General features: G+C 45.1%; 12 protein-coding genes and 1 long non-coding RNA gene across 32 annotated transcripts; 7 read left to right on the top strand and 6 right to left on the bottom strand.

Annotated features, from left to right (window-relative positions):
* The first annotated feature begins 2432 nt into the window (after positions 1 to 2432).
* On the top strand, positions 2433 to 45736 carry SOS1 (SOS Ras/Rac guanine nucleotide exchange factor 1). Its single transcript, XM_071423719.1, has 22 exons — positions 2433 to 2782; positions 11010 to 11135; positions 13308 to 13439; positions 14018 to 14182; positions 15594 to 15803; positions 16248 to 16391; positions 18116 to 18226; positions 18336 to 18434; positions 29153 to 29280; positions 30055 to 30710; positions 35053 to 35134; positions 35361 to 35483; positions 35640 to 35743; positions 36922 to 37144; positions 37803 to 37922; positions 38237 to 38399; positions 38736 to 38853; positions 40105 to 40277; positions 41200 to 41316; positions 41476 to 41740; positions 42799 to 42917; positions 44150 to 45736. Exons 1-22 carry the CDS (start codon positions 2696 to 2698, stop codon positions 44651 to 44653), a joined length of 3969 nt encoding a protein of 1322 aa, XP_071279820.1. The 5' UTR covers positions 2433 to 2695; the 3' UTR covers positions 44654 to 45736.
* A 5671-nt stretch (positions 45737 to 51407) lies between these two features.
* On the bottom strand, positions 51408 to 78246 carry ARHGEF33 (Rho guanine nucleotide exchange factor 33). 2 transcript variants are annotated; one of them, XM_071423806.1, is made up of 16 exons: positions 78128 to 78246; positions 74249 to 74403; positions 70920 to 70969; positions 65420 to 65584; positions 63739 to 63860; positions 62777 to 62919; positions 61707 to 61766; positions 60877 to 61092; positions 60130 to 60259; positions 59270 to 59402; positions 58462 to 58545; positions 57623 to 57706; positions 56739 to 56887; positions 55695 to 55853; positions 53274 to 54027; positions 51408 to 51711 (listed from the first exon to the last, which is right to left on the bottom strand). In XM_071423806.1, exons 2-16 carry the CDS (start codon positions 74268 to 74270, stop codon positions 51574 to 51576), a joined length of 2409 nt encoding a protein of 802 aa, XP_071279907.1. In that variant the 5' UTR covers positions 74271 to 74403; positions 78128 to 78246; the 3' UTR covers positions 51408 to 51573. The 2 variants fall into 2 exon arrangements, with proteins under 2 accessions (XP_071279907.1, XP_071279916.1); XM_071423815.1 differs by lacking the exon at positions 70920 to 70969.
* Positions 78247 to 80722: 2476 nt separating this feature from the next.
* Positions 80723 to 98301, top strand: DHX57 (DExH-box helicase 57). 4 transcript variants are annotated; one of them, XM_071423766.1, is made up of 24 exons: positions 80723 to 80806; positions 82041 to 82239; positions 82960 to 83112; positions 83392 to 83556; positions 83904 to 84706; positions 86021 to 86232; positions 86363 to 86484; positions 86745 to 86940; positions 87672 to 87796; positions 88880 to 89013; positions 89807 to 89861; positions 90156 to 90352; positions 90796 to 90912; positions 91227 to 91323; positions 91766 to 91939; positions 92469 to 92669; positions 93120 to 93396; positions 93953 to 94048; positions 94148 to 94231; positions 94350 to 94487; positions 94904 to 94978; positions 95391 to 95525; positions 95869 to 96069; positions 96163 to 98301. In XM_071423766.1, exons 2-24 carry the CDS (start codon positions 82046 to 82048, stop codon positions 96304 to 96306), a joined length of 4095 nt encoding a protein of 1364 aa, XP_071279867.1. In that variant the 5' UTR covers positions 80723 to 80806; positions 82041 to 82045; the 3' UTR covers positions 96307 to 98301. The 4 variants fall into 4 exon arrangements, with proteins under 4 accessions (XP_071279867.1, XP_071279883.1, XP_071279873.1 ...); XM_071423782.1 differs by having other exon boundaries at positions 86042 to 86232; XM_071423772.1 differs by lacking the exon at positions 80723 to 80806 and adding an exon at positions 80957 to 81712.
* LOC139588464 (serine/arginine-rich splicing factor 7-like) lies at positions 97600 to 103883 on the bottom strand. Of its 3 annotated transcripts, XM_071423880.1 has the most exons (9): positions 103780 to 103883; positions 103250 to 103430; positions 102933 to 103109; positions 101901 to 101975; positions 101677 to 101778; positions 101101 to 101154; positions 99797 to 99841; positions 99135 to 99170; positions 97600 to 98484 (listed from the first exon to the last, which is right to left on the bottom strand). In XM_071423880.1, exons 1-9 carry the CDS (start codon positions 103799 to 103801, stop codon positions 98460 to 98462), a joined length of 717 nt encoding a protein of 238 aa, XP_071279981.1. In that variant the 5' UTR covers positions 103802 to 103883; the 3' UTR covers positions 97600 to 98459. The 3 variants fall into 3 exon arrangements, with proteins under 3 accessions (XP_071279981.1, XP_071279990.1, XP_071279996.1); XM_071423889.1 differs by lacking the exon at positions 99797 to 99841; XM_071423895.1 differs by lacking the exons at positions 99135 to 99170; positions 99797 to 99841.
* Positions 103884 to 104368: 485 nt separating this feature from the next.
* GEMIN6 (gem nuclear organelle associated protein 6) lies at positions 104369 to 110581 on the bottom strand. 4 transcript variants are annotated; one of them, XM_071423909.1, is made up of 3 exons: positions 110325 to 110581; positions 107627 to 107772; positions 104369 to 105781 (listed from the first exon to the last, which is right to left on the bottom strand). In XM_071423909.1, the coding sequence occupies exons 1-3, from the start codon at positions 110406 to 110408 to the stop codon at positions 105406 to 105408; spliced, it is 606 nt and encodes a 201-aa protein (XP_071280010.1). In that variant the 5' UTR covers positions 110409 to 110581; the 3' UTR covers positions 104369 to 105405. The 4 variants fall into 4 exon arrangements, with proteins under 4 accessions (XP_071280010.1, XP_071280019.1, XP_071280028.1 ...); XM_071423918.1 differs by lacking the exon at positions 110325 to 110581 and adding an exon at positions 109893 to 110028; XM_071423927.1 differs by lacking the exon at positions 110325 to 110581 and adding an exon at positions 109023 to 109847.
* Positions 110131 to 116124, top strand: SRSF7 (serine and arginine rich splicing factor 7). Its single transcript, XM_071423867.1, has 9 exons — positions 110131 to 110244; positions 110581 to 110761; positions 110894 to 111070; positions 111959 to 112033; positions 112124 to 112225; positions 112588 to 112641; positions 114238 to 114282; positions 114855 to 114890; positions 115810 to 116124. Exons 1-9 carry the CDS (start codon positions 110217 to 110219, stop codon positions 115862 to 115864), a joined length of 753 nt encoding a protein of 250 aa, XP_071279968.1. The 5' UTR covers positions 110131 to 110216; the 3' UTR covers positions 115865 to 116124.
* Positions 112071 to 127419, bottom strand: GALM (galactose mutarotase). Of its 3 annotated transcripts, none has more exons than XM_071423840.1 (8): positions 125825 to 126020; positions 125181 to 125335; positions 122223 to 122429; positions 120781 to 120862; positions 119939 to 120080; positions 119671 to 119845; positions 119075 to 119186; positions 112071 to 112210 (listed from the first exon to the last, which is right to left on the bottom strand). In XM_071423840.1, exons 1-7 carry the CDS (start codon positions 126018 to 126020, stop codon positions 119109 to 119111), a joined length of 1035 nt encoding a protein of 344 aa, XP_071279941.1. In that variant the 3' UTR covers positions 112071 to 112210; positions 119075 to 119108. The 3 variants fall into 3 exon arrangements, with proteins under 3 accessions (XP_071279941.1, XP_071279954.1, XP_071279947.1); XM_071423853.1 differs by lacking the exons at positions 112071 to 112210; positions 125825 to 126020 and adding exons at positions 115667 to 115847; positions 127280 to 127419; XM_071423846.1 differs by lacking the exon at positions 112071 to 112210 and adding an exon at positions 115667 to 115847.
* Positions 125595 to 129020, top strand: LOC139588496 (uncharacterized). Of its 3 annotated transcripts, none has more exons than XR_011678698.1 (4): positions 125595 to 125728; positions 125889 to 126212; positions 126872 to 127958; positions 128141 to 129020. It is a non-coding gene; the product is annotated as an uncharacterized lncRNA (long non-coding RNA). The 3 variants fall into 3 exon arrangements; XR_011678696.1 differs by having other exon boundaries at positions 125607 to 125752; positions 125889 to 126228; XR_011678695.1 differs by having other exon boundaries at positions 125607 to 125752.
* A 10260-nt stretch (positions 129021 to 139280) lies between these two features.
* On the top strand, positions 139281 to 166594 carry HNRNPLL (heterogeneous nuclear ribonucleoprotein L like). Its single transcript, XM_071423825.1, has 13 exons — positions 139281 to 139490; positions 148354 to 148472; positions 148586 to 148823; positions 152013 to 152098; positions 153937 to 154033; positions 154124 to 154196; positions 158117 to 158188; positions 159705 to 159922; positions 160087 to 160208; positions 160846 to 161047; positions 161928 to 161985; positions 162099 to 162197; positions 163353 to 166594. The coding sequence occupies exons 1-13, from the start codon at positions 139281 to 139283 to the stop codon at positions 163406 to 163408; spliced, it is 1650 nt and encodes a 549-aa protein (XP_071279926.1). The 3' UTR covers positions 163409 to 166594.
* Positions 166595 to 183952: 17358 nt separating this feature from the next.
* ATL2 (atlastin GTPase 2) lies at positions 183953 to 221826 on the top strand. Of its 6 annotated transcripts, none has more exons than XR_011678700.1 (15): positions 183953 to 184092; positions 200739 to 201016; positions 205914 to 206048; positions 207673 to 207777; positions 208500 to 208550; positions 210740 to 210796; positions 211378 to 211470; positions 211731 to 211869; positions 212703 to 212830; positions 215034 to 215090; positions 215845 to 215916; positions 217595 to 218026; positions 219262 to 219276; positions 219383 to 219616; positions 219903 to 221826. XR_011678700.1 is itself a non-coding variant. In XM_071423974.1 (15 exons), the coding sequence occupies exons 1-14, from the start codon at positions 184032 to 184034 to the stop codon at positions 219488 to 219490; spliced, it is 1731 nt and encodes a 576-aa protein (XP_071280075.1). In that variant the 5' UTR covers positions 183953 to 184031; the 3' UTR covers positions 219491 to 219493; positions 219903 to 221826. The 6 variants fall into 6 exon arrangements, 5 of the variants coding, with proteins under 5 accessions (XP_071280075.1, XP_071280062.1, XP_071280103.1 ...); XM_071423974.1 differs by having other exon boundaries at positions 219383 to 219493; XM_071423961.1 differs by having other exon boundaries at positions 219383 to 221826.
* Positions 221827 to 223794: 1968 nt separating this feature from the next.
* On the bottom strand, positions 223795 to 230459 carry EIF4A3 (eukaryotic translation initiation factor 4A3). Its single transcript, XM_071424015.1, has 12 exons — positions 230208 to 230459; positions 229961 to 230033; positions 229118 to 229184; positions 228199 to 228261; positions 227627 to 227759; positions 226859 to 226939; positions 226411 to 226552; positions 225495 to 225633; positions 224921 to 225036; positions 224322 to 224429; positions 224108 to 224235; positions 223795 to 223993 (listed from the first exon to the last, which is right to left on the bottom strand). The coding sequence occupies exons 1-12, from the start codon at positions 230371 to 230373 to the stop codon at positions 223977 to 223979; spliced, it is 1233 nt and encodes a 410-aa protein (XP_071280116.1). The 5' UTR covers positions 230374 to 230459; the 3' UTR covers positions 223795 to 223976.
* Positions 230460 to 231088: 629 nt separating this feature from the next.
* LOC139588529 (ninein-like protein) lies at positions 231089 to 246345 on the top strand. Of its 2 annotated transcripts, XM_071424029.1 has the most exons (14): positions 231089 to 231212; positions 231988 to 232156; positions 232586 to 232769; positions 233000 to 233136; positions 233216 to 233353; positions 233573 to 233711; positions 234766 to 234876; positions 235411 to 235500; positions 237455 to 237551; positions 238100 to 238167; positions 243390 to 243641; positions 244671 to 244883; positions 245514 to 245630; positions 245722 to 246345. In XM_071424029.1, exons 4-14 carry the CDS (start codon positions 233069 to 233071, stop codon positions 245908 to 245910), a joined length of 1482 nt encoding a protein of 493 aa, XP_071280130.1. In that variant the 5' UTR covers positions 231089 to 231212; positions 231988 to 232156; positions 232586 to 232769; positions 233000 to 233068; the 3' UTR covers positions 245911 to 246345. The 2 variants fall into 2 exon arrangements, with proteins under 2 accessions (XP_071280130.1, XP_071280134.1); XM_071424033.1 differs by lacking the exons at positions 233000 to 233136; positions 233216 to 233353.
* A 740-nt stretch (positions 246346 to 247085) lies between these two features.
* Positions 247086 to 249421, bottom strand: GINS1 (GINS complex subunit 1). The gene is made up of 7 exons (XM_071424043.1): positions 249270 to 249421; positions 249073 to 249137; positions 248874 to 248969; positions 248514 to 248604; positions 248225 to 248341; positions 247780 to 247854; positions 247086 to 247529 (listed from the first exon to the last, which is right to left on the bottom strand). The coding sequence occupies exons 1-7, from the start codon at positions 249342 to 249344 to the stop codon at positions 247461 to 247463; spliced, it is 588 nt and encodes a 195-aa protein (XP_071280144.1). The 5' UTR covers positions 249345 to 249421; the 3' UTR covers positions 247086 to 247460.
* Positions 249422 to 253117: the final 3696 nt, after the last annotated feature.

Consider the following 253117-nt stretch of genomic DNA (forward strand, 5'->3'; position numbering starts at 1 on the left):
TCGTGGCTGTTCCTTGTCCTGAGTGTCACCTCACCCTGTGGGGGAAGAGGTGGTGGCATGAGCTTCACTGCTGAGCAGCTGAGTTCTCAGAAAAGCTGAGAAGTTGTGTGTGTTTCACAGCACTCTTGTGAAGTTCCCAAGGGCAATTTCCATCCTGCCTCCTGTGGACTGTTCCTCACTTGGACGTGCAGAAAGTCACTCAGATGTAGCAGAGTGCACTACAGCTGAGGTGCTGTGAATGTGCTTCCTCCTGGGGGGGTCCTGCAGCAGCTGGGGCCAGGTTCCCCAGGCCATTGCTGAATTATAGGCACCAGAGGCTGAGGGCTATTGGTTTTTACTCTGCTTGGGCATTTTTGGTACGAGCATGCGTGCAGGGATGCAGCTGGAAAGGCTGAGGATAGAGGACAGAGCAGCAGCATGTAGGAAGAAGGGAGCATTTTGCTAGGGCAGGTATGTTTCCAGTCTATTGGTATAATCAGAACAGCTTTGCTTTTTCCATGCTGCTCTCCAGCCTTAAAGATAAGAAGTGAACAGTTTCTGCTTTTTTGAGGAATTGTCCTGTTGCAGGATTGTGGGTTTGGGGTTTGTGCCACAAAACTGCCTTTCCTACATCTCAGGCTGCTTCCCTACTCTGCTGACAGCTGAGCCTGGATGTCTGGTAATTAAAAGGTCTCCTTTGCTAGACCTGCAGCTGCCTTGAACTAAAGTTCTCCTGAGCCATGCTTGGTAGGAGCTTATGACTGGAATCCTGATGTAGGATTGGGATCAGTGTGTGGCTGACTGCTGGGAGCCCAGTCAGAGCCAGAAAACCCAATCACAGGCACCATGAGGTTACAGCAAGGCCTCTGCCATGGATGATGGACACAGCTCCTCCGACCACCTCTGTGCTTCCCTTTTCCCCCTTCTGGTCCCTTCCATGCGGGTTCCTAGCAATTGGAAGGAGCTGCTGGCAGGCAGGAGGGTTGATGTGACCACAGGATCAGGCACTCACCAGCCTGGCAGCCAAATCTGATCAGTGCAGGGGCTGAGTTTGGGCCTTGGCCCAAACTGAGCCTCCTTACAGGGAACAAAGGAAGCAATGGCACTGTGTGTATTACACAAGTGCTCCTGGAAGCTGGGATCACAGGGCAATGAACACTGCTTTTATCTTTTATCTGCCCATCTCTCCAAGAAGTGCTGCCTGCCTGTGTCAGAAACTGGATCTGGTGGCATAAAAAAGAGGGGTTTCAGATTCAAATTCTGCATCCCACAGCCCTTAACTGAAAGCAAGGGCTGTGTAAGGTGAAACACAGTGCTGGCTGCCTGCAGCTTTGCCACGGGGAGTTTGCAGTGGGTCTGGGGGAGCCCAGCAATGCTGAGCACTGGTGGGGGTGGATGTGTCCCCAAGGCAGGGGACATTTCTTACACCCCACAGGGCTCAACTTTTGCAATAGCCCTGCTGGGTGTTGAAGGATTGCATGGGAAAACAGCTGGTAAAAATAGGGAGTGTGCCCAAACTTCTTGCTTCCCTCCAAGGAAACACACCTAAAATACAGGAATGCCTGTGTCATCTATGAGTAGTGTAGAAGAAGCTGTAGAAATTTGTCTGAGGAGGGAGACACCAGTTCTTTAGGACGTGTGGATACATCTCATCAGGTCCCATGGGCTTGTGCACCTTCAGGTGCTTTAGATAGTCTTGAATCCGATCTTCTCCAGCAGGTGACTCTTCAGTGCCCCAGTCCCTACCTTTCCCTTCTGCAGCTCGGGCAGTGTGGCTGGAGCACATCCTGGTGGAGGCAATGGCAGTAAAGTCACTGAGCACCTCAGCCTTTGCCACGTCTCGAGTAATCACGTCATCCCTTTTCTTCCAGAGAGGGTCCTCATTTTTCCTAGTGTTCCTTTTATCACCCACACAGCTGCAGAAGCTTTTCTTCTTGTCCTTGATGTCCCTGGCCATGTTTAATTCTCTCAGAGCTTTATCTCCTCTAACCCGATGCCTGGCTGCTCGGACAACCTCTCTGTATTCCTGCCAGGCTTCAGCTCCTGCTTCCACCCTCCATAGGCCTCCTTTTAGTGTTAGAGTTTGTCCAAGAGCTCGTCTATCCACACAAGGCCTCCTGGAATATTTGTCCAATTTCTTGTCTCAGCCGAATCCATCCCCGCGTGTCTCCGCCCGATCCATCCCCGCGTGTCCCACCCGATCCATCCCCGCGTGTCCCAGCCCGATCCATCCCCGTGTATCCGACACCGATCCATCCCCACCCGTCCCGGCCCCGGGGCCACCGGCCGTTCCAGGGATCGGCTATTCGCCCTCCGGCCGGCAGGGGACGCGCGCGGCCGCCCCGGCCCCGGCGTCACTTCCGCCAGGAAGGCCGCGGCCGCGCGTGGCGGGGCGCAGGCGCGGGGCGCCGCCGCTCCGCGCATGCGCCGCGGCCGCCGACGGAGCGGGCGAGGACGGGACCGGGGAGGCGGCGGCGCTCGCGCTCCGACCCCGCCCCTCGCGGCCCGCGCGCGACCCCCGTCCCGCCGCGCGCCCCCCCCGCCGCCCCCGCGGCCTCCCCCGCGAGCCGGGGCGGGGAATGCGGCAGCCGCCGCCCCCCCCCGCCGCTGCGGGCCTGCCGCCCCCGCCGGCGGCGGGGGAGCGCCGGGGCTCCCGCTGAGCGCCGCCGGCCCTCCCGCGCGGCTCCCGGCCCGTCCGGCCCTCCCCGGCGGCACCATGCAGGCGCAGGCGCTGCTCTACGAGTTCTTCAGCGAGGAGAACGCGCCCAAGTGGCGGGGGCTGCTGGTGCCCGCCCTCAAGAAGGTGAGGGGCGGCCGGGTGCCCCCGCCCCGGGGGCCCGGCCGCGGGATCGGGCTGGGCGCCGGGCGGGCCGCGGGGCTCCCCGCGCTCCGGAAGCGGCTCCGGGGCTGCCGGGGGTCGGTCGGCGCCGTCCCGCAGCGCAGGCGGCTGCCTCGGTGGGTGCCCCGGCGCGGAGGGGCCCGGCAGCCGCCCCGGGGCGATGCTCTGACAGACGGAGCCGTGTAGATAAGAACCGTGTGATGGACGCGCCAGTCCTGTCCCCCCTCGGCCCGGAGGGACGCAAGTGGTGCTGCTGCGGGTTGCTGCTGGTCTCCCTTGGTGATACGACTGGGAATAGGGGGGGCATTGTTATGAGCAGCTCCTGAGAGAATTTTTGTTAATTAGTGTTCGTGTCTAATGGCTTTTAGTTAACCTTCTCGTAGTTTAAATACCTTTTTGCTGAGAAGGCTTAATCAGGACAAACTAGCAAGTCTTGCTCCCTCAGGACGGTGAGGCTTGTGCCTGTGGCATGGAAAGAATTTATTCGGAAGAGAGGAAAAAATTGTGAGGGCTCCTCTTCCATCCTGAACCCAGAAAGTAGAAGGCTTAAGAAAAAGGTTTTCTGACACTGTTACCTGAGCTGGCTTCAGATTGCAGAACTTCACATGGTTTAGTCCTGCACAGCAGCACTTTCTGAGTTACTGTCTAGTTACAGCGATTAACTGCAACTTTTGCCTGAAAGGCTCCTTCCATGGGCTGGTTGAGAGGTCTCAGGCGCTGCAGTTGTACCCATGCAGTATTTCTTCCTAATTTCCCCTTGCAGTGTATTGCCTCTCTTCTCTGGGCATGCTCTTTGAGGTCTCCAGCATTGTGTGGCTTTGTCCAGTTCTTGGAAGTCTTTTTGCTTGTCTCATCCGTAGCACGTGCTGTTAATTTCTTATCCCTGGATAGTTGCTTCCTTGAAACTTCAGCACTAACCACACTTGCGGTGCTTGTGAGCACTTGGACACCCATCCAACTGAAGCCTGCTTGGAAGGTGGAGCTACCCAAGGTCCCAGCCACAGAGAGCTAGTTCCTTTGGAGGATGGTTTACTCCATGGTGCAGCAAATGTTTGTCAGATTTGGAAGGAGTCTCAGTGCTGACAACTGGAATACACAGAGTGAGGATTCAAAGCAAGCAAGCATTAAAACTTTGGGATAACCTGTGACATCTGAAGTGCCAGATTTCTTCCTAGTGGACAAGCCATTTGTGAAGTCACCCTGCTTTAAAGATGCTTCCTGAAGGAGCTGGATGAATTCTGCAGTGGGAAAAGGAATTCTGCAATCTGAGGAGAAGGCCAATGAGGACAAGCTACAAAGGATGATGAGCTGGCCCTGCAAGGTACTGTTATCTTGATTTTGTCTGTTCTGTTTCTCTTTGTGGGTAGAGGGGTGACAGGAGGCAGGTGGAGTTAATTCTGAAGGCTTCACACTGAAACTTGTGACTGTCTGGCAGGTGTTGGCTCTTTTGACCTCAGCTTTTCATGAGATCACCACCTGTTTCTTACCTTCTCTCAGGCTGTTGCTACTTACTACTGCTGTTTTTGTAAAGATAGAAATAAAGGATCTGTCCAGATTGTCACTAGCTTTACTGAGGAGCCAAATACTTGAGTTACAGCAAAACTAAATGACAGACGAAAATTTTAAATTATTATCTTACTGTCTTTTTCATTAATGGACAAACCACATTGTGTATTTTCCTAATGTGACAGAGGTACAGATAGTTTTGAGTAGGGTGTTTTGCCCTGATAAAGGCCCCTAAAGTAGTGAACCTGTCACCCCTTGCCTTGAGGTGTTCAGTCCTCTGTCGTGGCTCACAAGGCAGGTGCAGCACTGCAGCATTGCAGTCAGTGACCCCTTGGGTAGCTCACCAAAGACCTGAGCTGCACCTACAGGCCAGCACGTGGGACTGGTAAAGTGGAGAGGGTGGCAGCAATTCCCGGTGGGGTCAAAGGGTAGGACTGTCCTGGAGGGCAGCTGGTGCCTTGTGACTTTGCTGAATTGCCAGAGCATTGCTGTCTCAGGAGAGTCAGATTTTTGGAAGCTCACGTATGTCCCTTTGTTGCTAGAGGAGAGCCTTTCCTTCACTTCTCCCTTAGCTCACCAGATGCTGACACTCATTCTCAGGTAGTGACAGCAGCTGAACTCCACCTGAAACCAGGTGCTTCTAGAGGCAGAACTGTGATGATTTCACAGCTGGAAATTAAACTTAACAGTTTGTGGAGACCTGTGTTGAATTAATAGGTCCATTGAGGAGAGTGGCATTTAAGTTAACGTTGTAAGAGCACATATACCAGGATGGAGTGTTTGCAGCTCTCAGGGAAAGCTGCCACACGTGGACTGAATCATTAAAATGCCATTGCCCTTTTGTAACTGTGAGCTGGCTTCTAATGCAGTGCTCAAACTACAGCCTCGGGATTGCTTTCTTAAAAAATGGGTGTTGTTGAATAATTGCAAATAGCTTTCTTTTCCCCAATGGATTATTTTGATTCTATTTTTTATCAAGCAGCAAGCCCAAGAATATAGAGTAAGAATAAATTTCTTCCTACATCAGGCAGTTCTTAGAGGAGACCATGCCTTGTGTTTCATTAGACATGAACCTTAGCAGTAGAGCTGCATTTGCTTTGAACAGCTGCATTTGCAAAGAGCAGCTCTTGTACCACTGAGATCTTAATGTAATCCCTTTTCTTCTGATTCTTCTTCAGATGCTGTCAAGATAGACTCCAGTGCACTCAATTAGGAAGAAAATGATGTCAACTGAGATTCTTCTCTGCCTGGTCACACTTATTTGAAGCTGCAAAAGAGGAGTGTTGCAGGGATCTTTGTTTGCTGGTGAAAGGCAATAATCGTGGTGATGAGGTACAAGAAAAGGAGGGAAGAAAGAAACAACAGATGTCTGAAATTGTAATTGCAAGGATGGACAGAAGGTGGGATGCTGGGAGATGCTGAAGATGAAGAATTCAAGACATTTGAAACACCAGAGGTCTTGGGTACCTGGAGACAGAGACACACAGCTTTTATTGCACCTTGGAAAACAGACTCAGGAATGACACCTGCCATGTGATGCCTCTTCCAGCACTGGTGTTCCTCTGCTGGTGAATTTGCACACTTTATTCTGGTCATAACCTTTTGGATAGTTTTTCTTGCACATCATTCTTTATGACTTTATCTCAAGGGTATAAGTTGTTCACGGAGCCGGAATTTCTCTGCACATGTATGATGCCCTTGTTCCTGATCCATTGGTTCAGTAGGAAGCATGTCATGCTTACTGATGGATACCTTAAGCCATTTGATCATGGAGAAAAACTAAAGAATGTTCTGCTCTTTGCATACCTCAAGTTGTTTTGAATCAGTTGAGTAATTAACCAGGGGTTCTGCTGGAATTTGTTGTGGTCAGAACAATTGGACTGGTGTGGCTTGGCAGCTGAAGGGATTTGCTTCCTCAGTTAAGGTTCCTGACAGCGTGCTTCCAGGGACTCCATGTGTTGTCTGGACCTCTCGTGGAGCAAGAGGCATGGGAAAAGCTGCTTCAGTCACTAGAGAGTTCTGTTAACAAAGATATTTCTACCTGATTTTTAATTACCTGGCTCTTTAAATTGGTGACGAACCAGTTGCCACTTGCTACTCAGAATGGGACTTCTTACTCTTAGCATTGCTTCAGAAAAGATGTTGAGCTTTCCTAATTTCTGGTCACTCTGGGTCATCTGTTCTTCTAATGGCTGTGGAGGATAAAACTAAGAACCTCCTACAGCTGAAGTCTTCACTGCATGACTTTTTTCACCTGCTTAGTGGAGCAGTGTAATACTGCTGCCCTTTTGAGACATCAGCAGAAATGTTAGCAAAAATCCGAGTCCTGCATCCTTGGTGAATTGTTGCTGAAGAGTGTCCAAGACATTTGTATTTGATTTAATTTCCTGTATTTTTAATTGATCAAGGTAACAAAACGTGGTCAGGGTTACCAAATATCAGCAGAGATGTACAAGAATAGAAGAAAAAGCTTTTTAAGGAGTGCTGACTCTATAAGAACACTCATCAATGCAAGGTATACATAAAGTACTTTGTCCTGGAGTGTTTAGTGGTAAGCTTGTCAGTGGTTTTTTTAGTCATTGAGGGAAAATAAAGAAAGAATGTGTTGAGTGAAAATGAGAGTTACAGCATTAGTGAAGACTTTCAAAGATGCTGAATTGAAGGAAATTCTTGCCAGAATGATCTCCTCTGTTGCCAAATTTGTTTCTATGATGGATTATGTCTACTAAAAATCCATTTCCAAAGGTTTAGAAAATTTTCAGTTTAGAAAACTACGTACAGTCAGTAAAGTGCCATCTTCTCTGATAATGCTTTGGAGGGTGGTTTGGCATTACAGAACTCCTTCCATGATCAGTATGATGTGGTAAATATGATGTTTTTTTCCCTTTAGACCCTTTTTTACAAGCCCTTCAGCTGCCACCAGGGCAGACTGGCAGCACAGCCCATGCTCAGCAGTGAAGTACAATTGTTCTTTAGCAGGAATTGTTTTTTGGTTATAATGTCACTTCTTGCAGTACAGGGGTAGTCTTGCCCAGTTATGAAAAAATTATCTGTAATCTGCAGTTGATGCTTCATTTTATTTCATTTTGTTACATAGCTTTAGAATTACTTCCTTTAGAATTCCTTTAGAATTGTTTACTTTTGTTATGCTGTTTTCTGAAGCTGCTGGAGCTTCTGCTGCTCCTGATGGACTCAGGTCTGATACTGTTTTTGGAAGCTGCAGGATTTGCCTGGTGTGTTCTATATTTAAAAGAGCACCTGTGAACCTGATTGTGTTGATTGTTAATGATGATTTGGGAGCATAAAGCTGGTGTTTATGTAGTGTGAAGCTGCTTTAAGAAGTTTCTGGAGCTAGGATTTTTCATCCTGAACTGAAATTTTTCAGCGAGCAACCTGTTATGCTTTTTCTCATGGCCACTGAGGAAGAAGTAACTGAAAACTGTTCCTGAGGATGTATCACTCAGATTGTTAAATTCACTGTGTCTTCCTTCCTTGTCTATTATCAAACAGCTCTTTCTGGTGCAGAACAAGCTGTTGAGTGTCACTCTGTGCTGGGGTTTGGGTCATCTTGTGACCAGCCTAGGAGTTGTTGTGCTGGACCTGTTGGGAGACCAAGCCTCTGTCTGACCCAAAGCTGTTAGATCTGCAGTCTTTGAAATGAAACGTTTCTCAGGGTTTAGTTTAAAGTTCCTACTGCTCCCCATGAGGCTTGTGGGAATGTTTATATTCTAATTTATTATGGAGAGTTTGAAAAAAAAATGGTTTGAGAAGACTTTATGTAGAATAAGCTGCTATGGGTTATTAAGTAAAGATCAGCTATATTTGTACTATACATTAATCACTTCCTTCTTTGTTGTTGATTTTGTTGGCTTTTTCTGCCAGTTTAGATTTATGGCTGCCTAATTTTTAAGGTCTTGCTGTTCCTAGTAGAAATCCTTTGCTTTTGTGGATTTTAAGGGAAGAGGACAAAAAAGGCAGGGGGGAAAAAAGCCGTGTTCATATTGTAGCATTTTCTTTAAGTGATATAATTATATTTTTTTTAAGCAGGCACTGTTTGTCTCTGCTGATGTTCTTAAGCAGATCCTGAAAAGCTTCTTCAAGAAATGCTGGCTCTGCTTATCTTTAAATAACGAAAACTCTGGCCATTTCTCTTTGGAGAATTAGGAAAGATTGAGAAGATTAGATATTCAAAAAGTGAATACATGAGTTGAGTGAAAACACCCATGGTGGCAGGGATTTGTAGCTGATGTAGGTTGTATTTGCCCTTTGGAATTTATGGGGTATTTTGAAGATTTGAAGCTTGTTTTAAAAGTTTTTAAACTGCTTTTTTAGTAATTTCCTTATCATAAGTATGTAGGAGGAAAGGGAACGGTTCTGTCATTATTTAAGGGAGAGGTTAAATGTTTAGATAAGAATCTGATCTAAACATCACAACACTTCAGAAGTTGTTAGTCTGTTTTTATCATGTGTTTTCCTAAGTGGGATTGAAGGATCTGGTGGGATTCTAGCCATACTCCCCCTTTTCAAGGGTGATAAGGCAGGGTGGCCCAGGTTTTTTAATTTAAAATCTGAGATGACTTTATGAGAAAGATGGAAAGCCCCTGGTAATTCGATCTTCTCTTTTTTTTGAAACTAATCATGTGATGGTTTATGCTAACAGATGTTCCCATTTCTTGTCTTCTTTTACTAAATCTTGCATCTTACCCAGTCTTGCATCATGTCTTAGATAATGGACTTGGGACTTGCACTGAGTACCCTCAAATAACACTCTGTCATTCTCAGTCTGAGCCTTTGGGTACTACAGTAGTGCAGATACTGAAATTACACATTTCTGTGATAACTGTGCACCAAACCATGCTGTACTTTTCCTTGTTAGTCTGGTTGTTTTCTTTTGTTCACTTGCATGACTTTGAACCCTAACTGGTACTGTCACGTAGCAATGAAGGTTATTTACCATCTACTTAATATAGATAAGCTGTGTTGGCAAGCCACTGGCAACTCATGATGTTTTCTTCTGCCAAGGTGGATGTTCTGTTAAAGTGGAGCTGGGCAGTGGCCTTTGGGAAGGATGTTGTCACTGTCCCCAGACAGAAATGCTTAGGGAAAATGAAACTTTTATCTCCTGAACTCGGAGTAGGTTATCATTGTTGACTCTGTTTTGGCTGACTGTGGATAGTGTTTCAGGTTATGGCCTGATGTGGTATTTTTGTTTGTTTGTTCTTATTCTTGTAGGCTGTGTGTTACAGACCAAAGGAGTTGTAATGAGGTGATTAAAGTCTGGTCTGTTTTCTAAGTAAAGGAGAAAATCTCTTCATCACTCCAGTTCATCATGCTCTGTATTTTTAGAGTGTTTTTGTTGCATTGACTTGGTAATTTAACACTTCTTGAAATACAAAGTGCTGGAGTATAATACAGGGACACTGTAACACAAATCTGTTCACTTCTGCTTTTAAAAAAGCACACATTAAAGGCAGCATCTTCCAGACAGCTCAGATCAGCTCTGCTCTTTAAGAGAACACTTTGGCAAGTCTGTAATTTCTGGTGTTAAGGTGTTCCAAGCTGGTACAGTATTTCAGATGTCAGTGTTTGAATTGTAAATAATGTTTGGGACTGCCTGGCATGCTGTTATTCATGTAGCTCCACAAACACACTCTAGCTGTGCATAGTGAAGTTCTTAGGAAAAGTGAAACTGTTGGCATAATCAAAATAGTTGTGTTAGCTAGTCAAATGGAGAGAAGTTCTTCTGTTCTATTTTTGCCAGACTGCTTTTAAGTTTAAAAAGCAGTGACTTCTGGAGGTGATTTTTAAGACCTGCTGAATAAGGGTGTGCAGTCTGCAAGAAGCCAAACGCGTGATCCAGCGCATTTGAATCCCAGCAGCAGTTAAGTGAGCACCAGGACTATGCCCAGACATGAAGCTTTCAGACTAATGAGTGCCTTAGCAGGCAGGTGGATTTCTGTTTGAGGCTGTTGTGTGTTTGAACTTCATAACATTTAGTTCTTGCTATAACTGCAAACAGGAATTAAGACTCAGGTGTGAAATTAAATAATTATGGCAGCATTATTTGAATATAGACATGGGTTTAACATTTGGATGAGGCAGATTGTTGGGTTTTGCTTCAGAGTTGTTAGGCTCTCATGTTAGTGATTGAGAGAACTGAAGGTATTTTGAGTTGTGTGCAGGGGAACAGTAAAATGATGAAATTGGGGCTTGACAGATGCATTGCGAAAGTCATCTGTCAGCTTGCTCTGGCATAATATTTGCCATCGGTGTGGAACTGAGATTAAACTGTCTGTTTAAGCTCTGAAGCACTGAGCTTTGTGTACCTGAAATTTGTGTACCTGGGTGGTTAAATCTGTGCTAATTTGTGAACTACAGAAGTGCAAAGGAAAATTATACCTCAAGTTTCAGAAGTTACATGACTGTCTGGAAAAAAAATGGAATGAGTATTTTCTTGACATTAAATACAATTTATAGTGATTTGAGTACATAAAGCATTTGAGATTTTTATTTCTGTCAGGTGCGAGGGTTTCACTTGGGTTTGTCTGATGGACCTTAACAGAGCTACATTATTGTATTTTTCTGGGCTGTTTGGCTTGGATTTTGTCATATTTTTTTTTCTGCAAGTAAAGCATGTGGTTTGGGGAAGAACAAAACTCAAATCTTGAATTCTTCTTTCCTTTAGGTTCAGGTGCAAGTCCATCCTAAGCTTTCCTCTACTGAAGATGCATTGCAGTATGTGGAGGAGTTAATTCTTCAGTTGTTAAATATGTTGTGTCAAGCTCAGCCAAGAAGTTTTCTGGATGTAGAGGTATAGAGAACACTTATTACAAATGTTATTGCAAATAATTTGAACTATTACATGAAAGCTGCTATATTAACCATTTCACAATGCAAAAAGGAAACCAGTAATTATGTATCTTTATGTAGCACAGCCTTCTGCATAAAGCCTACTGAGTTCCCTAATAGCTCATTTTCATATCAATTTAATTTTTTGTTAAATGCACAGCAAAACTGTCTGTGTGCTGTATTATTTTCAGTAGATGGTGAGTGTAAGTTTTGTGCAAAAAGCTGACTGGTTCCTTTCTAAAAACCTTTTTGTTTTCCCACTGATATTGTATGCAAACTACAGCTGCTTAGTCTGAGGCTCTGTGCTGCTTTTTCAGCATGGTAATTTAGGCTGATATATCCCCTGCTGTCCCAGAAATTAAAACAAAAACAGTTCAGTCACTTTTTCAGAAAGAGTTTAGGAACACTTCTTTCCTCTGTACAAAGACCTCATCTCTTACCATTGCCTCTTCAAAGATCTACAACCTCTGCTGCTCTGCAGAGCAGCTTGATGTTTAAGAAGAGAGGTTGAGCTGAAGAGTTTTTCCATCTGAGGAACAAATTAGTGAAGCTGTATCACTTAAATTTGTAGGACCATGAATACCTTGGTAGCACTTGGTGCTTAACTATGATTTAAAGATTTTGGTGCCAGGCTACAGAGTCTGTGTGCCTGTTGGTTTCCAGTGCTTGACACCAGGGCCCGTGCCAAGTGACTTCCTCACGTTCTGAAGAAAGTGGACTAATGGCAAATAAAACCTCACTCACAAAAAAACCTTAAAAATGTGGCTGTCTTAGAGCTCAAGATTGATGAATTTCATTCTTCCTCTTCCGTTTTGAGCACTGACACCTCCAGTGGTGTTCCAGTGTCCCCTTTAATGGCTGACTTGTTTTGCAACATCATTCTGGTCTGGCAGCTCAAGAGACGAGACCTTTGGGGAAGGTTGTTTAATGCTGTTTTAAACAACAATGACAAAAACCTTGACACAAAGTGTTGTATTATGAGTCTTATGGCTGTGAAGGCAGGAGAAATAAAAAGTAGAGAGACAATCAAGCAACCATCATTGCTGTTCGTGCACAGTGATGCTGTTTTTAATTATATGGTCAAACACATTCCTTTTTCCCCTGGGACACCTTCCTTGTTCAGTCAACACACTAGGAGTGTGAATTGGTATTAGATAGTGAGTCAGACTTTTTTTTGGTAGGACCTCGCTTTCCTTTTGCCAAAGTGTTGTGAAGGAATAAAAAAGCCTGCACGTTGGAAAGTTGGGTATTACCTTTAGAGAATAGTACTCTGTCACTTTTTTTTTGTTCGAAAAGTTTTGTTTGTGTACTTTTTCCTGTGCCAGCTCTCTGTAAGTGGTCATTAACTTCGTCTTCCTCATTTCATGGTTACTCAAACAGGAGCCATATTTACGTAAGTGAGCACTCACAACTGAAACAGTCAGTGGGAACTGTGGTCTGAAAAAACAAAATGTAAAATTATGTGAGAAAGTAAATTTCTGGCATCTGTGGATACTAGGGCTACCAAAAAGAATGGTGATGCTTTCAAACCTCCAGAGACCTGTGTGTGAGTTCCAGCAGGAGAGTTGTTCAGTGCATGGGAGTGTGCAGGTGTCCTGAGGCACTGCTGGAAGGAGTAAATAAACTGGGCCGTGTCTGGCCCACCTGTAGCCTGAAACTGGTTTAGAATATGTGGGTGCTGTTAGACATTTTCTTCTGCTCTTTTGTTCATTGTCATCATCAGGGCAGTTTGCATGTGTTCAGTCTGGACCATGTGCTGATCAGTAAAGGCAAAACAAAAAGCCTGTTATCATTTCATTCAGTGACCATCCTGTGCAGGGAATAAAGTGTCAGATATGTAGTCATGTGTTCAAAGATGAGGCATGGGCACAAGGAGAGCAAACTGTGCCTTCAGTTGCAGCTTAGTTCTTAAATTTTGAGCAGTAGATAATACTCTGAAACAGCCTTATGCACATGGTAAGCAGCATGTACCAAAATGATAACATTTACACATCTTGTATAAGTTTTTATAGTTGAAATACAAATATTAGCAACCATTTCTTTAAGTAATAGAAAGGAGTTTGATAACACAGTTACATTGCTGAGATTATTCAGATGGTGCATTTACTCCTTGGTCATGTTTTCTTGTCTTAAGGATCGTGTCCAAAAAAGTTTCCCCCATCCTATTGATAAGTGGGCAATAGCTGATGCCCAGTCTGCTATTGAGAAGAGGAAACGAAGGAATCCGTTGTCTCTTCCGGTAGAGAAAATCCATCCCTTATTAAAGGTAAGCAGTGATGGAGTCTTTGAATTCAGAATGCAGTTAGAGGTCAACCTCTTGGTTTCATGTCATGGCTGTGTGCTGCCTGAACTGTGAACTAAAAGAATTTAGAATATCTGTGTTTGTTGTGTAGTTCTAAGTGCTCCAGTTAATGGAATATATTTATTTCTGAGTTAAAAATCACTCAATTCTCTCTTGGACAAACAAGGCCAAGAACGCATTGCATAAGTTTGATTTTTTTGTGTTTCCTTTTCCATGACTAAGAAAACACTCAAGAAACTCGTGGAAATAGCCCTAAATGTTTAAATTAGGTTTTTGGGACAGTTAGTTGGCTCTTGGCACTTCCACATTTAATAGAACAGCATCTCCAATATGACTGTTTCTTCTCGAGGCCTAAACACTCCTGTAGGCACACACAGCCTCTTTCTATTCCTAAAATAGGCTGTGGGTATGTGGTGAAGCTTTACTGAGCAGGGTTTTAAGCTTACTGACTGGTTTGAGTTGTAATCTACAATGTCTGTTTCATCAATGGAGTAACAGTGGAATGCTTTTTTGTTTTCTTTTTTTCTTTTTTTCCTTTTCAGGAAGTTCTAGGCTACAAAATTGACCACCAAGTGTCTGTTTACATAGTAGCAGTATTAGAATACATTTCTGCAGACATCTTAAAACTGGTTGGGAATTATGTGCGGAATATAAGACATTATGAGATTACAAAACAAGATATTAAAGTAGCAATGTGTGCTGATAAGGTAAGCACAACTCTGGTTTGTCAAGTTAACAAACAACTAAATCTATAGGTAATTTTGAGTGGACAATGTCTTTTTCTTAGTGAGTACATGGAATATTATATCTTCTAAGAAGAAATTAGTGTCATAAAATATGGTTCCAGTAATGGAACAAAACTACCAGAAAGCTAATTGAGCTTATGAAGCTCTTGCTTGTGCTTGTTAAATCTCTCTTTCTCTTGATTGTACCTGCCCAATGTCAGCAGCATGTGAATACTTTAAAAATTACTGTAAAGCAGCACTAACTTTAGACTGTACTTCACATAAAAAGTAGTGTTTCAGTGGGTAAAACAAAACCCCCATCTCATTAGCATCTCAGCTCAATTTTCCTTGTAGTGAGACATGGGCCTGGTGAATACAGCCTAGAATCTCCTAGCAATGTGCTAGAACTCTGTCTGTGAAGGAAAGTTAGAAATGGTGGGGTCTCCTTGAATACTTGGATTATTCCATGTGATTTCCTACAGCAGTGATGCTGTAATGTCCCCTTCCCCAGAATTAGTTAGGATTCTCATTTTAACCCAAGTTCTGTGTACAGTCGCTGACTCTGAAACGTGAATCACCTTCTGTTCTTAGAGCTTCAGAAGTTGGGCTTCATGCAAAATGTCCTGCATTTTTCTGCTTGTAGAGAGTCATTGTAATGAGTCCTGGCTCACACCCCACATTTGGAGGAAGTGTTCAGTGATCCACTTTTCTTGAGAAGTTTACATTACTGATTGCTTGGTAAATCTTGCTTGGGTATGAATTGGCACCTCTGGTAGTCAGTCTTTAGAGTTCCTGTTGTGTGTGTATTCTGCAACAGGACTGGTTTCTGAAGCTGCTGCCCTTCCTCAAGGGTTCATTTTAACAAGAGAGCTCAGCAGTTAAGGACAGAAACTGGGCCATGTGCAGCCTGTGGACAGGCCAGTGTTCACTGCAGATAGGTCACAGGGTTCTGAGCATGATCATGTGTGAGTTCCTGGTGAAGCTAAAGCTGAAAAGCCAAAATACACACAACTTTTAACTTCAGAGAATATCTTCAGAAACTTAGGTTGCGTACTGCTGATTCAGAGCAATAGAACACAGCTAAATGCTAATTGGTTTTGTGTACTTCACCTTTTAAAATTGTAATTGATTTTAGGACCATGTTCTTGGAGAGATGCCTGGATTGGTCTGAGTGACTGGGAGTCTTCAGAAATTGCCACTGCAAATAATGACTTGCAAATTCATAGCAATGGATGTTGGTTTTGTAATGCTCACCTGATTGCAGTGATAATACATCAATCTTATTCCTCATCAGTCTGATTTCATGTGAATAATAGGCTGTATTTATTGGTAACTCAGTAGTCAATCTCGAGAAGGTTCTCATTTTGCAGATTTCCCTCTCTTTGCTGCCTAGGTATTAATGGATATGTTCCATCAAGATGTAGAAGATTTAAGTGCACTAACTTTATCTGATGAAGAACCCTCCACCTCAGGGGAGCAAACCTATTATGACCTAGTGAAGTCATTTATGGCAGAAGTTCGACAGTATATAAGGGAACTGAATCTCATTATCAGAGTTTTTAGAGAGCCATATGCCTCCAACTCCAAACTGTTTTCATCTCATGTAAGTATTGTCCAAACCACAAACACAAAAGGCACCTCCTATCATATCTATAAATACAGGTGGATACTTCCCAAACTTAACTTGTTGAGTCTAATGTATCAGTAGTAGAAAAAGCACTTTTCTTGAGTTCTGATATGGAAATAGTAAAAGAGCACTTGCAGGTTTTGTAGGACTGTGGAAGAAACCTTCCCATTTACTTATGTTCACTTACAGGCCTGTAATTTTGATATCTGTCACTGCTCTTTGTCATGTTTCAATAATGTACATTTGATATATTTTTATATATTCATTATTTTTCAAATACATTTTATGATTTTACATAAATCACAGAAAAAATGTATTATAAAATTACTGTAAAATCTTGTTCTATTTAAGGAAGTTCTTGACTTTCACATCAGAACAGAGTAGCTTTGCATGTTTGACTTTTGTCTTGTTTTGTTGCAGGATGTGGAAAATATATTTAGTCGTATATCAGACATCCATGAACTTAGTGTGAAGTTACTGGGTCATATAGAGGACACTGTTGAAATGACAGATGAAGGTAGTCCTCACCCACTAGTAGGCAGCTGTTTTGAAGATATGGCAGAGGTAAGAGAATGGTGGTGTGGGTTTTGGTGGGTTTTATTGCTATTCATATTTTATTACTTGCAATTAGATCTCTGTTCCAGCTGTCTTTCTTCAGTTTCAGATCTCTTCTTCCAACCCCACTGTGATGAAGGGACTGTCCATTTTTTAAAGTGCTCTTATCTTTTTTAGTCTCTAAATCTCAGTTTGTAGAGTGGCTGTTTAAAGTTCAGAGAGTGGAGGTGAAAAAAACTCAACACTGATGAGGAGGTTTCTGTAAAACTAGAAGCTGGTCAGCCTCTTCTTAGTGCCTGAGAAGATCAGCACATCTTCCTGGACTTCACATCCAGCCATGTGAAGGACTAGAAGGTGGTTGGCAGAAGCCAGCACAGATTTCCAAAGGACAAACTGTAGCTCTCCAGCTGACTGTTTTCAGTGATGGCTGTGTCCATGGACAAAGGGAAGAGCAGTTATTATCTCTTATCTGAACTAAACAGGGCCTTCAGCACAGTCTGTCATAGCATGGGGGAGATGCAGCCTAGCTGGTTGGATTGTAGAACGTGGGCAGTTGGCTGAGCTGTCAGGTTTTTAAAGGATTGTTATCAGCAGCACAAAGGTCACCAGCATTCCTCAGGGTTTGATACTGTTTAATGTCTGTATTGGTGTTGTGGGAGGAGGTCTGCCTCATCTAGTTGGTAGGTGCTGGCAAATTGTGAGGAGACACACAGAAGGACAGAGCTGCTGCTTGTGGGACCTGACAGGCTGGAGAAATGGACCTATGGGAGCCTCCTAGGGCTGAGTAAAGGCAAACATGAAATTCTGCATCTGGGAACAAATAACCCCATGCAATGTCTCAGCTGAGGAGCAGCACTGCTTGCCAGGGCTGGGAGATCCTTGGAGATGGTTGTGAAGGCTAACTAGCTCCTGGGTTGTATTAGGGAATGTGTCACTGGCAGTTCTGTGTAGAACTTGAGACCAAATCTGGTGTACTGTGTCTGGTTCTGGGCTTTCAGGATAGGCAAGATAGACTTGTAGTGAAGGTTGCCATGATGATTAAGGAGTTGAGGCCCAGGATGCAGAAAGAGGGTTGAGACTGCTGGGTTTGTTGATTCTTGAGAAGGCTGAAGCAGGAGATCTTATTGCTGTCTTTAGTTCCCTGAAGGGAAGGTGTGAGGATGGCCAAGGCAGATTCTTCTCAGTTGTGAACTGAGAGATGAGTGAGAGAACATGAAAATGGCAAAAAGTTTAATCCTGATTAGATACTGGGGGGAGAGGGGGACATTTGCAATGAGAACAATTGAACATTGGGATAGGCTGCCCAGAGAGGTTTTGGTGCCTCTGTTCTTAGAATTAGAACTCAACAGGATGAGAGACCCTGAGCATTCTCAAGCCAGCTTGAATGATGGATCTGTCTTTGGCCCTGAGGTGGGCACTGCTTTGAGCAAAGAACTGGACCAGTTGACTTGCAGAAATCTCTTTTAGGCTGAATTAATCCATGAGTCTGTGCACGTAAAAGTATGGATTCTTCTCTATAGGTGTTTTGGGAAAAGTGTGCAGAAAAGTCTCTCATATGTAGTATATGTATTTTCTATAAGAAATATGAAGTTTAGCTGTTAAATCAGTTTTGTAAACTGATGGCATGCCCACCCATGGCAGAGGGGTTGGAACTAGGAGATCTTTAAGGTCCCTTCCAACCCAAGCCATTCTGGGATTCTGTGATTGTAAAGTTATTCTGTGTCTCTTTTTAGGAACTAGCATTTGATCCATATGAATCATATGCACAAGATATTTTACGACCCGGGTTTCATGATCATTTTCTAAGTCAATTATCAAAGCCAGGAGCAGCATTTTATTTACAGGTAACTTGCCTTTAAATAAAGCATGTTGTTGATATTACTGTGTTAATTACATTGTCTTATTGCTTCAGTACATGTATTGTTTTAAGACTGAAACTTATTTTGTTTCTAGTCAATAGGTGAAGGCTTTAAAGAAGCTGTTCAGTATGTTCTACCCCGGCTCCTCCTCGCCCCTGTTTACCACTGTCTTCATTATTTTGAACTGCTAAAAGTAAGAATATTGTGTAAATCTGATGTGTTTGGGGATTTTGGGGTTTTTTTCATGGTTCTCAGTGTTAGGTGAGAGCTTTGGATGCTCAGTTAATTGTAAAATATTTTACTAGAATGTGAATAATAAAAGTGCTGTGTTGAGAGAAAAGCAGGCTGTGTGCTCTGCAGGTGGATGCTAGAATTAACTGAATATCAGCTGATAATTATTTCTGTTAAATTATCTATCAGTCTAGAAAGCAGTAGAGATCTACACACTCATATTCTTGGAATGACTTTCAACAGTGCTAGGAGGTGATGGCACATGGCTGTATTACAGAAAATGTCAAGCTGTTACTTTGTAAATTTGAAATCACAGCAAGATTCCCCTTCAGACTTCATTTTATTTTAATAAAAGCTTCAGTGTTCTTGCAGTGCACTTCCCACAGGATTGTAAAGGTGATATCTTTCCTTCAAAGGGAAGGCTTGGTTAATATTTATACTTGGGCTATTTGTAATTAGACCTTGCATTGATAGGGTAGCAATAACATACACATATAATAGCTGCAGAATGTTACTCTGGGTCACTTAACAGTATTGCATAATGATCCTTAAGGACTGTAAAGCATTTTGAGGAAAATATTCCCATAGGAGCTTCTTTTGGGCTTAATGGAAATTCATAAGCTATACAGTGTTCCAAAGAAGTATTTATGAAAATTTGGATCAGAAGTAAACAAAAAAACTAGCAAACAAAAAACCAAAACAATTTTAAGAAATGTGTTGTGTTTCCTTGAATGTTTGGTTGGTTGTCTTTGGATAAGCCAGTAGTTCATCTTTGAGCATAAGTGTCTACAGTTGTAACTTCATTTTTAGTGATTTAGATCTACATGTACACCTTTGGCACGTAGTATGTCTTGTATAACATGCTTTTTGAAAAACTTTGGGATGTGTGCCTGATCTGTTTGTCTCATTCATGGGTTTGGTCTGACTTCAGACATCTTTAAAATACGAAGCATTTCCTTTCATGGCAGTCCATTGGAAGTGAGGTTTGACACAGCTTGTTTGCATTTTGTACAGTAAAGACCTGCACAGACATAAGGTGTCTCTGCTCACACTGTTACCTCACAGTCTCAAAATGCAGTACTGAGGGCTTTGCATACTTCATGTGAACATGGCACTGTATTACCTAATGGACAAAGCATTAGGGCTGTCTGACACCCAGCCATCCTGCTTTGCTTCTTGCCACTGGCAATTTTAGGGTGGAAAGGAGAGCATGTGTGCCTATGGAGCAGGGAGCAGCCTGTGTTTGCCTTTTCTAGGGCAGGCTGGAGTCTAAGCTGACCCCTCTCCTCCAAAGTTTATCAATCTTTTTGCAACTCATGACCTCTGCTTCGGGAAAAATTCTTCTTTTCATACCCGTGCTCTACACACGAACACACAGTGCTCCTCTAGCCTGTGTCAGTCTGATATTGTTGTGCTGGATTTTATTCTGTATCTGATAATAAGCTCCCAGGTTTTCTTCCCACGGTGTTGCACATGTCACGTTTTAGTTGGACACCTGTCACTGTGGTCTGTCAGCACACACATGTCATGTACACAGAATAGGCAGTGAGGGATAATAGGAGCACATGAAGAGAGAGGTGTCATCTCTGGTGGCAGCATCTTCAGCTGTCAATGAGTACATCAATGTGCAATTCAGTATGAATCCCTGCCTCAAATAATCTATGCTAGCAGTTGCATTTTCTTCCTTATATCTGGAATCTTTGAACAGAATCCAGCTTGATTTTTATCTGCCACAGAAGGATATTTGTGCAATTATATCATCCTGACAGTTCCACTGATACAAGGTATTGAATTCTCTTGTGTGGTGAGAGGCCTGAGTTAGTGATTGCAAGCATGTCTATGAATAATCAAGTTTAAAATGCTATGAAAATGGACCTCTGGTTATGAAGAGACAAAATGTTGGCAAAGTAGCAGGTGGGAAAAAAATTTGATTTCTCTTGAATATAGATATACGTAAGGATAGAGAGGTTAGCATTTATCTTTGAGCTGTGTTGTATAATGTTGCATATTTTGAAGTAATCTATTTTAAATGCATTTCAGTTACCTTCTAACTATCCACACTACAAAAAAAAAGTAAATTTCTGTTCACTAAAGGTTATCCTATTTAGAAACTAAAGCCTTCCTGAAGTTGGACAGGGTACCAGGAATGCACAAATGCATGTTCTATTTTTAGCTGAATCTTCTTGCTGTTACATTGTTGGGTAATTACCATTGGACTAAGGGCTGTGTTTTCCTTCAACCAACCTGAAAGTCCTCAAACTTTATATAGGAACTATGTAAAATAGCAGCTTTGTGTGAAACTGCACTTTTTTGCAGGTGTTCAGCTAATAAATGAGCTTTCCTAAATCATAGAATCATTATTATGATATTTAGTAATTGAAGAATGGGTTTTTCAAGACCTTTGAATTGAATTGGGCACTGTTTCAAATGCTACACATTTGTATGCATGTATGATACTCTTTCATTGGGTGAACAGATTATTTTAAAGTTCTTTCTTTTCCAGGTAGAAATGCTGCAAAGCATATATAAACTTTGTTTATATAAAACAATATATTTTGGGCAACAAGAGAACTTGGTAGGGATTTTGTGTGGTTGGGATTTTTTTAAGCCAAGTGCAGACTTGAGTCCCATGACTTAGGAATGGTAACTATCATCTCTTTGCTAATATATTTTAATATTTTAAATTAATGCTAATATTTTAAAATATTTATATTTTAATTGGAATTCTATCTATAGTATACTAAAAATCTAAAAGATTTTTTATACTAAAAGAAAGGATACTTTCATTTCACAGCAGCATCTATTATGGTTGTTTTTTTTTTTTCAAACTTTGTTCTTAGATGATGAGTAACTTTTCAAGTTTTACTGACTGGCAATTCAGCTCAAGTAAAATACTCCTCAGTTGAACCTTTTTGTCTTCCTCTTCCACCATGCTAATGGTAAAAATAATTTTGGTTTGGCAAGGTCTTTCAAGATGATAACCTCTCCCTTTCCCAACCTGTTGGTATTAAATTTGTTACATGTTGCTGAAGAAGGCACAGGGTAGTACAGTGTTAGTTTAGGACTAGGGGATTTCGAGTTTGATCCTCTGAGTTTCTTGCTGTGTGTTTTATTGGGCAGCACATCCGAAAGTGTTTTGAGCTTTGACTTCACTTTGATTCTCAGCCTTGTTTCACCAGTGTCCTGTTCCAGAGTGTAACAAATCGAGTGAATTCGGTTTGGAGTGCCATCTGTAAGTGGTGTAACCCAGCCCAGGGTGGAGAATCAAAGTCTTAATTAGTTGAACTTTGTCAGTCTGCTAAGGTTTTACAATATCTGCAATTACAGATCATTGTCTCACAACACTGTCTGGACTGCTTGTCTTCAGTAAGAGCACTGTGGTTAGCAGGTTCTGTTGCTTTAGTCAATTTGCAAAGTATCCCTTAATTACTGTTAAAACCAGTAAATCATGGACTTGAAAGCTGTCAATTATTTCTAGAATGTATTCACTTAATATCAGCACAAGATTTTACTTCCTGAAATCACTTTTTCTTCAGTGCTTCTTTCCAAGGACAGCAACTTGTATGCACAGTACCATTTGAAATAAATAAAAAGCAGAAGTATTAAAGTTTTCCGTCTCTCTGTGTATATAGCTGCAGATGTGGATGACTTATTACATCCACTGGAGATAATGTGTAGTTCTGGGTCTCTGTGACAGATGGAGGTCTATGTGTTAAATAAAGAAAGTGTAGCTTGACGAAACTGTTGCTAATGTGTGATAAGGACTACCCAGTGTATTTGGGTGTTTTTTAGGAGAAAAAGCTGGGGTGATGTAAAATTTGGACTGAAGTCTAAGAAGAGGTTTCCTAGAATGTGACAGTAGGTAAAAAATTTAGGAAACTTCATATTGTTAAGCTAAGAAGACTTGTGTTACAACTGGAATGTTGTAAAGGTACAGGAGTTGTGTCATGTGGTAGAAGCCAGAGTTGATTACAGCCAGGTAAAATGAGGAAATGAGATTCTGTATTTACTTCTTGCTTGTGGGGTTTCATTGACAGTATTTCTATTTCTTTTCTCCTTTAAGTGGTAGTGAGTTTATGGCTTAAGTCAGTTATGGGTTCATCAGCCAAAAGGGAGAAGTTGAAAGGGGAAAAAAAAACTTTGTCACACATTTGTGGGTGTGTGTGCGCTTTTCCCAGAAATTTGGCTATTGTTAATTGAATTAATTGGTCCTTAATTTTCTTTCTAGCTGTGGCACTCATTGATGTGTTTCCTGTGTATGCATCAGATGAATCTATGCAAACTTCACACCCATGAAGTGACATGGGTGTCACTTCATTTGTCAGTGATTTATGTCATCTGTTGTGGAGGTGTAATGGGGCTGCATATTTTGCTTCGTAGGGTTTTTTCCTTACACACAGGATGTATCTGAGATTTTGAGAAGCAGATGTCTCTTTCCAAGAAATTTTCTAATAATTTCTAATACTCTTCTTTCCTTCCTAAATAGGTACCTCTGAGAATATTTTTTTCTATTATCCCTCTAAAATTGCTTTTCTGCAAAAACTGGATAAAATATAACAAAAGTGAGCATAAAATATTCCTTGTGACCCTTTGCCTTCCAGTCCCCAGTGGCACTTGAGCTGTGTCAGTCAATCCTGCTGGCCCTGTAACAGCAAAGGCTGTACTTTGATCCCTTGAGGCAGGAGTAGGATGTCACACTTCTTTGGGAAGTCAAATGAAGCACGTCCTGAACTCCAGACTTGCGACTTCACTTGCGTGTTTAACCGTAGGGTTCCAAAGTCCTGTTTTCTAATCAATTTTCCAGAGCCACCTGCATGGCAAATGCTCTGTAGTCCTGTGGGAGTTAGAAGAGCTCTGTTAACTGATTTGTTCCCACTTTTCAGGGGCTGCTGTTAGTGATGGTAGAGAGCACTTCAACTTCCATGGCAGCAGCCTGTGCTGAACACCCAAGGCCAAACTCCCATGAAAATGGATGGGTGTTACAGGAATTTGCACAAATTTTGATTCTTTTTTTCCCTGCTAAATAAAAATTTTGACAAAATCCATTGAGGACTGAATGTTAAGAAGCTTATTTTAGCTGGGATTTTCAACTCCTAGTTTTTGTGACTATGGCAGTCATGATACAGTCTCTGATACTGTTGCATAATCTTTTCAAAACTGTAGTGTATTTCCCTGTCCTCTTCTCCTGCACCTTGTGTACAAATGCAGATCCTTGGAAAGAGGTAGTGCAGTGGTTGACACTTTCATATGCTTGCATCACTTCACTGGAAATACTTCTGGATATGGAGCTATGGATTTAGTCCCACTGTCAGCTTTCTTTGTTTCTCTTATAACAGTGGAGGTTTATGTTTTCTGTCAATACTTTGAGATATTCAATGGAAACTGATGGAAATACAAAGGAAATAACACACACAAGTGGAACAACAAACACCATTTGTGGTTTGTTCTTGTCACTGCTGGTTGTTCATTTCACCTGCTGGTTTTATTACTTAACACCAGGGTTCCTCTTAAAATCAACAGGGTTCTACCCTTGCTTCTCAGAATGATCTCTGAAATTGTGCATTCATCTTACATAGCATCGAAATACTCATACATTTCTGTTCAAAAATACATACATTTCTGTCCAAACAGAGAGGTGTCATCCAGTTTTGCTTACAGCCTTGCAAAATTTTCTGGCAAAGATCGGACTTGAATTGTTTTGAAGCAGAAAAAGTGGATTTTAATCCACTTTGGAATTACAAAAAAGAAAGGGAAGATGTTTTCAAATTGCATTGTCTTTACTTTGATGGAAAATTTGGGGGAAGAAGATGGAAGACCTCAATTACAAGTGTGGTAGCACGTAGGTAAATATTCTGTGATATTTCAAATACTGATCTAACTAAATGTTATGAACTAAATTATGAGTTTTAAATTTCTAATGTATTCTGCAGGTCTGCTAATAGTGATGAGACAAACCAAAGTGACAGTAAGAGAGAAGAGAGTTTCAGAGCATGAAGGCTCTGGAAGGATCTGTGTGAACTTGTACATTTGTTGCAGAAAGGTAATGATGCTGCTGTGGAGGAGACATCAGCACATGCAAAAAAAAAAAAACAAACCCCATATTTCTGAAAAATGCAGAGCAAATGGGTTTTCTGTACTTTGAGAAGTCAAGGCCTCCTATAGGCAAAGTAGCCATTCCCAGTAATGGAATGTAAAATGCATAAATGGCTGCTAGTAGCCCACAAAAAGTCTGAATGTTTAGGAAATAGTTTCATGAAAACCTCAGAGAAGACATTTGAAAAAAAGCTTTGCTTTTCTATTCCTTCCTTGGTGAAGGAGATGCTGAGTGTGTAACCTAACATTGATTGCATACTTGAATCCCTTCCCAGCTGCAGAAACTGAGAGCAAACTTGCACCTCTTCCTGCTGAGGAGACACCAGGTAAAACACTTTAGCAGGTTCTGTAGCCCTGGAGGAAATGTGGAATATGGTCTTCTGACAGGCTGTACCCCTTTATGGGAATGCTAATGGCAAATTGGCCACATAAGAAACCTTTTGATCTGTTGAATTGGTGAAACATCAGCTGACAGACTTGTGTAGTATGCTGTTCTCAATGGGTCTTCCTGACTTCTCCTCAGTGTCCATCCTAATTTTCAAAATTGCACTTCAGAGTAATGTAATTCAATTCTGAAACATAATTATTTTAATTTCACACATACACACACACCCCTTCCGAAATAAGAACGTTCACATTGGGTAATCAAAGTAACAATTCCTTAAATTCACATGTTTCTTTAGCCCAAATGTTTTGACGTTTTTTGGGCTCGGATGACTTTTGATGTACTTGAATTTTCAACATATATTTAGGACCTATTTTAAGTCACATAGTAAAGAGGTGAAGGAACAAGGAATCTTGTACTACAAGTTTAAATGCTTTTTGTTTTCCTCTGTTTTGATGCTTTACTTGTCCAGTATGCTTCCCAATGGGTTGATCATATTTTATATTGTGAGTTAAACATAACATGAAATAAAAGACGAGGGCCTTTTAGCATCTGTGTCTTCTAAAATGTACTTCCAAGAGAATTCTGAAGGCTTTTTGTAACTAATTATCTGATATCTGGGGTTTGATATTTGTCATGTGCTATTTTATGTAGCTTTTAAAAATTAAACTGAGAAGACATAATTAAACTTTGAGTGGAGAAAAGGTTTTTATCATTGCTTCAGTAAGATACTAAGTTCTGTTCCACTGTCAATGCAACTGACACTCCTGCTCTAATGTAGATCTAAATAAACAGATAACTGTATGACTATTTTTACTGCTCTGTGCTCGAGATTGTCTGAGGTTATATGAGAACAAAATGACTTTTCAAATTTCAGTGTATTGAAGCTATGTATGTATGTTCAGGAATATGGCATGTGGAGTTTCCTTCAAGGTTCAAGTGTGAGTTGCTTTTTAGTCTGCTAGCATTTTCCAGAAGTGCATGGTATTCCCTGCAGTTCTCCCCATTTACTGTCCCATATGATTTCCTGATGCTTTCTAAAAATGTAAAGCTTCTAGATATGAGAACACTTTCTTTTGCCCCCAGTACACTGCTGCTTTGGACTGAGTTTTTTGGTTTTTTTAGGAATTACAAAAAGTCAGAGAGTTGAGCCACCTTCCAGGATTGGTTTGTGGCTAAGTGCCAGCAGACCTGCCTGCCTTGCTCAGAGAAGAAACCCTGTTGGTTTTTATTGTTGATTACAAAATAGCTCTGTCTTCTGTGTATTGAAGCTGTGGTCTTGATTCCCAGAGGAGTTGGGGAACTTGCAGTTCACAAATTTCAGTGGTTAATCTTCTGGGAAGAAGACAGAAGTCTAGGTTGTGATGCAAACCCTAAAGTTCAAGAAGACTTCCTGTCTGCCATGACACCTGCTGCTATGGTTCTCCTCTGTATTTTCTATCACTGTATTTCCAGAGAGATACTTCTCTAACAGTGTAAGAGGTTAACTGCCACAGTCTAATTGTGCACTGCATGAGAAGGATTTATTTTCTATCTCTTTGGAATTTATAAATATGTAATCCCCGTGGTATGCAACAGGTAGAACAAAATACCTTGTCTTTCACTTCTTGGTGTCTCTTCAGAAATTGTGGTCTGGAATGTAGACTACTTTCTTTTTGTTAAAGACTTCCTTAGCATCTATTTTCCAAGTTTTCTTCCTTGAATGAACAGTGTCTTGTGCCTGGAGTATTGTGAATCACATGAATGATAAGCCAGTATTTTCTCATAAGATTGTTAAAACCCACAATCTCTATAATACTACTGATAATCAGAAGTCTGCACTTCCTTCACATAATATTATACTATTTTTTGTAGTGTATAGTGCACTTTCTGTAAAAAACCAAACAAAAGCAAACAACCTCCAAACAAACAAAAACCCCCTCACCACTTACTTAGCATCTCCCTGGTTTCTTCATTAGGGGGCACTGCGCAGCTATAGAAGAATGAGTGGGATTTGCAGAGAAACTTTCTGGATGCTTTCCAGTTATGCCATTTCACTTTCCACCTTTTCTAAACTGTCCAGGGGCAGTGTAAGATGAAATCATTGCTGTAATTTACACTGAGTTCTGGTTAAGTCTGGTTTTGGTAACTGTACAGTACCATGCTGGAATATAAACTTCCAAATTCCTGTGTCCAGATAAGTGTCTCCATAGTGATTCAGAGTATTGCTTGACTTGCCATTTGTGTTGGTGTTACACAGAAGACAACACACATTTCTGCACAGCACTTTCTAAATGTTAAACTTGGAGCATAATTACACTCACTGGATTTTGATTTAGTTTCTAAGTATTAACTGCTTTCTCTATATGTAAATATGTGTTTTGCTTTGGGACATGGATAAATACCAACATTTTTGCAACTGGAGAGAGGTTGCTGTAAAAAGCAACATAAGAGCAGAATGCTTTGCAGTAATGTATGTTAATTAATCTTTATTAGTTTGTTTCTCAAGAGAATGTACAGAATGTTGTAGGACCTAGTAAGGCTTATTTTCAAGGAGACCGGGCTTAAACAATCTCTTCCACTGCTGAAGGGTAGCAACCCAGAAATTGTAGGAAACTCAGCCAGACTGTTTTGATGGAAGCTTGTAAAAAGGCAGCACACAAGGCAAAGAGCCTTCTCTGAATCCTTGTGCAGGAAATATGCAAAGTCTTAGAGGTAGTTACAGCTTTTTCAAAGCTTTCTTTCAAGACTTCTGCCAGTGGTGGACTTGCCTCCTTGGTCTGAAATCCTCTCTGAACCCAGATCTGCAAAACTGAAGCAAAGGGGAGATGATACCTCCATTAAATCTGGAGAGTAGAGGAATATGAAAAGGGTGGTCTGTTCCTTCCTGGATGATGTAATCTCCCTAAGATCTTGTGGGGAGTAATGCCTGCTGTGGTGCATTCTCTGACCTATTTCAGTGGTTGCTACTCAAGTAGGCTCTCCCACCTAATGCTGCTTAGGTTGAGAGCACAGGAGATGACACTACATGAACCAAAGCTGCCTAGAAGAAACTTTGTGGTCATGCTTATGGCTGAAAACAAATAAAGTAGTCTTTGGCATTGACAGCTGTTGCATTGAATGATTAACTCTAGTTAGGGGGAAATTAGTGCTGTTCTCTGACCCATTAAAATATCAAACGTGACTGTTGTACTCTGTTGAATTTTGAAGGACAATACTTATATTTTACACTGGAATCAAACAGCGCAATTTTACTTTTTGCAAGGGCGTCTCATTCTGGTTCATACTGGCCTTTGTTTCACTTCTACCACCAAAACAAATTCTTCAATTGTGTGGAGCTAATTCTTGGTGTGTGATAGTCTAAAATGCTTGTCTATTAATAATTCTACAAATGTTATTTCAGTTTGACATCTAAGCCACAACTGTAGTCACCTATTTTTTCTCTCATGTGAAACATTTTAGTGCTTAAATGAAGATTTGAGATGCAAATCTTCAAGCAATCTTTAACATGGCAGATCTTGTTTTAAAAATTTACCTGTCATAACAATAGTTAGACACAAAATATTAAGTGTTCTTATCCTTCTTATCCAGTTTTAGTTTAGTTTTTAAATTCAAAACTAATTGTGGCTCTGGCCAACTTGATTTGTGTTGGCTCTGCAGTTGTGCTGGAGGTTGGCTTGAGATAATTTCCAAGGTCTGCTTCCACCTGATTTATTAATTAGGCTGTTATTCATGAGGTGAGAGTCCTTGTAATCTTCTATTTTTAAATATGATGAAGGAATTCTGCTTAGCTTTGGGTCCAGCTTGTCTGTTCCAGGATGTTTATGTGTTATGGACTCATTTGATCTTGTCCTGTAGTGTGGTGTGTATGGGGGTCTTCTTCATTTCTTGTTCTTCTTAAGATTTAACACCTGAAATGGGTTCCAATAAGGAGCTGTAAGGGAAATCAGACCAGTTTGAGATAAATACTGCACGTCTGAGTGTGTTTGTATCTGGGAGACCTTAGTGACTGTGCTGTATTTTAATGAGATTAAGCTCTTAGCAGAGAGTTGTCTCTCACCTGTGTCAGTAACACACCTGGTTATTACCATTAACTTCTATAACAAGCAGGAGCATGGAAAATCAGCAGAAGGTTAGATTTCTTCTTCCTGGGTCAAACTTCTCGATTTGCAAATACCAAAATGCTTGTAACACTTCCTGTCTTTGATTTTCAATGTTCACAGCAATTGGAAGAAAAAAGTGAGGATGAAGAGGATAAGGAGTGCTTGAAGCAAGCAATAACTGCCCTGCTAAATCTTCAAAGCAGTATGGAACGGATATGCTCCAAAAGCCTTGCAAAGCGAAGGCTTAGGTAAACGTTTCCGCTTTTTCGGCTCTCTGCTCTTAATGCTTTGCTATAAATCCAGGGCTCCCGGTTTCCTCTTTTAGTAAACAATGAACAAAATAGTTTGTGACAAGCCTGCTTTTTCAGAGGAAGTGACATCAAAGCCAAGATAATTTGTTATTGTTTTAAAACAGTTCTAATTTCTATGTGTCCTTGCAAACTGGTAGTTGAGACGTTCTGAGAATTCACTGGTAAGTAGAAAGTTGCGGCATTGCTGGGTTAATTGTGCTCAGATAATAAATATCCACCTAAAAATATTCTAAAAGTACCTTTCTGTGTGGTTAGAAGGTAATGTTCTTGAATTTGAAACTACTCTTAAAATTGTTTCAATATTTTTGTTGCCAGACAATTTTTGTGCTGTAACCTTTAGGTTTGAACATGAATACATTTAACAGCTTTTTTTTCTGAATATACTTGTTTCAAATTAATGCCATCTAGAATTGTTCTGCTGGTTATGGAAGTGAGTGGCTTGTTGGGCTAGGAAGCACTCACAGCTTGCCTGCCTCTGGTTGTTTGTGTTTAGGTAAAACATCTATTGCTGAAGATAAGTAGAAAATTTATCAGATGAGATGCTTTAGTCAAGACTTTGCAATGGTGCTGATATTGAATGATGAAATTGCATTCTCAGTGAAATCCTCACTTCTCAGAAGGACAATCTGGTGTTTTTGTGTTAGTGGTGGTTGTGTTTTTTTTAAAAACATGTGTACTAACAGGCTGCCTTTTTCCCATCCTCCACTGAAGTGAATCCGCATGCCGGTTCTATACTCAGCAGATGAAGGGGAAGCAGCTAGCAATTAAGAAAATGAATGAAATCCAGAAAAATATTGATGGTTGGGAGGGTAAAGACATTGGACAGTGCTGTAACGAGTTCATCATGGAAGGAACACTCACACGTGTAGGAGCAAAGCACGAGAGACACATATTCCTGTTTGATGGCTTGATGATTTGCTGTAAGTCAAATCATGGCCAGCCAAGACTTCCTGGTGCTAGCAATGCAGAATATCGACTCAAGGAGAAGTTCTTCATGCGAAAGGTACAAATCAATGATAAAGATGACACTAATGAGTATAGACATGCTTTTGAAATCATCTTAAAAGATGAGAACAGTGTTATTTTTGCTGCTAAATCAGCTGAAGAGAAAAACAACTGGATGGCAGCATTGATATCTTTGCAATATAGAAGCACGCTGGAAAGGATGTTGGATGTAACAATGTTACAGGAAGAAAAAGAGGAGCAGATGAGATTTCCAAATCCTGAGCTTTATAGATTTGCAGAACCCGACTCTGAAGAGAATATTGTGTTTGAAGAGAACATGCAGCCCAAATCTGGAATCCCCATCATCAAGGCAGGAACTGTTGTGAAGCTCATCGAGAGGCTGACATACCACATGTATGCAGGTGAGGCACTTGGTTTGTGCACCCAAAACTCAAGGTAATAACTAGTTCATGCTTCTCTCTCAGTGTTAAATACATGCAGCAAAATACATAAAATGAGTAAAAAGGGAGTATGTTTGGCAGTTCACATGAGATATTACATGTGTATGGGATTGTTCTCATGCAAGGGAGGGGGTGGGGGCCTGCAGCAATTGAGCTCTAGACAATACTTTTTCCTTTGTGCCCCAAGCTACAAGAACTGCCTTCCCTCCAGACTTTTAAAGCTGGGTGACACAGGAAGGGCCAGCATTGTGGGAGAGGATTATGGGCCCAGCGTTTTCAGTTCAGGGTTGTACTCCATCAGCTATGTCCATGCTGGTGTGCCATGGAAGGACCAATAGCAACTTGATAGATGCAGTCACTTGCTTACTTTGTCCTCAGAACTTTGCCTTGATCAGAACTTCAGTGAGGATTTGATTTAAGGACTTTTGACTTAGGGTTTCTGTTTGTGTTAAATGTCATGTTAAAGACATTTATGTGGTTATTCAGGCTGACCTCAGTGTGTGGGGTTCTTCTTGATAGTAGCCCAGGATTTTCATAAGCTGTGCTGCAAAGCATGGTCTAGTTTGGGGTTTGGATTTTTTTTTCTGATTCTGTCTGTATGTCAGTTATTCTGAAACTTCGTGCATCTTGGTATTAGTGCTTTTCATATTCAACAATTTTTTTTTCTTCCTTTTTACACTCTTAATTGTTGTAGAATGTTATTCTTCAGTTCAGTCCTAGATACCATGCATAGATCAGGAATATTTATTTGAAAGAAGTGAGCAGTAAGAAGAATATAATTTCTGTAGTTTAGTACTCTGTTTACTTTTTAAAATATTTATATTTAATCTCTTCATTACTATTCTTGCTCTTCTTTTGATTTTCCTAATGTTTACTAGAAAGCCAAATGGAATATTGTGCTGGCAGTTTTTACCTGGGCAGTTTTGTAGCTGTCTTCATTTTCTTGTACCTTTTTAAACTTCTAGCTCTTGGCTTTGTATTTTATAGGCATGATTATGACATAATTTATGTCATAAGTCTTGACAGTAAAATCAAACAACTCAGCTTTAGAGAAAGGAGGATACTTTTTATTAGTTTTTTTTTTTAATCTAGCATTGCCTTTGCAAAAGAATTAGCAAAAAATATTGTATGAGAAAACTGAGAATATAGGTTCTGAGAGGTGGCCTGAAAGACTTTGACCAAAAGGATAAAAATAGTTGTCTTATAATGTATGTAGCTTGTCTTTGTAGCCTTAATCATCTTAGTGGATGTGATGCTGCATTGCTACATTGTGCATAATTTCTCAACACTCTTATCTTCTATACCTTCTGTTTTATAATTGGTTATCTGTGAGGAAAAACATCATTGTTCTCCCCATTCTGTGCAGTCTTTTCCAGGGCAGCAAAGAAATAAAAGATAGAGTGACTCAACCAAAAATGCTCTGTTGTACAGGAAACATGATCCATTGGTGATGTAAATCATTGAGGGGTTTGTTGCATCTTGTGACATGCAGTGAGTAGGGCAGCAATTCTCCAGAGTACCAGGTTAGCTCTTTCACACATCAGCTGAGTTCAAGGCTTCTCCTCTGCTTGGAGACCTGGGAAGAGTGCCTTGGTGATATGTACCAAAACTGTTACAGTCTGTAGAAATGCTTTTCTTGCCCCACACAGGATTGTGTGTCTGTGATGATGATCTTTAAAGTCTTTATTGGCTTTATATTCATATGCCAGAACAGCAAGTGTGTACCTTTCTGAGGCAATTTTTTCTGAAATTCAGTGTGGCTGGTTATGGCAGCCCTTGATCTGCCAGTCTAAAGACAGTATTTACTATAGCTGTGGCTTTTCCCTAGGTTTTTATCTTTGTAGGTCAAGAGGTGTAAGAAATAATTACAGATACACTTTGCAAAGGTCATACAAATTTGTTGCAGTTTAGTTGTTGCTGTAGTCAAATCAGGTCTCAATTTTTTGTAATATATGAAGATCCACACAGTCCACCTCATTTGTAGATATGGGTGTTGGACTTTTTATTTGTCATCCCTCACCCCCTTGACAAATGAGAAACCATTTTATCAGCCAAAATTTCTTTACTGTGCAACAGGGAAAGCTCTAAGGAAACAATTCTGCCAGGGGTGGGAGGCATCCAGCTTCTACAAGATTTCAGACAGTGAGACAGCCCTGATGGCCACATAGTCACAAGGCATGGCAGACTGTCCAAACTATCCTGTGGTGGAGTAGCAAAACAGAGAGAAATCTCCTCCTCAAAAGCAGCTTTCCATGTATTTTCACATGAGAGAAATTGCCCTGCAATTAGAAGTTCAGGTTCTGACCCTATTTGCATATTCTGGTGGGTTTTCCTTGCTTTCATGTGTTTTTGCATTCATTATCTCCTCTTGCCCAATTCTTGTTTCAGAGCAGCTGGATTAGGTGGTACCAACATTTTAAAGTCATGGCATTTTTTTATCTATAGGGCAGCACTCTTCTATTTTTAAAGCTTAGATATGTTAAGAGTGTTTGTGCGTCATCATAGTGTCCGTTTCCTTTCTTAAGGAATTCAAGGGTGATTATTTATAAATCCTCGTAGAACAGTTATTGTTCTTTTTTAGCTTTCAAATTGGCTGCATTGAAGAGAGAATTATCACATGAGCAGACATCCTGGCTAACTGGTGTTGACTGTATTTTTTTAACACTTACTCATATATTGTACACTATTTTGAGTCACAGTCATTGCTAGTAAGATAATGAAGGTAGATTTGATTTTCTGATCTACTTGGTTTGAAATTCAATATGTATTGTGGATTTATATGCTGACCCTACCTGTAAACAGCAATAGCTACAACTCAGAGCTTGCAGTGATCTGAAAATCTTAATTGCTATGGAAGCTCTTTTTTCATGTCGACAAAAATCTCTTATTTTTGAGACAAAAAATCTCTACAACAGTAGATGCTGTGTACAGATTGCAAGCTGTGAAAGTATGAGTTACTGTGCTTCTTTAGCACAGCAGAATTTATGTATTTTCATCATGAAGATGATGTGAACAGGGATGACCTTCTTTGGGCAAAAAATATTGGAGTTCTGCCTTTGAAAATAATTTTGGACTGTACAGTTTCAAGGACTGGTGGGAGAGGGGTTATGGTTAGGAAAATGGGATAATGGAGGACATGTGAGAAGCAGAATAGCCAATTGTTTAAGGAATGAGAATTATCATGCAACAAAATTGCAAGGAAATGCTGTGTTACATGGCACAGTTACGGTGTGCAGCACATCACAGTAAACTGTTGCCCAAATGAACAACTCAGTGGGATCTAAGGAAGTTGGAATGTTCATTCAAATGGACAAGATGCTGGTAAAGAGTTAAGGATGATTTTAAAGCAGCTCTTAAAAATCCATATTTTAGGAAGCAAATCCAGTAGAACATTAGGTCAAATAATGCAGGCTTTTTATCCTACATGTTATAGCCTACAGGAATTCTTGCTTCAAGTCCTGTGAGCCCCTCTTCAGCCACTCTGTGTTAGGACAATTACCAGCTGGGGTTTGGTTTTCAAATCTGGATATGGATCTAATATGCAAAGCTGTTGCAATGTGCTCATTAATTCTGTTCAGTGATAACAGTGTTAGCCTTGTTTCTAGTCAGCTCTGTGCAGTGCCAGTGAGCTGTCAGTGCATTTCCTCATATTTGAAAACAAATGGGTTTGCTTTTGTAATTATGAGAGACACTTTAGTTTTCTGATTGTTTTGATTGTTTTTAAGACACATTTTCATATTTTAAATTAATTTCTGTGTAGTTAGTCAATTTAAATGAAATCAGTTGATTTTCTAGAAGTGAAATAAATATAACCTCTAACATAGCTGTCAGGTGAAAAAATATCTAGGCTGCCTTAACCATGAGTGGTTATCAGTTGTGCCAGTTTGGGGAAAATATTCTCCCCTGGAAGAGGCCATTTCTATCTAGTGCAAAGTGACTTGATGTGTTTTTTGAGTTCTCGTGTCCCAATCACTGTCAAAACCAAAGTTGTTTACTCATAAATAAAATCATCTCTTCATTAATTTCAAAGTCATTGGAAAAGAATCCTGTCTTTTAACAGCTGAAGGGGGGGACGGAAAGTCATTGTTGTGAACCTTCAAGAGAATGAACATTGGTTTTAAGTTCTGCTTTGTATTGCTATTTTAGGAGGTTTTGAACTGTTACCAAAGCCATTTTGGTTTACATCACCTTCTCTGTAAATTGACAGGGTGACATCCTTAATTTTAACGGATAATTGAAGTTATTGTAAAAGAAAAAAACCAGGTAATTGCTGACATAAGTGTAAAATTATTCTTTGTCTTAGATCCCAACTTTGTTCGGACTTTTCTCACAACATATAGATCCTTCTGTAGACCTCAAGAGTTGCTGAGTTTGCTAATAGAAAGGTATGCCACTGTTAAAAATACTGTTCTTATGAAGTGCATTTTTTTTTCTTTTTACTTGGAGTGTGTAAGATTCTGGCTTTCCAGTTGGTTTTGGTCGCTTCAGACACCTTTTAAAAAGTTGTCCAATTCAAGGATTGCCAGTAAAATGTACAAGTTTATATCCAGAAGCTTGTGCCCAAGACTGGTGTAACAGAGGGCTAGTGCTTACACCCATCTTCTGTGCTAGATTTGAAATTCCAGAGCCTGAGCCCACGGAGGCTGACCGTATTGCCATGGAGAACGGAGACCAACCCCTTAGTGCAGAGCTGAAAAGGTTTAGGAAAGAGTACATTCAACCTGTGCAGCTAAGGTGAGTGCTGCATCCCTGGGAGCCACCCTGAATTGCTTCTAAAGTGCCACCTTTTGGCTGCACTGGCTCCTGGTGCTGCCAGAGGCCTTTCTTGCAGCTGCTTTGAGGGAAGATAGACTGGGCTCTAGAGTGTTTCTTTATTCTTTGCTTTTGCAGAGTATTAAATGTGTGTCGACACTGGGTAGAGCACCATTTCTATGACTTTGAAAGAGATGCTGACCTTCTGAAACGTTTGGAGGAGTTCATTGGAACAGTAAGAGGTATTTACAGTTCCTTAAGTGCTGACATTTATCCTAAAGCATCCCGTTTCAGAGATACAGAGTGCGATCAATTTTGCTTTCAGGAAAAACAGGACATTATTAAATACTTATTAAATAATAAACACTATTATTATTAAATACTTCATAAAGAGCGTGAAATGGACTTTCATTATGCCCACACACACACTATTATTCAAAATCTGGCTCTTGTTCAGAATAATGATTGTTATTTACATAAATTGAGTTTTGTTGTAGAGGGACTGGAATTAAATTTACATAATGTTAAATATGTCAATTACATAAATGAGTTTTGCTGTAGAGGGACTGAAATAATGAAAAATAATAAGAACTGAGTCATGATGAGGACAGAATAATTGCTTTGATTGTCATTTTAAACTTTACACAGGGGTAATTTTTGTAAAGTTGGATGGTGGAAACCATTATTTCTTTGAAACAAGTGTTTCCAGCTACTTCACAGTGCATATTAGAACTGTAGGACACCTTGCTGTTGTGATTGTACAGACTTTTCCTGTTTCCTTTTAAATAAAGCCAAGACAGACACGGGAGCAATTTGTAGGAAAAGACTGTGTCAGAGAAGTACTTAGTGGTTATTTAGCCACTAAAAAGCAGGAGAATGAGGCAGCTAATTCAGTGGGTATTACTGGTAAATTTTCAATGGACTGGTGCATGAAATTCTTATGATGCAGAGCTAAGAAGGCTTTTAGCCTTTCAATTTTATTCTCAGCTTTGATGGCAAATTCAGTACAGGAAGAAGCTTCTCCCTGTTTGTTATTTTGACTTTCTAGGTTATCTGAGGTAATCACGTGCTCTTGCCCAAACTAGAAAGTTCACGGTGTTTGCAGAAGTGCATTTTGGGCAAAACAAGGTTTGTTCCCAAAAACTCACTGTAAACTCAGAAAAGAAAGAAAAGCACCTAAATCAGGGCAGGAGTCTAATTTGGATGTTCTGATTTGTGCTTGGGCAAAGTTGTGCTCAGCACTGGCTGTTGAGGAATTCTTTCTGTCTTTGAATACTTCTACATTTGTGTAGAGAATGCCAATCCTAAGGAATATATGATTGCTTTAATTTATTAGGTTTTGGGGTTACTGATTACTGAATTATGCTGATGTCTTAGTAAAAACAGTATTAACTAAATAGTAATTTTCTCTGTGTGCCAGGCAAAGCCATGAAGAAGTGGGTTGAATCCATCACAAAGATAATCAACAGGAAAAAGCAGGCACAAGCCATTGGGCCAAGCCACAACATCACTTTTGAGAGCCCCCCTCCAGCAATTGAGTGGCACATCAGCAAACCAGGGCACACAGAGACTTTTGACTTGCTCACTCTGCATCCCATAGAAATCGCTCGGCAGCTCACTTTGCTGGAGTCAGATTTTTACAGGTAACTTTCCTCCACTGAGAAACACGTGGCACAAACCAAAATATTCTCCATGCCTGAAATTGTTTCTGTGGGCCTCTGATGTGAAGCCCCACAGAAATTAAGGGACTTCACCAGTGGTGTGTATTAGTTTCCATTTTTCAGTGGAAGCTCTCTTAAAGACAATATTTGTTTTATCCTCCCCAAGTTAATGTACAGTATGTGTGATTGTTGCATACTGTTAATTGTCTTGTGCTCCAGCCTTCTCTTGGTATTTTCTGAGTAGATCAAACTTTGAGAAGTATGAACAATTATTAAATCAGTTTTCTTCACATCCTGCTTTGTGTAGCAAATTAAGGAACATGTCAGATCTCATCAGCTAAGAAATTATTCAGGCATTGGAAGCTCACATTTTGTTAGAGTGAACGAGATGGAGATTTCATTCTTCATCTAGATGTACAGAGGTGCTTAAGAGTGACATACATTAAGAAATATCTACTGTCTAAAAAAGAACTGTAGAAATATCATTTAGTTATGAGGACAGCCTAATGTTGTAGAAGGGATACTTTAAGAATTTATTTCTAAATATGAATTCCAAATTCAGTGAAAATCAAGAGGGTTTGGAAAAATAATACCTTCCTGCTTTTAGTTACATTTTTTGGTAAAACATCTACTTTTCCAGAGCTGTGCAGCCATCAGAACTAGTTGGAAGTGTGTGGACAAAGGAAGATAAAGAAATTAATTCTCCCAACCTTCTCAAAATGATAAGGCATACAACTAATCTAACTCTGTGGTTTGAAAAGTAAGTGACTTTCCTGAATCTGCACCTGCTCCATATGGGGACATTTACAGACCATTCACAAGTATACTGTGAAAAATTCTGTTCTCGGAGAATTCCTGTTTTGGTGTTTAGATGCTAAAACTGGTCCCTGTGAGAAATTTAACATAGTGGTCTCAAGCTTTGTATTCTTAGAATATTTTCAAATCTCTAAGACATTTTCAGAACTACCTCAAGTAATTTGATAAAATCCTATTTGTTTGTGTTACAAGTTAATATTTGACTTTGGAAACCTCATCAGTGCTTTAATACAAACCCCAATGTTCTTGTGTATTTAGATGCATTGTAGAAACAGAAAACCTAGAGGAGAGAGTAATTGTAGTGAGCCGGATAATTGAGATCCTGCAAGTTTTTCAAGAGCTAAACAACTTTAATGGTGTCCTTGAGATTGTCAGTGCTATGAACTCCGCAGCAGTTTATAGGTTGGATCACACATTTGAGGTACAGTGAAATGTTTTCCACTTTTGCTATGGCAGTGTCATGCAGGGTACCTTGGCTGCACTGAAAGCCTGTCTTGTCAGTAAGCATTTGCTTCCAAGGAGCAAGGAAAGTAAATCCCCCAAGAAATGAATCAACCAGGGTGGAAGAGAGAGGGTTTTTCCTTGCTTTGAGAAGCAAGAAATCCATCCCCACTTAAGCAAGGCATCTCAGGATGGTGGGGCAGTGTCCTCATGGTCCCTGATTCAAGTGCCAGTGGGAGACCATACTCTCAGTACTGTTGCTGGGCCATGCCTTTATCTTCTCTTTCCAAACCACCTGTTTGATCTCTCTTTTAAGCAAATTCCAAGTCGCCAGAAGAAGATCTTAGAAGAAGCTTATGAGCTGAGTGAGGACCATTATAAGAAATACTTGGCAAAACTCAGGTCCATTAATCCTCCTTGTGTGCCTTTTTTTGGTGAGTACCTGTGGTTTGGATGAGCCATGTCCCACATTAACATTTGGAAAGTATTGAGCTAAGGGACTAAACAGAGTATGAACAATAGAAAGAAAAGTCAATTTTAACAGGACAGATGGGTTGGAATTTCAGGTGCCCAGACACGAATATGTGAAAAAATCCCTAAAGTGACTATTCAAGGAATATATCATTTGCAGTAAAAATAAGTATGTCTGCAATATCCTATTTTATGCAGTATCCATATTTGCTGATTTTTACTTTGTGTGGTTTTACAGTGTGGTTTGAACTGTTACATCCAGATATACTCTCAATAGAAGATGGTCACATTAGAAATATTATTGCCATTGGGAGAAAAAGAAAGATCCTCTTCCTCATCAAGGGTGCCAAGAAATACAGTTAGAGTTTCATTTCTATTAAAAAGTCTAATTTCTGTAGGAACAGAGTTTGGAAAGCAAGCATCCTCTTTATCATCAGATTTAACAGTTTTTCTTTGAAGTGGATTGCTGACATTAAGCAGATTGTGATGCTAAGCACATGTCACTCCTGTTCTTAAGCATCCACTTAAATGTTTGCTACAGATCAGTTCCAAGTCTGGACAGTGCACTTGTCCAACATAGGCTTCAAGCCAAAACTGAAAGAAAATAGTGGGTTTTGGCCTTTTACAGACTGGGGAAAGATATACTCCAGAGCTCTGCAAAGAAAAATAAGATCAACTAAGAAACCTTCTGTCCTGCTTCAGAGATGAGTAGAGGTTAGCAGGATCACATGTGAATAGCTTCAGTTATTTCTGTCAAGTACTAATGACAATTCCAGACACATGATCTGTGAAGTGGAGAGCAGTTTTTACTTCCTAATCTTCAAATTATTTGATGCAATTATGAAACCAAGATGAAACTTGAAAATAATTTTTGGAGTTTAGCTGCAATATCTAATGGAGGAGTTAAGAGAAAGCATTCCTGTTCAGTGTCCCCTTGTAGTGTTCAGTTGTATGAGCTTCCTAAACCATAGAAAGGTGCACAGACTTTGAGACTTTGATGCAAAAAAGGCATCTTTCTGGAAAAGGCATGTTAAAATATTTAAATTGTTGCCCTCGTTGGAAGGTGAGGTGCAATTCTCTTGTTGACCCTAACAAAGGGTTTTCTAAATAATTGCAGTGCACAAATTAATTTTTTTAAGAATTCCTTGCATTCCAGTCCTGACTTCCTCCTTGTTTTGTACTCTGTGTTGAAAACCTCTTCTGTTGCTGTTTAGGGATTTACTTAACCAACATTTTGAAAACAGAAGAAGGCAATCCTGAATTTCTCAAGCGCCATGGGAAAGACCTTATAAACTTCAGCAAGAGAAGGAAGGTAGCTGAGATAACAGGGGAAATCCAGCAGTACCAGAACCAGCCGTATTGTTTAAGAGTGGAATTTGACATCAGGGTAAGTGACACAATTTCCTTGTGTGGTGATTTTGTCAGCTGACAGACCATAAGGACAGACTGAATTCACATAGATTTGGTCTGACTGAATCAGAGATGAGCAGAGGACCTGTCATAAAACCTCTCTTGGGTCTCAGTGTAAGAAAGGGCAGAAAGCTCAATGCTTGCAGGTTCTTGGGTTTGTTTCATTTTTCTCATCTGTTGGGACATTGGTAGATCTTCTTATTGATCAGTGTTAGACAGGAACTGAAACTGGCAGATTCTCATTGTCCTTCACTCAATTGCAATTATTTGCCCAATTGTCTTTTCCTCCTCTGTTACACTGCCTTTATGTTCCATGTTTACCTGATAGCACTGTGTTTACATCATATGTTGATGGAGATGATACTCACATCTTTCTTTCCTTTTCATGGTACTTGTTTTCCTTGGTCTGAGGTGTTGTCTAAGCAGTGTCTTCTCTGGTTGCTTTCCTTTCTTCCTTTTTTCTTTTTTTCTTGACATTTTTTGAGATGTGTGCTTTCAGAGAGTCACATGACAGCTTATCTTAAGAGATTCTGCAAGGTTTTTTTTATTTGTTCTCCTCAGGCTTTGACAGAATGCATTATGGGAGCAGTCTTCCCTGCATCACTGTAAAGTTGGATTGTTTGCAGCTTTTTCTGGAAGTGTTTGGGCAAACCTGGTCTGACTTTGCACTGCAGAGAGCATTTAGGGTACTTGCACAGCTGGTTTTCAGGCCAAGCATAGCAGTAGCAATGTCCAGAAAAGGCCTAGTGACAAGCAGATTTAATAGCTTAAGTCTGTCATTATCTCTGACTCCAGCATTTCCTCTCTTTTCTTGAACAGCTGGGATCATTTGTGCTGTAGAAACAAGCAGTATTAAAAAGCATCTTAGCTGACAAGTTGTCTGCCTTCATGTATTGCAGAGATTTTTTGAAAACCTGAATCCAATGGGAAACAGCGTGGAGACAGAATTTACAGATTATCTCTTCAACAAGTCACTGGAGATAGAGCCACGAAATGTCAAGCCTCCTCCAAGATTTGTTAGTATTCAATTTTTGCATTTATTTTTCCAAAAGTGCTTACATTTGACTTTCATAGATGGCAGAAGTAATTTCAGATCTCTGACTTCATAACTACAAAGCTGCATTTAAGCGATCCCACAGCCTTTTGATTTTGGGTGATATTTTCTGTCATTTCAGCCCAAGAAGTACAGCTACCCTCTCAAGTCCCCAGGTGTTCGTCCCTCTAATCCAAGGCCAGGCACCATGAGGCATCCCACGCCCCTGCAGCAGGAGCCAAGGAAAATCAGCTACAGCCGCATCCCCGAGAGCGAGACGGAAGCGACGGCGTCGGCGCCCAACTCGCCGCGGACCCCGCTGACCCCACCCCCTGCCTCCGCCACGTCCAGCACCACCGACGCCTGCAGCGTCTTCGACTCGGACCCCTCCAGCCCTTTCCATACACGTAGGTGCTCACAGGCAGCACGTGCCACTCACATTTTGTGGTGTTAGGCAGGGGAAATCAGGTCTAGCCTTCTCAAGTGACTGTAAAAATCATTGCTTTTGTCTCCTTGCAGCATCAAAAACTTCCAATATTTCTTACTCACTTTTTCTTTAAAAGTTTTGATTGTAAAGGAGAAACTGAACAGAATTAGATGTGTTACATAGGGACTGATACAAGTCTTTGGAGGACCTTCAAAGCTGAAGGCAGAGGTAATCTCTAGGGCCCATATATGTCCCAAGCAAACTTGGGGGATTTGGTGCCATATGTATTTGTGTGAATGTATTTGGTGAGTATCTGATGGTAAACATTGAGAATAAAAAATGAATTGTTTGTAGGTGCCTTATTCTGCTGCCTGCAGTTCGGAACTGATTTCTGTGTACGTGGATGGTATTCCTGCAGAACTTAAAATCAGTATTTGCTTGCTTTAAATCCATCAGGATCTATCCACACCTCTTTTTCTTCTTGGATGTATTTTCCAACATCCAAGGAAGCTCATATTTTATGGTGTGTCCTCAGTATTTAATAATGGATGTAGGCTCCTTTCACATACAAGGGTTTTCAGAGGTTACTCCTGTGTTCAGCTGGTTGCCACAGGGAGGTGAAATTACTTCCTAAAGGCAGAAGTTCCTTAGCAGAGCTGTGCCATTGCTGAGTGTCCAAGCCAGGTCTTTGGAAAGCCTCTGGAGAAAGGATTTCTTTGTTGTTGGGTCCATTGACTGCAGGTTCAGGATATTATTTTAGTGATATTGTGATACAAGAACAAGTTTGTGGTGTGGTTTTGGTCTCAAGGATTACTTAAGAAAGTTCAGGAGCTGATGGCCACAGAGATCTTTGCATTCAGAAAAGCAGTTTCTCTGGCAGCTGCAAGTTAGAGGCTTGTTTTGTTGTCTTTATTTGCCACTTCCTTGATTCATGATGCTTTTTATGAGCAATTGCTTTATTATTTATGGCACCTCTATTGGCAGCAATATTGAGCCAAAAGTTCATAATTATCAACAGGGTTTTTTTATGTCCCTTAGGATCTGCTTCTGTGTCATCCATAAACTTTACCAAAACTTCAGATGATGCTCCTGTCCCTCCTCCTGTTCCTCCACGAAGAAGACCAGAATCTGCCCCAGCTGAATCCTCCCCATCAAAAGTAAGTAAGCAGAAAAAGGGTCATTTGTTTTTCTGGGAGAAGAAGGACAGGGTATGATAGAAAAGTAACTCTCAAAGATAGTACATTTATTTTTTTAAGAACTGTATGTGAAAGAGTAAGCAGCCATGTATTTCAGGCCTTCACAGCTCTACCTCACTGTCTTGATCTCAGACAAATGAAAATAGATGGGACCTAAATTTAGGGTTAGAAATGTCTCATCTACTGATGTGCTATGCTCGGGCCCTTGCATTGCCTGTGAGAACTTGGGGCTTCAGGCAGGTGTTTCCATCTGGGATTAATTATTCCAGACTATAGGTTTAGGAAATATGAATAAGAGTAAGAACTGATGAACAGTAATGATGGCAAGTGCTGTACACAACTCAGTCCTCTGGAAAGTTTCACCAGAATATTTGATCCTGATGCTGTGGTGCTCAAGTGCTTGCTTTACCCATCCTGTCTGCCTGCCTGCTTAAGGCATTCCTACATTTTCCTTTTGCATTTGTCTGGCAACTGGGATCTGATCCAGCCTTTGTTGCAGACACTGTCAAATTTCACCTGATTTCAGTGGAAGCTCATTTGTGACTTCAGATATGAAAATCCTACACAAAATTACTTCAGAGCAGATATGTCTTTGAAGAGAGCTTATAAGTGGCTCTTCAACAGTTATTTTCAGACTACATGCAACTGTTTTGCCAGTCAGCAGAACTTGACACATCACCAAAATGTATCTGAAATCCTACCAAAATATATTTCAAAACATTGTGTACGTGATACGGTGTTGGAGATCAGTTATCCTGTCAGTATGGTCTGCAACTTGGGAGCTGCTCACTTCCATAGTTCTGACTACTTAACTCCATCTTCTGAGCATAGCTTATTTTTTTCCCTGTTCAGCATCATCAGCCTCTCCCTTTTTCTAGTTTTCTTGAAGAAATTTCTGGCGTGTTAACCCATTCCAAGTGCTTTTTACTGGGGAAGTGTTGGAAGATATCCAAACCTCCCCAGCAAGCAGACCTGGAACTAGCATGGAAATTGTTCCTTTGACCATTCTTTGCCTTTCCCTTGTCCCTCTCTGTGCATCTTCATTCCTTCCATCCTTGGCTGTTCACTCGTGTGTTGCTGCAGCCCGGCTAAGAGCAATCTGCAGTGCAGGAGGGGGCTTCTGTTTGACAGCAGGGTCCTGTGCTTTGCTGCCACTCTGGAATTTTACTGACCGAAGTGTTTGTGTACCTCAGATCACTTCTGCACACCTGGACAACCCACCAGCAATCCCTCCTAGGCAGCCAACCTCTAAAGTGTATTCTCCAAGGTACTCGGTGCCTGATCGGACCTGCATCTCTGACTCCTGTGTTACCCCTGCCAACCCCCCCGAGTTACCGCCACGGGAACCTGTGCGAACTCCAGATGTTTTCTCTAGCTCACCACTACACCTCCAGCCTCCACCCCTGGGGAGAAAAAGCGAACTTGGTAACACCTTTTTCCCAAACAGCCCCTCTCCCTTCACGCCCCCTCCCCCCCAGACACCTTCTCCACATGTAGCACGGAGGCACCTGCCATCGCCGCCTTTGATACCGCAGGATGTGGACCTCCCTTCTGTTGCTGGACCACCCATTCCTCCACGACAAAGCACTTCTCAACATATCCCAAAGCTTCCTCCAAAAACTTACAAAAGGGAGCACACGCACCCATCGATGCATCGGGATGGGCCGCCCTTGCTGGAGAACGCCCCCTCCTCCTGAACTGTCCCTCGCGCTGGGAGTCGCATTTTCCTGGTGCTATGTCTGTTGCTGGCAATGGATGCACTGAACCTGGTGGTGTCAAGGAGTTGGGACGTGTATGCCAAACACTAAGAACTCTCCAATGCGTTGGAAATGTAGTGTACAGAAATGGAATTGCAAAAACAGACTTTCTAGTGGAAAACCCGGTTAACTTGCTATTCTTGTTTTAGTATGCAGGACTTTGTTCTAAAGTAATTGGACAGCTGATTGTACCAGAAAACAGTCTGGAGAGACTTCTTTGGCCAATGAGCAGAGACTGTGTTTGTGTAATGATCAATAATGCCCAGTACAGGAAGGAAAAACAGTCTTGTATCCATCAGTTCCATACAGTGGCACAGTTTTCGGAATGAAAACATTATGCACTTTTTTTAAATCTCAAACAGGGAACTTTATATCCTTCTTAATTTTCCTTTGCTTTACTTACTCCCTGCTTTAAAATACCTTCCTAAAATTATGAGAAGGACTGTGAGGAAGATCTGTGGTACCTAACCGAGCTAGAATTAAGGCAAAGCACTGTATTGCGGTCCTGTTTACAAGTTGTTACAATGAGTAGTAGGGGGTACCTAGGCTTCACCAAAGAGGTACTTTATTATTATTTTCTGAAATACTGTGGTGCCAGTTCAAAAATAAATTTTTGCCAGGAAGCATAATGTCTAATTATTGCTTTCTTTAGATAGAGCTGATGAAAGTCTTACATCATTAAGGTGACAGCGAATTTTTTTTTTAAGAGCAGCACTATCATCTGAAGCAAATATACTACATTTAGAAGACTGTTAATCTCTGCTAGGTTATGTCATGTTCTTTTTAAGGTTTACTGATAATCCATTTCATGGCTAGTAGCTATTCTTTTTCAGTCATGCCATGAAAACAGTCACTTGTCAACTTCCATAGCTATTGTCATGTTTTACTAACAATAGATTAATCAGCATACATAGGATTGCCTTGCAGTTGCATAAATCGTGTGTATATAGTGAATGTTGCATAAATATACTTGCAGATTGTTTTTAATTTAATTGAAATAAAGATAAAGATATGTTTGGCTGACATACGTTAAATTATTAATGGACAAATGTTCAACTTAGTTTTTCAGTTAAGCACTGAGGGGGATAAAAGCCCATCTTGTGGTACGTATTTTTCCTAGTTCAGTGTATGTATTTTAGTAATGAGAGACTAAAGAGGTGTTTCTGGCATGTTACAAATAATAATTCATTAATATTTTGAGAGGCTGGGTTACTCCCAAAGTGAATTATTATACCTTATGAGATGTTTCCCACGTCCTGTATGACATGTTAGAAAAAATCAAACTTCTATTAATCTTTACAGTGGCTTTTTCTTTCCAAAATACACATGACAAAACAGGTATGTTGTAACTATTCTGACATGGTTTATCCATAAACCTGCTTGCTGCTCTTCAACTCCAGACCAGACCGGGACAGTAATGGATGGCAGTTGTTGAAGAAAAGGAGCTCTGTAATGTCCTCTACAGTAGGTATGTGAAGCATAAAGTGTCTCATCTTCAGTTCATGTGGCTCATGGGGCAAGTAAAATTCCCTCACATATCCTCTTTGGAAGAAGAACACACCTCAGGATCTTGGAAAGCTGAGTCCCTTACAGATAGTGTCAGTTGAATGATGGCAGAAATCACCTTTTTTAATGCTTTCAGCAATGCCATTGATCAGGGCCCTTTGATCCTTTGGTGTGGTCATTACATTGGGAAAGCATTTCCTCAACAGAAATGGCAGTTTTCACCAAAGTCAGATCTTGAAATTGTCAGTTGTATTCCTTCTTAGATGTCTTTAACAATGTTGTTTTGAAACATTTTTTCTGGCAAAAGAAAAACAGAGTGAAAATCTCAAAACCTTGGCTTCAGAGGACAACGTTATATGGGAGCTATATAAAAACTGTCAAGCCACAGGAGGTGTAGTTTGAGGTATGGATTCTTGGGATAAAAACACTATGATGGCCATATTGTTGGCAGTGTTATCTAAATTATTAGCTCCTCAGTGAGTTACCAGGAAAACTCCATAAATTGAGACTTTCTGATCTGTATTTCTTCTTCAGCACATTTTTGTCTGTGCTGTTGTGCAGCCAAGGCAGAGCAGGCCACCCAGTGGTCAGGGTGCTCAGTCAGGAGGGACCTCATATGGCTCCCACTAATCAGCAGATTTCTTAAATGTCAGTAGGTTTCTGCTTTCCTTTGTGAAATGGAGAATGCTGTTCCCTGTTTGTGGTGGAGGATAAAAGTGCTTTCCTGGTGAGATACTCAGACAACAGGTGACAATGGGTGCCATGCAAGAACCTAAAGTAAACGTTCTTTGGAGCCCAGGGGTCAGTCACAGTGCACAAATCATGGTGTTGACCCAGCTGCAAACAGGAAGGACAGGGTCAGAATCAAACCTGTAGCATTTAGGAGTTGAATACAATTGCTAAGCCACTGGTTTGTGTCATGGCAGCTGTGTGTTAATAATTTCTGATCTGGAATGGCTTCTTACTTGGATCATGTTTGCATTAGTGACAATACTTTTCAGATAGAAAATTAAATAATTTTAATGATGCTCTCTGTCTCCTTGGTAAAATCACCCTGATTTGGTCTGGTGTGGCCTGGACAATGAAAGGGGCACGTGTGGAGGTCTGGAGAGTTGCTGTATTACTGTAGAGGGCTGATATATGGCTAAAAGTCATCCAAAACCACTGCAAGCTGTTTAGGCAGGGTTATGTAGCAGAAGTTCATAGGTTTATAAGAAAGCTGGGGACAGCCTTTTTTTGGCAGGGCCTCTTGCAATAGAACAGAGAATAATGGCTTTAAACTAAAGGAGGGTAGATTTAGACAAAGTATAAGGAAGAAGTTTTTTACAGTGGGTGTGGTGAACCACTGGAACAGGTAGCCCAGAGGTGGAAGATGCCCCATCCCTGGCAACATTCATTCAGGCTGGAAGAGCTCTCAGCAGCCAGCTCGAGGTGAAGATGTCCCTGCTCATTGCAGGGGGCTGGACTAGAAGGTCTTTAAAGGGTCTTATCCAACCCAGACTGTTCATGGTTCTGAGGTGATTTTGCAGGTGCTGAGCATTTCCCTGTGCCCAGCTGCTATGTGGGAAGTCACTGTTGTGCTGCCTGGTGACCCCATGGTGACACATTATTGTCATGGCATTCAGCAGCCTCTGCAGCAAACTTGTCTGCTCATGGAGAATGTTGTCCCCTTTCAGGGTTGATGCCATGGAAGCACTGAAGTGCTCCATCCTCAAGAAGCCATTTCCAGTGTAGGTAACCTGGTGCTCTAATATGCCTCTCTTAAGGGAGGGAGAGGTTTGTCTCAGTAAGAGCATGCTAATACACTGGATTTTACATCCTTCATGTTTCAGAGTGACATTGTGGGATTATTTAATCATTTTTCTTTTGTGTGTGTTTTAAATTAGATTTTCCCAGTGATATCACTGGAGGTACCACTGTTGAACATAGTAGATTATTGTGCTTCATTGAAAAGATTGTTGAATTGTCATTTCTAAATACAGTGCATAGGTGAAGGCCTTCTTCGGGAGACAAACCTGTGGCCTAATACAGGTGTAAAGACAAAATGCTCTTAACTTATTTTGTAAATCCCATTCCTTATTTTCCATTTTAAAAAACACAAACCACCCTTAAATGCATTTTTCTGCCCACTGAGAGCAAATTTACCTTTTTTGTTCAGTGGAAAATAGTGCATTATGAGGGAAATGAAGTAAAGAATAAGGTTTTTTTTTACTTTCTAGCCAGCAAGTGTGAAATCCTGTACTGGGTGGCTGAAAAGTTGAAAGGGAGAAATAAAATAAAAACCCTCTTGTCAGATGCATGACAATTTAGCTGCCAAATGTACAGAACATCTGTAATATTTTTAAAAAGAAGGTAACCAAAGGTAAGTGATAAAGGGCACATGTTATTGGAATTGCTTTGGACAAGTTTGTTGCATCTATTTCAGAGAAAGCCTTTTTTTGTTTTGAGTCTAGGATGGCTGACTTAAACAGGAGTGTAGCTATGAAAGGTGTGGTCTAGAAGAGTCTTTAAGGAGATGAAGATCTGTCACAGTGAGCTACACCAACAACAGGATCTTGACCAGAAGACTTGAGAGTGAATCAGCTGAGTTCTGAATAAGGGCCTTAGAACTTCGTGTAGGGAACAGTCTGCTTGCATGGCTGGACTTGTAGGGATAGAGGATTGTGTAAGTAATGCTGCCTCAGAGAGGGACCAGAGAAACACCTTAATGGATGCAACCTTCTGGCTGATTCAGGGCAGGAGGCAACAGCAGTATTTAAAGGCAACGTTTATTTGGCAAAGGAAGAAAAATAATCCAGAGCACACATGTACACTAAAGATGGATTTGAAATGGACCCTCTGACAGGTTGTGTGTGTGTGGTGCTGAGCATCATTCATTCATACTGTTTACATTTGCAGCAGGTACAAGGACATCTCAAGTGGTAAGTATAGGCCTGGAAGTAAGAACTCATAGAGAATCAAAAAGAAATAACCATCAGTTCTGACTGTGCTTTAAATCACTAAAATAGAAGCTGAAATCACATGCATTTTACAAGCAAGGAAGGATACTTTGGAAGGATTTCCTCACCCGGGAGATGTTAGCAGGTAGGGTTTTTTCCTTTGTCCTGTTTCTGTCCTGCCATTTTGCTTGGCAAATATGAAAAGCAGGTTTGTTTTGTGAGATTAAAGTGTCATTGCATACTTGAGACCACAAAAATCAGAGCCCTTAACAGCATCAGTGCATTACAATGGACACTTGTCCATAATGATACAGTTCTCATTCCATGGACAAACAAACAGTTCTGTCTGTGGCTGATTCCTGTGCAGAACAAACAGGCTTTGCTGATGCTTCAGTTATAAGTATCTGACTTTTCCTATATAATTTCTATCCTGGCCCTGCACAATCAGTCTAAAAGCTGCCAAGTCCTAGGAACTGTCTTTGTGATTCAATGGCTGGTCAGCATGAAGCAGTCCTGACTGGAAAGGGACATGGAATTTGTAATTTTATGAGGATGTGAGGGAAAGGGAAGGAGATGGAAGGGAATTTTTTTGCTATTAAAAGCCTTACATTAAAAAATCTTCCCAGAGTAGTTTCCAAAAGCTAGGGGAGGAAAGTATGGTACTTCTTTCCTTTTTGTAAGGAGGAGAAGTGAATATTTGTTTCATTAAAATCTATGGGAGAGGGACCAGCTAAAACATTTTCATCTTTGGGGTTTTGCTTGGTCACATTCTTGAAATGTTGGGAAAACCTTGATTGCAGTAAAGGATGGATTTTGTCTGTCTGGATAGCCCTTTTCACACACACCCCTCTGCCTCCAGCAGAAGAGGAAAAAGCAGGTGGTAGGTGCAGGTCAGTCAACGCTGGAGAGCTCTGGGCCCTGCATCTGCAGCAGGTATTGGCCACTGCATCCATGGACACCTGCTCTGGACTCCCTGTCCTGCTGCCACGGCCAGGAGAGCCATGCAGCATGGTGGGTGCTCTTCTCTTGGCCCCAAAACCAACCACCCTTGTGCTGATGCGGGGAGTCCCAAGCCCCCAGTCTCACAGGATTTCCCCCAAGGCATTGCTGTGGGCCCCATGGAGACAATTCACAACTTTTTAAGGTGAAGCTGTCCTTTGGACAGACCAGAGTCCCAGGTGTGTCAAAACAAGGTGATAAAACCAGAGTTCTCTTGAAACTGCCCTCAGAAGGTCCCAGCTTCCGGTGGCACCAGAGCTCACCAGGACTGCACTGGTCACCCACTGAGCCAGTGGTGCTCTCACTGCTGGTGTGTGACACGGGTATCACAGCAGAGCTTCTCTCAGTCCTCTGCAGAGATCAGGAACTGAGGGTTTGTCATGTCCAGGTGTGAGGAGGATGGCCTGTTTGTGGCCTCGTTGATCTGTCCTTGCACAAGAAGGAGGGCTATGGCTCTGAACATGGTGCACCACCAACTTTCCTGCCCTAGCGCCTCAATTTTTAGCTGGAAGAACCTTTCCAAAGCTGCACGTGATGTGGCTCGTGAGGGTGTCAGGGCAAAGAGTGAGCAGAGTGTATTCCAGGTGTGTTACAGACCAGGAGCCAGGACACTGTTTGGCACTAACAGTGTCTGCAGTGATCCACACTGGGGATAAGGTGGAGAAGAGTCTCATGTGGCAGGCCCTGGGCCCAACCTGCCTGGAGACACAGGCGATTCTGAGAGCAGAAGCAGTGATTCCTACAGCAGGACACAATTCAGGAAAACAGCATTCACATAAAAGGTGAAATAGGATTTTGGTGAGTGATGGAAGTCCAAAAGAAAGGATGTTGCTGATTAGGCAGTGCAATGATCAGGTGCTTCAGCTGATGCTTCTAAGACCTTCTCAAACCACCTGGGTACTGCGAGCTGGCCTCCTGGAATGCATCTTTGATGGTGATTTTCTTGGAAAGTAGAGGAAATAAGGGAATTTTAGACTTCTGGCCAGGATGCCAGGGCTGCAAAGGTAACCTTTATGTTGTGGTTGAGGCCAGAAAAGACCTGCCTTGAGTTTGGAAGAGCAAAGATGTATGGCAAATCAAGCAGTTTTGGGGGATGAGGGGGAGGAGAAGATATTAGGGTTCGGCCAAAGCTTTCCAAAACTGAGGGAAGTTCAGTCAGGTAGAGATGAAAGCTAGCAAGTTCCTGTGCTTATTGGACCTGCTGGTTGAGCTCCACTGCAACCCAAAGCCTGGCCCTGCCCTGTGCTAGAAAGAGCAGGATGCATTTGTAAGGCAGTTGTGAGAGTCTCCTCTCCCCCACCCTCCACCCTCTGTGTTAGCCAGGGGGATCCTGGGGCCTTGCTGTCTGTCTCCACCCTCGGGGACCTGGGGAAGCACTGCTGTGCTTTGGCTGTGGCCTGCCTCTCTTGGGGCTGCTTATTTCTTTTTGAAGAGCTTGCGGAAGGAGCTCCGGAACCCCCCCTTGGGCTCGTGCCGCGGGTTGTGGTCGCTGAAGGATGTTTGCTCATTGTCATCCTTCTGGCAGAACCTGGTGTTGTCTTCTGCATGGAGCTCCTAAAAGGGAAAAGACAATTTAACCAGCATTTGCAACCTCACATTCTTGTTCCCTTCTCTCTCTTTCTATTTCTCTGTCTGTGCTAGGAGGGACCTGGTGGGTGAGGAGGTGCTGACAAGGCTGGGAAGCAACACTGGTACCTCTGCAGAGAGCCTGTTCCTGGCTCTAGGGCTGAGGCAGTGACAGAGGAATAGAAGGATAAGCATTGTTAGAGGGAACTGGAGCCTTTCTTGCTAAGCTTTTTGTTTAGGAGAAGCTCATTAGCTCCTTTTGCCAGTGAGAAAGCAAGCCAGCTTGGGCAGTTGGAAGAACTTCCCACCTTCTCCTTTCTCCCTTAGACCAGGGAGGCATCAGGCTTTGGAGCAGTGATGAAATGTGAAAAACTCTATTACAGGCTCTGCTGCTGCATGGTTTTATATCTCTGGGGCAAAAGGACACACACCTTGTGGTAAATGTGCCACTAAAAGAGCTGTCCCTCCTTCGGGAGAGTGCCAAGCTCCTCTCAGCAAGACTGGACAAGACCCTTTTCTCCAATGCTGCCCACCACTGCCATGGTGATTTCCTTTGCACTGGGGGGAGAACATGTCCTGCAGTTCTGGACAAGCTCCACATCTGCACCCTGCTGTGGGCCATAGTTCTGTGCAGGTGAGTGCCAAAGAGCTCATTGTCCCCTTTCTCTGGAGTGCCTGTGTCCCCATGGCTATTCCCTCTGCCTCATCTCCCCTGTTCAACCTTCTACCACCTCCTTCACTCACTAGGCTTTCTTTTTCTTTTCTTTTGAAGTTTCCTTGCTGCCTTTTCAGTCAGGCTGTTGGAAGCTATCTCCCATCATCATCTGCAACTACAGCCTCATATCCAAGCACCTCAGAGCACCCTTGGCCTCTACTTCCGTGGCTGTGACAGCCCGAGGCTGTCTCTGAACAGTCACTGCAAGCTACAGAAACATTGCTCCTGCAGGACCTGGTGTCCCTGAAGGGTTACAGTGCTGCTTGCCATGCCCCATCTGAGGGACATAGTTGTGGGCTCTGACTGTTCTCACACAGAGTTTGGCATAGGTCTGTACAATCCAGGCAAAAAATACAGGTGAAACAAAACCTGTGGACCAGATCCCTGCTGGCGTAAATGGGCTGAGCTTGGCCAAGTCATGCTGGTTTACACTGGCATGACTTATCCAGCACTTACCCAGCACTCCTCACAGCAGATGGAAAGGCACCTGTTTAACTGGGTGCCAACCACAGCACTAATTTTGAACAGCTTTGTGTAAACTTTGTGACCTGCTCAGAACATTCACCTTGAGGGGGGGAATCTCAGTGACAGTGGAGACACACAAGAGGCTACCTTGTCTCAAAGGTGTTCTAGCTCAGCCAGCTGTGCACCTCAACCCGTGCTTGTCCCTGCGGAAGATGTGTGTGAAAACGAGCAGTTGAGGTCTTGGAATGTGTGGGCTTGAAAGCTGTTTTGGCATGTTCTACTCTAACTGTATCTCACATCTTTCTCCTGCTGCTGCTGCACCACCATGTGCCATTTTTTTTTTTTCCTCCTCCTATTTAAGCCTCCTTACTTCCAAAAAGCTCGGTTTTTCACCCGCTCCTCTCTGTGGGGGGAAGTAGCTCCTTTGGGAGCTTCGGGATGAGGCTGAGATCATGTGAGGCTGAACATTCCTGTCCTGCTTCTGCTGCAGACGGCTCCCACTGCTGCTCCGTGTGCTGTAGAGTCTGGTGCTCACGCCCTCCGCGCTGCGTGGCAGCTCCTTCAGGGACCTGCTCAGCTGCTTCCCTTTGCTGTGGAACATCTCACGCTTGTAGGTGCTGCTGCTCACGGGAGTGCAGCTCTTAGGCAGTGGCTGCAAGGCATGGTCTGTCCTCTCCGGTTCTGAGGTGAAGTTCACAGGCCTAAGGAAGCAAATATCCAAGCTGGACTCGGAAGAGGCCGGGGAGCAGTTCTCAAAGAGAGCAAGGTTTTGGAAGGTGTCATCTTCGTAAGGGCCTGGCATGGTGAAAACCTCCCCAGGGTAGTCAAACTCTTCGTAGCTTGGTGCAAAGTTCCTGGCATCCTGCAGCAGCTCCACGGAGGTTCTGATGGCTCTCTCGGTGTTCCCCACCGCGTCAGCCGGCGGCGCTTCGTACTCCATTTCAGGGATGGATTGCAAGGGGGCTGTCAAGGCCTTGAGTTCCTGCTCTGTCAGCTGAGAGGAGGCAAGGATGTTCTCTGGCCTCTCGTGTTTTCTGCTTTCCATCTCCCAGTCAGGGGGCTTTACAGCCTGGATGTTCTCCATCACTGTTGGCTGCGGTTTCTTCATCTGCGGCATCAAATGCCTTAGAAATAAAAAACAAAGCAAAACAAAAAAACAGACAGAAGTGGAATACTAAAGGATGACAGAGACAGCATGATAAATTCCCCCCACCCCTCCACTCCCCCAGCCCTCTTGTGTTGATTTTATGGCCAAAAGGTACTCTCCTGTCTTGGAGAACAGTAACAGGTGTTTCTTACAGAAATGGCCTGGCTGGTTAGGAGGAGTAAACTTGGAAAGACAGAACTGCTTATCCAGTAGCTTTGTCTGACTTTTGTATTTTACAGCATGAAATGAATAGAAACTGAGATGAGAAGCCAACTGCTCTATCTCTCTCCTGCTCATCTGCATTTTATATTCTAACTTTTCTTCTCTCTCTGTAATGTAGGAGCTGTGCCTCACTTTCCTGTGGTCTGGTTGTCTTTACCCCTTGGGTAAAGTGACTCTGTCCCCAAAATGTGTCAGGAGTACTTGGAGGGCTCCTACCCTCCATGTGTTCCAGCTGAGTCTTTAGCTCAGGATGAATTTGGGGGTGATGCCAGCTGAGGCTACCAAGGTGGAGGCCTGGAGAAATCTGTGTGTGAGAGGAGGGAGATTGGCTTGGGCAGTGTGGGGAGAAGGAGGCTAAGGACTGATCTATAACACAGCTAACAGAGGAGCTCTGGGAATGATGCAGCCAAACTCTTGTTAGTATCAAATGAGCAAAGAAAGCACAATAGCCACAAATTGCCAGCATAAGAATAAAGGTAAGTCTAGAGTGTTTCTCTGATCATCATCTCATTTGGCACCTGTCAGGCTGGAAATGGCCAAAGGGGAACCATATGAGGAGTGGCTGAGGACACTTGGTCTGTTCAGCCTGGAGGAGACTGAGGGGAGACCTCATTGCAGTTTGCAGCTTCCTCATGAGGGACAGCAGAGGGGCAGACATGGATCTCTTCTCTCTGGTGACCAGTGACAGGACCTGAGGGAATGGCTTAGAGTTGTGTCAGGGGAGGTTTAGGTTGGATATTAGGAAAAGTTTCTTCACCCAGGGGGTGGTTGGGCACTGAACAGGCTCCCCAGGGCAGTGGTCACAGCAACAGCCTGACAGAGTTCAAGAGGTGTTTGCACAAAGCTCTCAGGCACACTGTGTGACTCTTGAGGATGGTTCTGTGTAGGGCCATGAGTTGGACTCAATGATTCTTGTCCTTTACAACTAGAATATTTTGTGATTCTGTGAAGATTTCCAGGTGTTACCAGTAGCCCTGTCTGTCTTAGTCTTGTGTCTTTTTGAACCCATTTTGTACTTGTATCTTGTGATAGCGAATCACATCATTCCATTATGTGCTGTGTGGAAAAGTATTTTTTTTCCCTGCTCTGAGACCTTGGTCCTGTTTCCCAGCTCTTGTAATGTTAACAGTGAATAATGCAGAGTGTTATTATGCACACCACTGTCAGGCCTAAACCAATTCATGTCCTCCCTCATGTACTGCCTTAGCAGGCAGCCCTGGCTAGAGCTCTGAAACATCCCCTCCTTGTAAACCACACAGCAGGGGATAGCAGGATGGAGCCAGCCCTCCATCTCTCTTTCCATATACAGGGAGTGGTTTTGGAAATTACAGCCTGTAGCTGCCTGGTGTCACTGGCATGGGGTGGGTGAGGAGAGAATTTTCAGCCTACTTTGAAAGCTGCCCACAAGGACCACAGGCTTACGGGGTGGTTGTGCCAGAGGAAGGTGCTGCTGGGAATGACTGGATGGCCTCTTCAGTGTGGATCCCACTGTCCCGCATTGATGCTGCACTGGGTGTTGGAGAAACCTCCTGGCTTGTGCACTGGGAGGTGAGACCTTTGTACAGCTTCACCAGGGATGACCTGAGGGAGGAGAAATCCATCGTCGGGCTAAGAAATAAGGCAGGGAATGAGCACGAGCGTGTAGAATCACAGAAAACAGGACTGGGAGGGACCTTAATATTCCTGTTCCCAACCCAAGGAAGAGCCTGTTCCACCTATTCTGCTCCAGCCAGCAGGGCATCCTGCTTTCTGTGGTTTCTTAACACCTCTCCTGATTGCAGTCCCTCCCCAGCAATCTGCTCCAGCCCTTTACCACTCTCCATACTTGGAAGCTTCCCTTGAAATTGATCTTGTCCTACTCCTCAGATAAATCATCACAAAGAGCAAAGGCAACCAGATTCTGATTTTTACTAAAAGCCTTAATTTCAATGAACTGTTCTGAACTGCAACTTGAGAATCTACATTCAGGGTAATTTCTGTCATAGTTCAACTCAAACAGGTTATGGGAGGCTTTTGTTTCTCCTACTTCCTCCCCCAGAAAAATAAAATAACATCATTCTTTTGGAGTCTCAGTCCATAAGGGAAACAGTCCTCACCCTCAGCAGGGCCTGGAGCTGCCAGTGCTAAATCCCCATGTGTTTTCCCACTTGGGAGTGACTTTGCCACCAGCTTAAGGAATCAAATGATTCCATGAAACATGTGGCTGCTTAATTTAGAAGGATTTAGAAGTGATTTTTCTTTTGCTCTCAGAGTTAAGCAGAAGGGCCCACCCCAAATCTGACCTCAGTTTGGAGGGCAAATGCCAATAGTGGTTCTTCTCCAGCATTCAGATGCAAAGGGCTTTGTTTTATTTCAACAGAGCAATGTGCCTGTTGATCTTGCCTGGACCTAAACCCCCTGTTTGCCAGGCTTCCCCCACCCCTCCTTTCCCTGGTGACAGAGAGAATGAGCTGATGTTGTGCTTACTTCTTCAGCTTTTTCCTCTTCTGTATCAGCAGATCTTCATTGCACTGGAAGAGGAGGCTGTAGTGTGAGATGAAAACGCGGAGGCGCTGCACGCACACCAGCAGCAGGTAATAGTCAGGGTGCTCTTGCTCCGTGAACTTCAGGACATTCTGAGGCACAGAGGAGAGCAGGCTGTTTGGAGGCTGTCCTGACCCTTTCTGGGGAGAAGGCACTATTGGAACCATGGATTAGCGCTCTGGAGTGCTCATGGCAGTGCCCTGGGGAGCTTTGCTAGGCACCCTGAGTTTCTGAGGGATTTGGATGGGGACTGCCTCCCACTAGCCCAGTGCAAATGCAGAAGGAACCACTGTAAATGTAATCACAAGATGTGTGGGTGATGCAATGGTCGAGTTTAGCTTAGGGGGAATAAACCAGTGGTTTGATTTTCTAGGGCTTGCTTTCTGTATATTTGCCTTGTCTGAAATGTTCCAGTACAATTCAGATAAGCCTTCTGTGAACCAGAACTCCTTTTATCAGCCATCTCTCTGTAGGATAGGTTGTTGGGCCCTAGGAGCCCTCTCAGATGTGTCCCATCCCATCTCTGGCCTCCTGTTTTCCCAGAGCAGCAGACAGCAGAGCCTTTGGCTTCCCAGGGGACAAAAGCTGTTTCTGTCAGGCCAACTGGAGAAACTGGCAAGTATAAGTAAGCCTCATGTGAAAAAGATGAAACTTAACCTATTGTTAGCTGGCTTTCCCTTTAAAAGTTTTGTTGGTTTTTTTTTCTTCAAAGAACCCACTGGGTTTGTCAGGACCCTGTACCTGTACAGGCCCAAATACCAGCTCTGAGTTAAAAGTCATCTGATGTGATTAGAGTTCAAAGCACAGTTTCCATCCTGGGGCCCTACCTGTAGATGAATAAGGTATTCAGGGATTCGCTGGACTATATGAAAGAACAGAATGTAGAGATCAGACTTGATTTCTTCTTCTACCTGAAATAGAGAAAGTGACTTAAGAGTCTTTTCCACCCATAAAACACATCTCCTTCTCGATGGTTCTGTGGTTTAATGAGTAGTTGTGCTGTAAGGAGTTACAACAGTCACAGGGGCACACCAGGCATTTAGGTTGGGAATTATCTACTAGAGACACTCAGCCTAATAAAGTAGGGGGGCACGTTGAAAGTGCACTAGTTAAGTTTCAGTGAAATCCCAAGAAGACACTGTTGCTCAGAATGAAGTTCTTAGTTTAGGCTCAAATTAATTGAACAAAATGAGATTGACTTCTAAATTAAAATATATTGGAAGCAAGCAAATGGGGTTAGGTTACTGCACTTTAAACTACCTTTATATTTCAGTTTCTAAGTTTAAACCAAGAATCCAGACCCAAATAGATGAAGCTGAAAGTGAAGACTCTTTTCTCTATAAAGGACTCAATCCCTCTGTTTGGATGAGTGCTCCATTTTCCAGGAGACCGTTCCTGGAGAAGGTCTGGATAGCACCTGCATGGGCAAGCTTTTGGGAGGTTTAATCTGAGACATTGTTTCATGGCACAGCAGAAAAGCTGCTTTGATTTCAGACAGTGAGGAAGGTGTTAAAGCTGCCTTTTGTAAGTGCCAGTCAGCCACGGCAACCTCCAGGAAACAGGACAAGTGGATTGGCAGGAGAGTCCTATCATGGGCAGGCATAACAGGAGAGATCCAGGCTTGCATGTTGCCTTGCATGTGCTGGGAAGCAGGCAGGAAGTTTACCTCCTTCAGGATCACCACGTGGATCAGAGAGATGCATTCTGGCAGGTCCCTCAGGTAAGCAACGTAGTAGTCCAGAAAATTATTCTTACAAAAGAGAAGAACACACAAACTTAATTGAGATTTTTGGTCACAGAGCCAACCAAACTGTTAATTCCCCACCATCACTGCTGGAAGGTCACCAATGCAGAGCTGCTGTTTCATTCCTTCAGGGCTTGGAACTTGTCAGGAAAGTCTGTTTTACAAAATGTGTTCAGCTGTTGAGCACAGTGTATAAAGCTTTACTGCAGGTGCAGAGGGGTAGAGAGGCTCTTATCTAAGATTCTTAAAATTTATAAAGTATCAGATGAGTTTTTACACATCCCTGCTGCTCACCAGGGCAACAGAAGTGAATGCAAGAAATCATGTGGGCCTGTGCCTGCCCACCTGCTTGTCAGAACTCTGAGCAAGGTGTACTGGGGCGCAGGGGAGCATCAGAACCCCTCTTTTTTCACACCCTCACTGGAAATACAGCCATTCAAGCTGTCAAGGCTCACCTGTGGCTCCTGCAAGCAGGTCTGGGTCTCATGTAGTTTATGGAGCTGTGCTATGGGGCTGCTTGCCCACAGGTGCATCTGGCATGTGGGATCCCTGAACACCAGAGGGGCTGCCACGGCCCAGGACTGTGCTCCAAGGGGGTTTCTCAAAGGCCTTGCCCTTCAGACCACAGCTGCACAACACAGCCCCTCTGTTTAAGGTGTCTTGGTCCACCTGCACCTCAATAAAATGTAATGAAACATGACAGAAGATTCTGGAGAGGTCTTTAACATACCTCATCATTTGTCAGCTTCAGGAAGATGTCTCCTAGGATCCCTTGTCGTGGCCAGCTCAGGACTCTCTCCTGGAGAGCGTGCAGTAAATCCACGTGCTGCTGCACCAGGAACCGCAAAGAGTTGGGGAAAAAGCTGATGGGAGACCAAATCAGACTGGTTACACAGAGCAAAACCTCATCCCTAATAAGTGAAATCTGCTGAGGTGAGCGGGCATTCCTGAGTGCTCAGCACAGCCTTGCACGTATAATATTGACTGCACTATTATTGCTACAATAGCACAGGTGTTACTGACTCCTGTAGCTGGCGCCCTGGCCGCATTGAGGGATCCTGTTTTGGCTGCTGTGTACACACAAATACCCTCTCCAGCTGGCCATTAATAAAGGGTTTTGAAAGCTCCTTAGGCTTTCCTTGCAATGCATTGAGTAGCTGACCAGAATTAGCAGCACTAAAAAGCCCCAGGCAATGCTGCAGTGGCTGATGATGCAGGACCATGGCCCTGAGCCATCCCACTGAGAGCTTGGAGGAGAGCTCCACAGCTTTCTGTGTTGTCCCATTTGTCAGGCCCTTTCACAAGGCAACCCACTGATGCAGAGCTGGTCAAAATGTGCTACTGCTTTTCTGCCACTTCATGTTGATTTCACCCAGAATCAGAAAGATTGTGGACAAGATGCAAGAGACAGGTAGGAATGTCTTTAATGACTGCAAAAACCTCCCAGTGCCTCCAGTTTTCAACTAGAAATAAACTAAGTGTTCAAAGATTTCTGTGTGGATGTAAGAAAAGTTTATGAGGTGATAATGCAGAAGTAATATTGACTGAAGCAAACTCTCCAAAAGACAGAGAGCACATTACATCAAATACCTTCTCTCTTTGGTGCTTCTTTTCACATCTGGCCCTTGCAGTGTGGCCTTGATCTTCAGGATGAGGGAAAGGTTGATGACATACTTCCTTTCTGACTCCAGCAGCTCCAAGGCGATGTTCTGCCTTTTGGCTTCCAGAAGATAAGGGTTAAGTTTAAAAATAAGAAAATACTGACCTCAAGGACAGCTGCATGTTAGACTGGTGAGGGGATCATGAAAGGAGAAACTTGTTTAAAAATTATATCAATGCCTCATCTTTTTCTGTCTTCTTTACTGAAAATGTAAAACTTCACCCTGATGCTACAGCATGCCCCAGCCATGACCAGTGCCTCAGTTTGCTAAGAAAGCTCCAAAGCAGATGTATTTCCCCGTATGAATACAAAATTTTTCTAAGAATAACAAAACAAGCAATCAAAGGCAAAACAACTCATATTAGGGTTTCTCATCCTGAAGAAACCCTGCAGAATAAGCAGTTGTATTTTTCACCCACTTAAGCACCTACTCTGCTGCAATCCCATCAGTACTCTGAACCTGACAAGTCTTGGAAAGGAGAAGGGCTGTCCTGGGTACAGAGTGGTTCTGTCAGTCACACAGCCCTACAGATATTCCAGAGGTCTTGGAGTGTGAGGCCCTGAGAGATTACCCCCAGCAACAGAAACTGGCCTGTGTGTCTCCCTCCATGGATGCTGGTCACCAGCCAGCTCACACCAGCTTTGAGCCTCCCTAGCCAGAGTTTTCTACTCCTTACCAGCCAAAGAGGGTTCACATATTATGTTGTCTGCTGAGCTGTATCTGCTTTGGCCCATGTCTTTCCCTCTCTCTGGTTGCTCTTTGGAAATGTATTCATCTCCCCAGTCTTTGGTGTCCTTGGGCTGCTTCCATACTGTTGATGGCAGATGCATTTTCGACTGTCCCTCTGTTGCCAGGGAAGGCTTGAGGCTGTCTTCTGTCTCTATGGCTGCTCCTGCAATGACAGACAGCTCTATGGACTCTGACATCTCAGCATCTCTCGGACAGGTTATGCTGCAACAAGCAGCTAAGCTGTGTTCCCATCCACTTGAAGCACTGGAAGGTGAATTTGGAGCATTCTTTGTGCTTCACAAGGGCTGTAGCCTTGTAGAATTAATTAACAAAGGAAGTGCAGTTGGTAAGTTCTTCAGCAGAACAAGGTTTGCACTCTTCCAGCGTTTATTTTCAAGCCAAATAAGGTCCAAAATTAGACATATGTTAGAGAAGCAGACACATCTTCTCTTCCCAAGTGGGAAAAGTGGTGCTCTCACTATTCTTTGTCACATCAAGAAGCTTCAATTCTTCCTTTCTGCAAAAGCACATAGAATCTAAGAAAGCAACAGCAGAAATGCTTTCTCTGCCAAATCCTTCACAGTGACCACCAGAGACACTTCAGGGACACAGGTTTGCCCTCATATCTCAACTGCAAGTAGGAAAATGGAGGTACAGGGCAGAGTGGAAGACATCCCTGTGAAATGCCTTCCCTGAAAGCATTTCTTCAGGGCAGTAAAGCAAGCAATCTAATTGAATCATTGTCCTGCTGTCTTTTGATGCTTGATATTTTATTACCTGGGCCTGCTATGACTTTCACACCTCCTTCTCCCATGGGCATGATCCTGGTGTCAGACACTGTTGAAGAACAAAGGGAACTTTAGCAACAGAAGGCAACTGTAGAGCTTGCTTCTTCCTGCCAAGCCCTGTCAGTAGGGTAAAATCCTCCAGTCTTTCACAGTTTTGCTATGAAAACACCCCTGTTGGACTCTCCTGTAAGGAGGATCTTTTCTGCTGGGCTCTTGTCACAAGTCTGTGTTTCAGTAGCCCCTGCAGACAGATAATGTGGGGTCCCTGCTGTGCTCAGTGCTGTGTGACTGCAGAGGAATGTGAGCAGTCTTGGCTGCTCCTGGCATGTAGGTGCAGATTGGTAGACAGTACTCCACCAGAACAAAGAGGATGGAGACCTGACACAGAGACAGGGCTGATATTTTGAGTAGAAAGGAACTTACTGAAGAGGAATGAGACTGGAAAGAAAGGAGCAGTGGGAGAAGTGGGTGAGAAAGGTGGTTGTGCAGGAGGGGTGTGAGGGAGAGGGCTGACATGCCACCTCAGAGCATAGGGCAGAGAAGGGCCACAACTGTTAGGAGGTTCTGAGCAAAAGAGAGTAGAAAACAGCACATGGTTTTCATCTAATCTCTGCCTTTGTTGACATTTTAAATGAATATGTTTTTATTATCTTCCTATCTGAACAGCAAGAGAGTGACCCAGCTTAGACCTCCAGACTTAATTATTATATAATGAAAGGCTCTGGTCCATCTCCTTTTCTTTGATTCCAACTTCCAAGTGTTTGGCAGTTGACAGTGTTTTCTTCATCAAAGTGGGATCCTCCTTCCTGTGCCCTGCTCCCTCACACAGAAACAAAACCAGGATTTTTATCAAGAGCCCCCATTTGGTTCTGTATCAGTGCCACTGGCACTACAGGAATGAAGATCCAGCCTGTATCCCTCTCCTTGGAGGAGGCAAGAAATGGCTGTTGAGACAGTGTTTGCAAAGCAAATACTTCCTGAACCCAGGTTATCCCAGTGATCTTTTTCTGGGTTTTTTTTCTTGAGGAAGGCACTGCATTTGCCTACTCTGTTTCCTACCTTTTTCATAAGTCACGTTGTGTAAAAGACTTGTAAAATCTTCATTGATCAGCACAGGTTCTGGGAGGTTGATGGATCGAAACGGGCTGCCCTGGAGAGGTGTTGGCACTGTCTGTGACCCGTGGTCATCCTTCTGTGCTCTCCTGTACAAACACAAAGAATGAGGTGCTTGGAAAGTCTGAATGCTACAGGTAAAGCTCCTACACTACATTTGTGGCCTACACTGTCAGAAATAGGACAACTCTAGCAGAGACCAGGAAAGGAGCTGGCTTTGATGGAATTGGCAGTTCATGAACAATGTTCTGGAAATAACTTCCACTGGCTACAGGAGAAGGTTATTTCAGATCTATTATTTTGCAGAGCATATTTCATCTAATTAAATAGCTTAATTAGCTGAGGGGCTAGCCTAGATTTGCAAAGTGTTTGCATCAAGGCAGCTGTATAGACTCATGATCAAAACTCTCTTTTCAGAAGGGGGCTAATTAGGACCAAGCTGCTTCATCACAGCATCAGTGTGAGAACGTTCTCTGACTGCTCAGAGGTGAAAAGGCTGGTGACAGGAAAGCAGGGCAGGACTGCACCATCAGGAGCCCATGGAGTCCTGCAAGCTTAGAAGGGGAAATTGCAGTGCTGTTGTCTGAATGGTGGAGGCTTCTGTCTTTCAACAGCCCCAGCATGTCTTTAGTGGGTCTCAGTTCCACCAGGCCCTGGTTCTCCAAGGAGCTGCCGGGAGCTGTTTTGCTGTTGGAATCACAGTGAGGTGTTAGCATTTTTCTTTTGTCTTTGCTCTGTGAGGTGTATGTCTAGGAGTCTGGGGTGAACTGTAGCATTTCTGGTCATAAACAGGGTTGATACACACATCCAGCCAGGAAAAAAATTAAGAAATTATGCTATACAGAAAGGAACAAAATGGACACCACTGCTAATTAGCGTTTTCAGGACCCTGGAGTTTGGGTCCTTACTTAGCTTTCATTTTCCGTGATTCCCGCCGCTTCTCTTGCTGCAGCTGCTCAATTTTCTGTTGCATTTCCTCCTGCTTGGCACTGATTTCTTCAATCATTGACTTTGCATCGCTGAGCTCCTCCTGAGAAACAGGCAAAAGCACAGCATTCCCAGGGTGCCCATCAGCCCTACGTGGCACAGCTCTGAGTGCTGGCTGGTGTGCACAGAAGGGGCTGCAGGGTGCTCTGGGGAGTGGCTCTGTGATTAGACACTGTTCCTTTGCAAGTGTGGCGATCCTTAATTCTACAGGCCACTCACCCAAGCCAGTGTGGTGCCACATGATCAAGGCACTGGTGGGAGATGAGACTCATCCACCACCAGCTGAAAGCACTGGGAAGACTCCTGCCCTTAATGGCATTTGGAGGTGGGCCTTAGGGAGCACATTTCCCTCTGCAGTTTTCCAGCATGTGTATTCACACGTTGCACCTGCTTCAGATCCCAGTGTGAGCACTCACATGTATAAGCTTTTGCCTATCAGGCCATGGATCTGCCCTTTTAGCCTGGTTTTCTAAGGAAATGAGGCCCTCCATATCCTCCCTGTCCATCCTCCCTCAAGCAGTTTCAGCCAAGCCTTACTCAGATGTAGAGCTCTGATGCATGAAGTTCCTGCAGGTTCCATGAGCAGCAGGATTGAGGAAAAATACTCAAGAGTTTCATGTAAATCAAAGGACTTCCCCCAAGTAAGGAGGTGACTTCACTGGGATCTCAGTGTTTGAATAGCCAACATGGGCATAAGGCAGAGGGAGAGCAGCCTTTGCTCCTCCTGTTGCTTGCATAATTCTTTGTATCTGCATTTTAAATCCCCTTTTCCCCTATGACAATGTCCTGGGTAGCCCTGTGTCTGGTTGCTCTGAAACCTCTCCCATATGCCCTTGCCCTTTTTGTTGTCTTCCTTGCTCATCTGGCACTGAGGGCTCCTTTTGCCTGGTGCCATCTGTTTCCCTGTCACAGGGTTAGTAATGGGCCTTTTCAGTAAGCAGCCCTCTTTAGCTTCACAAGATTTTATTGACTCAGCAAACCCCCCTGGGGAAAATTTGCAATAAAAACTATAAAAGAGTTCCTCTGCCTGCCTCACCATCCAGTTTCTGCATGGAGACACTGGCTGGTCTAAAGTGTACATCAAGCCTTCTTGCTAGGCTGTGTCTCCAGCCCTTTGTCTTTATCCTCTTGGGCCAGATCAAACCAGGCTGTACTTCCTCCCAGCCATGTGGAAATGCGACTTCAAAAGGCTTTAGGGTTTTGTGTTAATTTGCTGCTCCCCAGTGGCTTTGGTTCCTGCAGGAAATGCAGGAGACCTGACCCAGGGAGAGGTGTGGGACAGTGGCCCAGCAGTAGCCTGTGAGCAGGCCATAAACCCATGGCATGTGCAGCCCAGAGCAAGGGCTGCTTTGTGCCCAGGTAAGTCTTAGCATTGCCTCATGGCTAGTCAAGAAGGCTAAATAGGCCAGAGTGTGGGATACTTGTGAGTTGGAGCAGTGAAGGGAGACCCAAAGCCAAAGGAAGTACCCCAGGTGTATCCAAAACAATTGCTCACTTATTTTCTTTGCAAACAGGGAGCACTGATGGAGGCAGGGGAATGCTTCCCTCTGCCAGCCAAGCTCACGTGGAATGCATGCAGTTCCCCACAGGTCACACTCCTACCTTGAACGTGTTGAGGGAATTCTTCATCTCAGCCACCTTCTCTTCCATGGCACAGCGGCAGCTCTTGACCTTCTCTTCCAGGGCATACTCTCCATGCTGGATGCGTGACAGCTCCTGCATTGCTTCTGTGAAACCCGCCTTCAGCTCAGAGGCCAATGCCTGCAACTACAGCAACCACAAACAGCTGGGTTCAGTCCCTCCTCCCAGGCTCAGGTGTTTGTGTCCCCGAGGGTCACAAAGGCTGGGTGTAACCCATCCTGTAAGGTGCTGTCCTCTTTCTCCTCCTCCTTTCATGGCTGGGAAACATGGGGAGAGGTTTGGCCCCTGCTGCAGCCTCGGTACAGAGTAGGAGGTGTTTGTCTTGGGCAATCAATGTGCCCTTTTTTCAGAACTTGTTTTAAAAACTTTTTTGAGTTTTTCCAGGCTCCCTGGCAGTTTGCAGCCTGTCAGCCTGTAGTAGGAGAGGACAGCCTGAAACATGCCAAGAAGGTTTGCAATAACAGCAGCCAGATTATTAATCTCCAAAGCAGCTGAGCAATCAAGAACGTGTCTGGTTTTGAGCAAGTCCTCCTCCCACATGTGCTCGTGGGGCTGGTACTCTCCCCACACAGGTCTAACCCCTCGCTCTCCAAGGGCTGTGGAGAAGCTCTGTCCTTTGCCACAGGCCCTTTCCATGGAAGGAGGCAGCTCTAACTTGTGCTGGGGGAGGAACAGGAGGTTTTCCCCTGGCATACAGTGACACTGTGCCCACTCTCTCTGTTTTCTGTCCCTAGAGGCCCTGGTGCTCACCACCTAAGCTGGAGGCAGCCAGTGATAGCTGGGTGAAGCAGGAGATGGACTGGGGCAAGCCAGGCTGGCAGAGCAAGCAGACAAGGCAGGTGTGGAGGTGGGCAGTGAGGGGGATCAGCAGCTGGCACAGAGCTAAGCAGGGAATTCCCTCCTGGGAGCAGCTCGGGCTGGTGAGCCTGACTCTGCCCCAGTGCTGTGAGCGAGGCTCGTGCTGCCTGCACAAAGCCCACAGCAAGGTCGCGGCCCAAGGCGCTTCGGCACAGAGGTTTTTACCTTTACAACAGAAATGCGGCCTAACATCTGGTTATAAACTGAGTCCAAAACGGGAGCACTGCTGGTAAGCGGAGAGCCACCCCGGGAACTCAGGCGCTTGAGTCCTGCAAATGGAGCAGAGATGGCTTCCGATACCTCGGGGCAATGGCACGCACCAGCCTCCTCTGGTCAAGGCTGGCAGTGTCTTTCCAGAGGATGTCTGCCTGCCATCCCCAGCACTCACCCCACAGCCCCCACTCTGAGCTGCCTGGACACACATTTCCAGAGTGCCTGGGTAGGAGGAGCAGGACTGACAGGAACCACAGGCACTGGGACAGTGCAGAGGGGAGCAGGAGGCTGAGGACATCTTCCTCCATCAGGATGAAGCCCTGAGTCCCCAAGCCAGCTGGAGTTCCAGACTCCTTGGATGAACACTTTCCCCCACCCCTCCTGGCCACAGTGTCACCCTGTGACCTGTGAATTTAGCCTGAAGGGTTAGAGGGGGTGCTTAGGGCAGACAATGACCACACTGCTTCTGATATCTCAGCCCAGATGGTCATGGCATCATCAGACATCCTAAAATATGTGCCTGGAGAAGGGGGAGGGAGGGTTATAAAGTACTGTGACTGTGCAAAATGTTAATATTCCCATCCTTGCTCGCAGGTGCTTGACAGACTTTCCCCCTGAGCTGACATGGCCAAGGCACAGTCTGTCTGCCAGCCTGCATCAGGGCTGGGCATCACACACTGCCCTCCAAGTGACAAGGGTTCATTTGCAAGATCTGTCCCTTCCAACTGGAATATCTATTCCATTCTAACCTATGCTATCCATTTTAGAGATCTGATTCAGGATGGAGATATCACAGCCCCAAGTCTTGCTAGCAGTGAAGCAGTCCTGGAGATAACATGGTCTGGGGAGAATAGCTGAGAATGAAATGGTTCTGCCCACAAGCCTGGTCATCTCCTTCTCAGATGCTTCCAGAAAGGGGGTAAACTACACAGATCCTTTGAAGGGTATAGGGATGGGAATTATTGCTGATCTTGAGGTTTCAGAGTAAGAAATGCTGCAAAGCATCAGCAAAAGTGGACCACTGCAGAAGGTTTGCTGTCCATGTGCACTGAAACACTCTATGAAAGCAGAGTTCAGCCAACATAAGGAAAGACTTGGATTAGAGCCTGGACGAAATATCCTCTGCATCTGAGAGCAGACAGTGACCTGTTATTTTGGTATTTGCTTTTGGCCAATCTCTGCTTTTGTGGTGACAGTGCTAGCTTAGTTTCTTTGTGTGTCCATCTCAGTGCTCCAGAGCCCAGCCTGAGTCTGCCCTGCCCCATATGTCCTTCCTCAGCCCCATGCAGCTTGCAGTGGCTGTTTCAGACACTGAAATGCATCCTTGTGTTCTGCTTGAGGGATGAATGCAGCCAGAAACACCAACCAGCCACAGAGCTTGTCTGATGGAACAAGAAGTGCTGAAACCCTGAGCAGGTCAGGGTTAGCATAGAGGGGAAATACATTCTTGTTGCATTGGATGCAGAGTTGATCCAAAATCAAGTGAAGTGGTACAGGAACAGCACATTATCTTTAAACTCTTGCCAAGCATGGTGTAGCTATGGATTTTAGTTTGAGCTCATTTCTAAAAGCAAGCTGTAGAAAACCATCCTTTAAATCCCATAAGCTGTTAAAACAGATGGAAGCCATTGAGGTATCAGGCCCTGCCCATGTCTTGGCCAAGTGACAGGGCTCTGTCTCCACAGGGATGGCCTATGCCTACAGGACCAGAGAGGTACTTCACAGGTTTGTGACCCTCTGGAAAGTCAAGCCAACTCTGTGTTTCTAAAGTTTCTAAGTGCAACACATACCAAAAAAGACAGATTGTGTAATACAGCAACAGTTAAACCGTAATGTGTTGCCCTGGCTCACTTATTCATGGAACTAAAGATGTAATTTAACATTTAAGTTGTGGAATTTAAGAAACAATAACTTAAATTGAACTAATGCCTAGAGGATAAATGAATCTGCACAGTCACAGGGAGTCCTTCAAACCTGTCCAACAACTGTTCAAAAAAAGCATTTAGGCATCTAAATAATTTAGTACCAGGTACAGATTTCAGCGCCCATCTGGCTTTGGACGGTGGCCCTCAAACCTGACAAAGCAGAGCAGTGAGGGATCCAGTGCCATGTGTCTGTAGGTATGTCTTTCTTGGGCCCCATGCCTCCTATTTCACCTGTTGCCCTGATGTTTTTCAGCTCTGTGTGGAAAAATCATGCTGTTCACAAAGGGTGCACAGGACTGATGCTGCTTCCTGGAGCCAAGGCAGCAAAACTGCAGAGTCTCCCCCCTCTCTCTTGGTGGGTGCCAGCAATTTGAGACATTAGTAAAAGATAACAACAGTCCTTGCAGCCTAAAGATTTGTTCAGGCTTTGAGGCAGCCCAGGGAGGATGGTTCTGCACAGCAGATGGGGATGGTTTATGGAAGGAAGGAGTGGGATGGAAAGAGGGCAGCAGAGCCTTGGTGAGCTGGGTCACTATCCTGGCTGCCACTGAAAGGATAAGAGGGAGCCCTGCCTTCTCTGAGTAGCTGTGTCCCCACAGGTTCCCCCAGCACTGGCCAGGCTGTCCAGGGCCCTGTCTCCACAGGGATGGCCATTTGCACCCGTGGCAGCTGCCTCAGTCCTACACTAGAACAGGACCTTCTGTCTGGGACCTTGAGCTGGAGCCTGTTAAAAGCAGTAGAAAACAGGCTCATGATAAAGAAATACTGCACAGAACAATTCTGCTGTTATAAATATATCCTTGAAAAGAGCAGAACATTCTCTGGCCCTGAAGGAGTACTGTCTGTGGTGCTTCCCCAGCTTATCTACTGTCCATCCCTGCACATCTTTTGGGGCTGCTCTGAAGAAGTAAATAGACACTGTGTCTCTCAAAGGAGGGCTGCCTGAGGACACTGCTTGAAACCAATCTGGCACAAAGTCCAGTGTTTGACACAAGCCCTGGATCTGATTTTTCTGAGTTGTATGATGCATGCTTTTACCAGGAAACAACTAATTTTTAGAACAGCTACTAACTCCTGTGCTTAAGGGCAGCACTCCTACAGCCAAGCATTAGGAAGGCTTGCAGTGCCTCACAGCAGGAAAGCAGCAGAGCTGCAGTCATTTACAGTGGTAAAGAAGCTGGTCCTAGGAGTATATCCAGCATATATATTCCTAGGCAAGGATGGTAGGCATACAGTCAGAGCAGCAGAGAAAGTACAGAAGAGAAGGATGACTTAAAGGGAGCTACAAGTACCCATCAGCCCTTGTTCCACATCTGTGCAGTCCCTTTTGGTAACTGCATCATCCACAGGGCCTTTGCTGAAGCAGAAGGGAGGAGCCAGCTGGTGACTGACATGTAAGGACTCATGAAGGTACCCATGTGTCAGCTGGAAAACAACATGTGTGCTTGGTGTTTCCAGCACACAGTCCATGTGCATGCTGGATGCACTGTGCTGGACCCCTGGAGCTGTCTGGATGGGAAAAGAGGATGAGATGACAGAAGTGCTGGGTAGCTCATGGAAAGCAGTGCCTTCTCCACTTGCCATGGTGCACTTGCAAGCAATTATGGACATAAGTGTTGCAATGGTGACAAGGGAGGTCTCAAATAGTCTGGATTTCCACTTCAGGGGTATGTTTCCTCTCTCAGATTACAGTTCCATATTGAACCAGACCAGGGATTAAAGTGCTTAAAACATTTCCTTCAGACTGGAAATGAGTAGGAAACATCACTGTGGAAAGGCTGAAACTGCATCTTACAGGATGGATATTCCTTGGGCTGTGGTCATAGACAATCTTACAGCATCTGTGGTGTCCAATAGCAGCAAAAGTGTTAGCCCAAAGACAAGGCAGAGTTCAGGAGGAACTGATCACCAGGGTTTCTAGCTGGGAGGCCAGACAAAGACATGCAGAAAGACTCAACACTCTGGCTGCTCTGGATTAACAGGCAAGAGCACTCCATGGTCTGAGGAGCTGGGAGGCTGCCAGGATAACCCAAAGCCCCACAGAAGGCTTGGGCCCCAGCTGCATAAGACACCCCTGCCCCATGTCAGTCAACAGATCGTTGCTCCTGGGACAGTTCATCAGGTTTGCTGAAAGCTCATCAAAGCTCAGTCATGAAATCTCCCCCAGCCCAGTGAATTGACATTCTCTAGTTGGTGCTAATGATGTCAGTTGCTTAATTAGCTGAGCTCACAAATCACCTGTCTAAATACAACTGGTTGTGAGCAGAGAAATTTTACTGAAAGGTTTTTTAAGATGAGGCCCAAGATGTATGATATTTATTCATGCAGTGTGCACATTTTGGTTGCCATGTTTCTTGTAAATGCCTACATTTTTCCTTCAACTTAATTTAGCTTTTAACTACTGTTTATATATTAGTAACTCTTTAAACTCTTGGAGTTATTTAGGGCATTTTGCTCATCTTTACCTGGGAAATCTGTGTTGCAGGGGTACTCACAGGCACACTTTCAGTCCCTCCTGTGGGAATAAAGAACTTCAGTCAATTAAAATGACTTATAATGGCTGCTATTAATAACTGGAACAGAGGGTTTGAAGTCCCTCTTGAGGAACAAATCAGTTTTAAAGGACTCAAGTCTCACTTTAGGAGGTCTGAACACCATATCGTTTGTAAAAGAAACTGCAATTATAAAATAGGAATGACTCACCTAAATTCAGATGTTAAATTCACCTTATTTGCTGTCCTTTGTCTGGCCAGAGTTGATCCATGCAAGGAAGTAAGAAAGCTTGTATGTGCAATTAGGACTAAATTGCTCCCTGTGAAGTGTAGTTCTGTGTACCAGCCTTAGGTAACACTTTTTTTTGTCCTAAAACATTACTGATCTGTTCTCTGCTGAAAGAGTCAATTTTGTCCTCTACTATATCTGTACATATTTCTATTACCTCCACAAAAGGCAAAATACCTTGTCTGTATATTTTAAGTTTTATGTTGTCAAAATACAATCCAAGCAGTAATGATGTCTTTTCTAACCTCCCAAAATTACACCTTTTCATTGGTTTTGTCATCCCTGGGGGTTTGTGGTATGGTGATCTCAGCTGATCTTAACATTGCAGCTTAACATTGCTGAAACAGACTTAGCTGATGGAGGAGATTATACCTATTTTGCAGAAGTGTTTGGGACACTGCAGAGACATTATCTCTAGGCATTAATCCTAGAATCATGGAATCATTTGAGTTGGAAGGGACCTTTTTAAGGCCATGTAGTCCAAATGTCTTGTGCAGAAACCTTCAGTTGTCCAACAGAAATCACCTCTGGCTGTGCTCCATTTGAGGCAATTGCAGTCCAATGGCCTTGGTGTTATTCCCTCCATCAGGCTCCCTGGCTGGATCTCACTCCCAGAAAACACCATGCTACTCTGTTCCTCGTTCCCCTTGGGAATGCCACTTCAGGAGATGGGTTTCCTCTTGCCTCCAAGGATTTGCCTCACTCATCTCTGCTGTTAAGTCACAGACACTACCAGTAACCCCATGCCCAACTCCAGGGGAAGCCAAGCTCCTTCTTTCCATGCTGGCTACAGGTGCTTGGGGCTTTTCCAACCTGGGCCTTTAAGACCAGGGAAATGCAGTCCTGCAGAGGCTGGAAAATCATGCAGGGAGGACTCTGCACAGTCAGCCAGTGGAAAGTTGAAGCCTGGAAGTCAGAGCTGTACAAGGCATAGCTCCATTCTGATTTTCTTTACCCCTGAGGGGGAATGTGGGTTACCAGCAAGGACACCTATGAAATGGCCCTGTTCTGGTCTCTAGGATTTGTCCTGATTCAGAGGAACTTCCCCCATTAATTGCAGAGCAAATTCCCCCATGAATTGCAGAAGGGAGAGGCAGAGAGGCTGTGTGCTCCTCTCTGCCCATGTGCCACTTCCTGCCTGTGCTAGTGGCTCTCTCAGCTGTGGGGTTGAGTAGCTGGGTCAGACACTGAGCCTCTGGGGAATATCCTCTCATGCTCCCTCCTAGGGAAAACAATAAGCAGCAGGCTGACTGGGAGAAGAGACTATGACTGCAAACTGCCAGCTGTTTGGGGTCAGAACTCATCAGCCAGCCTGCACCAAGTCCCACATTTCAATTTTTAAACTACAGGTTGTTTTCATCTTCAGCTTTGGCCTTTCTTGTTCTTTTTTTTTTTTTCCAGATTTTCTCTGCAACCACATGAATTAGGAAGTGATCTTTGGCCAGAAGTTTGTCCTGATGCCTGGAGCTGGGGCTGTGTGTACAGTGACTCTCCTGAATCATGGAAACTGAGGCCCATGCAAGGTCTGTTGGGCTCTTGCTGGGGGATAGTAAGGACTGACTCAAAGAGAGCAAGAGGACAAGTTTCTGAATTAATAGTACAACACAAGCCAGGTGCTGGGAGGACAAAGAGAAGGTGTTTTTACAACATGGGTGAGTGTATTGAGAGCTCTGTGAAGGACTGGAGGTGTCAGGTAGAAGCATAGCACAGCAAAGAAGAGCCTCCTCAAATTTTCTTTGGATGTCTTGCAATCTGATACATAACACAGAGGGCCTGAGCCATGTCCTGCAGAGATCTGTAGGGATCTTTCATGTGGATTTGATTGTGCATCAGTCTGTAATGTCCTTGGATTTACTAAAAGTGAGGAACTGCTCCTGAGTGAGACCAGAATTGGAGAGAGGATCACTGCTGCTGTGACTTTACTGCCTCCTTTGCCATGAGCACTCTCTGAATGTACCCAGTCAAAACCCAGATCATTTCTATAAAGTCACTGCAAAGAGCTGAAGCAGAGGAGGCTCCTCACAGTCTCACTGTGGGAAACAAGGGACTTTGTGCATCTCCCAGTTTCTGCAGTGAACATCTGCAGCCCATGAGGGCATAACAATTAATTGGAAAAAATCCCTGAGATAATTTCCTTTTCAGCCTGCTGTAGTGTAAAGGCCTAGGTACATAGACCTAATTTCATCAAATTAGAATAATCATAATAATAATAGAGAAATTAACTTTTCTGATAACTATGCCATGCATAGTGGCAGCACCAAGCACCTTTTAAGAGGGAAAGAGGTGGTCCAGTCTCTCTCCTGAGCTGACAGCTGTGGACACTCCTAGAGCTGCTCCCCCTGCTCACAGTTCCAAGAGTTCCTCACCATATGGACACAGTGCCTCTGAGGTGGCAAGGCAAAGCACAATGCAAGGGCTTTGGGGTGGAAAGCAAGTACCACATTCCTCTGAAAGAAATCAGTAACCACTAAAACCCTGGATTTGAGCTTTTCAGACTTTCTAGAATGCAGCCAACCTTAGCAAGGACTGATTGCATGCAAGCAATGTGGCCTGGATACATCTTGGTGCTTGCAAGATTGGGATTGGTGCAGATATCTGTGTTGTGGCACCGATAAGAACAAGAACCCCTCTCTACAAAGCACATGGGGGACAGAAGCAGATCCTCATCACAGCACCCTCATGTAAAACACAGATTTGGACAGCCAGAAGTCTCTCTACATCCTAAGGCAGAAATGGGGCACGAGGCAAGAAAAGGAATGACTTCCCACATTGGACATTACATATGCCACAGGAGTATTTCCAGAGAGTAGAGGGAGATGGTTCTAAAATAAATAAAAATGCCAACCCCCAGATATTTCTAAGAACTGAAAGTACTGAACATTTGCCCACAGCTGCCATGGTTGAGAGGTACTCTCAAGGCCTGGCTGGTGGCCAGCAGACAGCTCCTATGAGAGCATGTTTCTCTCTTGCTGCCTTTCATTCTAGCAAGAAGTGAAATAAGAGGATGCTTTACCTTCGTGTTTGTTTGTGTCCATGGCTGCTATGGGGTGTGCGTCCTCGCAGGGACTGCTGTCCTCACTCGGGAGGGCTCTGGCTGGTCACTGGGAACATCCCATGGCTTAGAGCTGCCCACATGTGAGCCCTGGGCTGGGTCAGCTCATCTGAACCCTGAGTGCAGAAAGATGCAGAAAGGGTTTATTGAGCAGAGCTGCTCAAAGTTCAGACAACAGAGAAAGGAGGAGGGATTTGAGAGAGAATGAAGCATCCTAAAGATCTGTTTGGCTTCACAGCGCCTCCACAGAGTGGATGCTGGTACAAACACTTCCCTCCTAGCCCAAAGCCATTTGTGCTTCCATGGAAAGGTGACTAAAAGGTTCTATGAAGTCCCACAGAGACTGTTTTCTCAGCAAGATACTTCCTGTATGAACACTGAATCAAAATATGCTCTAGTTTGAACAGCACATGAACACCTTGCACGGGTGTTCTGCATCCAAGGTCAGCTTTTTGCTAGGCAACCAGTCACCCAAAATCTGCTTGAGACCTGTGTTAGGGCCACAGAAGTACTGCCTTCAGAATGCTGCTGCACAGTTCTGCCAGCACTTTAGGAGCACTTGTCCTGCTGTACCTGCTCTCTCTGTCCACAGCCTCCCTGACTGGGAGGCACAGGAGTGCTGCAAGGCACCTCGATGTGCAGAGGTGTGGCCTCTGTGGGAACCAGGGACAACAGGGCTGTCCCAATGATGCTGTGCCCAAGCCAATCCCATGGTAAAAAAAAAATAAATTCTTTTTTGGTATTAGGTATTCCAGAGAATGACAAGACTGCGAGTTGTTTTTAATGTAGCTAAATCTCTCTAGAAGTTTTGAGGACAAGGTATTTAAGTGTGTGAGCAAAACAGACTTATAAATTCAACTTCACTAGCAAAGTTGTTAAAACTTTGCTCCCAATTTAAATTAGTCAGCACCACAGAAAATTCCTGAGACTGGGCTGTTGAACTAGGACCAGTGTGCTTAATAGAGAACTGTTAAGTTCTGTTAGATTAAAAATTCAGAAACTGTTAGTTTTAAAATTCAGAATTGCTTTTGCAATGCTGGGGGAAGAGGAACAAGTTGGAAAGACAAAACAGATATGTAAGAAACATGAACCTCTTCTGTTTTCGCTGAAAACAAATCAGCATTTTGCTGGAAATTAATTGATCTCGTTTTTGCATATTTTTGCCTATTCTATTAAGGACATGTTTAAGCACAGTCTGTGTCCTCTGCAGAGCTCAGGAGTGAGTCTTTGAAACTGGGACACCGGGGATGCCACCATCCCCTCCTGCTCCAGGCAAACCAGGAGTTTTGCTATCTGACTGCACTGCAAAGTAGGTTGACCTTGGTTAAGTGGGTCCAGAAAATCTTATCTATTTTACCAGAGTAACTGTGTGTCCTCTATCTGCAGCCTGCAATTTCCTGAGTTACCCCTTGGTTCTTTGTTATGTTAAATAATTGCATTAACATTGGCTACTTCCAGGATTTAGTTCCACTGCTGTACTTGGTGAATATGTAACATTGCCTCTCTCTCCCTGGTTCTACTGAATTGCTGAATATAAGAAGCAAAACTAACCAGTCCTTCCTCATCACTGGAACAGAACATGAGCCTTGCCCTGGTTTGCAGTGAAGGTTTGTCTTCTGTTCCCCCAGCTGTGGGTGGGGAAGCTGTTAAGATTGTCCTCACCAGGGACCAGGATTTCAGGGAGCCTGAGCTGGCTGAACAGTGTCTGGCTTGTGCCTAAAGGGTGCAAAAATGGGTTGGAGAATAAGATTGGTACTTAGCCCTAAGACCCTGGATGGGGGCTGCCTGGTCAAACCATGCCTGTGCTGGCAGTGGACAAGTGCTAAACTCACAACAGAATCAAGGTGAGCAGGAGCCCTTGTATGGCTCTAGTTCAGCTTCCTGCTCAAATCAAGAGTAATGTCAAACTTCCTCAGGACTCAGTCCAGCTCCAGTCTGAATAGTTCCCACACTGGAGTCCTCACAGCCTCTCTGGGCCCTCCAGTACCTTGAAGAAGAATATTTTTCCTTACATCCAGTCAGGGTTTCCCTTAGCTGCAGCTTGTACCCAGTGCCTTTCACTTCACCCAGTGCCTAACACTGCACCTCTGGGAAGATTCTGGACTCAATCTTTTCCAGCCCCCTTGAGGCAGTTAAAAGCTGGAGAGGATCCCCCCCTTCATGTTTTTGTCTCAGTCCTGAGCAAGTCCCTCCCTGTATATGATTCCCTGTGCACATCAGCAGCAAGTGCAAGCCCTCCATGAAGCTCCTTTCCTAAACCACTACCAGGCCTCCACCTGTGGCCAATCCAAGGTTTGTCTGACATGGCAGCCAGCACAGGGTAGTTCCCTCATCAGCAAGGAGATGTTACTGCTCCTCTGCAAGCTCCCCACTGGCCAGGCTCAGTACCCAGTCACAGGGAGCCATTCCCAGGTTGTCTTGGCCTCCCATTCAAGCCCAGGTCCCCTGCCTTAGGGACAAGAAATGGCAAAGACATGCTTGTTTCTTCAGAGCTGAGCACTAAAACTCATTTACACTCCTGCAGTTCTCATCTAGTCAGAATAATATCTCCAGAGCAAAGCCCAGAAATTAATTTGAAGGTGTTAAAGCCACCAGATCCCTCCATCATGGCAAAAAGATGTATTTTCCCCTTTTGTTTCTATCTCCCCTCCAGCAGCCAAATCTGCTGGAACCAAAGAACTTCTGCTGTTTGTGATTGCCATGCTGCTGGCCACTGGTGGCCAGCAAAGATCCCTGCCCTGGTGCCTTGCACGAGCAGCTGGCACTGCAGCCCCTCCTGCCCAGCACAGCAGCCAGCCTGTTAACAGAGCCTGGGCCAGCACCCACTTCCCATCAGATCCCTGAGGGAGACGGGATGGATGGATGGATGGCTGGATGGATGGATGGATGGATGGATGGATGGATGGATGGATGGATGGATGGATGGATGGATGAGGTCCCAGTGAGTTGTGCCCTTGAGGCAGCACAGGAGTGGGGTTCCTGCACAAGCCATGCACAGTGCAGAGAGGGGAGGCAGCTCCTGCAGCCTGAACTGCAACTGTGTGACCGTGCTCCCCCTCCCAGCGCTCCCCCCACATGGAATGGCACAGCTGGGGGAGAGAATCAGCTGTGCAGAGGATCACAGATCAAAAAGACTGAGGGATACACCAAGCTTCAGCATGCAAGCAGGCAGGGTTCAGTAAAGCATCCACAGCCTAGCTTGGAGCAGAATTGTTACTGTTCGTCTGGCTTCCTGCCTCATTCTGCTTCTGAAATCATGCCATGGGTAACAGTGCAGGAATCCATGTGCACTTTTGCTGCTTCAGTTATTAAGCATCCACAGTTTTCCTAAATAAATGCTTGGGATCTTCCTGGTGAGTGTCTCAGTGCTGCTGGCTGATCTTGCTGGCTGTTTTAAATATCCCACTTGGAGAACAACCCCCAGTCCTCTAAAGAGAACAAAAAATCAGTTATTTACTCTCATCACTCTTGCACTTTGTGTCCAACTAACTCTAATGCAGCTGTCATCCAAATAAGTCAATTCAGCATGACACTTCAATTTAGCTTGTAAATGGTGAGAGAAAAAAAAAAAAAAAAGCCTTTTTAACTATTTTAGAAACCTCACTATAAATGCAGCCTAACAAGATTGTCCAGCACACTAAGAAGCTAGATCTCCATTCAGAATCTTAGAAGAAATCAGCTAAAAATAACTGTGGACACTGAAGATGCAAAACACTTTAAAAAACCTTTTTTGTGCTGCACACACAATATAATTAGTTATGGCTCTAGCTTTATCCATAATATGAAAATGGCATCATTAACCCCACTCTTCATCCCAAGCCGAGTACATTTTAAACTTACCCCAGGCTAGTTGAAGATCCTTCAGCACTGCTGGTTGCTAGAGTTGGGAATTAGCACTGTGCAAGAAAGGAGAGAGAGAGAGAGGAGAGCAATGGTGGCTTGACGTTTCCCAGGATGGGACTGTCACATGCTAATCACTGATTTGAAATGCAAGCATAACAAAAACCTTCTAATTATATAATCTTCGGGTCACATCCTCATGTGCCCATGCAAAAACCAGGACTGTGCACTTGGAAGAAGGCGATGCAGAATTTCTGACTTTTTAATTAGCATAGCACAGGGCTGGGGAGGGAGGGAGGGCAAGGAGCCCTGGGAAGTGATGGCGGCGGGGCCATGTGGGGCCGTGCGCTGGCTGCTGTGGCCCTGCTGCTTTGCCAGGCCCAGAGGACCTTAAGGACCTCCTGTGGCATCCAAAAAAGACAGCCTCCAGTTGGGGACAGGGAAACGGGACCAGCTCCTCCCTGCCTGCTGACACCCTGGCTTTCCTAAGGGTGCCAGGGCCAAGAAGGCACAGGGGCCAAGGGCAAGGCTGCCAAAGTAGCCATGGCAGGAGAGCAGCAACACAAACCAGCACTTGAGTATTTTCTGTTTCTTGCTAGATGATGAAAAATTTTCTCTTGAGTAAAAATAAATAAGGGCTTGGAGGGTGGGGAGCAGCAGCCCTCCACACCTGCTCAATTTCTTCCCTAAGGGGAGGGCTCTTTGCCCCAAAGGGACCATGTGGAGAATGCAAGTAACCCAAGGGCAGGGCTGTCCGGCAGTGCTTGGGCCAGTCCACCGAGCTACTCTGAAGCATAAGAACAGGGAGACATAAAGGAGGAGGCACAGTAACAAAAGGCAGACTGATTTCTCCCTGAAAGACAAAGATCTGCTTCAAAGATACCCTCCAGGCAGAAAATGTGAAATGTGAAACTGCACAGCCTAAATCAGTATAATTGCTGTGCAGCTGAGATAAATGTGGAGCCCTAGCAAAGGAGCTGAAAGGACAGGCTCCTAAGTTAACAGAAGCTCTCTGGAAGATGCTGCTACCTATGAAGTCAAAGTCTAGGGACAGAGGACAGAGTAATTTTTTTTTGTGTGTGTGTGTGTGTGTGTGTGTGTTTATTTTGGTTTGGTTTTGTTGTTGTTGTTGCTTAGGTTTAGGGGTTTTTTGTTGTTGTTGTTGTTGTTGTTGTTGTTTTTTGGGGTTTTTTTTGAGCTGGCTATTTCAGAAGCAAAAAACAAGAAAATTGAACAAAATTGACTGTTCCCCTCAAGCACAAACTCAGATGTCCTTTTGCAGTCTGCCTCTAGAAAATGAGAACGGTGTATATATGTATGAGAATAGAAGTATTTTCAGTTCAAGACAAGAAGGCATCTGAGAGGCAAAACCCCATGAGATCATGCAATGCATTTCTTCAGCTGTAGAGAACCACTTCTCCCAGAACTGAGTCTCCATCCCTGTGGACAGGCTGTTCCCAGAGGTGGGTCCATGGAGTACATAAGCCCTGCTGGAGCAGGCACATTTGGGTGGCACGAAATGTGAGTCAGCAGCATTGCTATGAACCATTCTTCCCCTTGTGGGGGTGGTGGGGAAGGGGTGCTCTGCCTCTCTGGGGCAGAGCAGACCCAAATGGACCACCAGAGTGGTGGCTGTGGCTACCAACTGCAGAAGGACCCTGAGGAAACACCCTCATGGCAGGTGTTGTCTCTGGGTTGGGGGCTGTGGTGGTTCTTACACAGCCAAGCTAGTGTGTAATTTTTTTTTCTTTAAACTCCAACCCAATACAGGTTGCCTGGAGGTGTTGTGGAATCTCCATCCATAGAGTCAAGACCTGACAGGATGTGCTGCAGGGCAGCTGTCATGGGCGACCCTGTGTGTGCAGGGACCTGCAGCGAGGCCTTCCCCACCGCAGTGACACAGCTTTGGGGGCTCTTGTCACTTATGTCACCCTCACCCTGAAACTGGTATCACTTTCCTCCCTTTTAGTCCCACACTGGGTTTTGCAGTGGAGGTCGGAGAAGACCTCCACAATCACTGAGTACAGCCATTAACCCAACCCAGCCAGGCCCACCAACAACCCATGGCAGTCCCCAAGTGCCACATCCCAGGGTTAACACTTCCAAGGATGGTGCTTCCCTGGGCTGCCTACCCCAATGCCTGGCCACCCTTTCCCTGAATACATCTCCTAGTAGACGATCTAAACCTTCCCTGGCACAACTTGAGGCTGTTTCCTCTCCTCCTGTCACTTGTAACCCAGGGGAGGAGGCTGACCCCCACCTGGCTGCTCCTGTCGGGGAATTGCAGACAGTGATAAAGACCCCCCGAGCCTCCCTTTCTCCAGGCCGAGCCCCTCCCCAGCTCCCTCAGGAACCTGTGGCTTGGTGCAGCGAGCACCGACCAAGATTTCCAAGCATTGTTCTCGTCTTCACTCGGGAATACGAGAGCTACTTTAAAAACCAGCATGCCTGCTGAGAAACAAACAAACAGCCGGTGTCACTGTTCCAGCCCCACACACACAGATATTCAAACGCACGGCAGCCTAAAGCCACACGCAATTCCCAGCGCCGGGCGCTGTGCGCGGGGAGCGGGGCGGAGCGGCAGGAGCGGGGCGGGCCGGGGCGGGCGGAGGTGCCGTGGCCCGGAAGGGAAACGCCGCGGATCCGGATCGGGGAGTCCGGGAGGTACCGGGCAGAGAGGTGGGAACGCTGAGGAAAAGGAGTGGTGGAGCTGCGGGGCGTGTCACGATTCCGGGGAGAGCGGGGGTGGAGGGGAAGGGGCTGCGCGGGGGCTCGGCTGAGGGGAGGTGGGCAGGGGATGGGGTCCGGGGAGCGCGGGGCTGGGAGAGGATGGAGGTCCCCAGACAGCCGGGATGGGAAAGATGCCATGGGGAAGGGCGGGACGGGCCGGCGGAGCTGCTCCGTGCCCGGGCTCTGTGCTCTGAGCTGAGAGGGAGGAGACGGAACCGTGTGTGACAGAGGCCTCGGGACACCTGCCATGGTCTCCCTTCTCCTTCCCTCGGGGCACCTGCCATGGTCTCCCTTCTCCGTCCCTCGCTTCTGCCGAACTGCCCCGGGCGGGGTCAGCTTGGTTGTGAGCTCCTGGCCAGCCCCAGTGGACCTGGAGTGGGGAAAGCGGCCAGAAAAAAGGAAACTTGCTTCTTTCCCAAGCCCTCGTTTGAGCTGATACTTGTGCGCGGCCGCATCAGGTCTTGTCCTGGCTGTGGAGGTGCCAGTGCAAAGATCCAGGAATAAATTCCTGCCGGGCTGCCCACAGCTGCTCACCTGTCCCATTAGCAGGAGGTGCAGCTGGAGGATGTGTTAATGCTGGGCAGCGCTGATGGGCTGGGCTGTCAGCGCTGGAAAGACGCTGCCAAGAGAAGGGAGGAGGCCGCCTGTTTGCCAGGACAAGTCCATTCACTCCCCTGGCCAGGCTCAGCAGCATGGGCAGCTCCCTGCAGAAGGGAGCCCAGTGTGAGATAATGTGAAAAAAAAAAACATTGCATCTTGGGCTTTAGCTCCCCTTCCACCTTTTAGCCTCAGCCCTGCACACGCTGCTGAGTTAAAAAGTGACGGGACAAGGCTTCTGTGAAATTTCCCTTGAAGGTTTGTCCTGTGGGCTTCTGTGTCCAAGAGGGTTCCATCAGAGAGTGTAGGCTCATGCTTTTGACAGAGAATCTTGTTAAACTTGCAGCTTTTGGATGAGGAATATTACTTTTATTTTCTAAAGCCACAGAACTCACTAAACAATGTTCCAGAAGAATACTTTTTGCTCCATGTGCATACAGACACACCAACATGCAGACAATCAGCAGTGGTTTGAGAGGGTGCCTTGTCACATAGGAAAACAAATAATGTGTGCTCAGACATACACACGGTGATGGGCTTAATCACCTTCACAACTAAGGACTGTTTTTTCCTCTTCTTCTCCAAGGAAACATGAGTTGGTTAGCGAGGAAAAAAGGAAAGCCCAACAGAGGAGGAGGACGAGGCAAAGGAGGCGGTGGAAAACGAGGAGGCGGCAGTGGCCATTCAAACAAGCCTCAGCTCGGTGGAAGTAGGAAATGTTCAACCAAAATTTGGGACGATGGAGATGATTTTTGTCTCTTTGAGGAACCAAGGCTAGAATCCAGGTATTTCTGTTGGTTTGGAGGGGGTTGGCATAGAGGTGTTTGAGATACTCTGGACCATTTGAGATACTTTTTGTATGTTGACATCCATAGACATTTGGGGCTGGTTTTTGGATGTGTTTGAATACAGAGAAGAGCGAAAGAGTGATGAAAGTGTTTCAGTATGAAGCAGTTTTTACATGTCTGTTTTGATTAATGTTTTATGGATTTGATACCTAGCTAAGTGTTTTATTTTTTGAAGATTATAACCTCTGATTTTCTTCTTTGGTCATAAAGTAATTTCAGGACACTTGTGGTCAGAACACATTAATAAACACAGGATATTAATATTTGTGTATTACAAAACAGAAGCTGGGCCACGGAAAATCAGCAATTTAGAATTATTTTAGTATCCTGTGTGAGTTTTGACCCATCTAGCTTAGAAATATGTGGTTGTATTGTAGTCTAAGAACAGCTTTACCTAGCAAAGTGTTCATTAAATAATTTTGGATTCGACATAGGATACAATACATGTATGCACATGTGTATGCAGATAAAGACTCACAAATCATGGTCACATAAGAGTGACTCCAGCTGAATAATCCTTAGGTGACGGATTTATCTTATTTTGATTATTTTGATTTTCCTGTTTTGAATTACAAGTTTGGGCCCCAACATCCCAATTCAGTAAAGAACATTTGAGCCAGCAGATAACTCATGGTTGTGTCCTATTTTAATTTTCAGATCAAGTGCCCCTGCCAGAAGAGGAGGGCAAATGAAGCAGAGACCTGAAGCAAGAATGCCTCTGCAGACCATACACATGACATCAGAGAACCAGAGAAGAGTGAAAGAACTCCTTCAAGAGCTGCAAGGACAGGAGCTGGCACCTGAATCAGAGTTAGTTGAAATGGAGGCACTACTTCCATCTTCTCTACATGAGCGTGCTTTAGCAGGCATACTGTTAGAAATGGAAACAGTATTTTTCCCCTTAACTTTTGATTATATCTCAAATCCTATGGTTTTGACTCTGCTTTGTTCGTCTACAGTATTAACTCTGGGAAAGGCGTAGCCAAATCTACCATTTAAATGAAGGATTTAAAACTGCAGAGGCAGAGTTTTATGTCTACTCAACATTTTAATTTTGTTTCATTTTAACTTGATAACTCTTTTTATCAGTGTAGCTGGAGAAGATGATGATGAGCCTGATTACCTGGATGATGAACAGTGCTGGTCAACAGAACAGGAAGCTTCTGATGCAATGCCAAGGTTGTCTGCTGAGCCAGCTGAGCACAGAATTGTGGACAGTGAAGTGTCTTCATTTGCTGTGCACAAACTCTCCAGGTGATGCTTTACTGAATAATATGTATCATGAAGAGGTAGATCCCTGGTCTCAATACTCTGTAAGCCCTCCTTGTGTTCTTCATCCATTTTGCTCAGATGTTAATAGTTATTCAATACTTTTGCTTGTTTGGGAGCTTTTTATATGTGACAGCTTTTTCTGAAGGGTTCAGTTTCTGTAGTGGAGTGGGGAAGTCTAACCCTGAAACTATTAAGTGCTGCATTCTGAGGTGTGAGGCAGTGCCATGCATGCTCCCTTGCTGTGAGCCTGGTCAAGCAGGTCTGTGGTTATTTTGCTTCACACGAGCCTCTCACTCACTTGTTGCCCTGTTTTCTCTGTTTTGGTGCAGGTACGGTTTTGACTGCGAGCGCTGTAGGGCAGTGCTGAGATCCTGCAATGGTAATATTGGGGCCTCATTGGAGGATTTGCTATTGCAGTGCTTCTCTGAAAAGTATGGAGAGAAGATGCAGGTTTCTGCAGCAGCTGCTGAAGCCAGTCAAGAGGAATGTTTAGAGCAGAGACAAGAAGAAGCTTTTGCCCTCCGGTCAATTTATGGAGAAAAGTTTGTAGAAAGGATTAAAAATCGTGTTTGGACTTTCAGTTTGGAATTGGACTACCTAGCACACAGGTTCAGTAAATCTAAACAAAAAAGTACAAAGGACACAGCAAAACAGACTTCAAAGGAAATATGTAAATTTTACCTCCAAGGAGGCTGCAGGTTTGGTTCAAAATGCAGATTTAGGCATGAATTCCCCCCAAACCATCCATTAAACACATCCAAGAACTCTGTAGACGATGCTCATCTCAGAGACAGTGATGGTCCCATCTATGAACTTGAAGTGAGATTTCCTGATGAGAACAAGTATCCTCTTCAAGCACCTCTTGTGGCATTTTACTCCACTGACGAGAATCTGCCTCTTGCTTGTCGTCTGCACATTGCTGAATTCCTCTTTGGAAAGGCCTTGGCAGCTGCAGAGTCTCATGAGCCGGTGGTGTACACCTTGGTGACTTGTTTAGAAGATGAACACGAGATCAGTGAGCTCCTGAGCAATACTCATCACAAGTTCAGTGTTCCTCCTGTCTCCCTGCTGGCAGCACCTCCTGTAAAGCCACAGACAGAGAGTGCACCTGCTTCAAATCAACAGGCTGAAGGTACACCAAATCTCCTTTATGGTTTCTGGGCTAAGAACAGTCAGAAAGATTTAAAAGGAAAAAAGGGAGATAAGGCAGAGCCCCCAGTTCAGCCATCTGTTCCAAATCTATTTCTGGAGATTGAAGTCATGTGGTGAGCCAGATCCATGATCTGTCAGTGCCTCAGGAAGTTCCTTTTGTAATCAAGCTGCAGCAGAGAGGTTTTGTGCTGGCCAGAACTGAGTTCTGGGAGCAGGGTTTGCTTTGGCAGAGTGAGTGATGCCCATTGCCACACAATCCATGGAAAGCAGTGGGTGATGTGAGCTTGCCAGAATGGACCAGAGAAGTGTGCTTGGAAGGGAACAGGAAAGGTTGTTTGCAAGCTTTGCTGCATCTGCAACTCATCAATTCAGAAACCTCTTTTTTCAGATTACTTAAAATTACCAGCAGCTCCTCAAAATTAACTTACAAAGGTGGATTTAAGGCTGAGCAAATGTGGAAAGTGGTTATAGAATGTTGTTCAAGTATCATCCCGTTCTATTTATGCTGGTGCAGACAGGTTGTTTCAGGGGGAGAGTTGAGTCTGTGTCACTTGTGGGAGGGTGACTTTCCAGCTCTCAATTCCAAAACTACTTTTATCTAAGGCAAGCTTTTTTCAAGACAGTTTTCAAGTGCATAGAGTTCTAGAGCTCTTAAATAGTGACAAACTGTTTTTTCTGAAGTAAGACAAAGTATTCCATTTTTTGAACACCTCTGCAGCAAAACAGCTGTGTTCCAGAAACTGAGATTCCAAATGATTTTCATTAGTTATAAAATATTCCTTATGCTATAAAATACCTTTTTCTAAGTAAAAATAGCCTTAAAATTTTCAAGGGCTGGCTGACAGCCTGAGCAAATCCTGTTTCAGTTGATAGGCAGAGGTGCTGAAGTAGCTGGTCCAGTTTCAGCTTTGGTTTAAAAGTATTTGGCAGTGACTTAACACTTAATTAATTAAGACTACCCTAATTTATAAGCATTTTGTACTGCATAGGAGTGGTTGTGTATTGGAGAAGTGAGCTGAGGCACATGGAAAATGTGCAGGAAGGCAAACCACTTAACCATGTGTGGCCACCCAGACCCTGGTGCAGGGGTAGGGACAAGTGGGATGGGGCTGGAGAAGCTGTGGGTGATTTGGTGAGGTGAGGGGAGGTGTGCTGGTGGTGTTGAGCTAAATACATGTCAGAAACAGCCCTGCAGACCCTCAGGCCCAGTCTAACAAGGTCCTTTGTTGGAAATGCTGCTGGAACGTGTCTCTCTTTCCTTCATTGCCCGTTCCTTAGTAATAACAATATTTAGCTGTACACTCTCTGTCTCAAGCCTCAATAGTGTCAGAGCCTCAAGAAGAAGAGGTGGTGGCAGAAGAGGAGGAGGAAGAGCCTGAACAAGTTGTTGTGGAGAATGAGAGTTATGTGAACTTGAAGAAGAAGCTTTCCAAAAAGTATGATGTGCAGGCAAAGTCTCTGTATAACGAAAATGTTAAAATCTGCGCGCAGTTTCGGCAGAAAAAGGTACAATGTGCAGAACACAGTTTTGTTGCTTACTTTAGAGAAATAAAACATTACAGAGACAAGCTGTTGTTTCAGATGGTTCTATTCCATCCAGTGGTGTTCTTACTGCTGTGCTGTCTTTGTCCATCAGTCTTCCAGGCACTTTCAGTCCATGCTGTATGAAAGACAGAAGCTCCCTGCATGGCAAGAGAGAGAAAACATTCTGGGTTTGCTTGAGAGCCACCAAGTTCTTGTTGTGAGTGGCATGACAGGGTAAGAGTATGATTGCACATACAGACTTTATGTCTCAAATATACACAGAATAAGATGAAATACGGTCCATGTTCTGGAAAGGTTGGCGTGGTGGCTCATCTGTGACCAGTGTAACCAGTGACAGCAGTCCTAGGTGAACTTCATGTGAAGGATCACACTAATGAAACAAAGGAAATTTCCAGTGGAATGCAGTCAATTTATGTGGGTGGAAGGTGTTGCATTTGTGGGGTTTTTAATTAATTCCTGATTTTGTTGTGCAGATGTGGGAAAACCACTCAGATTCCTCAGTTTATCTTGGATGCTTCATTGCAAGGCTCTCCAAGCAGAGTTGCAAACATCATCTGCACTCAACCTCGCAGGATCTCTGCCATTTCTGTGGCTGAACGTGTAGCCAAGGAAAGAACAGAAAGGATTGGACTCACTGTTGGCTATCAGATCCGTCTGGAAAGTGTCAAGGTACATATGCTTTGCTTGCTGGTTTTCATTTACTCCTATTAAAATGTGTTTAGTGCTTCTCTAGTGTACAGAATCTCTGCCCTAAACCTGCCATGCAGTGACATAAGCAAGTTTGTATCATCTATATTTACAAAATACTGTGAAACATGTTCTGTATTTTATTTCATCTCAAGTTGCACAGTTCACTTTGCAGAATGAGAGGGCAGTGCTGTGTCTTGTGGGTTTGTTTTCTGTTGAGCAAGGTGAGAGGGTTTGAGAGTGTGAGTAATCCTGCTGTCCTTTGGAAGGCTGCTGGCTGCTTTTCTGCCTGTTGCCATTCCCATGTGTCTCCCAAGTGGAGACTGAGGGTGCAACTACAACCAGACAGAAACTGCTGTGTTGGAAGTGAAGTTTTGTCTGTGTTACAAGCTGATTGCTTTTTCCAAGATGTATGCTAAAAAAGAGACTCACCAAATCTTCCTAGGAAGAGAGATCTGAGTTGTTTATCGGAAAATTGTATCCACAGGAAAAGCAGTTCATATGTTTTGATAGGTAGCAATGCCCCTAGGTAAGAAGCAGGTGTTGTCAGTGTCAGTCAAGAAATAAAAATCCATCTCCAGCAGGGCTTGCTTGTTCCCTCTCAGTCAAACCTGGCACTGAGCTGAAACCAAATGCTTTACAGCAGCACATACTCTCTTTGCACTGTGTTAATTTGCCCAGAGTCAACTGAATGCTTTGTCTTACCCTTCAAGTCCTCAGCTACCAGGCTTTTGTACTGCACTACTGGTGTGCTGTTGAGAAGGCTGGAAGGAGATCTGACTTTGCAGGGAGTCACTCATGTTATTGTTGATGAAGTTCACGAAAGAACAGAAGAAAGGTAAATAATCTCTTACCCTGTAAGCAAAATGAAGAAACCTAGTTAAAGGTGGCTAAGGTGCAAGTAGCTGATCCTGTGGCAGTGGTATGGGATGGTGGAAGGAGTCTGGGTTTAGGTTCTTGTCTTTGAGCAGTAGGGAATTGTGCTGCAGCAGCTTGTGAGAAACCACATCTCTCAGAAATTGCTGTGCCTCCAAAGCGCCCTCACATTGCAGCAGTGTTGCAAAGAGGTTTTGGATAGGGCTGGAGGGTTAAGTAACTTTAACCAAAGCTGTTCCTTAGGGTTTTCTTGTTTCAACTTTTATCAAATACCGTAATTCTTCACATGCAGGCTTCAGCAGAGCAAGGGACAAATGCTCACATTTCCTTCCAGTCTGTAGATTTTACTAGACAGTCTCATCCTATCCTGCTCTAGCCTCCTGCAGTTTTACCTCACTTGCCTCCTGATCACAGGCAAAAGATAACATCTGTCAGTATCTTTGTAAATTAGGTGGAAAGCATCCTTTTGTTTGTTTTCCTTGTCAAACACTGCAGTGCAATGGGTTTCTAGGAGGCTTTGTCTCTTACCCATTATTCTGCAGCTCAAGTGGCATTTTAGCCACTTAAAAGTGCTTATGTCTCTCAAAGATTCCTCTTCCTTCTCATTTAAAATCACTTCAAGCCCGTCTTGTAGTCATGCCACAAAAGCTATAAATATAGAGGGATAGAGGGAAAAATACAGTGAGCAGGGAAGAGTGGGTAAGTTTGTAGTAACTCTTCCAGTGAAGAAGAGGAGCAAAAAGGACTCATCTGTTACTTTGAGTTAATTTCTTATCTGATGTTCTTGTGTTTTCATTAATGTAAGTAATTTATAAAACTTTTTGTTTAAATGGTTTTGCTAAGTAATCCTGACACTCCAGTAAGGGACAACCAGAAAAGAGTCAGATTTGCAGATTGCTTTTCACTAGGCAGTTCCAACAAGTTAATGCTTCTGTGATGGTGTTGCTGTACTGTTGAAAACACCAGGAAGGTAGACAGAAGGGGAGAAAAATAATCTGAAAGTTAATGCTGAAGACACTCAAGTTCTTTTGCCCGTTTTCTTCAGTGACTTCCTGCTGCTGGTTTTGAAGGATATAATGGTTCAGAGGCCAGACCTGCGCATTATACTGATGAGTGCCACCCTGAATGCTGAGCTTTTCTCTCAGTACTTCCACTCCTGTCCAATCATTAACATACCAGGTGAAAACCATTCATTTTTATTGTCATTCATCGTTTTAGAGATTTGTTTTCACTATTTCTTCTTGCGAAGTGTTTCTCAATTCAAGATGAGGATGTATGCCAGAAATTCGATGCTCAAGACTTAGGGGGAGAGACTGATGAGATTTAGGAGAGAAAGGACTTGGGAATGTTGACATTTTTGTGCTGTCTGTATACCAGCAGAATTTCCCCCCTCAGAAGACAATCATTATATGGTGTGCAGATGACATGTTCCCTGGGTTAGTTTCACCACAGCTGAAGACTCTCCTGTATCCTTGTGAGAAAAGGATCAGTGAGAGGATCCAGCTGGATGTGTACATGTTTAGCCCAACGTGCCTTTTAAATTGCTGAGTTATGATGTGGAGCTGGAGGGGAACATGGGTGTGTTCCCCTAGGTGCATCTACCCTTCTCTGCCTGTGTGAGTGCATTGTGCATGTTACCATGGAATCCTAGATTGGTTTGGGATGGAAGGGCCCTTAGAAGTCCTCTAGTTTCACCTCCTGCCATGGGCAGGGATGTCCTGTCACTAGACCAGGTTGCTCAAAGCCCCATCCAACCTGGCCTTGAACACTCCATGCTTGGAAGACACCCACTGCTTGTCCTAGTCAGAAATTGTGTTAAAGAGTGCAGTGTAGATGAGAGCTGTGCAGCCAGTGTATGTCATAATGACCTGTATAAAATTACAATAGTCTTTGGTATTTTTCCTCTTTTCTCCATGCTGTTGTGTAGATAGATTTATTGTGTAGATAGATTTATTCTTGTGTTTTCTTTCAGGTCGAACGTTTCCTGTGGACCAGTTTTTTCTGGAAGATGTGATTGCAATGACAAGGTGTGAAATAAACACGTTCTCAGATGTATTTGGATGGCGAGGTTGAGGTTACACTTTTGACCTTGAGACTGCAGTAGTTCTGTGCATTTATTTTAAAAGTAAATCCTCTCAGATCTCCCTCATCACCTGCACTCTTGGGGCTCTACTAAAGCACCTTGACCTTCATATTATCTATGATTTGTACAAAGTTCCTCTCAGACTTAAAAATATTTTAGATACCCTATTTGTAGTTAATTATTAGAAGGAGACTGTTAGGCTTCTTTCCACACTACCAAATGTTCTTTTGCTGCCCAGGTATGTTTTAGAGGACAGCAGTCCCTACAGGAGGAAGGTAAAGCAAGAACAGAGTGGGAGACACAAAAGAACTGCATTTGAAGAAGTAGAGGAAGACCTGAGGCGTGCTGGCCTTCTGGAAACCACTGAGACCGTGGTCAGAGATTCAGATCCAGACCAGAAGTTAACTCTGAAGCAGCTCCTTACACGATATAAAGGTGAACTTCTTAAATTTAATAAATTGGCACGCAGACAGCATGGGATATTATCACTGTAGGCTGAATGCTTAACTGTAATTCAGAGTTCTGCACTTGTGAAGTTCTAGATGAGAAACTTCCTGCTAGTTTAAAAAAAAATAAAAGAGAACCCATTGTTCTCTTAAACTACAAGCAAAGATCTTGGCTGAAACTAGCTCTTAGCAAAAAAATGGACAATTTTCAGCTACTGTCTCTTTCCATCCCTTTTCAGATGCTTTCTTAGTTCCACTTTGCTCTCTGTATCTGTTCTTGCTGAAGCAGCTTTGCTTGAGGCACAGCATGGATCTGCCCCCTTCAGGTCTAAGCCAAGTGCTCTTTGAACAAAGCTGTCACTGGTCCCATGCATCCACAGATGTTTTTTACAAGACACGGATTTACTGCATCTTTTATTTCTTTTTTCCCAGGGGTTAGCAAGGCAGTGTTGAAAACAATGTCTGTCATGGACTTGGACAAAGTTAATCTAGAATTAATTGAAGCCTTGCTGGAATGGATAGTTGCTGGCAGACATTCATACCCCCCAGGTAATTTCATTGTCCTTGGGAGATAAATGAAAAAAGATTCTTGGAAGTTTCTTGGAAAGCCCAAAGCTAATGATTTGCATGCAGAGGTTCTGTAGCTACTGACTATTATTGAAAAAAATAAATTGCTAGTTGAGTTCCAAAGTTTGTGATATACATCGGAGGGGGAAGGTGAGAAAATCGTCTATTTTGAGAAGTCTTTTGTGAAGGACTGTTACAGCCTGTGTGCTTTTTTAGTACAAGAACTGCACATTAATAAAATATTGTGCTGTCCTTTTTGTTGAGTGATTTTTAATTTTTTTTATCTACATATATAGGTGCTGTGTTGATATTTTTGCCTGGCCTAGCAGAAATCAAGATGCTTTATGAGCAGCTTCAGACTAATGCTCTTTTTAATAACAGGCACAGCAAGAGGTAAGGCAGAAAAGCTCCAAAACTGTCAGTCTTTACCCATAAATAGTCATTTCCTGCACAAAGCCCGCCTTTATCCAGGGATAAATTAGCTTGATTAAATGTGTGAGCTGACTCCAGTCAGGGTAATTCCTTTTCTATCTTGTTGGCCCCCTCCTTTTGTTTTTCTCCTCAGCTCAAGAAGGTCACTTGTTGAAGTTTTCAGAGATCCTAGTGAGGAGTGGTTTCCATTTTGTGCTCTGCATGATCCAGGCTGCTGAAATCCTAGAATGTTTGCTGAGTTACATTTAGTTGTGGTTGTGTTTGGCCTCGGATGGTTACAAGGAGCAGTAACACTCTGGGCAGTAGCCAGTGAGGCAAAAGTGTGTGCAGGCACATTGTTACCAAGAAGGAAGAGGCTACCAGAAGGAGATGCCCTGAGCATCTTGTCCTGTTGTCCTTGCAGGTGTGTCGTTTATCCACTTCACTCCTCACTGTCCAGTGAAGAACAGCAGTCTGTGTTCCTCAGGCCTCCTGCAGGAGTTACCAAAATCATCATCTCTACCAACATTGCAGAGACATCTGTCACCATCGATGATGTGGTCTATGTGATTGACTCTGGAAAAATGAAAGAGAAAAGGTACTGGCATTCATTCCTTGGGGTTTTGTAAGCTGTTTCAAGTCTTGAGTTTTCCAAAGAGCTGGGAAAAACTGGAAGGAAACCTGGGCTGTAGAAAGCTGCTGTGAGGTGGAAAAAGCCAGTCTAAGCTCAGATCCAAGTGCAGGGGTGGGAATTGTATCCATACAGAAGTTGGCAGCATCTGCCTGCTCAGCCTCCAGCCTGTTCTTTGTGTGCTCCTTACAAGGGTGGGTGACAGGACAAGGGGTGAAATAGCTGCACACTGAAAGAGGGCAGGTTTAGATTGGATGTTGGGAGGAAATTCTTCACTGTGGGGAGGCACTGGCACAGGTTTTCCAGAGAAGCTGTGGCTGCCCCATCCCTGGAAGGTTCAAGGCCAGGCTGGAGAGGGCTCTGAGCAACCTGGTCTAGTGGAAACTGTCCCTGCATGTGGCAGAGGAAGTTGAAATTGGATGATCTTTAAGGTCCCTTCCAAGCCAAACCATTCTGTGGCTGTGTGAATACAAGCCTGTCTCTTGCTCTCCTGTAGATATGACCCAAGCAAAGGAATGGAAAGTCTGGAGGACACCTTTGTGTCCAAGGCCAATGCTCTGCAGAGGAAAGGGCGGGCAGGACGTGTGGCCTCAGGCGTCTGCTTCCACCTCTTCAGCAGCCACCACTACAACCATCAGCTTGTAAAACAGCAGCTGCCAGAAATACAGAGAGTGCCCTTGGAGCAGCTCTGTCTAAGGTGAGCTCTTGTGTTTGCTGAAAACGCCAGCGTGCAGAATGTCCTTCCTTTGCTGCAGGGAGCACCTGCCACAACCCACAGCAAGCACCATCATCATACAAACATTGAAGGAAGAGGCCTTCCTGTCCCTGCTGCATGCTGCACACCCCTTTGTACTGAAAGGAAACAAAGCAGCACCAATTACAGTTTTGCAGTAAAAACTTCATTTTAAACCTCAGTGTACTAAATAGAAATCTGTTCTTACAGACTCAGTACTCCACATTGCTCCCTGACTTCAGCTTTGTGTTACAGGCCCTCTTCTAGGGAGTGTGTGCTTCAATGCATGTTTTCTGTTTGCTTTTTTCAATCTGTTTTTACAAAAGCTTGGGGTTTTTATCCTGTATATGGAACTAAGCTGCTTTTTTTCTTTCTTTGTTTTGTCTTTTTAACTTTCCCTCCCCTCTTCTTAAGAATTAAGATCCTGGAGATGTTTTCTGAGCAGAGTCTTCACTCTGTCTTATCACGACTGATCGAGCCCCCCAGGACTGAGTCCTTGCAGGCATCAAAGGTGCGGCTGCGGGACCTGGGAGCGTTAACTCCGGAGGAGAAGCTCACTCCTCTGGGATACCACCTGGCTTCACTGCCTGTGGATGTCAGGATTGGCAAGCTCATGCTGTTTGGCACCATCTTCCGCTGCCTGGATCCTGCACTGACCATAGCAGCCAGCCTGGCCTTTAAGTCACCTTTTGTAAGTATTCTTAACCAGAGGGCCGTGTTTTTGTGCAGCAGCAAAATGCTGTTGGGACTTGCAGCACGCTATACTTGATATTTTAATTCTTCTTTTTAGCCTAAATTGTTTATGTGTTAATGCAGTGCTTGTTAAAACAGTCCAGTTATAAGCAGAAGTTCAAAACCATGTGGTAGCAGCAAGAGTGGTATTTATATACAGTAGAAACAGGGAATGTTATTTTTGATTTTTAGCTAAGAAGTCCAGACATTTTGTCTGAATTTGGTGTGAAAATAATTGGTAATATAAATTGTGAAATAGTGATGATGGATGGAGCTGACATGTCTGAGCTGTGAATGCAGAGCTCAGTTTGGGTCTCTGTGTCTTCACTGTCACTTTGGCTATTGAATCAGGTGCTCTTTTGAATGCCGCATATTTTCTGTTATCCACGGGGAAAATTTGCACTCTGACCTGTGAGGTGCTGTGAAAATACCAAAGAGAATGTGCCATGTAGCTCTAGAATGGCTCATCCAAGTGGTGAGGGGAAGAACACACTAACCTGTTACTGCCTGTCTAGGTGTCACCATGGGATAAAAGGGAAGAAGCAAACAAAAAGAAGCTGGAGTTTGCAGTAGGAAACAGTGACTACCTGGCTCTTCTCCAGGCCTATAAGGTGGGTTCAAACTCAGTAGCCTCTCTTGGGGTTTTGTGATGTGTTTGATATCCAAGCAGAAATGTTTTATTAAAGGCTTCCTCTCATCCTCTCAATCAGGGGTGGCGTTTAAGTATCAAAGAGGGCTCTCAGGCAAGCTACAACTACTGCAGGGAGAACTTTCTGTCAGGAAGAGTTCTTCAGGTAGGTCAGTGTTTGTGGCCTGGCACAGGGACTGGCAGAATCCCAGTGACAGAAATGAGCCACTGGGGAAGACTCTTCCTGCTGGGTGTGGCAGCCATCACAGCTCTGTGTGTTGTAGGAAATTGCCAGTCTGAAGAGGCAGTTTGCAGAGCTGCTTTCTGACATTGGCTTTGTGAAGGAGGGATTGAGAGCCAGGGATATTGAGAAGAAGTGGTCCCAAGGAGGCGATGGCGTGTTGGATGCCACAGGAGAGGAGGTAATTCACAGCATTTCATTGGTGCTTCACAATGCTGCTGCAGTTTTTCATGTGGGCTGTCTTCAGAAAGACTGGGGTCAGGGTGATCAGGGTTTGGTAGTTGTAGGATTCCTGTGCTTTGGGACAACTTGTGCTTGCTTTCTCTAGGGTGCAAGCCACTTTGTAGCCAGATGTCAGAGAACAATTCAGCTGGGCACCAGGACAGTGGCAGCCAATTTGTTCCATTGATAGTGGGAGGAAACACAGCCCAGGTCCAACCTGAGGCTGCAGGAGCAGTGACTCATCCTACTCTACAAAGCACAGGAGTGCAGCTGTAAAAGCAAAGCAGTTTCAGGAATTCAGTTATTCCTGGAGCAGAGTTTTACCTTCACAGACTGAACTGTAGGATCCCTAATGATCCCCTATTGATTTCACAGGCAAATTCGAATGCAGAGAACATCAAGCTGATCTCAGCTATGCTGTGTGCTGCACTGTATCCCAATGTTGTCCAGGTAAAAGAATGCTTTTTCATTTTCCTTTCTTTGGTCTAGCATATCCACACACCCTTGCTTTCATTTGGGCTCAGTGTGGCAGCCTTGAGCCTGGCTTGTGTTGCCAAAGTTTGCTGCTTGTGGTGTCAGAGCTCCAGTTTGTATTGCCTGACTGCTGCTGCTCCTACAGGCTGATTACAGTGTCACACAGAAGCCAGCAGGAAATGTGAAGAAGCCACTTAAAATTGCACCTTTTTAGAAGGCTGAGGTTACAAAGGAAGTCAGGGTTGGACAGCAGCTGGAGTCTAATACCTGTCTCCAGTGACCTGACATGTTGCTACTACAGAATTTCTGGTTTTGAAAACTTTAAAACGTGAAGTTAAAAGGTTTTCTGGTGCAGCAGATTTTTATAACCTTTTTTCTTACCATGCAGGTGAAAAAGCCCGAGGGTAAATACCAGAAGACCAGTACAGGAGCGGTCAAAATGCAACCAAAAGCAGAAGAGCTGAAGTTTGTTACTAAAAATGATGGTTATGTTCATATTCATCCTTCGTCTGTGAATTATCAGGTCAGATGCTTTTTTCTGTAAAGCATGCTCTCTTTTTATAAAAGAAATCACTTTTGCTTGAGTGTTTAAAATTACAGTGAGGATCCCTATTGATGGTTAAAATAAAAAATCTTAATGACTGACCAGTCCTGCATTAGGACTGTAAATGATGGTGCATTCCTGAGTTAGGAGTGTCCTCCTGGGCACAGAGTTAAACTGCAGCCTCTGGAGCCAACAGTTGTTGGCAGCTCTTTTGGGTCTCCAGGAGGGTCTGTTAGTGCTGCAGAAGAGGCAGAGTTGGCCCGTGTGGCAGAGGCAGGAAGAGCAGTGTCACTCTGACCAGGCTGCCGTGTCCCTGTCCCAGACCAGGCACTTTGAGAGCCCGTACCTGGTGTACCACGAGAAGATCAAGACGAGCCGTGTGTTCATCCGGGACTGCAGCATGGTGTCCGTGTACCCGCTGGTGCTGCTGGGCGGCGGCCAGGTGCACATGCAGCTGCTCAAGGGGGACTTTGTCATCTCCCTGGATGATGGCTGGATCCGCTTTGTGGCTGCCTCTCACCAGGTGAGGAGGAGGAAGAGGGGCCATCCCGGGAGAGCTGCAGAGCTGAGCTGCAGCTGAGCCTTACCCCTGCCTCTGTGCTTTACCCTGTGCCAGGTGGCTGAGCTGGTGAAGGAGCTGCGCTGCGAGCTGGACCAGCTGCTGCAGGATAAAATCAAGAATCCCAGCATGGATTTGTGCATGTGCCCCCGAGGCTCTCGGATCATCGGGATGATTGTCAAGCTTGTGACCACACAGTGACAACAGAACAGCTTTCTGTAAAGCATCACCCATGGCTGCTGCCTGAGAACAGACCAAGTAACATCAGTGTCCTGACATATTTATTGGTCCAAAATGTGGCACTGATCTCTGGAAAAACAAGATGGCAACTATACTGTTGAGTTTTGGGTTTGTTTGCTTGTTGAAATTAAGGTGACTTACACTATATGCTGAGGAAATGACAACTCTTCCAGAAGGAATAGAAACCTCTGAGTGTTTTTTATGGGACTATGCCCTGGTAGTAGTGTTTTCTGGTCACACAAACACCTGCTAGCCAGCTGTTTCTTGTAATAGTCACAGCTGGAAGCAGCATGTGGCATAGGGAGCTGCTCCCAAATTGGTTTAAACTCACTTCTGCGTTTTGACTAGACTTTTCTGAGGCAGTTTGGCTGACCAGGGATCCTCTGTTTACAGTTCAACTCAAAGTCCTTGTACAAGTGACTGCCTTTAGATTTGCATTGAGGTTCTGCAATTCAGACAATGTTCTGTGGTAAGGAGATGTACTGGATCAGTCAGTGTGGTTTTGGATCAGTTGCAGGTTGCTCTGGTGACAAGATAGAACTCCAGTGTGGACATTTTCCCTGAGAGAGGCTGTTCCAGCCCTGCCTGCACTGTAAGTAAAACAGCTGAGAGGGGACTGCTGTAGTGCATTAAAATGAATTACTGGCAGCTGCCATTGTTAATTGCTAACATGTTCTGGTATGGGGTAGTCCTCCTGCCACCCTGCACAGCTGGAATGAAGTCTCACTTTTGGAAGCTTTCAGCCAAACTCCTGCTCTGAGGACTGGGCTGCTCCACTGTGGGGTAAAATGCTGTAGCAATTATGAACTATTATTTCCTCCCTTTGGCCTTGCTTTTAATTGCAGTGCTGAGCATTGCTGCAGCCATGCTGCTCAAATACCACATGCCTTAAGTGACAGGACTTGGCTGGCACCTTTCTGTCACCAGAGTGAACACTGCCTCCAGCACCAGTCTGATCTACAACCTTCAGCCTGAGGCATGATGAGTGGAGGGAGGAACATTGTTTGGAGAAGTTTGGTTTTTTTTAAAAAATACACATGAATTGTTTGTAGGAGTTTCACACCAACACAAGCTCCTGTGGGGAAGATGACAGGAGTATCAAGCCCAACATCACTGTGCAGAGAATGGCCACTGCAGCTCTGCTGGGATGGATTAGCCCCAGCTGGCTCCACTCCCTCCTGTCCCACCTCCATGAGCTGGCACCAGGAAGAGGGAGAAGCATGGGATATGAGAAATTCACACACTGAGATACAGTTTAATAAAACAAAAGCGAAAGAATTTATTCCCTACTTCACTTGGGCAGGCAGGTGTTCAGCCACTTCAGGAAAGCAGCATGCTGTCCTTCCTACCATTCCTAAAATTACCCAGCACTCCAAAATTTCCTTGCTATTCTGGTAACAGCCATTATCAGCTACAAAGATAAAGCAAATTGGCAAAAATCCTGAACTATTTTATTAATTCAGTAACCTATCCATGGTGAGATGGGGTTAGTCTGGTTTCCCAAAGCAAGGACACATCAGCACAGCAGCAAGGCCCCCGGGTACGCTTCACTGCCAGGATGGAACGCGGCAGACACGAGCAACTTGAGCTCTCAACTCCCCACAGATCCTGCTACTTGAACACAACCTGCAGGTTGTGCTTTGGACCTGTGATCTCCTCAAACTTCCTAAAAAAGGTATGGACATGGACAGACATGGACATCCAGCATACACACAACCAGACTGGTACCTTTTCCCCCTAGCTGGTGCTGCCTGGCCCAACCTGCCTGCTGTTTTTCACCCCAGGGGCACACTGCTTGCTTCCCCATCCCAACTATGAACAGCAGGCTTTTCACAACTGATTTCTTAGTTAGAAATGCAGTTTATTTCAATGCACCAATAAAAAAAAAAAAGCCCAACATTTTCAGATCACAGAACACAAACACAACAGAAGAGTTTTGTATTAGTCTGCTAACAAGACTTTTAGAAGATAGAGGTTCATGCCAATTGCTAGTCAATAGAAACAGCCTTCTAGGACTAAGCCCTTACATCACAAAATCCCTTACAATGTAAACAAAATAATTTTTTTACTAAACTTCTTAAATTTGAACCCATTCTTTTAGGATTTTCATTCCTTCAAGGGCTTCCTGATGGTGAGTGACTGAAAGGAAAAAAAAAAAAAACAACAAACCATTAAGAACAATTCCTACAGTAAAACCAACAGAAACTGTGCATGCAACCCCAGGGTTCCTGTGGAGTTCTGCCCCTATTTTCATTTACAGTTTTCAAATAATAAGTGTTGTATTTTACACTTTAACTTAAATACTGCTTTAAGCTTGAAAGCTGAAGACTAATTAAAAGAGCTGAGACATCAAGCCTGCTCAGATATCTCAATTCCAGCACATACTCTGGTAACAGAGGAAAACTTCTTCCTTCATGGAGCCCAGCACAGCTTGGCAGCTGTGCAACTCCTGAGCCTTCACACGTCACCAGCAGGAATTTAATCCTACACCACTTCATTGGCTTGCTCTACACCTTACATTACTCACTTGTTCCCTAGATTCTAAATTCCTCAGAAACATTTCATTAAAGGTTTCCTTAGCAGCAGCATTCTTATTCCTTAGCTGTATAATAACATTCTGACAGCCAGCAGCAGGAAATGCCCATAAACAATTCATCTTCTCATAGTTCAGATGTAGGCAACTAAAAATCCTGAGCTTTTATCCTTACCCAAGTTAACTTCTCTAGGAACTGCTCGAGCTCAAGTGCTATTGAACCATAGAACAGACTCCAGTTTTAAGACATTCCTACCTTCTCTTTGGAGATGGTGATCTGGACTTTGAGCGGCTGTTTAAAAACAAACAAACAAACAGACCAGTCAGTGTGACTGGTACACCTGGGTGCTCTCAGTACCCACTTCTGACCATTTAAAACCAGAACAATTTGATGTTGTTAAAAATGCATTGACACTGCTGGTATCAAGTGTACCCAGGTACTTCAAGCAAGAAGCTGCAGGTGAGAAGGAAAAATGCTGGAAGCCGGAGCCCTCGGGGAAAGAGCAACACACAGCTTCAAAGCTGCTGTAATCACAGTAACCCTGCAAAGCAGGAGCAGTGAATCGAGCAGAGTTAGGGACAGGGAGAACTACAGACACTTAAGAACAGAGGTAGGAGAAAACATGCCCCAAATCTGTCAAAAGTATTTTTTTGTAATAATGAGTGTGTAACAGCTGTATGCAAAATCCTGGAAGAATTGCCTACTGTCCCACAAAAAATCAGCTGTTCAAAAAAAACCCATAATGTATGAAAAATGCTTTTGAAATCAGTTACAAAAGTAAAAAAACAACCCTGCAACTGAAATACCAGTCCAAACAGAGATTTTGAATCATGAGGGAAAAAACCAAAGAACCCCACAAAAAACCCCACCAACCAAAACAAAAACCAACTGAGTGGTACTTGTATTTGAACGCTCACCTTTTAGCAGGTAAGCCAGATTTAGATCTACCATGAGACTCAGACCTACAACAGGAGAAAAATAAAGCTCAGCAAAGCAGCCAGTGGGCATGCAAACACACGGAGAGTTAGCTACACCAGCAACAGCAAATTCACCCCAGGCAGCAGCACCAACCACAGGGGGAAGGCTCTGGTGCTGCAGGCCTGCCCCAGGACCTTCCAAGGGAATCCTCAGCTCCTACTGCAGAGACCCCACTCATCAAAAGGCACAAGTGCAAGCACAGGAAGCTCCCCAGCAAAGCTTCAGCTGCCAGCTCCACAAAACACCAGACCGGACTCCCACACTTCCTTCCTACCTGCAAGTATCCCTTCTAGAAAGGGAAGAATAGTTTCAAGTATCATCTTAGGAAGTATTTTAATAGCACATTAAGAGCCTGGAATCAGCCACAAGTAAGCGTGTGTGCTGAACGGCTGGTGCATTCTTCAGCTCAAGTTCCCAATGCCAATTTTATTCAGCATAATATATATTTTGCACCAATATCTGGTTACTAATGAGTAAACTATTCCCAGTTTATCTCAGGAATTAAAATCTACTTGGACAGTGAAACTTTCCTCCCACATTTATTACGTTACTTTATCAACTCAAATATTTGTTGTTACTTAAAAAATGTCTTCCTAGAGTGTCAGAATTCAAGCTATCACTCAACAGCAGAATGCTCCATTCAACACACTTGGCCAAAAAAGCAGAATACTTTTACTCTATTTCTGCTCAGAACTGTTTTTGAGGGATAATCAATATTCACCTTTAGCTGGCCTATTACCTATTACAGAAATACTACAAGGACACTGCTGGCACATGTTAAACAAAACATTACGTGCCACTGCTTTGAAACCTTCCTGGTCACTCTCCTGAGGTGCCGTCTGGCCCATTTCCCCCCCGTAACAAGAAACTTCCTACTGGGCCACAGTTACTGAGGATGGGAATGCTCACAACCACCCAGAACTGGTACCACTGCTAAGTAGAAGGCAGCACAGCACACGAAACCATCCTCAATTAATTACAGACCTAAGAATTAACTTTTAAAAAAAAATTCTCGCCACAGACCTTTAATTGCACACCACTACTTTTGTCTGTGAAAAGGTATAAATTATTAAGTGCAAATATTGCTCTACTGGACAGCCTTTTAAGTGCTTCCAGACAAATTCCCCCAGGGAAGAAAAAAAAAATAACAAAACAAAAAAAAAAGAAACAACACACCACCACAACCAAACAACAAACAACACACCAAATCCCTTACTGGTTTGAACCAAAATGAGTGTCTCACCTGCTTCGAGGCCATACGACAGACCGGGACCTGGAGCGTGACCTGGACCTAGATCTGGAAAGAAAACAATGGAAGCTCTAGTACTACATGCTTCATACAGGTGAGGCAGAAACCAGTTCTTATAAATGTCCCAGAAGACTGAGAACTTTGTTGATCTGTTGGTTTTACAGAAGTAATTTTTATTATTAGAAGGCTGTAGCACCTTTGGTCAGTACTGCCACGCAGATAAAATGAGTTCCACTGTCTTACTGCACTAAGCAATTACACCCTGTACACTTGTAGGTGAATTTGGAAACCTTAACCACAAAGCGAGGCTGTAACTTTGGTAAAATGTTAAAAAGAAAAAAGTAACTTCTCAGAAACAGCAGTTCCAAAATTATAGACTTAGGTTTTAAAGAAAGTATTCAGAATAGCTCTTGTGTGTGTAACAACACAAAAGTTCCTATCAACACATGAACTGCAAAACAAACTTACTGATTACATTATAAACACTATAAATAAATATAGATATTTGTTATTTCAGCTCCACCTTATGTGCCCATCAACAATGCTGTGGGTTTAACCACAACCACATACCTTGACCTTCTTAGAGAACCAGAGCGGGACCTGCGGGGTGAGAAGGATCTGTATCTACGAGGAGACATCGACCGGGACCGGCGGTAGGAAGCTGACCTGGATCTACAGAACAAAGCAAAAACCAACCCATCACTGCAAGGCACTTTTCACAACAAATACAGACAAGGAAAGAAGGGCCCACAGAGGAAGGAGTGGGAACGAACACACAGAAGGCAGAGCCATACCTCCTACCACGGCTGCGGCTGCGTGACCGGGAATACCTTCTCCCTCGGGACCTCGAGCGGGATCTAGACCGGGACCTGGGTTTAGGTTAGAAAAAACAGGTATCAGCAGACAGCTGCAGCAACCCACACGTGTGAGGCCCTGCTGAAGTCAAAACTTTTTTCAGACAACTAAAAAGAGGATTTAAAAATAAATCAAAAAAAGAAAAACCAAAAACCAAACCAAATAAAACAACAAAAACACACCACTAGCATCTGTCAGTTGGAAAAATGTCTGGGCCTACTTGTCTTGAGCATTTTTACTACCTAGAAAAATGTTAAAAGCTGAATTACATTGCAGAATTACATTAGAATAGAAAACACTGTAATGCGTATTTAAAATAAACCTTGCAAGTTTGCAGGTCGACCCTCTTTGGCCCAAGGTCTAGCAGATCTAGACGATCTAGAAGTATCTATAGGCGAGCGCTGCATCTAGGTAGGTGTTCTCTTCAATCTAACGACGATCAAACTGACAGCCCAATGAGCCAGGGTGAGGCTTGATTGACGCAAGAAGATTTTTCTAGGTGGGAATGTGGTCAATCTGGTGTTCCTCTTTCTAAACCGGAGGGGGGCCCCAATTGAAAGCCAAATTTACTGTTACGGCGGTCACCGTCTCAAATTTTCTGCCCTTAAAGAATAAGGTGAAGCTACGTGTAGATGGCTCGAGGGGATCTGGCCTCTTATGCTGATCACCTCAAGGTCTAGGAGGATCTTAAGTGTCGGATTTGCAAGGCGCCTCAGCATGAAATCTTAAGGCTCGTGACATTCTGAATCAAGGCGACTGACTCAAACGAAGAAACCTGAAAGGTTTTGACCAGGTTGATTATTAAAATAGTAACATTTTATATGTATTAGCAAAAAAAAAAAATTGTGATATACACCTGTTGACTTATGACAGTTAGAGTTAAAACTGGTGTAACATTGTGTTTTTTGCTAACAAGAACTACACAAAAGCGAGCTGGCGAAGCAACGCGGCCGCCCCGACCCCGCACGTACCTGCTCCTCCTTCGCCGGCTATAGCGGTGACAGTCATAGGCATAGTGGCCTTTCTCACCACACTCGTAGCATCTGTCGTTGGGGTCGAAGGGGCGCCGGGCGGGTGGCCGGTCGTAGCGGGAGCGGCGCGGCATCCCTGTGGATACTTCCACTCTGACTCTGGAGCCGCATATTATCCTGCAAGACACAGCAGCTATTAACGAAAGGAATATTTTCCTCTGACACGCTCAAGCAACGAACATGAGAAATCTCTGATTGGTGTGGCATAGGGAGATCGAGGGCTGCGGCCCTCAAAGAAGTTCCAGACATGCACGTACTTCCCATCGAGGCCAAGCACAGCATCTTCGGCATCCCGGGGGTCTTCGAACTCCACGAAGGCGAACCCCGGCGGGTTCCTGGCGATCCACACGGTTCTCAGCGGTCCATAATAGCTGAAAGCTCTCTCCAGCTCGCCTTTGCCGGCGCCCGTGCCCAGGTTGCCCACGTACACCTTGGTCTCTGAGGGGACAAGCGGCTGCCATGTCAGTGCCGCGCGCGGCGCCGGGCACGCGGCCGCCCCTCCCCCGCTCCCTCCCCGCCGCCATCTTTGACACCGCGTCCATCTTAGAGCGCTGCCGCCGGGCCGCGCCCGCCCCACACAGACCCCGCGGCCGCGGCGGCCGCCCCCGCCGTGCCCCGACCCTTCGCCACCATCCCTCTCAGCGGCCGTCTGAGGGAACGATCACCTTCTTCCACCGCCGGAGCGGCAAGAACGCCGCCTCTCCAGCCACCTTTCTCCTCGCCCCCCTACCCACAGTGGAAGCCCCGACGCGATTGTGAAACACCCTAGGCTCGCCGCCGTCCCCACCGTATCGTCCGTATCGCGACATCCTCCCGATGACAGCGCGAGCCCGGGCAGGCGCGACCCTTATATAGAGGAACCGTCGCTGCGCCTGCGCGCCGCGCGGGGGGCGGGGCGGGGCGGGCCGCGCCTCGGCGCGAGCGGGCCTCGCGAGACTCGGTTCCCGCGCGGCGGCCATGGCGGCCATGGCGGCCCAGCGGGCGTGAGGGGACGTGAGCGGGCACGGGCCGCCCCCGCTCCTCCCGGGCACACACTCGCCCCCGGCAGCCCCCAGTGAGAGCTCCTGTCCGGCTCTGAGGGGGCAGACCGGTCGGGAGCCACTTGTTGCGTTTTGCACCCCTCATGCGTGACCCATCATGGCTTCTGCCTGTGCTGAGGGTGAAGGAGCTGACGCCATCCATGGTCCTTATTCCACGGCCAGGAGCGGTGCCTCCCTTGGAACAAGGCATCCCCAAGTTGCTCCAAATCTCTCACACCTTGGCTCCATCCCAACCAGCCTCGGGAGTTCAGGCCCTGCTTTCTCCCTTCGTATCTGACATGGAACTGAAGCTGTTGTGTGTTGGCATCTCCCAACCTTTCCAGGGAGACACAGTAATGGATGGGCAGCAGACATTTTTTAATTAAAAATCAACATAAACCTGACAGATAAAAAGTAATTTTAGGTAAATCCTAGCATGAATGAGGAGAGCCTTTTAGGAACAAGGGTTAGGTTTCCAGCTGCTTTTGAGCATACCAGTGTGCTTATCTCCTAATAAGGCAGAACAAATACACTGAGATAAATGAGGGCTCTAATGTTCCTCACTGCATTAATAATCTCAAGAATAATCACATAATGATTCCTGCATCACATGTTGGCATAAACTAGAAACAGAGCATTAAAAAACACAAACTTACTGAATTGCAACACATTTTCCTTTTACAGAACACTGTTTTTCCAAGCACTGCTGTTCTAAAATAACAAATATAGACAGGTAATCGTTTTAAAACCTGCTACTTGCCTGCTAATCTTCTCTAATAATTTTACGAACTCGGACATACATTGTAGTTTATATTCTAAACTAGGAGAACAGTAATGGGAAAAACAACCAACCAACCAACCAGCCAGGAAAACAAAACAAACAGCTTTCTGAACATTTTTTTTCTGAATTTTTTTTTAAGTTGGTTTGGGAAGTCTAGGTGTCATCATTCTCTTTCTTAAAGAAAAAAAGGAAAGAATCTGGTAAGCAGTTCAAATAAACATGCCTTCAGCACTAGATAATTAAACTAGTTTTAAAGGGAAAACATTTAACATTTAAAATTTAAATACATTTAAAGGGAAAAGTTTAAATGTATTATAGATCATCTTTTACAGTATTGTTACAAAAACTCTAAACTGACAAACTGACAAATCAGTTTAATACATCAGCATTATCCAAGTTTGCTTCTAATAAAAATAGCACATGAAAAAATACTTGTGCTTTGAGTTTATTCTTTTTTATTCCTTCCTTTACATACAAAAAAATCAAGACGAAAGTACGCAAAACGCAGCATTTCTGCAACTAGTGAATATTGACACCCAGGAGAGCTCCTAAAAGAGGATGATTCCTAAACCAGGAGAGCTGCTGGAGTCCAAAGGCCTCACAGCAGGAGCCCTCAGTGCTGCTGTTGCAGGAAGCCCTGCAGCAGGCCCTGCACGCGGGCCAGGATGATCTCGTTGGTGCTGCTGCACTGCTCGGGGCCGTACGGGGGCTCGATGCTCAGCACCCCCGCCACGCTCAGCGTCCTGCCCAGCTCCCCCTGCTCGCCCACGGGGATGTGGTTTGTCTCCAGCCACGTCTTCAAGGCGTTCTTCCTCCTCTCCAGCTCCTCCGTGCTGTAGGCTTGGCTTTCCTCGGGCGCGACGATGCGAGCAAGGCGCTGCTCCATGTCACTGTCCCCTTCCTGCAGGACCTCCACCTCTTGGACAGCATGGCCCATGACGAATGAGATGGATCCTTTCTCGTTCTCTGGGAATGTTGCAAGGACAATGCTATCAAGGAAAGAAGATCGTGTAAGTTCCTGTTCTTGACTGAAGATTGAGAAGCAGCTTCCAAGGTTTTGGAGATAAGAGCTCATTAGCATCACCCTAACCCAGGTACTTAGGCAATACCCAGCACCCAGCATTTTCCTTTGAAAAGCATGCTGCTATACCCTTAAAATACTAAAAATGTGGGGCTCTGCAGAGAATTGCTGGTCTTGAATTTGAAACTACTCCAGACACTATCAAGCAGAATATTAATGTACACTTTGCTTCAAAAAATATAAAGACAAGTCTGGAAATCTAAATATTTTTGTGCAGCTTTCCAACACTGCTGAAGAACCTAAAACATTTCAACATTCAGAAACAGTGATACCTTCATACATACAGCACTTTGAATGCTGAACACAGCTAACAACACCAGATCCTTTTAATGAAGAAAGTAATATTTATTGATCATTGCCAAAAGAATATTTTTTTAATGACTGTTGCCAGTTTATGAAATGAAAATACAACAGAACACACTACAGGAGGCTCAGGCTTACATTATAGAAGCCTCGTGTTATCCCAAGGGCACTTGCATCCCAGAACTCCTAAAATGCAAGTAGGAAGGCAGCTGGTTATATTTCTAGGATCTCTCCCTCATATATCAACAAAGAGCATCAGAAACCATTTTCTTCCTCTTGTGGGAAGCAAAATTCCAGAACTTGATACCAGCACTTCACTAGCCTATTACTGCCACCATTAGTGGCAGTAATAGGCTAGTGAAGTAATGAGTTTTTTTGGGGATGTGTCCAGTGAGATATGCCTTGATTTGGGCCTGGACCATCACCAGAATCACTCACAGCTCCATGCACCTTCCTTACCAAAACAATAGGAAACTTCAGGAGATTACTGGAGCTACTTCAGAGCTGAAGCAGCAACCCAGTCTTCTGAAACACATCAGAAGCTGAATGGTTTAGTTTTCAGCCTCCAGCTTGTGTTCATGTAGGACAAGCTCACATCCAATAAGGTATGAAAGAGCTCTGGCAGCAAGGAGACAAATTTCTGCCTACTCCCGGGTGCATTTTGCCTTTCAAACCCTGTTTTCAAGTTACTCACTTGGGATATCAGAGATGTGTGGTACCACTTTCTGTCCAGTGTCCCTGATTTTCCCTGCTTGCTCTCCAGAGAAGCCTTGACACCTTCCTGGGTGTCTGGCTGGAGTGGAAAGCCAGGCATCAATGTAAGAACTCTGGACAAAGGCTAAGGATTTCAACACCTAAAGCACTGAAAACACTCCAGCACTCTTCATGAAACAGGGTTTAGTATATTACCAAAAGCAATCTTTAACACATGGATTGTTGAGAGGTAACAGTACAGCTAAATATTAAGTTTTAAATTAGAGTAAGTCACTTGGAATTATAATACTGTGTGATTTAATATGCTGTTCACTTAGCTTTACTTGTTTAGCATGAGTAGCTGGGTTTGCTGAAGCCTTAGCTGCAAGCTCTGAACTTTCACCTTCAACACATGCATTCAACTGGTAGAGAGCTGATTTTTTAGCAATTCTCCTAGAAGCTGGCACAGTGCTGAGTTTAGAATTTACAGTGAGAATAACATTCCTAGCACACTGATATTTTAGTTGTTGCTAAGCAGTGCTTGTTCTAAATCAAGGGTTTTTTAGTTTCCCATGCTCAGCCAGAGATGAGGTGCACAGGAAGTACAAACCAGAAGACAAGGAGGCTGCAGCCATCAGCAGAAACTGCAACTTAACAAGATAACAAACCATTTTTGTGCTCTAAATAAGTTTGCTTCAGCCTTGGAATCTTTTCTCCTCCTAAAAATCTTGCTTTTCATAAAAGCTTTGGTACTTACGTGGCAGAAACTGGGTCAACTGTTAAAACCCATCCTTCATATTCATGTTTCTCAACTGCAACAACTTTGACCAATTTGTTCACATACGTTTCCCAGTCTAGAGGGCTTTTTCTCTGCCAGTCATTCATATTTCCTACATCCAGGACCTAGAAAACAACCAGATCAGTCAGCAGATGCAACCTTTTTGGTTTGCTCTTTGTGAAAAACACCAATCACTTGTTTTAAAATTTTAAAACTTTAATAGTAATAAAATGGTAATAAAAATAGCAATATAATTAGAGTAATAAAAATTTTGGACAATTTGGATTAGGACAATATGAGACAATAGAAAAAAAGAGTTATGGATGTCTGGGTACCTTTTTCTGGGCAACATAAGTCCAAAATAGGACACACATTAACAGAGCATTAACCCTTAAAAACAACACCCTGTTGCATATTCATACACTTCATACATGATGCATAAATTCCATTCCAACAAAGGATTCTGTCTGGTCATTGTCAACTTCTTCCTCTGAATCCTAATGTGTCTCATGGCTGAACGGGGCAGGGAGAAGTTCGTTTCTTCTGATAATGGGGCAATAAATTCTCTGAAAGATTTAGGTGTCCTGTGGCTGCTATCTTGGTGCGAGTCCTTTCTTTAGAAAAAAAGTATCCTACATAGCATAGTTTCTATTTTAACCTTATGTTAAAACTATATTTAACACACTACTTAAGCAAATTAATACAGCATATTAATTTTCTAACATAACACATATTCATTTTAATATTTGCAAAAAGCCAATCATAAAATACGCATTTTTCACACTCTTCACGTCAGGACTGTGTTTGCCACTATGTAAAGATTTGTCTTTTAAAAAAAAAAAGGCAAATTTTGCTTTTTTTTTTAAAAGCAGACATTCACACAAGTGGTTTGTAAAAAGCTGCACTTCTGTAATTCCCCATGGAGTCCACTTGTTTTTAAAGGCACACAGCAAAGCCTCAAACCCCACTGTTCTGGTAACATTAAGCTTTCCCGTTGCATCCAACACTCCATCTATTGCTCTGCTTTGTTACAAAACCTTGGAGGTAAAAGTTCAGCGCCTTTGTTTTGGGCACTGGCGCATCACTGGTGCCCGAGCCCTTCCGCCGCCTTGGACAAGCGCTATCCTACCCTCTCCTCCTCATTCCCTGCGCTGGAGCACCAGCAAGTGCCGTTCCACTCCTTTCGCCCCGTGCAGCATTCCCAGCCCAGCACCCCCCAGCGGGGCCGCAGAGCGACGGGTGCAGCGCGGCTCGGGGAGCACAAAGGGCTGGAGGGCGCTTTGTTCCCCGGGAATGCCTTCCCGGCAGGAAGAGCCTGCACGACCCAGCTGGGCGGAGGCAGGAGCCCCGGTCCCCATCCCGCTTTCCCGCTCACCGGCCCCAGTTCCCGTTCGCGTTCCCGCCGAGGGCCCCTGGGATCTGCCCCGGGCGGTGCCGCCGCTTCCTGGCGCCGCCGCCGAGCGCCTTTCCCCGGCCCGGGTTAGCACCAAGTGCTCCCGTGCGGGGTTTTACAGCTGCGGGGGGGAGCACATAAATGACACGGAGGCTTGCACGCATCAGGCCGGGTCGCAAAACAAGGAGTCGGGGCACGTGTGGCACTTCAATGCCGCTGCCTTCGGCCCCTCTGGAGCTGCTGGATTTGCTCCTGGGCTGCTTCTGCTGGCGCGGTGAGATTGCGGCCTGCACATGCCAGGCCGTGCCTCGTCCGTGTGTGTTAATAGGGGTAGATGCACGCTCTGTGCATCTGCTACATATAAATAAGGTATTTTTGCTGCCTGGTTGTTGAGTTGCTTTTAGTAGGCTTTGCTGTGCCGCCGTGAAGGTGGGAAGCTTGATTCCAACACCCACCCCACACCTGCTCTGTTTCAGCAGCACTCAGGCAGAGCTTCCTGGGGATGAACCAAAGAAGCTGCTAGTCACTGATTCGCTCATTTGTTAGGAATTTGTGAACGCAAACACGCAATGGTTTTGTGAATGCTAACACAAAAAATATAAAAGGTATAAAATTAGACAGTCATATTTTGGAAGCTTAAAGGAGCTATTTCCTTTTTTTTTTCCTTTCTTTTTAGAGGTCTCAATTCAGCCTCTCCAGTACTACAGGGATTGTGTGAATGGCTTGTGCCACTGCATTCAGCTACTGCTTTCTTCCAGTCACAGCTCGTTTATTAGAAAGCAGGGAGAGCAAATCTAATAGTTTTCACTCCAAGAATAAGCACTGGCCTGCACCCCAGCGACGGCTACGCACCAGCTGATGGGGATATCACCTCCAGTACTGGATGCGTCCAAGGATTGCTCCCACTCAGGAGGTGCCAGGACAGAAAGGCCCCACTGGCTTTACTTCCATCAGGCAGATGATCAACTGCAGCACCAGCAGCAGGACAGGGACTCCGTTTTCTCAGGAAAAGGTGGTCCCACTCACTCCTTCAATTCCTATTTCAGGCCCTAAGTCCCATTCAGAAGCCCGCCCCTGGCGCATGCGCGCCTCCGCGCGGCGCGGGGGAGGCGGGGGAGCAGGCCAGGGGGCAGGCGCGTGCGGCGGCGCGTGCGCGCGGGCGGCGGAGCCGTCGGGATGTCGCGTTACGGCCGCTATGGAGGCGGTGAGAGTTCCCGGGGGCCGCGGGCGGCGGGCGGCTGCGCGGGCGGGAAGGCGAGACGGGTCTGAGAGAGAGGCGATTACCGCGGGGAGCTTCGCGAGTGCCGGGTGCCGGTGGGGAGGGGAGGAAGGCGATGCGGCCGCCGCCGCCGTTGTCGCCGCCGCCATTTTGCGTCAGCGGCCGTGGGGGAGGGCGCGCGGCCGGGCGCGCGGCGCTCGCGGTGAAGGCGGGAAGGGGCCGCGCGGACAAGATGGCGGCGGCCGGGGGAGGGCGGGGCGGGGGCTGATGCCGAGCCCGCTCCCGGCCCCGCGCTGACCCCCGGTCCGCTTGTCCCCGCAGAGACCAAGGTGTACGTGGGCAACCTGGGCACGGGCGCCGGCAAAGGCGAGCTGGAGAGAGCTTTCAGCTATTACGGACCGCTGAGAACCGTGTGGATCGCCAGGAACCCGCCGGGGTTCGCCTTCGTGGAGTTCGAAGACCCCCGGGATGCTGAAGATGCTGTCCGTGGACTTGACGGGAAGTACGTGTCCATTCCGCGTGTTTGCCGAGGCTTCTGAGAGAGAAGCGGGGTTTATCTCGCTGGTTTCTGTGCTTTTGTAGTTCTGTCATGGACTGAGATGTGTAACCCAAACCCTTCGTGGACTCGTTGCAGGGTGATTTGCGGCTCCAGGGTCAGAGTGGAAGTATCCACAGGGATGCCGCGCCGCTCCCGCTACGACCGGCCACCCGCCCGGCGCCCCTTCGACCCCAACGACAGATGCTACGAGTGTGGTGAGAAAGGCCACTATGCCTATGACTGTCACCGCTATAGCCGGCGAAGGAGGAGCAGGTACGTGCGGGGTCGGGGCGGCCGCGTTGCTTCGCCAGCTCGCTTTTGTGTAGTTCTTGTTAGCAAAAAACACAATGTTACACCAGTTTTCTTTAAACTTTAACGCTAGAATAAATGTATAGGTGTATATTACAATTTGTTGCTATTTCTATCAAATGTTACTATTTTAATAATCAACCTGGTCAAAACCTTTCAGGTTTCTTCGTTTGAGTCAGTCGCCTTGATTCAGAATGTCACGAGCCTTAAGATTTCATGCTGAGGCGCCTTGCAAATCCGACACTTAAGATCCTCCTAGACCTTGAGGTGATCAGCATAAGAGGCCAGATCCCCTCGAGCCATCTACACGTAGCTTCACCTTATTCTTTAAGGGCAGAAAATTTGAGACGGTGACCGCCGTAACAGTAAATTTGGCTTTCAATTGGGGCCCCCCTCCGGTTTAGAAAGAGGAACACCAGATTGACCACATTCCCACCTAGAAAAATCTTCTTGCGTCAATCAAGCCTCACCCTGGCTCATTGGGCTGTCAGTTTGATCGTCGTTAGATTGAAGAGAACACCTACCTAGATGCAGCGCTCGCCTATAGATACTTCTAGATCGTCTAGATCTGCTAGACCTTGGGCCAAAGAGGGTCGACCTGCAAACTTGCAAGGTTTATTTTAAATACGCATTACAGTGTTTTCTATTCTAATGTAATTCTGCAATGTAATTCAGCTTTTAACATTTTTCTAGGTAGTAAAAATGCTCAAGACAAGTAGGCCCAGACATTTTTCCAACTGACAGATGCTAGTTCTTTAGTTGTCTGAAAAAAGTTTTGACTTCAGCAGGGCCTCACACGTGTGGGTTGCTGCAGCTGTCTGCTGATACCTGTTTTTTCTAACCTAAACCCAGGTCCCGCTCTAGATCCCGCTCGAGGTCCCGAGGGAGAAGGTATTCCCGGTCACGCAGCCGCAGCCGTGGTAGGAGGTGTGTTTGAGTTTGTCTTTTACTCCTGTTTCCTTCTTTTGCCTAGAAAAAGCTACACTTGAACAACTCTTGGAATTGCTTTCTCTGCAGGTCCAGGTCAGCTTCCTATCGTAGGTCCAGGTCCGTGTCTCCTCGTAGGTCTAGGTCCGTGTCTCCCCGCCGGTCCCGGTCGGGTTCCTTGAAGAGATCAAGGTAATTAGTGCTGATTTTTACTGTGTGATTTATTTTTGTTGGTGTTTTCTTGTTTTAATTAGATTCCAAAAGGTATTGGATAGTAGCTTTCAAAAGATGCTGACCTCTAGAAATCAGCATGCTTTTATAAGTTTCTGATAATCCTAGTTAAATTCACAGGAGTGCTAATGTTTTGAGATCTTGCCTTGAGATAGTGGCGTCTACCACAATTTAATTTCTTTGGCTAAAATGTCTAATGATCACATAGATCTATGATCATGTATGTCTTAAGTTCACAAGTAGACATTAATTTGTATAGTGCTGTAATTGTCATCGCTTCTTGAGTTTATTTATTTTTAATTTATCTTAATTTTTAATTTCAGGTCTAGATCAAGATCCAGATCTAGATCCAGATCTGTTACATGGCCCCGAAGCAGGTACGTGACTATAGGTAGTTGGCAAAAGTTGCTTAGAAGTCTCATTAGGCTCTCTTAACAACTGTTAAGGTTTTTTTCCAGGAAAAGATGTGTTTTCCCTTCACTAACTTAGGGGTCTGTAGTTCTGAAAAGCAGCACAGAAGATTGTTCTTCCTCTTTTTATTCTTTTGCACACCACTAACATCTAGGTCCCCATAGGCATCAGAAATACTGGTTTGATCAGGTTGCATTAACAGCTAACAAATGTAGAATTAATCTCAAAAGTTTCATTTTCTTTGTGTAGCACACACAGGATTGGGATTCTTCCCACTATTTTTCTGAGAAAGCAGGATGCCCTTCCAGTGGTGTGTTAATGTTTGGTTGTCTGCAGCCTGGCAAGTCTTGAAGGGCTTGCTGGTGTCCTGAGTGTTACAGCTACAATTCCAGCTCTGTTGAATATCAGTGTAAATCTGCAGGAGCTGATTTTGATTTGAGATAAACACCTGTCAGAATTATTTTGTACCAATAAACGTGTCACAGGAGCAACAGTCAGATTCTGAAGGAACACAGGATATTATTTGTTCCCTTAAACTTCACTTGATAGTAAGTAAGAGCAGCCTGTGCTTCATGGCTCACCACTGTTCACTGTCAGTGATGAGGCCAGAAACAGCTACAGTCAGAAGACTCTCTAAGAGGAAAACATTTTGATTTTAGCACCATTGTTTTCTCCTTCTGGTACCATGCTGGATTTCTGCAGGGTTAAGGATACTTGTAGTGACACTTCTGGACTGTTGTGTGACACTTTGCATTGTAAGTAGGGATTAAGTGACTGAGGCATAGGAAGTTACAGATCTACAACTAGCCAGAAGTGGCAGAATAATTGTGCTTATGTAATTTAAAGATTATTTCTTTACAGAAGAGCCCAAGGAATGCATTGCACCCAGAAACAGGCTCTAGGTTCATGAGGGAGACCAACTAAATGAGTACATGACATTTGCTGGTTTGACAGTGTCACAACACACATCTGGAAATTGTTGTGGGAAGCCTTGGATGTGGAATGTAGAACACTTCTTGGAGGACCTCAAAATTTCAGTGAGGCTTTCAGGCAATATTAATGTTCCTGTGGTGCAGCAGCTCACTCAAAGGTGGACATTTTCCACATTTTTTTTCATAAGGATTAAGTTCAAAAGTTCAAAAAAAAAATACTTGAAGTGGATATATAAGATGAACTTCACAGAGAAGATACTTCTAGGAATAAGCTGTCTGCAATTGCAGTGGCAGATGTTGCTCAAGTCTAATAAACCCTGCAAGTTTAGAGCATGGCTTTTTATTAGCTCTCTGAAAATACTGGTCAGGATTTGGGTTGTTCCTGTGTTCCTCCCACCTGCATCAGCAAACACTGGTCATCAGCTAGGGACCAAACCAAAGTACAGAGCAACATGTGCAGCATCCATGTAAAAAGACTTCTTTGGAAACTTAGTAGGCAAAACCCTGGAAACTTACAGGATTCTGTGTACTCAGCATGACAGTGCTCATCCACTGGGTGTGAATCCTGCTGTCCCAAACGTGGGAACCTGCATGTTCTGTTTCCCTGCTGAGCTGTGTTTTTTCTTGCAGGTCTAGGTCTCATGGCAGATCAAAGTCTGGCTCGCCAGCTAAGAGGTGAGCACACACACATAGAGCCTGCAGTAGCATCTCAAATTTAGGTTTGCATGATTAACAGAGCCTGGTCCGTTAGAAAAATATCCTCCTAACGTGGGTCCCCAGCTAATCTCTTTGTGATATGACAGAAATTACAGCATTTCCTCGGCAGCTCTTTGGGGTGTGTTCCTTACCTGTCTCTGGGTTTTCATTAACTCTTGGTAGTTTCCAACACAGTACTAATTTTTGTGCCTTTGTACTCAGTTCTGTTACATTTTTCTATCCATCAGATAAAGACCTGAGCTCTGTTAATGCTTTTCATAAAACAGCAGTCTGGTGATGTTGCTTTTCTCAAAGCATCACCTTAGTACCACCCCTTGTTTTTCTGTTTGTCTGCTGAAGAAAGTTGCTTAAAAAGCAACTCCACACTAAATAAATGGAGAATCGCTGTCAGAATAAAAGTTGATCTGAAAACTACCATTGGAAAGACCTGGCTAGATTCCTATAGTTTACTTTCTGGTAGGTTGGGGGTTTTTTAAACATAAAAGTTGATTTGACATTGAAGCTGCATTGGTGCTGTTCTGTTTTGGCAGCCGGTCCAAGTCCCGGTCAGCGTCTCCAAAGAGAAGGTACGTTGGTCTCCTACTAATAGCATAGACTCCATAGAGCTGGCATTTTAGTGTCTGCACTGATCTCTGCTGAGGAGTTTGACTGCTGCTTGTAGGAAAGTACTGGAAAGGTATTTTGCTGTGATCTCCTTCACAGCAATAATGTTGTGGTTATGGCTTTCTATATGGTAATATGTATATGTGGTGATAAATGCTCAAGATTATGTAGCAGTGTCTTGTTGTCTGCTCCCCTGCTCCTTTTGGTTCACTGACAGTTTTATTGCACAGGGACTGATGAGCTCAAAGCATAGAATAAATGTAGGAAATCAGCTTTCAGTCTCATTAAAAGCTACATTGACATTGAGGAAGATGGAGTGGAGTACCCTGCCACAGCAGTCAGGAATGGATGATCAGGCCTGTTATGTTCACTGCTGTTAGATTATTTTTTTCTTTTGCAGTAAGTCTGTAAATAGTTTTCTCTCTCTGTGTATATGCGCAGAGTAATGTGTGTGTGAGAGTGACAGAATCAGCAGCATTTTTCCCTAATTAGAATTCTTTAATAGTTCATTTTTACAACTTTAAAGTCAAACAATCACAAGGGCATGAAAAAGTGCTCCTAAATGCTGAGTGATCAGCATGATAGGTTTTGACAAGCTGCTGTATCAGAACAGTGAAGAAGTATCTTGCCCCTTTGGAGGTCACTATTAATAATACCCTTAGGATGGCCTTACAGTGATCTCATTTTAAAAATAACAGTAAAGAAAAAAGTGTTATCTCCAGATCATCAGTCCATTAACTTTTTTCAGTAGTGACTGGTTATTTTATTTAAGAAGTACTTAAAGGGAGCCAGAGTCTGGGTATACTCCTGTTGCTTTTTCCTGTATTTGTGATTCCCAAGCATTTCTACTGAAATGTTAATTGTGGATTGTTTTCCTTTCAGCCGTTCACCATCAGGAAGCCCTCAACGAAGTGCAAGTCCTGAAAGAATGGATTAAAGTTGTGAAGTTAATCTTTTAGGAAGAAAGTTATTTTGCTTACATTATTATAAGGGATTTTGTGGTGTCTTTGTAAATGTAAGAATGTAGATAGAAGAGTATATCAACTAAAATTTGGCATGATTTGGGTCTTCTGAGTTAGTCACACCAATAGACTAGCACAGGTCTCTTTTTATTGTATGAATTAACTTCCTGTGATATGAAAATGTGGGACTTTTTTTATTGGCACATTGAAATAAAATGTGTATTTTTAACTAAAACTTCTCTGTAGTAACCCTGCTGCTTCTGTTAACGTTTGGGTAATTTTAGCTGTGTGCCATGTAACGTGGATGAAAAATGTCTAAAATGGGAATCACTAAACCCAGCTGGTGTCTTCTCAAGGTAGTCAGTTTTCACACCTACTGTTGAATGGTCTTCGGTGAAAGGATCAGTTCCTGTTCTCCTTGAAATTGAATTTAAATACCATCTCTGTCTGCAGATGGATAAAAATTTGCATATGCCCTTTTCATTTCTTGATACTTAGTGGGCATTCATTTTTCTGCCTGATCTGCTTATTCTGCAAAGCTCAATCTCTGGTGTTAGACTGTAGATACCAGATGCCTCAAAAATCTAAGGATAAACTTTCCTCCAAAACACATCTTCTAAACAAATAACATATGCAGAAACCTTTAAAGGTAATAGAAATGATTAATAACTTGACAATTGCTACTTTTCACGTGTTGCATATTTTAGTTCTTTGGGCTATTGATGTAAAGAAAATTCTTTAAAGTACCTCAAGGCGTATTTTCCTTTTTTGAGGGGAAGATTATTAAAATTAAAGATTATCAGCTGCCTTCAGGAGTTCTAACCTGCTTCACAGAAACTGGTATGATTGTCAAGCAGCCCTTATCCTGGAGATGGCTTTGTTGAATGATCCCAATTACTTACAGCAAATACACAACCTGCAGGAGTCATTATTTGTGTATAGATGTGTCAAATTGTCCTCATTCTGTATGAAGGAATTGCATGATAAAGCGCTTCAACACAGATCACAGCAAGGGACTGGCAACAGTGTTGGACTGTGAACAAAAAGCTGGTAGGCAGAGGGGTGAAAAGCATCTTTTCTTCTTGCTGGGATTGGCTATCTAGCAGAAATAAAGGCCAGTTTCAGCAGCAAGTAAGCACTGAAATGGAAAGCCAGGCCTCTTTGGGCTTCTCATGAACTCTTATCAGCAGTTTGCTTCCACTATGTAAACCACAGCATAACAGCTTAAATAAAGTTGCAAGATGATTTTGTTACACGTGGGGTAACACATGGTTTTCAAGAAACAGATTTCCTGTTAATGACTGCATGGAGCTTTTCTGGGGGATGAGTCAACAGTCCAGATCCTGAAGGTGCTGTTCTGCTGCAGCATCCTCTGGCCTTTATTCCTGGTCCTCACTGTGCCTGGATCCTCTCTGGGGCTCACCATGGCCATTGGTGTTCCAGGCGGATTCTGGCCATACTCACCAAATCCCACTGTGGCAGAGCTGACACAAATGTTACCCTGCAGTGATTTAGCCCAAATGCCTGAAGCCTGTGATATGTGTTTGGAATATTTTACTGGTTGTACATTGTGTACCTGGTGAGAGGCACACGTACACCCCTGCTCTGGAATTTCATCACCTTTTCTTTTCTGTACTCTCAAGGCAAACCTGCTCCACAATAAACCTGCAGACTGACACGACAGCTCTACTGGTACCTGTTTTTCAGTACCCAGAGACACTGGAAGACTGAGCAAAAGAGCCTGGGCTCTCTCTGGGGGGGCTGGGGTTCCTCTAAACCCACACGTGAGAACCTGAGCAAGGAGTGGGGCTGTGCTGGTGCGGGCAGCCACTCCAAAGGACAGCCAGCACTTTGTAAGGTGCAGAGGGGGAGCAGTGACAAAGATGGCATCTGTGCTTTTGTGCAGCTGTGCTGTCCAAAATTGAGGTCTGGCCTGAGTTTGGAAGGATTTCACCACAAATTCCACACAGTGTTTGGGAGCAGTTGGAAAAGATGCCCTGCCACAGGGGTGCATTGTGGGACTGGTGCTGCTGTGACCCTGTGCCTCTGGGCAGGATGTGCACACCCCACACAGGCTGGCTGGGGGCAGGGGGCGAGGGAAGTGTATCTGAGGTCTCCAGTGTGGTGGGCAAACCCCACTCTCAGGGAAAATGTGGTTCCCCTGGTTTCCGATCTGGTGTTCCCTGTTGGTGAGCTTTGTTCTGCAAGGGATACCAGCCCTCACAGGCAATGTGACCTGTGCAGGGCAGGAGAGTAGCAGGCCACCTTCTTTCGGTGTCAGGGTGGCAGAACTGACTGTGACAGGGCTGCCACATTTGCAAGCCCAATGGCCAGGCACTTCCCCCGGGGGCAAGGGCATTCCTGCATCTCTGCAGCTGAGGAAGCTTGGTGAAGTGCTGCAAGCCCTGGGTGCAGCAGCACGGCAGGAGAAAGTGGGACACAGTGCCTAATGCAAGGACTGTCTGCCTGTTTCCCTGGGGGGTGGGCTATCAGCTCCCTAATAAGACAGTCCTGTCATCCCCTGGCTTGTGCCAATTTTTCTGAACCCTCAGAAACATGGAGGTTTTCATCACATAGTTCCTGATAAAAGATTTTGGAGATTTCATGTGGAAACACAGTGTTAGGATGATGGGTTTTCTCCTGCAGTTGTATCTTCAGGACTAAATGGGTGTGGCCACTTTGGTTCAGCAACCAAGACAGAGCATAGGAGTTTAACCAGAGCATCCAGGGCAGCCAGCTGGGATAATCCCAGCACACTGTCCTCCTTAAAGCTATCCTGCATGAGCACTGCACACCACTTGGAAAGAGCACTTTGATGGAAGGAGCAGATGTTGTAACAAACAACCACAACTGCATCAGCCTTCCCACATGCTCCACATGAATATTACTAGATATTCCCTGCTGTAGTTGGAACTGTGATGTTGTGCCCCTTAAGGTGTTTTCAGTGCATTTTTATTGCAAAACAAAACCCAATGCCCAGGGTGAGAGGCTGGACAGAGTGTGAGACTTTTGCACAGACCAGATAGCAGCAGAGGTGGTGACAGGAGCTAAAGCCAGCATAAACCACGTGTGAAAACCAGAGAGGAGGATAAAGGCTCCCATATCAGAAGCATTCACCCAGAGTAGTTGGAAAGCTCTGTTTGGCACCTGGCAGAATTTCTGGCTCAGCTGCTGGAGGCACTTACCCCTCTTAGTGCTGGGAGTCAGCAGCCCTTCTCCTCAAGCAGTGTTGAACACGAGCCACGTGGTGTGGTTGTATTCCTCACCCGGATGGAGTAGGGCATTGGGGAAGTGAGGCTGGGGAGAAGCAGCAGCACATCAGTGACTGTGAACACATTCCGTGGGACCAGCAAGCATGGCTGAATCCCTTTGTTCTTCCCAAGGCATATTCCCACAGCTCCCCTCAGCCATTTCCAGCAGCAGTGTGTAACCACCCACCACTTGCCAGTGGGCTGAGTGGGTGAGTCCCACCACTGGTTGAATCCAGGCCGTGAGGAATGACTCAGATATGAAGGATGTGACAAGGCCCCAGTGGGGCCATCTGCTCTAGACCCCACATCTTTGGGAAGCTGGGTTGCACAAGGACAGTCCCTGCTTCACTGACTGACCCCTGTCTAAAGCCACTGTGACCTGTGCCTGCCTCACTTCTGGGGTCTGCAGTGCTCCCTTGACAAGCAGACTCTGTTCCTGCATTTAGGGCCCCTGAGACACGGAGGGTGGTGGGGGTATGTCCCCTGCCACAGGACCCAGGTAACCTGTGGGAGGGGAATGGACAGCTCACCTTGTTAACAGCATCGGGCCAGTTCTGGGTTTCCAGGCAGAAAGCCGAGTGCTTGGGGTATGTGGCAGCACCTTTGCCCTTCAGGGAGCCATCCAGGAAGTTCCCAGTGTAAAACTGGATACCAGGCTGGGTGGTGTGAACCTCCATGGTCCTGCCGGTGGGCGGGTGGAAAACCCTGCAGAGATGCCAGTGGAAGATGACACGGGACTGGCTGAATGGGCACTCCCTGGCTCCAGGGTTGGGGACTCCTGCCAAGGTCCCAGCCTACCTGGCCACAAGGCGTCGATCCTGCCCCTGATGCAGGCAGAAATTGTGGTCAAAGCCATCCAGGTGAAACTTCTGCAAGTGCTTGCCCAGCTCCACAGGCTGCCGGAGATCAAATCCAGTGCCCTGCACAGCGGCCACCTCCCCTAAGCAAGGGGAACAGCAGGCTCAGCCACTCAGCCACATGCCAGCAAAGCCTATTTGTCCCCCAGCATAGCTTGCAGCTCCTGGAGACACTGCAGTACTTAGCAGGGACAAAGCACAGACAAGGAGCAAGAAAACGCATGAAAGTTTGTATATGTACAAACCCAGCATTTTCTCCCTTGTCCTTGTTAAGACTGCTATGGGCATACAGTGTCCTGTGATAAAGCAGCACAAACAACCCCAGGACATACTAAGCCCACTGCAAAACAGTCACCCCAACCCAAAGGTGAGGGGTTTTGCATGGAGGGCAGAATAAGTGCCTTGAAAAAAAAATGAAAATGTTCCAATTCAGGCATTTACATAAAATACAGCAGGTATTGCACACAAGGAGTCTGTCTTTAACAATTGCACAAATCTTATTTTCACCCCAAGACTAAGACTACCCACACAAGAAGGAACTGCAAAAGGCAGGGGTAGCAAGCTGGCCACAACTAAGATGTGAAACAGCTCCGTGGTGAAAGCAGCAGGGAGAAGTGGGGCACATGTGCAGTGGCACTGCACCCAAAGGTGAGGGCCCTGCTGTGCCTGGGGTCCCCTGGCTGCTGGTGTGTCCCCCTTGCCAGGCAGTGCTGCTCCCCACACCCACCAACATTGCTCAGAAAGATCACCTCCACCTGGTGCCACAAGTGCTGCACCACCTACCAGTAGGGATCTGGGTGTCATCCACAGGCAGGTAGGAATCTGCTTCAATGGAGATCTGGTGGTCATAGACATCCCGGGAGCCCTGCAGGAGGATGGGAAATGCTGGGATTCCTGTTCAAGCAGCCCTAAGCACAGTTGTGAAGTGATAGTCCACAGTGGTGCCCCAGCTGATCTGGTAGTGCCTGGAGCACCTCCTGGCCTTCATTCCATCTTGATCTTGGGCACAGGACAAAGGTACTAGCCTGGACAAAAACCTTCATGGGCCCTAGGAGCTGTAAATGCCACAGGGATGAGGCCATCAGTCTGTACTTGTACCTCACTGAGGGCTACCACCCTGCAGACGGACTAGCCAAAACATGCTGGGTACTGAGCACACAGCAGCAGGGAGAAGGGGAAGGAAGCAAGCAAGGGGAAATGCAACCCATCCTCCTGTCTCATCTGCATTGCTGCAGGGGTGTGCTCCTCCTCTTCCACAGCCTCAGGAATGCTGGCAAGGAACCTGCTGGGCTGGAAGGGGAGCAGGCTCAAAGCTGAGCCTTCAGGTCACCATGTAATCTGAGCAGCAATTTTGTGCCCAAAGGTCTCCTGTTCCTGTGGAACACGCCTGAGTTGCACACTGCAAGTGTTGGTATTACTGCACCCCTGGGAGCACCAGCACCAACAACTGCACAGCCATTCTCAGGGCAGCAGCCTGGGCATGGCTCCTGCTCAGAGGGGCTGAGTTGTCTCTCACAAACACTTTTAAGAGCCTTTATCTCACACCCAAGTGTGACTGCACTGTATTATCCTATGGCTCTGCCCAGCAACACTTTATTTCTCAGATCCTTTTCCTCCAAGCCCAGTTATAAACTGTGAGATTAAAACACAGCTGCAATTCACTTGTATGGTTGACATGACCCTGTACAGGTGTGTGGGAGCTCTCTGCATCCTGCTGCTGCAACCTTGCTAGTCTGCAGTCCTGGCTACCTCACACCCCTCTCTGTGATATTTCTTCTGCCCATTTTGACCTGGGTATTTTGGTGCTGCCACTCCAGGCCCTGATTTCAACCTGCATCACCCTCTCAGAAATGCCAACAGAATACAACTAAGAAATGCCAGGCCACCACTAGGGCATGCCAGCTCAGCACCTCCTCCTTAGTCTTCCCAAGAGATGAGGAGAGAGCAAAATTCCCCAGTTACACACAAAAGGAGAACCAACATGCTCAGCTGGATGTCTCTGTTTAAGAAATCCTGAGACAATGTGTCCTCAGCTGAGATCAACATGATTTAGTCCTGTTCCTGCATGCAGCCCATGATGCACAGAGAGAACCTTCATTGCTGTGTCCTCAAAAGAATGATGTGTCCCCAGACCAGCACGTTGGTGCCAATGACCATCCCATGGGTCCCCAGGCTGTCTTCCTGTGCACAGTGTGTCTCCACAGGGCCCATCTCCCCACACTTACCTGCCCTGCCAGGTTGAAGTAGGAGTGGTTTGTCAGGCTGATGGGGGTTGTCTTGCTGGTCTGGGCCTGGTACTTGATGGCCAGCTCCCTGCCACTAAGGGTGTAAGTGACCCAGACTTTCAGGTCACCAGGGTAGCCTTCCTCACCGTCGGGGCTGAGCCGGAAGAAGCGGACGCCATTTGGGAGCACCTCGGCGCTCCAGAGAACCTGCATGGAGCATGGCCTTGGTGGGACAGGAATGGGAGCACAGTGCCCTTCCCTCCTGCCCCAGGATGGCCTAAAAACAGGGACAAAAGGCACACAAGGGATGTTGCACTGAAACAAAGGCTTTTTTCAATTACCTTTCCAAATAAAACACAAGCACTTGGTCAGCCAGGACCACCAGCAGGGAACAAGCTTTCCACGGAGCAGCCAAACAAAGGAGGCAATTTGGCAGTCTGAGGGGGTCTGTTCCAGCCTGTGTTATGCCATGCCTGAGAGTCCACATGTTTGATTTTTGCCCTACAGCTGGACTTATCTCCCTTTCCACGGATTTTCTCATGTGCAACACCACTTCAACAAGCTGCCACCCAGCACTGGCACTAGGACAGTGTAAGAACACAGTGGGGGCTCCTGCCCAGGGGCTGGGGTTGGGTTAAACAGCACCAGATATGCTGTCAGACACATCCAGAGAGCTGGGACCTCTCTGGTTCTTGTCGTTGCCAGCAGCCAGCACCAGTGCTCAGCTTGGAGCCAAACATGCTGGCAAGGGAAGCAAGCCAGCACACTGTACACTGCTGCCCAGACAGCCTGTTTGGCCCTGGCCATGGGCCTCATGCTGGGAGGATGGATGTGCAACAAGAGGCTCTCTGAACCTTCACATTTCCCTGAGGAATAGTTACGGTCTAAGCAAAGTGGACAGATTAAGGAACAGGGGCCAGCTCAACGCTGTTGAGTTGATCCCTCTCGTGTCCTACACAGAGATCACCAATATGGGGGCATGGTGAAAAGCCAGCACTTTCACCAAACACAGAATCTGAGGGTGACAAATAACACCTGGCTGCAGAGTAGGCCCTCCTACTCAGCGTGCAGTTTGACTGCAGCTCCCATGGCTACAGTAAGGATGCTGCGGGTTTTAAGTACGAGTTTCTATTTAAGTCCTTTGAAAAAAAAGCTATTAAAGTCCAGGAAATGTACAGGTATCACTATTTTTTTTCTAAGATAAGAGAGTTATTTTCAAAAATCCCCCAGCAGTGTGGTCACACACTGCAGCCCTGTAAGTGCAGCTGCAAGATGCTCTCATCAGACCACACGCTGACCGCAGCACTGATGTCTGCAAAATCAGGAAAAGCTCAGAAGATGACCAAGATAATCACAGCCAAATGCCAGTATGTGGTCTTTGTTAGGGTAGACCAGTTAGGGCTCACTGTCTCTGAACAGTGAATGTTTCCTGGCTGGAGGGGGTCTTGGGCAGGTGTCCAAGCATGCCCTGTGGAGCAGAGGACACCAAGCTCCAGCTGGGAGATGTCACTACCTTGTCCCCAGCAAGCTGGTGAGACTTCAGCAAGCAAGCACGGTGAAGAAGCAGAAGAAGACACCGCATCCCCTGCCTGCAGAAGACAGTCTGGAAGCCCTGGGTGTGAGGAAATGCATGCTTTCAGCTGCAGATCACAGGTGTCAGGCTGTATAAAGAAACTTTAAACCAACCAAACTGTCTTCTTTGGGGATACAACAGCCAAGCTATCCCCAGTACTCCCTTTTTTCTAAGGCTGCTGAGGAGCATTTCATCCCAACCTGATGCCAGTTCACACTGTGATTTTTTTTTTCAGGCACCCTGACTTTTTTCTCATCAGCCTGGATTCCTTTCACAAAAAAAAAAATCCCATTAAACCCACAAAAGCAGTTGCACCAGCACATTCATGTGCTCTTTAGGGGAAATGGTGGATCCACTGCTTGCTGGTTACAAATGCATTTGATCCAACAAAACCCAAGGCTTCAGGAAAGCAGAAACTTCTGAGCCTGCTCTGCAATGGAGCAGGGATATCAGCAAGGCTTTCAAGAGAAGAGATCCTCCACTGCTCTTACCATCTGTACACAAATACCTGACTTGAGCAGCAGCTCTTGGGAGGACAGAGAAAAAGCTGAGTGCCCTGGGGCCAGGGAAAGGTTGTTTCATCACAGGAGGTTATAGGGGAGGGCTGGGAAGGAGAGACAGTGATCCTGGATCCTGGGGCATTTTGCAGGCCTGATCTAATCCCCCTCTGCTGTGAGTCAGAGTGAGAGCCTGGGGGACATATTGCAGGATGAAAGAGGCACCAAAGGGGGCGATGCAATGACTGAACCTGCAGCACCACCCTGCTCTCACCTTACTTGGGAGTGCTGTCACAGGCAAGCAACAATGATAAGTTTCTGCAAACTCATGTCCTTCTGACTCTGGGAGGAGCTATGGGCAGGTAACAGCCAAGAAACTGCAGGTGGAAATGAGTCTGCATGGACAGACCACTGTTCCCCAGAACACTTTCTTTGGGCACTTGCACAACTCCATGATGCACTCCAGGTGGTGCAGCTGGTGCCTGGGGAGCCTCCATTGCTCCTGAGGGTAGGTCCTCACTGTTATGTCCCAGCCTAGGCTGTGCAGAAGCAGCACCTTGGCCAGAACAACCCTGTCAGAACTCAGGGGCTCATGAGGCTCAGGGCTGCAGTCACACAGAGGAAGCACAGCAACCCTCTGCTCAGCATCCAAGGATGACATAAGTGAGTCCTGCAAACTCAGGCAAAGACAAGCCAACCCAGCAGCTTGCAGGATCTGTCTCACTTCCCCCTGTTTCTGCACTCACAGCACTTTCTGAGCTGATTAACTCAGTAACCTGATCAACTCAGTAACCACCAGAAAATGCTACAGGGCTCAGGGGTGCAGACATCACACACTCTTGCCATGGCCCCACAGGTTGTATGCTGACAGGACACTGGGATTTTCACCTTGTCAAATCCCTTGGCTCCCCCATGCAGGCTGTTGGGCCCGTTGTTGATGAACAGCTGATACTCCTTCCCGTCCACGCTGAACTTCCCGTTTGCAATCCTGTTGGCAACGCGGCCCACGACAGTACCGAAGAACGGGTGCTTCCCTGTGTAACCTGGCCAGAGAGACAGCACACAGTTAAATAGAACCACTGGAATGGGATGGGCAGTCTCCAGGACCTCCCCATCCTGCTTATGGACCCAAAGTGTCCCTCTCTGCTTCTCTCCAGCGCTAAATAGGTGACTGCAGTCCCAGCGTTTCACAGGACACACAGCTCATTAGTTGTGAGCATCTTTGATTAACACAGCCTGATGGGATCTTGTATTCTTTGCAGATTTGAAGAAAAGGCCTCTGTCACTGCCAGTTAAGGAATGACTCAGAGCTGCCCCAACAGAGTGGAACACTGCCACCAGTGTCCCTGTTCCACGTCCACCACAGAGCCCAGGAGAGGCAGCAGAAACTGTATCTCTTCAGCCCATGATTGGAGGGGGGGGCGCCTTACAAGCAGGTCAGGCAGTGTGGCAATAAACCAGTAAGTGCTGGTTAAACTGTCTGATTGTGGGTTTTTAATTTTTTTTTTTCAAAGAAACGTATTAAGACCCACCTTCTAAAGTGTCAAATCCTAGGACAATATCTGAAAACTTCCCATCCCTGTCTTTTGTCTCCAGAGTGGTGATGATGCACCCAAAAGACAGGATCTCCACTCTCACGCTGTCCGACTGTAGGACGAACTTCTCCACCTCTTCGCCTCCCTTCTCCGGGGGCATCCGCCCGAACGCCTCTCTCCGCACCGTCGTCATCGCTCCCTAAAAGCCGGCCACAGGCACCTCCGGCGGGAGCCGCAACCCCGCTCGGGAAGGACGCTCAGGACGAAGAAGCAATGGCGGCGGGAGAGGAGCACTCCCAGCTCCAAAGGGCAGCCAGAACAATCCTTGTTCGCTTCCCGTGCGGGGCGGAGCCGTGCCGTGTCCGGCGGAGCGGAGCGCGGAACGGTTGTGACAGTTCAACGTCGCTCACCGCGGGGCAGCGGCCGGCGGGACGGGGCCGGGGGCGGCGGGAAGGATGCCGGGGGCAGCGGGAAGGGTGCCGGGGGCAGCGGGAAGGGTGCCGGGGGCAGCGGGAAGGATGCTGGGGGCAGCGGAAAGGATGCCGGGGGCTGCGGGAAGGATGCTGGGGGCAGCGGGAAGGGTGCCGGGGGAAGCGGGAAGGATGCTGGGGGCAGCGGGAAGGATGCTGGGGGCAGCGGGAAGGATGCCGGGGGCAGCGGGAAGGGTGCCGGGGGCAGCGGGAAGGATGCCGAGGGGAGGGAGCGAGGCTGCGGGAGCCGCCAGGCCGGGCAGCCCAGCCACCACCTCGCAAATTCGGGGGCCGGAGCATTTCCTCCAGCAGCTTCTCTCGCCCACTTGCATCACACCGGCACGGCTTTCAAGGCTCGTGCAAAGCGTGGCACGACAAAATGCTGTTTCCTCCCCTTGTGCCCTCCCTTAGCCCCTCCACAAGAGACACAAGACAGCACCTGCTCATGGTGCTGGAAATCAGGCTCAGGACATTTGCTGGCCAGGGTGCTGTTATTATCAAAGCTGTGGCTTTGACCCAGACTCCATTAAAAATCATCATCTTCTGAAATGCCGACTTCTGCCTGTCTTTGCAGGTATTTTCAGTCCGCAAGGGAAAGCCCAAGCAACATTGAAGTGATGTATGTGCACATTTTTGACCTCTCTAGTGGTCAAGGCCCAAGAACACCTCACTGCAATTTGGTATGGTTGTATTTCCATGAGGGCCCATTTTCAAAATTTGTTCAAAGAACCAATAACTCCCACCAAAAAGACTTAATCGGCCAACCAGAGTTTGCTAAATAATTATTTCCAACACAGCCATCATCTTTTGACAAGACCGACTACAAATTCCAAGCAAACACAGAAACCAAACCTCCCACGGAGGGCTGGGCAGAGATGGTTTGGAAATCTGCATTTCTTTGTTAGCAAAGGCAGTTCCTGTGTTTCCTTCTGCACCTTCACAACCTGTGCTCTCTATCCACAAACATTTGAAGCAAACATACCTTTTTTCTGCTCATCAATAGCACCTCCCATATGAGACAGGATAGGGAGCAGCCCAAATTTTGAAGCGAGGAATGCTCCAGATGGATGGATGGATGGATGGATGAGAGCTCAGTCTCATTTATAACTGATTCATGGAGTGTTTTCATGTGCAGAGCATTTCCAGAAGTTCACTCCTTAGCACTTCAGCTCCCTCAACACCTCTCTCTTAATGTACTTCTCCAGACACAGGAAGCATTTCTGCTCTGTAAAGATAAGATTTCATTAAGCTGTGGGGGTTTTAACACAAGAGGAGGTGCCATTTTGATTTACTTCTCTGATTCACACCAGAAAGGTCCAGATCCACCTCTTTGTCTGATGTAACAGTCATGAACACTGATTTTCTCACCTTCCTTCACAGATACAAGACCACTCGAGCCCCAGTGACCATCTAAGGTTGTGTGCTTGCAAAAGAAATACCAGAGACCAATCTGTTCATGAACCAACCACACGATTTTCAAGCTGGCAGATAGACTTGAAACCACCTTGCACAAGCCTGAATCCTGCAGAGAACAGTAAGGAGCAATGTCAGCTTTAGGATCTGAGCAAGGTATTCCAAGAATCCTGCTCCATGACTTTGAGGATTTCTCCTGGCTGACCTTCACATTCATCCTGCCCCTCTGCTGCTGGTGACTGGGGGAGGTGAGCAAGGGGGAGGGCAGGATACAAGTCGTGTTCAGCATCTCACCACACTGGATTTTCTTTTTAGTCATTCCTGCTTTTAAAAAAGTGGGGTTTTGGGGCCTTCTTCACTGTGACACTGAGTTTTGCTTAGACTGATGGTCAAATGCAAGCTCCTTTCATTTTCTCCTCTTTCATTCCAGAAGAAAACTGCAGTACTGGGCCTGAACACACCTGGCATTGGCAGCAGGGCACTTCCACAGCCAGGGAGTGCTCAGAAGACCTTGCTATTCATCTCTCAGACTTTGGTTTCACTTCTCTGCCTTGCAGCTCTGCACAAACAGCGGGGTAGTGCATCAGCTCTCTAGTCCTTATCTGCCCTCTCTCACACTTGGAAATGCAGCAGCCTTTCCCAAGCCAAAATGCAAAATGCTGGTGAGGAACAAGGATTTATCTGCTCTATCACAGCAGGTATAGAAAAAAGAGTGACATGAATGCAGGTTTTGTGCCTGGTCCCACTGCTCCCAGCTCCTCTACACCAGGCAAGATATTTCTGTTTAGTGCAAGAGGCAAGCTGGGAAGTCAGCCTGTGAGTGATCCTGTCTTTCCCCCACCACAAAACTGGTAAAAAGGCACACTGTGAAAAGGAAATTTGTTATTTTTGTTGTTTGTTTTGGGTTTTTTTTTTTTTTTTGTTGTTTTTTTTTTTTTTTTTTTTAGGGAGCCATTTAACATACAGTCAACTCCTATCACAAAATAAAGTTGTTATGAGAAAAATTACAGAGGAGAATTTATTTACCTGGGACCAGGAGCCTGGAAATTCCAGGTGCCTGCAGGGCAGCTACCATTTTGCATAACAGAAGTGAAGCATTGGATATTATACATGCTTATGCTATTTTTGTAGGAATACTTTTATTTTTTCAATATATTTTTCAAAATACTTTGCTTTTTCCCCCCATGATTTTCTTTAATCCAAAATAAAGTAACTTTGCTTAAAAGGCTACAGTCAACCAAAACTCTGTCTCTATGAGATCTCTTTTTATTTGGTCATCAGGCACTTCTGTAATAAATTACATCACTACATTTCCTTCCTTCATTTTGTCTTTATGTTAAATCCAGCTGTGATTTTCAGTTCATTCTGGACACAGAGCAAGATTTGAGGACTCAACTGATTAAGAAAATAATTTTAAAGGGCAATTCAGGTTTCTGATGTGCTGTGCTCACTTACAGGATCCAACTCTGTTCTGAGTTACCCAGACCCATAACCTCCATTTTCATCACAGCTGCCTTCTGCAATGGAACAGGAGAAGGATGTTAATGCCACTCACCATCCTCGAGACAGGTGATAGCGTGTGTGTCATGTGAGGAAACTTTGACAATACTCCTGGCCCAGGTTTTTTGGACCAGATCTCTTGTTTTGGGGAACACACGGTGTTTGTCTCAGCACCATGAAGTGGCGCAGCTTTGCAGGCAGAGGCCAGGAGCTCTTAAGCTGTTATCACACCAGTGGCATTTTTGATTTGAATGTGACAGAGACACTCCAAACGCTGTAATAGTTAAGCAATGCCAATGGTTACAGCTTGCTGTTGCTCAAGAAACTTCCTTGTTCAGTAAGAGCAGCAGTGCTGTGCCCAGCACTGCAGCTGGAGATGTGATCTGTGGGGGCTGGTTGCTGCACAGACACAGAAAGGAACACAGACATTGCTTCTCACACCCTCCAGCATTACAAGGCTGTAATTAAATCCCTTTTTCTAATATTCTCTGTAGAAGCCCAAGGGGATGAGCTGGCACATGAAGCCTGCAGGGAATTGGAATCAGCAATCAGCAGGCAGAACAAAAGCAGAGACGTTCCCCCACCATTTTATTGTCTGTTTGTTGAATGTATCTTCAGCTCTACTGGGAACTTCCCGGCACACAGGCTTAAAATGGAGCCTCTGCTTTTTTTTTGCTTCATCTCTTCAGGGGCAAATATACTGAGCCATTGATTAGGTTATTTTGGGATTGTGGCACGGCACAATTGCTCACTGTTGTTTTGGCAGTCATTTCTCAGAAGCCTGTTACACACACTTTATAGAGCTCTGGAAAACACAGAGCTACTCGAGAACATTTTACACAGCATGTTTCTGATGTGCCTTTGTGTGCAAGTTGTTTGTGTCTCGGCAGCAGCCAAAGAGCCATTCGGATTTGTTGGTTGCTATAGTAATTACTTTTCTTGGGAACTAAAATAATAGCTTAGAGCTCCTGCAGCTCGCTGCCGTGTAGGCTGCCTTGAACCAGAGACACTTCCATTTTGTTTTGGAGGGGGTTGGGGACTCACAAGTATGCTGAGAAACAGACTTTTCTCACTATGCTTGTGCAGCAAATTTTGAATTTAACCTTTGCAGAGAATGTGCCACAGGTCTGAAGGCTCAAAAATAAAAGTAGCTTATGAAACAATAGGACAGCTTTGCAGCTGCGGTTTCTGATGGGGCAAAGATTTGGATTTGCTTTCAATTTATTGTTACTGAAAGCTGATAGGAGAGGGGCTGAGGCTCATGCTGAGACTGATTTTCAGTTCTAAGGACCCTACAAAACACTGTGTGGGGGGCTCAGAGGAGTTTCAAAAATGCCTAAGCAAGCCAAGAAGGAACGTGACAAGGAGGGCAGCTCTGCATCATTCAACCTTTTTCTCTCTGGTGAGGCAACTCTTGTATGGACCTGAATCTCTGGAGAGGGCAAGGGGGTCTCACAGTGGACAAAACAGCCTTTCAGGGCAACCCAGCAGCTGGCAGATGCCACCTCCTCCCTTCCATCTGCAGGCACAGAGCATTTCCAAGTGACATTTTAAACTGCACCTCTGGATGTCTGCTTGAAAGGACACTGTGCAGAAGCATTTCCCAGCAGTAGGACAAGCCCCATGCTTGTGGCTCTGGAAAGGTCTTTCAGTTGCTTTGGGCTCCCAGACTGACAAACCAGGGATTTCTGTGCAGCTTGCAGCCAGGTGGGCTGGCACAGCATGGCCCTTCTGGATCTGCCAAGGAAGCAGAAGAGAGGCAGGGGCAAGTGGCACAAGAAGTGGTAAGCCCAATAACCCTCCTGCATCATGGAGCAGCTGCAGGCTGACTGCAGCTCAGACTCTTGACTCACAGGGGCTGACCTATATAAGGGTCCTAGCACCAGCAACAAGTACCAGTTTGCTTTTGCAGTCAGAGGCCAGCAAAAGGTGGGGAGGGTATAAAAAGGGGTCAGAGAAGGGAGCAGGAGGAGCTAGGATGAAAGCAGAAAGAAAACAAATAGGGAAAGCATGTTACCTCCCAGTGCTGTCCTAGAAAATTTGCTCTCAGATGTGCACATGGCTGCATTGGCAACTGGCAGGGAGATGCCAAAGGGAGATTAAAGCATCATCTGCTAAAGGCTGTGAAGGCAAAACAGTTCCTGTTTGAGCAACAGCTACACAGAGATGCAGGGAGGGGGATGTTTGGGGAAACCACAGGGCAAAACTGGGCCTTCATGTGTGAGGGTGATGTGCTTGTCTTGCAGGCTGCAGGTGATAACTTGCTTCCCACGTGTAGATGTGCAGATCTGCCCCCCACCCCCTCCCCAATTTAGGCACAGCATACACCCAGGTTTGTGCCTGCACAGCTCTGCAGCTGAAGCACAGTGCTGTACCAAAAGAGCTCAAGCAGCAGGGAGCTACACAAGCATCCTCACTCTCCCCAGGTAATGCTGGATAAAGGACCCTTTGCTATGCCCACCTGTTTCTTCTGTTTGAGGCTTGAATTTAATAATACTGCTGCAACTAAAGCTGGGTTTCCTATGGCCTTTTCATAAACCTCTTGGGCTGTTTTCTGCTTTTGTATCAGAAATTTTAGCTTCATTTTTAGTCCTGGTGGATTGTGGCATACAAGAACTTAAATTTTTCCTGAAGCACAGCAGTAGAAAAAATATTTAAGATGCAAAATCTTAATGCAAAGGGGGGAAAAAGAGTATTTATCTGGCAAAATGCTTTAGGAAACAAAAAAGTAATTCAAAAGCACGTGAAGATAAAATTTCACAGTCAGTCCAGTGTATTGCTTGATTCTGTAGATTATTGTTTGTCTTTGAAACATACCACCTGTATTCACAGCAGCCAACACCTGCACTTTTAGCAAAATAACAAAATTCATTTCTTTACCCACAATGGGTCAGGTGCAGGAGAATCTTGGCTTTCCTTAAACAGGAAATCTGCAGCTGTTGTGGGGACTTCAAATCATAATTGAAAACATGATCCAACTATGAGATACAAACTCAAGTTACCACAAAGTGCAGAAAATAATTCAGAATTATTTAACCACAAAAATATGACTCCTTATTTTTAAGCTGTGGCTTAGGGGAGGAACAGGACAGGGCTAATTCATGACTTTTGATTTCTACTGGCCTACAGAATTATTAATGAGAGTATTTCTGGACCATTACATTTTTCTTTAATTTGGGAGTAAATTTTCTTATTAATTATTTTATATTTGGCATTTGCAATGAGCTGCTAGTGACTTAGAACATATACTTCAAGAAGCCTTGTTATATTAAGAGCAAAAGCTGTAGCCACGTTAAAAATTAACGGAGGCTGCAAAAACTTTTCTCTACTGGAGAAACTGTTTGTGTTAGACAAGTATTCTTGCTGGCATAATAAGCATTTCTTCTCAGCAGCAACTCTTCTCCAGCAAAGACAGCAAAAGATGAAAAAAAAAATCTCAAAAGTTTGCTGTCTCATCTATCATTAAAATGACTTATCTTTGGCAGGTAGCCTGTCTAAAAGTGTAGCAACAGCTGGACAATGCCTGAATGCTCCTGGAGTGTGAAAAACTCAAGTGGCACCCAAGTAAGTGTGTCAACGGCACTTTAGGGACATGCTTCATCAAATGCAACTTCCTAGCCAAGTCACTGGAGCTCCGAAGGGGCAGCAAAGATGCTCCACAGCCCTTATTCATATAAACAGCATTTCCTCAGCCAGGGAGGTTGTGCCAGCTGAATGAGTAGTCCTGCATAGCATAGCTCAGGTGGTGAATTTCGTTGCAATTGCACAAGAGAAAGCTGAGTCCACAGAGATACCTACCATGAACTCACTGAGCCTGATGCTCCACACCCACCAGAGCATTGTCAGCTGTGGCTGCCAGCAGCAGCCACGTCATTGTCACAGGTCTAGACGCCGTCAGTTAGGGCAAAGCACAAGTGGGAATTTATTTTATTTTATTTTATTTTATTTTATTTTATTTTATTTTATTTTATTTTATTTTATCTTATTTTATTTCCTCCTTGTGAAGCAATACTTGGTGAACTCACCCCTTTTGTTACAGTCAAAATACTTGTGCTTAGTGTCAGGCTCAGGGAGTCCAGGAACGTGGCAAAAGTAATGCCACAGGGAAATCACAAGGGATTTACATCAAAGCTATTGCAGCTACCTGGGTGGAATGGTACAAAATGTTTTGTTTGGCTTTAGCCAGCAGAACCTTCTTTGGAATAGGCAAAAATAGGCAGAGACAGCATTTTAGTGCTAATCAATAGAACCAATCCTCATGGACCACATCAAGGACATCAGTAAGCAGAGCTGCTTTGGTCTTACAAAGTATTCATGCTGTGTAATGTGCATTAAATCCCCCTGAGAACCCAAGCAAAGACAAGTTTGTGCTCTGGGGTGGTGCATCTCCAGCCAGCACAAAAGTGAAGAAACCCCTGTATTGTACTCAGCCTCATCCTGTAGACATCCTTGTGTACCAGTCAGATCAAAATCCATCTCCAGTTTGTGTTCCTACCACAGCAAACAAAGTAGTCCAGGACTGCTTCTTCATCCTGAATGGAAAGAGAAAAAGGAAATCAAGATTAGAAATATGAAAAACTCATAGGAAAGCATCTGGCCCCCAGAAATTCTCTTGCTTTGACACTGAGCTTTATGCTTGTTAAATTTTCACCATCAAAGACCAAAACTAAAAGACAAAGACATCAATTAATTTACTATTTTAGTCTATCATATCCTTTCTGGTAGCTCTTCACAGGTGCTTACCAAATGGTGATTCTGAGAAGCAACCCCTGCTTCCCTGATAATTTTAAGAACTGTTGCCTAATGTAGGTACAGAATTGTTACCCCTTCCTCCTCTGGGGATGCAATACTCAGGAACAAAAAAATGTTTCCAAAATCTCTTTAAAATTGAGCAGCTGTTTTAAGATAGGGAGGACAGTCTGGGTGTCTGGATACAACTGTCCCCACAGATGACAGTTCAGGGTGTAAGCAAAGGTCAGAGCTGGCTAAGGGCATGGTTTGTGTCCATGGGACAGGAAGGTTTTTGGCTTCCACAGCAAGACAAGGTGCCCCAGGGTAATTTTGTGTGAGCAGTCCTGAGAGCATTACACTGACAGGTAGCCAGGACCTCTTACCCCTGCAGGCCACGTGGGTCAGTCCTCTTTTCTCTCCATCACCCCAATGTCCTGCTCACTCTGTGTCCACGTTTCCTGAGCCAGGAAGCTGTTTGGGTTCCTTTCCAAGCACTTGACCTTACACAGGGCACAGGAAACGTGTGCAGCACATCCATGTCACTGGAGGCATCCAATTGATGCCAACAATTCAGCAACCTACCTGCCAGCAAAAGGAAGGCATTTCAGAACTGCAGTAATTCTATTGTACAGCTCCAAAGAAGCAAAGCCATCCCTGGATGGAGAAGTGAAAGTGCTATTGCAGTGTCTTGAGCAACAAATGGTGTCTAGTGTTTATGCAGAGAAAAGTGGCATGCACCAGAGAGAGGAAGTACTGACTAGACTGAGTGGTTACACTGCCCATCCAAGCAGGAATGCTGGTAACCAAAGAAACCAAAAAGGTAAAAAAACAACCACCCCCCACCGAGGGGCCCCATACCTGGGTAGAGCTGTGACAATGGGACTTTTACCTCTGCTGTGGCTGCACTAGTGCAAACAAGTGTAGTGGCTCTTACCTGCTGCTGTATCTCCGTTGCATTCACATCTGAAAAATCCCACAGGATAACCCGCCAGTTGCCCTTTTATCCTTTTAACAGAGGTTAATCACACACCCTGTATATAACAAAGAAAAAGTACAAAGCATGCAAAGTCAAAAAATATACATAATGGAAAATGCCAAGATGAAAGTTGCAAAAGCAGACTGGTTTTGTCCCCTCGTGTCTCACTTGTTGTGACAAGGACTTTTATTTTACAAACATTGGTTCATTTTCTGGTGGGGCCTCAGCCTCCCTCGGGTGTGCTGAGCAGGCTGAGCCCAGGCAGCAAAGAGGAGCTCAGGCTCTGCTTTCCTCCCACTCGGCCAGGGAGCCCAGGCCGTGCCCAGAGCGGCTCCTCAGCTCTTCCCTCCTCGGGTAAAGCTGCCTTGTTTTCTTCGGAGTACTTTTCATTGCCTCAGGGAAAGTGCAGCGCTGCCATGTGAGGTGAGCAGCTGCTGTACTGTGCTGCAGGGGCAGAGCAGTGATGTGTAGACAGCTTTTGGTCAGATCTGTTCCAGCCATGTACTTATATAGGGACCATTTAGAATGCTTACGACCTCATTTCACAGATAATGCAATTTTATTTGGCACTCGGTTCTGGTTTTGGGAATTTATGGATCGTGTACTTGGACTGATTGCAGTTGGGTTTCCCCTGGCATGGGAGCATTTAAAAATAATGTTTTTCAGTTGCAATCAAAGGATTTTTTTTTCCAGAAGTACTCACTAGACTAAATTTACTTAGAGAATTAAACTCAGAGTTATTTGGAGTCTGATGCCAAGTAGCAAGTGGCAAGGAACAGTAAGTGCTGTCCAGCCTAGAGGAGAGCATGGACAAACTGAAAAGAAAATAATAAAGAAATGAAACTGAGAAGACATTTCTGGTTTGGTTTGTCCAGGTATGCTGGTGTTTTCACCAGCCCTCTGCCACTGAGGCAGTGTTAGCTTCCAACAGGAGGGTGATCAGTGCACTGCTTTTTTAAACTGCTGAGACTAAATTCCAAAGAAGGAACAAAAACTCTGCAAGTGTAATGCTTCAGCATTGTAAGACACATTCCCTGTCACAGTGAACTAATAATGTAATTTAAATTACAGTAAAGGATGTAAGAAAGACAAGGCACAAAAGGAAGAGGAGATAAAAATGTCCTAGTAACAACATGTTCTTCCAAACTATGAGCATAATCATGTGATTTAAATTTCAACCAGATTTGGGAAATTTTTTTCATGTCATTGTTCTCCTCTTTCTGCAATTATGTGGTTGTATTTGACTGCATGGTGGTAAGCAAATAACACTAATTGCTATTCTTATTGGAGGGTAGTGGACTGAAACCATGAATTCTGTTTATCAGCTCCAGGTAATAAAAATTGTATGAAAAGATCTATTTCAGGCAGCTTTAGCATCTTTCTTCTCCCTCTCTTTTTATACAAAAGAAGCAGGTCTGACAAGCAACATGACAGTGAAATCCTTCTGCTGAGTCTGCTGCTCAGTTTCAAACTTACATAATTGGGGTGTATTTCCATATTCCTTCCCTCCTTTCCTGTGCTCAAGGCACAGACAGAGGGAATGTCTGCTCCAAGGCTGCTCACAGTAGCTGAGAGTGGAAGCCTCAATCTTGCAATTTATTTAAAATATCATAACATCTCCACAGCAGGATAATTAAACACTGTACTAAGTCAGCACAGCAGGGTCTGCTGCCCAGTGACACTGGAGCCCATGTGCTGCATAGGAGCAGGTGAAACTTTTCTGTTTCAGGGAACACTGAGTAAATGAGAATTTGGTCAAACAGTATGTATGTCATTTCCTCATTTTCAGAAAAGCAGTTCTAAAAACACGCAGGAAAGAAAATTTGATTATTCAAGGAAATCTGATTATTGCAGTGTTCCAATGCAATTTTCTGACTCTGGTACATTCTGTGATTTCTCAGGCTGTTATTTTTTGCAGTGTTATGGTGAAACTGTCTGCTAAAATCCCAGGGCTCTATCACACAAAACTAATTTACTAGAAATGTCATCTGGCACGTAAGCATTTTTGTCCATAGCAGAAATTTCAGTGGTGTATTTGGAAAGAAGTGCCAAGAAAAGAAAGCTTCGTGCTCACAGATGGCATGTTCCTCATTGACTGTTTCAACCACAAGAGATGTGTGCACAGCTCCAGCCCTGTGGGCTGTGTGCTCTCAGAGTTGCAAGGTTTTTTTTTTTGTCTTTTTTTTTTTTGTCATTTTTGTTCGTTTGGTTTTTTGGGGTCTTTTTGTTTTTGGTTTTTTTTTTTTTTGTTTTTTTGATTTTTTAAAAATAAAAATAGGTACAAGTATAAGAAATACTGAAAGGAAAACACAAACTAAAAAACAAAGACCAAAGAGAAAACAAGAAGGCGAGAAACACAGCAAGCTGAGTTAAATCAGATGTAAGTGCTTGCAGAGGAGATGATGAGATGAGCTATCTCAGAGATGCAAATTCAGATCATGCCAGGCAGAAATGGGAAACTGAACCTCCTCCAACTTCTTGGAGAAGTGCCTTTATTACTGTGTTTCAGGATAACTGAAAATGAGTAAACAGCACACCATTTGCTTTCCTTTCTAGCTCAGAAAACTCACAAGCACCATTTCAGATTGAACAACGTTTTATCTGAGTGGGGGGGGGGGGTTACTTTTTCTTACTTTTTCCCCATACTCACAGCAAAGGAAGAAGAAAATATTATTTATTTTGGCTGTCTTCTGAATTATTTCCCTCCCTCTTATTTGGCTGCTCAACTGAAAAAGCAATCCTATACCCATTCTCCATTGATCTACTTCCAGCAGGGTTCCCTCCACATCCCTCTGGGTTTGGCAGCCACAGAAACGAATTCAGCTAGGAAGTCCTGTAAGCCACTTACTACACTGTAAATCTTCTCACTCTGCTTCCACCGATGAGGAAGCCTTCCTTCTCTTGGACTAAGTGGCAAGACACAGACTGTGTTTTGCAAGGTGGTTTGCAAGATGGGTAGAAAATTGGCCAAGAGGCTGCACTCAGAGGGTCGTGATCAATGTTTTTAACTCAGGGTGGCAGCCTGCTGCAAGTGGGGTCTCCCTGGGATTGCCACTGGGCTCCATGCTGCTCATCTTCACAAGGATTTGAGTGATGGATTTGAAAGCACCTTCACCTAGGCGGCTGATACCACAAAACAGGGTGGTGAGGACAACCTGCCCTGTGAGGAAAGACCGAAGGAGTTACATCTTATCTCCCTGGAGGAGAGAAGGCTTGGAGGCTGGAGGCTAATCTCAATATACCAGAGTGCTATAAAGAGGGTGGAGGCTCTCCTCAAAGGACTGCATGGAGAAAACAAGGCACAACATACATTTTCTTATGGTGAGAACAACCAGTGACTGAAACACGGGGATGTGGTGGTATGGTCCCTGTCACCCTAGGGAGGTTTCCAAACTGCCAGGGTGCTCGATAATCTCATCTAGTCTCCCTCCCACAAAAGTCGGACCAATGATCTTGCCAGCTCCCTTCCAGCCCGGGTTGTTCCATGGCTCTGATTCTGTGCAGACAGGCAGGGGCTCCTGTAGCCACCTTCACCAACATCGCTCTGAAGAAGGAACCTGCCCAGCCCCACCATTTGCCAGCAAGCAGACGTGCATGCACTACAGTGCCAGCTGTCCAGACAGGGCTCCAGCCCACCGAGCTCGCAGGGACCACGCCATGGCCGCTGCTGTTTCTCACCCGCTGGACACCGGCCCCCATCGGCCCACGTGAACCAGCACCGGCTTCTTGCTCGGGGCCGAGGGCCAGGTCTGGGTGGTGAGGAGCAGTCCCACGGCTCACCGAGGCCTCTGTGACCTTGCTAACTCACGGCTGCCGTGGCCCTCGCAGCCGGGACACACCGGCCGCCCCGCTCGGGGCGGACCGAAGCGCCGGGGTCCGCGTCCCGCGCTGCCCCATCAGCCGGTGGCTCTAGGAAGGAGACAAAGGCGGCGGGGACAGCCAGAGGCGGTGATCGGCAAGGAAGAGGCCCCGGGGCCGGGGGCGCAGGGCGGGCGCTGCGGGACCCTCCGAGCGTCTCCCGCCGCCTCCCCCCGACCGAGCACCCTCAGGCACCGCGGCGAGGGGGCTGGGCCGAGGCGGCCCCACAGCGCGCTGATGGGCACGCTCTCCGTCCAATCGAACAGCGCTGTTGCCTGATGGACACGCCTACTGACCAATCATCGTGGCGCGCCCGTTCCCTCCTCGGCTTAGAGCCAATCCCGACGCCTGCGGCGGGGCGGGGAGGCGGGGCCGTGTGCCGGCGCGGGGCGGGCCGTGAGCGGGGGCCGGGGCTCAGAGCATCGCTCGGGCTCGGTGCTGCCGCCGGCTCCGTCTCTGCTCCCGCGTCCTCTCCCTCGCCGGCAGTCCCTTCTCTCACGCGGACATGTCGTCGCCGTCGTCCGGAGAGCGGTACGAGGAGGAAGAGGAGGAGGAGGAGGAAGACGGCGCCTACGAGAGCCAGGCCAAGCGGCTGAAGCCCAGCGCCGCTGCCGAGGAAGGCGAGATCGAGTACAGCGGCGCGGAGGAGAGCGAGGGCCGGCGGGACAAGCCCCCCGCATCGCGCGGCGGCGGCGGCGGCAGCTTCTCGGGCGGGGTGAGGGACGCGGGGCTGGCGGGCAGGGGGCGGCTCCCCTCAGGCTGCCGGCGGGGGGAGGGGACCCGTCCTGCCCCGCCCCTACCGCGGGCGAGGGCGCGACCGCCCCCGCCGCTGCTCCCGGGCAGGGGGCTTCCCACGGCCGCGAGGCCTTCCTGGGGTCGGGGCCCTGCGCCCGCTTCCCAGGCATGGAGGCGCTTCCGGCGGGTGGGAGTGGCGGGGGCTCCGGGCCGGGTCCGCGCTGCCCGCCGCCGGTGTGCGCTCGTTCCTCACGGCCCGCGGTCACGGGCCGGGCCGGCAGCCCGAGGGAGGGATGGGGGTGAGGGGTGCGGGTTCGGGGGCTCGCGGATTGCCCCCGTTCCGCGGGCAGCTGGGCGCCTCTCGGGGTATCGCCATTGCAAGTTTAGCGCCGGCCCTGTTGCTGAGCGTAACTATAGAAACACCGGGCGGGGGAGCGGCGGCGGCGGCGGGGGCTGAAACCGCGGCCGAGCGATCCTTTCATCCTCCGTTCTACCTTTGTGTCTGGCACCACACGGCGATAAGGCTGATCTTAAACCTTTGCCTCCTTTTAAAATTAATTTCTAATTCTACTTTCTCCCTCCCCACTGCTATGAGCACGATGGTTCACTTCGGAGTTGTTGTTTGTTTGTTTTCTGTTTTGTTTTTTTTTTTTTTGCTACGTACCTTTTTCTCGTGAATTTGCATCAAGGTAGTCCTTGACCCATAAATTTGAGCTAAGGAGACTTTTCTGTCTACTCTTTGATTCCTTATCTAACTAATTGTCCATCTGATTACAACCATTTTTCTCCTTGATGGCTCTCTCTGTTTCTTACTTGAATAAGCCAAATCAAGAAAACATTGATTTAATGTCAAAGATTGTTTTGTGATTTGTTAAAATGAACTTGCTTATCACTGGGATGAGTTAATGAGGGATCATTTGCTGCTACCATTTCTCTATCAGTTAAATCTACTGATAGAGAAGGTGCCTGCTAAATTTATTGTCGTTGTCTAACCCTCTCCTGCAACCAAGCACTGCGCAGCTGACTCCTGCCCGGGCTGATGGGGGAGGGAATCAAAAGGGTACAAGTGAGGAAAATCCTGCTCTCCTTTCTTCTTCCCCCACTTTATATGCTGAGTGGGATTTTGCAGGGTCTGGGATATCCCTTAGGTCGCTTGGGGTCACTGTCTCAGCTGTGCTCACATGTGGAGCCACAGGAGAAGCAAAGAAAGCCTTGATTCTTACTCAGCACAAAGGAAAACCTCTGTATTATCAACACTGTTTCGAGCATGTATCCAAAATATTGCCCATACTACTATGGAGAAAATTAATTTTGCCCTAGCCCAAAGCAGCACATTATTACAAAAGTTTCCTGATAAACTGTAACAGAATAAATTTCCGGAGAGAAGTGTTTTAACTCTCAAGTTTCTTGTGACAGAGCATCATCTCTGTTGCAGTCAAGACTTAGTAATGTGCTCTGTCTTCAAGGCCAGTGCTGAAAGAAATCCTTACACTTGCTTAAGTTATTTGGAAAGTTTGTCATGTAGGAGAGCTGAACGCCATGCAGTGAGTGTTTCAAGTAGAAAGGAAATTCTGCTTTTACCTTTCCTCTTTTCTGCATCTTTACGAAATCAGCTAGTTCTTACATGTCTCCTTTTCCTTCTTTCTGGGCTCTGGCTCAGAGTGTCTTCATGATGTCTCAATGTCTCAGTTTATTCAAGTTTACCCTTCATGGTAATGACACCATGGAGGATCTGATTTCGCCTTTTGCATCTCGAGTATGGCATGTGCTGAGGCTTGTGAGTAAAGAAACTGAAACGAATGTGCAGCAATTGGAGAACATGAGGGGTTTTCGGCAGCTGGTTGTGGCAGTGGCAGTGTCATTGACAATTTATTGGCAAAACTGTATTCACAGATTCAGTGTTGGAGAGGCAGGAGTTGTCTTGAGGCTGGAGATGGAACTGGTTTCTTAAGCATAAGCTGCAACATCAAATATGAAGATATGAAGATATGGAGATATGAAAAGTGAATGACCAAATGCTTTTGTTAGTAATTTTATGTGAAGCTTTTAATAACAAACTGCCAACTTCTATTAAGTTGAGTTAGTTAATGTGAATTTTCATGTTTTTTTCCTCTCTAACAGATGCAAAAATGTGCAGGAAATTACGTATTGTGTGATGTATCTTACTGATTCCTCTGCAGGGAAATGTTCTCAGCTTATAAAAGTTGTATGTGGTTCAGACATACAAGATGAAGAAGGTAGGCTGAGAGGAGGGAAGAAGTGTCAGTGTCCTGGATTCCTCAGAAGAGAGCAGAATAAGTAGGAGGAACTATAGCGAATGGGGAATTAGGAGGAGAAATGGGAAATGATGGTGAAATGATGATAGGGAGTGGATGATCAGGGTAAACAGTGATATGAGTCTGGCAGCCATATGAGTTGTTGGGTAGGGTTTTTTTTTTCTAATTATTTTTTATTTTATTTTAATTTATTTTTCCCTCACTTATGCACTGAAATATCAGTCAACTGTACACTCATATGGATTATATGCCCTTGTATAAAAGCTCTTTTGTGCTAGGACTCCTCTGGCAGGTTGGTGGGGTCATCCTCCTGGGCTGTATTTATTATTGTGGCAGTTTCCTGTTCTGGGATTGTTGCATTTGGCTGAAGAATCCCTTCATGCCTCTATTTTTTTTTTTGTTTTGTTTTGTGTCTTTTGTTGTTGTGGGGCTTGTTTTGGTTTGATTTTTTGAAAAGGGTACCTAGAAATCTCTATGTGAGATCCGGAGGGAATCCAACATTTATTTTGCTCTTTGATTTTCTGTTTCCCACTTGTGGGGAGACTTCTCATAAGCCAGAGGTGTACCCTTTTCTTCATGGCTCATCTCCAGGCTGAGGAGCCAGGAGAGCCAGGAACAGACCAGGATGTTGACCAGGGAAGGAGCAGGATGTGTTCCTGCAGAAGTATTCAGTGGGAGAGAGTGTGATTTGGAAGAATGACCTTTACAGAAGCACTGTTGAGTGGTGGTGAAGCCCTGTCAGAGGAATCAGAATTGCAGTGTAGCAGAGGGTCAGGACACTGGGATAATGTGGGCTGAGAGCTGTGTTTAAGGGAATTTTGAGGGCCTTTCAGCTCCATTCCCTGTTCCTCCCTTAAATGCTGGTTTTATGGATTAATGTCATATTTGTACCACCTGTAGCATTCACTTCCCTCACTGTCTCTGGCATACTCCTAAGCATTCTTGTGAAGTCAGGAAGATCTGTTATCTTTGTTCTTACAGCTGGGGAAGTGAGATGTGGTGTCTGAATACACAAACAGAGCTATCAGCTGCTGCAAGGTAAAACAGGGATGTGATCTTGCAGCTTCTCAGACACTGTTGAAACCTCCTGGGTGCTAAATGAAAAGCAGCTCTCTTTGCAACTGTGAAAAATGCCAATCACTTGTTTTTAAAATTTTAAAGTTTTATAATAATAAAATGGTTATAAAAATAGCAATATAATTAGAGTAATAATAATTTGGAGAGTTTGGATTAGGACAATATGAGACAACAGAAACAAAGAGTTACAGATGTCCGGGTACCTCTTTCTGGGCAGCACAAGCCGGAAAAAGGACACACGTTAACAGAGGATTAACCCTTAAAAACAACAGCCTGTTTCATATTCATACACCTCATACATGATGCATAAATTCCAATCAAACAGAGGATTCTCTCTGGTCAGTGTCAGCTTCTTCCTCTGAATTCCAACGGCATCTTCAGGACTGAGTGAGGCAGGAAGAAGTTCCCAGTTTCTTCTGATAATGGGGCAATAAATTCTCTTTCTCTGAAAGATTTAGGTGTCCCGTGGCTGCTATCTCAGTGTGAGTTCTTTCTTTAAAAAAAGTATCTTACATAGCATAGTTTCTATTTTAACCTTATGTTATAACCTAAAATTATATTTAACACAGTACTTAAGAAAAGTATTACAGCATAACTTTCTAACACAACACATATAATATTCATTTTAATATTTGCAAAAAGCCAATCATAAAATGCGTATTTTTCACACAACTCAGTTGCTTCGTGTCTAACACAGGCAGTGTGGTAACAGCAGCTAAATGCAATGAGTTCAGATCTTCACCTACGTTATACTGACTTGTCCATTTCTTCAATGAACTCCATCCTAGGAGCTGGTTTTGAGTAAATGTAAATAATTTTCCCTCGTTTGTCCTCCCTCAAAAAAAAAAAATCCAAACTATTACCTTCAGGCTGGTTCTTCTTCCAGTATCTTGGGCTGAATCTCCCGATGGTCTTGTGTTGTGTAGGGTTTTCGTCTGGGATGATGTTTGCTTGATTTTATTTATTTATATTTTTTAAGGATATTGAGATTGTCATGAGCAGAGATGAAAATAGAATAGACTGTTTCAGTTGGAAGGGACTTGGGACAATGATATGGTCCAAATACCTGAGCATTTTAGGTCAAATTCAGAGGTAACAGGAGGGGTGATAGTGCAGGCATTCTTTCTGTAGCAGTTGAAATAGTTGAAAGGACACAGTGGTAGAGAACAAAGAGAAATGATACCTAAACTCCTCATCCAAAACAAAACTAAATTGCCAGGTAACTTTCCAGAGTATGGGTATGATTAATCTTAACCCACTTCTTCTGTGTAGCCCTGCCCCCCATGTCCCTAAACCAACCAACAACAATTAAAAAAGCAAAATCCAGGATATACAAAACCAATAGATTCTTCCACTGCTGTGGAACCTTAACTTAGTCTTGTCTGCTTGGTTCTCCTGAGACACTTCCCCCCACCCACCACCATTTCGGCTGTATCTGTAAAACAAATTTCAGACCAGTTAAGAGGGATGCAGAGAGGGGAGAAAGTTGAGAGTGAATAAGATAATCTAAGTGAGAAACTAAATAAGAGTATATTTAGGTACTTGGCAGAGGGAATATGAAGGAGAAGTGCCATCCTTTTGCAGCGAGGGGAAAAAAGAGAGATGGAGGAGGTAAATAGTGAATGACAAAGAAGCAGATACTCAAAAAAAGGTAGTACAAATTAATAGGGCTAATATGAGTATACTGACTGGAAAGTGTCTGACTGGAGAAAGGATAAAGGACACATTTTTGTGCAAACAGTTGGTGAGAAAATTCTAATCTGGAGTTGATGAGCAAGATAGGCATCATCCTACAGCCCATGATGATTTTCTTCCTTTTTGGAATGGCAAACTGTAATTAGTTGGCAAGAAACCATTGATACGTTTCAAATGTTGTCTAGAGGTATGTAGGTCACAAAAAAATGGATGTTAAAATGCCACAGCCATTCTCTGTTGCAGTCTTAGGTATGTGAAGTCACTTGTTTGTACTTCATCTGCTTGGATATGTCAGTGCTTCCCTTTGTGCCTCAGCTTTGTTTCAGGGTAAGGATTTTTATGCTCCTGGTTTCTTTCTTGAGGGAAACCTTTTCTGTCCTTGTTACTGGTCTTGAGCAGGAAGTCTGTTCCATTATTTATTTAAATTAACTGCGTTTTCTGTCCAGCCTAATGATTCTTCAATGAATCATTGCTGAGGTTTCAAATCCCCTTAAGATATATACATATATATACACATAAATATATGTATATATTAATGGTACAGTTTTAACATTGGCTACTCTGTTCTGGCTTTGGTGGAGTGCAAGTGTGGTGTTGGAGTTTTGCATGGGGCTTTTGTGCTCTGGTGGGAGCTGAGTTACTGAAAGACTCCTTTGTAGGCAGAGAAATACTGGTGGTTGTTAGTCAGTGTGTGAGCAGATGCTTTGATGTAACCTTTGTCTGTGTGCCAGCAGTAGCACATGTAGCTTTCAAGATACAGTAGCTGTGAGATCTCGGTCAGAATCCTGCATTGTTCTTCTCTGGGGAGAAATTCCATCAGCAGTTGGATGAGCTGTGAATGTTCTGACCTTAGCTGTGCACTTTACACTCTGCAGACACATTTGATTTTTCAAGTGGTCTGGTGGTTTTATTTCTCCTCATAGAGGAAATCCAGGGTCATTCTAGATTTGCTTGATACTGCAGCTTTGTAGCTGCAAAATTTGTTTGACAATAATATGTGTGTCTGCCCCTTGTGAAGACTTTTCTTGCACCTGTGTCCCCATCCTTCACCAGTCCATGTGCTCTGTGAATGTTAGTTTGAGGCTTTCTGGCCGATTTGTGCTTGGTTCTTGTGCTGCTGTTCACTGCTGCTGGCTAGAAACTATTTGGAGTAAAGCACATCCCCTCTGATTTGGCCACCTCAGTGGTTTTCTGTGAATAAGAGTGGTTTTGAAATACTCTGTAGGTAAGTCCTTAAGTTCGTAGCAGGTGGCCAAGATACCACTTGTTTGTGTTTGGCATTTTTTTTTGGGGGGGGGGGGGGGGGGTGGGTGGGTTATTTTTCTGTTGTTTGTTTTGGGGGAGTTTTTTGGGGTTTCTTAATTCCATGCTTCTCAAGCTTCTGCTGGCAGGTTTTGGTTCTTTTTAAATCTCTTGCTAAACCTTGCTAAAAAGAATGTCTTCTGTATGGTGTTTTGTGAGAAGAAAATTTGGTTTGGAAAGCCAAACATTACTTTAACGATAACAGAAAGCAAAATTTGTATTTGTTAATTTTCTGCAGAAGTGCAGACACTAGTATATGTTCACATAATTCATGGATAAAGGATTTGAAGATGCAAGTTAAAAGTCTTAATTTTTGAGAAAATTTGCACTATTAGAAAGATTTGTATCTACTAGTACCTCCTAGTAGACAAAAATACAAAGGGATGTGCATAACAAAGAAACATGAACTGAGACTAAACCAGAAGTTTGAGCTGGGAAGGGAAGGGAGAGAGAAATACTCTTCTGAGCATCCATTCTCTGAAAAGCTTGATGTGATTTATAGAGATATTAGTTCAAAAAGGTAGTAAGTAGCTAGTAACTCTTCCTTGTGGTGAGTCTGCTTCAATAAGTAAATCATTGCTTGTATTCACCATGTGATTAGACACACATAATATCGGATGGGATTTCTTTAGTGTATTAAAGGAACCTAAAAGGAAAATGCATCCCCCTAGCACTAACTGGGGTCTTAATATAGTAGCAAGTATGCAAGGCAATGAATAATTGTAGTAATCGTTTTTGATTCTTCTGTAGACTGTAAACAAAGGTGCCTGTTATTTCAACATCTTAGAGTAATAGGGTTTGCAGAAAAAAGTGGTAGTTATTGTTAGTTTTCTCTTGAAGATTTCCTCAGGTGCTTTTTTCAGCTTTGAAAAATGTGTATGTAGGTTAAGAACATACAATCTGAAAATAAAATCTCTCTGTAGTTCTGTTCCTTCTGCAATTGCCTAAGCATTTGCAGTTCAAAGTATTAACCTTTCCTGACTACTTTGATCACTGCTCCTGCTGTACACTGGAGCTGATTGATTCAGGATACAAGGTAACTTATACAAATATCACCAGTGCTGTTCTCCCAGCATTGCCACAGTTCTTATTCAAAGAAATGTGTTGCCATTTAAAATGCTTTCCTACTGCAAACAAATAAAATGTAAGGTAAGCTTAAAATATTACACAGCTGATTGTTCTGATGTGAGGAAGCCTGAAGTGCTGGCTTTTGATTCAAACAGAATGGTCAAATCCTTGATTTAAAAGAAAAATCTGTAATTGTTCAGTGACAACTGTGCATGGAACCACAGGAGTTAAACACACAAGACTCAATTTGTAGTTATCTGGAATGTTTTTTCCTGGCATCTGTAGTTCAAATGGACAGAGAAGAGAGGAATGTCTAACAGTAATAGCAATCATTGTGGTTACTTAATTATTGGAGCTCAATGCTCCTTTGTGCTACAAATGAGAATCTCTCTCATGTTCCAGAAGATGTGCTGCCTGCTTAAGTGAAAAATCAGCAAGACTTGATCTGTTAGATGGGAGCACATTGATGTAGTCACTAAATTTGAGTACATCAACTTCACACTGCTGTTACGAATATGAAATTTGGGTGGGTATTTGCAGTATATTTTAGTGTGCCCTTTATTATCTCTGATCTTTTTTTGACCATCTCTCATTATTGGCTTTTTTTTTTCCCTCTGTGTCCTAGAATATTTAAGGTAAAATTCAGCCTTACTTCAGGGTTTTCATGGAAAGATAAGCTGATTCCAGCCCAAATTCTTCAGCTGCACAGAATTGAACCTGTCTGAAAGTAGCTCTGAAAAATATTTATGGTGGGAACTCTGTGTGCTAATGTATGATGTCTGGATCCATTAATAATAGTCAGTCTTGGGGTGAAAAGAGCCCCATATGTAGAGAAACTGTGAGTTTTTAAAAATGTGTGTTCAGAATTAGAAGGGAGGTTGGGTTTATTTCAACTGTAATCCAGAGCTGGCATTTTCTTGCATTGTGGAGCATTGGAAAAATTCTCAATTTGTGTTCAGTTTACAATGGGGGGATGGCCCTTGTTTGTTCTTGCTTTTTTATTCTCCTAGCCTGTCTCAAAAAAAAAATACCAGCATCAGTAAGCAGAGTGTCAGAAATATTTTAGCTGTTGGAGTTGTCCTAATTTTTTTTTTTAATGCTTCTAATGAATAGGGTGTATGTAAGACCTCCTGCAATTCAATCAGTGTTAAATGACTGCTTTTTTTTTTTTTAATCCAAGAAAAATCCAGTGTGTGCAAACAGATTAATTAAGTCTGAAAAGCTTTTTATTTTAAGTAGACTTCAGCAAGTGAACTTGGCAATCCGTTTGGAAAGGAAAGTTAAATTATTTAACACTTGCTTAGATTGTGCATTTAGATGGCTGCTTCTGGACCCAGTGTAGTGTCTACCAAGTATTTAATTTTAATTAATGATAGGAGTGTTTCTTGCTCTGTGTTGAATTTTAAAATGTCATTTTGTTGCTAGGATGCCGGGGGAAGTCATCACAAAGTCTCTGTTTCTCCTGTCGTCCATGTCCGAGGGCTGTGTGAATCTGTCGTGGAAGCAGATCTCGTGGAAGCTCTTGAGAAGTTTGGAACCATATGGTATGTCTTTGTTAGGAATGGTTTGGAGAAAAACATGTCATAAATGACCATCATGGGGCCTGGGAGTTGTTTTGGGTGAGCAGGAAACCTTAGTGTGATGTTTCCCTCACCAGCTATGTCATGATGATGCCGTTCAAGCGCCAGGCTCTGGTGGAGTTTGAAAACGTGGAGAGTGCAAAGAAATGTGTGACCTTTGCAGCAGATGAGCCTGTGTACATTGCTGGGCAGCAGGCCTTCTTCAACTACTCCACAAGCAAGAGGATCACTCGGCCAGGGAACACTGATGACCCATCTGGTGGGAATAAAGTTCTCCTGTTGTCAATTCAGAATCCTCTCTACCCAATTACAGTGGTATGTTTTGTCTTCTTCTTTTGTTTACTTTTTTTGTATATTCACACAGGTAGCACACATATTCTTAAATAAAGACAATTCAGTCTCATACAGATGTTTTGCACTACATTTGAAGACTTTGGAAGTGAGGATTTTGAAATGTTTAAGTTGCTGCATGCTTCTGGAATACCTCCAAATGTGTTGCCACAACATCAAGATTGTTATTGAGCCTTTAGGCTCTGAGTGGTGTATGTTTAAAGAGCAAGGATTTTTTACAGTAGGGAGGGGTTATTTTACTGCAGTCCTTCTTAAGTATTTCCTTTGCAGAAAGGTGAAACCTTTATCTTCTGCTGATCAGCTCCAGCTTGATGGAATCTTCCTTTCTTTTATTTGGGCCAACATATTTTCCTTTTTAGTATTTCAGGTTGTACCATTTATACAGTTGCATCCTAATTTATTGCCATTTATTAATGGCATGTGTACATGGTTTTTTAAGACACAGGGGCTCTTTGTTGTTGTTGTTATTATTATTTAAGAATTTATGTTTTATCATGCATTAAATGCTTATATTTTTCATTGGAGATTTTATAGTAGATATTAAATTGCACAGAAATATTTCAGGAAAAAAATTAAATTGTGTACTATGATACAAGTATGAGTCACTTTTCTTAGGGATGTAGGATGGTATGGATCAGTCATAGTGTTTGGGGTGTGTGGAACCAAGTAACTTAATGCAAGCATTAAGTTTTATTTAATGTGCTGTATATTATGAGAGCAAATTGACTGCAACTTAGTATTCCTGAAATTACCTCAAGTAGTCAGTTCCAATCGTGCTTTCTGCTTCACTCTCTTGTGAGTATTGGTAGCTTTTTGTCTGTTGATTCATCAGTGAATGATGAATTTTGTTTTTCCTGTCAATTTTCTTTATAGAAAAGCATGCCACGGTATGAGTTGCTTTTTAGTGTTTAAAAACAAACCTGCTCTGAGCTGTGTGAACAAATCCACTGACTGAGTTAAAGTATTCTTTGCGCATGACTGTAATACAAATTTTGGAAACTCTGTTTCATTCACACATTTTAAATTTGCCTTGCATGAGCTGCTCAGTTAAAGGTGGATGCTTGAAGAAACTGGGAGCAGAAGCCTGGTTCTGGGCTAGGAGAATTCCATGGGAATTCTGAGGATGAAGCCTCTGGCACAGTAGCTCCCTTTTAAAAACAAACAACCCACCCCTAACCTCTTCCTTCCCACTGCCCCCAGCTGTTTCTTTAGCATATACAAATGAGTGCTGGGAGCAGGCACATTTCCAGAATTACTGGCAAGCAGCAGAGCTCATTGAAGGCAGCATAGTCACAGCAACTGGGGAGAGCAGCTGTGCCCATAACAGCTAAAAATGTGATGAGAAAAATACAAATTTTGCACTTGTCCAGTGGGTTAAAAACTAGTTAAATTTAAGAATGCCTCAGGCAAAGTCTGCATTATTTAAAAAACTCACCCCCAACAAAAAACAAAAATCAGCAAAACATCATTCCCTCTCAAAAAAAAAAAAACCACAAAGCCCAATACTGCTTCTTCCTCTTCAACACTTTTCTTAAATTTGAACTAGAGTTAGAAAAAAGAGATGAAAAATTGCAACCAGTTTTAAGTGGTAAGTCTGAATATCTGCAGTAAACTGTTGTAAAGTTTTTACGAGCTTTAATTTAAAAACAAGATTGAGTTTTTGGAGAGAAATTGGTCTGTTTAGAGGCCTCTTGTGGCAGAAGCAAAATTGTCCTAAAATTACAATTGTGATCAGCTTGTCTCTCACAGAACATTTTTGGGTTTTTTTGAGGGCTGTAACAGCAAAGGGCAAGAAGGGAAAATTAACTGTAATTAATTCCTAATTGCTTTTCATCCCTATGTGATAGGGGGTGTTGGTGTTTTGAAGAGTTTTGCCCAAGATGTCATGTACAGGTCTTTGAAGTTCAGTTTCCTTGTTTCCTTACCTGTGGGCAGAAGTTTTTCTGAGATTGGTTTATTCAAAGAGACTTTCCCACATTCATGAGGAAGGTGTGATGTACCTTGGAACTGAATTATGAAATTCTAGTGTGTATATAATACAAGTGCTTAAATTCTTAATAAATAGCCCTCGTTACTGTGTCTGGTGAACCACTTGATTGATTTGGTAATACAAAGTAGCTGAATTATGAAACATAATTTTAGAAATCCAGCTGTGTCTGTGACTGCTGGCTAATGACACTGATAGGGTTTTGAGTAGACCTTACGTTTTGAAGGACAATTTTTTTTTTTAATTAAGTGGCTGTGAAGAAATTTTTTGAGGGACAAATTGTGAAGGAAAGTCATATGAAAATTAATGTCACCTGGAGCTGGAAAGTTTCTAGGAATCTTTTCTCCCAAACAGGAGAGATGGTGGGTAGCCTTTTGTGCTGCCAAGAGTGCTGTAAGTGATGTCACAGGTCTAATTTTTTATGGGTTCAGGCTGTGTGGGCTGTGTTTGTTTTAGTTTTAAGAAATCCACATGCCCTCTCTATTCCTTTACCTCCCAATTGCTCCTCTACTCTGAAAAACATAATAATAAATATTATACCTACTTCCTTTGCCACTTCTCCCTCTGGACCCCCAAATAAACCTGAGGATGTACACCAAAATCTCGGAATGATAATTCTGGAGGTATTTGGGTTAGATAAAAAGAAAGGAAGGAGCATAGCACCCACATGCTTCAGGTGGATGAAAACTGTTGAAATGCTCATTTTGATAAGCTAAGTTTACATTTTGAACTATTTCTGGTTACTCCCTGAAAAAGAACATGAGCTCAGCTGCTGGAAACCTACGAAATGTGTTACAACTACAAGTGTCACTTTGTCTCTGCTGTGGTAGAACTACTGCAGGGCAGTGCTTCAAAGGTAGCAGAGCTTGAGACATGGATGCAGTTACTGGGTTTTGACACAGTTGAAGATACTTGTTAAACCAGTATTTGCTTGAGTACTTCTTATGGAAGTCTTTTCCTGGTTTTCAGATTTGATTGCCTGTAGTATGATTGATAAAAATGCCAATCATGAATGTATTAATTGTAGAGGGGGAAATAAGAAATAGAAAGTTAACAAGCCTTTTCTTTGCTCTTTGGCACTTAAATGCCACTGCAGGAGAATGTTCTGTGGACCATAAGTGATTGGAATTTCACATCTGACTAAAATTTTTTCCCTTCTTCCTTAGGATGTTTTGTACACTGTGTGCAACCCTGTTGGGAAAGTTCAGCGCATTGTTATATTCAAGAGAAATGGAATACAAGCCATGGTTGAATATCCTTTTTGAGTGTGATTTTTTTTTTCTGTAGGTTCTTGACTCCAAATTGGTTTAACGTGCAAATGTCAGAAAAATGTGATTTTGCCAAATAATTTCTTAATTTCTGTCTAATATATGGTAACTTCTAATTTTTGTATGTCTATAAGACAAAGTAGTACTTGCCCATACCATCTTTTTAGGAAAATGGCATTGTCAACAGTGGTTGATAACCATGTTTATAGTCCCTCAGGCCTAATAATTACAGACATGACTTACATCATAGATTTGACAACCCCTTATATGCACTTTTCTACACAAAAGTTTCATGGCTTCTGCCTGTGTTGATACTCAAGAAATGGGTAAGGGATTGCAGAGTTGCATTTTGTCTTCTTCAGACTCTTCTAAAATAGTCCCAGTATGTACTGCTTGTCTTGCTATTTTGACTTCATAAAGCAAATGCTAACTTAGGCATCCTTGACCTTGATTCTTGGGCATCATGTGTTGAAGAAATTCCCTGCTCTATTATCCTACTGTTTACTCTATTTGCAGTCTTAAGTCATTCTTGGATTGAATGTTCAGAATTGTGGTGTGTTGCTGTGGTTTGTGAAGTCCAAAGTCTGATATGATTAGGCCTTAATTTATGAAACTGTCAGTCCTCTTCCTAAAGCTTTATTTACATCCATTTTTTAACTGTTATCTGGACAAAATTTGCCAAATTATTTGGCATTATTTTGTGATTTCAGATGCTATCAATGTGATGGCTGTCCTGATGATTTTCCAGGCAAGGGGAACTACCTAATTTATATTAAATAAAACTAATTGCTATTTATCTATGTGGAAAACTTAAACTGTGTGTCCTAACAGACAATAATTTGACTTACTGTATATGTTAAGTTTGTCATAAATGGAATTGTCCCATCAGATGACTTGCACAATTGCGGGTTATTCTTCATCTTGTGAGAGATTAGGGAAGTTTTGGGGAGGGTCCTGGACACACTCAGAAACTACCATCCTTATGTCCTGTGAATTAAATTCTGTAGCATGCCTTTTATTGAAAATGAAACCAGCCAGCAATTGAAAGAAAACTCACAAATGTGAGTGAAGTAATGCAGCAGCAAGGTAAAGTTGGGGGTGGTAAGGAAAGTGAGCTTCAAGACAAGCCTTATCTGAAAAGTTCAAAAATTTGCTCAAATTTAAATGGTACTTGAAGTATGCATTATTTCTCCAGTTCTGGCCAGTGTCAGTTCCTTATAGGTCTGGGAAGTTTAATTTGCCTAATTTTTAAGTTCCCCAGTGAACCTGCGTCACTTTGGGAGAAACTAGGCAGCAGGAATGTGGTAAAACCAAGGCACATACTGTTGTTTCAGACTTTTTCTAAAATGTCACAAAATGATATCAAGACATGGTGCAAAAGGTCTGTTCTGCTGCAAAGTTCAGGCTTTCTGACACCATATGTTATTGAGTATGGGTGAGGTCATGGGTTGTGATGTGCTAAGGCTCAGGCACATTTTTCTGGTAATCACAAAACTAATCTTGGAGTATGAGCAGCATATGAAATAACCTGGGTGTTGGAGCCTGGTACATGCATCTGCCTGTTGTATTTTTTTTAGGCAAGATGAGTATCTGTTCACTCCAAGTCTCTCTTTTAGTTATGTGGGGTTTTTTGGCTAATGAGTTAAAAAGGGTGTACACTTAATCCTTTTTGATGTAAAGTTACTGTGATGAGTCTCTGTGGAGTTCTTGTAGTGTATACACTAGTGAAATACCTGCAGGCTACAAAAGTAAAAAGGCCCTATCAGATAAAAGGGACGTGAATGAGACACCTGGGGAAAAAGATCCTTAACATGATGTGTATGTTTGAATCAGTGTTTTGTGCCCAGAAGGCGAAGGCTGCACTCAATGGAGCAGATATCTATGCAGGATGCTGCACACTAAAAATTGAATATGCAAGGGTAATGCTTGGACCTTCTCTTTTAATTTTACTAAAAAAAAATACATATAGTCAAGGCTTAACCTCTTTCACTTTTACTTTATTTGAACAGCCAACTCGACTTAATGTCATTAGGAACGACAACGATAGTTGGGACTACACTAAGCCATATCTGGGCCGCCGAGGTAGGTTCTGATCCATTCTCACTGTAGCTCTTTGACTGTACTAATGCCAGCCCTTCACACGTGTCAGGCCGTGTGGCAGCAGTCCTTCCAAAGCAGGCCAGTGCTGCTGGAGGCTGTGCCACCGCAGGGAATTAACCCTGAGCCCTAGTGCCCCCTACTGCCGTGTGCTTGAGCCACTTAGTGCAACAAGGAGCCCACACCTCCAAGCACCTTCGCAGTTCTCAAGGACTTGCATTTCTCCAAGCAGCTCTCTCTCTTTGGAGGAGAGGAAACCTGGCACAGACTATTCCTTATAAACTACAAACTTGCACACTGCTTCTCCTTCGAAAGGACTCTTTTCCCCTATGTTGGACAAGGCATTAAGAAGGATAGAGGACTTCAGCAGGCTGACTCTACACTTCATCATGCACCACATCGGCATCAGCAAAAAAACCCCAAACAAACAAAAAAACCCTCTGAAAAACCTCAGACTTGCAGTTCACCTTGTCTGCATACTGCATGCACCACCACCACAAGTTTTTAAAGGAGGACATTTTCAGTACTTCAGATTTGTGTGGGATGAATAACATGATAGACTGTACCCATTCTGTTGAAGTTTGTATGTATGCTGGTTTATTTCCCTTAAAATTACCACTGAAAAATCGAGAACCTACAACATTAAGAACCTTTTGTTGATATCATTGACGTTGTAATCTTTTTATTACTTGCTGTATATGAGAGTTGCATTCAGACTTAACAGTGTAAATATTGTTTAGTAGTAGGGAAATTCAATCCTTTTATGCAGATAATTGGAACTGAGCAGTGCAATGCCAATAAGTCCCCTCAGCTATACTTAAGTAATAAAATAGGGAAATTCATAATTGGTACAGGCATACTGTCTCTTGAGTACTCAGCTGTAAAATTCTCAGGGCTTAACTCATGTCAGTGGAAACTATGATTATATATGTACAGTCAAACTGCTGTCTAGCCTAACTCCTGTTAAGTGTTTATTTAAAAATAACCAAAAATCTGTAACTACTGAGTGCAGTGTTCAGTAACCTATGTACAATAACATGTTCAATGTAAAGTTAGAAAAGTGAAGACAATGTGACCAAGATAGAATATCTACTTATCAAAGGCTACATGAAAACCAGGGCTTTGGCTGTCTCAAGAGATTTGCACTTTCAGAGTAATTCTGCAGAGACACTGGGCTTGTGAAACTGTTGTACAACTAAAAACTTAGGGCTTGGCTTTTCAAAATGAAGTTCTTGTAAAAAGTTAACAAGGGACCTACAGTATTGGTTGCAGCTTCTAGATTATGACTATTTGTATTGGGATTCAATTTTTTTTCTCAAATTTTTGAGTCAAAGAAAATGGATTCTGAAGAAATCCAAGGGCAAGAAAAAAAAATCTAAGGGTATGATTTTGAAAAATTGAAAGGATTAATTTTACCCTTGTATCCTTTGATAATTGCAGTGTTTGGAGGCTGACTTGTAACACTGTGCATCTAAATGCATTATGTAATTGGCCTGCAGATAGGTATGACTGTATGAACTGAAATGTCCCCAAACTTGAGCAAACAGTGGAAAATGAAAAACTTAGGATAGGTGTGGCTTGTTCTTTTCAAGAACTCTGCTCTTTTGTTTTTCTTTTATTACTGTCTCTATTCTCTATACATAAGCACCCTACTACACATAAGAGGAAAAAATTAGACTTGTATTTTATATATATATCTATCTCAATCATTACATATTGTATGTAGTATGATTTTTCATTTACTATGATCCACATCCATTTATGTGGACAATGGGAATACAAATTGTTGAATGAACAGTAAAATGTACTTGACAAAACAGGCATCTAGAGCAGTTTTGCTCATAAAGTAATCCAGGAGTTGGGGTTTTCTTTGAAAGAGTTTATGTATTTGTCCTTCAACTCACTCTTGCAACAGCACTATTTGGGTTTTGGACATAGTGTGACCTGAGCTGTAGGGCTCTCACTGCAGCAAAGATCTTATCCCAAGGGAATTTCATTCCAAGGACAGATATGCCAATAAATCCTTTCAGAATTTCACACCTGCCCTTCAAATGTTAGGAAGGAAATGCATTTTACTAATGATTTCTTTTAAGAACTGTTTTTAATTCTTTATGGTAATAAATTGCCCATAATCTTTCTCCACTAAAGTAAATTTCCTAACAAGTGCCTGCTGCTATGAACACATATTGCATTAGATTAATGAAATAAACCCACCTGACTTAGTATTCTACTGGTCTTTAGCCAGAAATCTCTAACTGGCATTTGGAGCATTTCTTTTGGTGCTAATACCAGCTTGCTCAGTGACTCAAGGACCTGGCGTAAAAACAAAACTAAAAATCAAGGAAACCAAGCTTAAAGGAGATCATAAAGAACCTTTCCTTTCAGAATTATTTTTAACACAGGTTGGTTCTTGTGTTTCAGTGCTTGTTTACACAAGTATTTGTACTGGCACAATCCAGGGGCTTTGTTCAAGGAAGGAATAAGCATGGGGCAAGGAGAGACTTGCACCACCATGAGGAGGAAATATTTGTCAAACTTTTCTCACAGAATTCTTTATTTGAAGAATGTGATTCTTGACTGTATTTTACTGTGGGCAGTTTCAAAGCATTTAGTTCCACAGATTGGAATTACAAAACTGATTTTTCTGAAAGATAATTAGTGGATACAGTTTAAATGCTCAGAATACTTGATCTGACTGCTATTTGCTTTTTAGAGCCAAGAACCAGAGCTGTTACCCTGAAAAGCGAGTGGAAAAGTAAACTTGACAACAGTAATCTTTCTTCTATAGATTTGAAAGTATTCAGGACTGCTCTCTCCAGATTTTATTGCCAAAGTAAATATCTGACTTGGAACCTGGCCTTGAAATCCTGAGCAGAAAGGGCCACATGTGTTTTCATCTACCACTGTTGTGTAATCAAATAGTTCCTGTTTTTGGGGAAAATACCTCCAACTGCATTGGGCTGGAGTTACTCTTTTCAGCAGTCATATTCAAATTTCCTGAGAATTGTTGTAAACTGATAAATGCCTTGCCCCATCTTTTCAATGTGGCTTTTTTTTTTTTTTTTAATTGTAAGAAAAGAATTGTTGCTTACCATAAAGAAATCTGGTAGTTTAGATTTTTTATTTTGTTATGCAGCATGGATCTGATTGGAAAATACAGCTTTGGCTGTGAGGCATTGCTTCCCTCCATTAATGTAGACCCCTTGCTTAACTTTATATCCTAGAGAACTGGGTTTTCTTAAAGGATTGACTGTTGTGTAAGTGCATTACTCAGTGATGCTTTCCCTCAGTTGAACTGTTATGTGCTGCTGGTAATGCCACAATGTACAATCCTTTCAGCACGCCCATACATCAGTAGGTGTTCTGTAAATATATATGTACACATATGTAATGCTCTCTGTTTACTGATTATGAAACCATGTAATACAGGTTGTTGTTGGCTTATGCTGAAACTTCTTGAAAGAAGCCCACTTTGAAAATGTGTTGCTGTTGAAGCTAATATTATGATTCAGGTACTGTCTTTCAAAAGTACTGCATTTCAAATTTGTTTTAAGAGACACATGGGTAAATCCTGCTGTATGGTGTTTTCTATACTAATGTGTGATGTCTGTTTAGGAGAACTATTGGGTATCTCCATAAACTTTAAATGTCTGCATCTCCTCATTGGCCACTGCCCCCCAATCAACTTAAGTGCAATTTGTTATACAGATGGCAGTCTTTTAATTTTGATGTCCCAGGGCTACAGCTTGTATTTTTAGACATAGAGTGAATGAGAAATCGTTTATAAAATTAACAAGGACTCAAATTACTTTTTCACTTCTTAACTAGAAGCTTTGTGTCTTAACTGGAGAAATCAAGTGCCTGGTTGTGCATACTAAACTGATTTCTTTCCCTTCCCACGTTAGACAGAGGGAAGGGCCGGCAGAGACAAGCTATTTTGGGAGAGCACCCATCATCCTTTAGACATGATGGCTATGGTAAGTAACATGGGGTGACAGCTGGTTATGATTTCTTACATGCTCTGTGGAATTCTAAATATTTAATCAATGCTTGGCTGTGGTTCCCTTCAGCATGAGCAGTTCTGCAGTCTGCATACCTGCAGTGCTGTCAGTCTGCCTACTGAAACACTGCTGGTTCAGTGAAATCCATATGCACTCATTGCCTCACCTCTTCCTGTCACCCAAAGCATTCAGTTCCACAGGTTTATTCCTTGGAAGAAAGTTTCCTTTCAGTTGCCATCACCGTGGCAATGGGTAGAAAATGATATCTGGATTGGGAAAGCAGTTTTCTTCTAGAAAATGGCAACATAGTGTGATCAGTGCTTTGGTACAACAGAGAGCTCTGATGTTTTTGCATGCAAAGCTATGAATTGTTGGCATCTGCACCTAATTTAGGTGATTCAGAAAAGGTACAGCTATGTGACTCTAGAGGAATGATGTTTTGGAATCAGTGCTTTAAGGTACTGTGTTTGTTACCACTACTCTGTAAGGCAAGACCTGCTGTCACTTACATGTGCTGAGCCAAGACCTCAGGATGGAGAAACAAATGTCCCCACTCACATGTGACTTCTCTAGTTAGTTACTTTCAGCTGTCAGGTGCAATGTGATTTGTCTTGCCTCTTTCTTTGCAAAGGTATTTATGATATTTTACAATCTAGGTTGATATCCTACCTACTCCTTCCAAAGGTTCTTCAAATCTCCAGCATTTCCAAGTCCCACCTTGATTCAGTGGAGTTCTTTTTTCATTCTTCTGATACATCCTTCTACCTTAAGTAATGTGTCCATCTCCTCCTATACCACTCTTTCCCTGTCATTACTGCTTTTTGCTGGAAAAAAAAAAAGACGAAAGCTTCCTTTTATACTTGGCTTATGTGAGTTTCACATTATTTTTGTCTCAGAAAAACAGGGATCCTCTCCTTGGTCTGTAATACTTACGTTTTCTATGAACAGAGGTATTGCTTACTAGTAGTGTCTCATCACTAAAAGGAAAAAAAAAAAAGAAATTACCTATTTCAGTGAAACTTGTCACTTTATCTATAGTGGAAAATAGGACCACTTCATTTTGCATTAGTGTGGAGGTTTAAGTATTCCTGTTTCTTCCAAATGAGCATTTTGTATAAAGACAGGCTTCTGACTTAATCTCATGTCTCTGGGAAAAAGAGCTGTGTCATCTCCTGACCTTTGTCTCGCTCCTTTTGGTTTGTTATCCTGACTTTGTAATATTCTTTCTTGGTGCCATGTAGCTCTGTAACTAGATGGGAATATTTCTGAATGTTGATTTTTAATTATTTCCTCTTATACGTTTATGTTCAAATATTTTGCACACTGCAGGGAAGATAATGATTTTTGTAATTACTGGAATATCTTTTTTCAGCATTTGCTGTAACCTTCTACCCCTCCTTTAAATATACATTATGTATGTGGGCTTTGATGCATGATTAAGTAGTGAAAATGATTGCAAACAACATAAAAACATGGTCTCTCATCTCCTTAGGCTCCCATGGTCCTTTGTTGCCCTTGCCAAGCCGGTACCGAATGGGATCTCGGGACACTCCCGAACTCGTTGCTTACCCATTGCCACAGGCATCCTCCTCTTACATGCACGGTGGAAATCCTTCTGGGTCAGTTGTCATGGTTAGTGGGTTGCATCAGCTCAAGATGAACTGCTCAAGGGTATTCAACCTGTTCTGCTTGTATGGAAACATTGAGAAGGTAAAGGCATAATTGATTAGAAACTTGGAAACTGCTATAGTTCTTTCAAATGCTTTGGAAAAAGCATGCCTGAGGTTGTCTAAAAATAAAATGTTCTATAAAACTATTGGTTGAGTTCTTTGTTGCAATGTATATATATTTTTTTTTTACCTTATCTGTCTTAGGTGAAATTTATGAAGACTATTCCGGGCACAGCGCTGGTTGAAATGGGTGATGAATATGCTGTAGAAAGAGCGGTCACACATCTCAATAATGTCAAGTTATTTGGAAAGAGACTCAATGTCTGGTAAATATGTTTTATCAGATTAATAGTCCACCAGTGGGCAGATGGAATGAGGTTTCAAAGGGACAATATCACACTACTCTGTTATCATTGTTGGAGTTATGATTTCCAATTTGCGACTGTTTATTTTGGCTTTCAGCTGAAGGAGGGTGAATTTAGGTCAGATGTTAGGAAGAAATTCTTTACTGTGAGGGTGGTGAGGCACTGACACAGATTGTCCAGAGAAGCTGAGGATGCACAATCCCTGGAAGTGCTCAAGGCCAAGTTGGAGGGGGATTTGATCAACCTGGTCTAGTAGAAGCTGTTCCTGCTCATGGCAGGGGGGTTGGAAGGAGTTCGTCTTTAGGGTCCCTTTCAACCCCAGCCACTCTAAAATTTATTACTATTTAAAATTTTATTTATTTACATTCATGAAGCATATTGTCATTACATGGATTGGCCACTGATAAACTGTATTCCCTAATGTGTCTTACCCATTCTTTCTGCATTTTTTAAGGAAGGTGTCAAATCCAACCCATCATGTTCTTACTTTATTTATTTCAAATTATTATAAAGAAGCATCAGGTCTTTTCTAGTTAGATAATAGCCTGCAAAGTATGATAGCCCTAATTATTTAAGAAATTTTATCCTTAAATTCCAGTGTTTCCAAGCAGCACTCAGTAGTTCCAAGCCAGATATTTGAACTGGAGGATGGCACGAGTAGTTACAAGGATTTTGCCATGAGTAAGAACAATCGCTTCACCAGTGCTGGCCAAGCATCCAAGAACATCATCCAGCCACCCTCCTGTGTGCTGCATTATTACAATGTTCCCCTGTGTGTGACTGAGGAAACATTTGTAAAGGTAAGCACTTGGAGTGACTGACATGCAGTGCTTGCTGGGCCCTGTCCTGGTTTTTCCTGGTGCTGCTTTTAAAAACAAGTAACTGGGAGGCTTGTAGCAGAGCCACTGGAAGAGAGCTGTTCCTTAAAATATATTTATAGCCCATCTGGATATGTTTACAATTCTGGAGTTACTGTCTCAATTTTACTTATTTATATTTTTTTAATGTGAGAAACAAAATCTTGAAAATATAGTTGAGGAGCTTAATTTGGGGGTTTTTTGGAGGAAAGGGAAAAGACACAAAGCCAAATACATGAAAGTTAGGACTACAACTCACAAAGGATTTACTGACTGCCTGTAATGACTGCTAGGATGTTTTGGAATGGAGACAAGCATGCACCTGGGACCCTTGGCACAGTTGTATCCTAAAGGAACTCTGGATGCTTAAAACATGCAATACTGGGCCTCTTTAAGTGGAGGCAGTGGCAAGATTGCTGACAGTTGAGTGAGTTCTTTTTCAGTTCCATAAAATATGTTTTTCCAACTCTATCTGAAAGTGAACTCTGGTTCCCAAGTGGTGTCCTTGTATGAACAACTTCAGAGCTACTATATTGGAGTAGGAGTGCCAAAAAGGAGACCTTGTTATTATATTAATATGCTTTTGGAGATAGCAGTGATATCACAGATACAGTGGCCTTGTTTTACATACTACAGAATGGTATTCTAAAGAGTTACCAATCGAAACATATTTTTTTAATGATTTGCTGTAAATTCTTGCAAACTCTCTTAAAAAGTCAGAATCTTCCTTTTTGTGTGTCTCTTCCAGGAACTTGGAATTTTTGCTAATTTGTTTATGTGCAGTTTTGCTGGAGTTTTATATCTTATTTTGTTTTTGTGACAGTTATGTGAGGATCATGAAGTTCTCAGCTTTATTAAATACAAAGTGTTTGACCCAAAACGTAAGTAAAATTTGACCTGTTTGGGAAGTGCCTTGATTCCAGTTTTGATCTGAGTATCCACTGTCTAACATTGCTGATGCCCTCCTTTCCGTTTTTTTTTCTCATTTTGACAGCTTCTGCCAAAACACTGTCTGGTCTGTTGGAATGGGAATGTAAGACAGATGCAGTGGAAGCTCTCACTGTACTTAATCACTACCAGATAAGAGTCCCAAGTAAGTAAATTTTCCTGATCTTACTGCTGGAAGTTTTTTTTCTGTGGAGAAGGAGTTGAGGGTTCTGGTAGCCAGGACAATGATCAGAGGGCTGGAGCACCTCTCCTGTGAGGAAAGGCTGAGAGAGCTGAGGTTGTTCAGCTTGGAGAAGAGAAGGCTCCAGGATGACCTTATAGTGGCCTTTCAGTGCTTTAAAAGTGGGCCTGTAAAAAGAGGGAGAGTGACTTTTGACATGGCCAAGTAGTGATAGGAGAAGGGGTAAGGGTTTTAAACTCAGAGAGATTTAGGTTTTAGATGTTAGGAAGATTTTCCTGACTGTGAGGCTGGTGAGGCACTGGCACAGGTTGTCCAGAGAAGCTGTGGATGCCCCGTCCCTTGAAGTGTTCAAGGCCAGGCTGGATGGGGCTCTGAGCAACCTGGTCTAGTGTGTGGCATCCCTGCCCAAGGCAGGAGGTTCGAATGGGATGATCCAATGAGATGATCCCTTCCAACCAAACCCTTCTGTGATTCTTTCACAATAAATACAGAGAAATCTGCAATCTCTTGAACAGAGGATTCTTTAAGTTACTCAGCTCATTGCTCTCAATTTACTGCTCCTGTAGCACGTTCCCTTTGAAGCCAGAAATTGTGAAGCCAAGCTGAATTTAGGTCCAAACTAGCAAGAATAGAGTGGGGTGAGTTCACCTGCTAAACAAGTACACAACAGGCCAGATTTGCACTGAACAATTAAGGTAGTTTACTGAATTAAATGGAATCTTTCCAAGTGTTCCCAGACATAATATTGAATCCAGGCCAGTGTCTAATATTATTTTAAATTACCTCCTCCTAACTGTTATGAATTTGTCTCCCTGTGAAATGTTAACAGGTTAAATCTTTTCTATTCCCCCACACCTTTGGTCCACCTTCTTAATAATGGACCTTAGGGGCAGGATATTTTTGAGGATAGTATGGATAACACACTGTTCACAATTTCAGTTTTATCTCAGTTTGGAGAGTTGGTAGCAGCAGAAAAGCTTTCTCTTTCAATGTGAAAAAGGCAAACCCCAGAGGATGTGTGAGTGTGCAACACACAGAACTGGTGAACGTGCCAGGGTATGGAAGGTGGATCAGCAGGAGAGCTGTGCCCATGGTGTGTTCTGTGTTTTCTCCTCACAGATGGCTCCAACCCTTACACCTTGAAGCTTTGCTTCTCTACTTCATCCCATTTATAGAGAAGAGGACAGCATGTTAAGAGCTACGTTCACCTGGATTTGCAAGTTAAAAACTACACTTCGTTCACAAAGCTCTAAAGTGGTTGTTCTAATGTTGCCTTGTTTCAACTTAATTCTAATATCTTTTATCTTGTTTTATAATAAATGGATGTTCCTTCATAAATACAAACCAGATTTTTTTTTATTTTTGCCTCTGAGAAGTACATGTTGTAAGCTTACTACAAAGTTTGTATTTTGTTAGTGTAGTATCTTCAAATGTCTAAAGAAGCACCAGTAGGATAAACAAGATTGTTTCTTTTCAAAAAATGAAATATATTTGCATTTTCAAAATGTTAAAGATTAGCAAGTATTTTTCCATTTGTAGTCTTAATTGGCAGATAGAACTATTCTAGCAGAATTTTAAATGTAGAACTTGTTTTTCAGTATGTTAAGTAGTGAAGTATGTTGCAATACTAAAAAGGAGCTTGTATTTATAAAATGCTTTGATTGGGTTAATGTTGCACATACTGAACTTTTAGTAGTACAGACTTGATTTATAGTTTCAAACAGAGCTAACGTAGAAAATTATTAAGTATGTACACGTGTATGGTATGAATTCATACTTATTTAAAGTGGTTTTGGTTTTTTTTTTTTTTTTAATCCTATTTTCCATTTGCATTAGCATGATGCCATCTACAGCTAGTCCCACCGTAGGGGCCTTTTAAAGATTAAAATTGCAAGCCTGTATCAATGTGTTCATCCTCATTTTCCATGATTTAAACTTAAATCTTTGGTGTTTAACATATCCTTCTGACTCTGTTTTTAAAGCAGTGGTTATGACATACTAAATGGTAAAAGTCATGGGGGAGGTGACAACATGGATCACAATAGAAAACAAGGTGGTAAAAATATTTAAACAAAAAGAAAACCCCCACCATATCCTTTCATACCTGGACAGTTTATTCAACGCTTTCTTCTGTCTGATTTACCTTAACCATTTATTATGACCATGAAAGAATTCATTGAGTGAATAGTCTTGGCTTGTCTGTAGCTTAAGATGAGGTAATCTCAGAGGGATTCAGGTAAAGTAACTGACTCTGTGATGTGAAATTAATGAGGTGAGAAATCTTTCACTTTGAAGAAGATGATTTGTTCTGTCCCAGTACTTTGAAACCTCTCTTCTGGAACTGGAGTTGTCTTGTTTGGGCTAAGCCCCCAGAAAGAGGAATCCAAGCAGTGGAGTCTGGGAGCTGTTGTCCTAGGCTCTGTGTGTGTTCTCCTTTCTGAATTTGCAGTGGATTGCTGAGGGCTTCTTTCAGGTCTGTTCTTAGTCATTGCAGAGAAGTTACTTTATCAGCTATTTTATGCTTTCTCCTACAAGTTCTTTGTTCTGTCTTTATGGATTTATCTATATCCATCCTTTATGCAAGATGATTTGTGCAGAGTGCTTGTCCTTGAGAGGTTATGTTGTAGGATGTTTACAGGCTGTGAGCATTGCACATCTTTCAATAGACTGGATTTTCCCCATTCTTAATTTCAAGGAAATATTCCTTATCATACAAGGGAAAATATCAGATGTCTTTCAGGTTTTCTCATCAACACTGATTGATTTTTTCCCTGTGTTACCTCCATGTTGTTCATGCTTCAGGTAACGAGTGTTTTAGGTATTCCCATCGGGCTTTTCATATGTCTGAACTGGGAACTGAAAACCAGCTGCTCTTTGGCAGGTCTTTCCAGCACAGGGTTTGGAATAATCCCAGCCTCCTGTCTGTGAGGTAGCAATGAGACTTTCATTTTAGGGGCACTGCTGAGACTCTTTCAGCCTCAGTGCTCGTTCCCCAGAAATTGCTTCCAGACAGCTCCAGCGCAGAATCCACGTGCCATATCTTGCTGCTGGTGAAATGCTCTCTGCTGCTTAGTGTTTAACTGTAAAAGATCTCTCCTAATCTCTCATTTCTCTTTTATCACTTTGAATGTTTTGTGGAACCCTGTTTCTTCTGTCACAATTTCCATTGCTGGTTGTGTTAATGTAGTTCCAGAAGTCGTTTGTAGTTGAGCATTAAAAGCAGTCTGTTTTCAAATTGCAGTGTGGGATGAGTGATCCTTAAAACATTCAGGTTTCATGAAACAAAAAAAGAAAAAGAAATGCACTTTATTGTTTTGGTTTCCTCAGAGGATCACAGCATTCAGTGCCTAAGATGTTCAGGTGAAAGGCATCTTTCCTGTGTCTTCCCAGATCAAATGGAGCATGGTTCTGGGGGCATCACAGAGGACTTGATAGCAGCTGGAAGGCCCACATGCAAAATGAGTAGCCTGTGACATGTAAGGCAGAAAAGAGAGGAGAGTGAAGAATTGTGCAAGCTTCTTTCTCCACAAAGTAATCATCTTATTCATGTCTTCATGAGAACAGGACAGATTTTTTTGTTGGTGTTTTGCTGTTAAAAGAAAATAATGTTTTCTCTTGGGCCTACAAGAGTGGATGCTTGTCCTCAGGAAGGAATGAGGTTGTTCTTCCACATATGAGATCTGTGTTCACCTTTAATCTTGCTCTTTAGACCAGAGCCCAAACAGTGGGGCAGGTGAGGAATCAGTTGCTCCATAGGGAATGAAGTTTCTCTCATTTGGCAGTGGTATTACCATACTTGTTAGATTGAAATTAAACTTTCAAGGTCTCTTAATGCAGGGTTTTTTTCCTGTCTCTTTTGCCTAAGTCACACAAGCAAAACATTGAACATTGCTATGCACGTTCCCTGCTTGGAAGCAGCTGTCATTCACAATGTAATATCTTCATGTCTGTCCCACTGTTTGTTTTGTTGGGTTTTGTTTTTTGACAATGTTTGGTTTGTTTTTCCAATTGATCATCTTTCATTGGGGGTAAAGATGTGTTCAGGTAGAGATACATTCCTCTTCTCATCATACTCTAATTCTTGTTTATATTTATTTTTCCTTATATGCAAGAAACATAAAGAGTTGTTTTTGACTTTCTATACCACCACAGCAAGATAGAGTGTATTGCTAGGGTGATGAAAGAGAAGAGTTAAAAGAAAACGTGGAGGTCGTGTTTGGGTGTCCTGCTTTGTGAAAGGAATGATACAACTGGATGTGGTGTCACTAAGTCTGTCTTCTAGAAAGGGATAATGTTTGAGGCAAGCTGGCTTGTTACTGGCTGAAACCCTTTTGTTGTAATTAAATGCAACTTGCTCCTTTTCCTGCTGTGTGTTTTCTTGTGAACAGCTCTTGAACTTGTTTGAATGTGCTGGTGGCTTAGCAGGAGATATTCAGTCTCTTCTGTTCAATAATGCATCAAGGTCTGGGAACATGAACACTTTTTGCTTAATTATTTTTTTCATCTCAGGGATGTGTTTAAACATATTTGGGATTCTTTTGTGTGTTCCTTTTTTTTTGAAAATACCTGGCATTTCCACATCTGTAGCTACATGTGGGTTTTTTAGCCATTCCAGGGTTTTGTGTCTATTTTTTGTCAAACCAGTTAGAGAGAAGTATGCTGCATGCCTGATTTGTTGTGAAATTCAAATATCTCCTCAGTTGCACCATTAATATTGACACTTGTGGGGAGAGGTGATCAGATGTGCTTGCTCCTGTGATAATGTGATGTTTCTAGGCTGCCATTTGGTTTCCTTAAAACCAGAGTCAGATAAAAATAACCTGAACCAAATAGGTGTTCAGGCTTTTTGGGATGATGAGGCCCCCAAGTTCTACTGCTAAAGCATCTGATTTGATAAAGGGTCAATCCATTTCTAGACAGCTGCATGATCAAGTTAAAAGAGCAAAATATTTGTGTTCTGTTTAGTCCCCTAATGCATAATGGCCTTTCCCTGTTAAAAATAGAGGATTTCTTCCTCCAAGGACTGTAATTCTCACAGGATGTGGAGGAACCTAATGCAGCCAGATTACTTGTGCTGTGCTTTGACCATGGCTCTCTGAAGGAAGTAACCTCCCTCAGTCCCTTTTCTTGTATTCAGAAGGCTTTATCTGCCCTGTGCCAAGCCTTCCTGTCCTGGCCTTTCCCAGCCAGCTCCGTGGGTTGGAGCCATACATGAATTTAGACGAGTTCCCTGCTCTTCGTTGTCACTGTTGCAGCTGCTGAAGCGTGGTCTTAATTTCTGGCATGATTTATTTAACTTTTCCTTCTCGGGTGTTCATGAAGCAGCTGCAGCCTGAGTGGGTCTTCATGCAAGGGAGTGAGTCCTGCAGGAATGTGCCAGGAAGCCAGCAACTATGGCATGATAACTAACCCTCTTTTCCAAAGCATCTGGGATCCAGGAAAACAAATTAATCCTGGCAGGGGCAGTATAGCAGTATTCAGAATTAAACACTGGAATGGGATTGTCGGATGGGGGATGGCTGAGGATGGCAGTTGAAGCACAATGCAGGATGTAATTACTCAATTTCATATAAGCCATTATCTGTTTATTTTCTCTTGCCATCTTTTCTTTCCATTTGTGGTTTCATCTTTCTTCAAGCTACTAAAAAAATTAAATTGCTTGTGCTCCATTCAAAATTCAAGTGGGTAGTAGTCAAATAAACCTCCAGAAGTTATTAGAGTGCTTCTTACTGAAAATCCTAAATTTTCTGTCTCTCAGGCTGTTAATACCATAGACTTTGGATGTTTCAGGAAGCATGGTTTGTATTTTGGTGATGCTTTCTCTATCAGCAAAGTGCAAACTTCTGCACCAGGTCTTCAAGTATGTGGACCCCAAGTTCACAGCTGAGTGCAGCTCCGCTCTTCTTGCTTTCTTCACCACAGGCAAATAACACATTCATGTTCGAGTGCTGCTTCAATCTGCCCCTGCCATTACCTCCAGTGCTCCCACCTTTGATGACCCTGGCATTGCAGAAAAAAAAACAAAAAGAAGAAGAAATTGAGGCTTTCCTCTTTATCTCCCATAACTTCCAAACGAAGCTTGTTCTTCTGTCTTCTGCACAATTTGAAAACTCCCAAGAAATAGGGCAGGGATACTCAAGGATGCAAGGACAACAGAACCTAATCTTACTCTTTGAAACTGGCAGGAAGAAGCAAGTTGCAGCTCCTGGCCTGAGACTGCCAGCACAGCCATCATTTTTTTTTTTTTTTTTTTTAATTTTTATTTTTTTAATTTTTATTTTTATTTTATTTATAATTTTTATTTTATTTTAAAATTTTTATTTTATTTTGTTTTCTATTTTATTTAATTTTTTATTTCTATTTTATTTTATTTATTTTTATTTCATTTAAATTTACATATTATTTTTATTTTTAACTTAATTTATTTATTTTTAAAGTTTTAAATTTTTACTTTTTTTTTTTTTTTTTTTTTTTTAATGCAATTTTTTTTTTTTTTTTTTTAATTACTGAAAGCAGACTCAGCTTTCCAGGAACTCTGCTTTGTGGACCTTTCCAGAGAACATCCGGCCAAGGACAAGGCTCCTTTCACAGGGAGGACAGAGCGGCTCCGAGGCCAGGATGGCACACGTTCATGGGTGGAATGTGTGGGGTGAGGCTCCCTGCTCCAAGGGGACAATTGTTTCTCTCCTGTGGCATGCTGCCATCCCAGCAGCCTTGGCAGGAGCCCTTCCTGCACTAAGCTGCTCATAGCTGACCAATGTTTGAGAGGGGCTCGTCTTTAAACTGCTTAAGCAGCAGTCACTTTCCATGTGAAGCTGCTCTTAAGCCATTTTGCAAGCACTTAAGCTGCTTCTATCTTGTAGTCCTCTTGAGATGCTGATATTCCCCATTTCCCCAGTCACTGTGTGACTGCCTGTACCTTGCATTAGCCTGGTTCCTGTTAAGGACTCTGTAGATCAGTATTCCAAAGAGTCACTCACTGGAGTGCCTGCTTTGAGTTGTGCGTGTGGGGTGAGCTTAGGCTTGCCAGCTGTGAGGTTGGCTCCTGAGCCAAGGAGGGTGGGAGTTTGCTCTTACATTTTAGGGCAAAAGAGCCCTAAAAACAAATTGCCCAGTGCTCCAGGTTTCACTGGGAGCTCAGACACTTGTCCACACCTGTCCTGCAGCTTGCTGAGGAGTCTGTTTTCCTTTAGCCAAACACCCTGCCAAGAACCCTGAATCAGCCTTGTACCCAGGGCTGTGCAACACAGAGGCCAAGCTGATAACAACTGCATTTTGCTTTGTGTCCTTTCCAAGCCCAGACCAAGTTTCCCTGCTGAGATCTGGGGGAAGGGTGGGTGGAGAGGCTGAGCTGTGTTCACCTGGGAGATAGCGTTTTTATCTGCTCTGTGAACAGGCAGCTGAGCAAAGGAGCAGGGGGAACACGAGCACACCTTTGGCTCTTGGTTGTGGCAGCAGCACAGAACTGACACCAGTGCCTGTGCTGCTGGCCTGTAAAGCAGAGAAGCTTTCAGAGCCAGGCTGAGTTTACACACAGGTGTCTGGTAGATTGATTGTGGCAAAATGGATTTTATTTATGCAGTTTAGATAGCTTTGGGTTTGGTACAAGGTAGCTCTGTGGCACCTGGCTTGCACATGATGAATACATGAGGCCCAGGATCTTTGAGTTCCCTGTTTTCTTGCCAGTTCCTCCTGGTTTCCTGATGAAATGGAGCAGCTTGCCCCTGCAGCGTGCCCATGCAGCTTGCTTGACCTTGGAGATTGCATTGGTCCTCACAGGTACACAGCCAAGTGCCTGTCCTTGTCCTCCCACAAGTCCAGACTTTGCTGGGGAATGTCACTGGACTGGTTGTGCATTGTGTGGAGGTGACACTGAATAACCTACCTGTGCCTGGGTTTTGCCTGCAGGGCTTTGTAAGGCCAGGGGGTGCCAGTTTCTGCCAGGAATCTGGTGAGAGTGAGGACATGAGCTCAGTGAAGTATAAGCCAGCTATTGCTGCCTTATACAAAGACATTTATCACCAAGTCTCCACAGACCTTTCACAACAGACTTCTGCCTCTCCTACCTCTCCTGGTTCCTTTCATGGCCTGTAGTTCTGCCTAGAAATAAATGATACAATATTTTTAACAAGAATGAAAAAATTGTCTTAGATGATGTGTAGTCAAAAATTCCTTTTATGCCAGGCACAGCCTGGCATAAAATCCTGGGTTGCCCTGTTTATCTGAAATACAGAAGGCTGCCGTGGAGGAAAGGGCAGGGTCCTTCAAGACCAAGCACCTGCAGCTCTGCTGTTGTCAGGTTTCTGCAGCATTTTACCTGATTTGCATTGCTGGACCATACAGCTGATCATCCGAAATGTGTCCTGGCATCCACTCAACTTACTTTTCTGTCAGTTGAAGCAGGAAACTTACTATCTCAAAGTAGCAGGCATAGATTATGCTGTTGTTGTTATTATTATTGTTGTTATTATTATTTCTTCCATGTCTGCAGCTGTCACCTTCCCTCCCTCCCTGTGATGGGCTGAGTTAGGAGGGAGGAAGCTCCCCTGTGGGCCTGTCCTGGCTAAGAGCAAAGGTGGGACACTGTTCCCCAGGGCTGTGTCCTCCAGGGGGAAAATCAGGCACAACTGTAGTTTTGGAGTGTTCTTGTAACCAGGAGAATCAGGACACACAGACCACTGCTTTTGTGTTTCTGTTCATATCCAGGCTTTGGGTCTGTCTAGTGCTTCCCAGGGAACGGGGCCTAGGGGACAGGGTCAGGGGGTCCTGCTGTTTCCTCCCTGGATCCAGGCGGAGGCTCTGGGGCAGAGCTGGCAGGGAGCAGGGCAGGGCCTGCCCTGCTGATAGGGGACAGCAGGTGGCAGCAAGAAATCCACATCCCTTGGGTCTGAGTTCAGCACCGGGGACTGCTGTGCTGGCTTCTGCTGAACTGGGGACAGTGAAATCTTAGACAAACTCTCTGAAGTAGATCTGGCACGTGCTCGGGGTCTGTGTGAGGTCATGGGATGCTGTCCTGCAGCGTCTGCACTGGATCACCCTCAAGGACCTGCCAAGACGTGCAGAAGGACTCCCAGGTGCTTGAGTTTGGACTCTCATTCACCAGAATGGCCACTCCAGAATTTGCTGAGCTGTCTGTGGGTAAGGAGAGAGACTATGTAGGGCACAGCCAAGGGCAGCAAGCACATGGGGCTGAACACAGCTGTGCTTTGGAGAGGGCAGCGTGTAAGATTGTTTCTGCAGAAACCCATCCTTGATGTCAGAATCTCCTCTGCGTGACCAAGAGGCAGCCAAGGTGGAAAACTCCATGTCTGAATCTCTCCTGCAGTCTTACCAGCTCTGGGGTGTGAGCTAAGACATCTCCACAACCCTGTTCCTAAGAGGAGCATTGCAAAAGAATCCCACTGGATAATCCAGAAACCTGGGTTTGGTTCCACTTGTGTAAGCAATTTATCAGGCAAGAGGTGATATTTCATCCCTCCTCCTTGAGGGAGCTGGTGTGCTTCTGAACATGTGCAAATGCCTTTGATACTTCAATAATAATGGATAAATGGCAGCCTGGCTTAGCAAGAACAGATCTTGCAAGACAAGTGTGATTGCTTCCACTGGGGGGGACAGAATGGAAAAGGATCCAACGGCTAAAGGTGTGAGCAATGCTACTCCTGAAGAGTAGTAATTAAATAAATGCAATGAGGCAGTGAAAGGCATGAAAAAGTGACTGCCATGGCAGCATAGGTGGAGCTTGGAGGGTCCCCCGTGGGGTGTGACATCTGCCTCAAAGGGCTCACAAAAGAGATTCAGGGACAGGGTGGGACTGGGTCCCATCCCTTTCCTTCTGCTTTTCCTTTGGGCTCTGCTTCTCCCACTTCTCACGGTGGGGGCATCAGGGAAATAATGGCAGAGGTGGGGCTGTGACTGTCTCCCTGGCTCCTGCCTGGCTGCTGGAGGGTGCCACTCCTGAGCCATGCCCTGCAGGCTCTGTCTGGAGCTCACCCCCACGCAGGAAGCAGCAAGCCCGGCCTACCTGATGAGGTCTTTGGTGGCTTTTTTTCAAGGAGGAGCCTGTTTTCAGATGGTCACGGGGTAGAGACACCCCCTCTCACCACACACACAGCAGGAGGAGAGAGCTGGGTTGGAAGGATGCTGAGACCATAGAGGGTGGGGGGGGGGGGGGGGGCCTTCAGGAGCTTTACTGCCTCTGACACATCGGCAAAACAAGTGGGAGATTCAAAAGGGAGACTGGGCTGGGAGGGAGAGGCTGTGGGCACAGATTTCCATAATGATGAGCTGCAGAAGGAAGACATCGGTGAAGGGGAAGCCCTAACACTGGTGGAGGCTGCCATGGGCCAAAGCAGGAGCTGGGCAAAGTCTTGGTCCTGCCAGCCGTGTGCTGTCAAGCTCTGGCTGTTCTCTGGACTCCCTAGTGTTATCTTAACTCCTGGGAGAGGGTGGGGGCAGCTTCAAACTTGGAGACAGTCCACTTCTACCCAGAGCAAAACAGTTGTTTTGATACCACATTAACCACGCTGGTTATTTTGGGAATTTTCCACCTTCTTTTTGGTTTCTGTCCTCATTACATGTAAGAAAAATTTGCTTTAGATGGCATTTCAGAACAGGAATGTTGCAACAGTCGTAGAGCAGTTGCGTAGTTGTGCCTAAAGCTGTTCCTTTGCCCTCCCCTCTTGGCTTCAGCTGGGCTTGTTTCTGCAATGCTTTACTTCTGGATTTGCTCCTTTTGGGTTCTTCTTTTGTTTATGCTCCTTTCTTTCAGGCTGGGGCACATGTTTCCAAGGGTCTGCCTAGAGCCAGAGGTCACAGTCTCTTCGATGTTTAAACTCAGCCATGGATTTTGTAACACTTGTGGGGAGAAGAACCAACAACCAACCTTGGTTTGGTATTTTTGGCTGCCCTCTCTCTCCAGATTCCAGGCTGCTCTCTGTGCCATCCCTGCTGCCTTGCTGGGGACAGGAGTAGCCTGAAAATGCAGGGCAGCTGCTGGCATTCCCACTCCCACAGCTGTGTCAGGCAGTGAACTCCATGGTACTACTTGTCCTTCTGGCCTGGGAGAGACCCAGGGCCCGGGATCTCAGCCTGTTCCATTCCAGGACACCCCTGATCCTTGTGCCATGGGGAACACACAGCGTGGCCAGCTCTCCTTGGGCACTGCTGGGTCCATGTGATCCAGATGGCAAAATCCAGTGTGAGCCCCTGCCCTTTGAGCAGGGTAGAAACTCCAGCTGACAGGAAACTGGAGGAGCAGCCTGGTAAACACAGCCCCGTGAGTGTGTGATAAGGGAGCACTTGCCCCCAGACACTCCTTGGGCAAACCTTTTGCCCAGAGCTGTCACCCACCCTGCTGTGGGCACCAAGCTCTGGTCCTTCACCCCCAGCCTCCTGCGCTGCCTCCCGGGCGGGTTTGCTGCCAGCTCTGCTTTCCTACTAAGGCAAAGTGCAAAGGCATCTCTTGCATCACTCCAGGGGGGAGAGGGCCAGGCAGGGCTGTCCCTGCCAGCAGCAGCACTGCAGGCACCAGGCAGGCACAGGAGGCTTTAAAGATCCACAGACCTGCTCCCATCCAGTTCCCCATTGCCTGTAAATGAAATAGACCAGCTTCGAAAAATAAAAATCCTCCTAGCAAATGGAAGCCGCTGCTTCCAGCTGAGATTTGTCTCCTCCAAGGGGAGGACAATTTGCCTTTGAGACAACCAAAATATTTTCTGCATGAAAGGCCTGGCTCTCCTCTCCGGGAAGCACTGGTATCTTGTGTCACCTGTTTGCAAGGCAGCTTTGAATGTAACTGTTTATGTAACCTATTAAAAATACATTAATGTGCCTTCTTATTCTTTTCTTCCCTGCCAAGGAGTTGGTCAGACAAGGTTTCAGGTGAGTTCTAAGAGCTGGTTGCTGCTGGAGGGTGCAGAGGGGTCAGACATGGTAGCAGTTTCCAGACTCAGAGTGGGCTCTGCAGGAGCATCCCTGTGCCTTGCTGCACACCCTCTCCCAGTGTTGGCACACACAGACCTCAGGCACAGCACCCTTATTTTTAGAGAGCATCACACCTCTCTAAGCCCCCTGGTTAATGGTTAGACCCACATTGCAGCAGCTGCCTCCCTGGCCCAGCTGTGGAATGAGTCACAGATTTTAAATATTGGATTTTCTGATCTTGCCCTTTGGACTTATTTTTGCTGTGGCTGTTGGTAAACTGTGTGCTTCTAAGCTCAGCCTGCTATGAAATGCTCTCTGCACTGCTCACCCCTGAGCAGGTATATTTTGGTAAGTTGTACAGGAGCAGTGCCTGATGGAAGCTGGCACAAATGGCTCAAGGCAGGAGGCTGATTTTGGCTCAGTTTGGTGTAGAATTGCCTCTCAAAGAAAGTGCTGGTGAGAAGGGGCCTGTGGCAGGCTCAGATTCAGCCAGCCTTTGGAGCAGGATTGTTGCCAAGGCTGGGTCAGAGCACCTAAGGCTGGAAAATTTGAAAGGATGGGAACCCCTCCACTCTGGGTCCATGTCCCAGGGCTGCACCACTCTTCCAGGGAAGGAACTTTTCCTAACACCCTGAACCAGGCAGGCTGACTTACCTCCTGGAAAGGCTTCAGCTTCATCCTCCCTTCTAGCTGCCAAGTCACTGTAGACTTCTGCTAAATCACCCCAACCTCCTCTCCTTCCCAACCAGCCAAGCCAGTTGCTTCCACCTCTCCCTGTAGGCAATGTTCCCTGACCTCAACCAGCCTGGTGGCCCTGCTAGTCCTCTCCAGCTTCCAGCAGATCCATGCTCACCCTGGAGGGGCTGTTCACACCCACCCAGTCCTGCTGAAAGGGACTGCCTAGAGCCAGGACATGCTGAAGTCAAGCTCAGAAACAAGCTCCTTGTTGTGTGTGCTCCAGTAAGGCTTCAGGAGAAGCTGGTTTTGATGGATTTCTGGATGAGATGGGTCTGAGCCACCTGGCACATGCCCAGCGCTGATAAGCAAGGCCTGCCTGTGCCCATCTCCTTGCAAACACCACAGCATCCTTCTGGCCACTGAGGGCTATAGACTATTGCCTTGAACTGTCTCCTCAGCCCCATGGAAGAGCAACACAGTTTGGGGATATCACCAGCACAAGGCTGGCATGTCCTGGGTTCTGGACTATTCAGAGCAGCAGGCACCTCTCTACTGGCTCCTGGGCACTGTCCACCCCTACTGGAGTACGTCCAAGGGGTTCAGCTGCTCCCAGATTCCAGAGGCTGTGTGGCTGGAACCCAGGGGAGCTGGTGGAGCTGGCTTGCCCTGCTCAAGGCCAGCTCATCCATCTTCACCTTGCTGAAACAGCTCACTCTGAATGGAGAGGCGAGTGTAGTGCTTCATTTAGATGAATAGCTGGGAGCAGAGGGACTTTGCAGTGTCATGTTGGGCACTTCAGCAGGGTCTGGGCTCCAAACCTGAGCCTTTGTGGAGCATTAGGCTCCCTTCTCTTTTCCCTTTTGTGGGACTGAGAGGTGCTGGGCAGCCCATTCCTGCCCAGAGCTACCTGGTCCCCACTGGTCACTCCTCTCTGAAGGATGGTGTCACATGCCTAAGGCTGCTCCTCTAAGGTCTGAAAGATTAGACTGGAAGTTTTATGGGTGGGAGATGTCCCAGGGCTGAGGTCAGAGACAGAAATGTAATGTCTGCCCTGCTCTGTTATACAATCCGCTATTAAATAATCACTCGGGGTCACTGCGCCTGCCAGGCCACTGCAGCTGGCAGTGGGGCTGCTGGAAAAACAGGATCACTGTCCACTGGACAAGAAGGAGAAGGAAAAGCAGTAACACACTTCTGGGCAGTCCCATGCTCAGACCCTTCCCAACCTTGGGGTTCCTCATTGCAAGGTGCTTTTCAGTGGCAGAGGCACTCTGTGAGGACACAGCCTGTTTGTAGGATGGTGTCAGTGGGGAGGTGGCTGTGGCTGGTGTTTGTCTGTGGGATGCTGTGGCTGAAGCGTGCTAGCAGGGAACTGTGCCTGTCACAGGGACACTGGTTCTCTGCTGAATCTGGGCAAGGTGAACACCCAGCATCCATCCAGCTCAGCTCTGTGCCCCCCAGCCTATGACTGCTCTCTGCATTTCCTACACCTGCAGTGGAGCCAAGGCTGGGGCAGAGCCATGGCCTGGCATGAGCTGCCAACCAGCACCCAGGGGCTGGGCCAGTGCCACCGTGCCAGGTTGTGCTGCCCACCTGGGACTGACACCCATTTAACAGCGCTGTGTTAATGATTTCAAAGGTGCTGCAGAAGGAAGTAGCTGAACTGCACACTTGGAGAACATCAGGGAACCTGTGGGAATGGCTACTGATGATCTGTGTTGGCTGCAAGTGAGCAGGCTGCAAGGGAGCTGGATGGTTTTCCATAGGAGATCTTCCCTTTTTCCTGGCCAAGTCCAGGAAAAGAAACCACGCTGCTGGGGGAAGCTCACAAAGCAAAGCTGGGAAGCAGCCACACTGCACTCAGAGCCTGAGCATTGCTGTCCTGGGATTCCTGTCCTCCAGCACGCATTTACAGCTAGCTAGCCTACTTCTGCTGGGTAATCTCTTCCTAATAAGGGTTTTTGGCAGGTGGCTGTGCTCCCCCGAGGGTGAGCAGCTCAATACAAGCAACAAACTGGTGTGGAGCAGGGCGAGTTCTTTTTGATTTAACTCACAGGGTGGCACTGAAATAGGAATGCTGGGGGATGACTGAATGGTGCTGAGGAAGCTTGAGGCATCCCTTACTTGGATTTGCTGCCTATGATCAGGGAGGCATTCTGGCTTAATGCAGCTGTTTTGTTATTTAATGCCACTTGATTTTCCTTTACACTTTCCCAAATGTTTTAAGCTATTCTTTGTTGTGCTTATCCACTTTTTAATCTGAGGTCAAATGATTGGATCTTAATCCCCGGATCTCAAATGAATTTGCCTTTTGGTTTCCAGCCCTCTGCTACAGCCAGGCTTGCTGTCCCCTTTTCCTCCTCTCCTTGTTTCTCTCTTTCTTGCAAGTTAGCATTACTTGAGAAGAACAAAACTGGTGATATCCCCCTGAATAATATTTCCAAACAATTTTATGTTTTTTCTTGTGATGAGTCCCTGGAGCCTTTTTCTGTCAAACTACCTAAATGTGATCATAGCCAGTGCAATACTGTGCTTTTTGAGGCTGACTGGGTACAGAGACAGCTGTCATGGAGTGATCCTACAGGACAGTACTTAAATTAATTTTACAGTCTTCCTGGAGGAGAGGGGGCAGGACAGCTTCTGAATCAGATTCACAAATCCAAAGATGACAGGATGCTGATCTCAGCCCCACCCTCTGGGTTTTGCTAAAACTTGGTTTCTCATTCCATTGCAATTGCCCTGTGCTGCAAGTTTCTTGCTCAAATGTATGCAAAAAGTCTTGGAGGAAGATTAAATACAATTTTTCAACAGCATGTTCTAGATTTTATTGAGAAGAGATGAGATCCAATTAAATTCACACATTAATCCAGCCAGATTAAATGGCACATTCTACTTTGTGTCCTTAGCTTGGCCCAGGGGCCAGACTGAACCTACAAACACAGAGCACAGAACTGGTCTTGTCCTTCATGTCTAGACTCAGACCTAGACTTTGCTTAAATACCTGAGACTAGATCCAGACAGTTTCATTGGTGTGTTAAGGATCACAAGCTACATCCAGGCCTGACTGGGAGCACAGAAGTGATCCCAGCCCTGAAGGGTGCTGCTTCCCCAGGTACCCTCTCATAAGCCCATGGTGCTGCTGGGGGAAGCTCAGGTCCCCACCTCACCTGGCTTTCCTGGGTGCTGCCATCACTGGGTCTTGTGCCAGCTCCTGCTGGCGGCTATCCTCTCTTTGAGAAACCCAAGTTAGCAAGGCAGCCTGTGCTAGTCCAAAACTTCTCCTGAGATGGGTACAGTGAGCTGCAACCATGTGGTTTAATTACACCCAAACCCATCCTATCCTGACAGACCCTCATCCAAGGGTGTGTGCGTGACCCTGTGCTGGAGGGATTTGCCTTCCAGAAAAGGATAATGAGAGCTGCAGGTGAGATTCTGCTGTGGGAATTCAGCAGGACTCTCTTAAGCACAATTCATCTCTATGCAGCCAGTCTGGACTTGCATGGAAAACAAGCATGTGAAACCCTGGGAATAAACCACCTACTTCCTTGTGAGGACCTGTAAGTCTCACCCAGCAAGCCAGTCATGTAGCTGCAAAGGATGCAAATAAACTCTGCTGTGTAATTAGCACCCTTTGTTTGCCAGGGCAATCATTCCTAACCCCACATGAAACGAGGAGCCAGGTCTGCCTGCACAGGGCTCAATCCCAAACACCCTGCCCAGGTGTAAAGCTGCGCTGCTTCCCTCAAATCAGGATCACATGGTGATGCTTTGCCCCATATGGGAGGAGCTGCCTTGTGATATGGGAGATCAGTTATGCTGCAAGGACAAATATCCTCTTCCAAAGCCCACAGCCAGGGCTGATAGGAGTGTTTGCTGGTAAACACCTGCAGCACGCTGAGCTAATTAGTCTGATTTTATTGCATTAAAGAATGAAATGTCTATGCAGCATTTTTCCTGGTGAGACTCTGAACTGCCACTGAGGCCTCTGTGATGGTGGAGTACGTTCTGTCCCAAATTGTCCCTGTAGCCTGATTTTTGCATTCCGCCCCATGCAAACAAAGCACTGGTAGTATGGGCTGAAGCACAGTCACTGATCTTATGGGGACTCGTCCTCCCTTGAGCCTTGCTGTTTGTACCAGAAAAACAGACACAGCTCTTGGAAGGGGGCTATGTGACTTCAGGGGCTGGTGTGATTGTCTCTGCAAGACATTTGATGGGTGTCACAGTGACAGCTGGAGCAATGCTTCTTTTCCTAGGATGAGAAGTTTGGAAAATAGAGTCTGGGGGTGTGGGAAAGTTCTTTCTCTGTGCTGTTCTTGAAGGCCTAAAGGGTCATTGGGAAATGACACCAATGGGATCCAAACCCAAGAGGTGCTTCTTATTTTTAGAGCTGCAGAGCAGGCAGCAGGTGGGTAAGCAGAGCTGGCCTCCAGATGAGGCTGGGAGCAGCGTGCTGGCTGTAGACAGGGGCATCTCTGCAGTGGGGCAGCCCTGGGGTTTGCAGGCATACTGGCACTCCAAGCAGCACTGCAGCCTTCACAGGAGTCAGTATCTAAGCCAGACTTTAAAAACAGCCTTGTCTTGTGCTGTCGCTTAAGAGTGAGATGGAAATCTCGCTGTGTTTATACAGACTGAAATGATAGGACTCTGCTTGAGCAAATGCTTGCAATGAGAGATTCAGCTGGCTATGGAGCTTTGCTTCCAGGAGCAGAAGAAAACCACTTAGCCATTTAATCCTTTGAAGACTTCAGTCACCCTGATAAGATGTAGACAGGGCAGGACAAAGGAGATGGCTTTCATGTGCCCCTGCAAGACTGTCACCTCCCCAGGCAGGCTGCATCCCTCCACCCCAGGGAGCCACACAGGCCAGCATGGCTCCTGAGCCTGCCCCCTGCCCTTTCCCCGGCTGTGACACAGTCCCTCGATTTAAACCCTTAATCCTGGGAAGATTGTGCAATAGCTCCTTCAGGCTGAGAACGGATTATGCCCGTTTCAAAGGTATTTGGCACTCTGGCTGCACCGGGAGAGCCCAATCAACCAGCCCAACCTCTCCTGCAAGAGCACCTGCAGGCAATTCTTGCAGCTGGTGCCTAGCAACTTGCTCTGAGTTGCTCTCACTGCTAAAATTCAATGTTATTTCCACCTTCCTCCCCAGAGGAGCAGCTCCTGGGTCAACATCAGGGAAGAATGAGACATTTCCCACTCAGCTTGCTATAAATTAGTGGTATGGGAGGGGCTGCTTTCTCTCTCTCAAGCGTGTGTCCTGTAGCCAGCTAAAAGGCATCTCCTCTCAGCATGTGGGACAGCTTCAGGTTGAGGAGATTAAGTAAATTGGGTTTTTTCCCTTCCTTCTCAATTTGTTTTCTGCTCCCAAATGCCTCTGCTTTCTTGCAGTTCTCTGCAGAAGAACCAGGCTTAGATTCATGCTGTGTCTCACCTTGGCTTTGCTTGGGTGAGCCCCAGGTTATGGCAACACACACAGGTAGCTACAAGCCCGGGGCTGTGCTGAGCACTCTCTAATGACACACAGCGACTTTTAGATCACCTATGTGACAGATGAAGGCAGCCCTGAATCTGAGAGAGAGGCCCTTGGGAAATGGCAGGCATCAGAAAAAAAAATGCATAGGAAACCAAGATTGCCTGTTTATGGGACTGAGATGTTTGCCGAGGTAGCGAGGCAAACATCAGCCAGCCCGGGCAGGACCGAGCAGCGTGTTCCTGCTTGTGGGCAGGGCACAGGAATGGGTGCTGGGAAGAGGGAGCCAAAGGGAGGATCCAGCTGCAGAGTGGGCAGGGGCTCGGGGAGCAGCATATCCTCCAGCGCCTGCTGGCACCGTGCACAGGGAGGAGCGCTCCAGCTGGAAGAGTTGGGAAGCTGTGAGTAGAGAAGTCCATAAGTAGTAGGGCTGTGGTACGGCAGCCTGGGTGTTTTTCAGAGAAAAGCAAGACGAGGTGCCTTGTAGGGCATTTCCAGTCCCTGGGAGGGCACGTGTTTGCCTCTGGCAACAAGCCCGAGATCCAGGGGGATTTCCCAGTGGGAGTCCGTTAGGACATCTCAGACTTGCCTGAATGGCACAGCTCCCTTGGTGGGGTCTGGTGGGAGGGCAGCTGAGCACTGCCTGCCCTGGCTGTTCCCAGTGCTAGCACTGGTTCAGTGCTGCAGAGCTCACCTCTCCTTGCCTCCCCAGTTTTATTCCTTGGGAAGCCCTGGGCGGTCCTAGCAACTACAGCCAGAGAGTTAGAGGTGCCTTATTGCTGTGCACAGGGTGGTTTTCAGAAGAGCCACCTTTATCTCACAGCTGTCTGTCCTCAGCTCCTGACTGCCTGCAGCACTGCGCAGTCGGGAAGGAGGAGTGGGAATCTCCTGGTCACTCGTTTGGACTCGGCAGCCTGAAGCAGATGAGGAGAGGGGTTGGTAAGCGCAGAAGCACCAATGGAGACGTCTCCAGCTCATCCCAGGACCCTCAGCCCTCCAAGGTGGGACATGGCTCTGTTTCCCAGCCCAGCAGCGGTGCTCAGCGTGCTTCAGGTAGGTGTTTAAGTTAAGGATTTGTCATCATACGGATTACTTTAAACAAGCTCAACTGCATTGCACAGGCTGGCTGATGAGGATTGAGAAACACTTTATAGAGAAATGCATAAAGGACCCAAGTCTGATTCAGCCTTTCCTGGTGTCCAGTGGGTGCCTCTGGCCTGCATGGCTCAGGAGTTGGCCAGTCCCCTGCCAGGCTGTGATGCCTGAAGGCCAGGAGACACTGTGGTGGCTCTTCCAGCTCAGGAAGGGACAGCTCTCTAAGCTGCATGGCTGAGCAGCCTTTGTCTCACTGCATGGGTGACACTGGTGGTGTTTGTTGGCTGGCCCAAAGTGAGTTTGGGACAAGCTTGGGACAGCAGAGTTTTCAGAGCAGCATGGCCAGATCCAGTGCCCGTAGTACAAAACTGTGACTCTGGTGGCTGAAGGGACTACTGGCCCAGCCAGCACTCGTGGGTCAGGAATCCTTCTGCTCCAGCAATCCCTTCCCACCACAGACTGCCTGTGGCTTGCACAGTTGTTCCCAAGCTCCTTCCAGGCCAAATCCACAGCCAGCTTAAGCAGTTTCAGTCCTAACTCCTTCCCTAGCCTGGCTCAGAGGAATGTAGGTGGGACTGCAGTGGAGATGGGGACCTTTGCAGCCAGGAGAAGAGATGTTGATAGCAAAATCTTCAGCTCAGAAAATGTCTCCTTCCTTCCTGCAAACATAAGGGGACAGAATTAAGGCTGAGCTTTCTGACCTCCAAGTTCTTGACTTCTGCTCTCACATTACAGCAGCAGCAAATCCTGTTGCATGAAGCAGAAATCTATCTGTCTGAACACGCACTATTTCAAACTCTTCTCTGTGTAAACTGTTTCAGACTTGACCAGGAACAAGGCTGTTTATTAACAGCAGAATTAGGAAACTTCTTTAGTATTGTGGTGTTTTCCCCCTGTTTTTTTTAGTTTGCATATTGAGCTGCTGAAGCTTAAATTTGGCAGCTAACAGTGTCAATGTGTTTTACCTCAAGTCATTTTCCTTTGCCTGGTTGCCTGAATATCTCTGCAATTCCTCTGTGTACAGAGTGTGCTCTGCCTTCCTTCTGATGGAAAGAAAGGTTTTCCTTCACTTGGTATGAGGTTTGAAGGACAAGCAATGGTACGCTCATTTTCAGCAAATAAATAGAGGATGTTAAACTGCAAAAGGCCCATGGCAATATTTTTGGTTTTTTTTTTTTTTTTACAAAAGGGTTGAATCTTGCTTCCATTTATGCTGACGTAAATCTACAATAATAAAGTTATTTTACAGAACTGCCTATTTTATTAATCCAAGTGTAATCAATAACTAGAATTGAATATATGATAATAGTTTGATCATTGTATCCTTCTGCAGTTCTCACTTGTTGTGATTGCAGCATCTTTTGGACATTTTACTTTCTTTTTCATGTGTTGTAGATATTAAACTTTCTGGCGCAAGGGCTGCCAGCATAAGCATAGCAGGAGGTTCATGAATCCCTGTGTTAGGAAACCCCTAATGTGCTACTTTGATAGTAAAGGAAAGCAAGGTTTGGAAAGCAGTTGTAAGTGCTTCTGTGATAGTTGGTTTTTACTTTGAAAATCTCTTTTGAGCTTTCCCTCCACCTCCATTTTGGCAGAACCAAACTCTGTTTGCTTTTAGGATTGCTGTCACTCACAAGCTGTCTCTCCAGGACTAAGTAAGTTAGCATAGCTAAAAACTGAGAAAACTGAGAAAAATGGTTTCTACAGAGAGCATTGCCAGGGTGAAGTGGGGTTTTGCAAGCCTGTTGCTCACTTCACATGATTTATTGGACATTGTGTTCTTCTAACAAGTGACAAGGTCATACTGACCAATTTGCCTGAGAAGGTTTACACAACCTTTAGCAATAGGAAACCTCACAGACTTAAAAACTTCATGCAGTAAGGGCAGCTCACTTTCACAGCTGGCCTTTTGAAAAGGATGAAGCAAGGTCAGTTCGGATGGAGAGGAGCAAGACTCTTGCAAACCCCAGACACAGCAGGAATGTTTGGTTCCTTGGAAATTTGTGTGGCTTGTTCTGATTTAGAGCTGTCCTGCGTGTTTCCAGCCCCAGTGCAGCAGCAGTGCTACGGTGAGGAGTGAGGAGCTGGAGTTAGGGCTGGAAATGCAGAGCGGTCCGGTCGCTCTCCTGGCTGTCCCCAGGGCCCAGCAGGGTGAGGGCGCAGGGGGACACCAGCACACGGGTGACGCTCCGGCTGTGAGCTCTACAGGAGCGAGCTGTGGCCGAGGGAGGGAGGGACCCCTGAAGGATGCGCTGCCTGAGGAGGTGTTTGTATGGCCTGGGGGCCTCCTCGCCCTGTGCCCCGCTGGAGCCCCACTGCTCCACCTCAGCGCACGCGGGTGCCGTGAGGGAGGCCCTCAGCCCGGGGGCTGGGCCGGGCAGCTGGGCCTGTGTGTACGTCTGTGTCTCTGTGTGTATGTGTCTGTCTATTTGTTTGTCTGTCTCGATCTCTCTGTCCGCTGCCCTCCCGCCGCCCGGCCCCTCAGCGTTTCCCCCTTCCCGCTGCAGCCCCCGCTCCGGTCCCGCCCCTCCCGGCGCGAGGCCCCGCCCCGCGCGCCGCCGGCGGGCGATAAAGGTCTCGCGGCGGAGCTCTGACGTCACGGGGAGTTAATTTTAAACCCGGACAAGATGGCGGCGAGGGACGCGGCGCGGCGCGCGGGCCCGGCCCGCCACCGGCCCGCCCCGGCAGGTAACGAGGCCCGGCGGCAGCGCCGGGGGCGGCGGCGGGGCTGCGCTCGCGAGGTCGGTCCGGAGCGCGGGGCTGGGCGGCCTGGCGGCTCCGCGCGGCGCCGCGGGAAAGGCCCCCGTGTCTCCCCCCTCCTCAAAATGGCGTGGGCGGCCGCCCGCCCCCGAGGGGCGGCGGGGAAATCGCGGCAGCGGCCCCCGCGCCCGGCCCGCGGTCGCTCCCCGGCGGGGTCACCGCGCTTTTCCCGCTCCGCTGCCGGGCCCTCCCCCGCTGCGGTCGGCGGCCCGTGCCGGAGCGGGGGCGGCCCGGGGGCCACTGTCGGTGACCTTATTCCCCGCTGCGGAGCGGCCGGGCCTCACCGTGGGTGCCTCAGCCCCGGGAGCAGCGGGGGCTGCGGCCCCGGGGCCGCGGGGCGCTGGCGTTGCACAGTGCCGGGAGCGGAGCCAGGCAGCCCGGAGGGCGCCGACTTTCCCGGGGCCGCGTCCGCTCGCGGAGGGAGCAGCCCCGGGCAGCTCGGGGAAGGAGGTGACCGATCCCTGTCGGCACGTCCCCCACATGGAGCTGCTGCGCTCCGCTGTCAGCGCTGCTCCCGCCTGTAATCTATCCCCCGGTGGGGATGGGACATGGCTTTGGCTGGGTGTTCAGCCTCGGGTGTGCTGGAGTCTGCGCAGTGTGCTTCTTAAAGTATGGTTATTTCTCAGGAACGGCTTAAAATCTCAGAGCTCGTAGCAGTCTCCCTGCCGTACGCTTGGCGAGGGGGCACCTGGGACTTGTGAGGCTTGTGCTGCCTCGAACGCTGAGTTTGGATCATGTGAGGTTTTTAGCACTGCACTGGAACACTGAACTATTTTAACATCTTTGTTGTGTAACTCTCACTTAATTTGGAAGCAGAAAGATTGGGCTGGGCACAATTAAACAAAACCTAGCAGATGCCATGTGCCACGATTGGTTTCAATTGCTTGATTTGCAAGCCAACTAGCGATAGGGAAATCTAGCTGCACTATAAACTGGGAGATACAGAATGACAACTCACCTGGCTTGATTTACAGGGAGGAAAAGGCAGTGGTTCTAAGCATCAGGAAAAGTTTGATTGTGTTTGGCAGCATTGCAATTTGAATAATTTAAAAGAGCCCAAGAGATTGAAGTTGAGGATGTGATACTGCTTTACTGCTCAAGGGCTGGTCTCTCTCTCTCCCAACACTGCTCAGTTTTCTTTGATTTCAGTTTTCTGTGTTTTTGCCACTGTGTCATTTAATTATCTCCAAGCGTTAGATTATTGCATAGTTTTCTCAAGGTCATAAAAGTTCCAGCACACCTGTAATAAATGGCCTTTAATTAGCTATGTCATCATCAGCAGTGGAAACATGCACATGTCACTCTTAGTTGCATCTGAACTTTAGTCATGGAACAGCTTAGGTGATAGGGTCTGTGTGGATGGTCTGTGCCTGCCTGCTGAAGGGATTTCTGCACAGTGAAATAAAGCAGAGGGATGGGTTGGAATAGTTACAAGAGCAGCAGTGGAACAGGAGAGGCCTTTAACTCCTCCTGTACCATTACTGAGTGTTGCTTAACAGCTGTTATGTCCTAGCTTACCCTGAAATCAATAATCCTGTTACAGCACCTCCTCAAATAATAGCACTAGCACTAGTTTTTTGTTTTTTCTGCTGGAATTATTTTGAAACCAGGGAGTGGAGTTGAGGAGGGCTGTATTCTCTCCTTTTCATGTTCGCTTGCCTGCAGCTCAAAACCTAGCAGAGAAATAGTCCCAGCGCAGAAGAGTTTTACTTGAATTGTTGTTCAAGTAAAAAGCATTGTTTTTAAACATGACAGTCTGTCCTGGTTTAGGAGGCTGGGCAGCTCTTGTTTGTGTTGGGTGCACAGGAATACTTGAGCCACGTCTTACAAGAGTCCTAATACTTCTTAAGTACCTTGTGTCAACTGCAGTCCCTGTGGTTTGCTTGAATATCAGTGATTAATATTTGCTTACTGGCTGTACTAATGAAGTAGCACTGACTGGAGTGAGGTCCTGTGATAGATGAGGAGTTGTTTTCTCTTCCTGCCCTAATAATGGAAGGTACACTGCCTCGTGCTGGCTAGCCTGGACAGGAGCAGCTCTGCTGGGGGAGAAGGGATTTTTCTCCAGTGTAATAGAGGAGCACTTCTCTCCTGGTGACTGCATCACATTGTCCCCAGCTTTGAGCTTCCCAACTTCCAAACCAGATGAAATAGGCAGATGGGAGTGCAGGTGTGAGTTCTGTGTCCTTGTTGGCTTGGTAGTGAACCTCAGTGGTGTTGGTCTCCAGCACCATCACAGGCTTCACTTCAGCACGGTAATAAAAGTACTTTTAACTTTGTGCCTGTTGTTAGCAGACTGTTGTACATCTTATCACAGTCCATGGGAGTTTCAAGGACATTCATAAAGAAAACTACCAAATTTCACTCAAATGTTACCTTACGTAAGTTAGGTTTGAATTTGCTTTTGTTCTTGTATTTTGACTATGAACAGACCCCATCCCTGGGATGATTTTTGATATTCAAGGCAGTCTTTGAATGGGAAGTTTTAAACTTTAAAATCAGGCTGAGTTGTTGCCTTGTCTTTTAATTTACTTAATTTCTTTTTCTACTGTTGCTGCATGCTGTGCCTACAGTGTGATCTGTGAGCTGCCTGCCTGAGTGCATTTTTTCAACTTCTTGCTGAAGGCTGCATTTACTTCATGAACTTACTATACTAGTTGTCAGTATTTTAGGTTTTATCTTTAACCTCAACTATCTAAAATGAACAAGGCATTAAAAAATTTTCTAAGTTTCTGCATAGGCAGATGTGCTGATTTTGCCATTAGTCAACAACTGAAAAAGTTCAGAAATACTTATGTATGGTGGTTCTTCAGACTTTACTCTTGCTGAAGTATGACTGGGTTTCTTTTTTTAAAACATTTTCAGCAACTTGATCTTCCTGAGATGTCCTGGAGGAAAGATAGAAGTAGCTTTCCTTGGTGTTGGAAGGTTGTTCTTGATGTGATACAAAGAATTGTTATCTCATCCTGTAGCTGATTTTAAGGTCATAGTGCTGCGTAGGGAGTTGATTTACGTGAATACATTTCTGGGGTTGGGATTTGTGTCTGAAAGACCAGAGCAAGCAGATGAGCAGGTTTTAAAAATATGTGAAAACATGGCTCACATTGATGTCTGCAGTTTCAGTTAACTGCAAAGAAATGACTGATAAGAAATGGGTGATGTCTTTGAGGATAAGAATTATAATCAAGGCATTTTTAGGAGCAAATTAATACATAATAGGAACTTGTGTTTTGAGAGCATTGGTAACTAACTTGCCTGACCTTTAGCTTCTGTTCGTTTCTGAAATAATATGTTCTGTATAGTGTTCATTGTCAGGAAAACAAGACTTTGTTTGCTTGCCAAGCTTTTTGAAACACTTTGAATATCAAACTTGGAAGGACTGTTGAAGTTCCTTCCTTCAACTCCCCAAGTTGGTGTTTAACTGGAGTTCTTGCTCTGCAGCAAAGCAAGGAGCTCACTGTCTCCCATTGTGTTTGGGAGGGAGCCCACATCCCTGTTCTAGGGCCATAATTATCTCTACAGGATGTGTAAGCCTGTGAACATCCTCCTAAAGTTATCTGTTCAGTTTGTCTGGAACCTGTCACTGAGAATTTTGGCTGCTCCACGGCAATGTTACTCCTTGAAGTAGCAAGACTGCTTTATATCTCAGTATGAGAATAGTAGATCTTTGAAGCTATATAAGTATCTTCTTCAATTAACTAAACAGGAAAAAAAGAGAAACTATGCTAATTATTTAACCATAATTTAATTATGGTTTGTAGCTGGCTTCTCTTTAAGGTTGGAAAAACTTACAGCAGAATGTTTGCCACCAAAGATGGCACTACTGAGCATCCAAGGCAGTCCAGAGGAACTTACATGAGTAAATGCAGGTAAGATGGATGGTGGGATTCCTGTTTGATGCCCACTTGATGAACTTACGAGGAGGACTAATAGGAAATCAAGTATAAGGTGAAAGAGAAGTCCATTTGGGCCTTTGCAGAAATGATTAATGAAAATACAGCTTATTTTAAGAGTGGCCCTGCTCTTGTCTATAATGGAGTAATAGGTGAAAGGACTGGTAAAAGTCTTTGTAAAAGACTGCCTAGTGTCTTTTGGGGAAGGATTTTTTGTTCATAGCTTGGTTACTTGGACTCTCTTTACCCTTTGTATGGGGAAAATACTGATATGCTTTACTAGGATGAGAGATGTCTCATGTAGTTTGTTGTTTTGGTTTTTTTTCTAAATGTATTTTCAGCTTTATTGTCAGTGCAGATGATGAGCAAATGATGATTGCATTTCCAGCCCTATATATTGGTGATTTTTGCATGGCAAGGTGGGATTTGCTACTGCAGGTCATAGCAGATTTCTTATAAAGGACTGGAATAGAAGCCAAAATGTTGAAGACTTGAACTTCTAAGATGTTGCACAGATTGCAGACATGGAATGTAGAATGCAATTCCCACTGAACTGATATTTGAGAGTAGAACCTAATTTGCTCTTACGCAGTTGTTGTTCCAGTGACATCAGAATCAGGTTCCAGTCTGTAGTTCATGTCAAATTATAATGCATTTATTTTCCCACTGTCACCTCAGAGATAAGCATGTTGAATTTACCAATTCTTATTGGTCTCAGTAAAATATTTGGAATGTCTTTCTGAGCAATGCATTGGGTAATACCTCCAGGATAACAAGGTGCCTTTTTTTTTTTTCACTTGGATTGAAAATTACAGAAACTTGTTGGAGAACATGTGTCAACTGCTTGTACTGATGTGTTGGGACTGCTTTCCCTGTGTTGTGCATACTTTGAAAAGTTGTTCTCACCTCTTATCTCCTCCAGCAGGGTGGTACTGCTGAGTGGAAGACTAAGTGCTGTTATTTTAGCTGTTTCTTTAAACCCAATCCTGTGATAATACTGCCTGCCAACTTGCTGTCTTGCTCCCCTCCTCAACCTCTTCTGCATGAAAGAAAGGATCTTCTGGCTTTTTCTTGTAGGTGTTCATTTGCCTTGGTCCGTGTGGTGGGATCTACTGGGGGAGCCGTAAACTTCTGGGAAATAAAAGGTTCAATCTGTCAATCCTTTGCCTAATATGGGAATCATCACAGCCCTGATTTCAGGGGAGGAACAGTCGCTTGAAGTATGTGAACTCCTAGGCATGGAGACAGAAGCTTGGCCTCCTTTAATGTATTGCTTAGACATAAAATAATAGTGAAAATAACTGCTGTAGAAAATGAGGTTAAGGCTCTTGATGTAATCAAATCACTTTCTTAAAGCAAGAAGTCATCTTGCTTTTAAGAGAATTAAGTTTCTTAAATACTTTGTAATCTTGAACTAAGGAACTATGTTTAAGATTTTAAACATTGCCTTGAAGCTGCCCTCAAAGCAGTTAACACTTATCTTTCAGGGAGCAAAGTCTTAAGCTTGTCATTAGGATAGGAAGGGAGAGCAGTTCAAAATTCTTAAAAGGAAATCTTTTGAACTGCTGGTATGTCAGGCTTGTTGCTAATAAATTGTTTGGAAAAGTGCAGTAAATAATGATTTTGAGGGTTAGGACGTAGAACTGGAGTATTTTCTAAAGCTAATAGTACTATGGAAATAGCTGCTGAAGATCTACACGTTATGTGTTGAGATTTAAAAGGCAAAAACCCTTTCAAAATAAAATACTTCTGGTACAAACATTCAGAAATGTGACTTCTGTTTTTAAACTTAATTTTTTTCAATGGAAAAATGAACACGCTGTGAACATTTGGATAGCAAATGTGGTTAAGTGCTTGTAAAACCTTCAGATGCTATGACAAATCTTGCTTGTTTGAGAAGACCCTTGAAATGCAATTTGGTGCTTTTGAAGAGGTTGGAAGTTGGCTTGTGAAAATACTGAATATTACAAATGTGAAAATACAAATACAAATGTGTACTTGCTCTAAATACTTTGATGGCAGACATATCACTGTGTCATTAATCAAATATCAAACTGAGTTGTTCTTTAGTCTAATCTTTTGTTGATTTATTACTTGTTGCATTAGGACTAGATTAAGCTTTAGTGAGCTTTGAAGAGGAGCACACTGCTATCTTTCTCTGTTTCAGTTCATCTTATAATCCTAGCCTTTTCTCCCCAGAGCTTACTCTGTGTATTGTAAGGAAAGATTTCATGGATCCACCAAATTAGGACATTAAGTATCATCTACAGAGACTACACTGTTGGTTGGAGGGTTGTGCTAAAATGTACACACTTTGTAGAGTTGTATTTGCCTCTTTCTTCTTCACCTAAGTGGAAGATGTATATTAAACCATTGTGGTCTCATCATAGGGTAGTCCTGCAGGAAAGCAGTTTGATTGTCCAGATGTATTTAGACAAGTTGAGACCTTGATGTGAAGAGAAGTAGTAAGCAGCCCCCTCTGTGTTTGTTCTTGTTGGGATGATAAGTGTGGCTTGCCTTACACCTGAGGTTGCTGACTTCTTTCACTTCTGTACCTCTAGGCTTGCCTGGCCAGCAGCCATCAATGTACACATGACAATGGCATTTCCCATCTCAGGAAAATGTGTTTAAAAATTAAAAATGCTCTTGTCGAGACTTGTTTTGTAGCAGTGGCTGATGTTTCTGTGGTGACAAGAGTTGTGAATGATGTTAAAAATTGTTAGGTGACTGGGTGAGCCTTGAGCCCTTTGAACATAGAAAGGTGCTTGTATGGAGCTGAGCTGCTGAAGTGTGTGTTATAATGTCCTTGGGACAACTTCACGAGTGATATTGAAATCAGTGTTTTTCTCATCTCCTCTGTAGTAGGCCCAGCTCTCAGCAGGTGCAGTGCATTCCCTAGGTGTGTTCAAGAGAATATTCCTCCTGTGCAGGAAGGACTGTGCCAAGCTCGAGGTCTTCCTAGCAGCCACATGTCCTGGCCTGTAACACTGACAAACTGAAACCTGTGGCAGCCTCTATTTGTAAGGGAAGGAAACCTTGTTCTTAAGTGAAGGTTAACAAATGTGTTGGCTACCCCAGCCTAAATCTGGACTTTATTCAGATAGAGACAAGTCTTTGGCAACACACAGTCAGATCCAGTTACAGCCCAGTTGTCTACCCATCTTTGCAGTGTTATCACATATCACCAAGTCAGTTCTTACATGAATATGCTTCTTAACTGTACTTGTGAGTTTTGGGAGTCTGGAGAAATTTTCCAGCTGAACTGGGTTGTAGTTAGAGAGCTGAACTTTTCTTTTGGCACCGGTGCCCAGTGAAGCAGTCTGTGCCTCCCCCTCAGCGGTGCTGTGTGGCTGTTTCAGAGGCTGTGGGGTGCAGAGCACATCTCTTGGTGTCCAGGATAAGCTGGTGCTGGACTTGGGACAGCAGTGCCAGCACAGAGGGCAGCAGCCCTTGGCTGTTCAACAGTGCAGCTGAACTGTGCCCTGCAGAGGAGACTGTGTGCCTCTGCTGTTTGTTTGTCTTCAGTTCTAGTGCTGGTTGGATTTCTGTTTGAGGTGATACAGTCTGTAGGAAACTGCTTGTATTGGGTTGCTTTTTCTGCTGGTTTGGCTTCGGTAGCTGACTCGACTCTAAGCAGCGGTGGATGTGTGGCAGAATTAGCAGGAAAGACAGTGTGGTGCTGCATGGTGCTGGAAATGGGAAAGAGTGGGAGAGCCCCTGTGAGTGGGTGGTTAAGACTCAGCTGTGCTATTGAAACAGGCTTGAAGAGGCAGCGGGGAGAGGGGAGGAGGCAGCTACTGGCACTGTCCTGTTGGCAGAATTAATGTACCTTGAGCTGTTGCCTTAACAAGGGATTTGTGTGTAGCAGCAGCAGCAATGATGCCTGGCAGAGACTCAGGAGTTGTGGCAGTATGTGTGGGGCTTTGAAGTGTATGGACTCAGGTACTGTATCAGTTATTATGGGTTAATTGCAGGAAAGGCATATGGCAAGCCAAGGCCTGTTTCTCAACATGCTTAGTAGCAGGGACCCTGATAAAAACTATTTTTGTTATAGCTGTGTGAGAAAAATCTCTTCCTGTGGAGATAAAGTGAAGACATACAAAATGTGATTTAAATTTTTTTTTTGTTTCAATTCTGTTTAACTGTGCCTTGTGTGGAACATTTTTCCTGTTTTGATTCCCATTGTTGATCTGGGTGTTGTGTTGACATGTGTTTCTCCTGGTATGCTTCCCTTTCGTCTGATGGGTGTCAGTGGCCCTACCAAGTTAAGAACAGTTAAGAAGGGAGAAGAAGCTGAAATACTTCATGGAGTTGTCTGCAGCTAGTTACTGTATCAGTTTTGCAAACTGTGTGATCTAGAGAAGACAGTTTTTTAAAGAAACCTACGCTCTCTGTACAGTCCTTTGTTCTTTGAAATGAAATGTAGGATTCTGGGGTTCAGTGCTAGAAGAACTGACTGGAAGGCTCTCTTAGCTGCAGGAACTGAGAGATGGGAAGCTGAGTGTGAACTGAGGTTGGGCTGAAAGAGCACCTTTAGTTGGAAGCTGCATTGAATTGTTAAGGTTAGAAAATATCTGTAAGATCAGAGTCCAGCTGTTATCCTGGTGCTGCTGTGTTCACCACTAACAGCATGTCCCCAAATGCCACATCCACTTGTTCTTTGAACTCTTCCAGGTATGGTGATTCCACCACTTTCTGGGCCAGCCTGTTCCAGTGCCTGACTGGAACATCCTTCCCATGAAGAAATGTTTCCCAATATCCAACCTAAACCTTCTTTGGCACCATTTGAGGCCATTTCTTCTCATCTTGTCACTTGTTACCTGGGAGAAGAGACCACCCCCCACCTCACTACAGCCTCCTTTAAGGGAATTGTAAAGATTGCTGAGGTCACTCCAAGCCTCCTTTTCTCCAGGCTAAACTCCCTCAGCTGCTCCTTATCAGAGTTGTGCTCTGACCCTCCCCCAGCACCTCAGGGTCTTTCTTGCAGTGAGGAGCTCAAAGCTGAACCCAGTACTTGAGGTGTGGCCTCACCAGTTCTGAGTACAGGACATTGATCACCACCCTCATCCTGCTGGCCACACTGCTGCTGCCATTCAGCTTGCTAAAAGCAAAAATGAAAGGTTTGAGCCTCTTTGGCTTACTGTGTTTCCCTACACTGGCGTTTGTGAGTGACAACTTGTTTATGCTGGAAATGAGTAGGACACCTGACCCTCTGGCATACCTTGAGTACAGCGAAAGGAAGCACTCGCTGCTTTCTGCTGAGCTCCTCTGGGGCTGTGGCGCAGATGCACCTCGGTCACTAAACCACCTCTGACTGGCAACTGAGAGACCAAACATGGGGTAATTGCAGTTGGTGTCTCTCACTTCATTATTCTCTCCCTGTTCTAGCTCAAAATACCAATTTAGGTTAGCTGCTCGTTGTTTAAATTACTGGCTGCTGACATGAGGGTACATACAAGGTACATAGAACACAGTTATGGCCTAAACCAATTAGAAAATACTGACTCCTTGAGTGAGCAACAACCTTGAATAAAATCACTCTGAAATACAAGCAGAAGTCTGCCTGGTTTAAATGTGTGTGGCCTGCAAGGATCCAGTTAGCTTTCAGTGTTCATGAGGAGCTGTCACTTGCCATTTCCAGAGTTCATGGTGAACTAGGGCACTGTCAGATCTGGAGTACTCTCATTTTCATCCTCAAGAACCTGCCTGATGGGTAAGAAAGGGGAGAAAAAGTGAGCAAGAGGCCTTTTAATGCTTTAATCTGCCCTTAGTGTTTTAGTACAGCTTTCTTTGAGGGGGCTGGAAAAGTACTGGTGAATCTTACTGTGGGTAGAGATCCTGTTCGGTCCTTCAGTGAGTGTGCTATTAATAGCTGTGATTTTTGGGCAGAGGGGAAGAAGGATGAGAAGCATGCTTTGCCACTGTCCTTACCCTGCATGATTTTTCTTGTAGCTATGGTGAAACATCTTTCTTACCAAGTTCATGATATGCTTTCTAAAAAGCAGTCATTTTATATATTTTTTTAAACTTACTGGATTTGTACTGCTTCTGTCTAAGCCTCTGCTTATTGGCATTCTCTTACTTGTATTGGTTGAGAAGAGCTGAATTTGAGGGTTGACTTTGCTAGACACTTTCGTTACATGAAGTTTCCTTCTTGCTTTTTTGTCCCCCTAAAGGGAGAACACAAAATGCCAGCTTATCAGTACTTTGTGTAGGGGAGAGCTGTCTGCTCCTGCATGCCGACCATTGAGCAGAGGAGCAATTTAAGGCACTTAGGAGTAGACAAGCCTATTGTTTGATTAGTTGTGGTGCTTCAGAGGTATCTAGGTCATCAGAATATCATCTTTTTCCTCTTTCCTGACAGAATTGTAGCTTCAGGTGCTTTTCGCTTCAGCTCACAGTTATGTAACAGTTCTAGATCTGTCCCTTTAACATCCCATTGCCCTGAAGGAACACAGGGAGTTAAATGTGTCTTTCTCCCTGTACCCTGCCCCTACTCCTCTATTGGTCTTATTGGGTGTCCAAACAAGTCTTTGGAACTTAGCTCACTAGTCCTATTTATAGCTGAAATATTCGAAACATTTAATTATTTCTGGCCTTAAAACGAGCTACTTGGCACTATTTACTAGTCAGCAATAGGAAAGCAGTGATGCATTAAGGTCTGTGACAGCCCCATAGTTTCGTGTGAGTTTATTGCATGGAGTAGCACTGCTGGAAAAAGGGGAGGACAATTTTGTGGCTTAAATCTAGAGTTTTGTTTTGGTTTTTTTTTCCCCAGAAGATGTGTCCAAATAAGGTTTGAAGGTTAACATATTTTCTTTCTGTGCTCTGGAACTCACTTCACACATGCCTACACTTTCCTTCGTTCACTACATCAAAACAAGAAATGTTTAAGCACTTTGTCTCCCTTCTCTCCAAGGAAAATTTCCTACGTGGAGCACTGAGAGAATGTCTTACTTTGAAATACAGTGCAGCAGTTTCCTCATGATAAATTATTTTAAGCTTTTGATTCAAGCCATGAACTCCCTCAGCATGTGGAGGTTGAACAAAATTTCAAGCAGGACAGCTTGAGCTTAGTGTAGCTCACTTCAGTTTTGCTTTTCACCGTTCAGGTGATGGTGGGGGAGCCTGTCAAGCATCTGTATTGAAATGTGAGCAGGAGATTTGAACTGCTGTTGTATTGAGGCAAATGTGTGGTGCTGTAGAGCACCAGGAAAAAGAGTTCAGAGATGCTCAAAGCTGAAGGGTCTAGGGGTGCTGGAAGTCTTGATTTGAAGTTGACTTCTAGCAAAGTGCAGGTTTCTGTGCAAGCAAGAAAGACTACCAGCTAGAAGATTTATGGCTTTATACTCTTTAAATTCCTTGTGATAGAGCAAATGGAAGTACTGATGAGGGACAGCTACACTGATGAAAGTGGCTTAAAACTAAAAAGCAGATGGGGTTTAAAATATTTTAATCTTCTGCTGCATTTGTGGGCAATTGTGTTCAACTCACTGTCCACAGAAGCAATTACTAATTGTGATTCAGTGCTTGTTGATCAAAAACCTTTACTGTATCTAAAACCAAATGAGTTTAGCAATTAGTATGTGCTTTTTTTCTTTTTTTTCTTTTTTAAATGAAAGGATGTGGATAATATGTTCAAAGAGTTCAAGCTGTATTTAGGTTGAAACTTAAAGGTAACTGTTTGTATTTTCTGTCAACTAAAGTGCTTAAAGGGAAGAACTTGCATTTAAAGCAGGCTGTCTCTTATTTTCATAGCGTGCAGGTGTCTGAGTGTTTTCACGCTCATGTTCTTACACTGCAGGACAAGTAGGTCAGCTGCTGGCTGTGTACTTAGGGGAAGCAGGAATTGGCTTTTCATTTTACCTCGTGGTTTAAGAAATGGGTTATTTAGTGGGGTTTGTTCAGTTGAAATACTGTCTGCATTAACAAGAAGCTACTGTTCTCAAAATCTGGCTTAGTATTTCAACAAATGGTGCTTGTTCTGGGTACTTAGCTGGTGAGAATAAATAGCAGTCCTGCTGTAGTTGTTACTGAGTGAAATGAGGAGTTTATAGGGAAACTGAGTGGTAGTATCTTCCCTTGGCTATATTTGCTCCCATTCAAATCTGTCTGCTTCTGTGTCTTGCTGCACAGTGTTGCTTCTCTTGTGTTTCCCAGCCTGTTTGACCTGGGTTAGGAAGTGATCGTGTCAGTCAGAGCCATGCATTAGCCCACAGGTTCTAATGGAATAATTCAGGTTGGAAGAAGCCAGAATGACATAGGGACTGATAGGTGAACAGCCACAGTAATAGGTGTGAATGGATGGCAGAGCTCAAGGGCAAGTCCAGTTGATGATCTTTTTGCATCAGCTCCAGACAGAGCAGCAGATCTGACCTTAGTCTGCAGTCTGCTAGTTCAGTACTACAGAAACTTCAAAGGTCAGGTTAACATCCTGAAAAAAGAAAAATATAGCTGTGACTTCCTGGGCCTGCACCACTGTGCTACAAGTTCTAGTGCCATATGGTTTGACAGATGAGGACTCTTATGTATGTAAAAGCCTGAGGTTCAGATCTTCTGTGCACATGGGAGTTTCCAACAGCATATGATCAACCCCATGAGTGAATGAATCGATCAGTCTTTAATCCTGTGGTGGGAGGCAGCATTGCCTCTCTGTTGTGTGTGCAGAACATGGAACATTCCTCTAAAACAACCACTCCCTGTGTGAATGTACTGGGCTGCTAACTCCATTACTGGGGTGAAACTGGGCTTAGCAAAGTGTTAAAATGTACTATAAAAAACAAGCAAAACCCCCAAACCAACAAAAGTCTGTTGTTTTGGTTGCCTCTGTAGCAGTACTGAAATGTATTGTTATAGAGACCTATAAAGGGATGCTGCCTTGAACTTTTCAAGTTCCAAAGTACAGTCCAGCAGGCTAGAAAGTAGAAGTAGTGTAGTAGTAGAAGTTAGTGTAGAAGTGGCCATTCTGTGAATGCCACCTCTTCTAAAGGTAGTAATCATGTCTTTTATACTTGATTTGCTGGGACTGGACTATTGCAAGAACCTAGAGCATTCTGTGGGATTAGAATAAATCAGATTAAATTCTGAGTTTTAAGTAGTACACTGTGACTGTGCTGGGGCAGGTGAGGAATGGGGGACAGCCAAGGGATGGGGCTTTGAGTTGTGAATTACATAAACTTCTGGCCTGAGCTGACCGGACAGTGTTGCCAGCATGTTTATTATTATTCTACTTTGAGAATTTCCACAGTGCTCTTGCAGAAAACCGGACTTTGAAGGGGGGTGTTTCTTGTCCTGACCTTTGTTTCCAGAGGCTGTACTGAAAGTAATTCTTGGAAGTGTAATGTGACCTTTCTGGCCATGATACTGAAGCCTTCTAGAAAGGCTCCCTGAGTGCTGCCTGAGACAGCAACTAGCCAGAGTGACAGGGTGAGCAGCCACAAGTCAGGATAAAGGATCAAAAAAGGGTGTGACATCTGCCTAGGACACCTGACAGGGTTGCATATGCTGATTATGCTGCTGGGACAAGCAGTGGCACTTGTTCTGTAGTTAACATGTTTGACCTGTGCAATGTGTGTCCTGTTAATTGCCAACTAGTTCAAAATCCTGAAAGGAGGGGTGTTCTCTGCCACTCAAGCACGAAGTTATCAAACCAGCTCTTCTGGATGGATCAAGTTGCTTTCACAGCTGTCAGCACTGTAGGTCTCCACCCTCTAAAGTGGTTGACTGATGGCCATGATGGTCTTTTCTGTAGGTAGGTTGGGAACTTGTAGATATATTAAGCTGGTTAGTCAAAGGGGAAAAAAAAAGCCAACAATCCAACTTGACCCAAACCAACCTAACAAACCCAAGTTGGTGCTCTGGACTTGACTCCCAATTTCTGCTGATAAGTGAAATCTAATAGGAGTTGAGTCTAGGATGAATCTTCTTTCCTGTTCCGTCTGAGCTAATGAGCTTCAGTGGTGCAGAATGCTGTTAACAAGATGGGAGCTTTTAATGGGCATATTTTGTGTAAGCTCTTGATAGTACTATCTCCTTGTGATAGGGAGAATTTGCTTGTTTATAAATAACTATTGATAAAGGTCCATTCCACTTGTTTGTTCTGAAATCTCCTTGGCCTGAAGAGGTTTTGTGCGGCTGTGCTCTGCGCTGGCACAAGGATGCTGCTACAGCTTGAGGTCTTTGGGTCTGACAAGTTTTGATGATTTCCAGGTAGGACAGGATGGTTAATGTCAGGCTCCAAGTGAATGAAGAGAAGCTGCAGGTGTGGCTTCAAACCATTTTTCAGTCTGCCCCAGTTTACAGATCCAATCCCTTACTGCAGCTGTGTATTTAAGTGAAGTGTGTATTTAAATAAAAGAATAGGAGGCTGTTCCAAGTAACCAAGTCGCACTACCAGGAACATACCTTGAAGCAGAGGCTGTGAAACATTGTGTGAATGTGTTTGCTAAAACACAGGCACCTCTTCTTGGAACTATCTGACTTCAATACTTTTATCAATAGAATATTCCCTTTATGTTTGTAGGCTGTGATGCTGGAAGCTTTCTTTCTGATTGTCAAAATCTTTGTTCCTCCATTCCTAGGCTATCCTCTCAAGTTCTCTGGCCTCCAAAGGATCCTATCCTTTGCCTATATGAGGCAACGCCTGTATAGAAACTCTTTCAAAAAAGAGGATAGGGTTTGTTTAATATCTGGGAATACAAAACCTTGAGGCCAAAAGAGAGAGACTTTCCTCTGAAGTGCTGACCAGTCAGTGTCAGTGTAGTTTGTATAGTTTGGTGTCCTGTTGATGGATTTTCTTTTAAAAGAAGTTACTTCTTCCAATTGTCAGGCCTGCTAGTATAATCAATTTTTTGGCCTGCTGTATTAATCACTTTGAGCTAGGGTGATGCTGGGGACTGTTTTGCGCACCCACTTGGATAATGTTGCAGTTTAGTTCTAGCTGCTTAGGATTTAGGCACTCAAGTGTACTTCCTGTTCAAACCAAGCACCATGCAAGCTTAGTATGTTCAAACCAATTTTTTTCAAGATTTAATACCGTTGGGCTTTGGGACAGAACAAGATTGGATGTTTGGAAGTGGAAACATTCTCTGTCATTTTGCAATTAAATGAGGTGTTGTCAGAGCTAGGTAAGGAGAAAATTGCTGGAGAAACTTCAGGGTCACTGTGTTAGCAGTTTTTCAGATTTATGGTGATAACTGCAGTGTCTCATTACATCCACAAAACTGGAGCCCTGCTCATAAGTCTTTTGCTGAGAATGGTATCTCACATGCAAAGTCTGACAGGAACGACTTGGCAGGTCCTGTGAGCATTGGCAGGTTCTCTGCCATGAATGAATGAGGCTGTGTGTTCCATGGTGCCTCAGGGATGCATCCTGCAGGAGAACACTCTTGTGTCCTTGTGGGCTGCTGCCACAGGAAACCTCTCTGTGAGCAACACATCAAGGGATTGGGGGTGGCTGCTGCTGCCTTGGCTGGGAAATGGAAACATGACTAGAAGGACAGTGTACCGAAAATCATATGTGATAATCCCAGATAAGTAACTGGTAGGAAGGTGCCTTGGTCAGGTTTTTGCACATGGGCTTCCAATAGAACATGGCAGAATTTAAATTGGGAGTGGGAGGCAATTCAGTAAGCACAAAGAAGCTTTCCAGATGCTTGTCAGGAATGGTAGAGTTGATTTGTGCTGTGGGACAAACTTCAGTGTTGTGGTGCCTGAACAAGAGAGGAGATTTCACCTTGGATAGGGTAGTTTGGTTTTCTTTTAGGCCTCCAATCCAATTAACTCCTGAATTCTAGAAGTCAGGAATATAGGATATTTGCACTGATATAGTGTGTGTCTGAAGGGCTATGTTACCTTACATTCATTAGCTTTAATCTGAGTTATACTTTTTTCAGCTACTGTTTTATCCTGAAAGGGTATTAATTGTTAAATTGTGTATAAAGTAGTCTCTTAACTGTTTTTAAAGACTTGATACTTCCTGTTGCTAAATCTTGTTTAATAGTGCATTATGGGAAGAATATGAAGCCAGAAACTGCTTCAATGGTTTTTTTTTGTTTGTTTGTTTTCTTATCCCAGAAGTGTTAGGGCATGCACATGTTCAGTAGTTTATTGTCTTGCAAATAGGGAATAGGTGTTCTGAAGTCTGTGCTGTATTGAGACTTGAAACAGTGTTGGAATTAGAGAGGAGTTTATTCATCTGGTGTTTGTTATCCGGGGCTTCCATTCTAGATCCATGGTCTTGCTTGTACCTGTTGGCAAACAAACCTGTTGACAGAAAACATTCATTTCCCCTGACACCCTTACAACAAGAAGGTGGTGATATAAAAATACCCTTTTTTAGTCCTCTTTCAAGCTTCTTTGAAATGATTCTTTTTTTACCCAGATCAAAGGTCCTTGACTTAAGATGCCTTTAAAAGGGGTTTTGAAGCTGAAAATCAGGGTTGGGTTTTTTTGTGATTCCTTAATACATAAAGATTATCTGAAAGAGAGAAGATCTGAAATACAGGCTAGACACAAAGCTGATGAAAATGGATAGGGAGCTTCTGTTGACCTCTTGGCATTCCCAAGAACATCACCCTTGCTGCTGGAGATGTAAGCCCAGCTGAAGGCTTCACAATAAAAGAAAAAGTGTTGTTCCCTAAGCTGTGCCTCACTAAAGTGTTGTCACCTGTCAATTTGCAGGTAAGCTTTATGAAGAAGAGGAGGACGATGCCCTGCCGGACTCGGATGCCCTGCCGGACTCAGATGACGAGGTGGAACTGGATAAGCCGCGCCCCATACAGATTGTCCTTGCTCATGAAGATGACCATAACTTTGAATTAGATGAATCAGCTTTGGAAAAAATCTTGCTTCAGGAACATATTAAAGATCTTAACATAGTAGTTGTGTCTGTAGCAGGAGCTTTCCGCAAAGGAAAATCTTTTTTGCTGGACTTCATGCTTAGATACATGTATAACAGGGTGAGTAGTTTGAATTTTTCCTGCAGGAGAAAAGTACTTTGGTATTTTAGTAATTTCTCTTTGTGTTTGTTAAATTGAGCATAAATATAGCAAATAAAAATTTTCTGATATATTGGGGGAGGAGAAGTCAGCTACTCTGCTTCTACACTTGAAGGAAGGGTATTTAAGTGACAGCTTTTCAATGTACCCTATCTTGCAGTTATCAAGGGAATTTATTGGTGTCCCAGTGTAAGTGGACACAAGAAGAACTTGAATAGGGAAGGGCTTTTCCAGGTGGTGACTTGGAGGAGCCTTGCTGTGACTTTATCTCCTGAAATCATATTATAGCACTCACTTGCCCACTGTTGCAAAAATAAGTCTTACCAGATAGCTAAATCTGCTTAAATATAATGTATGACAAAAAGGAGAGAGTTTCCTTTTTGCTGCTTAGAATGCATTTCTGAATGCAGTACAGGAACTTAAAATCCTTTTAAGTTATTGATTGATTAAAGCCTGATCCAAAATTTAATTTTTTCTTTTAGTTTGTAGCTTTTGGCTAGCATTGTCTTGTTTTGAGCCCTTGGCTTACATGGAGAAGGTGGCGTAGGGTGTTCTGTGAACCATACACATCTGCCTGTTACAGTTTGTGGGGTGTTTCTTTTAATCTGCTTTATGAATATTGACAGGTCAGTGTTTTGTTGCTTTTTGAAGTTCTTAGAAACTCAGAACTGATTCCTTTTTTAAAGTTCACTGTTCTTTGGAGCTAATTTGTGCTAGCTGGGTTGAGGGGAAATGAAGATGAACTCTGCAGTTACAAGAAGTATGAGAGTGCAGCAGAAAAGCTGCTGATAGTCAGCAAATGAAGATTTCCTTCTCTCAACCCCAGTGGTGCCTGTTATTGAGTTCCTCTCCCTTATTTTGCAAGAGCTGTGGAAGAAGGACCTTGAGGATAGGGTCTCAGGGTAGGAGGAATCCAGAGTAGCAAGCTGGTACTTCTAACTTCTTGAGACTCTTTTAACCTAGGGAGGAAGAAGGTTTCATTTATTATGGATGGTGTTCAAAATTAACCAAACAATAAAACCCCCACCACTCCCTGCAAACAAAGAAAAATGCAAACTCCTGCATCCAATGACCTGAGCAAGGGGCTGGGCTGGGCAGAGGTAGTGTGAGTGTCCTTTTGAAAACAGAAGGGCTCGGCTTTAAACAAATACTCTTAATTTTCAGATTGTGAAATAAAACAAACGTTCATATAGCAAAACCGATTGAAATGCTGTTTCAGCCTTGTGTATCAGGCCTCTCTGTTTCCTTTATTGTACACTTATAGAAAACTTTTCTCAGTTTTCTATAAATGTCCTTCAAAATAGCATTTGTTTCTCTTGAATTGAAGGTGAAAGCAAGCTTGCCCATCTACTCTAACAATTGTTTCTTACCAAGAGCAGAGGAGTCTTGCTCTCCATATGCTGCTTCTGGCCAGGTATTTCCATTCTGAAGATGTATGGCTTGCAGACCCTTAGTTGAGCTGATCCAACTCACTGATGCATCAGGAGACACTGTGCTTTGCTGAATTTTTTTTCTGCCAGCTCAGTGACGTAAATTGGCTTAGGGAAGGAGTTTGTCAAGCATCAGAACTGCTGCAAATTGATTGATGGGAACTGGGGGTGATGGAGGATAAATGCAACGCCTCCTCTTTGGAGCACTCTTGAGTTGTATGAAGTCAAATGATATCCTCTGCTTATCCAAATTTAGTACAGGAGGAGAGATCTTGGTACAGTACTTACTCTGAGCCCTCCATCTTTAGTCAGGCTCAATTGCAAGTCTGTATTTTCTGTGAACTAGATATTACACAGAATACTAAAGCGATTGCATTCAGTTCATGTGCCAATCAAGCAATTTTGGGCTGTCCTTTTATGTGGACATTAACATTCGTAATGAAAAACTTGCCAATAAAACCTTCAGAGTCTCATTTTCTTGTCTTAAACTGAATGCCAGAGGTCATGTGGGAAGTTGCCATTGTAAAAATCTCACTGGTGCCAGCTGTAGTCACAGGTAGGATTTTGGCATGGCAGAGGTTGATCACTGCCTTCAGAGAGGTGGACATGTCATTTCAAGCACTGATCCTTTGTGCTGTGATTACTCTTTTGAAATGGAACAGCAGCACTTGTGTACTCAGCAAGCTGCTGCAAGGATCCTGTGGTCTTAAGCTTTAGTAAGAGTTGAGTGCAGCAACACTTGTAAGTTTAGATGTAAAAGTTTATTTTTCTTATAGGAGTGTCACCTTCTTATTTTGAATTAATCCTCAAAGTGTACTGTGTATTAATGCACTAGGCAAATAAAGCTGCATTGGGCTTTTCCTTAGTGTGGAGTAAAGTTCGAGAAATTACCCTTTAGGGGGACTGAGGTAAAATTGTAGAGCAGCTTCTAGCTTGATTTCAGGTAGGAGCCTTTTTTCCCTCCTCCCATCTCCTGAATATCTTTCAAGCCAGCTTGATGGATGGATACTTAAAATACTGAGGTTTAGCTAAAGAAGATGCAGGTAACAAGAGAGGAGTGCTTCAAAGTGATGCAGAGGTCAGTCAGAAGCAGGCTTAAGTACATCATCCATAAGATGAAGCAGCTTCAGGTGAAGCTGAGCCTGTTAAAACACCAAAGTCTCCTGTGATAGGAATCACTTGTGAAATCAAATGAGGTCATATCTAGTGCTCATTGAGGGACTTGTCAAACTGTGTAGTTTTGATCTGATTTGTTACAAATAGGAGGAATACAAATAAGAATAATGTCTGGACCAAAATGGGCTAAAGTATTCTTGTAGAAAAGAAAAATGGAACATACTGAATAACAGATTCTTTTTGAAAAGTAGAAAGCTGCAGCCCATTGACAGGTACATGAGATAGGATACAGATTGTCAAACTGTATCCTGGAGTGTGCTGCAGCACAAAGCAGGCTTGGAGCTTTCATTTTTAGAGTGGTCTGTGGAAGCATAAGCATCTTCTGGGATAGAAAAACTACAGGGAAAAGCTGTTCAGGTTTTGCTTAGTGTCTCTGGTAGAGGTGTGTGTGCCTGTCAAAATAAACAAAAGAAAAAAACCCCAAACAGCCAAACCCGAACAACTGTACAGATCTGTAGAAGTCTTTACTTGCATACCTGTGTTCATTTTCTGAATTTTCATCTGCTTATCTCACCCTTGTCTGATCTAAGTAGCAGAGTTGAGTGGTGCACTGTTAGCATTTGGAAGAATGCTGGTGCAGAACTGGATTGCCTGCATGCTGCTAGGCATGAGAAAAATGTGAAGGTTTTTTCCCATCCCCCTTTAGAAATAAGCAGTTTCACTTAGTTGTTTCAAGTATTTTTATTCTGTACAGTCCCTGGGTACTCATGCTGTGTTCTGAATTGTGAAGAAATGTCTTGAGCTGTTATCTGAAAACTGCCAGTGTGGAGTCAGCAAGGTAGAGCCCAGAAGTGAATTGAGAAATCTCCACTTTGACCTTCTCAGTGGACTCTTTCCTGGCTGGTAATCTACTCTGGGCAGTTCAAGGCAATTCATTAAATGTCTCTTATGCCAGCTAGCTGTGTTCTAGCCTATGAAAGAAAGCTTTGTATACACTGAAATCCTCCATGAAAGAAGTGGCAGGCAGACAACAGTTTAACTGATGAGGGGGCTACAGAAAAACCTATCAAAGTGAAACTTCCTTGGGGTGCCTGCTCATCCTCCTTACTTGCTAGTGCATGAGCTGCATTTCTGGGTTAGGTATGCTCATATAATGGCTGAATTCTTGTGGGTGAGCTGCTGCTCTGCCTTGTCTGTCCTTGAAGACCTCATTACAATTCCATCAGCCAGGAATGTTAGCTGCCAACTGTACTCACCTCTCAGATAGCTTCTCAGCTCTAATATGGGTGGGTTGATTGGCATCTATCAAACTCTTAAACTGACCTTTTCTTTGTAACTGGCAAGTATAGACTGTGAATCTTTCGGTTGTTGTCTGTTCTCTGTGGCTTCTGCAAGATGGCACTGGGAGTCTGGTGCTGGCTTCTGTTAGTGCAGGGACTCAAATGCTTGCCCAGCTGTTAGTGAGGGGGAAGGGAGAGGATTAGGTTAAGATCAGGTGTTTTGAATCTTGCTGAAGTTTAGCTGTTCCTGAGTTGAAATATCTGCTGTGACTGTGTTCACAGGGGTTCTTGGATGAGGGAAGAGACGAGGATGTTGACTCTCTGATTAGAAGGCTTGATTTATTATTTTATTATATATATATATATATATATATATATATATATATATATATATATAACATTATCACTATACTAAAAAGAAATGGAAAGACAGGTTTCTTTAGATGCTAACTAAGCTAAGAATAGAAAAGAAAAAAATTATAACAAAGGTAGCTCTCTCGGACTCTGTCCGAGATAGCTCGGTCCTTGATTGGCCATTAATTATAAACATCTGAGATGGGCCAATCACAGGTGGAGCTGTTGCATTCCACAGCAGCAGATAACCATTGCTTACATTCTGTCTCTGAGGCTTCTTAGCTTCTCAGAAGGAGAAATCCTAAAGAAAAGATTTTTAGTGAAAAGATGTCTGCGACAATCTGCTGTTGTGTTTGAGCAGAGTTTTCTCAGCTGTGAGAGTGGAACTGGTGGACAAAACTGTGCTGTTCTCAATATCTCTGAGTGCTGGAGACTCAAAAAATTTGCACTTATGTTTCAGTGACTAAAAAGTTGTACAGCCACTCTAATACATGGGGTTGCTTTGTGGATGATCTTGAAACACAGCAGAGTAGCACTGTTGTAATATTTTGTGTAGTGTTGTCGGCTGGCTCTGAGGAAAATGAAATAACAGTGTGGAAGTCTGCTAAAACATAGCATGTTAAAAAAAATAGAAATCTCCTCCTTGGTTTTACATAAGTTTTTCCTTTTGTTTTGTAGACTTCTCCTTGTTGGATAGGTGGAAACACGGAGCCATTGACCGGATTTACATGGAGAGGTGGATGTGAACGGGAAACCACTGGCATTCAGATTTGGAGTGAAGTGTTTGTAATTGAAAAACCTAATGGAACAAAGGTGAGTGCTTAACTTACCTTGATTTACTCAAGGTCTCCTTTGCAGGAGTTGTAGGCTTCCTGGTTTGGTTGTGTAATGGGTTGGTTTTTTTTGGTTTGATGTTTTTTGGTTTTTTTTTAATAAACCAGAGGGGCTGTGGATGCCCCATGTGGGAGGTGTTCCTGGTCAGGTGCAGTGGGGCTCCAAGCAACCTGGTCTAGTGGAAGGTGTCCCTGCCTTTGGCAGAGAGATTGGAATAAGATTATTTTTAGAGGTCCCTTTCAGCCTAAACTGTTTTTATCATTCTAAAACTTTTAAATAGGATTTTTGCCTCTGTGTATACTTTTAATGTCATGGATTTCATGGCTGCTGTTTGGACATTGGTTGCTTTCCTTTGCACTGAGCAGCTGTGTAACATATCTGGAAACTGTTACCAGTGTAAAGCTGGAGATTGATTCTTACAACCCAGCAGAAAACTTCAACAATAGTCTCATTCTGAGTACTTTGTTTTGGCAAAATCTGCCCTGTCCAGGCTGCTGGGTGGGTTATCCTGGGGATGTTGTAAATCTGTAATGGCTATAAATACCACTTACAGGCAAATGCTGGGGGGAAAAGCTCTGTAACACACGCTGTTCTTTGAAGGGTGAGAATATGTTCTAGCTGTGTTCTAGTAAAGTGTAGTGCATGGCTGTAAGTACTTCAGGGTCTGGAAGCTGGTCCTTCCATATAATTTTAGCAAGCAGTCTATAAAAAAGGACTAAGTCTAACAGTGAGAAAAAAGCACTAACTTGATTCTTTTTTAACTCAAGTCAGTTTGACTGCAAAGTGTACTTGGAGGTGTTTATGCTGAAACAAAGTGTTAATGTCATTAATAAATATTTACTCCACAGTAGTGGTGATGATCTTGAACTATTTGTGTTCTGATCCATTGGTTTTAGGTTATTTAAATTTCATACCCTTTCCATTTGCAAAGGAAACATCTGATGCCCAATCTGTGGGACATGGATTTTAAAAATAGTGGCTTAGTGGTGTTTAACAAATTTCACAGCTAACCAAACATTTCTCTGGTTAAAAACCAGTTATGTGTGAATCTGCTTATGCTTTGGGAACAAATCACTCACTTGTTCTTGCTTCTCAATGGGAAGGAGAAGGGAAGTGTAGCACATCTCAAAGATGGGAGTTCGACTGATAAACTTTTTTCATTAATATCACTTCCTTTCTTGTTGTTCCAGCAGACAGTATCAATTATCTTGTTTTCTGCTGAAAATAATTATCTTAATATATATATGTGTATTTATAAGTAGCATCTTACTCTTAGCTCTAATAAACTATGTGAGATCTGCAGCTGAGGCTGGTGTTCTTCCAGTGAAGGAGAGCTGTCAGTTGGTCTGCATGGCACCCCCACGGGGCCAGGGAGGGCTGTTTCTCTGGGAGAAGGTAGCCAGGCAAGGCCAGAGGCTGATGGCAGGGCCCTCTGGCTGCTGCTCACTCAGCTGTGGGTGTGTGTAGTCATGTGCAGGGAGCTGGCTGAGGTTTCTTCAGCAGGCACAGGGGCAGGGACTTGAAACAGACCTGATCCCAGTGGCCAGGAGTGTGGAAGTGTCCATGATCTGGTTAACTGCTGCTCTTCTTTCAAACTCTGCAGGTTGCTGTACTACTCATGGATACCCAAGGTGCCTTTGATAGCCAATCCACTATCAAAGACTGTGCAACAGTTTTTGCCCTGAGCACCATGACGAGCTCTGTCCAGGTGAGAATATCCCTGCTGGCAAATAATGGCAGAACCCTCTATCCTGAACATGCCAAGAATATATCCTGAGCCACACTTGGAAAGTTCACCTGCATATCTTCCTCCATCTCTGATTTAAAATTCCATACTTATTCTCAGTGTGGTACATAAACTACCCAAGTTACTGTGTGGAATCAAGGTTATGCAAGGCCAGGCTGCGTTAAATTGCTGACAGAACTGGGAAATCCCCTTCCCCCCCAAGATGTCAAAGTAGCAACTGCTTCTTTACAGATGTGTTACAGAATCTTTTTAAGGCTGTAGATACAGTTTAGGGTGACAGTATGCTGTGATCAGCCAAACTTTAAATTGCTGCTTATGTTCAAGTGTCAATTAAACTCCTGAGAATTTGCTATACTCAAAACTACTTCTAAGTTTGTGCCTTAGAAGTGCCAAAAGTGAGCAGGCTTTTGGGGGGTGACAAGTGACTTTCTTCAGACATGCCACAACCTAAAAGGAGCAGGACTATGTAGAGCTGTCCCGTGGAGTTGGCTCTGGTGAATAATTTTTGAATAAGGAGGTAACTTTTGTTTGAGATGTGTTCTGTGACACCTTTCTACTTGCTGACTTTTGGGTAGTTAGACTTTTGCTGGAGGGAGCAAAAATACTCAATGTGAGAAAGAGACTATATGAATGTAAGACAGTGGTTTCATGTGACACTGTAATTCTCTGACTGTCTCTTGCAGGTATACAACTTGTCTCAGAATATTCAGGAAGATGACCTTCAGCACTTGCAGGTAGGAATATGGTGAATTTATGTTAATCTGCTTCCAAACTGATAGTCTTGACAATGTTCTAGAAGTTACTGTTCATGTAACTGACTTGGGAGCTGTTGCTTCATGTAAAACACTGAATTTGACCTGATACTAAAACTGGTCCAATCTGTAAAAACTGTGTTTGCATCAACTCCATGATGCTACTGTGCCAATGTAGAGGTAAAATAGTATGAGCTTCTAATCTGGCTGATTCTTTTAATGTCTGTTCTCTGTATTGCAAGTTCTGAAATTCCTGAGAAAATGAGAAAGGAAAATGATTTATGGAAATCCTTAATGGTGAAATTCCAGTGCTACATGTTTTTCCTAAAATAGGAAAATGGATGTTGTTTCATAACCAGTTTGTAAGGAAGTGTTGGAGTTTGGGTCAGGCCAGAAAGAGTCTTCTGCCCAGAAGCCATCTCTGTTTTTTCAGCTGAGAAAAACTTCTGCAGAGTTTTATTCTGCTTAGAAATAAAAGCAGGAGAATGTCTTCTCTTCACCATGGGGTTTTTATCCTCTAATGCAACATCATGTCATGGTCAAAGGCCACTGAATTATGGCTTCATGTGAATGGTGCAAGAACATTATCTCCTTAACTTAAAACCTGTAGCTTTAGAGAGTAGCTTGTGTGTTACCAAATGCCAAGGCCATGACCTTGTCACAGCTTAAAACTGTTCTGTGTGTCTTCAGTGCTGCAGCAGAGTGGCTGCCAATGCTGGAAGTAAAAGAGCACTAACTAAAAGTAGTCTTATGCAGGTGTTCTCAATTAGCAGGGTTGTATCACTGGGCCCATACTCCCCACACCCCCCAAAAAACCCAACTGAGCTGTGAAAACAAAAAAAAAATAAATCTGTAGATCATTATTTGAAAGCCAGGCTTCCCTTGAGGCTTTGGTCCTTTAAGAGACTCGGTGTAATCTGAATAAAACAATGTATCTTTGTTCTCCTGGAGGGTGAGATTTGAAGGAAGGAAGGGCAGGATGATAAAAACGAGCACTGGGTAGGGGACACCCATGCATTTAGAGTTGCAGCAGGCAATCATGATCTAAGGGAAGGAAATTCTGAATTTCTGTTTTAACAGGAATTTATGTAATTGTAAAGTACTGTTAGTCTCTGACTGCCTTTTTCAGGGAGAGACTGAAAAAAGCAGTCAGAGACTGCTCATTTACCTCATTCCCTTCCTTTAGCAGGGAAGTGAATGAGGTAAAGAGTTCGGGTCAAAGAAGCCAGACTCTTGTGGATGCTTGGCCACTTCACAACTGCTTTTGCTCAGGGTGACAAGGGCTTGGAAATTAAGCTGTGTTAAATTAGTCTTGTAAGTTCCCAGGTGCTCTTGTGATCAACACCAGAACTGCCCTTTGAGCCATAATTTGCCTGAGGCCCTCCAGGAGTTAGTTTAATGCAGAATAATGATTGCCTGGCACTGGAGAGTTCTGGTGTGCTTCCATTGTCTCAGCCTGCAGTATCTGTAAGGAGGCTGGCATCGATCAAGCCCTGCCAGTATTGACCTGTGCTGAAGCAGCCAGCACAGTCCCTAATTCCTGGTCTTGTGGGTGGTTTGGCCTGCTCAGGCCAGCAAGGAATGCTGCTGGTGTTAAAGATGGTGGAAGCACTCAGAGGAAGACAGCTGATACTTGCCTTTTTACTGGAGGGAAGGAACAATAATTAGTTAAGGTCACGAGCTGAAGCAGAGATCTGAGAAGCTGCTGAACTTGGCTTGTATTTAAATGTCTGATATACTGGCTAGAGCCAAGTTCCCTGGGATTTCCAGGAATAAACCTTTTGTGGGAAGTAAGGGGCAAATGTTAGTCAGGCTCACCTCCTTAGCTTAGGAAGCAAGTGTTGGAAGCTGACTTGGTGAGAAATGCAGCCAGCTTTTCTCTGAGAATAGCCTACAAGCCACCCACTTAAAACTGCAGTGTGTTGACAGTTCAGGAATGGCACTGTGAAGCCTGTGGGAATCATGTCTCCTACCTGAATCTTATTGAGGGTTGGTATACTCCTTATTGAGGTTTGTTTGCCATTCTCAACCTGTAGTAAGATGTAAGATTGAAACCTATCATAAGATATAAGATTGAATGCTTTATTACTTTTTAGTGACGTAATAGAATATTTCACAGCAGAAAAATGTGTTTTCTATATGGCACATCCTTACACTGTTCTTTCTCTCAGTTGTTTACAGAATATGGAAGACTAGCTATGGAAGAAATCTACCAAAAGCCGTTTCAGGTAACTATGTGTTAGATGGATTTAAGCAGTTTAATGTGTAGAAAATGAGCTCAGGATAATTTCTGCAGATAAATTAGTTGGGCTGAAGGTAACCAGTTCTTTGCAAGACTAATTTTCCTTCACTATTGCCACATGGCTTTGCAAAAACACAATAGAAAAATGCTGAAGAGGATCACATTTTGAGCAAGTATATCTTTGTTCTTGAGTTATAAGGCATAAGAGGAATCAAAATGTCAAGTGATATGCAGGTGTTAAGGAGAAAAATTTTGTGCTGCCTTCTTTTTTATTACTCTGAGATATGGTTAGTCCTTGCTGGTGGTAGATGGTTCTGAGAAAAGGTCCTGTTTGGTGGTGGGTGTTCTGTTCAGTTGGTTTTTTAAGCAAGCGATCACTTGCACCACAGAGCTGCTACATTTAGAGCAACCAAATATACCAAAAAACTTACATAGTATCCTTGCTTGTAATCTATAATGCATTTAATTTTAGAGCAGCCAAATACTTAAAATAATCACACATGTGATAGAATATTCAACCTTAGGAATGATGCAAACCATTCACTGCTGTTGTTCTTCCTGTTGCAGACATTAATGTTCTTAATTAGAGATTGGAGTTATCCTTATGAACATGCATATGGCTTGGAAGGAGGAAAAAAGTTCCTAGAGAAAAGATTGCAGGTAAGTTATCTTCAGTAGTCCTGTTCTGATCTTCTAAGTGACACTTTGCTGTCAAGACAATGATGCATCATGAGCTGGCTCCTTGTGCTAATAAAATACATTTGTGGTATTTCTACTTATAGGCAAAGTTGACATTATTAGGTTCAGAAATAAAAGCTTAAACACACTTTTGTGCTCTTACTGCTTTTAAGAAGATGGTTGATCTTAACTGCAGTGCTGTAAAACTGGTAGCAGTTCTTAATGCCTCTTTTTTCCTTCAGGTAAAGCAAAACCAACATGAAGAGCTACAGAATGTAAGGAAGCATATTCACTCCTGTTTCAGTAATCTTGGGTGTTTCCTGTTGCCCCACCCTGGTCTTAAAGTTGCAACAAATCCAAATTTTGATGGGAGATTGAATGGTAGGAAGCTTTTCATTTTGTGTTTCTTGATTCAGATCACTGAGTTTGTTTTTTTACATGATGAAAGTTAAGCACTGTAATGGTTAGCTATTGAAATGCCTGACTGGAAAATTTAGGGCTAAAAGGTGAAGCTGCAGAATTTAGAAATGTGCATTGTGTGTTCTTTTTAGTGGTTAAAACTAGAGGAATTAAGCAGGGAGAGGGAATGGATATCTTTGTGTCTAGCTGTTCATTGTAATCTGATAACTTGAGACATGCTTAAAGGTCATTAAATGGAGATTCCAAAGATAACTAAGGGCTCCAGAGGGCAGAATTCCCAAGATTAAAGACTTTACTTTCTGGAAAGGCTTTTCTCTAAGAACTTGCTGAACCACAGGTCAGCTCTGAAATGGCTGAAATAAAAGCCACAGGGTTCTGCTGCTGCAGAATGAGAGGCAGTCAGGATTCCTCCAAGGGATGTGTGTTCCCCAACGGAGGGAATGCATCAGGATGGCAAAAGCTGTAACAGTGAGTTACAGTGGTGGGGTGGCAGCCCCTGCTGTGCTGAGGGCACACACCTGTGAGGTCATTGTGCATTGGTGTAATTGGGGAAATGCACTTAAAATATTGAAAGGACAGTGACACCTTGTTCTCCCAGTTAGGATTGGTACATTAGGAGTAGTTGGAATTTACTGAAGCTATATTATGTATGTAAGCCTTTAAATACCTTAAAAATGCAGTTCAGAGTTGTGGTGTTGTAGATTTAGAAGGATTGTGGGCTATCAGTGTTCCTTTAGGATATACAAGATCGAAAACTAACCACCTTTTTCTTGAAATTGATTGAATTTTACTAGATATAGATGAGGATTTTAAGAATGAACTGCGGAATTTGATACCGTTACTGCTTGCCCCTGAAAACTTGGTAGAAAAAGAGATTAGTGGATCCAAGGTGACCTGTAGAGATCTTGTAGAATACTTCAAGGTAAGCAAACTCATACTAATTATTTCTGTTAATAGCTTAAAAGTCAGTATTCTAATTTTAGGCCATGTTGTTCCCAGAGAAGATAAGATATCTAGGCTGACACTCGCTGATCAGCTCACTTTTATTTTCATTTCATTACTCTGACTTTCCAGAACTGGCACACTACTTCCTAACAGTACAGCTCTTTGCAAGCTACTGTTAGCCAAATTTGTGGGTTGGTGGCTTTTATTTTCCTCTCTGTGAGTAGGCTGAAATAGCTCAAGCTTATTAGGTATTTTTTTTCCTACTTTGAAATCCCAGTTGGGTTTTTTTTTGTTTTGGTTATTTTGAATTAAAATAGGTCTCATGTAGTTTTTACAGATAGAAAAAGAGCTCTTAAACTGCTAGGTATGCAATGAAAATTTCAGATACTCCCTTTCTGGATTTTTAATATGCAAGGAAGGTGCTTTCTAAACACTTGCATGTGTAGCACCACTGTGCTCTGTAATATTTATGCAGGATACTCACAGCTGTTAGTCTTGAACTTTTTTGGTATCATGGTGACACCAGCAGAAATGTGATAACATAATCTCTGCATCACCAGGGATTGGTCTGGTGTGTGTAGCCTTATTTTTTTTTTTCCTTTGGAATTGGAACGACTTAGACAGTTGCCTTGGTGGGAATGATGCCACTGTCTCCTAAAGACAGGAATTGCTACTTTGGGGGTAGAAAGGTTGGGCTGATGTTATGAAACAAGCTATGCAAGGAAGGAATTTGAGACCAGAGCTCATTTAACTTCACTTTGTAAAACAAAGTAACTTTTTGAAGGAAAGACGTGGTATGGGATGCAGAAGTGATGGCTGTTCTGGCAAGTGTAAAATCAGCACGGCAGCATGGAGGTTCATGCTTGCACTCTGCTTTTTGCTCCAGTTTACATGGAGCAAAAAGCAGAGTTTTTTGCTGTTTACATGCTTGCACTCTGCTTTTTGCTCCAGTTTTTCTCTAGTAGGACCCACTCAGGTACAGTGCAGGGAGGGCATGTTCAGAAGCAGTTTAGAAAGGACTGCATCCTAAAAACCCAAGTGTAAAACCTCTACTGGAAAGCTGATTTGCATCCTGTATCCATCTGGGGAGCAGTGCTGTGGGGTGCTGCAGAAATGCCATGCTTATGTAACTAAAGAGGACTGCTCCCTTGGGACTGTGCATCTGAAGCTGAGATTGTGAGGCCTGAGTTGGGAACTGTAGGGCTTTTACTTGGAGGAAATAGCTACAGAAGCCAGGAGGGTGTCAAGGGAACAGAGTCCTGTATAATTCTATATGTTTTTGTAGGTTGTTCTGCAACCTAGAGCATTGAGTACATGGGGACCCTGATAACCTTGTTCTCTCCTCCCTTGGAGCAGGAAATCCTCAGGCCAGAGGCTTGCAGCCAGGGCAGGGAGGGAAGGCAGCAGTGGTAAGAAGAGAGTGAGGACAGACCCCCCTCAAGGGGCTGAGAGTGGCCTTGCTGGTGTAACTTGCACAGCTTGTCCAAGGCCCTGGAATGGCTGCTGCTGCCTGCTGTGCCCCACTTCCCTGTCCCCAGGAGCTGTGCCAGGGGCCAGCTTGTGGGGGCTGGACAAGAAATGAAGTGTGTGTTCTCTTCCAACCCCCTGAAACCCTGGGGAAAGAAAGGACCCCTGAGGATAAGTGGGGTGGGGCACAGTGGGATAGGCTGCCTGCTTAGCTTCTGGAAGTGTTTTGTCTGCTCAGCTCTGTCTGTACAAAGTGCCTTGATCTGGTTTTTTTTTCCTCCTACGCTTCAGTAGATCAAGGCATGTGGGGAAATGTAAATATTGGTTCTCCCAGCACAGGGGTAAATTTGAGCCAACCTCTTGCCAGAAAGGCTGGGATAGTCATCTCCACTCTTTTGTTATGGGTGAAGATTCCCTGTCTAGCAAAGACCTTATGTATTTGAGGGAGTAGAAACCTGCTGTCAAAACCTGTCACATCTTGGGACAGTGGTGGTGTCTCCTCAGGATGCTCTGCTGCCCTGCTGGGCCCCAGTCTCAGGCATAGGAAAGTGAGGGGGGAAAATTGCCAGACTTCTGTGAAGAAAATTGCATAATTTAGTATTCAGCACTATTACAGAGAAATAATCTGTGCTCTTTGTATCATCCCTCATTTCTTATTCTCCTCAAACATAAATGTTTAGAAAAATAAACTCTTTTTTCCCCCTCCCATTTAGGCTTACATTAAAATCTATCAAGGAGAGGAGCTACCTCATCCAAAATCTATGCTGCAGGTATTTTATTTTCTTTCACATAATCTGATTAGATGATGTGTACTTTATAAGTTCTTTTCAACTGAAGAACCATGACTGCTGTGGGCCTGAGTCTCTCCCCCGCAGCTGTAGTTCTGGAATGATCTGTGTGCTTTGAAAGCCACCTGAACTGTGATGGTTGGGTACTTTTCCCTCAGTTTCATCAACCAAATGAAATTAAATCAACCAAATAGAGCTGGGGTCTGTCTGGTTGGTTGGGTTTTTTAGCTGCTTTACTGTCTAAACATTGTTTTCCTGTAACTTGCTGTTTGGCTGGGAGATATCCAGAAAAGGACATCTTGCAGCTTTAACTACAATAATTGTCCCTGACATGATACAGGTAGAAAATAAGACTTAAATTCTTAACAAACTTGACAATTACCATTTACACCAAAACTGTACATCTGTAATGTAGAAATAATCCCAGATTCCTTCTTTCCTCTTGGGTACTGGAAGTAATCCAGTACCAGGATTAAAATATAATAGTTTAATGACCCTTATGTATTTATTAACAGTAGAGCATTCAGAGGAGATTGCTCATGATGAAAAGCCTGTAGGAGAAAGCTGAAGAAAGGCAGCAATATGTTTTAATGTCTGTTGCTAAACTTCTCTTATTTTTGTGTGGCCTTTTCCTGGCCATCAGGAGTTCTGGAGGTTTTGGGGGTATGTTTGGAGTGCAGTGCTGTGTAAAACCTGGGAATGCTGTGAATGACACAGGATGCTCCATGTTTTCTAGGCAACAGCTGAGGCGAACAATCTTGCTGCTGTGGCAGGAGCAAAAGACTTGTACAGCAAAGGCATGGAGCAGGTATGATGGCATAGCCTTTCCTAAACACTTACATGCAAACACAGGCCTTCAGCTTCCATGGTGACCTCTCTGTGTGAGCACTTCAGTGGGGGAAGGTGATTCAGGGCCAGGACTTGTGTGTTTTCTGCACTCTGAGCCTGGGTGTGATGCTGGGGAGGTCTGAGAATGGTTGTGTGTGCAGGATTCCCACCTGTTAGTTTCCTCTGTGGCTCTTCACAGGCATCTCAAAACCCTGTGGCACGAAATGCACAAGCAGGTGAGCAGACATTTGTTGTGTCAGGCTTGCACAGGGGTGGAATTCTAGTTCTGTAGTCTCATGCTTCTGAATTCTGGCCATTCATTAGCTGTAAAATGCAAGCATTGAAGTGATTCAAAAGTTTAAAGAAACCCCTTTGAATACCAGAATTACTTTGAAAAACCTGTGTATGTAATTTCCCACTTGCTTCTTCTCTTGAAGATAGTGATCTGATATGATTCTAGGCTGAATGCTGGATGGATTTCATACTTTGATGTAGTGGTAGGCAAGGTTTTATCATAGGAAATTCTGAAAACCATTACCTGTCTCGTAAAGCTTAACAGGACTGTGCTTATTGTGAAACTGTTCAACCAGAAAGACCAGTAGGTGTGAGAACATGCTACAAACATAGCTCCCCATTAATTAGGCTAATTGTGGTCTTAATTGCTGAAGTAGTTGTTTTGAAATTAAAGTAAGACCTAGTGCTAGTGGCAGACAAGCCAGTTCCATTTGTTAGCAGGCTGTTTGGAGAATGCTCTGCTGGTTTAAGGGAACTCCTCTATTTCCATTTTGGAAAATGTCTTGAAATAGTAAATGTGTTGTTTATAATAAGTGCCAAGTCTGCCTTCCAAACTTGAATCTTCAATGGTTGTTGAGACTCTGTAGCTGTAAGGTTTCTAACTTGGAGCAGGGAATAAACAGAAACAGATGTTCTTTTAAACAGACTGTTTCCATAGTAATGTTCCCCAGTACTGTATATTTTTATATCTCTGTAGAGATATGCACAAATTATGGAATAGTTTTTTATCCAGATGTCTCATATGATGTTCTTGATCTGACACAGCTCTGAAACTTCTATTTTTAAGAACAGAAGTGGGAACTCTTTGGATTTAAAACTCAATTATGTAAAGGTAGTTCTTGCTGCAGCTTCTGAGTTGTCCTCATGAACCAAAGCCCTCCTTTGCTGAGTGTGCATAACCAAAATACTGTCCCCCTAATGACCTGAAATGTAAGGAACAACAGGTGCAGTGTCACAGAGTATAAGAAAACAGTGGCAGTTATTTGTGTGGTGGCCTCTTGATCCCTCTGCAGCTCCTGGTGTTTAACATGCTCTGGGCAATGTGAAAAATCTGTTCCGAAGGGTGAGACTGGTAGGCATTTTCCAGGGAGTTTTGGTGGATGTGGAGAACTTCATTTTGGGAAAAAGCAGGGATGTGTGTGTGTGGCTGTTGTCCTGTCCTTCTGGGCTTGCCTGAAGAGAACAGTGGAAGCATGAGTTCAGTCCTGTGCTGTGGGTCTGGGTGTGGTTGGATGGGTGAGGCTCCTGCCCTGCCAGGATCCAAAATACCTTTGGATGGGCCTGGGGCTCCCAGAGCCGAGGGGGGCAGCGAGGGGCAGGTGCTCTCTCAGGGTGTGATTCCATGGTGTCTGCTTCTCCCTCAGGTGTGTGGGGGAGATAAGCCTTACATTGCCCCGTCGGACCTGGAGCAGAAGCACCAGGATTTCCGCGAGAGCGCCATCCGCCAGTTCCGCTCCGTCAAGAAGATGGGAGGGGAGGAGTTCTGCCGGCGCTACCAGGAACAACTGGAAGTGGAAATCGAAGAGATCTATGCAAACTTTGTGAAGCACAACGATGGCAAAAACATCTTTTATGCTGCTCGTACCCCTGCCACTCTATTTGCAGTCATGTTTGCCATGTACATAATCTCAGGACTGACTGGGTTCCTTGGCATGAACTCCATAGCTGCCCTGTGTAATCTCGTGCTGGGGATGGCTCTTATATCGTTTTGTACTTGGGCATACGTTAAGTACTCTGGGGAATTCAGAGAAGTTGGAACAGCCATTGATCAGATCGCTGAAGCTATATGGGAACAGGTTGGTATCTGTCTTTATTGCAAAATCTTGCTGTCTTGAGCAGACATATCAAACAGCTTCTGTTCAGTGCTGAGAGGGAAAAGCTGCTCTAGACCTAATAGAGAATGCTAGTGCTGCCAAAGGGAAAATCTGCTCAGTAGTGTGACTGCTCTCTTCAGGAGCAGATGCTGCACACAAGGAACGTTAAATAAGCTTAGGATATTATCAAAGAAGTGCTGCTTAAGGTGCAGAAGGTTACTTAGGCGGTAAAGGGGATTCTTCAAAACTCTCTTTCCTTATTCAGAGCAAGGAATTGATTAGTCCTTGGAGAGAACTGGCTGAGTGATGGGTTTCAGCAGCTGCTACCAGAGGGTGCACAGCAGGTTTCGTCCATCAGGGAGACTTGTGCTGTTTGTGACAGCTTCAGTGGCTGCAACTGCTGTTTGCAAGGAATACTCAACAAATTCCTAAAAGGAAAGATGTGAGTGTAAGGACAGCAGAGATGGAGGACAAAACTTTCTGCATAGAGATTTTACTGCCTGAACTCAGTTGATACAGCTGTGCCAGTAAGGCAAATGTAGAGAATTCCTGACCAGTGGTTTTTGGAGCATTCTGACTAGCTCTGTCCCGTGCCAGCAGAAGGGAATCACTTTCCTGCTGTTGTTATTGGAAATAAAGGGTGCACTGAGCTTATCTGGGGTGACATTAAAGTGTGTCCTGTGAGGCATGAGCAGATAACTAACTGGAGCCTTCTGCACAGATGCTTGCTTCCACAGCTGGAAAATTCCTGTGTTCAAGGCTGATCCTAGGCACTGGTACACTAGGCCTGTCTGAGCAACCTGCTGAGGGTCCCAGTCAGGTTTTGAGTTACACTGGAGCAGAAAAAATGGATTCTTAAAACTAGGGAAATGAGCATCAGTAAATAAATTGGTAGCTAAATCTTGAGTAAGCACCACTCATCAGTGATTAAAATTGAGGCTCTCCAGTAGTAATGGAGCTGCTGCTGCACAGAATGCTTGGTTTGGCTGCTACCTTCCCTGGGAGGGGGAGAGCTTGGCTTATGCTGGCAGGAGCTTGCCACTTGGGGGCTGGAGGAAGGTGGTCTCCAAAAGCCCTCAGCAGTGTTGCTGTTAGAGCTGCACATCACCAGCAATATGCAAAGCACTGCAGGTCCTGTCTGAGTCACTCTGATTAAATACTCATTCTTGCTGTTGATTTTTCTGAATCTCTGCCTTTCTTTTCCCTCCTTGCTTCAGAGGAATCCCAGGAAGGTGAGAAGTTACTGGCAATCAGGTTTTTTTTTGTTTTTCTGAACTTGATTGAGTTTCTGCTGTGTTGTGAGAGCCATTTTTCCTAACAGCTGAATTCGTGTTTTAGGTGTTTTCCAAACTCTTTGAAGTCCTTAGACGCCGAACGGTTCGTCGTGCTCTCACATCAGTGCCGCGACAGCGACTCTCATCCAACAATAACAAGAAGAAAAACTAGCCAGTATTTTTAACTTTCTTTCTGTATCTGAAGTGTTCACACTTACACATATAGGACAATAAGCTGGACCGTCTGGGCCGGTCTGCATAAATGCTGTAACCATACCAGACTGATGCTGCATATGGGGTATGGAATTGCACATCCATCTTCTAGGAACTGTAAAGTGGTTTGAATTCAGTGAAATACTGCTGTGTAGGAGGGGTATCACTTGTGTCCATAGCATGTGACTGCTTTAACCTCATTACTCTAGCAGCAAAATTCATTTCTCTTTCAGTTCATGCCACTTTGTGTCAGACTTCATCATTCTAAATTTTTTCATGATTTCAAGTCTCATCTCTTTATATGATTTTATATCTTCTTTTCCTTGGTTACCTCATTTTCTTGTTTCTTTTGCACATCTCTCATTCCACAGGTGTTGAAGCCCATGAGTGATAATTTGATGGAGGATCATATGAGGCAGTCTGTAAAAAACTCTATCAAAGCAGGCCTGACCGAGCAGGTGGCTCACCATGCCAGACTAAAGACAGACTGACAGTTCGTCTCCTCTTCAACTCTGCCCTCTCATCCTAGACGTGCTTGCTGTACCATGAGAACTCAATAATAAAAAAAATAAATAAAAATAAACCAAAGTTTACAATCAACTGTAGAAGTAGTTTAGTGTGATTGGCTTCACAGATTGCTGCCATCACCGGGGAAGAGTTACATTTGTCAGTGCTCAGCTTCTCAGACAAACTGGTGCCATGGAGCCCGCTTGGGTGGGAGGGAGTGGCTCAGCTTTACGCAGTCCTGGTGCCCCGCGTTTGGGGGAGGGAGGGGGAGCTTCCCCAGCGTTGTGAGTCCGTGCAGGCTCTGGCTTACAGGGCGAGCCTGTCCCCTGCAGCAGCTGACTTCAGGGAAGTGTCATGATCAGCCCCATCCAGCTGTGCTCTCCCCGATGTCCCCAGCTCGGCACCACCCCCGCCAGCTCCCTCGAGTGTTTCTGTGCGCGGCCGTGCAGCCATCGGAGCATCCCCTCCATTACAACGCGTCTCCTGCTTTCTTGCCTTGTCCCAGTGTTACACAGATGCATGTGCTGGTTCCTCACGCAGAACTGGGCTGTCAGGGAGGCAGTGGCTCAGCACAGAGGGTGTCTCGCCTTGAACTCGCAGACCTGGTCCCGAGGGAGGTGCATATCGGAACTGAGCTGTCTTTTTCTGCAGTTTAGCCTTCATGTATATAATATTGCCATTAATTCTACTGGGGAAGAAATTCCATCCAAAAATGTTGCCTACAGCTACCAAGCAATGAGTTAGGATTGTCTGTACAGTGTGTTTAGTTTTTATTTTTTAAGAAATCACAGATAGGGCATGTATATGAAATATAAATATATAAATACGATTTTGTATCAAAGTTTTGTAGTTTATGGCAAAACCTGGTTCTGTGGTAGCTAAGTGCAGTTCCTGTAAAGGAATGTTTGTGGCTCATGTAAATGTGTGAATGCATCAACAATTTGAAGTTTTTTGATATATTTGTGATATTTACCTGCCTTGAGCACTGCAATCTCTCACCCCCTTGGAAAAATCAATGGGAATGTTTGTTGTGAAACTCTTGTCTTCTGTTGCATTTTAAAGTTATTTCCTGTAATTTATTTTCAGTACATTATTAAAATCAGTTGTGTATATATGAAATGAAATCCGTGCTTATTTTTAAAAAATGTTCAAGTATTGTATTCTACTACATAAACTATGTCAAATACTTATCCTGACAATTATATGAACAGATTTGTTCTATTGTACTTCATAGCTTTCTATTGAAGCCGATGTTCCTCTCATGCTTGTCTCTGGAAGGTGACCTCTGTCCAGCTCATACCCCCTCCCTGTATAGGAAAACCTCCTGCTGTTCTTAAGCACGCTTTTGACTTGTGGAGTTGCTTGTCAAGATTCTGCCCTCCGACAATTGTATCACTCTGAAATCTTGTTACTGGCTTTACTTTCATTCTTGGCTAAATCAGTATCAACTGTGTGGAGTGTAAAGGCAGCTAAACAATTAACTGCTGTAGTTTCAGCTGGAAATGGCTGTGTGCAATAGCTGGGTTGTTTGCATTCCTAAATGGTAACAATTTTCATCAACATTTGAGCTTTAACATCTCCCCTCTCTTGAGTGAGGGAAATCATCTGTCTAGGACTAAAGCAATTGCACTGTGACTTTTGCACTGCAAAGAACTGCTGGGGAGTGGTGGTTACCTGCCCTCTGCAGGTGAGGGCTCAGCTCCAGGGGAATGATGCTAAAGATGAGGTAGGAATGTCGCATTTTATGATATCTCAACCTGTACAGATTAAATACTGTTATTCAAACAAGCCCGTGCTCTGGTGATTAATCTCTTACGAACCAAATGAGTCACACGGGGGCTCGCAGGGCCAGGCCTGCCCTTGCTGCTCGCGGTCTCCAGGAAGGTGCAGGTCAGATTTGAGGCTTTGCCCTGCGGAGATGGCAAAAGCAGAACTCTTCATAGCATGTTGTCAAGGAGTTGGGAGGCTTCATACGGACTCTTCTTCAAGGCTTGTGGGGGCAGAGTTCCTGAACACTGTGCCACCAAGTTGCAGCACAAATACAAAATCCTCTCGAGCTTGTGGGAGGGATCGAAGGGAGAGAAGGGGAGGGGTCAAGATGACTTTTAATGAGGTGGGGGAAGGGGCTGGTTCGTGTCCTTGTTTGGCCGTGTTGACTGTTAACCCCTCTCACCCTTCCCTGGAAAAGGGGACTCCGTTCTGTGGGCATGGAGGTCAAAGTGCCAGGGACTGGAATGGGACCTGGGGTCCCAGGGGCTGCACGTTTGGAGTGGCAGCAGCCTGGAGTGAGCTTGTGTCACTTGAACAGCAAGCTGGATTTAGCCAGCAAGGAGGGTAAGGGAGCCAGGTGTGGCAGCAGTTCTAGGTCTGGGCTGGACACATCTGTTTTTGCAAGAGGGACAAGATCTGGGCTGGTTTGGAGGGTGGGGCTCCATTTTCATGTGTGACTCCCTCTGTGGGGGCAAGAGAGGCTCTGCAAGGGCCACTTGAGGACAGACTTGTCTCAAGGCCAGCTGCTGAGGGCAGGCACCGTGGGGATGTGCAGAGGTGCAGCTGTGGGCCATGTCCATCTGCTGGCTACTGGAACAGACTGGTGATCCCCAGGCTGGAGACTGGATCAGCTGAGCCTCCTTGCCCAGTTCCTGGAGGGATCCAGAGCAAGTGTGTGTATTGTCCCCAACAGCCCTTCATGGTGACTGGGTGCAGGGGCAGGTGAGGGTGTTGGTGCTGTTGTGACAGTGCTGAAGACTGATCTGGAAGGATGGTGTGAGCACATTCCCTGTGTGTGCCCAGTGGGAATGCTGGCTCAGCCTTGTTGCTGGTGGCACATGGGGACATGAAGCTGTAGTGTCTTCACCTCCATGGGCAACCCCTTAGAATCAGTATTCCTAGTAGAACAAGCTTAGCATTTCTCAACTTCTGTGTACTGTTAAGAACATCAGGTTGGTGCACGGAGTGGGTTCCTCAGGGAACTGAGGAGTGTCACAGGGCTTTAAAGGAGGTGACAGCTGCTTTCTCTACCCTGGGCTACTCCACTGCTACTCAGGAAAGGAGTTCTGAGAGCTGACCCAATTCTGTGCAAACCACATTCTGTGGTGTACTCAGGCCTTGTTTGCCCTGTCCTCCCTTAGCATGCAAAAAGCTGAATTTAGCAGGAAAGGCTGAGAGCAGAAGATGGTAACTGACCTGTGGCCAACTCCTGCCTCACAGAGGGACATGGCAGAGTGAGGTAGGAAAGTTACATGGAAGATCCTACAGCTGGCAAAGTAGAGCATCGTGCCAGAGAGAGACGCAGGGGCAGAGGTGACAGGGCAGATGTAACAAGGTACAGCAGCAGAAAGAGGTGGAGAAGGTGACAAGACAGAATACTTGCTCCTTCTGTTCTGGAGTGTGTGCCCAAGTTCCTTGGGATAGGAAATCCCCATCTGGAGCACTTCATGTGGTGATTTCTGGCTCCAGAAAGATGTAACCAGCAGGAAATTTCTGGCTATCTCCTAACTTAATTTTCCTACAGCAGACTAGGGCGAGGTCACAGATTTTTCCTGTAGATGTCTGATCCTAAGGTTAAGGAAACTAAAAGTACATCAGGCGGCGTGGCACAACAATAACAAAAGGGTAGAGAACAGGAAGCCCTGTGTTCTATGAACCCAGATATGGGGAATGTCCAGTGTTTTGTTTCATTATGCTAGCCAAGTACGGCAGTATCTCAAAACTCCCTGCCTGTTACTGTGCTGGGTTAAAGTAATTAAGCACAGGTTATGGTAAAACCTCCTTTTTTAATTGAAAAACATGGGTGGGAGTACAGACAATATTTACACAAGTTCTCAAGTGCAGCTCAACTCAAGAACATACGACAAAAAATACGATATAAGGATGTGGGTCCAAAAGATAATAGTGGAGGGTACCAAAAGGTACAACTTTCTGCTAACCACGGACCTTCAAATCAGATCAGCAACTGAAAGGAGAGAAAAGGAAAGGATTAGTGAGTGTGTGGAGAGCCCCAGCCCAGCGGGACAGCCCAGCACTGCTGCCCCGTGCTCTCCCCAGAGGAAGGGCCAGCAGCACGCACCGTTCATGGGCATCTCGTCGATCTGGGTGGAGTAGTACTGCTCGATGTCCCGCAGGATGCGGATGTCGTCGTTCTTCACAAAGTTGATGGCGACGCCTTTCCGGCCGTACCTGCCCGAGCGGCCGATTCTGCAGAGGCACGAGGGAAGAGGGAATGGAGCCACTGTGGGGAGACTTCCCCCAGCCCCAGTGGCCCGTGGGAAGCCCCAGCCTACCTGTGTATGTAGAGCTCTCTGTTGTTGGGCAGGTCGTAGTTAATGATCAGCGACACCTGAGGCACATCCAGGCCTCGAGCCCACACGTCTGTGGAAATAAGAACTCGGCTGCAAAGAGAGGGGCACAGTCAGGACTTTTCTGGGAACCTCCAGTCTCCAGCACAGAGCATCCCCTGCTATTCCATGCTCCCCCCTGCCCACAGCACACCAGCAGCACCCACACTTCTGCTGCATGGAAAGCTGTCCCTTGCACTATCACCAAACTTCAGCCAAGATAGGACCAACACAGCTTGGATCTTTCAGAAGGAATAATGCTCCCAAGTGTTTAAAATACTGAGGATGGAGCACAAACATTTTTCCTTGAATTTTAAGTGCAGCAACTCCCAACGTCTTCAGCAAAACAGAACAGACTAATTCTACACCCAGAGGTATGAGTGTCCCTCCTTGGAAAATGGCAAGCTCTCAACCCTTCCACACCACAGGAGAGAGATGGAAATCAGAGTTCTCCTTAATCTGAGCTGAACAAAGCCTTGAGACAGAGGCATTAGGGTTTCCCTGCCCTGAGGCAGAACTGATCTAAGCAACTTTGGGGCATTTACCTTGCACCAGATCTGAACTCTTTCATGATGGACTCTCTCTCCTTCTGGGGCATGTCCCCATGCATGGAGGAAACGGTGAAGTTGGCTTCCCTCATCTTCTCTGTGAGCCAGTCGACCTGTGAACACAGCCTGGGTTAGTTATTTGCTCAGACAGCCAAGCACAGCAGCTGAGCTCCAGAATGTTTGCTGAGATGGGCTGGTATGAACTGAGACACCTCCACAAGCATTCTGAGACTAAGGGAAGTAAGTAATCCTTACAAAGCATCAGCTGTGTGATACAGGGCTTCACAAGCCCTGAGAGGAAAGGAATTAAGAGCATTTATTCAGGAACTGTGGGTTTGCTCCAGGAATTATAAGCAGTTAGATTGAGCACATTCTTACTTCTCTAAAAAGGCAATTCCTGTCAGCTGTATCAGGTCTGCCTCTGTTGTTTTAAGTTAGGCACATCCCAAAGGTTTAACCTATGGTCCTACTGAACTATTTCCAAATGGGGGAGCAACCAGACCTCTTAACTAATCCAGCATTGTTGGAGTCACCCTCAGGAAGCACCATGCCCCCCTGATGGCCCCTGTACCTTTCTCTTGGTGTTACAGAAGATGACAGCCTGGGTGATGGTCAGCGTGTCGTAGAGATCACACAAGGTATCAAACTTCCACTCTTCCCTCTCCACAGCCACGAAAAACTGCTTGATTCCTTCGAGGGTCAACTCATCACTGCAGGGAGGAACACCACAAGCAGTTAGAGGGGCTGGGTGTGCTGCACCAGAGACCACCCCTCTGCCCCATGTGCTGTGGGCTGCTGGGTCCAGATGGAATCCAAGTTGTTCCAGAAAGTCCTGGGAAAACTCAGCTTTAAGAAGGGCCCTGAATATCACCCATGCAGCAAAGACTGGAACTGCTCTGCTCCAGCCAGACAGCTCCAAAGGGGAACATTTCTGTTCTCATCATTTTTACATTCCAGCTTCTTGACAAGAGAGACTGAAGAAAGTCTCAAGAAGCTCAAATGTATGAAATGGGGCAGTGTAAGAGCTCAGAGAAGAGGGAGACTCCTCCCAAGTCCCAGTGCACAAGGACCCGTGACACCACCAGATGTAAACTGGTGCCTCCAAGAACACCCGGGATGAGTCGGCTAAAGGGGCTTTTTACCTGCCATGTAATAGGAAATTTTAACAGGAAGCCTAAAAAAAATCCTCTGGGGGAGCCCAGGAATTGGAGAAGTGTGAAGGATAGATTTCCATGAGGAGAAACTGTTATCCATGGGGAGAGTGAGGGGACATCCAGGCTGAGCAGCAGCACACAAACTGGACAAGGATAAAGTCAGGGGGATAAGCCAGCCCCTGCTGGCAAACAGGAGATGAGCACGTCTGTGGACACTCGGAATGATGAGAAGGAACACAGAGACTCCCTGTACATTTAAATCAGTGAATATTGTGACCTGCCCAGGGCTGCCCCAACTCAGAGTCCCTGTTCTCTCCAAGGAAACTCACTGACCGTTTCACCAGGATGCGGATGGGGTCTGTCATGAACTTGTTGGTCATTTCCAAGATTTCATGCGGCAAAGTGGCGCTGATCAGAACCACCTGTGTGGCTGGAGGCAGGTATCTGTACACATCATAAATCTGCTCCTTGAAGCCTGCAGTGCAAGTCAAGCCACACACAACAGTTAGCACATCCTTCTCCCAAATATCCTCTTCTTTCACAATCTGATCTGGAATTCAGTACTGGGTCTATACTATGGGATGAACATAAATGTGTGAATCAGTAACATCAGACAAGGCTTGTTGTGTAGCTTAACCTACTACAGCCTATAACTAACTGTAATAGTCTAACCTTTTAAACTTTAACTTTTAACCTTTTATAAGTGGGCCTGCCAGCTGGGACACCCTAGAATCTCAAAGAAGCAAGAAGAAAGCAAGCAGAAGGGAGACAAATGTTTTACCTTTATTGAGCATTTCATCTGCTTCATCCAAAACCAGCATTTTGATGGCACGAGTTCTCAGACTTCTGCGACGAATCATATCTGTAAGATTTCACTTTGTGAGATGAGAATGCTCTGAAAGCAAGCAAGCCCCACCACTGTCAGGGCATTTTGGTGGAGGAGGGACAGATGTGAGAAATACAAAATGCCAGATGAATGTTATGTCAACAGAATCCACAAATGCTGTTTGAGAGTCAGCCCAGTTTGACAGCTGCTAAGTTTTGGTGGGCTTTTTTTCCACTTCTGGGGACCAGTTCATGTTCTCCCAGTGACAGGAGCTTGTGTAAGTGCTATGTGTTCCTCAGACACACAGAAGATGGGAGCTTGAAGGCCAACACTACCCCTGTGGTAACTGCCACGAGCAGTAAATGTTAAACTCCTCATGCAGTGAAACCAGAAAGTACCAGCTGCAAGTGCACCTGATTTAACAAAGAAAGAGCAACCACCAGGACATAGAAAATGTGGGCCTAATTCTGGCATTCATGTAGGCCTGGCTCCTATCCCCTTGAAGATTCAAGGACTACAATACTTTCTCCTTTTTCCAAAGCCACCACATAAAGAGTCACCTCAAGAATGGAAAGCAAAGCATAACCAGAGAGAATGAAAATACCATCACCACTGATTTCCCCCTAGTCTTTTCCAGGCACAAGAGCAGTAAGTTGTTACCTTGTTACACTTCCCCTCAATGTTACATTAAAGGTGTTACACTAAATGCCAGGATTTCCTTACCGAACACCCGGCCAGGAGTGCCAGCCACCACGTGCTGCCCATAATCCAGTTTGCGGATGTCCTCGCCCACGTTGGTGCCCCCGATGCAGGCGTGGCACTGCACATTCATGTAGTCTCCCAGGGCGAGAAGGCCCTGTGTGGGTACAAAGGAAGGGATTCACCAGCCCAGCTCTCCCCAGGCTGCCTGTGTCAGGAGATGCAGGCCTGTGCAGTCATGCTGTGGGCTTTTTAAAGAGATGTCAGCACAAGGAGTTAGGATTTTTAATGTCTGTTACCCAAACCTCCACAACAGCAGGCCTTAAAACACTGGGGACTCATTTCCTCATGGATCACAACTGCTTTAGATGGGCTGGCCTTAAAAACTCAGTTAGGGCTCTGCAAAACCTCAGACTGCCAAAGCAATGGATATAATGCAGAGGAGCAAACAGCCCTGTATCAGATCATGTTTCTGTTATTTCCCTCAGGAACAGAAGAAAAAGTGGAAGCTGTGCTTTGAGCTCTGCTAGAGAATCAGCAGAGCACTGGCCCCAGGCCTTGCAAGGTTTCCCAGACAAGGACTGCAATGCTCCTACCTTCTGGATCTGCACAGCCAGCTCCCGAGTCGGTGCCAGGATCAAGGCTTGGGTCTCACGGACCTGGTTAAAGCACGGAATCACACGGAAGTTAACCACAGGCCAGAGCCAGGCATGCAAGAGGTGATGGAGCTCACAGAATCAAAGCTGTGAAATGCCACAGCTGAAGGATTTAGAACAGAATTTTGTGCTAAAAAAAGTGTGTATATTTCTTGCTAAATAGAACCAAATTTCAAGTCCTTCAGTTCTGTGTGTTTGGTTCAGATAAACACCTTGCATTGCTCAAGGACTCCAAGACAAAGTTTTGAAGTGTCACCTTTAAAAGTATTATGAGCACTTTACAGAAATAAATCAAAAGCTTTCCTTTCTACTTAGAACATGCAACCTTAATTTTTATGTCCCCAGACAGTGACAGGTGAGTAACAATCCCAGACTGAAACCCACCCTTTTATTCAATTGCATCTGCACATCCAATTATACCCCAAAACTATTGGATGGACACAATGCCTCTGAGCAGAACAAGAGCAAACAGCTGTTGGTCAATAACCTAGGTTTGAGTCTGTGCAATCAATCAGATCACCTATCAGCAGATAGGCTGATGATGCTATTAGGACTGTCTGAAGACAATTCTGCTTGCTGAGAGATTAACTTAGCCCTAACAGGTGAAAGAGATCAGCTGTTAAAGACAACTTTATCATTACAAGATCATCTGAACTTACTTTGCCAGAATGGCCTTAACAGTTAAATTGTTACAAAGTCTGGTGAAGTTCTCAGTCAGAATTCTGTCTGAGGTTCACTGCCCACAATTATAAGATTTCAAAGTAAAACTTAATTTATTCACTCTTAAAGAACACACTTTTACAATGAAGACCAGTGTTTTGGTAAAAATTATTTTTAGCATGTGCTGCTCTGAAATTACCTGTATATCCAGGCATTGTAGAACAGATATGGAGAATGTTGCTGTCTTCCCTGTTCCCGACTGTGACCTGAGAAACAGATGTTTGGTGAATACTCTGCATGTCTGGACCAACAGCACAGGCAATTCAACACATTCCACCCCTGTGCTCTCTCCCACCCCCCGTGCAAAGAACTCAACAGTGCCAACAAAGGTTTGCTATGATCAGAGCCTGATCTGCTGTCAGGCAGATTTGAAAGCTGCAATATCAGGGACAGAACACTCCAGGGTCCCCAGCTCTGGCACCTTTGCTCCTTATCAGACCAGCATTTTAACTTTCTGCCATCTGCCACACATTCACTTTTTTCAAGTAAATGACAGATAAACCAATGCAATTTGCAAGGCCAGTAATTTGCACTGGTGACCAAGAAAGGATTCTTTCAGTGGGATGCATATCCTTCTTTGTCTCTAAGGCATATTTTTTACAGTAACTAAACCTAATAAACTTTGGCATTAACTGGCAGAGGATCACAGCAAGTTAGTAAATTTCACTGTTTGCTTGTCGCACCATAAAACCAGAGTAGTTTGAACTGGAAGGGAATTAAACAACATCCAGCTCCATCCCCCACCCTGCCATGGGAAGGCACACCTCCCACTAGACCAGGTTGCCCAGAGCCCCATCCAGCCTGGCTTTGAGCACTTCCAGGGATGGGACATCCACAGCTGCTCTGACCAACCTGTCCCCGTGTCCCACCAATTTCAGGTCATTCCCCACACCATGCCAGGCACCAGCCCAAGCCCACGGGTGGCCGGTCCCGCTTCCAGCCTCAAGGCAGGGAATGTGCCCGACATCCCCCTTGCACTCACTGGGCGATCACGTCCCTGCCCTTGATGATCTGCTTGATGGCTCGCTGCTGGATGGCCGATGGCTTCTCGAACCCTGCGGGGCCAAGAGACACCGTCAGGCCAGGCCAGGCCCGGCCGCAGGGCGCAGGCGCGGCCGGGCGCACATCCGGGCCCTGCCGCGGCTCCCGCACCGCTCCGAGCCCTCAGCCCGAGCCCCGGCCCCGCGCCCCCGGCCCCGCGGCCCTTCCCCTCCGGCCCCGCCGCCCACCGTAGGCGTAGATGCCGCGCAGCAGGTCCTCCCGCAGGCCCATGGTGTCGAAGGTGGGCGTCACGTCCACCTCCTCGCTGGTCTCGAACTCCACCTTGGTCATGTCCTCCTCCTTCATGAGGCGCTTCCGCGCCGAGCCGCCCGCGGACCCCGCGGACCCCGCCATGGCCGCGCCGCCGCCGCCTGCGCCGCACAACGCCCGCCGCGCGCGCCCCGCTCCGCCACTGCGCCTGCGCGGGGGGCGGGCGGGAGCGGCGCGCGCCTGCGCGGGGACGGGCCGGGAGAGGCGCAGGGCGGGTCGCGCGCGTGCGCCTGAGCGGGACGTGCGCGTGAGGGCACGGGGCGCGCGCGCGGGACCACGGGAGGGCGGGGCTTGGCAGGGCCCTGAGGGGATCGGCCCCGCTGGGTGCGGAGTGTCCCCAGAGAGGGAGAACCCACGACCTTCCTTCCCTGAGGAGCCCGTTCCAGTGCCCTGCCACGCTCTGTGCAAAGAAGTTATTCCTCATGCTGAGGTGGAACTTCGTGTTTTAGTTTATGACCACTGCTCCTCGTCCTGCCGCTGGGCGCCACTGGAAAGGGCCTGGCACCAATCCTCTTGGCACCTGCCTTTGGGATATTTGTACATACTGACGAGATCCCCGCTCAGTCCTCTCCTCTCCAGACTAAGCAGGCCCGGAGAGCCCCCTCAGCCTCTCCTCAGGAGAGTTGCGCCAGTCCCGTCATCACCTCTCTGCCTCCCTCCGCTGGAGCCTCTCCAGGAGCTCCTTGCCTTTCCTGCCCTGAGGAGCCCAGAACTGGACACAGCACTGCGGAAAGAGCCGAGTAAAAAGGCGGCATCAGCTCCCTCCGCCTCCTGCCACTGCTCCTCCCGATTCACCCGGGAAATGCATCCAGGGCGCTGGACCGGGATGTGCGCGCGGCCTGCGCATGCGCGGGGTGTCAGGGCCGGGCCGAGCCGATGCTGCAGTGCCTCCGTCCCGCGGATGCATAACCCCGTTTTCCACGGTATGTCAATGTCTCTTAAGCAGCCAAGACTCAGCAACTCCATGGGGTGGGGTTTGTAAAAAGGATCCTGGTTATGGCCTTGATCTGCAGCTCCATGAGGGGATTTCCACTAACCTTGGGCAAGGAGCAATTAAGTCCTTGCCAGTTCCTTACGCAGGACAGTTCGTTTGTGTTCGATGTTTTAAAACGATCCTGTAGGGAATCCAGACACGAGTCCAGACATCACACACTTAAAAGGGTTTCTTCATCCATTTCCCGTGTTCCCCACCCCAAACAAAAAACAAACAAAAAGACCCAAAGCAAACAAAAAAACAAACCAAAAAAAAAAAAAGGAGGCTAAAGATCAGGGTTTACTGAGAACAATTCAGGCCAAGATACTTTTCACAACTAGGTGATTCCATAGGATTCAGTCAGGCATCTGAGGGTGGTGATCTGGGGGAGGGTTCTTCACTTGCAGGACAATTTTTAGATATGGTCTGTACTGCAGCCACTGAAAGGCTCCCTTGGGAGCTGCCCGAGTAGAAGCAATGCCTGCCTGGGTGGTGTGGGATTGTAATGCACAACAACAGGGGGCTGTTGAGCCTGATCTTTTTATGGGAGGGAGAGGGTTGCACATCCTAGGAGAAGAAAAACATCACCCTGGTTCTAACATTGACCTCAGAAGTGCTGATGTCTCTGCACCTCACATGTGACACAGATTGTCCTCTTTTTAGTGCATGAACAAGCTTCATCCACGTTTATTTTTGTTTGATGTAAAATACTTCTTTCTCCTTAGTGCATTCAGTTCCAAGGACTGGCAAGACATTTGCTTTTGAAGTAACACCACGTGAATGTGCTAAGGTGGAAGTGAATCTCTGCTTGCCTTGACAGCCAGGACAGCTCAATCCAGGATCTTGAGAAAAAAAAAAGAAAAAAGAATCGTTCTTTTGGCTTCAGACTTTGAGGTAACAGCTCTCTGAAGACAGGCTTCTTCCTAACCTGGTACAAAATCGCTGCTTTTGGAAATGTTCTGAGTTCTGTATCAGCTTTCTGGGCTCTGCTCTTTGTCAAATAAAATGTTGGCTGTCAGTGCCCCTTTGACAGTTTTCCCAAGACCCTGTAAGTGATACAACTTTCAGTGCTGGTCTTTCTGTGGACTCTGGGTGTTGATGGGTCAGCAGGGAGACCAAACTGAATGGTCTGTGCCTGCAGACCTGCTCTTGTGGCTGCCATGAGGGCAGCTCAGGACATCTCCCTCCTGGCAGCCTGGGGTTGTTTCTAAAATGTTCATTAGTATTGATCTGGTCTCTGAAGTTTCCCTTTGATATTGAAAACCATCAGTTTTCTTCTGCCAGTTTGGCCCCACTGACTTACTCCTGCTGTTTTTTCCTCAGCATCAGAGGGGAGCACTCAGGGAAGCAGCCTGTCCTTCTGGCCAAGCTACCTGGGCCCACATCACTTCTCCAGCCTCAGCAAAGACACTGGATTTGCCAAGCCTCAACTTGTCACTGCCACTTGAGCCCTGGAAGAGCTCAGAGGAGATCCTCAGGGTCCCTGGTTGTGCCTGGATTGGTGCTGGTGGGTGAAGTGAGCAGCTGCCCGGGGTGAGGGGAGCGCTTGCAGCCAGGTTCAGGTTTGGTCACCCCAGGGCTGGGGGAACGTGGAGGTGGATGTGATCTAGGCTTATCTGTGAGATGGGGGAGGCATCCCTGAAAGACTGGAGGGTGGTCAGATGGTGTGACAACAGGAATCCTGTTGGAGCTGTTAGAAGAGGGAGGAGGTGATCTCAGTCTGTGCTGTTCTTGCAGAGGAGGAGCAGCAGCACGGAGCAGCAGGTGAGGCTGGCAGGGCTGCCTGCAGCTTGGGACAGCACACTCATGGTCCCCAGGAGTGGCCTCCAGCCTGCAGCTGGCACCTCCTACAGATACAAACTGCAGTGCCTCTGGTAAGGGCTCTGCTCCCTGTGAGGGCCTTCTGTGGGCTGCCTGAGGGGTGTCCTCATGCCCTGCTCGCTGTGTCTGCAGGACCCAGGTGAGGCAGATCGCCAGGGAGAGGGACAAGGCGAGGCTCAGTTTGGAGAAGGCAGAGAGACATTGCCTGCAGCTGGGCAGGGAGCTGGATGAGCAGTACATTGCTCTTGAGCACACCCAGAGCAAGCTCAGGTAGGAGGGGGTTCTTTTGGTGGGGTGGAGAAAATGTGCTCACACATCCCTTTTGAATCTCCCACTTGTTTTGCCAATGTGTCAGTGGCAGGAAAATCCTTGAAGACCCCTCTCCACCCCTATGATCTCAGCATCCTTCCGACAAAGCTCTCATCTCCTGCTTGTGGCCATCCAGGAACATGCTCTGTCTGTCCCAACCATGTTGCTTTTTTTCCCCAGGAATGTTCAGGCAGAAATAGAGGCAAAAGAGCTGCTTTTGCAGCAGGCAGTGAGTCACCAGGCAAAGCTGGAGGCTGCTACACAGCTCCTCCAGGGCAAAGAGGCCAACCTGCAAGGGAGACTGAGCCATGTGATGAATGTAAGTACAGCTGCCTTGGATGAAACACCTTCGCTCTTTCAGAGGTGGCAAAGCAGAGGTGGTGACAAATATAGATGGTTCACTTTGCTCTTGTTGGGAAGAACAGGAATTTTATGGAGAAGAATCATCAGCCACATCCATCCAGTTGTATTAAATACAGAACTTGTTACCTTGCCATGCCATTACTAAACTGCTGTGTTGTCTGTTGGCAGTGGTTTGGCCCTTGGTAACACCTGAAAACACAATGGCCAAAGCTAAAATTGTGCCAGGGGCCATGTCAAAGGCAGAGATGATGGTGTCTGCATGCCTGGGATTACCTCAGCTCAGTGTAGAAGTACAGATGGAGATAGCTCAGGACTTGCTGCCTTTGTTAACTGTGAGGGAAACCACAATTTTGGGGAGCAGAGGTGGAGCTGATCCTGTTTAGCTCTTACTGTGCAAAACCCACTCCTGTCCTTTGGAGACATGAGCCCATGTGGTATCAGCAATATGCTGTCCTGTCATGGGTTAAGAATGATGCTCCCCAGTTTTTTACCAAGACTCCCCAAACCACGCTGCCACTTGCTCACTCCCCACTTTTCAGTGGCAGGAGAATGGGAGGCACAAAAGGCAAAGACCATGGGTTGAGATAAGAACAATTTAATGGAAACAGCAGTGAGATAAGAAACAACCAGTGACAGCAACAGTATTAACAACAAAAGTGTGTAAAAGAGAGGGTGATTTACATGCCGAATGCTCATTGCAGAGCAGCCACATTTTCTCTGGAAGGCACCTCCTTCTCCCTGGAATTGAGAGAGAGTGCCTTCCCTCTGACCCCAATGAATGAGGTGGTTCAGAATAACATCTGGGCTTTAGCCACATCCCCTTCTGGTTACTGCAAAAATCAGCTCTGTCCTGGCTAAAACCAGGCCATGTCCAGGGTCTCCTAGGAGCTGTGGTTGTCCTGCTGATATGCCAGTTGTTTTACAGCTCCCTGCTGAGTACCTGTGGCTGATAAACCCATCCTGCCATGTCAGGACTCACTGCAGCAGGGAAATCTCCATTTTACTTGCAGGAGAACACACAGCTACAAAACAAGGTCACAGAGATGGCTGAGAAACTGTCAGCCTCTGAGGAAATGGTGTTGGACCTGCAAAAAGAACTCAACCACATTGTGAAGGATAAGGTAACCTTTCTCTATTGCAGTCAAATAAAAACTTTTCAGGAATTCATAAAAAAATTGATCTTGCTTATTTTTGTCAGTTGCTATGGTCTCCCCCTGTGTGAGCTCTCCTGTGCTTTAATGACAACCTGGAAGCTGGGAAAGAAAAAAAAAGGTGTGAGGAAAGTTTCCAGTTGTAGAGAATTCTGCAAATCTGCAGTCTTCCAAGGGAAAACTTATAGAGTTCAGTTTCCAGAAAAGTTTTATTTTTTCTAGTATTGAAGTAAAGGGCTTGTTTTAGTATCTTCCACTCCTAAAATGAATCTGGGGAAAGAAGTGAGTCTGTGATCTTGTTAGCCAGGAAATCCTGCCTTTGCTGTCTCATATGTGGAGAAAATTGTTTTTCCTCCTCTTTCTAACACATCCCACAGGTGATGGGCCCTTTAGGGAGCCTTCTGTTGAATGTACGGGTGTGCCCCGTGACCCCAGGGACTTAGCAGAGCTTTTGACTCTCCATTTGGAGCTGATTTTCCTGATGAGAAGTGTTTCTTTATGCAGCTGGAGCAGGGGGAGCCCCACAGCCCAGAGTTCCTGAAGCAGAGCGAGCGCTTTGCCGAGATTGTCCTGGAGTACGAGCGGCAGTGCCAGGTACGTGTGGGCAGCCCTGCCAGTGTCACACTGCTGCTCTCTGCAGCACATCTCTGGGCCACTTGGGCCTGAGGGAGTGGAAGGAGGCAGACCTGATCTTAGGGCAGAGGGATCCCTCTTACCTTGCTCAGAGTGCTGTCTCCTCACTCCTGAAGCCCTCCATGGGTTGTTTGCCTTGCAGGGATTTTGGCAGGAGAGAGTAGGGGTGGATCATAAATTCCTTCCTGCTTGTAGCCATGGACTATTTTGTTGGAACCATGTACCTCTGTGGTTAAGGACAGGCCCTGGGCTCTGTTGGATTTCTTCTTGAGCACGAGGAGAAAGCTGTTCTCCTAATTTGGAAACCAAATTAACAGCTAAAGTCTTCTATCTTTTTGTTTTTCCTTCCTTCTTGCCCCCACTTTAAAAAAACCCTAAAAATCTTGTTGCTGCTGAACTCTGGTAGAGAGTCAAGGTAAGCCAGTCCAGATATCTGATGTGTGTGTGTGGTCCAAGAATTGGTGCTGTGTGTATTGCAACTCCTGCAGGGTGCTGTGCTCCTTCCCAGAGCTTGGGGCTCTCTGAGGCATGAGCAAAAACTCCGTTTCCCTTCTCCCATTTTTAACGTGTGTCTCTTGCATTTTTAACTAGTGTATCTTTAACTGCTGCTGGGTGCTCTATTCTTTGAGTCCTTGTTCTTTGAGTCCAGTGCTTGTCACATTGCCTCTTTGTTCCCAGATGCTGTGTGTGGCTGGGGAGCACCCCTGAGCAGGGACAGGGACAGTCACATCCCCCCAGCAAGGGCTGAAATGCAGCAAAGCCATTCTGTGGATGCATCAGGCAGCCCTTCTCCAAGCTGTAATTAAAGGCAAACATTCTCAAGCACTATCCAGTGCAGCATTGCTCCAGGTGGCACCAGAGGGTTGAATATGCTCAATGCTGCATTTTTCCTCTCGTTGAGCAGCCCCAGAGTTGTCCATGAGAATGCTGATGGGTGGAAAGGTTTGACCTTCAGGCTTCACCTGCCCCTATGAAGGCACCCACTGGGGTTTATCCTTTACCCTCGTTAAATGCTCTCAGCCCCCCTTTCCTGTTTAGAATGGAGATGAAACAAACTGGGTTTGCATTTGTCTACATCTGCTCAGTAATATTTGTTACCTGGAAGTGTCCTAGTTCATAGTGTCTCAAAGCATATCAGTTTCCTGGGTGGCAGGATATGGGATGGAATTGGATGTTTGCTCAAAGTGAACAGTCCAGAAGAAGGCAGGATGCCTTGTATGCTGTTGCTTCCAGTACAGGATAGAGTATGTGAAGTGAAGCAAGCAGCTGCCCCTCTCCAGACCCCTCCACGGAAGTGGCTCATGGCACTGCTGTGGTGGCTCATTACTTGGTGTTCAGCTCTGGGATTCCTGCTGATGGAGATGGGATAAACTCCTATACTGGCCTTGGGGTGTCTCTGGCACCAGGACCTGCCTCATGCTGTGCTTCCCATGGGATCAGCACCTTCTTCGCTTGTTTTATTCCTTCTGCAACCTGGAAACGTTCCCTCCCAGAGGCCTGTGGGCTTTGCCTCCCTGTGAATCCTGCTGGTTGCCTTCTCTGCATAGAGTAGTGCTTGTTGGCCAGCCCGTGTGCCCACAACAGAGTCTTGAGGATGTAAACACAAACCCCTGGGCGTGTGCTGGGATCATGATGTTTCTTCTGTGTTGGATTCCACCAGTGGTTATTTAGGTCAGGAGGGTCTCAGGAGGCCCAGCCCCCTGAGGTGTTGGCAAACCCCTGGTTTTGTGTGCTTTTGTGCTTTACAGTGTGTAGTGATGGTGGTCTTGGAAATCTGGGGTTATATTTCTTCTTTGACTCCTCCAAATTGTCTAATGTGTTCCTTTGTTTGGGAAGGCTGTGCTGGGGCCGGAGGAGGCCCTGCCAGGAGCTTTGCAGGAGCTTTGTCCTGTGTCCTGAGCAGTGTTTGTTCCAGGTGCTGTACGAGCAGAACGGAGCGCTGCAGAGGGAGCTGCAGGGGCTGCGCCTCCAGCTGCAGGAGAGCAGGGCTAAGGGAGGGCTGCCAGCAGCAGGTAACGTGCAGGAGGGCTCAGTGCCCGTCCTCTCAGCAATGACAAAGCTCCCTCTGCCTCCAAGTCTGCATGGGAGTGTGGGGAGGCTTGTTGTGCCTGAACTACTGCTGCCAGTTCTGGTACTGGGTAGCCATGGGAGGGAAGAAGGAGAGGATGGGTGGTGGGGAGGAGGGGGATGGAGGAGAGGAAGGTTTTCCAGCTTCAGAGCTGCTGATGGAACCTGTGAGCTGGCAGATTCTCAGTGTTGAATATGCTGAGGAAACAATGCAATAAAGAGGAAGTAGCCCCAAACTGTGGGTTGGAAAATTCAAGTTGAGCATTAGATGAAAGCTTCTGGCCAAGAGGGTGATGCAGCCCTGGGACTAGTTGCCAGGTAGATGGGAAATGTTCATCTTTTGGGGTTGTATGCAACCTCCCAAACCCCTTATGGACTGGGTGAAGCTGCAGCCAATCCTTATTGGTCCTGTCTTCTAGGCCTCCCCTCACAGGGCTCCTCTCTGACATCACACCCTTCTCCAAGCCCTCTTGTTCTACTTCTGTGTTTCCAGAAATGTCACTCCCAGTGGAGCAGCTCCAAGAGCAGCTGCAGGGCCTGAAGGTGCAGCTGGAAACCAAGGTGAGTGGGGTGGGGGGAGATGTCCTGACTGCTTGTCACACAGCTGCTGCTACAGTGTGACTGATGAGACATCTGCTCCAGTAGGGTTGCTGGAGGGAGAGCTCAGGCTGGGGAGCAGGGTGGTGCCTCATCACTCTGTGGGGTCATTTCCTGTGCTTCTCCAGCTTGTCTTGGCTGGCAGGAGGATTTGGAGCCTTTGCCTCATTGGCTGGCAAAGGCTCTCTGGAAGTCACTGTCACCTTGTGAAATGTTTGTGTGGGTCTTATGAGGAAGCAGAGATCACTCAGTGTTGTTGTCACAGTAAAAGCAGGGACAGGACCAAGAGGAGAAGCAGCCAGGTGTCTCCTGATGGTAGGGGCTGTATCAGAGCCTTGTCACCCTTGGCTTGCAGCACACTTCTAACCTGCTGCTCTGAGGTAACAGTGTGAGCCCAGCCTCCTCTTCAGACAGCTGTGAATGCTCATGGGAGAGGCCTCAGTTTCCACATTTACTCCTTTTGCTGCTGAACTGACAGGTCTGTGATGCTTGCTGGGTTTTGTGTTGCAGCAATGCAAGAGAAAATCCTAAACTGCCCTGCAGGTGACAGAACAGTTCAAGGAGCACAAAGCTGCCTTCTGTCTGCTTTATAGTCCTGCCTTTGTGCACATCAAATCCTGGAGTTTCTGGTGTTCACAGGGGAGTTGTGGGGAGCAGCAGCTTCTTACCAGCACATCCTGACAAGGAACCACTCTGCAGTGGAGGAGGGATATGAGGAGCCAGTGGCAGATGATGCCCTGGCCTCTCCCTTCTCCTCTCTGGGGCTCCTTGCAAACAAGGAGAATGGGGAGAACTGTGCTGCTTGCTGGCAGCAGCCTGAAAGAAAAATAATTGGGACCCACTGGTTTTTGCTTGTTAGACACTAATGCATGAGACTGATAGTTCAGCAGGGACCAGAACTGCCTGAAGAGAGTCCTCTGTTGAGTGGGACCAATAGATCAGTCTGAATTGGAGCTATTGGAGGAGAGGAAAGCTCTCAGGAGCATGGTGCTGATATCCCAATCCTATCTCCTTCCAACAGATAAACTGTTATGAGGATGAAATAGAGTTAATGTGGAAAAACTTTGAGAGGGAGAGGAAGGACAGTGAGGAAAGTTTCAAGGCTGAGATGTGCAAGATGGAATACCAGAAAAGAGATCTTGAAGTAACAGTTGCAAAGTACTGGGCTATAATTAATGGGCTGGAAGAGCAAAAATGGGAATGGAGCCAGAGAGGTTTGAGATGGAGCAGGCCAGGGTGGGACTGCAGCATACTGAAGACATTTGCCATCCAGGGCAGCAGCTGGACCAGGAAGAGAAGAAATAAAGACACAGAACAGGGACAGAGTGAGCCTGGGGTCTGCCACTGTTCTCTTTCTGGGGCTAAGGAGGAGATTAGGGGTGCATGTCCTGCTCATACCTGAGTAGGTTGGGCTGATTTCTCACAGGGCTGGAGAGCTGCTTTAATTTGGAAGAAAACCTGGGCAGAATTGCAGGGCTGCAATTGTTTGAAGTGAGACATCCAACTCCCCTTACATGAATGCTTTTATTTCAGGACTCTAAGTTTCCCTGCATGTTCTACAAGGCTGTGTTAGAGGCAGTGCCCAGCAAAGACTGTATCTTAACATAGTGAGAGGTATAAAAGAGCTTTCATTAGTGTTTTCTTACTACCTCTTTCTTGGTCCTTCAGCAAACCTGCCTCTACTTGCTAGATGATCACACCTTGCTATCTTAAAAGCAGTAAAAAATGTCTTCAATTTCTCCATATAGGTAAAAGAGACTGGTTTGTGGAAGAAAGAGGTTGTCACTGAATAACTGTTTATGTTCCCTTCCTCCTGCCTCTGCCCTGCTGTGTCTCCCTTTGGCATCAGGGTTCCCCTTGGCAATATGGCAGCAGAGGATTTTGCTAGGTCATTATCACTGTTTAGGGCTGAGATATGGGGTAGGTGAGGGAGAAGGGAGGTGATTTGGCTGAAGTCTGTGGTAGACCAGGGAAACAAACCCAAATAACAGGAATACAAGGCATTTAAGCTGTTTTATCTCTGGTGAATGGCAGATGGACTGACTGCAGTGGGGAGCTTTCAGAGTTGCTGGAAAAGATGTAATTGGATGTCTTTAAGAAGTGCAAAAGGTGTGGGAACTTTCTGTGAAGTTTAACAAATTGCCTTAACTTTGCAACATAGAAAACCCTTTGTATTGCATCTCCAGCAAATGTACATTCAGAGGCTGGCTGAGCATTTCAGGCTGTGATATCAAACCCAGGTCAGCAAGATGGTTTTTGTCTTTAGGAAAGATGCAGAGGCTGAGCATAGCAAGAGCTGTCATGGAGTGAATGCCAGCATGAGGACAGCTGTAAGACTTCATTGCAGCAGCACTGGTGTGAGAGGAGGTGATTTCCCAACAATGAAGGCTCCAAGGTGAGGCCTTCCAGAACAGGGCACCCATGAGAGGCAGCAGTGGAAGCAGAAGAAAAAAGACCAAGTCTCTGTGGAAGTGCAGGCAGCTCAAGTTGTAAGAAAAGGTTAATGATGAACACGCCAAGATGTGAAAAATGCTGGGTGTTGGGTATGACAAGATTAAAAAGGCACCAGGATGAAATGGGAGTAATGCGGAGACAGTGAAGCTGAGGGCTCTGCTGTTGGAAGGGACAAGGTGACTGGAGAGCTGTCCTCTGCGGGAAAATGAGCTGATCCTCTAAGACTCCCATGAGCAGGTAGACCAAAATCTTCTGTTGCAACTTCAACACTGAGGGAACAGAGAAGAAATGAGCAATTGTACGATGGACACACCAGTGCAAACAGTGCAGATGTTTGTTGTAACAAATGGCCTGTTCAATCTAGCAGCTGGAGGCAAAGTGGAAAGCATTTGTCAGGGAGAAATTGAATCTTGATAGACAAGGGGATGTGCTTGGGAAGGAGGCAGAGTTAAATGCCTTCAAAGAGCAGACATCTCAGGACATAAACCTGACCTGCAGGGCAAGAAGAGAAGGAAAAAAGCTCTGGGAGACAGTGGTGTAACAGCATAGGAGGAAACCTGTCAATACAGAGCTGAAGAGGAAGAGGAGCAGGTTGAAACTGGAGCTGATGCAGCTCAAAGATATTGTGCAGTACTTGGAAAATGAACCCAGAGCTCAAGAGAGTGTCAGGTTTGACTGCAAAGGTAGTTTGAAGGTCTAACATGCTGCTGCAAAGAAAAAGCAGAGGCTTTGTGAGACACAAGGCTGCTGAACACTGTAACAGCGGCTGTGTTCTCTTGGATGTTCCAACAGCAGCTTTGTTCTGCTGCTCTCATGAAGTGGGCTATGAGCTAGGATACTTCCAATTAATATATATTACTGAGCACATGTGGACAAAAGCAATATTATGCACATGTAGACAAAAGCTATATTATGTCTTTTACTGATGGTGGGAGTGTGGTCAGGGAGCTGGGATGTGCTCCTGTGGCTGTGGCTGACTGCACACTCATCTCCTCTGCTACATGGATGTTGGAGATGCCACAGGAAGCACAGCATGTGAATCCAATGTAAAATTCCCAAAAGCAGCTGCACTGAGGTGAGCAAACACCACATAGCCCATGGATTGGTCCTTGTGCTTCAAGGAGGGAGGAAGAACTTCCTCACACAGCTCTCTGCATGCCACAGGCACTGCCACAAACTGCAGTGCTGTCCTTCCTGCCAGGATGGATGGTCTGTTATCCTGCACCTTCCCTTGAGGGATTTGGGTCCTGTATGGCTCTGGTGTTTAGCAGCAGTTGTTGGATAGGAGTGTCCAACACAGGACTAAGGTTCATTCCCACATGTGCCAGTATTCATGGCCTCCTGGGAGACTGGGAGTACCCACAGAAGGATAATGAGGCCACCTTGATTTGGAGTCCCAGCTTTGTGTCCAGCACTGTGGAATCACAGAGGCCTCACAAACAAGCTGATTTCTCCAGACCTGGCTTTATTGCAGTTGAGGGGTTGGCCTCACCACCTGTCACCCTGTAATGAAGTCTTGGTGTGTCTGGATGAGTCAAATAACTTTGTATCCACAGGACTGCCAAATAATTTTAGCCAGCTGGAAGCCACATCAATTCAGTCTGATGCTCTTTGTCCTTATTCCCCTTTATTTCCCTTCCCCTGAAGACCTGCTCCTTCTCTAGTCTTGTCTCTTGATTGTCCCCACATGTTTTGCCTGAGCTATGGGAAGGTTTTTTCTCAGTTTTTCTTAGTCCTTAGCTGTCATTGGAAACCAAATTGGAAGAAATCAGGGAGCCAGCACAGAATGCCAGCCCCCAAATGGGGCTTGTGCATGGTTTTCTAACTCTGCTGTCTCTCCCTGCACAGGAGACCCGTGCTGGCTGCTGGAGAACAGCTTGCTGAAGAGTTAACATGGGATGGATTTCCTCCTTAGGAAGCTTTAGATAGGTACTGGGGTCACCCACTGAGCCATAAATCTGGGGAGAGGCAGGTTTCTGGTGTGGATGATCCCCATCTGTTAAACTGTCCCTCCCATTGTTCTTCATTCCTTGGTTTTAGGTCTCTGACAGCATTGCAGGACTTTGGATGTCCCCAGGCTGTCTGCCCTGGGCTGGGCTGGGCTGAGTCACCTGCTGGGGCAGAGGCACCTGACTCACTCCTACATTGATTCAGGGCCATATCTGTTTTGGCTTGGCTTTGCTTCCTGTTGCAGGCCAAACCCAGATGTGGGACTACCCAAAACAGGGCTCTCCTCTGGGGGCTGTTCTTTGCTGCTCTGTGGCCTGAAGCTGATCCTATCCCTCTTCCCAGCAGCAAGAACAGGAGTGAGTTGGGTAGAGAGAAGCTGGAGGAGCTGAGAGGCTGAAACAGCAGAGTTAACAGCATTGGTAGGAAGCCATCAACCCCAACTGCCAGGCTCTTGGCTGAAGGATTTAGAAGGGCAAAAACTGCACATGTTCATAGAGGAGAGCAAAAATATTTGTTTCAAACATTCAAACCCAGTCTTCCTTTGAAGGACCAGCTTCATCTTATAACTTGTAAAGCAGTGAAAACTTGTGTGACATTGAAAGTCTTACAGAAGGGGAAAGTCTGTAATGATTTAATGACTTTCACTACTTTCACTCTTTCTCCCTGAGCTTTCTCTCCCTCCCAATCTCACACCCACATGGCTCAGTCAGTCTTTGTTGCCTGTGTTCCCACCCCAAGCATCCTGTGCATGATTTGTTGTTTCTTTTCTCCACCTTTTCCAGAGTGATGAGGGCAAGGAGGGGCTCTCTCACCAGGATGTCAAGAGGCCTCAGCTGGGCTGTGAGCCCCCTGAGCACAAGGCTGGTGACAGTGCTGGCCCTGGCACTGCCCAGCTGCACAGCCAGAGCCTTCTGGAGGCTGAGTGGCTACGAGGGGCAGAGATTGCTGCCAGGCTGGAGCACCACCAGAGGCATGCAGCAGGCTGGATGGAGATGGAGCTGCTCCAACAGCAGCTCCAGGCCTCACAGGAAAAGGTGAGTGTCCTTCATTCAGTGGCAGGCTGCTGATGAACTCTGTGATGTTGGTGTTGTCCTGCCTGGGGCTGTGCTGGACACTTTCCCCAGAAGGGAGGGTGTCCAAGTTTTCAGAAAAATGTTGTACTCTTCCTCTTTGTGGAGGACAAAGGATTCTCCCTCCTGCTCAGCCATGGCTGAATCCAGTTCAGGTGCAGCTGGGGAGAGCTCCTTGCTTGCTTGTCCCTGTGATGCCCTCCTATCCTTGTCCTGTGCAGGCTGGCTGGGAAGAGGGGAGGTGGCTCTCACAGGGGTGCCAGGAGCTGTGGTTCCCCATGGCTCGGCTGACAGAGGAGCTGGAGCAGTGGCAGAATTGGATAAGGGTTGGGAAGGGATGACAGCAGCCAGGCAGGGCTTGTTGAGTGATGGGAAATGAGGTGGTTAGAGCAGAGCAATGTGTGGATCACCAGGACCGAGGGAGGAAAGCCAATGTGAGAAACCTTCCAATGTGTTATTAATCCTCTCCTGCATTTTACCCTGGGGACTGGCTTTCCAAAGTACAGCTTACCCATGCCAGCCATCCCAAAGTTGGACCAGATCTGCTTCCCATTACCAGTTTTGCCCTTTGCTGGTGACAGGAAGCAGAGGACATGTAGTACAGGACATTCAGTACATCACAGCTAGCCTGGGATGTATCCAAGAACCCAAGTGAGCAGCCCCCTCTGTCTCTTGCTCTTGTAGCCCTTGGTCCTGGGACTCCCTCCCAGAGAATCTTCCTGCTCCTCACTGCTCAGCAGGGGGAAGCGTCTCTCAGCAAGGGGTCTCTGTGTCTCCTCCTGCAGCTCTCAGTGCTCTCACTCCCTTGCTTTGCAGGCTGCCCAGTGAGCACTACTGCCATGGTGCTGCAGCTCTGCTGTGCCTGTGCTGGGGTGAGAGCTGAGGCGAGGGCTGAGGGCACTGTCTGACCTCTCCTCTGCCCCAAAACACAGCCTGGCCTGTCCTGTTGTGGGCTCAAAGCTGTAACCAGCTGTCAACCTTTCTGTGTTACAGCTTTTGGAAGCCAAAGCTAGCCTGAGCCTCACCCAGGCCCAGCACACTCTGCAGTTGCAGCAGGCCAAGGCTCAGATAAACAACATGGTGCCAAAGAAGCAGTTTGAGCAGCTGCAAAACACCCTGAGAGAGGAACAGTGCAAGACTCAGCAGCTCCAGGAAAGCCTCCAGCTGCAGGCTGAGCAGACATGCAGGCAGCTGGTCAGGATCCAGGTAAGCAGGGAATTGCAGGAGCTCAGTCAAGGGTACTGTGAAGGGAACACTGGAAGGCAGCTGTGACCTCTGTGAAGCCACCAGAGGTTTGGGTGGAAGATGGTAAAGAACCCACAAAGAAAATGCACTTACCTTCAAATTCAGCTGCAACTTTAATTCTTCATGAATCCTCCAGTCACCAGCCTGCACTCAAACAGGTGAATTTATCTCTAGGGCTCTGAGCAACCAGGTGTTGGGTTTTTGTGAGTTTGTCTTCTGGGCAAAGATAGGGCAAATTATAACCTAAGGAATTGTAATGAGCAGGCACAAGGAGACTTTGTCTCTCCCTGAGCTTTCCTGGATGTGGCTGGGAAAGGGGAGGCCAATGGCTTATTTTTTATAGAAAAAACTGCTGGAAAATCTGTGCCTTGTCTTAAACTGGTTGGGTGCAGACCTAGGGAAGGTTGTGCTGCTCTAGACCCCTGTCCCACTGCTCTTTGTATCCTGCACCTCTGATGGACCCCCCTGCTCTGCCTCAAGGAGCATGAGGGTCCATGAACAGGGCTTGTTGGGGAAATGTACAGTCCAGGGTTGTCAGAGGCCAGGAGAGTGCAGGGACAACCCACATACAGACTTTCTTGCCCTCTGCAGGAGGAACATGAGCAGCTGCTGCAGGCAGCTGTGGAGCAGGCAGAGGGGCTGGAGCAGAGTCTGAGGAATGCTGAAGCTGTGCTGGCAGAGAGGGCAGCTCAGCTCAGAGATGCCCAGGTGAGTGCAGAGGGGCTGGTGCTGTGTGTCCCTGCCCATCTGGTGCCCCTGCATGGGATGCTGAACCTGAAGCCTCCTGTCCCTGCTTTAGGCCCAACTCTCCAGGAACAAGCTCTTGATTGAAGAGCTCCGTGGAGAGAACAGGAGGTTTGCAATGGCTCTGCAGGCTGCTGAGCTGAAGCAGAAGAGCATGGAGCAGAAGAACCAGCTGTTGGAGGAACAAGCCTCAGCTCTGAAGCAGCTTATTGGAAAAATCACACCAGCATCTCTGAGTGGGTGATGGAACATCTGCAGCGGCAGCCCCTGCTCCTGGCTGGGACTGGTCAGGTGCAGAATGGGAGATATGGCTGGGTTGGGAAATCAGCCTCGTCGTCTCTGGTCTTGCCAGGATTTTCCTGTGCAGAAAATAGCAGATGGGGAGCCTAGAGTAATTTGAGGAAACTGGTCTTGTGGATAGCTGAATTTTCCAACTGAAAGCAGCAGCCTTGGTACCTTTCCCAGTGGCAGTGTGCTGTTAGGTCATGTTTGTCTCAGGACAGCCAGCTCACAGGATTTCCTTTGGCAGTGTTTGGGGGTGGTGCAGGTGCTCCCTCTCTGCAGAAGGCTGATGTTGGAGCCACAGTTACATCTCGAAAGTCAGGGCAGAAGGGCTTGCAGGATTCTGTGCTTGGTCACTCCTGAGTTGTGGCATTAAAAAATTTGTAATGTTACAGCACCTCCTGCTATTCCCAGTCTGCTCTGTATTTCAGTCACCTTCCCCAACTGCTGCTGAACATTTATTGCCAACAGCTCCTCCTACAGCCTGAGCCCAGGATCCAAACCCAACCAGATTGTGGCCTCTGCAGTGAGCACGACAGAGCAATGCTGTAATGCCCCAGGCATTTATCCTGTTCCTGCATTTTCCCTCAGCTGTTTGCTTTTTCAGCTCCAGTCTGAGATGGAGGCTAAGCAAACCTCCAGTCTTACCTAGGGCTGATGTTTTTGCAAGTGTTTTCCCAGACACAGTGCAAGAGCCTGTGTTTTTCCTCCATTAGGAAAACCAGACAGGGAAAGCAACTCTTCAGCCTTGTTCTGGTTTTGTGCTAACCAGAATCCTTAAAACCCTCTCCCACTCCTACTCCAACTAGCCCATAGGCCCAGCCAGACCAGTGCTCTGGGATAAGAGATTCTTCACAGGAACAGAGGCACAGGCCAAGCACACTGGGAAAAACCCAGGCCCATGACCCAGACTGCAATGATCATTCACACAGCACCTCAAGAAACCACGTTTATGGGTCTCTGATGGGGACAAGGCTTCATGTGTAATCCTGGAAGGAACCTTGTGCAGCCTTATCTGACACTTGGAGGAGCAGTTCCACTGAGATACTTAAATAACCATCACACTGCAGGGTCAGGATGTGTTTGGCTGGAGAGCCAGATCAGTGCTGAATGAACACCACATTAACTCTTAAAAACCCAAGAGACTGAAGGAATTCTTTATTTTGCAACCATGGAATTTTCCTGGCTTCTACAGCCCAGACACTTGGTGTCTTAGATGCACAGTGTGAACAAAGAACTACTCCAAACAAAAATGCATTCACAAACCCTGGGTGTAGCTGTGGGGCTTGGATAATGCCCCCTCACTATCCTGGATTCCCAGGACTGCTGTATTACCAGCATGTACCCTTTGCTCATGAAGAGCTGTGGTTTTAAGGCATCGAAGGCTGTTAGGAGGAGTGGCAGGGTGCCACTGCAGAAATACTGAGGTCTCTGAAGTCCTGCACACACCAGATCTCAGTCCCCATCGTGGGCAGGTTACCAAGCAAGAGCTGTCCCTCCTGTCCTGCACGCTTAGGACAGAACGTGCTCCAGGATTCCTTGTCTGATCAACTGCTCACATTTCCAGCGGGGTAAAAAGTGCTGCACAGAAACACAGAAAAACCTTCCTTGAATTTGTTGCTGCACACAACCAGCTCTGTTTGTTGTGCTGTACATCCAGTGCCTCATGGTACCAGATCAGGCAGAGCTGCACTCTGGACCATGCAGACAGCACGTGCAAGGAGCTGTGTGTGCAGGGACTGGGACATGCTGCAAGGCCAGCAAAGCAGCAGGGCACGTCACGGGAGTGAAAGGGAAGGAAGAGAACAGACCACACTCCTGCCACAGGTACCTGGCTGTTCTTCTTTAACAGGATGGTAGTGCCATCATCGATCTCAAACTCCCCATGGTCTCTTAAACACCTCACCTGCAAAGTGGAAACACAGCTCTGTAAGAGTCCAATAAAAACCAACCACCCCCTCCAGGTAACAGTCCTTGGCATGGGAACATGGTTTCTAGTTGCTCTAGTTAAAGTTGCTGCAAAAATCTCCTACTGGATAACTCTCCCCACCACAAACTCCCTGCAGACCAGAAGTGCCATCTCTCAACATACTTTGTGCTCTCAGTAGAAGGTGTAAAATGCTGCCGGGCAGAGTAAAACACAGAAACCTGTGAAAGCTTTGGAACTCTGAAAGGTTTTGCTTGATGAACTGACTTGGGATGGGGATGAAATGCTCAAAAAGAGATAGTCATGGAAATGTTTATTCATGGATAGAAGGCAGAAACCTTACACTTACTTCAATGTACAGGCTTTTAGGAGGTTTGATGTCCTGTGTGAGGTCCAGCCCCTCCTCTCCTCCTACTGACCTCATGTAGGTAGCCAGAGACTTTTTGTACCGATTGAACCACTCCACCTGTGGGCATGTACCCACAGACAATGAATACACACAAGTAAGTATTTGCAGAAAGACGTGTTAAATGTCATGTTTATAGTGGGGGAAGACTACCCTATTTTGATTGTATTAAATAATCCATCAGGAGGAATATATAGGAAGGGGGGAAGAGTTTGAAATGAGGCTGACTCACTTCCTCAGCTGACATATGGAACTGGATGGTGTTGGGCAGAACGCTGCCATACTCCCACCTCAGTGCTCGGATCCGTAGCAACCGGTCATACCTAGGGGAAGAAATGGGGCAAACCCAACACCTCTGCTGAGGTGAGTGCTGGCAACATCCCCAGACCACAGTGACATCCACTAATCTAAACTTTTAAAGAGCAGCAGGAAGCAGAATCTTCTCTGTGCGGTGATACCAGCAACGAACACAAGGAGAACCAGCTCCACAGCTGCCTTGCTGCTCGTGGAGAAGCCACCTGCCCGGGCCGAGAGTCCCGCCACCCTGCCCCTGGGGACGCTGTGCCGGCAGGGATGAGCCCAGGGGACTCACAGGTATGCCAGGAGGCAGCGCTGGTTCCGGAGCAGGCAGCAGTGCCGGAACCGGATGAGGAAAATCAGGTCCGTCCGTCCCGCCTTCGCTTCGGACCTGGGGGATGAGGGGAAGGAGAAAGAGGAGTAGGAGCAGAGCTGCGGGCCGGGGAGCGCCGCCCGTGCTGTGCGGGACGCGCCGGGAGCAGCGCCCAACTCACACATCCGCCTGGTTCCGCTCGTACAGCGCCCGCATCTCCTCCAGCGCCTGCCGCAGCTCCTCCGTCTGCAACAGCGGCACAGGCAGTGAGCGCGGGCCGCCGGCCGGGCCCCCCGCTGCTCCCGGGGCTCACCCGGAGGGGCGGGAGGTGCCCGCCGGCGGGGCCCACCCGGTGTTCCCGGTATTCCCGGTGCTCACCCGGAAGGGCGGGAGGTGCCCGCCGGCGGCGCGGTGCAGCTCCCGCACCAGCTCCATGCCCCGCTCCGCCGCCATCGCGCCCGGCCGCGCGCGCGGGAAACCCGCCCGCGCACCAGCCAATGGCGGCAGGGGAGGGGCCGACGGCAGCCAATGGGAATCAGAGGGCGGGTCTTAGAGACGGAACCACACCTCCCCGGGCCACGCCCCCGCCGTTGCCTGCGCTGAGCTGCGCCGGTCTCGGCGGCCGCGGTGGCGCCGCTGCGCCTCTCGACGGCCGCCGTGACACTCTTGGGGTCACGCTGAGAGCCCCCGAAGGGCTGGAGCGAAAACTGGAATTTCTACCGCACACTCTCCTCTAGCAAGCCTGTTTCCCCCACTCCACTGGGCGGTTCGCGGGCTGCCGCACCGCGCTGTCTCTGGCAGCCTCCTCCCCATGCTCCCCCAGCCCTTCCCAGCGCATTTTTCCCTTTTGATAGCCTTCCAACCCGGAGCATGCCAGAAGTAAAAGGAGAAAAAGAAAAAAAGAGATGGGTACGTTTGTGGATGGGATAGGAATTTTTTTAGCACTCGAAGCCATGGCTAGAGATTCAATAACCCAGGACCACCACAGCTTGTCCTGCTCCAGGAATTTCTTTTTCTCTGGCCATGTGTTTCTCATAGTTACTGACATAAAAAGCGAGCAGCGTTTCCTGTACAACTGCGGTCCGGGCTGCAAGAGTGGGGAGAGCACAGTGGGGCTCTCACACCACGGCTGAGACGCCTGGGCGTGGTTCGTGTGCCCGAGCCACCTCTGCTGCTTCTGCTCAGGACACTGTGGCACCCGGACAGCTGAGCAGGGACCGCGACTGACTCCGGACAGAGTGTTTAATGATCCCATCCACTGCTCTACTGGGGATTTTAGGCATGGAATCGTCCAGAAATGCTCCAGTGGTCTGCCAGCTGGAGGTGGGCTCCTGGGGGTCTGCTCTCCGAGCTGTTTCCTGTCTGCAGGGACCCCTCCCCTCCCATCCTCCCTCCCAGCCCGGGCCCGCAGAGCTGCGGGGCTGAGGAAGGCGCTGCGGAGCGCCCGGGGTCCCCCGAGCGCTGTCACTGCAGGAGCCGCACGTCTGGCTCGTCATTCATCATCGCGGTCTGCCGTGATAATGGCCCATCCGAGCCAGGAGAGATAACAGCAATAAACAGACATCCCCAATGCCAATTGTCCCTGCTGAAAATTGCTTGTTGCCTCTTGCCGAGGGATAGAAATGTAGCTGAGCCTTGATTGAAAAATTCCGGGAAAGCTGCCTTATCTTATTGCTTTGCCAGATTAAAAAAGCCTCATACATAAAAATAGACCAAATGAATGAAGAATTTACAAACATCTATATTTTGTGTTAGGAATTGTGTTAAAATTAGGAAAACAGCTGAAGACACTGATTTATACAACTGTGACTATTTCAGGCAATGAAGGTTTACATATCACAGTTTAACAAGATAAAAGATCTCCCACGAAATACATAGATGACAGACAACTCATCTGAATTTGACATAACACAGCATCAAGTACACATGTAATGTGATGAACAGTGCCAGGTCATTCCCCAGTTAGGTAACATACAACCTCTTGAATAAGGCAATTCAAATATAACTCTTAATTCAAATCACAACATACCCAGGCAGCATGCAGGGAAAAGTCATTTATTTTGTATATTGAAATGACACAACTTGCAACATGTTTCCATTTTATGTAGTTAGAACAACAGGATATAAACCATTCAAATAATATATATATATATTTATATATATCTCAAGTCAACAGTTGTCTTTACTGGAATAAAGATTATCTGTTTTTGGTAAAAATAAAACTATTTGAATTCACTAATTAACAAAATGCACAGTGATCAGAAACCCAATTCTTCTCACCATTGTCTTCCCTGGCTCGCTCTGTTTCCCTGTAACGCAGCAGCTGCAGAGCCCCGGGTTCAGAGAGCCCGGGGGAACAAAGGCTCCCTGGCAGTGCTCCCCACGGCTGCAGAGCGCCACCCACGGACAGCAGTCCTCCCACCACACCCTATGGCTTGGAAACTGCTTTTCCCACCTCCCTTCCCAATAAAACACGTGCCTGACCTTGGGGGAGTCAAAAGTTGAATTGCTTGTGGAAACACATTCACTGGAACAGGGCTTTAATTTCTTTTTTTACCCATTAATTCCTCCAGACCTTTATGACCAAGATATTTAAGAAATTGTGAATCTGCTCAGAAGGGAAAAAATCTGAGCCAAAAATCTCTTTGAAGTGGTGGAGCCTAACAGACGTGGCTGAGGATTTATTTCCACTGCAGCAGACCTGGGGATCACAGAAGATAGTGAAGGCTTTCCCTAGTATTGAAAAGTCATTTCAAAAGGGAGAAATGAAGAAGGGAAAGATTTTTCTCCACAATAATAATAATAAAAAAAATAGTCATTTCTCAAAGGCTAATCTAGGCAGCTTCTCCATGGTAAAAGGCTGTACTTCCCCCTGTTTTAAGTGGATACCTGCAGGGATGGATCCTCTTGCCAAAGTGTCCCCTGGTGGCTGGCTTCCCCCGTGTCCTGTCCCCACATGAGGAAGGGGACAGGTCTGGATGCCAGCAGGATTCCCTGTGCCAGGGGTTCAGGGCTGCTGGCAGGTGTGTGAGGGAATGGCTTTGGGCTGAAGCCCCACAAGCTCTGAGTGAGGGTTCCCCATGTGCCACAGGGCCTATTAAGGGATAGTAAATAAATCATGCCCATAAATAACGGAGAGGCTAAGATTGGATGCAAGGGGATCCAAATGCCCCTAGCCTGGGGATGGGATTCTTGGGAGATTTCTCTCCTTTGGGGAAACTACACAGCAGCCACAGCAGCAGCAGCAGCAGCAGCCAAGGTCTTCCTGCTGGACAGCTGTCCCAGGCTTCCAACCCCATCTGTCAGCCAGAGGAACCATGGGAAAAACCGGATTTTCAGAGTGATTGTTACTGGATCCTGTTTGTCACCTTTGCAGAGTTGTCTCGTGCCTCCCTACTACTCTATTTACTGCTCTAGTAAAAAATCATTGGAATATTTCTTTGCCCTTAAAGATACAAAAAAAAAAAAAAAAGAAATCTTCAAAAGATATGGGGAGAAAGGTCCTTTCACAATGACATTCAGAGCAAAAAGAGAGAAACGACATCTTACAGATCATTAGAGAGCTATCTTTGGCAGAATATTTAAAATAAATTATTTTTACAAATATTTTCTGCAGTCATATATTTATTTTGAATAGTTCACTTTCAGCTATAGGGTTCACTACTCTCTATTGATAGGAAAACACCACAAATATAAAAATATATGAGCTCAGCACAACTTTTAGGCTACCACGACTGTGTCCAATAATTTCAAAAGTTGTAGATCAATACCACGGAAAATATGAAACAGGTTTTCTAGGAGCGTGTGTCGGGTTAGAAGGTCACAGCTCGTGGCTGCTGTAGGACACGCCAGGGAGGGCGGCTGGCTTGGCTGGGAAGGAGCTGGAGAAGCCGGATGCTCGGAGCCAGTCTCTGCCTTCCCGCGGGGAATCGTCTCTCTGGGACCCCCAAGGCTTACAGATGTCCTGCTGGGCGCTGGCTGCGGGCTGGGGAGCAGCTGGGTGACCCCGGGCTCCGGATGGGTCCGGCCGTGCCCGGCCCCTGCTGTGCCCCAGGAGGGAGGGAGGGAAAGCGCGGCTGCTCCCGCTCCCAAAGCTGCCCCTTCCACCTTCGTGCACCGAGGGAGCCGCACGCAGGGCCAGACCCTGCCCCAGACCGTGTCAGAGCCCAGCAGGACGGGGTCTCTGCTGGGAGCCCCCAGCCCGAGCCGTGGTGGCCCCAGAAGGG

This window comes from Agelaius tricolor, unplaced genomic scaffold (genome assembly GCF_023055355.1).
Source record: "Agelaius tricolor isolate 1412-34295 unplaced genomic scaffold, bAgeTri1.0.p SCAF_1, whole genome shotgun sequence".
NCBI classification, from domain to species: Eukaryota; Metazoa; Chordata; class Aves; order Passeriformes; family Icteridae; genus Agelaius; species Agelaius tricolor.

Excerpts from the sequence above, each read along its gene's own strand:
- SOS1 (XM_071423719.1), top strand. The coding sequence starts at position 2,696 with ATGCAGGCGCAGGCGCTGCTCTACGAGTTCTTCAGCGAGGAGAACGCG. Across the intron at positions 35,484-35,639 it reads ATTCAACCTGTGCAGCTAAG|AGTATTAAATGTGTGTCGAC; the intron begins GTGAGTGCTGCA and ends TTGCTTTTGCAG. Across the intron at positions 42,918-44,149 it reads CTGAATCCTCCCCATCAAAA|ATCACTTCTGCACACCTGGA; the intron begins GTAAGTAAGCAG and ends TGTGTACCTCAG.
- ARHGEF33 (XM_071423806.1), bottom strand. The coding sequence starts at position 74,270 with ATGGACACAAACAAACACGAAG. Across the intron at positions 60,260-60,876 it reads ATGTGAACCCTCTTTGGCTG|CCAAAAGGCAGAACATCGCC; the intron begins GTAAGGAGTAGA and ends ATCTTCTGGAAG. Across the intron at positions 59,403-60,129 it reads AGAAGCACCAAAGAGAGAAG|CTTTTTCCCCAACTCTTTGC; the intron begins GTATTTGATGTA and ends GTCTCCCATCAG.
- DHX57 (XM_071423766.1), top strand. The coding sequence starts at position 82,046 with ATGAGTTGGTTAGCGAGGAAAAAAGGAAAGCCCAACAGAGGAGGAGGA. Across the intron at positions 83,113-83,391 it reads GAGCTGGCACCTGAATCAGA|TGTAGCTGGAGAAGATGATG; the intron begins GTTAGTTGAAAT and ends TCTTTTTATCAG. Across the intron at positions 90,913-91,226 it reads CAGACATTCATACCCCCCAG|GTGCTGTGTTGATATTTTTG; the intron begins GTAATTTCATTG and ends CTACATATATAG.
- LOC139588464 (XM_071423880.1), bottom strand. The coding sequence starts at position 103,801 with ATGTCGCGATACGGACGATACG. Across the intron at positions 103,431-103,779 it reads GTCGCGATACGGACGATACG|AGACCAAGGTGTACGTGGGC; the intron begins GTGGGGACGGCG and ends TTGTCCCCTCAG. Across the intron at positions 99,842-101,100 it reads GTCGTATGGCCTCGAAGCAG|GTCTGAGTCTCATGGTAGAT; the intron begins GTGAGACACTCA and ends CTCCTGTTGTAG.
- SRSF7 (XM_071423867.1), top strand. The coding sequence starts at position 110,217 with ATGTCGCGTTACGGCCGCTATGGAGGCG. Across the intron at positions 111,071-111,958 it reads AGCCGGCGAAGGAGGAGCAG|GTCCCGCTCTAGATCCCGCT; the intron begins GTACGTGCGGGG and ends ACCTAAACCCAG. Across the intron at positions 112,226-112,587 it reads GGTTCCTTGAAGAGATCAAG|GTCTAGATCAAGATCCAGAT; the intron begins GTAATTAGTGCT and ends TTTTAATTTCAG.
- GEMIN6 (XM_071423909.1), bottom strand. The coding sequence starts at position 110,408 with ATGGCGGCGGCGACAACGGCGGCGGCGGCCGCATCGCCTTCCTCCCCT. Across the intron at positions 107,773-110,324 it reads CACTCGCGAAGCTCCCCGCG|GTCCTGGATGTAGGAAATAT; the intron begins GTAATCGCCTCT and ends GTTGTTTTCTAG. Across the intron at positions 105,782-107,626 it reads GTTGACCCAGTTTCTGCCAC|CATTGTCCTTGCAACATTCC; the intron begins GTAAGTACCAAA and ends TTTCCTTGATAG.
- GALM (XM_071423840.1), bottom strand. The coding sequence starts at position 126,020 with ATGACGACGGTGCGGAGAGAGGCGTTCGGGCGGATGCCCCCGGAGAAG. Across the intron at positions 120,863-122,222 it reads ACTTCAACCTGGCAGGGCAG|GGCTCCCGGGATGTCTATGA; the intron begins GTAAGTGTGGGG and ends ATCCTCCTGCAG. Across the intron at positions 119,846-119,938 it reads GATCGACGCCTTGTGGCCAG|GGTTTTCCACCCGCCCACCG; the intron begins GTAGGCTGGGAC and ends GCATCTCTGCAG.
- HNRNPLL (XM_071423825.1), top strand. The coding sequence starts at position 139,281 with ATGTCGTCGCCGTCGTCCGGAGAGCGGTACGAGGAGGAAGAGGAGGAG. Across the intron at positions 148,824-152,012 it reads CTCTCTACCCAATTACAGTG|GATGTTTTGTACACTGTGTG; the intron begins GTATGTTTTGTC and ends CTTCTTCCTTAG. Across the intron at positions 154,034-154,123 it reads TAAAAATTGAATATGCAAGG|CCAACTCGACTTAATGTCAT; the intron begins GTAATGCTTGGA and ends TTATTTGAACAG.
- ATL2 (XM_071423961.1), top strand. The coding sequence starts at position 184,032 with ATGGCGGCGAGGGACGCGGCGCGGCGCGCGGGCCCGGCCCGCCACCGG. Across the intron at positions 208,551-210,739 it reads ATGACCTTCAGCACTTGCAG|TTGTTTACAGAATATGGAAG; the intron begins GTAGGAATATGG and ends TCTTTCTCTCAG. Across the intron at positions 211,870-212,702 it reads TTTTGATGGGAGATTGAATG|ATATAGATGAGGATTTTAAG; the intron begins GTAGGAAGCTTT and ends GAATTTTACTAG.
- EIF4A3 (XM_071424015.1), bottom strand. The coding sequence starts at position 230,373 with ATGGCGGGGTCCGCGGGGTCCGCGGGCGGCTCGGCGCGGAAGCGCCTC. Across the intron at positions 229,185-229,960 it reads GGCAGGGACGTGATCGCCCA|GTCACAGTCGGGAACAGGGA; the intron begins GTGAGTGCAAGG and ends TCTGTTTCTCAG. Across the intron at positions 224,430-224,920 it reads GAGTTCAGATCTGGTGCAAG|CCGAGTTCTTATTTCCACAG; the intron begins GTAAATGCCCCA and ends CTCTCTTTGCAG.
- LOC139588529 (XM_071424029.1), top strand. The coding sequence starts at position 233,069 with ATGGTCCCCAGGAGTGGCCTCCAGCCTGCAGCTGGCACCTCCTACAGA. Across the intron at positions 233,712-234,765 it reads GACTGAGCCATGTGATGAAT|GAGAACACACAGCTACAAAA; the intron begins GTAAGTACAGCT and ends TTTTACTTGCAG. Across the intron at positions 243,642-244,670 it reads TCCAGGCCTCACAGGAAAAG|CTTTTGGAAGCCAAAGCTAG; the intron begins GTGAGTGTCCTT and ends TCTGTGTTACAG.
- GINS1 (XM_071424043.1), bottom strand. The coding sequence starts at position 249,344 with ATGGCGGCGGAGCGGGGCATGGAGCTGGTGCGGGAGCTGCACCGCGCC. Across the intron at positions 248,342-248,513 it reads TCCATATGTCAGCTGAGGAA|GTGGAGTGGTTCAATCGGTA; the intron begins GTGAGTCAGCCT and ends ACATGCCCACAG. Across the intron at positions 247,855-248,224 it reads CTAAAAGCCTGTACATTGAA|GTGAGGTGTTTAAGAGACCA; the intron begins GTAAGTGTAAGG and ends TCCACTTTGCAG.